The sequence below is a fragment of the Podarcis cretensis genome, assembly GCF_951804945.1.
Source record: "Podarcis cretensis genome assembly, chromosome: 3".
Classification (NCBI taxonomy): Eukaryota; Metazoa; Chordata; class Lepidosauria; order Squamata; family Lacertidae; genus Podarcis; species Podarcis cretensis.
In genome coordinates this window covers 6,823,428-7,111,785 of record NC_137172.1, presented here as the reverse complement: position 1 = coordinate 7,111,785, position 288,358 = coordinate 6,823,428, and the positions used below count along the sequence as shown (strand labels likewise).

Genomic DNA, 288,358 nt, shown 5'->3' with positions numbered 1-288,358 from the left:
TTTATAGGATCATAAGAAAAGCCAACTGGATCAGGCCAAAGGCCTCATCCTCCATGAATTTGTCCAATTCCCTTTTAAAGCCATCCAAGTTGGAGGCCACAGTTTAATTGTGCACTGCAGGAAGAAGCATTTTCCTTTATCTGTCCTGGATCTTCCAACATTCAGACACATTGGATGTCCACGAGTTATAAGAGAGGGAGAAAACCTCTTTCTCCATCCCATGCATAATTTTACCAACTTCCATAATTTTCTCTTACTTGTTTTTTATTTAAACTAAAACATCCCTTTCCTCACAGTTGCTCCATCCTCTTTATCATTGAATCATAGAATCATAGAATCATAGAGTTGGAAGAGACCACAAGGGCCATCGAGTCCAACCCCCTGCCAAGCAGGAAACACCATCAGAACACTCCTGACATATGGTTGTCAAGCCTCTGCTTAAAGACCTCCAAAGAAGGAGACTCCACCACACTCCTTGGCAGCAAATTCCACTGTCAAACAGCTCTTACTGTCAGGAAGTTCTTCCTAATGTTTAGGTGGAATCTTCTTTCTTGTAGTTTGGATCCATTGCTCCGTGTCCGCTTCTCTGGAGCAGCAGAAAACAACCTTTCTCCCTCCTCTATGTGACATCCTTTTATATATTTGAACATGGCTATCATATCACCCCTTAACCTCCTCTTCTCCAGGCTAAACATGCCCAGCTCCCTTAGCCGTTCCTCATAAGGCATCGTTTCCAGGCCTTTGACCATTTTGGTTGCCCTCCTCTGGACACGTTCCAGTTTGTCTGTGTCCTTCTTGAACTGTGGTGCCCAGAACTGGACACAGTACTCCAGGTGAGGTCTGACCAGAGCAGAATACAGTGGCACTATTGTTTGCCCTTTTCTGAGATATTTAATTTTTTATTCCCCAGAGCCCAACATTTTCTGTTTCTAAAGATTGGCTTTCCTAACCTGTCTCCTCTGAGATTTAGCTTTATTCCACCTCCCAGTGTCAAGCTCCTCCACCTTCTCTTCATCGTCTTATTAAGAGACAGGATCCATCCAAGTGAATTATGTGACCAGCCTGGATAGCTCAGTTGGTTAGAGCATTGTGCTGATAATGGCAAGGTTGCAGGTTTGATCCCCGTATGGGACAACTGCATTTTCCTGCATTGCAGGGGGTTGGAGCAGATGGTCCTCAGGGTCCCTTTCAACTCTACAACTCTATGATTCTATTTTTATAAAGAAGGGTGGACTAGGATGCTGGAAAAGGGGCTGGAAAAGACGTCAGCTGCCCTACTACGTAGTGAAGGTACTACCTTAGGCTGTAGATGCAGGGCACCACCAGTGCTACAAGTGTCAAGGGTGCTCAGTGAAACAGAGGGCCCATTAACAAAAGCTTTTCCTGACCAACTCTCCTCTTTACCATTGCAGTTGGCTGGTTCACCTTTTTCTCCCCTTGCCCAAGGCAACTTTGGTGGTGAGAAGGCAGTGAAGTAGGTGCGAGTTCCTGCTTGCTCATCAACTCTCTGCTTGGAATGCAAGCATTGATGAAAAAGAGGAGGGGGAGTATGGTGTTAAGGAGCTAAACACAGAGAGGGAGGAGGAGGAGGAGGAGGAGGAAGAGGAGGAGGAGGAGGAGGAGGAGGAGGAGGAGGAGGAGGAGGAGGAGGAGTTTGGATTTGATATCTCGCTTTAGCACTACCCAAAGGAGTCTCAAAGCGGCTAACATTCCCCTTTTCCTTCCTTCCCCACAACAAACACTCTGTGAGGTGAGTGAGGCTGAGAGACTTCAGAGAAGTGTGACTAGCCCAAGGTCACCCAGCAGCCGCATGTGGAGGAGCAGACACATGAACCTGGTTCACCAGATTACGAGTCTACCGCTCTTAACCATTAAACCACACTGGGAGGGACATGAGAAGCTCCCTGACACTAAATAAGAGCACAGATCCATCTAGCTCAATAGTTTTCAACAGTCTTTCCCCAACCCTACCTAGAGATGCTGGAGATTGAACCTGCTACAAAGCAGAAGAGGGGGCCATGAGGGTGTTACGATATGGATGCAATGCAGCTGCAAAGTGCTAGCTTGAAAAGTAAACATGATGGGAATGTTGGGACTGCCCGTGGGAATCAGAGGGGCAGTCAATTCACAGTGCGAAGCACCGGAATTAGCTCAGAGTGTAATATGGGCTCTTCCGTTTGTTCCTGTCCAGGAAGTGTTTGTCACTAGACTGCTGGAGCTTGAAGAGAGCAGTCACGTTTTTTGTAATGCTGCAAAGACAGAAATAAAGGCATGTAAATACGTTTCTGTCTATCTCTTTCCCCTGCCCGGGGGGGGGGCAGGAAAGAGGGGTGTGCTCTTCTCACGCTGAGAAGGATCGCCTATCGAGACCTTGCCTGGATCTTGCTGGGGAATGCAGCCAGGGAGGTCAACAGGGAATCATGCCGGGTGCCTGGGAGAGTTGCCAGTTTCTCCTGATAAAGGCTTGATTTCCGACAGAGGGTACCTTTCCCAAGGACTCTCCAGAATCTGGAGTTGGCATTGGGTGGCATTCACAGCAGCAGAGTTGGAGACCAGGAGATGGAAAGGAAGATCATCTACTTTCCTTTTTACCCAGGTTGGTGCAGAAGAACTTCCCAATAAATGAAGCCCTGTGTGAATTATTGGAATCAGCATGTGCCATTTGGGTTTGCATCCTCATGCATCAAAGCATCCTGGTCTACAAATGATACTGACAGCCTTGGGATGGTTTCACAGAGAATTCTTGGAGGCCTATACCAAGACATACTGAACTAAGCATTCAGCAGGGACACAGGTGGCGCTGTGGTCTAAACCACTGAGCCTCTTGGGCTCGCCGATTAGAAGGTCGGCAGTTTGAATCCCCACTACGGAGTGAGCTCCCGTTGCTCTGTCCCAGCTCCTGCCAACCTAGCATTTCAAAAGCGTGCCAGTACAAGTAGATAAATAGGTACCACTGTGGCGGGAAGGTAAACGGCGTTTCTGTGCTCTCTGGTTTCCATCACGGTGTTCAGTTGTGCCAGAAGTGGTTTAGTAATGCTGATCACACGGCCCGAAAAGCTGTCTGTGGACAAACCCAGCTCCCTCGGCCTGAAAGCGAGATGAGCACCGCAACCCCATAGTCGCCTTTGCCTGGACTTAACTGTCCAGGGGTCCTTTACCTTTACCTTTAAGCATTCAGCATCCCAACAAATTTGCCCCTCCTTCCACAGGGGAACTTTATTTGCCAAGCATAGATACATGAAAATATGACTGAAATAAAACCTTAGATGATGTCTGAACAATCAATGAGGATTCCTGAACAATCAATGCTGGTTGTTCCCAAGTGTTGTTTCAGAATGGCGAGGAAGGCCTTGCTGACAGAAGTCATTGCAGCTGAGCTTCCAGCAGCCAACATGAAGAACAGGTGAGATGGGTGAGGATGCACATGAAGGCTAATCACCCATCTTTGAGCAGCAGACTCTTTTGAAATGGCAGGGCACATCCAGGAATAGACCCGAAGGGCAGGTCTGATTGACTGGCTGAATGCAGTACCCTCCCATGGAGGAGCAAGTAAGAAGTGCGGCGTCTGCAGGGCTGTCTTCTGTAGAAACAACAACAGAAGGTTTAGAATCACAGAGCTGGACCACCTAGTTCAGTCTTCATCAACCTGGTGTCTTTCATGTATTTGCAACTCCCATCATCCCTAGCCAACCCCTTGGGTGGGGCCAATTGTAGTTGGAGCCCAAAACACTTAAAGGGCACGAAATGGGCAAAGGCTGATCTGATTTTTGGAGGACATCCAAAAATGAAGCACCCCTGATAAAGTCAGCCTCTGCTAAAAAAAGGAGGGTGAACAACCTTCTGAGGCCCTCTGTCCCACCATTCAAAAGCTTGTACTATCAGGAATTTCTTCCTTGTACTTAATCTACTTTCCCTTTTTGCCATTTGAACCACCCTTTGGTTTAGATTCTAACATGTGGAGTAGTTTTCCCCAACCTGATGCCCTCTATATTTTTGGGATGGCATCTCAACCACCGACCTTGGGTGAGGCTGCAGCAACCTTGAGAACCCTTGGCAGCCCACTTTGTTTTAGACTTAAACCATCTGCCTCAGAAGATCAATGCTAGTGTTTTCCTTTTGCCTAACTTGGTCTGGTCCACTACCAGTGACTGATATTGGTGGATACTGGGGTATCTCTGGAAGCAGAATTTGACCAGAAGCAGGGGAGCAGGGAAGTGTCCAAATCTGCTAGAAGGGCACGCCTGAAGTAAGGAAATAAGGAAAGAGACTGCCAGTGAAATTGGTGCCAGACTGCAATTTGAAAAGAAGAACATCTGTAAATAGCCTTCTGTAGAATGATAAGGAGAAAATCAGATCAGGAGGTAGAGAAAACAATGGAGGTCAAGTCTAGGCCAATATCTCCCAAAAACAGCAAAACAACTAAAGATTGGTGAACTTTTAATGACTACAACTTCCACCTTCCCTGACAATCTATCTATAAAACACACAGAGACTGTGGCCAATTATTTCATCATTTTTTGCTATTCTTCTTCTTAATCTTTCTTGGAAATTTTCCAATAACGCATACGGCAAGCCTTACCTTCTGTGGTGGGAATGGGGGACTTAGAAACATATACTAAGAATTTACAAGTATATGTTTTAGAACAGAAAAAATGAACCTATATATTTAGCTCAGTATATTAGAACAAATAAATGATTTATTCCCCTGATATTTTTTAACATGATTCTAACCCAACTGACTATTCTCTGCTGTTGTAATTTTGTAGCTTTCCCCATTTATTATATTTAATTTTTGCATGTACAGTCATACTTCGTGTTGCGCTAGGTTCATGTTGCGTCTTTTCGGCTTGCGAACGCAGCAAACCCCGAAGTGTATACTTCCGGGTTTCACCACTCGTGTGTGCGCAGAAGCATTCTGCAAGCTTTGCACATGCACAGAAGTGCTCTATCGCATCGTGCATATGCACAGAAGCGGCGCTCTAGTTATGCACTTTTTGGGGTGCAAACGGCACCCTGGAACTGATTGAGTCTGTAACTAGAGGTACCACTGAATGCTTTAATTGTTGCTGCAAACAACCCTGGGAATAGAGTTAGAGGATGGAATAAAAACAAATATTAGAGCTGTGCTCCAGATCCAGCTGGATCCTGGATCCCAAGCCAAATCAGAACATGAACATGGGGGGTGGGGTAGGGTGTGGCACATGTTCTGTCATTGCTCACCTTGAACAGTCCATAATAATAGTAAGATGGCAGCAGAGAGGCAATGAAGGATCTTCATGACTGAAGTTCAGCTGGAGTCTCGGTAACCTTAGAAAGAAGACACACTGAGATGAAAGCAGACTGGATAAGAAATTTGTGCACTTATTAAGCCAGGGGTTGCCAGTGTAGTGTCCATGGGCACCGGTGGACCTCCTATGGTGGCCACAAAGGCACTCAGTAAATATCTCCTCACCAATCCCCGCAAAACAAGATGCTCTCTGTCCAGTCTCTGTTTGTGCTGGCTTAGACCCTCCTATGTTGAATACACCCCCTTAAAGATCCCTGTATTTCACTGAATGCCAGGACTGGACACCCACCCTCCCATCAGTTCTGGACAGACAGGAGAAGAGCTTCTCTCTGCAAGCCAACACAGTGATGGATAATAAAGTATAAATAGCAACAATTGCGAGCGCTCCAATTGGAGAACAGCCTTTACCAAAGGTGTCACATGGACTTTGAAGAAACTCGAATTCAGGTCGAAAGGGAGAAACGTGCTAAGAGGAAGGCACATTTGGCAAACCCTCACCATGATCAACTCCTGCCTGGAAACCTATGCCCCCACTGTGGCAGGATGTGTGGATCCAGAATTGGCCTACACAGTCACTGTTAAGCCCATGTTCATGGAAGGCAATCTTACTCGGCTACGAGTGATCACCAAAGTAGAAGGATGATGAAAGTACTTTTCCTGCCATGGATGGACTGGCAGATAGGGAGGGAGATGCCTACACCATTTGGTGACCCTGCCTCTTTCTCTGCACTGTCAAGATGTGGCAACCTGTATGCCACGCCCCCGTGGCAGCCATTTTGTGGCTGGTGCCCATGGCAAAAGTGCCCAAATGTTTGCTTGACCCCTCTCCTAGTCTAACCAGCTCACCACACTGGGGCTCACCCATGGATCCTTTTGTGATGACAGTAGCACTGTAAATACTGGAGCTTGCTCAGAATTCCAAGGAGGAACAGGTTTGTCAGTTGGTAGGAAGGCAGTTACAGGGGCCTGAAAGAGGATCCAGTCTCTCTCTCTCTCTCTCTCTCTCTCTCTCTCTCTCTCTCTCTGTGTGTGTGTGTGTGTTACACAGTGCAATTCTATATCTGCCTCCTCAGAGAGACTGCTATATGCATTTAGATGGAAAGACACAACTGTACCCACTATAGAAGAATGGCTGATAAAATCATTGGATCTGGCTGAGATGGTGAAGTTAACATGTTTAACGATGGAAAAATAATTGCTGGCATTTGTTAAGGGTGGGAAATTTCTTATGGACTTTGTGTGTGAAAGACAAAATAGACTTGTAATATTATATGTATATTATATGTAGCTGCAGGACAGAGAGCCAGAAGTCCCTTTACCTTTTTTTTCTTTATTTTGGTAGTTCTTTGCATCTTTCCCTTTTCTCTCCATTTCTCTTTTCCTTAGGTCTCTCCTTTTCTGGTCTTCTTTCTTGTTCTTCATTCTGACTTTGTTCTTTTTTTAGACTATGTAGCTGTCTTATCTTAGTATGTTATTTTAAGGTAAAGATAAAAAGGTAAAGGACCCCTGGACGGTTAAGACCAGTCCAAGGCGACTATGGGGTTGCGGCGCTCATCTTGCTTTCAGGCTGAGGGAGCCGGCGTTTGTCCACAGACAGTTTTCCAGGTCATGTGGCCAGCATGACTAAACTGCTACTGGTGCACGAAGGATGGTGACGACTGCTTTGTAATGGGTATGTATTTCTGTATATCTATGAATAAGTATCACACACACACACAAACACACACCTGCCTCCTCAGAAATAAATATCATTGGGCTCAGTGGGTTTTACTCCCAGGTCAATGTGTATAGAATTGCATTCATAATGCTCAATCTTTCTCTCTCTCTCTTTTAAGTGAATGAAGTTCATGTCTCAACAAGAAGTCATTCATATGCAATAAAGCGTGTTCTCCCTAACAGAGAGCACGTGTTGCGGTTGGGGAAAACAAGCCACCCTGTTGTTGCTGGGCAGATTTTGGAAAAACCCAAGCCATTAAGTGGTTAATTGGGTTGCTGGGGATTTTTGGTTGTTGCCATTTTTTGGAGGAGGAGCCAGAGTTTTTAAATACAGGTCGCCCAGCGCTGGGCGTCCTCTTGGCTGTTTTGCACCGGATCACCCGCCCACCCTCCCTTTAATAGGGGGGGGGGTGTTAATCGATTGACCTTGCTATGCCTGTCATGGGGTCGTCTGCTTTGGAGCAGGGGCTTGGTAGGAATTTTGCCATCTGGCTGATTGGCTGGTGCCATTTGGTTTTTGCCTACTGCGTAGCAAATCGTCACAACTTGTAAGGTTGGTGGTTAGGCATTGGTTAAAATTGGTTGGTGGAGGGGTAATTGCCTACCCCTCCAATGGTGGTGCGGAAAGGGAATTCCGTTAAAGGAATTCAGGGGCTTGCCATTCTTTTCATCCTGTCCCTGGCATCGGACTTGGGCAGTGCAAGGCCCACAGGAACATGAGGGTGAGGAGTGAGGGACTGATGCCCAGCTTCATTTTCTCACTCAATACTTGTTTCCCACGCTGGCTTCCACTGGAGTACAGAAGTCAGTTCTGTCCCTGGGGCAAGGACAGATAGTCATAACCAATGCCTAAGCAACCACTCACATTTTTTGTATTTTGAATAAAGTTGTGGCCAAAATCATGCCAAAAACCTTAAACAAAAATTGATGTGTGATGTGTGAATTTCTTGGGGGGTGGCTTTGGGGACTCAACACGCAACGTATCACGTGCCAAGTGTTCACATGATTTATGGGCTGGCTCACACTCAAACATGCATCAGACATTGGCCTCAGCATGCGACGATGCTTTGCATTACGCTCGTAATTTTCACATTGCTTCACATGGATTCCAAAATAGCAGTCAGGTGCAACGATACGCAGACCTGACCCAGCACTCTCTGCAGCTGTGTGGTCTTTTTGAGTTTAGCCTTTGAAAATAAAAGGAAATCTAGAACAATCCAATTGCCCCCCCCCCCCCCGAGACACTTGTGCCTGGCCAGTTCCTCATAATAAGCACACAGAGAAAAACACACCTTGACAGGAAAATGAAAGAAAAAACCCTTTTACCTTTGTGATGGGGAAGAGGGATATTGGCTGCAGGGAGATCTTGCAGAGAGCCTCTCTGCCTATCTGACTCTGAGCTGAAAATGACTGCCATCCGGAAGCTCAGAAGTGTAGTTTCCTGCCAGGCTCATGGGGACTGTAGTTTTTTCAACTTCCTGATTCAAATGCCAAAGAAAGCAACATTCTGCAATATGCCTCTGAGTATCTGTTTCTGGGAACTGCAAATGGAGAGAGGTCTATTGTGACTGTTAGATAGATGTGCAAATATAGGATAGGGGACACCTGGCTTGACAGCAGACCATGTGAAACGGATATAGAGTTTTTAGTGGACCACAAGTCTGGCATGAGTCAACAGTGTGATGCAGCAGCAAAAATAAAACTAAATAAAACCAATGCAGTTCTAGGATGCATCAACAATAAAGTACAGCTCCAGTGAAGTAATAGTAATATAGTGGTACCTCGAGTTACAGACGCTTCAGGTTACAAACGCTTCAGGTTACAGACTCCGCTAACCCAGAAATAGTACTTTGGGTTAAGAACTTTGCTTCAGGATGAGAACAGAAATCATGCGGTGGCGCTGTGGCAGCGGGAGGCCCCACTAGCTAAAGTGGTACCTCAGGTTAAGAACAGTTTCAGGTTAAGAACGGACCTCCAGAACGAATTAAGTTCTTAACCCAAGGTACCACTGTAGAAGTAAAAAGATTTAGTTACAGGTAGGTAGCCATGTTGGTCTGCCGTAGTCGGGAGGGGGGGATTCCTTCCAGTAACAGCTTAGAGACCAACTGAGTTTGTTCTTGGTATGAGCTTTCGTGTGCATGCACACTTCTTCAGATACACTGAAACAGAAGTCACCGGACCCTTATATATAGTGAGAGGATGGGGAGGGGTATTACTCAGAAGGGTGGTGGGAATGGGTGATTGGTTGATAGGTGTGGTAAACCTGTTGACGACTGTTAACAACTGCAATTGGTCTTACAGGAAAAAGCAAGGGGTGAGATGGCAAAAAATAGCTTTATCATGTATAATGAGATAAGAATCCAATGTCTCTATTCAGACCTGGTCTCTCCATGGTTTTAGGTTTGGTAATAAGTTGTAATTCAGCAACTTCACTTTCCAGTCTGTTTCTGAAATCCTTTTGTAATAAGACAGCTACTTTGAGATCTTGTATAGAATGTCCTGGGAGGTTGAAGTGTTCTCCTAAAAGTGAAAATAAATTGACAAGCTGGAACATTTGCAGAGAAGGGTGGCGAAGATGATCAAGGGTCTGGAAACTAAGCCTTATGAGGAATGGTTGAGGGATAAGAGGAGACTGACAGATGACAAGTTAGCCATATTCAAATACATAAAGGGCTGTCACATGGAAGATGGAGCAAGCTGGTTTTCTCCGGCTCTGGAGGGTAGCATTCAAACCATGCCAGGGATGCCAACTTGAATAAAATATTGGGGGCGGGCAGATAAGCCACGGCCTGCAAAACTGATCACATGACACAGTACACACACACCATTTGAATGGCAATGCCCATCAACTTTGGGGTGGCCCAGCCTCCTCAAATATTTTATTGGAGGGGGGCCTGAAGCCCCCTAGCCCCTAGGATTTGGCTCCTATGAACCATGCAATTCCCCTCAGCTTGAATGCCAAAGGTTCCAGGTTTCTTTCCTGGCATCTCAAAGTAGAATTAGGAGAAATTGTTGCCTAAAACCCTGTCTATGGCTCGCAGCTGGCTTGTTGCTATTGGGATTCGGGGGAAATTGCTTTGGTGTGCATGTAAAGGGATATTTATATCACTTCCACCTCCCCCCCCAAAAAAAAAATATGCCAACCAAAACATTGATTCTTTGGAATTCATACTTATATGAATTTTGGGACAAGGAATCATAGGGGATTGGCTCCTTGAAGGACATATCCTAGCCCCTGCAATGTAGGATCTTATTCTCCAACCAATGTTCGCAAGAATGCATATTTTAGGAGACAGCATGCATAAAAATGAAGATATTTGTTCCTATAACATACAAAAATGCATCTATATTCAGAGTGATCGCTTGCAAAAAAAAAAGTGTGCAAGTTAGTCAAAAGAACTTATAAAAATGTTTTTATTAGAAGCAGTTTGGACTAAAAGGATGGTGAATTTTAATGAGGTTTTTGTTCAGACAAACTAATTGCTGCAAAATGTAGAGAAGTGAATTTAAGTTTGGAAACCGAGAGAACCGAAATAAACTGATCCCTCCATCCCTAGCTGCTATACAAAATTCATGCTAAGCTTGGGTCCAGGAAATACTTTCTCACTTCAAGATAGTATAGTAGAGTGGAAGGTGTCCAAGGCAGCCATTTCAGAGGCCTGAGACAAAACTCTTCTCCTGTTGCTGCAGAGAGCCTGTAGGGTGTGTACTTCGTGCAGTGCATAGTTAAACTGTGGAACTCCCTTACACAGGAGTCAGTGAAGGCAACCAACCTAGATGGCTTTGCTCTGCCCTCCACAGTTTGAGGCAGCGACGCTTCTGAATACCAGCTGCTGGAAACCACAAAAGGGGAGAGCCCTCTCCTGTTCGAATCTCACAGGCATCTGGTTGGCTACTGTGAGAACAGGATGCTGCACTTGATGGGCCATCAGCCTCATCCAGCAGAGCTCTTCTTAGGTGCAACAGGCTTTTGTGGTGCTCCAGAAGCCCCCCGCAAAACCTGTTTGATCACCCATAAGTATGTGATTGTAATGGTTCTTGGGGTTGCTCGTGTGTAAATCGGCGCCACACCTGGCTGGGTTGCCTGAGTGAACCCTTTCTGTCTGGACAGCCACTCACCCGTGGCTGTCTCAATCGCTGGCAGAATCCATCAGTGGGCGTTTCTTGAACTTCTTCCAGCAAAGAAGCTCTTTGACGCCTAGTCTCTGCCTACTATCCCTGCGGAGAAGCCTTCTGCGCAGGGAGGGTGTGGGCAGCGGAGGACCCGTGCTCTCCCCGCTGGTCTCCGGCGAGGAGTCATGGAGCCACCTCGCCCATTCCCCCATCTGCCCCCCTTCTCCACTGGTGCTACACTGTTCATCAACCCTGTTCCTTCTGACTGGAGCTGGTGAGAGCTGGATTCAATGAACATATTGAGCTCTGCTGCTTTACCTTTTCCATGCCTTAGCCAACGCACATGCTCTTATCCATAGGAGCCAACTTCTAGGGGCCAAAGTACATTCATCCCCCAATAACCCCCCCCCCCAAGTTGATAGGCATTGCCACTCAAATAGTGTGTGCATGCCCCATGTGATCAATTATGTGGAGCGGAGCTTACCTGCACACATCCCTCCCCCCCCCCCAATATTTTATTCAAGTTGGCATCTCTGTCTTATCACTGATATGTGGTCTTTTCCATGGTCCTCTCCCGCACCCTGTCTCACACAGTACAACAATTTCTCACATCACACACAACCATATATCAGGTCGATTGAGGATCACAAAATGGAAGTTGCTGCTTTATTGATATATATATATATTTTTAAAAATATGCTGAGCACACAGTTACAGATTTATACCATATTTGTTGTGTTTACCAAGTCCCACAGGCATTCACTTTTCTGACTTGGACAGTCATTGCACGGCTTAGTTTCAACACTGCCATGTTGACTTTTGCAAATTTGTGCTACTTGTCAGGTCACCAAAGGGAACAACATTTCCTGCCAGGAGCACACTGGATCTGAATCTGTAGAGTCGTCCTGCATTTTGCTCTTTTTGGTCGACAGACACCTCCCAGCTTTCGGCAATGCAGGGCCCCTGAATGAAAGAGACACATAACTCTGTCATGATTGGGAACTTATCCTGGGAGGAGGACAAGGAAGAAGAAGAAGAAGAAGAAGAAGAAGAAGAAGAAGAAGAAGAAGAAGAAGAAGAAGAACCAGATGTTTGTATAAGATGGGGGACACCTGGCTTACTAGCAGTACATATGCAAAGGATCTAGGGATCTTCACATTTTTTGCAGCACCAAAAAAAAGAGCTAATGCTATTCTAGGCTGTATCAACAGAAGTACAGTGGTACCTCAGGTTACAGATGCTTCAGGTTACAGATGCTTCAGGTTACAGACTGCACTAACCCAGAAATGGTACCTCGGTTTAAGAACTTTGCTTCAGGATGAGAATAGAAATCACACGGCGGCAGTGATAGGCCCCATTAGCTAAAGTGGTGCTTCAAGTTAAGACCAGTTTCAGGTTAAGAATGGACCTCTGGAACGAATTAAGTTCTTAACCTGAGGTAACACTGTATAGTGTCCAGATCAAGGGAAGTAATAGTACCGCTCCATTCTGCCTTGGTCAGACCACACCTGTAATACCATGTCTAATGCTAGGCACCACAATTTAAGAAGGATGTTGACAAGCTGGAACGTGTGCAGAGGAGGGCAACCAAGATGATCAAGGGTCTGGAAACCAAGCCTTATGAGGAGCGGTTGAAGGAGCTACAGATGTTTAACCTGGAAAAGAGGGGACTGGGAGGAGATATGATAACCACCTTCAAATATGTCAAAGGCTGTCACATGGAGTGTTAGTTTTCTCCTGCTTGGGGTGGTGGTGGTTATGATTAAAACGAATGGCTTCAAGGTGAAAGGAAGGAGATTCCAACTAAACATCAGGATAAACTTTCTGACAGTAAGAACTGTTCAAGAGTGAAACGGTTTCCTCACAGTCTGCTCACAAGGCCACAACGGATCAAAGAAAACTACCCATGTCCATTGAAAACTTCAATGCAGGATTTGAAATTGATGTTTGATCCAAAGAGCCAAAAATCACAATACGGCTCTGGAGGAGCTGCAGGGATCAGGGCAGTCTACAAACATGGACCTATGTGGCTGGACAAATCATGGACTGAAAATGGATGAACCCATTAAAACAGAAGAAACTATCTATCTATCTATCTATCTATCTATCTATCTATGTAAATAAATAAATAAATAAATAAATAAATAAATAAATAAATAAATAAATAAATAAATAGAAAAGCCTCCCAAATCAGGGAGTTCAGGATCTTACAGTTCTCACAGTGGCTAATGAGATTTGGACGTAACTAATCTCCCCTCCTCCAGCTAAGAGCAACAGGTATTCAAAGGAATAATGTGTCTGACATTGGAGGTAGAATGTAAGAATGCCTGTATAATCTCAATATCAAGGGGAAAATAGATACCCACCTCTGAGACCAGAAAAGAACTGTCTTAGGATACGGAAAGGAAGGATGTGATCAAGGAGATCGTAATCGGATTCCTCCTCAAAATCAATATCACCTTCTGAAGGAAAATCAATTTCATCAAATGGGTCATCAGTTGAGGTGACTTTGTGCCCAGGGACTTGCTCCTCCTGTTGGGAAGGTGCAGATGAGGGGGCCTTCTCCCCAGGGACTTGCTGCTCCTGTTGGGAAGGTGCAGATGAGGGGGACTTCTGCTCAGGGACTTGCTGCTCCTGCTGGGAAGGTGCAGATGAGGGGGACTTCTCCCCAGGGACTTGCTGCTCCTGTTGGGGAGGTGCAGATGAGGGGGCCTTCTCCCCAGGGACTTGCTGCTCCTGCTGGGAAGGTGTAGATGAGGGGGCCTTCTCCCCAGGGACTTGCTGCTCCTGCTGGTAAGGTGCAGATGAGGGGGCCTTCTCCCCAGGGACTTGCTGCTCCTGTTGGGAAGGTGGAGATGAGGGGGCCTTCTCCCCAGGGACCTGCTGCTCCTGTTGGGAAGGTGCAGATGAGGGGGCCTTCTCCCCAGGGACTTGCTGCTCCTGTTGGGAAGGTGGAGATGAGGGGGCCTTCTCCCCAGGGATTTGCTGCTCCTGCTGGGAAGGTGCAGATGAGGGGGCCTTCTCCCCAGGGACTTGCTGCTCCTGTTGGGAAGGTGGAGATGAGGGGGCCTTCTCCCCAGGGATTTGCTGCTCCTGCTGGGAAGGTGAAGATGAGGGGGCCTTCTCCCCAGGGACTTGCTGCTCTTGTTGGGAAGGTGCAGATGAGGGGGCCTTCTCCTCAGGGACTTGATCCTCCTGTTGGGAAGGTGCAGATGAGGGGGCCTTCTCCCCAGGGACTTGCTGCTCCTGTTGGGAAGGTGCAGATGAGGGGGCCTTCTCCCCAGGGACTTGCTGCTCCTGTTGGGGAGGTGCAGATGAGGGGGCCTTCTCCCCAGGGACTTGCTCCTCCTGTTGGGAAGGGGCAGATGAGGGGGCCTTCTCCTCAGGGACTTGATCCTGCTGGGAAGGTGCAGATGAGGGGGCCTTCTCCTTGGGGACTTGCTCCTCCTGTTGGGAAGGTGCAGATGAGGGGGCCTTCTCCTCAGGGACTTGCTCCTCCTGCTGTAAAGGTGCAGATGAGGGGGCCTTCTCCCCAGGGACTTGCTGCTGCTGCTGGGAAGGGGCAGATGAGGGGGCCTTCTCCTCAGGGACTTGCTCTTCCTGTTGGGAAGGTGCAGATGAGGGGGCCTTCTCCTCAGGGACTTGCTCCTCCTGTTGGGAAGGTGCAGATGAGGGGGCCTTCTCCTCAGGGACTTGCTGCTCCTGTTGGGAAGGTGCAGATGAGGGGGCCTTCTCCTCAGGGACTTGCTGCTCCTGCTGGGAAGGTGCAGATGAGGGGGCCTTCTCCTCAGGGACTTGCTCCTGTTGGGAAGGTGCAGATGAGGGGGCCTTCTCCCCAGGGACTTGCTCCTGTTGGGAAGGTGCAGATGAGGGGGCCTTCTCCTCGGGGACTTGCTCCTCCTGTTGGGAAGGTGCAGATGAGGGGGCCTTCTCCTCGGGGACTTGCTCCTCCTGTTGGGAAGGTGCAGATGAGGGGGCCTTCTCCCCAGGGACTTGCTGCTCCGGCTGGGAAGGTGCAGATGAGGGGCCCTTCTCCTCAGGAACTTGCTGCTCCTGTTGGGGAGGTGCAGATGAGGGGGCCTTCTCCCCAGGGACTTGCTCCTCCTGTTGGGGAGGTGCAGATGAGGGGGCCTTCACCCCAGGGACTTGCTCCTCCTGTTCGGGAGGTGCAGATGAGGGGGCCTTCTCCCCAGGGACTTGCTCCTCCTGCTGGGAAGGTGCAGATGAGGGGGCCTTCTCCCCAGGGACTTGCTCCTGTTGGGAAGGTGCAGATGAGGGGGCCTTCTCCCCAGGGACTTGCTCCTCCTGCTGGTAAGGTGCAGATGAGGGGGCCTTCTCCCCAGGGACTTGCTCCTGTTGGGAAGGTGCAGATGAGGGGGCCTTCTCCCCAGGGACTTGCTCCTCCGGCTGGGAAGGTGCAGATGAGGGGCCCTTCTCCTCAGGGACTTGCTGCTCCTGTTGGGGAGGTACAGATGACGGGGCCTTCTCCCCAGGGACTTGCTCCTCCTGTTGGGGAGGTGCAGATGAGGGGGCCTTCACCCCAGGGACTTGCTCCTCCTGTTCGGGAGGTGCAGATGAGGGGGCCTTCTCCCCAGGGACTTGCTCCTCCTGCTGGGAAGGTGCAGATGAGGGGGACTTCTCCTCAGGGACTTGCTCCTCCTGTTGGGAAGGTGCAGATGAGGGGGCCTTCTCCTCAGGGACTTGCTCCTCCTGTTGGGAAGGTGCAGATGAGGGGCCCTTCTCCTCAGGGACTTGCTGCTCCTGTTGGGGAGGTGCAGATGACGGGGCCTTCTCCCCAGGGACTTGCTGCTCCTGTTGGGGAGGTGCAGATGAGGGGGCCTTCTCCCCAGGGACTTGCTCCTCCTGTTGGGGAGGTGCAGATGAGGGGGACTTCTCCTCAGGGACTTGCTCCTCCTGTTGGGAAGGTGCAGATGAGGGGCCCTTCTCCTCAGGGACTTGATCCTCCTGTTGGGAAGGTGCAGATGAGGGGGCCTTCACCCCAGGGACTTGCTCCTCCTGTTGGGGAGGTGCAGATGAGGGGGCCTTCTCCCCAGGGACTTGCTCCTCCAGTTGTGAAGGTGCAATTGAGGGGGCCTTCTCCTCAGGGACTTGCTCCTGTTGGGAAGGTGCAGATGAGGGGGCCTTCTCCTCAGGGACTTGCTCCTCCTGCTGGGAAGGTGCAGATGAGGGGGCCTTCTCCTCAGGGACTTGCTCCTCCAGTTGTGAAGGTGCAATTGAGGGGGCCTTCTCCTCAGGGACTTGCTCCTGTTGGGAAGGTGCAGATGAGGGGGCCTTCTCCTCAGGGACTTGCTCCTCCTGCTGGGAAGGTGCAGATGAGGGGGCCTTCTCCTCAGGGACTTGCTCCTCCTGCTGGGAAGGTGCAGATGAGGGGGCCTTCTCCTCAGGGACTTGCTCCTGTTGGGAAGGTGCAGATGAGGGGGCCTTCTCCTCAGGGACTTGATCCTCCTGCTGTAAAGGTGCAGATGAGGGGGCCTTCTCCTCAGGGACTTTCTCCTCCTGTTGGGAAGGTGCAGATGAGGGGGACTTCTCCTCGGGGACTTGCTCCTCCTCTTGGGAAGGTGCAGATGAGGGGGCCTTCTCCTCGGGGACTTGCTCCTCCTGTTGGGAAGGTGCAGATGAGGGGGCCTTCTCCTCAGGGACTTGCTCCTCCTGCTGGGAAGGTGCAGATGAGGGGGCCTTCTCCTCAGGCACCTGCCCCTGTTGGGAAGGTGCAGATGAGGGGCCCTTCTCCCCAGGGACTTGCTGCTCCTGTTGGGGAGGTGCAAATGACGGGGCCTTCTCCCCAGGGACTTGCTCCTCCTGCTGGGAAGGTGCAGATGAGGGGGCCTTCCGCTCATGCCCCTCGTCCTGTTGTTGAGGAGGAGATGCCATTTCAGTCTTTCTTAGCTCTTCCTCTTCTTGTAATGGAAGAATCACGCTCCCTGAAAATAAATTATGGAATTGCTTATATCAGCTTTTCTTTTTGATTTTAGGTTGTTGTGGGTATCAACTGCTTGAGAAGCCATAGATTCTTACATCCTAGTCATAGAGCATTTGTCCCATTTATTCTCTACTTCCATCTTCTCCTCGTCTCCTGATACTCTACCATACATTGGTCATTCTAGTTGCCACTCCTCTCCTCTCAGGCACTCCTCAATGTGTTAACATTCATAAACTCTATTTTCTGTTTCAAGGGGTACCAAGTAGGTTAGCAGCTGTGCTCCCTGCGATACCTTTGGCACATCTGACTTGACTTTTATTTGATTCTGATCAGCACATTTTGCAATTCCATTATCAGTAAGCCAACTATTTTTTTGCTTCTGCTTATGCGATTATTCAAGATCTTGAGGTGCTTTCCCCCCATAGTTGCGCCTCCTAGGGTAATGCAGTTTTCCTGAGAGGGATATCTCCCCAAGGGATAAGCCATGAGTACTGTGCTGAAACCAGGAAGCTGCACCCATGTAAGATGGGGGTCACTTGGCTTGCCAGTAATACATGCAAAAAGGATCTAGGGATCTTAGTAGACCACAAGCTTAACATAAGTCAGTAGTGTTACTAATGCTGTTCTAGGCTGCATTCAGAGATGCCTTCACTGTTATCTCTCTTTTTTTATGTAAAATTGTAATTTTTCCCTCCCAAGTATCCATCAATAAACAAATTAACAAAATGATGTTCATGTGGAAGTAAAGGATAAGGCGGTCAGATTACACCAAAGGAGACCTAGAAGTCCTGTAGTGCAGCATGTTGCTGGCCATGTTAGGGACTTGCTCCTCCAGCAACCCTGTGAGGTATGTTGGTCAAAGTGAGCTTCATGACTGAGTGGGGATTCGAACTCTGATCTCCCAGGTCCTAGTCTGAGACTCTAACCACTACACCACACTGGCTCTGAATTTAGTAACAGCTTTAAATTAGGATTTGACAAAATCTTGCAAATACATTTAAAAAGTTTCTTACTTTATATATTTTTATTTTTAAAAAACAAGAGAGAAACAGAGACACAGAAAAACAGACAGACAGAGAGAGAGAGAGAATTGTATAACCAGTCTGTGATAGCTTCTTACCTGTGGCAGGTAGGACAAGAAGAGCAAAGAGAAGATGCAACCTCATGGCTGAATGCTTCTCAGGAGACAGTCTCTCAAGCAGAAGGTGGGTTTAGCACACCCAGCTTAGTAAAGTGGGTTTAGTAAATCCAGTTGATTCCAAGTATTTAAGAAGTTATAGGGACAGTGGAATGTTGCAAGGTGGGTCTGTGTTTCATAGGGGTTTGTGCGCAAGTGGCAGGTTATCATTTCTGATAAGCACCAGTTTTCATGCAGTTGAAGTGTTAGCCCATTTCTCTGGATTTCACTGACGCGGGTAATTTAGCCAAACTCTTCCGGTACGTCTCTTGCATGCTTGCATGTGTTGCCCAATCTTTCTTGGGGTCCCTTCCAACTCTATGATTCTGTGATTGCAGTGATGCATTCAATCATCCCTACACTGGCAAAACACAGCAAAAAAACCCCCAACCCATCATGTGATCATAAATGTGATCTGAAGGGCCAAAGGATAACCACACCTGGTTAAAATAAGCCCATCTTCAAATCTTTGATTTCATTGCAAATTGTCATGGTCTGTATTCAATGCTCATAGCAGACCCATTGAAACTAATGACCATTCCTAACTTAAAGGTAAAGGTAAAGGGACCCCTGCCGGTTTGGTCCAGTCACAGACGACTCTGGAGTTGCGGCGCTCATCTTGCTTTACTGGCTGAGGGAGCCGGCATACAGCTTCCGGGTCGTGTGGCAGGCATGACAAAGCTGCTTCTGGTGAACCAGAGCAGCGCACGGAAACGCCGTTTACCTTCCTGCAGGAGCGGTACCTATTTATCTACTTGCACTTTGATGTGCTTTTGAACTGCTAGGTTGGTAGGAGCTGGGACAGAGCAACCAGAGCTCACCCCGTCATGGGGATTCGAACCACCGACCTTCCAATTGGCAAGCCCTAGGTTCCGTGGTTTAGACCACAGCGCCACCCGCGTCCCTCTATTCCTAACTTAGGTCTATTAATTTTCATCACTCCACTTTGGGTAAAATTGGTTGAATACAACCCAATGCTGTTTTGTGTTGGGGTCTTTATTCTCACTTTTTGCAGCAAGGGATCAGTTGAGAATGCCAAAGTTCCTATAAGGTATCAGGCAGAAGAATGTCCTCCATCTGCATTCTCCTCCTTCTCTTGTGCATTGCTCAGGAGAAAATGCTAAAGGGGATCCTATGCACACAGAGAAAAAGAAACTGGAGCACTGTTGGATGGGCAGTGCATCTCCATAAATCAGGGCTGGGGAACCTGTGGTCCTCCAGATGTTGTTGGACTACAGCTAGGGTTGCCAGACCTCCAGGTCTGATATGAGGTCTCCAGGATTGGCTGGTTCCCTCCTCATAGCAGGTGGAGGGCTTGAATCTCCAGGAGGATGAGAATGTCTTTAAATATATACATGTGACCATGTGTGAAGTTTGTAAGCTTCAGCCTGTCAGGAGCTGGCTGCAAATTATAGCATAGCCACCCTGTCCTGTTGTCCTCTGCTCCTCTCTTCCAATTAACCTCTGTCTCCAGGGCCTGCCCTTATAACATCACAAAGACACCTCTCTCCCAATTAACCTCTGTCTCCAGACATCACAAGGATACCCCAAAGTCTTAGGTTTGTGTCCTGAACTCTCAGGGTGTGGGATGCTCCTGAACTAGCAACCCTAAATAAAATTCCCATCAACTCTGACATTTGGTCATACTGGCTGCAGATGCTGCTTGGAACTGAAGGTCAACAATATCTGGAGGGTCACAGAAAACCCTACACTAAAACCCCTCTTTAAGTTGACTTTGGGCAAGCCACTTCTCTTAATGGAGGATCAGCCCACCTCACAGGGTTGCTGTGAGGGTACAATATGATAACCCCATCCATGCAGCTGTGCACATCATGGAAGTTGGAGCTGCAGTAGTGCTCATCTGCTTTGGCTTGGGATGTGGAGAAAGAAGTCCTAAGGATGCTTTAAGAATTCAAATTGGGTGGATTCTGCAGGTGTCACAGTGGATGTGCTGGGCCATTGTCTTGCCTCGGTAATGGTCTGGATAAGAGCCAACAAACTGAAGCTCAATTCAGATAAGACTGAGACACTGTTCCATAGACTGGATTGATGAGAGGTTGCCTGTTCTTGATGGAGTTACACTTCCTCTGAAGAAGCAGGTATGTAGCTTGGGGCACTCCTATATCATTTGCTATCTCTTGATGTTCAGGTGGCCTCAGTGGTGCAGAGTGCCTTCCATCAGCTTTGGCTGGTGGCCCAGCTGTGCCCTTGCTTGGACAGAGATAGCCCAACTACCATTTTCTATGCTCTGATAACCTCTAGGTTAGATTAGTGCATTATACATAGGGCTGTTTCTGAAGATGGTTCGGAAACTTCAGCTGGTGCTGAATATAGTGGCCAGGGGCAAGATAGTTTGGGCATGTTACACCAATCCCGGTCTGACTGTACTGGCTGCCAGTTAGTTTCTAGGCCCGATGCAAAGTGGTGGTTCAGACCTACAAAGCACAATTCAAAGTGTTGGTGTTGACCTTTAAAGCCCTAAATGGCCTCGGCCCTGTATACCTGAAGGTGCATCTCCACCCCTATCATTCTGCCCAGATGCTGAGATCCAGCACCAAGGGCCTTCTGGCAGTTCCCTCACTGTGAGAAGCAAAGTTACAGGGAACCAGGCAGAGGGCCGTCTCGGTAGTGGCACCCGCCCTGTGGAACGCCCTCCCATTAGATGTCAAAGAGATAAACAACTACCTGACATTTAGAAGACATCTGAAGGCATCTGAAGTTCAGGGAAGTTTTTATTGTGTGACATTCTATGTATTTTTAATCTTTGTTGGAAGCCGCCCAGAGTGGCTGGGCAAACCCAGCCAGATGGGCGGGGTACAAATAAATTGTTGTTGTTGTTGTTGTTGTTGTTGTTGTTGTTGTTGTTGTTAGGCTCAGGATTGCAATACTGCAAGGACCGCTTCTCCCCATGTGAACCTACTTGGACTCTGTGATCATCATCTGAGGCCCTTCTTCGTGCGCTTCCTCCATGAGAGGTCCAGCAACACAGGAACAGTCTTTTCTGCAACGGTTCCCCATTTGTGGAATGCTCTCCCCACGGAGGTTGGGCCAGCACCTTCATTATATATCTTTAGGTGCCAGGCAGAAACATTCCTCTTCAACCAGGTTTTGGGCTGACTAACAACCTATATCCTTTAAAATGTGTTTGTGGGAAGGGCTGGGATGAGAGATTATTGGTTTTGTTCGTTCTTGCTTTTGATTTTATTATGCATTTGCATTTTTGTCTTGTATTTTTATGCTGTGAACTGCCCTGAGATTGACAGATGAACTGTGATATGCAAATTTAATGAGTAATAATGATAAGTAACTGTCAGGGAACTGCCATCAGCTCAGAGGCAAGAGGTGGAAGGGCCATTGGGTTACAGGGAGCCTCCAAAGATCGAAGATCGTAAGAAGCAGCTCTTCCTCCGCAGGGTTCGGAGGATGCTAGAGAGAGCTGCAACACCAAGCCTGAGCAAAGCGGGGGGGAGGCAGGTCCCCCTTTGCCCACGCCCTCTCTTTGCAGTCGGTTTACACGCAGAGAGGGGAGGTGTAGGATGGGGGTCAAAAGACTGCTCTGCTGGGGAAAGTTTAAGGACCACCCACTCCCAGATTCTCCTAGTGACTGAGCAGACACGGAATGGAGATATTCTGCACTGTGAATGTTTTTGCACCAATAAAACCTTGAAAAGACCAGTGGGGGTCTTGCCTGTTTGCTCTTGAGCAACCATGCCGGCACACATAACAGTAACCATTCCATCTTAAAAGTTCTCAGCCCCCACCCTCATATGCACACGCAAACAAAAATCAACTTAAACCTGGATTGGAATTTTTTGCCGGCTGACTTCTGCTATTCTCCAGATGTAGAAATGCCATTCTCATCTCTTTCAACATATATGAACGCAGGTTTTGAATCAGAAAACACGTAAAATGTTTTACACACTTTCCATCTTGGCCTACGTACAAAGCATGCAACATTTTTTGCCGTCAGGACTTTTATAAAACAGTGACATTCTCCTCTCTACCCGACAAACTGGATCTGCAGGGAAGGGAATAACATTTCCATTAATGGGCTGGAATTTAAGGGCATAACTTTCCAGAGTCCTGCTGGCTCAATTCCCACATTGTCCGGCTCTCCCCAGTGGATAATTTGAGAGAAATTTAAAGAAACAGAAAAACCTGTTACTGATCTCTAGTACATCATCTAAGCTGGGCATGAGAAGAAATAATAATTTTGGAAAAGTCATTTGAAGTTTACAGCATGTTATTCTTTGAAGAACTACTTGAAAATGATGTACAGGCAGTATCTAACTCCGCGTAGGCTTGCTAAGATGTGTAAGACTGAATCAGATAAGTGCTGGAGATGCAATGAAGTTGAGGGAACTTCTTTCATATGTGGTAGACCTGTAAAGGGGTAAAAGAGTATTGGGAAATAATCCATAATGAATTGAAAAAAAAATGTTTAAAAGTTGCTGCTGTTGTTGTTGTTTAGTTGTTTAGTAGTGTCCGACTCTTCGTGACCCCATGGACAAGAGCACACCAGGCACTTCTGTCTTCCACTGCCTCCTGCAGTTTAGTCAAACTCATGCTGGTAGCTTTGAGAACACTATCCAACCATCTTGTCCTCTGTCGTCCCCTTCTCCTTGTGCCCTCCATCTTTCCCAACATCAGGGTCTTTTCCAGGGAGTCTTCTCTTCTCATGAGGTGGCCAAAGTATTGGAGCCTCAGCTTCAGGATCTGTCCTTCCAGTGAGCACTCAGGGCTGATTTCCTTTAGAATGGATAGGTTTGATTTTCTTGCAGCCCATGGGACTCTCAAGAGTCTCCTCCAGCACCATACTTTCCCCCAAAAAACCAGAGTCCTTTTTGTTGGGGATAATTCAGATGGAAAATCCCAGGTTCCAAAAAAGGTTATTTATGTATGCCACTACAGCAGCCCATGTTTCATTAGCCCAAAAATGGAAAACGAGCTCCCAACCAAAGAAAAATGGCAGCTTAAGCTCATGGAATATGCACAGCTTGAGGACTTAACATATAGAATAAGAGAACAAGAAGAACATACATTTAGAGAAGATTGGAAAATGTTTATTGAATATATGGGGGGAAATTGTGTACACTTGAAAATGTTGGCAGCATTAAGATAAATTCAACAGTGTAAATAAGTTTTGGTGGATGTAATAATGGAATACTGAATGGTTTAGTTTCTGTAAAATATGCAGGGGTTTATGGTATGCAAAATGAACCATGGAAAGAAGAAGGGAAGTCATTGATATTTTAAGGATGTTTAAATGAGTATTCTGAATTGTAAAACAGAAAATTTAGTAATAATTATATATATAAAACTTAAGCTCTGCTGGATCAGGTGAAAGGCCCATCTACTCCACCCCCCTGTTTTTGCAGAGGTCAACGAGATGCCCCAGGAAGTGTGCAATGAGGAAAGAAGGTGAAGCAATTGCATCAGGCTGGAGATTCCAGTAGACTCGCACATTCCTAGAGCATCACTGTAGCTCTAAAACGTAAACTGCTTAGGAAGGAATATGCAGGAATAGAAAGACATGGTTTGTCTGAATGTTTGAGGAAGAAGCTGCAATCATCAACTAAGTAAAACTAAGGCTGTGCTTGGATAAGTGTGTAAGTGTAAATACTTTGTATGTATTTTTCTGTGGCTATATGTTCTACAAGTAAAAGCTTTTTGAATATCAAGAGTCAGTGTTGCACATGATTTGGCTTCCTAGCTGCAATTGAGCTACTCTGCCAACATGTATGTGGGAAGCTTGAGGTCTGATCTCCTGAATCTCCCAGTGGAGCTGATAGAGGCCCCTATCTGAAGCGCCTTTGAAAACGGTTGCCGGTCAGTGGGCAATACTGAACTAGATGAAGCAGGGGTCTGGGGGGCCGCTAGGAGCGCATTGGAAGATGGCCGACAATACCATCTCTCCGTCTCACACGAGGTAATTAAGAGGCTGATATGGGAGTATGCAGCCTCCCTTGTTACCCCAAGGGAATGGGGAACACTGCCTAGCCTGCGGTTGCCATAAATCACCCCCAGATTCGAAAGAAGGGGATGAGGGCACTAGGCACACAGCCCTCGTGGGAGATGGCTCTCCCTAAAGCTGTCTCTGCAGGAGCTCAAAATAACCAATTAGAGAGAAGCAAATGCACATATTCCAACCTTTCAGGGTTCTAAGCTTTACATTCGGTTTTCTGCGAAAGGAAATGTGTGCCAAAGAAGCACAAAAAAGTGACTTCGTGGAGTTTACTCAGACTAATCCTGGATCTCTGAAGCCTGTCATTTAAACAGAAGAAGACACTGTCTTTGAAAATGCTGTTTGCTTAGTCTTCTGCTGTTAGTTCTGAGCCCTCCCCTCTCATTAGCTAAGGAGTTCTTTTCAACATACGTGACAATATAGGTATCCGCTGAGATGCCGATAGCTTTGCTACAGAATAATGGATTTGAAGAAGTATGAGATTTTTCGGGCATGGCTAAATTAACAAATTACAGTGGTCCCTTGGGTTACATACGATTCAGGTTACAGACTCTGCTAACCCAGAAATAGTACCTCGGGTTAAGAACTTTGCTTCAGGATGAGAACAGAAATCGGCGGTGCGGCAGCAGCAGGAGGCTGTTTCAGGTTAAGAACAGACCTCTGGAATGAATTAAGTACTTAACCCAAGGTAACACTGTAATCACAAGCAAGGGAAAACACACAGTAGTTGGGAGAGTTGTTTAATATCTCCTTTTATTAATTTGACTCCTGAATGTCAAATGTACTGCTTGTCACAGTGGCGAAGAAGAAGAAGAAGAAGAAGAAGAAGAAGAAGAAGAAGAAGAAGAAGAAGAAGAGAAGGAGAAGGAGGAGGAGGAGTAGTTTGGATTTGATATCCCGCTTTATCACTACCCGAAGGAGTCTCAAAGCGGCTAACATTCTCCTTTCCCTTCCTCCCCAAACAACAAACACCCTGTTAGGTGAGTAGGGCTGAGAGACTTCAGAGAAGTGTGACTTGCCCAAGGTCACCCAGCAGTTGCATGTGGAGGTGCGGGGAAGCGAACCCGGTTCACCAGATTACGAGTCTACCGCTCTTAACCACTACACCACACTGGCTCCCTCTAAAGCAGAGGTTGGGTGGCCATCTGTCATGAATGCTCTAGTTGAGATTCCTGCATTGCAGGGGGTCAGACTAGATGACCCTCAGGGTCCCTTCCAACTCTATGATTTTATGAAATATCTAAAGGGCTGCCACATGGAAGAGGGAGCGAGCTTGTTTAATCCTGTTCAAGAGAACAGGACCCGAACCAATGTATTCAAACCACAAAAAGGGGGATTCCAACTAATCATCAGAAAGAACTTTCTGACAATAAGAGCTGTTCAACCATGGAACGGTCTCCCTCAGGAGATGGTGGGCTCTCCTTCCTTGAAGGTATTTAAGCAGAAGTTGAATGGTCATCTGTCATGGATGCTTTAGCTGAGATTCCTACGTTGCAGGGGGTGGGATAGATGATGTCTGGGACACCTTGCACCTCTACAGTTCTGTGATTCTGTGCCATACTTATGCCTGAATTTGTATTCAGTATGAAATAATAAACCTTTATTTTTATTTTAAAGTAGGATTTCTAATCTGTGTTTTAATCGGCATTAGAGCTGATCCGTTAGTCATGCTGATTTATCCTTGTGTATCGCAAGCAGACATTCTTCACTGGCAATTTTTTTTAAAAAAAAACAGAGATAAAGGAGGAGGGGACACTGACACTTGATGCTGTCAGCTTCAATTTTTTTTGCAACATTTCATGTCATCCCCGCCACATTTTGCTGATATAACAGAAAGGCAGTCGTCATCAGGTTGATTCATGCAGGTGCCCCCCAGCTTTTCACATTCTAACGGTGGTGGTACTGCAGAAAAGAAACAAATAACATTATTATTATTATTATTATTATTATTATTATTATTATTATTATTTCCAAAGAGAGAATAAAGGAGGACACCAAGTGCATTCAGGTAGACTCTGAGCCTACCCATGACTCACTTTGGACTGAAGACAATTGTCCTACAGCCAGTGTGCACTCATTCTGTAAAGAGCTTCAGGGGGTGGAATAGATGAGCTCTGAGGTGTCTCTTGACTCTAAGATTCTGACTATAGCTTGATAATGCATGCTGGGCTCCATATGCAGCCTTGATATTCCCTTGCCTGAGACTCCTGATCACTTGCAGTGAGTACAGGATTAATAATACAGACAATTCCCCCCTCACATGCGTTCAACTTGTGTGCGACCGCGTATACACATGGCACCAGGAAATTAATAATAATAATAATAATAATAATAATAATAATAATAATATTTTATTGATATGTCACCCATCTGACTGGGTTTGCCCCAGCTACACTGGGTGGCTTACAGCAAATTAAAACATCAAACATTGAAAACTTCCCTATACAGGGCTGCCTCCAGATGTTGTCCATAAGTCAGTTGTCTATTTCCTTTACATCTGACAGGAGGGTGTTCCACAGGGCAGGTGTGACTACCATGAAGAACCTAGGTGTGTTTCAATTCAGGAATGAAATTCAAACCCAGAAATGGCCAGAGAGATCAGGAGAGCACTTGTATGTCATGAGGAGCCCAAAAGGGATGTCAGTGAGGCCCCCAGAGCTTTAATCCTAGCTGGGGATAGTTTTGGATACAATATTTATGGTATGGATTGGGGAGACAGTGGTATGGGGATGCATAAAGAGTGTTTAGAGGGTCTTCCTCACTTTATGCAATTTCACTTATGCACGCAGGGGCAGAACGTAACCCCCGTGTAAGTGAAGAGTTGCCTGCAGCAGCAACAACAACAATTTGTTTAGTCAGGCATTTAGGGATAACAACAAAATCAAAGGGTTGCTAAGATGAATATGCACAACTTGCATACTTAACATATAGAATAAGAGAACAAGAAGAACTTACATTTAAAGAAGATTGGAAAGTGTTTGTTGAGTACAGTGGTACCTCGGTTTACGAATACGTAGTTCGGCTTCCACCGTTCGGCTTCCATTCGTAGACTGAGTACTACGAATGGAAGCCGAACGGTGGAAGGGCACCGTCGGTGGGAGGCCTCATTATAGGGAAAGTGCGCCTCATTTTAAGAATGGTTTTGGTTTAAGAACGAATTTCCAGAATGGATTAAGTTCATAAACCAAGGTACCATTGGCTCCCAGTACATTTCTGAGCACAATTCAAAGTGTTGGTGCTGACCTTGAAAGCCCTAAACAGCCTTGGCCCAGTATACCTGAAGGAGCAATGCGCTCTGTGTGTGGCTACTTTTGAAGGTGACCCGCAAACTGCAATTAATCCAGAATGTGGCAGCTAGACTGGTGACTTGGAGTTGCCACCGAGACACATAGCATCGGTCTTGAAAGACCTACACTGGCTCCCAGTACATTTCCAAGCACAATTCAAAGTGTTGGTGCTGACCTTGAAAGCCCTAAACAGCCTTGGCCCAGTATACCTGAAGGAGCATCTCCACCCCCATTGTTCAGCCTGGACACTGAGGTCCAGCTCCGAGGGCCTTCTGGCGGCTTCCTCATTGTGAGAAGTGAGGTTACAGGGAACCAGGCAGAAGGCCTTCTCGGTAGTGGTGCCCACCCTGTGGAACGCCTTCCCACCAGATGTCAAGGAAATAAGCAGCTATCCTATTTTAAAAAGACATCTGAAGGCAGCCCTGTTTAGGGAAGTTTTTAATATTTAATGCTGTATTGTTTTTAACACTCAATTGGGAGCCGCCCAGAGTGGCTGGGAAAACTCAACCAGATGGGCGGGGTATAAATAATAAATTGTTGTTGTTGTTGTTATATACCACTGTATATAGAAAATAACCGTGTACAGCTGAAAACGCTGGCAGCATTAAGATAAATTCAACAGTGTATATAGGTTTTGATGGATGTAATAATGGAATGCTGAATGATTTAGTTTCTGTAAAATATGCAGGGATTTATGGTATGTAAAATGAACCATGGAAAGAGAAGAAGGGAAGTCACTGATATCTTAAGGATGTAAAAATGAGTACTTTAAATTGCAAAACAGAAAATTATATATATTGTTGTTATTCTATCTATCTATCTATCTATCTATCTATCTATCTATATGGAATAACAACCAAACACCCATCTTCGCAGAACTGCACATGACTTACATCTGCAGCATGTCTCATTAGCGTAAGAGCATTTTAATGGAAGGGTGTCGTCGTCATCACAGTCTTTGTCTGATGAAGCTTGGCAGTAGCCCTTCCGGTCTCCACACTTCTCCTCAGACAGCACTGTACAAAAAGGGGGGAACAAATAAGACTTCCATTAGTTGGGAGACAACTTGGCCTAGCCCTTACCCCCCGCACACACACACCGTAAAAGGTAGTTTGATGTACATCAAGGAGCGTAGGAGCCACAATAACAGATTTGAGGGGGCCAGGCCTCCAGAAAGTTGATGGACATTTCCATCCACATGGTGTGTGTACATTGTATCATGTGATCGCAGAGCTTACCAATATTTTATTCAAGTTGGCATCCCTGTCAAGGGGAACATCCTGATTATCAATGAAGCTGGCTTGATCTCTCCAATATACCTTTATTCATTAGATTCAGCACAGGAGAGGGGGACGTCTGACACCCGCCCTGGCCAAATCTGGTCTGCCAGGTCTCATGGGGCCATTTTTGCAACACCACGCCCACCTTCCCCACACATGACGTCGCAGTTGCCCATCCCTGGAGAAAGAAGGATCAGCTCATCTGCTAATAATAGAATAGAATCAAAGAATCATAGAGCTGGAAGGGACCACGAGGGTCAACCTTTCAAAGGAACCTTTTGCCCGACGTGGGGCTTGTATCCACAACTCTGAGCTGCAGGGGGAAGTTCCATCCTACTTGCACTTTCAGTGCAAAGCCTTTCCTGATCAGGAGGGGGGTTTGCATTAAAATGAAATTCCCCTCTCCATTTTATAGCAGGGGTCTCAATTGTCCTTGCTGGGCATCAAATGATGGGCAATGTGGGAGAGTCTTTCAGTTTCCATTGAAACCACTGTTGAAATTCGGGGGGGGGGTCCTCCATCATACCAATGGCTTCAATGGAAATTGCTCCACCCTTGCAGGAAGGTGAGTGCCCACTTAGAGTAGTACCTCAGGTTAAGTACTTAATTTGTTCCGGAGGTCCGTTCTTAACCTGAAACTGTTCTTAACCTGAAGCACCACTTTAGCTAATGGGGCCTCCTACTGCTGCCGCACTGCTGGAGTCCGATTTCTGTTCTTACCCTGAAGCACTATTTCTGGGTTAGCGGAGTGTGTAACCTGAAGCGTATGTAACCTGAAGCATATGTAACCCGAGGTACCACTGTATATCCTATTAGAGAACCATATTAAGCTCTCCCACCCATCAGCTGATGGGCTGGAGAGGCAAGCCTGCTTTCTGTTGCGGGGAGTGCCTTTCTACCTGCAAGCAACAGCTGCATAGCTCAGTTGGCTACAGCGTGGTGCTGATAATGCCAAGGTTGCATGTTCAATCCCCGTAAGGGACAGGTGCATATCACAGAGGGTTTGGACTTGATGAACCTCTGGGTCCCTCCTATCTCTATGAAGTCCTGACTTCAGCTCAACACATCTGCCAAATTTGGCCCGCGAGGCCAAAACTCAACAGGATCTGGCCCATAGAACCAAAAACATTCCCTACCCCTGTTCCAGCATCATGCCTAACTAGAATAATGCACAAAGAAAGTCCCCTGTGTTGCAAAACAGAACACTTTGAACAACAACAAGCAACACATCGGCTAATAATACTGACAATGTTTCTTATAACACTATACTGTTTCAAATCTGGAAGGACACATCCTGAAGCTGAGACTCCAATCCTTTGGCCACCTCATGAGAGAGAAGACTACCTGGAAAAGACCCTGATTTGGGGAAAGATGGAGGGCACAAGGAGAAGGGGACGACAGAGGACGAGATGGTTGGACAGTGTTCTCGAGGCTAGTAACATGAGTTTGACCAAGCTGCGGAAGGCAGTGGAAGACAGGAGTGCCTGGCATGCTCTGGTCCATGGGGTCTCAAAGAGTCGGACACAACTAAACAACTAAACAACAGCAATTGTTTCAAAATTCATAAACAGAAGACATATAATATATGCATGCAGTCACAAACTAATAAGATCAAATAAATGTTCCATGAACAGTTCTTCTAGGATAATGAACTGTTTGAATGATAAATCTTCATCAGCAAATTAAGAGTAATCAAAGGTACATCAAAAGGCCATGGATCAGCTATCACTAAAAAGTGTAGTATCCTGGAAGAACTGTACTGTCTACTTCTGTGCTCGGAGCACCCTATATTGACCTTTGGAGCACCCATCCTCTCATGTTTGTAGAATATTGACTGTGGAAAGTCATTCTGCCTCCATTTCAGTGATCTTTGACAGTGACTTGCCACTCCTACCATTCCTGTTCATGGAACATTTATTTGATTCGTATTATTCTGTGACTCCATGCACATGTTATATGTCTTCTGTCTATGAATTTTGAAACAGTATAGTGTTAGAAAAATAATTCCAGTATACAGTGGTACCTCTGGTTACGAACGGGATCCGTTCCGGAGACCTGGCCGTATCCTGAAAACTTTGTAACTGGAGGCACCCTTCTGTGCATGCACAAGATGTACAGAGCACTTCTGCACATGCGCGTACATCGAAACCTGGAAGTATACACTTCCGGGTTTGCCGCGGCCGTAACCCGGAGATTCCGTAACCTGGAGGATACGTAACATGAGGTACCACTGTATTATTAGCTGACGTGTTGCTTGTTGTTGTTCAGAGTACCTAGAATAATGGCAAGCTAAGGGACGTGGGTGGCACTGTGAGTTAAACCACAGAGCCTAGGACTTGCTGATCAGAAGGTCGGCAGTTCGAATCCCCGCAATGGGGTGAGCTCCCGTTGCTCGGTCCCAGCTGCTGCCAACCTAGCAGTTCGAAAGCATGCCAAAGTGCAAGTAGATAAATAGGTTCCACTCCGGCGGGAAGGTAAACGGCGTTTCCATGCACTGCTCTGGTTCGCCAGAAGCGGCTTAGTCATGCTGGCCACATGACGCAGAAGCTGTACACCAGCTCCCTGGGCCAATAATGCAAGATGAGTGCTGCAACCCCAGTCGGTGACGACTGGACCTAATGGTCAGGGGTCCCTTTACCTTTAACGGGGGTTTTGTGTTTTTTTCATAATGTTGAAACTCCCTGCAGTAATTGACTAAGCAGCTCTGGTTCCACAGAGGACAGGGGGCAACAGGCATCACCTTGTACTTTGCCTCAGGAAGCAAAATGCTTTGGGCTGATCCTGGAGCCTAGGACCACAGCTTCAGGAACATAGGAAACATGGCAAGTTGGCTAATACTGAGTGAGACCACTGGTCCGCCTAACTTAATATTGTCTACAGTGACTGGCAGCAACTCCCAGGGTTTCAAATGGAGTTTTTCCCTAAACCTACTAGGAGATGCTAATTATCAAACCTGGGACTTTCTGCATGAAAAAGCAGCTGCTTTTTGTCCCCAATTACTTTTTGGCAATTGTTACTTTTAATTTCCTTGATTAGTTAAACTAAAGTGCAAGCATAGCAAAGAAAAGAAAAGAAAAGAAAAGAAAAGAAAAGAAAAGAAAAGAAAGAAAACAACAAAGGATCAAAAATCTAAACCACAAGGAGTCACAGCCTGGAAGGAGTAGAATGATGCAGCGCAACTCAAAAGGAATAGTGAAGTATTACATCATGCAAATATTCCCTTTACAAATTATAAATATTATCAGTGCTTTTTTCGGGGGGGATGCAGGGGTACACATACCCCTAAACATTTTGTGAATCTTTGTACTTCCCTCCATTTACTGCATTTATTTTTCCCAATTTGAACTATAAAAAGATGATTTTCTTGAGTCAAAATGAGAGTACCCCTAAAACATTTCTTTAGGAAAAAAAGCACTGATTATTATTATTATTATTATTGTTATTATTATTATTATTATTATTATTATTCCCCACCTGTGTGCCCCACAGCTGTTGAGAATGAAGGCTTAAACGAGCCAGACGTTTGCATATACTGTTAGCACTGAGCAACCATTTGCCCCCAAATTTGTGTAAGAAATGAAATCATGCCATATATCATGAACTGCCCTGAGATCTTTGGATGAAGGGTGGCATATAAATCTAATCAATCAATCAATCAATCAATTAAAAGGTCATTCGAGCTCTGCCCTTTCAATACTTTTATGAGATATATTTTTAAGAATTGCAGTTTGCCAAACCCTGGAATACCAGCCATCCAAATTATTGAGATTCAAGTTCTTCCAGGATTTGGTGATACATTCCAGGCTGCTGTTAAGAGATGAGAAATTCAGTTCCCTCCATTTGGACTCGCCTCCCTCCCTATCCCTCCACCTGAGCTTTCCTCTTACCAGCAGATGTGTGAAAGAGGAGAGCAACCAAAGCAAAGAGCAGGTAAGGAGGTCCCATGGCTGAAGTTTTCTCTGAACACTCAAGGTTGCTGGAAGGAAGCCTCTCCACAGCCGACCCAGATCAAAATCTGGATAAGATCAGGATGTTTCCCTCTATTTATATGGATGTGGAGACAATTGAATGTTCTCTCTCTCTCTCTCTCTCTAACACACACACATGGCTGTGGTGCTCATGCAAATTGTGTAGCCAGCCATTTATATTGTGTCATTAGACAATCAGAAAGGACCTGAGTCAGTTTGGCAGTTAACTAGTAATGATCTATATCTGGAAGAACTAAGGCAAAAAAATAATGATGATAACCCACAAAAAAAATCTGTTAAGATGGGTGCAAATCAAAGCAAGCATGGATAGTGCTGTGCAGTGTAGCTTGACTCAGAAGTAGAGCTGGGAAAGATATTTGGTTTGTTTCGCATTTGGCACACATTACTTGGCTGGGAGATTGCATTGAAAATTCAGAGAAGTGCAAATTTCATAGGACGGCTGTGTTTTGCTTCCTATGTAGTTTTAGAAAGTATGAATTAGAGAAGTTTCCTTATAAATTTTGAATTGAAATTCTCCACCCCCATGGCAGGGCCACAATACAGTGGTACCTCGGGTTACAAACACCTCGCATTACAAACACTTCAGGTTACAGACTCAGCTGACCCGGAAGTAGTACCTTGGGTTAAGAACTTTACATCAGGATGAGAACAGAAATTGTGTGCCTGGCACCCTCCAGATCAAGGGAATGGAACAATGTCCCTATGAAGAAAAGTTGCAGTGTTTGGGATGTTTTAGTTTATTGTCTAGAACAGGCACAGGCAAACTCAGCCCTCCAGATGTTTTGGGACTTTGCTTCAGGATGAGAACATAAATCGTGCGGCAGTGGTGTGGCGGCAGCGGGAGACCCCATTAGCTAAAGTGGTACCTCAGGTTAAGAACGGTTTCAGGTTAAGAATGGACCTCCGGAACGGATTAAGCTTGTAACCAGAGGTACCACTGTACAGTGGTACCTTGGATTACATACGCTTCAGGTTACATACGCTTAAGGTTACAGACTCCGCTAACCCAGAAATAGTACCTCGGGTTAAGAACTTTGCTTCAGGATGAGAACAGAAATTGTGCTCTGGCAGCGCAGCGGCAGCAGCAGGCCCCATTAGCTAAAGTGGTGCTTCAGATTAAGAACAGTTTCAGGTTAAGAAAGGACCTAAGGACCTCCGGATCAAATTAAGTACGTCACCAGAGGTAACACTGTATATCTAAAAAAACAAACCACACTAGTATATGTCCTAACAAACAAAATGGGGACTAGAGTGTTCAACTAGATTTTGCAACAGCAGGGTTCAAATCCTCACTCAGCCATGAAACTCACTGGGTGACCTCAGGTCAGTCAGTCACTCTCTCTCAGCCTAACTTACCTCACAGGATTGTTGTGAGGTTGAAGTGGGGATGAGATCTATCTAATGGCACCAAAGAGAAAACTGGACTGCTTGCATATTGAATAAGAGGTGATTTATTATGTTTTGCTCAGGCTTTCCTAGACCCAGAAAATTGGTCCCTGTTTGATACATTGATTTAAAAACAAAAACAAAACCCAGCCACAATGGCTAGGCTCTTTCTCTGTGGTCAGATGTAGTCAAGTTTCTGGTTTCCAGTTGTTGGAAATTACAGGAGAGGAGAGTTCTCTTATTGTCAGATCCTGCATATTTTCATATTGGCACCTGGTTGGCCACTGGGAAAGCAGGATTCTAGACTGGATGGCCATTGCTCTGATCTAACAGGGTCTTCTTATCTGGTACTCAGAGTAATCAATCCACAACTTAGGATCTCTGGTCTCAGTTTAGGACGTAACACTAACAAAACAGACTGGTAGGTATCTGTTCCTTGTTCAGCTTTTTTTGGGAGTAGGGTCACAGATACAGAATTTAAGGGGCAGGGACTGAGGAATAAGCATGTGGTTATGGAAGTTCCAAGTGTCACACCCTGTTGGATCTGGGGTCAGAGCCCAGATAAGGTGACCTGTTTGCCTTTGATCAAGACAGACAAGGAGAAAACAAAAGCTCAAAATGCATTGTGCCGCTACTGTACAAACAAAAAGGTTCGGCGTGTACACCTGGCAGACACAGGATCGCCTTTGACTGCAATGTCTCAGCCAAAATTCATCCTGGGCCAATGTAAAAAAATGTGTCTATAACCGGCTTAGGTCACAGGAAACCTATCAAGAACATACCACCATAGCCTCAAAACTGAATCGCCATGTTTTTGAGCTGCTGCGTTACGAACCGGATTTAAAACCTACACTTTTTAAAACTTGCATTCACTGAGTTGAACATGGTCTGAACACTCCTTTGCTTGAGATACTGGTTTATGAAGATCCCGCCTTGGTAAATCCAGGTTGTAGGTTTCTGGCAGTGAACAAATGGCATCAGCCATGCTGGTTGGGGTCCAATCCTGAGTGAAAACCTCTTGATGTATCTGCCTACAATTCGCCAGGCTTATTCTACTCTGGATTATTTGTTGTTGTTGTTGTTGTTTATTCAACTATGCCTGGAGGTCTCAGGGCGGTTCACAACAAGACCACAACATATCAAATCAAACCAAAAGCAGTAACCCAATAACCCCCCTATAGGAAATAAGCTCCTATGCATATGAATTTAGGTTAAAAAAAAGGTAAGTTAAAGGACCCCTGGATGGTTAAGTCCAGTCAAAGGCGACTATGGGGTTGCGGTGTTCATCTCGCTTTACAGGCCGAGGGAGCTGATGTTTGTCCACAGACAGCTTTCTGGGTCATGTGGCCAGCATAACTAAGCAGCTACTGGTGCATGGAGCACCATGACGAGTGCCAGGGAGCACTGAAACACTGTTTACCTTCCCACCACAGTGGTACTTATTTATCTACTTGCACTGGCATGCTTTCGAACTACAGTGGTACCTTCGGTTGTGGACAGGATCCATTCCGGAGCTCCAGTTGGATCCCGAGGTTTCCACAACCGGAGGGACTGCTTCTGCGCATGCAGGCACAGCGGTAGAGAGCTTCTGCGCATCCCTACTTCATGTTATAGCTAAGTTAGAATCATAGAATCATAGAATCATAGAGTTGGAAGAGACCACAAGGGCCATCGAGTCCAACCCCCTGCCAAGCAGGAAACACCATCAGAGCACTCCTGACATATGGTTGTCAAGCCTCTGCTTAAAGACCTCCAAAGAAGGAGACTCCACCACACTCCTTGGCAGCAAATTCCACTGTCGAATAGCTCTTACTGTCAGGAAGTTCTTCCTAATGTTTAGGTGGAATCTTTTTTCTTGTAGTTTGGAGCCATTGCTCCGTGTCCGCTTATCTGGAGCAGCAGAAAACAACCTTTCTCCCTCCTCTATGTGACATCCTTTTATATATTTGAACATGGCTATCATATCACCCCTTAACCTCCTCTTCTCCAGGCTAAACATGCCCAGCTCCCTTAGCCGTTCCTCATAAGGCATCGTTTCCAGGCCTTTGACCATTTTGGTTGCCCTCCTCTGGACACGTTCCAGTTTGTCAGTGTCCTTCTTGAACTGTGGTGCCCAGAACTGGACACAGTACTCCAGGTGAGGTCTGACCAGAGCAGAATGCAGTGGCACTATTACTTCCCTTGATCTAGATGCTATGCTCCTATTGATGCAGCATACTCCTATTGATGCATAGGAGTGTTGTTGGTGAACACATTAATGTTGTTGGTGAACACATTAAAAACACATTGTCAAACCCACATTTTGAACGTATATTTGATGAGCTGATGAGTTCGGCTCACTGAGATCGCTGAGATGTCTAGTACAAGTGCAGCTTTGACTTGCTTCTCCAGGTGAAGATCTGTCTTAGTTTTCATCAGGAAATCAGGGGTGAACGTTTGTCCTTGCGGATCCGAGCTCTTCAGCAGCAACATCAAGCCTTGCAGCATTTGCGATTTGGACCACAATAGCCACGTATTTGCCCCTCGGGGCATAGAGCAGGTTTTATCACGCAGTAACCCCCCATCTCATCACAGGGGATAAGGTGCACCCCTGCAGAAAATAAACATATCATTTCAGTGTTTTTATCTAGGGTGTGAATTCAGAGCTGTGAGTAGTTTGGACACCAGGCAATGGGAATCCCTGTGGTCTTAAACAGCTACAGTTTTGCCCCCACACTTCAGTACACTTTTGCTGATTCTGTCTGCAGAACCAGTGGCCCTTCGGATGTTACACTCTCCTGAAGGAGGCTGAGTTACGATTTAGTCAGAAATAAATGAGATTGATTTCCGTGGCACCTGCTTCAAACCATGTGTGCACTGACATAGCATTAAACAAAAAAGTGCTTTCTATTTGGCCAAACCCCCTTCTATTAAACAACTAATCTGCACCCCTTAACTCCCCAGTCTGAGCTGCCCTCTTACCTGTGAAAACTTGGAAGAGCAGAACAACCATAGCAAAGAAAATGTGGAAGAACTTCATGGCCAAAGTTTTCTCTGAGATCTCAAGACATCTAGTGAGAAGCAGCTTCAAGAGAAAGTGACGGTGGATCTGGATACAAATTGAAGATCCCCTCTATATACAGGTATAGGAATTTAGAGACAAAGGAATGTTGAAATGAGGGCACTCAAGGCTGTTTGCCATGCTGAGCTTGCACAATTCATTATCAGCATGGACTCCACACTGAGAGAGAGCAAGAACTGGTCCTGTTTTGATGGAAAGATTGCAACTTGTCCAGCCTGAGGTAGGCAAATTACTTAGATAATTGAGGGAGATGACTTTTCATCTTATCTCTTAGATCACCTTGAGGGAAGGTGAAGGTGACAGAACAGTACTGGAACATCACTAGACTCCACTCTCCCTTCCTGTGGTTTCCATCAAGTGGGGCTCAGTACAGGTAAAGGTAAAAGACCCCTGGAAGGTTAAGTCCAGTCAAAAGCGACTATGGGCCGAGGGAGCCAGTGTTTGTCCATAGACAGCTAAAGGACCCTTGGAAGGTTAAGTCCAGTCAAAAGCGATTATGGGCCGAGGGGGCCAATGTTTGTCCATAGACAGCTTTCCAGGTTATGTGGCCCTCATGTCTAAACCGCTTTTGGCACAACAGAACACAGTGGCGGAAACCAGAGCAGCGCACGGAAATGCCGTTTACCTTCCCGCCACAGTGATACCTATTTATCTACTTGCACTTTGATATGCTTTCGAATTGCTAGGTTGGCAGGAGCTGGGACAGAGCAACAGGATCTCACCCTGTCATGGGGATTTGAACTACTGACCTTCTGATTGCCAAGCCCAAGAGGCGCAGTGGTTTAGACCACAGCGCCACCCACGTCCCTATGGGGCTCAGTACAAACTCCTACATAACTCCTAAAGATCATTCATTCACAGCTCATGAATTACCAGTTGCTGAAAAACCAAAAAAGCAGGGTGTGTTCTTGTGCTCAAATCCTATTTGCAGTTTCCCCCCAGGCATTTGGTTGGCTGCTGTGAGAACAGGATGCTGGACTAGATGGGCCATGGGTCAGATCCAGCAGGCTCATATCTTACTTTTCTATAAACAGCTGAAACAGATTAGAGGGCTGCGATTTCATTCACGGTATGGAATGTAAAGCCAAGAGAATGGAAAATAAATATATTATAGTGCAGCCTGCACCATGTTGCTCTATGAAGTGCACTTGTTCACTGTACCAGCCAGTCAGCCAGTCTTGGCCATCTCTCTGATTCCACCCCCCATTCCCAACCAGTCACCCCCGATTTCTGTGTTTGACTTAGCCAGCCACCATGGCCATTGAGCATGCATGTTACTTGCTGGGATGTTTTGGGCTCCTCTCCATTAGGAGTATTTTATAATGATTTGCCATTCGGTGTGAAGGCAACCACAGAAACTCAGAGTATGCACCACACGCTTCCGCCCCTTTGCCAAACTTCCCTGGGGTGCCCATGGTTGCCGCATCAGATCTCTTTCCTGACATATGGGGAAGAACATAGCTCAATGGTAGAACACATCCATTGCATGCAAAAGGTCCTCAGTCCAATCCCTAATATGTCCAGGTAAGGGTGGGAAAGACCCCCACTGGGAACCCTTGAGAGCCACTGAAGGAGATTGTTGGCAATACAGTCGTACCATGGAAGTCAGACAGAATCCATTCCAGAAGTCTGTTTGACTTCCAAAACGTTCGAAAACCAAAGTGCGGCTTCTGATTGGCTGCAGGAACCTCCTGCAGCCAATCAGAAGCCCCATTGGACATGCAAAAATAGTTCGCAAACTGGAACAGTAACTTCCTACAATGATCTTTGGCAGGCAAGCAGCCTGATAAGCAGCAAAGACTCTTCGTCAGTTTTAGTTAAGTTTATTTAAAAGAAAAAACATATCCAGAGCATGGCGTTCTGCCTGTTCTCATTAATCTTAGTTGCTCAGTCTGACTCATTATCCCTCCCCCAACAGGAAGAATGCCAAAATCCCGCCTTTCCTTCCCTTCCATTGCTCTTTGAACTTCTCCAATCTCCTCGTTCGAGGACTGCAAGGCTTGCCTAGCTCTTCCCCAGAAGACTCAGCCTCCGATACTTGCTTATCTGCTGGTTGCCTAGCAACACTTTGGCCGACTTCCATCTCTTCCTCTCCTTGAGAGCTAACAGTGTCTTGCCTGGGAAGGAGGCAGCCTGGGCTGTCTTCTCTGAACTCAGACAGTTCTCAGCTGAAGAGTCAGCTCCTTGCTCAATTTCTGAGGCCGACTCTTCCGCTGCACTTGGGGGGGGGGCACATTCCTGACACTTCCAGGTTTGCGGTGTTTGGAAGCCAAACTGTTCGGGAACTAACCTGTTCCAAAACCAAAGTATGACTGTACTGAGCTTTTATATTCTAAAAACAAGGCAGCTTCCATGCCCCACACAACCTGAGAAGAAGAGGAAAGGGCATTGCTGCAACTGCCCTGGTTGGCCTGAAAAATCAGGATTGCTGTATTTTGAAGCTCAGTACACTGCACCTTTCACCTGCTGGTGTGAACAGATGGACCCATCAACCTCCGGATGCATTGGGTGATTTAATGATAACCCCTTTAGTTGGCCCAGCTTGCAGCAAGGGTCAAGGTGGAGTTTTATGGCCATCATTTTAAAGACTGGTCAGGTAACATGCCAGCCATGCAGGCAGAGTGTGATCTGTGGTGCAAGAAGAGTCTTGCAAGTGTGTGGGAATGTCCATTCAGCCACAAAATGTTGGTGGGTCTACAAATTTTCTTATGAGAAAGGAAGGAAACATCTGCCACCAATGCAGTAAAAATCCACTGGTTTGAAAGACAGTAGATGGGCTCCAGCTTCTGACACTATGGGGCAACCCATGGGTAGGGATGCTATGGGTCTTCAAGATACTGCGGAACTATTTATTGGTGTGCACATAGGCTCTATGTGGGGGCTGACTAATGAGGCGCAATAGGGTAATTCAGAGGTCTCAGCCCTTCAGTTCGATCTGTGATGTCAAGAACTCCACAAGACACCTGGAATATGGTGCCCAGTTCTGGGCACCACAATTTAAGAAGGATGTTGATAAGCTGGAACGTGTGCAGAGGAGGGCAACTACGGTCATACCTCAAATTGAATGTGTTTCAGGTTGCACGCTTTTGGGTTGTGTTCCGCGGCAACCCGGAAGTAACGGAGTGCATTACTTCCGGGTTTCGCCGCTTGCACATGCACAGATACTCAAAATGACATCACGCACATGCACAGAAGGGGCAAAACGCAACCCGCACGAGCGCAGATGTGCTGTCGCATCTTACGTTTCATTCAGGATGCGAATGGGGCTCCGGAATGGATCCCGTTTGCATCCCGAGGTACCACTGTAGAATGATCAAGGGTCTAGAAGCCAAGCCTTATGAGGAACTCTTGAAGGAACTGGAAATGTTTAGCCTGGAAAAAGAAGACTGAGAGGAGTTATGATAGCCATCCTCAAATATTTGAAGGGCTGTCACATGGTGGATGGAGCAAGCTTGTTTTCCCCTGCTCTGAAAGGCAGGACTTGAATCAATGGTTTCAAGTTGCAGGAAATGAGGTTCTGATTAGACATAAGGAAAAACTATTTGACATTAAGAGCTGTTCAACTGTGGAACAGTCTCCCTTGGGAGGTGGTGGAGTCTCCTTCCCTGGAGGTTTTTAAGCAAAGGTTGGATGGCCACCTGTCATGGATGCTTTAGCTGAGATTCCTGCATTGCAAGGGGTTGGACTAGATGACCCTTCAGTCCCTTCCAACTCTAAGATGCTATGATTCTATGTTTTAAGGTCTCTACCACTAAGCTGTGTCCCTGTTGGAAGAGAAATTAATGGAACACTAGCCTGCTCTTTCTCTTGGTCCTTTCATTGGCTTTTGACACTGTGTACCCTCTGTGGTATTCAATGCTAGTCCTACTTAGAGTAGACCCATTGAAGCTGAAAGGTATGATTAACATAGGCCCATTAACTTCCATGGGTCTGCTCTGATTAGGACTTGGTTGGAAAAAACCCTATATTGTATTGCCTCTGAGTGGGTTCTCAATAGTTCAGTTCCTACCTGAGAGACCAGGAAGTGGTGTTGGAGCTCCTGGCTGACCCTGTGGCATTTATGCTGCAGGGTCCTGCAAGATGCCCATCTCACACAGATTTCAGCATCCAGGGCAGGGCATAAGGTAAAGGTAAAGGTACCCCTGCCCGTACGGGCCAGTCTTGACAGACTCTGGGGTTGTGCGCCCATCTCACTTAAGAGGCCACGGGCCAGCGCTGTCCGGAGACACTTCCGGGTCACGTGGCCAGCGTGACATCGCTGCTCTGGCGAGCCAGAGCCGCACACGGAAACGCCGTTTACCTTCCCGCTGGTAAGCGGTCCCTATTTACCTACTTGCACCTGGAGGTGCTTTCGAACTGCTAGGTTGGCAGGCGCTGGGACCGAGCAGCGGGAGCGCACCCCGCCGCAGGGATTCGAACCGCCGACCTTTCGATCGGCAAGCCCTAGGCGCTGAGGCTTTAACCCACAGCGCCACCTGCGTCCCATAGGCAGGGCATACCACTAGGCAAAACGAAGCCGATCTGGTAGATCTCTGGATGGTTTGCAGTAAGGTTTCAGATTCCTAACTTTTTAGCAAGAGGAGCAACAAAATGACTCTCCTCTCCTAAATTATACTGCTTGGATTAAGAAAGCAGAGTGGGTAGGTAAACAGGAGTGATTGTGTGTGTGTGTGTGTGTGTGTGTGTGTGTGTGTGTGTGTGTGTAGGAGGACTATGGGATCCATTCAGTTTTGGGACTCAGGCTATTATAAAAACCGTATAGTTAAAGCTATGGTTTTCCCAGTAGTGATGTATGGAAGTGAGAGCTGGACCATAAAGAAGGCTGATCGCTGATGCTTTTGAATTATGGTGCTGGAGGAGACTCGTGAGAGTCCCATGGACTGCAAGAAGATCAAACCTCTCTATTCTTAAGGAAATCAGCCCTGAGTGCTCACTGGAAGGACAGATCCTGAAGCTGAGGCTCAAATACTTTGGCCACCTCATGAGAAGAGAAGACTCCCTGGAAAAGACCCTGATGTTGGGAAGATGAAGGGCACAAGGAGAAGGGGACGACAGAGGACAAGATGGTTGGACAGTGTTCTCGAAGCTACCAGCATGAGTTTGATCAAACTGCGGGAGGCAGTGGAAGGCAGGAGTGCCTTGCGTGCTCTGGTCCATGGGGTCACGAAGAGTCAGACACGACTAAATGTCTAAACAACAACAACAACATCTAGCCAAGAAGTGGAGTTCAAACTTTTCTGGATTTGATCCCTCTCCAAAGGATCAGGTGCACACCCCGGGGATCGTTTTGGATCCAGCTCAGTCACTAGAGGCACAAGCTGAGGGTGGTGTACTGTACCAGCGCTGGTCCTTTTTTGAGGAGCTAGCCTGGCTATGATTACACACACTCTAGGTATCTCCTGGTCAGACTACACATGGGCTGCCTTGCAAGACTGTTTGAAGACTGAAATGTCAGCTGGTTAGAAATGCAGCTGCGAACTTTCTCAGCATAGCAAAAGCCACCAGAAGCTTGAGAAACTTCAGAACTGAGCAGGGAGCACCAGGAACATCCAACAGTATCCTTGGGACCGAATCGTATCTTGCAATGAACACTTCAGCTGCTTATTTCTGACATGCATTTAATGAGTGGGATGCAATGCTTTTAACAATTTCTGCCTTAGCATATATCAAGCACTCTTTGTTTCCCCCCGTGTGAAGTTCGGTTTCTCTTATCCACGGTTACGCATCTGAGTCTAACTTTTTGCAGCACTTTCTCTTCTTGCCACATTGAAACGGAAGTAATTCATTGCTGGGGCAGTATGAACTCTTGTAGACGCAAAAGCCTCTCATCCTCTCACAAACCTTGCCCGCTGGAAGAAATAGAGAACCAAATGGTTAGTGGGGCCTCCGCGTGGAAGGTTAAAAGAAAAAGCGCCATGCTCACATGATTAAGCCTAGGGCTAAGGTTTTAACCTGGGCAAAGGCTAATAGAGTTCTGCCAAGAGAACAAGCTGGTCATCACAAACACTCTTTTCCAACAACACAAGAGACGACTCTACACATGGACATCACCAAATGGGCAGCATCAAAATCAGATTGATTATATTCTCTGCAGCCAAAGATGGAGAAGCTCTATACAGTTAGCAAAAACAAGACCTGGAGCGGACTGTGGCTCAGATCATCAGCTTCTTATAGCAAAATTCAAGCTTAAACTGAAGAAAGTAGGAAAACCCACTGGGCCGGTAAGATACAATCTAAATCAAATCCTTTATGAATACACAGTGGAAGTGAGGAACAGGTTTAAGGATTTAGATTTGCTGGACAGAGTGCCTGAAGAACTATGGATGGAGGCTCGCAACATTTTACAGGAGGCAGCAACGAAAACCATCCCAATGAAAAGGAAATGCAAGAAAGCAAAGTGGCTGTCCAATGAGGCCTTACAAATAGCGGGGGAGAGAAGGCAAGCAAAATGCAAGGGAGATAGAGAAAGATACAGGAAATTGAATGCAGATTTCCAAAAAATAGCAAGGAGAGACAAGAAGGCCTTCTTAAACGAGCAATGCAAAGAAATAGAGGAAAACAACAGAATGGGAAGAACCAGAGATCTGTTCAAGAAAATTGGAGATATGAAAGGAACATTTCGTTCAAAGATTACCATAATAAAGGACAAAAGTGGAAAGGACCTAACAGAAGCAGAAGACATCAAGAAGAGGTGGCAATAATACACAGAGGAATTATACCAGAAAGATATGGATGTCTCATACACCCCAGGTAGTGTGGTTGCTGAACTTGAGCCAGACAACCTGGAGAGTGAAGTCAAATGGGCCTTAGAAAGCACTGCAAATAACAAGGCCAGTGGAAGTGATGGTATTCCAGCTGAACTATTTAAAATTTTAAAAGATGATGCTGTTAAGGTGCTACACTCAATATGCCAGCAAGTTTGGAAAACTCAGCAGTGGCCAGAGGATTGGAGAAGATCAGTCTACATCCCAATCCCAAAGAAGGGCAGTGCTAAAGAATGCTCCAACTACCGCACAATTGCACTCATTTCACACGCTAGCAAGGTTATGCTTAAAATTCTGCAAGGAAGGCTCAAGCAGTATGTGGACCGAGATCTCCCAGAAGTATAAGCTGGATTTCAAAGGGGCAGAGGAACCAGAGACCAAATTGCAAACATGTGCTGGATTATGGAGAAAGCTAGAGAGTTCCAGAAAGACATCTACTTCTGCTCCATTGACTATGCAAAAGCCTTTGACTGTGTCGACCACAGCAAACTATGGCAAGTTCTTAAAGAAATGGGAGTGCCTGATCACCTCATCTGTCTCCTGAGAAATCTCTATGTGGGACAAGAAGCTACAGTTAGAAGTGGATATGGAACAACTGATTGGTTCAAAATTGGGAAAGGAGTACAACAAGGCTGTATTTTGTCTCCCTGCTTATTTAACTTATATGCAGAATTCATCATGCGAAAGGCTGGGCTGGATGAATCCCTAGCCAGAATTAAGATTGCCAGAAGAAATATCAACAACCTCAGATATGCAGATGACACAACCTTGTATGGCAGAAAGTGAGGAGGAATTAAAGAACCTTTTATTGAGGGTGAAAGAGGAGAGCACAAAATATGGTCTGAAGCTCAACATCAAAAAAACGAAGATCATGGCCACTGGTCCCATCACCTCCTGGCAAATAGAAGAGGAAGAAATGGAGGCAGTGAGAGATTTTACTTTCTTGGGCTCCATGATCACTGCAGATGGTGACAGCAGTCACGAAATTAAAAGACGCCTGCTCCTTGGGAGGAAAGCAATGACAAACCTTGACAGCATCTTAAAAAGTAGAGACATCACTTTGCCAACAAAGGTCCGTATAGTAAAAGCTCTGGTTTTCCCAGTAGTGATGTATGGAAGTGAGAGCTGGACCATAAAGAAGGCTGATCGCGGAAGAATTGATGCTTTTGAATTATGGTGCTGGAGGAGACTCTTGAGAGTCCCATGGACTGCAAGAAGATCAAACCTATCCATTCTAAAGGAAATCAGCCCTGAGTGCTCACTGGAAGGACAGATCGTGAAGCTGAGGCTCCAATACTTTGGCCACCTCATGAGAAAAGAAGACTCCCTGGAAAAGACCCTGATGTTGGGAAAGATGGAGGGCACAAGGAGAAGGGGACGACAGAGGACGAGATGGTTGGATAGTGTCTTCGAAGCTACCAGCATGAGTTTGACCCAACTGCAGGAGGCAGTGGAAGACAGAAGTGCCTTGCATGCTCTGGTCCATGGGGTCATGAAGTCGGACATGACTAAACGACTAAACAACAACAAAGGTTTTAACCTTTAAAGCCCTATACGGCCTAGGACCCTCGTACCTACAGGACTACCTCTCCTGGTAAGTCCCACAGAGGAACTTACGGTCTTCAAATAAAAACATCTTGAAGGTCCCAGGCCACAGAGAGGTTAGGCTGGCCTCAACTAGAGCCAGGGCTTTTTCGGCTGTGGCTCCGATCTGGTGGAACACTCTGTCACAAGAGATTAGGGCCCTGCAGGACTTGACATCTTTCCGCAGGGCCTGCAAGACAGAGTTGTTCCACCAGGCCTTTGGCCAGGGCACAGCCTGACTCCCTCCTTCAGCAATCTTCACGGAGCTCTGGCCCAATGGTTGCCATTGGTTTGATTTGAATTAATTTTATAATGAATGATTTTAGAGTGTTGTGTTGTGTTGTACTGTTGTACTGTTTTATTGTTGTTAGCCGCCCTGAGCCCGGCTTCGGCTGGGGAGGGCGGGATATAAATAATTTTATTATTATTATTATTATTATTATTATTATTATTATTATTCAGCTAAGCTTGGCTGGGGAGGGAGGGAGATTCCCAAGCAGCAAAGTGAGATGTTTCTTTTTGCCATCAGGCAACAAGATCCATGTGGCTTGGCTCCTGCTTTTGATAGCTAAGACCAGAGCCAGCAGCGGCAGTAGGGGTGGGGGCCGGACACCCACAGGAAAAAAATGTGGGTGCCCGGGCTCATGCCTTGCAAATCGGGCAGGCAGGAAGCAGCCATTTACTTTGGAGTAAAGTGGAGGCATTTCTTGTCCTGCACCTTCAGTGGCAAGGGCTTCAGAAACTGCCTGAGCCCCTGGTGAGTGGGGATTCACAATATATTGCCTGGTCAAAAATTATGAAACCGCTGTCACAGTCTGGACTTCAAACTGACTTCAGATGATGTATCCATACATCGCCCAGGCCTCTGATCCCACCCACTGCCATTTCTGCCCCCCATCCCTATCCCACCAATGAAATATTACTCAGCAGCAGTTGGTCCTGGGGTGATCCTGGTGGAATGAGCTTGCACACCTGGTTTCCCAATGCCCAAGAATTGCTGCTCCTTTTTAAGTGGGGTGTGTGGGGTAAGGCATGTGGAGCTCAGTGGGGTTTGGGTACAGTGGCAGGAATGTCAGATGGGCAAGACTGGCAACATAAAGCCTGTTGAGGATTATGCATAATGGCCAAATAATATACAAAATTCAGTCATTATGAGGCCTGCAGGGGGGTTGTATATATTGACCAGGAATTGTGCACAATTCCCTCTTCGCAGAAGGAGTACATGTACATTGTCCACGAGACGTGGTGACTGTGCACAATGGCTGGTTATTGTCCAAATTATCCACTCAATTTATATTCCCCTGAACATTACATATATATATGGATTGTATATCTAACCAAGATATGCTCCATTGAATGTTAACAAATGGAAGTTGTCCTGGTTTCTGGTTTGATCCCAGAATGTCCCGCTTTTCCTTGAGACATCCCTATTTTCATCAGATAAATGTTGGAGGGTATGACATAAGCTCATAGATTCCAGTGAGTCAACTCTGAGTATGGCTTATTTGGATACAATGTTATTTTATATATCTCACATTAAATATATATATTAAATACATATATATTTAAAAGAGAGTTATCGATCACTCACTTGTTCAACATCCCGTTTGCACTTAATCAATATGAGCAACTTTCCTTCTTTTTTTTGTATATAATTTTTCTGTTTTACAATTTAAAAGACTCATTTTTACCTTCTTAAGATATGAATGACTTCCCTTCTTCTCTTTACATGGTTAATTTAAATATCATAAACCCTGCATATTTTGCATAAACTATACCATTCAGTACATCCATCATAACTTATTTACACCGTTGAATTTATCTTAATGCTGCCAACGTTTTCAAATGTACACAATTTCCCCCCATACTGTATATTCAATAAACATTTTCCAGTCTTCTTTAAACAAATATTCTTCTTGTTCTCTTATTCTGTAAGTTGGGTCTGCAAGCTGTGCATGTCCCATCAATTTAAGTTGCCATTCTTCTTCGGTTGGGACCTCGCTCGTTTTCCATTTTGGGGCTAACAAAACACAGCCCGCAGTAGTAGCATACATAAATAACCTTTTTTTGAAACCTGGGAATTTCAGTCTGAATTATCCCCAACAGAAAGGACTCTGCTTTTTTTGGAAAAGTACTTTAAGAAAAAAAATTCAATTCATTATGGATCATTTCCCAATACTCTTTTACCCCTTTACAAGTCTACAATATATGAAAGACTTTTAAAAAATATGAGCCTTTTTTCCCCTCTTTTTCTTTTTACCTTGTTCAGCCTGGCTGGCCAGGGCCAGCAACAGCAAAGGAAGAAGAAAAAGGAAGAGGAACCTCATGGTTGAAGCTCCCTCTGATAACTCGAGGCTGCTGCAGAAAGGACGCTGATCGGTGTTGAACCAAGCTAAGAAGTTCCAGTTACTTATACAAGTGTGTGATAATAATAAAATAAAGGTCTCTGCTTGCAGTGGGGCACCTGCAAGGCCCCAGCATCAATCTTCAGCCCACCCTTTCCCCCTAAATTAACCTAGTTAATTGTGCTGAATATTCCTCGTAGGAGTTGCCTGGTACACCTCGAACTATCTGTACTAACTTGTCCTATCATTATCTCTCCTGTAACCTTTCAGAATTGCCATTCATCCTCCGACTGTTTGAAAAAGAGAAGGAAGGACCGTGGGTGATATCCAGCAAAATTCTTGCCTGGGTAGGAAGACAGGGGGAGCAGAATGGAGCACAAGGAGACCTGATTTATTTTTATTTTCTGGGGAGGGGGGACAGGACACTTTGTGCATCTGCATCTAATCACGCCCCTTCCTAAAATTTATTTATTGGTGGTTTTTTTCTGCTTGGAAATGTACCAAAGAATAAAATAGAATAAAATCATGATTAAGGGGATGTTGTTTTTCAGGATGGTAGAGGGCATGTGTGCTGTGTCCCATTGTTCTTCTGATAGGAAATGTTCTGCACAGGGAGAATGGGAGGTGAAGATTGAGAAGAGTCGGGGTGGGACTGAAAAAGGTCCCTAATTTCATCTGAGGAATGTCAGAGGGTGTGCTGCTGCCAGAATTTCAAAATTTGGGGTGGGGGGGATGATAACACCAGTCATGAGGTAATGAATAATTAAAATCTGGGACATGGTTTGCACAGCTTCCATATATGAAGAGAACAAGAGAGGGCAGACAGCAGGATAATGTATTGACCAAGAAATGAAGTCTTTTTATAATGTACTGGAGTAAGAAGACATAGGAGAATGTAAAGCCATTTTTGTTACTTGGAACCTTTCAATATTATTTGTTTGTGTCTGGAATTATTATGGAAATTTGTTCCTATGCATTTAATTCTAGATATCCTTCTCTGCTTGTATTTTATTTTAATTGACATCTGTAAGCATACAGCTCTAAACGGCCTCGGTCCTGTATACCTGAAGGAGCGTCTCCAGCCCCATCATTCAGCTCTGACACTGAGGTCCAGAGCCGAGGGCCTTCTGGCGGTTCCCTCACTGCGAGAAGCCAAGTCACAGGGAACCAGGCAGAGGGCCTTCTCGGTAGTGGCGCCCGCCCTGTGGAACACCCTCCCACCAGATGTGAGGGAAATAAGCAGCTATCTTCTCTTTAAAAGACATCTGAGGGCAGCCCTGTTTAGGGAAGTTTTTAATATTTAATGCTGTATTGTTTTTAACACTTGATTGGAAGCTGCCCAGAGTGGCTGGGGAAACTCAGCCAGATGGGCGAGGCATAAATAATAAATTATTATTATTATTATTATTATTATTATTATTATTATTATTATTATCTTTGTTAAGTTATGAATAAATATATGTAAATTAAAGTTTAAAAGAAAGAAAGACCCAGATTGAACTTGGGATCTTGATCACTAGGCAGCAATAGTCCTACTCAGAGTATACCCATGGAAATAACCCTAATGTGCCTTCAGTAGCATTAAATACCACTCTCAATGACCTATGGGCAACCACAAGGTAAAGGTAAAGGGACCCCTGACCCTTAGGTCCAGTCGTGGCCGACTCTGGGGTTGCTGCACTCATCTAGCTTTACTGGCTGAGGGAGCTGGTGTACAGCTTCCGGGTCATGTGGCCAGCATGCCTAAGCCGCTTCTGGCAAACCAGAGCAGTACACAGAAACACCGTTTACCTTCCCGCTGGAGCGGTACCTATTTATCTACTTGCACTTCATGCTTTCGAACTGCTAGGTTGGCAGGAACTGGGACCAAGCAACGGGAACTCACCCCATCGCAGGGATTCGAACCGCTGACCTTCTGATCACCAAGCCCTAGGCTCTGTGGTTTAACCCACAGCGCCAAGTGGCTCCTTAATAATCAGTGCCAGTTAGGTCATGGGTCCAGTCCAGGTTGAGTTCAGTGTTCACATAAACCAAGCAAAACCCAAGCTCTCCCTGGGTGCATGAAAAGCATTGGCTGCAGTTATCTGCTCCTGGGAATCGGTGAAGAGGGCTTCAGTCAAGAGGGATCTTGGAAATACCGGTATATGATGCGCTTCCACTGGAGGTGCGTCATATTAAGCCGTCGATGCTTTTTTAAAAAAATGAAAAAATACAATTTTGAATTTGCTGATTAATATGTGTTTAATTAGATGATCATCTGAGCAGACTGATATTCACTTCATTGCCTGCTTTCAGGAATGGACTGATCTGGCTCACTTTCAGGAATGGACTTATCTGGCTCACACAACAACAACACGAAAGATATCAATACACAATACACAAAAATCAGCATTCGAAAACTAAAAAAGACAAAAAAACACACCAAAACAAATAAACAAATCCATATCTTACAAGTTAATATTATAAACACTAAAACAACAACAACAAAACATTGACTTCCACCAATCCCACAGCACCTCCTTTATCTCTCATCTTTATCTTTATCTTCCTGTTTTCCTGTTTTCTTTATCCTCTCTATCCTAACATCTAGATATAAATCCTTCTTTCATATCCTTTCACTTCACAAGGTTATTCCAGACTCAGCCAGATTTCTGCCCTCAAACCTTGACTTTTGAGGTATTCATTTAGGAACTTCCATTCTTTTTTAACTTCACTTTTTGGTTTTTGTCTTATTATATCTGTCAATTTGGCTAATTCTAAGTATTCTGAGAGCTTACATAGCCACTCTCCGGTAGTGGGTAACTGATTCCCTTTCCAGTACTTAGCCACCAGGATTCTTGCTGCAGACGTTGCGTATAAGAAAAAAATATTTTTGTCTTTTGGAATATCGTCATTTAAAATTCCTAAAAGGAATGCCTCTGGCCTTTTACTATATGATATTCTTAATATTTTCTTTATTTCTTCGTGGATCATGCTCCAAAATTTCCCAATTTCGGGGCATGTCCACCACATATTGTAGAAGGTGCATTTTTGTATCTTGCATCTCCAGCACTTATTATTATATGTTTTATTCATTTTTGCAAGCCTTTCTGGTACCAGGTACCACCTGTGATACATTTTCATATTGTTCTCTCTTATTAGGTAACATGCGGTAAAATTTATATTTTTTGTCCATAGTCTTTCCCATTCATTATATTCAATTGGGTGGCCCAGATCTTGTTCCCATTTTTTAATAGCACCTCCTTTTTCCTCCTTTTCTACTTTCCCATTTTGTAACAGTTTATATATTTTTGAGAGAGTCTGTTGGTTGTTATATAAAATTTCTTTTTCCCATACTGAGATTTTTTTTTATCAAACCCCTTAAGCGTAGTATCCTTCTCAAATATTGTTTTTAATTGAAAATATTCTAACCAATTCATCCCCCTCTCTTTTAATTCTTCAAATTTCTTTAGTGTTGGGCAATCTTTTATCTCTTCTACAAGTTCCCTATATGTTAGCCAGCTATCTTTCATATTGCTTCTATGCAAGGCTGGTGACTCTATAGGTGATAGCCACCAGGGAGTTTTGGCTGTTACTATTGTTTTATTTCTTTCTCAGACTTCGAATAGGGCCTTTCTCACCAAATGATTAGTGAATCCTCTATGTGCTTTTATTTTATCGTGACCCAGATAGCCATGCCACCCGAAAACTTTGTCCCAGCCCTCCAGGTCTAAGATTTCAGTGTCTGTCAGTAACATCCAATCTTTCAGCCATGTCATGCATTCAGCCTCAAAATACATCTTGAGGTTTGGGACTGCGAACCCGCCCCTTTCTCTAGGCTCCATCAGTACTTTGAACCTTACTCTTGGCTTCTTACCTTGCCAGATAAAATTAGAAAGATCCCTTTGCCAACCCGATAAATATTGGGATCGTCTGGAAAAGAAAGAGCATTTTTGGCAGAATTGACATTTTTATCAAGGATATCCTTCCCCATAATCATCTTTAAAGACATCCCACTTCGTTTGCTGAAAAAAACGTGATCATTACAAACCATTGACACAGACATTAAGGAAGAATGAAATTGAATTTAAGTGGGAATTTCCAGAAGGGATCTCCTTTTACCATAAAGGGGAAAAGATTAAATTTACAGGTCTGGCAGGATTGGAAGAAGATGAAAAGGATAGTAAAGAAGAAGAAAAAGAAGACGAAGAGGAAGAGGAAGAAGGACAGGTTTAAGACTTTTATACTTTTGCTGGTAAAGGGAACACAAAATGGCACTGAAATTATGGACAAGGAATTTTAATGGAATTAATGATAAAAAGAAAAGAAATAAAATTGAATATTTCCTTAAAAAAAGAATTTGGATATTATTTGTCTACAAGAAACTCATGTGGCGAGAAAGCATAGAAGAGTATTGATTAATAAAAAAATGGGAAATGAATTTGTTTCATCAGACAGAAGCAGGAAGAAAGGAGTGGTTTTGTATATAAAAAATAAATTTGAGGCTCGGCAGATATTTAAAGATGAAGATGGTAGGATAATTGCGGTACAATTCACATGGCAAGGTGAAAAACTGATAATAGTCGGAGTATATGCACCAAATGGAAATAAAACTGAATTTTATAAAGATTTAGAAGAAAAACTATTTGAATTTGTGGATCAGAAATTTATAATAATGGGTGATATGAATGGAGTGGTTTCAATGGAAATGGATAGGTTGAGGCCAAGAGAAAAATCGAAGGAAGGAAAACTACCTAAGACTATTTTTTCTATGACTGAAAACTTTAATTTGGTAGATGTTTGGAGATTAAGACACCCATTAGAAAAACAATTTATTTATTTTACTTATTATGGTCCATGGGGTCACGAAGAGTCGGACAGGACTAAACGACTAAACAACAGCAACTCTGCTTTTTAGTTAAAAGGCTCCCAGAGTGGCTTATGTACAATTTTTTTTTTTAAAAAAAAAAACTAAACATGGTACAGCAAGGGAAAAGGGAAACAAAAACCTGAATGCCGTACCAGTTTCTAGATATTAATGGCCAGTTGACACAGTTCAGGGCTAGGAGGTGCCTGAATTAGCTTGACCTCCAGCAAAAGCAGATGCCATGAGCCCTACTTCCTATCTCTTCCCAAGAGGCAGTCTGGTGGAGCGGTCCGTTAGGAGGTCCATCTTTCCTGCACTGCTTGGTCATCTGTCATGGATGCTTTAGCTGAGATTCCTGCATTGCAGAGGTTGGAGTAGATGAGCCTTGGAGTCCCTTCGTGAGAAATATATGTTGCTTTTTCAGAATAAATAATGCTTTTAATTATTGCTTTTTTGTAAAGGTCATAAGGCTATAAGGATGCAACAATTAGGGATATTTTATCTGGGGGCCTCTTAACATAATTTGCATTTGGGGGTTATTTATAAGGAGCTATATCTTTAGGAGCTTCTGGTTCTTAAAACTTCTGCCTTAGAGTGCCTTCCCTTTGGCAGAGAGCTCAGAGGAAACTGTAGCCATGAGGGTCCTTTACCTGAGCTTTGTTCTGGTCTTCATCCTCTTCCACGTTGTTGCAGGTAAGAGGGCAGCTCAATCTTGTGGGAGGGGGAGGGAAGGAGCATCTGCTGGAAATGCAGAAGGTCTCAGGTTGAGTCCCAGGTATTTCCCCAATCAGCAACCCTGAAGAACTGTTGTGTGTCAGTGTAGACCATTCTCTCTTTTGTGTAGTATAATTCTTTATAATTTCCCCCCAGACATAATCACAATGATAATCCTATCAAATAGTCACATTGTTTCATAAATTGACTTTACGCCCCCACTTCCGCAATGTTTTTACTTAGACCTTTTCTACTGCATTATATATTTATCTGTTACAAAAAGTTTCTGTACTGCAGTTATTTTAGCATTTTCCTCCGCTGCTTTTATCCTGCCCACAATTTCATCTGACTACAGGTTGTTTTAAATCCACAAAAGGCCTCCATTCTTCGAGAAACATTCATCATTGTGATCTCTTAATTTCTGTGCATATGATTTTCTAGCTACTGTATGTAAATAGTTTAGTCCTTGCCTTTGGAACCTTTGTCCCTCTTGTGCCTATAAGAAAAGTTTCAGGCTTTGGGGGGATAGCCTATTTCAACATTTTCTTCATTTCATTATATATTGTTTCCCAAAAAGCTTATATACACATCCTTTATTAGGCCTAGCTAACCACACATTATCAGACACCATATACAAATTGTGCAAAATATGAGCTCAACATAACAAAGTTTGTCCCAGTCAGATCTTTAACTCCAGGGAAAATCAATTTGCATAAATAATACAATACAACACTAGCACATCACCAATTAATTAATAACCACTAAATCCCTTTATAATGGCTCAGTTTTTCTACATGGACATCACTCAAAAATTCAGCCACTATTAAAATAATTTGATCATTCCTGTCTGAGAGCAGGTCCTGAACCATTGGTTTTCCCAAAAAACCTTTAGCTTTCTTGCATGTCCACCACATATAGAAGAATGAGCCATCTATTTGCTTACATTTCCAACATTTACTTGCCACATTTTTATACATCTTGGCCAGTTTATCTGGCATTCAATAAGATCTGTACCTCATTTTAAAATGATTTTCTATAAGTGTATAAGGAGCAGTAAATTTCATTTCCTTTTTCCATGACTTCTTTTCCAAGATTGATGCAAATGATAGATCATTTTGGTCATACTTCTTGGGCAAAGTCGGAATTGCTTCCTGGAAGTAACGGTGACTTTATTGATTCAGCTAAGAATTCCCAAAAAACCTTTAGCTTTCTTGCATGTCCACCACATATAGAAGAATGAGCCATCTATTTGCTTACATTTCCAATATTTACTTGCCACATTTTTATACATCTTGGACAGTTTATTTGGCATTCAATAAGATCTGTACCTCATTTAAAATGATTTTCTATAAGTGTATAAGGAGCAGTAAATTTCATTTCCTTTTTCCATGACTTCTTTTCCAAGATTGATGCAAATGATAGATCATTTTGGTCATACTTCTTGGGCAAAGTCGGAATTGCTTCCTGGAAGTAACGGTGACTTTATTGATTCAGCTAAGAATTATCAGTTCCATATTTGCAGAGAATCAATTAGATATTTAATGACCGGCAGAATCCGCGACCAAGAGAAAGAGACTGTGGAAGAAGATTGGAAGAAGTTTAAAATATATCTTAAGAGCTATTATAAAATTGAGGAGTGCTAAAATGCTGAGGGAGAGGAAGACGTAGAATTGCAGCGGTAAATTGTGTTTAGTTTAGGGTGAAATTGAAAAGGAGAATGAATTTATATTTAATTGGCTAAGAAGGGTTGCTGAACAATTGTTAAAATAAAGGATGCAAAAAGGGGAAGGCATGGGGAAGTCCGGGAAAAGAGGTTTATGGAAATAAGGTAAAGAAATTATGATTTTTTGTGTTTGTTTTTATGTTGTTTTTGTGTTTGTTAAAAATTGGAAATTAATAAAAAAATTATTAAAAAAAAAAGAATCAATTAGATATTTAGGTATAATCATACCAAAGGATATTACCTAATTAGCAGTATGTAATATAAACCAAGTACCTAATGAGGTTTCTTTATATATTGATAGAATTATAGAATCAGAGAATTGGAAGGGACCCCAAGGGTCATCTACACCATCCCCCTGCAATGCAGGAATCTCAGCTAAAGCATCCCTGACAGATGGCCACCCAACCTCTGCTTAATAACCTCCAAGGAAGGAGCATCCACAACCTCCTGAGGGAGACCGTTCCACTGTTGAACAGATCTTACATTCATTAATTTCCCCCCATATATCTAATCAGAATCCTTTTCTCGTAACTTCAACCAATTGGTTAGACTCTTAGCCTCCAAGGCAGAAGAAAACAAGCTTGCTCCCACTTCCATGTGACAGCCCATGAGATGGCTATCATATTGCCTCTCAGTATCCTCATTTGCAGACTCAACATACCGTATTTTTTGCTCTATAAGAATCACTTTTCCCCTCCTAAAAAGTAAGGGGAAATGTATGTGCGTCTTATGGAGTGAATGCAGGCTGCGCAGCTATCCCAGAAGCCAGAACAGCAAGAGGGATCGCTTCTTTAGCTGCACAGCGATCCCTCTTGTTGTTCCGGCTTCTGAGATTCAGATTTTTTTTTTCTTGTTTTCCTCCTCCAAAAACTAGGTGCGTCTTATGGTCTGGTGCGTCTTATAGAGCGAAAAATATGGGTACCCAACTCCTTCAGCGGTCGTCAACATAAGGCTTGGTATTCAGAGCCTTGATCACTGGACAGCTCTCCTCTGCTCCTCTGGTCAATATCCTTCTTCAATGCCAAATCCTCATTTTTTAATTAATAATTGCATTTTTAGTAAGGATATTCTTGGAGTTGCAGAACCCCATAGACGTTTCCTAATTAAGGAATTCCTTTTCTGGGAATATTTACTACATATATGACCTGGAATTCTACTCACACTATAGATTATTCTGGGAATAATGTCCATTTAAGATATTAACCCTTCCGCATAAGGGCAGGTTAAATGACTCCCATCTATTAATATATAAAGAAAACTCATTGATTACTTTGTTTAAATTGCATGCTACTAATTCAGTGATATACATTGGTATGATTATACCTAAATATCTAATTGATTCTCTGCAAATATTGAACTGATAGTTCTTAGCTGAATAAATAAAGATACGGTTACTTATATGAAGCGATACTGACTTTGCCCAATTTATAGAACATCTTGAGCAGGGCTAGCATTGGCTGTCCTCCGATGTCTCTGTGCAACAGCAACCATAACAGAAGATCCAGAAGTAAATTTGGCAAAAGGTTGCTTCAGTTGTTTCTGGAATCCAGGTTTCTGTTCTGTTCAGTGTTTCTAAGCTATGACACACCGGAGGCTTGCCCATTTTACTGGACTTTCGGGCAGACAACCAAACATTAGCACAGGGAACATGGATGGATTGTTAGATAACAAAATCTCAGACCCTCCAACATTCTGCCAATTAAACTTGGGACTTGCGTCTTTCAGTGCCATACTCCGGGGCAAATGAGCTGGGACTTCCCCTCTTCAGCCCCCTGTTGTTGTTGTCTCTCCTCCTCCAGTGGGGGCAGCATTGGGCAGAGGAAGCATGGCTAATGGGTCCAGTGGGTGCAGCCTGACCTGCATCACCAGCAGCTCCCCCTCCTCCTCTTTTTCCATGGACTAAAGCGCAGCTGCCTTTTTTTCACCAAAGACATTTGTCTTTGGGTGCTGAGCTCTCACAAGAGCCAGATGACTGGCGAGGAAGCTCAGTACAAATACCGGGACATCCAATCAGAAACTGGGATAGCTTCTGTAATTCTGTGATGTCCCAGTTGAATCAGGACTGTTGATGGATAAGCAATCTTGTCTTGATATCAGGCATAGTGGACCTGTGACCCTCCGATTGTTCTTGGACTACAATTCCCATCATCTATGAACTGCAATTCCCACAAGCCCTGGTTTATTCTGCGTGGGTTTAAGCCAAAGGGGCAGGGGAGGAAATTATAAGCAGCATGAGGATGAGCTGAGCCCACTCAAGGTAGCCACCAAAACTACCTCCCCGCCCCCCCCCCAAAGGTGTTACAATATGAAGGCAACGCAGCTGTAAACTGGTAGCTTGAAAACATCACATGATGTGGCTATCTGTGGGAAAGAATCTTCCTGGAAGTTCACAGGCTTCAAGAGTTTGTGTTCTGAATGTAATATGAGACCTTCCTGTTGCGTATGTGTGGGAAGTCTTTGTCACTTGCTTGCTGAAGTCTGAACTGATCGGACATGGTTTCTGTAGTGCTGCAAAGTCAGAAATAAAGAGATGTAAAAGGATTTCTGAGTATCTCCTTTCCCTGCTAGGGAAGCAAGGAGGGAGGGGATGTGCATTTTCCATGCTGGGAAATGTTGCCTATCGAGATCTATCCTGGACTTGTGGGGATTGCAGCCAGGGCAGATCACTGGTAAGCAAGCCAGGAGTCTGGGAGAGTTGCCAGCCTCTCCCTAGGAGGCTTGTTTTCCAACAAAAGGTACCCTTTCCTCAGTCCATTTCAGCGCCCCCTGCCCCAACCTGGTTTCCTAACATTGTTTCTCCTTTCCACTCCTGTTTTCTTTCTCCTCCCTGGAGTCTCCTCTAACCAGTCAACAATCCCATTGTGGAAGTATACCTGAAGGAGCGTCTCTACCCTCATTATTCAGCCCGGACACCGAGGTCCAGCTCCAAGGACCTTCTGGCAGTTCCTTCATTGGGAGAGGTGAGGTTACAGGGAAGCAGGCCTTTTAGGTAGTGGTGACTAAGGAACTAAGGGCAACGGGACCAGCGTGGTATTGGTCTAAGACCTGAGAGACATGGGTTCATGGGAGAAAATGATGTACATCGCCTTGAGTTCTTTGGGTAACGTTGGGAGAGAAATGTCTAAACAAACAAATTGAAAGTGGCATGGATATGTGTTCCTATGTGTTGAACTTTAGATATCCTTTTCTGCTTGTATTTTATTTTAATTGGCATCTGCAATTATACTTGGCTATGTTATGAAGTAATGTATATAAATTAAGGTTGAAAAGAAAGACCCAGATCAATGATTGAGTCAGGGATCTTGATCACTAGGCAGCAATAGCCCTTCCCGACTCTTCAGTCCCACCTCCCCCTGGCACCTCCCTGAGTTCCTTCTTTCATTCTCAAAATTCCAGAAAACACCCCTTCAGAAAATTCCGAGTCCTACTCAGAGTACACCCATAGAAATCAATAAACCTGATGTGCATTCAGCAGCATTAAATACCACTCTCAGTGACCTATGGGCACCCACAAGGCAGTGGATCCTGAATAATCAGTTCCCGTTAGGTCATGGCTCCATTCTGGGTTGAGTTCACCCTATCTCACCCATGTTCACATAACCAACTGGGCAGCAAAACCCAAGCTCTGCCTGGGTGCATGGAAAGCATTCACTGCAGTTATCTCCTCCTGGGACTCAGGGATGAGAACTTCAGTCAAGAGTGATCTTGGGCAGATATGATGCTCTTCCACTGGAGGTGGGTCATATTTAGTCATAAATGCTTTTTTAAAAAATGAAAAAATACAATTTTAGATTTGCAGGTTAATATGCGTTTAATTAGATGATCATCTGAACAGACTGATTTTTATTTCATTGCCTGCTTTCACAAATGGATTGATCAGGACCACTTCCACAAGCAAAGATCCAGAAGAATCAGCATAGCAATCAGGCTTTCATACCTATGGATGTGGGCTGCTCACTGATGTAACGCAAGGGCACAGCATTGTGCATTGAAGCCACAGTAAGCAGGAAGCGTTAGAACAGATGGGCAGCGTTTGGTGAGTTCCTCCTGGCAGAACCCCCCTTTTCCTCTTACATTGATTATTGTCCTAAATAAAAGAAAGAAGGAAATCTGTAATTGATGGCACTTTCATGAGCCTGGAGTCGGAGTGTTCACCTTCAGGAGATGAGGGAGGATCATAGAATTGTAGTGTTGGAAGGACTCAATGGAACATTTAAGCCCACCCTGCAATGCAGGAATCTGTAGCAGAAAGGAAGAGGACATGCAGGCCCAGCCCCAGAAGAGATGTCAGTGGAATTTGCAAGATCAATGCCGACATCCCCTGGCCCATCCTGGATGTCCGGATGGGCCACTGGCAGCTGCTGACTTTGAGGACTCCATCACAGGCTAGCATAGATCTATTAAATTATTTCTCATCTCCAGCCTAATGCTTAAAAGAAGATGCAGAACCTAGAAGTGCTGCATCAAAACTGAATCCAACTTTTTACTTCTAAAAATAGAATTAATATGCCTTGAGCGTATTATCTGCTACTCTGATCCAGAAACTGATCAGTGATTATTTCCTTTAGCACAAGCAAAGCCCTGCATTGTCCAGTGAAGATGTAGAATGTAGATCAGGAAAACAGGATTAAAAAAGAGCAAACATTTGCACGAGTGGGACCACCAAGTCATGGATGTAACTTACTCCTACAGCAGCGTTCATTAGGACCACAGGGGATTTTTGTAATCTATCCAAAGTTACAATTCGCAGTGATTGGGCCCTGGCAAAATCCTCCGAAGAGTCCACACAATGGAGGTTCACCTGTGCAAAAGAGAGGGAAGTAGATTTTCATCATTTGAGAGAACTCTTAGTGCAATACAAAAATGTTAATTTGACGGGTGTTTTGTTTTGAGCCTTGGAATAGCACTTCAAAATAAATTGTCATTATTTGAAAGGACTTCTTGTGCAAAACATAAACATTCATTTGACTGATGTTTTGTTTTGAGCATTGGAATAGCACTTCCAAGTATGAGAGCCTGAGGTCCTGGACCAGGAAATGGGAGACCAGCCTTCAAACCCAGCCTCATCATGAGGCTCACAGTGTCTCCTTGGGCCTCTCAGGGTCGTTGTGAGGATTAAATTAGGAAGAACCACAGAATAATAATAATAATAATAATAATAATAATAATAATAATAATAATAATAATAATTTATTATTTATACCCCGCCCATCTGGCTGGGCCTCCCCAGCCACTCTGGGCGGCTTCCAAAAGAATATTAAAATACTATGATACATCAAACATTAAAAGCATCCCTGAACAGGGCTGCCTTCAGATGTCTTCTAAAAGTCTGGTAGTTGTTGTTCTCTTTGACATCTGGTGGGAGGGCATTCCACAAGGAGGGCGCCACTACCGAGAAGGCCCTCTGCCTGGTTCCCTGTAACTTGGCTTCTCGCAGTGAGGGAACCGCCAGAAGGCCCTTGGTGCTGGACCTCAGTGTCCGGGTAGAACGATGGGGGTGGAGACGCTCCTTCAGGTATACTGGACCGAGGCCGTTTAGGGCTTTAAAGGTCAGCACCAACACTTTGAATTGTGCTCGGAAACGTACTGGGAGCCAATGTAGGTCTTTCAAGACCGGTGTTATATGGTCTCGGTGGCCGCTCCCTGTCACCAGTCTGGCTGCTGCGTTCTGGATTAGTTGTAGTTTCCGGGTCACCTTCAAAGGTAGCCCCACGTAGAGTGCATTGCAGTAATCCAAGCGGGAGATAACCAGAGCATGCACCACTCTGGCGAGGCAGTCCACAGGCAGATAGGGTCTCAGCCTGCGTACCAGATGGAGCTGGTACACAGCTGCCCTGGACACGGATTTAACCTGTGCCTCCATGGACAGCTGTGAGTCCAAAATGACTCCCAGGCTGCGCACCTGGTCCTTCAGGGGCACAGTTACCCCATTCAGGACGAGGGAGTCCTCCACACCTGCCCGCCTCCTGTCCCCCAGAAACAGTACTTCTGTCTTGTCAGGATTCAATCTCAATCTGTTAGCCGCCATCCATCCTCCAACCGCCTCCAGACACTCACACAGGACCTTCACCGCCTTCACTGGTTATGATTTGAAAGAGAGGTAGAGCTGGGTATCATCCGCATACTGATGAACACCCAGCCCAAACCCCCTGATGATCTCTCCCAGCGGCTGCATGTAAATGTTGAAAAGCATGGGGGAGAGGACAGAACCCTGAGGCACCCCACAAGTGAGAGCCCAGGGGTCTGAACACTCATCCCCCACCACCACTTTCTGAACACGGCCCAGGAGGAAGGAGCGGAACCACTGTATGACAGTGCCCCCAGCTCCCAGCCCCTCAAGACGGTCCAGAAGGATGTTATGGTCGATGGTATCAAACGCCGCTGAGAGATCCAGCAGAACTAGGAAACAGCTCTCACCTTTGTCCCTAGCCCGCCGGAGATCATCAACCAGTGCGACCAAGGCAGTTTCAGTCCCATGATGAGGCCTGAATCCCGACTGGAAGGGATCCAAATGGTCCGCTTCTTCCAGGCGTGCCTGGAGTTGTTCAGCAACCACTCGCTCAATCACCTTGCCCAAGAATGGAAGATTTGAGACCTGCAACAACATGGAAGAGGATGAAGACCAGATAGAGGAATCCCAGGTAGAGGAATCTCATGGCAGCAGTTTCCTGTGAGATCTCTGCCAAAGGGAAGGCACTCTAAGGCAGAAGGAAGTGGAGTTTGGATGGAACAAGGAGGTTCTCTCTACACACACATATATATATATATATATATATATATATATATATATATATATATTTGTGGGGACCTGAAACTCTGACCATCGCAGGCTAGGCTGGGGGGGGGGGGCGTAAGGAAAATCTTACACCCTCCGAGCCCAGACACCTCAACTTCCATTTTTTAAAAAAATAATATTTATTAAAATTTCCATTAAAAAAGGTTACAAAATTGATGAAAACAAAAAAAAAACAAAAAATAGAAATTACAGAAAAAATAAAAACAATTTAAAATAAATCCCTCTTTCTATCTCTTAAAGTTCATTTACTCATTTTCATTACTTCCTCACACCTCCCTTTTTTGTATTCCAGTTCAAATAGTTAATTCAGCAAATCCTTACCCTCTTTGTTTTATCTTATTTCTTGATCAATTTTTACATATCTCTGTTTAACCTTATTACTAAAACCGCTTCGTTTCATTCCAACGTCATTTTAACATTCAATAATTTTACAGTGTTTCTGTAAATAGTCATTAAATTTCTTCCAATCTTCTTCCACCGACTCTTCTCCCTGGTCTCGGATTCTGCCAGTCATTTCCGCCAATTCCATATAGTCCATTACTTTCATCTGCCATTCTTCCAGAGTGGGTAAATCTTGTGTCTTCCAATACTTTGCGATAAGTATTCTTGCTGCTGTTGTCGCATACATAAAGAAAGTTCTATCCTTCTTTGGCACCAATTGGCCAACCATGCCCAGGAGAAAGGCCTCTGGTTTCTTCAAGAAGGTATACTTAAATACTTTTTTCAGTTCATTATAGATCATCTCCCAGAAAGCCACGTCCACCAAAGGTGGAGGTTCTCTCTAATTATAGTGTTGCAGTGCCAAATCCGGTAACTGTCAGCATAGCATCTGAACCCTCCAGGCCCCTTTCTCTTAAATCACCCTAAGCCATTTATTTATCTTGCACATCATCCTAAGATTTACCCACACAATCACCTTTCTCATATATTGACAATCTGTCCTGTGCTCCAGGCTACAAACAGGTATTTCGTGCAACTCTCAGCATCCAAACTCTTCTCTCTTAACTCATCCTATGCAATTTTTCATCTTGGAGAACTTCCTAATATTTACCTGCAGAACAGCCTTTCTCCTGCTGTTTTCTTTCCATATCAGTTAACAGATTTCCTGTCATCTCACAAAAGCTGCTGCCAGCTTCACAGAGCCTGGATAGAAAGGAAGTGGAATTTCGGGTGAGAGCTCAGCTGTAATGCAGTTTGATACAACCTCTTTGGGTTGGACAGTTCAGTTTGATTGCAGTAGCCATACCTACCAAGAAAGAAACTTTTCAGTGTGCTTTTCTCCTGGTCTGTACCTTTTTGGATGCATTTAGCTTAACATGCTTGTTTTTGTGATTCATGTAGTTTTATGTCCATTGCCGCCATTATAGGCTTCCCACACAAACCCCCACATAAATCAATGACTTCATCCCATCATTCATAAGCTATAAACACAAGCAAGAACAAGAAATGTAAGAATTAACAAAAAGAAAGAAACCACCAAGAAGATATAAGGAGACAACTCTTAGCAGAAACATTGTTTAAATTGTTTTGATCAGTTGTACTCTGCTTTTCAGTCAAAAGGTTCCCAGAGTGGCTTATGTACAATTTAAAAAACAAAAAACAAAAAAGAAACATGGCACAGGAAGGGAAAAGGGAAACAAAAACCTGAACTGCTTACCAATTTGTAGACAAGAGTCAGCTTAACCTCCAGCAAAAGCAGATGCCATGAGCCCTACTTCCTATCTCTTCCCAAGAGACAATCTGGTGGAGCGGTCCATTAGGAGGCCCATCTTTCCTGCACTGCTTGCATCTCCCCTGGGCGCCTGTGCACTTTCCTTCCTTGGAGGTTTATAAGCAGAGGTTGGATGGTCATCTGTCATGGATGTTTTAGCTGAGATTCCTGCATTGCAGAGGTTGGAGTAGATGAGCCTTCGAGTCTCTTCACGAGAAATGTGGCTTTTTCAGATGGTTTTTTCAGAATAAATAGTGCTTTTAATTATTGCTTTTTTGTAAAGGTCATACGGCCATAAGGATGCAACAATTAGGGATTTTTTTATCCGGGGGCCTTTTAACATGATTTGTTTTTGTGGGTTATTTATAGGGTGCTGTATCTTTAGGAGCTTCTGGCTTAAGAACTCTAGCAAGAAGAACAAATGTTTGCATGCTTCAATAAGTTTGTCCTTGGAACCTAGACATGAAACCTGCTTTCACCTGTGGCTAAAAACAACTTGTGGTTAAAAGTGCTTGTGAGGGAGTCTTACAAACAGGGGAATTTTAGGATTGTAATCAGGCGGTTGCGAAATCTGTGACCTCTGAGCACAGAGGAGGGGCTTACACTCGGACAAGGAATATATACATGTGTTTTGTTGAAACGAGGTGTGCCTGCTTTGGTCATCTATCTTGCAAGTATTTTTTTTTATTTTTGTGATCACTAAAATAAATATATGCTGCTTCATGGAGTTTGCTCAGAATTAATTTCAAGGGTCCCAGGTGGGACCTGTGTTTTTATATCTCACCCCTTCCAACACTGCAATTCTATCATTCTATGATTCTAAGAAGATTTGTTCCCAGGGGCAGTGCCCAATCTGTGATTAAATACATGTGAAAACAGTAGTGATGCCCTTAGGCTGAGGGAACTGCTCCTGTTGTTGAAGAGCAGGGGAAGAAGTTTCATTTTTCTGTCATTTATATCTCACCTTTTCCTCCATGGTGACTTTGTTTCTTTTTTTAAAAAAAATAATAATATTTATTCCAGTTTTAAAGATTACAAAAAGAAAACACTAAATTAAGCAAGAAAAAACAAGACAATACATCACCATGAATACAGACAAGCAAAAAATAAAAAACCCAGAAAAATACAAAAAAGAAAAAACAAAAAAACAAATCAAACCTTCCCATAACTTATTTTTCATTTGCTTGTTTCCTTGACCTCCTCACACCTCCCTTTTTTGTATTCTAGTTCAATTAGATATTTCAGCAAATCCTTTCCATCTTTGTTTTTATCCTAATAATTTATCCTAACATACTGTAATTTTACACTCTCTTCTTTCACCAATTAACTATCCATTTTTACTTAATCCTTTATATCATTTCTGCTAAAACCACATAACTTCATTCCAACATCCTTCTAACATTCCTTAATTTTACAATGTTTCTGTAAATAAACTTTAAATTTCTTCCAATCTTCTTCCACCAACTCTACTCCTTAGTCTTGGATTTTGCCAGTCATTTCCTCCAGTTCCATATAGTCCATCACCTTCACCTGCCATTCTTCCCGGGTGGGTAAATCTTGTGTCTTCCAGTACTTTGCAATAAGTATTCTTGCTGCTGTTGTGGCATACATAAAGGAAGTTCTATCCTTCTTTGACACCAATTGGCCGACCATGCCCAGGAGACAGGCCTCTGGTTTCTTCAGAAAGGTATATTTAAATACCTTTTTCATTTCATTATATATATATATATATATATATATATATATATATATAAAATCATATTTATTAAAGTTTCAAAAGAATTACAAAAATGAAAAAAGAAAAAGAAAACAAAAAATACAAAATAGAGAAAAAGTAAAAAAGCAATTAAAAATATTTCAATCTTTCCATATCTTATCTTTCTTTTACTTATTTCCCTGACCTCCTCACACCTCCCTCTTTTGTATTCCAGTTCAATTGTTGTTTCAGCAAATCCTTACCCTTTTTGCATTTATCTTGATACTTTATCGTAATATATTATAGCTTTACATTTTTACATGTTAACAATCCATTTTTACGTACCCCTTAACCACCTTATTGCTAAAACCACCTAGCTTCATTCCAACCTCCCTCTAACATTCCTTAATTTTACAGTGTTTCTGTAAATAGACTTTAAATTTCTTCCAATCTTCTTCTACCGACTCTTCTCCCTGGTCTCGGATTCTGCCAGTCATTTCCGCCAGTTCCATGTACTCCATCACCTTCTCCTTCATTTCATTATAAATCATCTCCTTTTTCCTTTCATTATAAATCATCTCCCAGAAAGTCTTAATCCTTGAGCATGTCCACCAAAGGTGAAAGAATGTACCTTCAATCTCTTTACACTTCCAACATTTATTTTCGGGCAAATGATAAATTTTTGCAAGCTTGACTGGCGTCATGTACCACCTGTAGATCATTTTCATTATATTCTCTCTTAAGGCATTACATGCCGTAAACTTCATACCTGTGGTCCATAACTGTTCCCAGTCAGCCATCATAATGTTATGTCCAACATCTTGTGCCCATTTTATCATAGCTGATTTTACCGTTTCATCCTGAGTGTTCCATTTCAACAGAAAGTTATACATTCTTGACAAATTCTTAGTTTTGGGGTCTAACAGTTCTATTTCCAATTTTGATTTTTCCACCTGAAAGCCAATTTTCTTTTTTTTTTTTATAAATTTTTTTATTGGATTTTCACATTTTATAAACACAGACACACACAAACAAAAACAACACATATAAGGTTTCATGTCCTTACTTTCCTAACCCCAGTTCTTGACCTCCCCCCACCCCCCCTTCATACATCCTAATTTAATTAAATTAACTCAGCAAGCTCATATCTCTCATCCTTAACATATTGTTGTTATATAAGTATATTTTTTTTTTTTAAAAAAATACTTGATTCATATTACTTGGCCAAATTTTACTTATCCAATTTTCATATAAATATTAAATCCTTTTCTAAGGTCGACCCAAATTCCTTCCACGAGTTTCCCTTTTATCTTAAAAATAGGTCATACTAATCAAACACAAAAATCATGAGAATTTTAAAATTCTGTTCTTCCCTCCCCCCCGCCCCGGTTTCTGTCCCTTCCCAAATGAACGTCCACAAAAACAGTTTTTAGCCTGGATTCCTCACATCTGAGGCCTTCAAGTCTCTGTCAGTCTCTCTCTGCCGATTTTGTTGGTAGCCCTCTTTGTTGGTCATCGGGTCTCGAAGGAGTTCTAGCTCAGTCTCATCAGATTTTCTTCCATCCAAAATACTTGGTAACAACTGCTGCGAAAGGTCAACTAATCTTCCATACTCAAAGAGGAAGCCCCAATCATATTTCTTGTTTCTTTTAAATTCAAATATTCCAAGTGTTCCGGGGGCTTCCTCCCTCCTCTCTCGCATCTTTCGCAGATTTGTAATCCAAAAGTCTTCTTCTTTATGTTCTAACAGTGTAGGCTTCTGTTTGGTACTCTCCATCTGTACATGCTCCACTCCTTGTTCCCTCTCCTCCTGTTCCAAAGTTATCTCTTCTAATTCAGCTGCAGATTTTTTTCCAGTCAAGTCCATTGTGCATTCAGCAGAGTCACTTATTTTAGAATTCAAGATTATAAGTTGTTTACTCATAGCCGTAGTCTGCTCCTGCAAAATTCCCACGAGAAAGAACATTCTTTCTATCTCTGCCTGTAATTTTCCATCTGCAGCCATTGTAGTGTTTCAATGTTTCCCCTAGGGGGATTCTAGTTGCCTAATAGTCCTTTCCCAACAGTCCGTTACTTTGTTATTTCACTACTTTGTTCCCAACCTCTTTAATTCAAATGTAACAAATTTAGTCCAGAGAAGTGTTAAATAATAAGATTTTTAACTTTCACTGCCCATTTGACAGCTCCTTTGACAGCTGTCAAACTCCTGTTCCTTTTTCTCCAGCTCACATACAGGACACTCCCGGGTCTGAGTGAGGGGGTTTAAACAAAAGCTTCCAAAATTCCACTCTTACACTCCAGCACGAATCTTCTTCTGTCAAACTCATGAAAATATTATCTTTTAAAAGAACACCAAAAAGAAAAAAAAACTCTCCACCTTAGTTCTCCGATCCTTGCTTTAAATCTTCTGTAAGCAGGGGGGTGCGGACTTCCCTTTAGCACATCCCCCGATCGTGCCAAATTCAAAAGTAAAAATTTTAAAGTCCAAATTCCATTCTACTCACAGGTTAATTAAAGTCCGAATTTCAGGGAAGAAAGTCAGCGGTCTCCGGCCATGGCTCGCGGCTACGCTCCACTGCAGTAGCGGTCCACTCACAGCACCACACCGCTCCCCGTACCCTCTCCGCAGCCTTTAAAAAGGCTCTTCGTGGGTCGGGGGGGCGCTTAAGGTGCCCGCCGAGTCACCAAGTCCGCAGGCTTCAGCGCCTGCGATTTCTGAGGGTCCCCGCGTCGCCGTCGCGATAGAACCCTTCTCCAGCGGAGCCGATTCCCTCCGGAGCTCGGAGGGAATCCGCCATTAACCAGATTGCGCTAACCCGGAAGTCCTGAAAGCCAATTTTCTTATCCAAATTGTAAGCCTCCATTATTTGGTAATAATGAAGCCAATCTCACACTTTGTTTTTTAGTTTTTCAAAACTCTGCAGTTTTAATCTGTCTCCTTCTTGTTCCAAAATTTCCCAATATTTCGGCCATTTGGCCTCCATATTGAGCTTTTTCTGAGCCTTTGCTTCCATTGCTGACAACCACCTTGGAGTTTTGTTTTCAAGCAAATCCTTATATCTTATCCAGACATTAAACAGTGCTTTTCTGACAATATGGTTTTTAAACGCTTTATGTGCTTTGACTCCATGGTGACTTTCTTACCTTCCTTATTCAATCCTCACAACAACCCTGTGAGGTAGGTAAGGCTGAGAGTGAGTGATTGGCCCAAGGTCACCCAGTAAGCTTCGTGGCTAAGGTGGGAGTGGAAGGAAGGCTGGTCTCCCAAGTCCTAGTTGGACCCTCAAAGCACGACATCAGCCTGCCTCTCATACTTGAAAACGCTATTCCAATGCTCAAATTCTCAAATTCATGGTTTTGCTTTGCACAAGAGGTCATCTTTTTTTTTTTTTTATAATATTTATTACTTTTAAAGCTTACAAAAAAGAAAAGGAAGAAAGAAGACAAAAAAAGAACAAAAAAGAGAAAAAAACAATACAATACATAAATAATACAAAACACAACCTTAACACATTAAACTAACACAATAAACTAAACCAAACCAAACAAAAACAATTTAAAAACATACATCATACCTTTTCCATATTCTGTCTTTCATTCCCTTGTATCATTGACCTCCTCTCACCTCCCTCTTTGTATTCCACTTCCATTAATTGTTTCAGCAATTCCTTTCCATCTTTCTCTATTTTCTATCATATAAATGTCTTAACATATTTTTAATCTTATTTCCATTAAAATTAGTATACTTACTTATTTTGTCCTAACTAGAATCTTGCGTATTTAATGGGATGACCAACTTTTACAAGCTTCTGTTGCCTCTCAACCTGCTAACTACTTTGTCATTGGCCAACATTAGCAAGGGTCAGATTGGTCCTCCTTCTCTGCCAACACTCCAGCTGATTCTTGAACCTTGTAAGGGTGCTGACACTCAGCTGCACCCAGCCACTTGGGTGGTGTACAAATCATAATTACTGCTCCTGGGATCTTTTCAGCACAGCCGCCAAGCCTAAATTTTACAGATTGCTAATGGAAGGGGAGAAAAATGAGCAGATAATGCACCCACAGACCTGCCGATTGAGTCAGCCTTCATTCCATTCTACTAAAGGTTCCCCTTTGTTTTCAACATCTGCCAATCAGAATTACAGCTGTTCTGAGCTTCAGAAATACCTTGCCATTTGTGCCCTGTCTGAGAATGGTATTTTCTGGATTCTCCCCTGTAGTGTTGCTAATGTGTCTTGCTCAGCTCACACCCAACTGTGCTGGCTATAGTCTTTCACAACTTGGAACCCAAACGCTGCAAACCTGGAAGTAAGAGGTTCAGTTTGCGATCCTTTTTTCAGAAGCCAAAGATTTCGTTTTGAGTGTTATGCGTCCGTTTTGACTGCCACACTTTTGTTTTGAGTGCAACACTTCTGTTTTGAGTGTTATGCTTCCGATTTGAGTGTTGCACTTCCATTTTGAGTGTTACTCTGAGGTCTGTCTGTTTTTGCTACTTACTTTGTGTCTTGGTTTTTGTGGCTTTTTTTTTGTTCTGTTTTTGTGACTGTGTGTAACCCAGTTCAGCTACTGATTGACTGATTGTGTGACCGCAGTACATTATTTATTGTTTTCATTTTATGGATCAACGGTCTCGTTAGATAGTAAAATTCACATTAAATTGCTGTTTTAGGGGTTGTTTTAGAAGTTTGGAATGGATTAAACCATTTTGCATTACTTTCTATGGGAATGCGTGCCTTGGTTTTGGAACGCTTTGGTTTTGGAATGGACTTCCGGAACGAATTAAGTTTGAGAAACAAAGTACCACTGTACTGCAATTGCAGTTGCATCAGACTGCATTAAAGCAAATCTCCTAAACAACATTCCGCTTCCTTTCCATCCAGGCACTGTGAACGTGGCAGCTGATTCTGTGAGATCACGGGAAATCTGTTAATTGATATGGAATGGGAAAAACCGCACCCGAAGTACAGCACACGTTGTGATTGTTTGAGAAAGGATGTTCTTCAGGTATATCTTAGGAAGTTCTGAAAAAGGTTCACCATCTGGAACATTTACTTCCAGGTTTGCAGCGTTTGGGTTCCAAGTTGTTTGAGTACAAAGGCATTTTGGAACCAAGGTACTACTGTACCTACAAAGAAAGAATCTTTTCCATTGGCTTTTCTTCTGGTCTGCAGTTTTGGATTCATTTTTGCCTAATATGCTTGTTTCTGTGAGGCTTGTAATTTTATGTGCTCCTCCACTAATTTGTGCACCCCCCAAAACACACACACACACACCATACAAATTAGTGGTTTTGTTCCATCATTCATAATAAAGAAACACAAACAAGAACAACAGATGTAAAATAAAAATAAAAATACAGAAATGAGAAAGGGGCCCAAGTATCTACAGTGGTACCTGGGTTTACATGCGCTTCAGGTTACATAAGCTTCAGGTTACAGACTCCGCTCACCCAGAAATAGTACCTCGGGTTAAGAACTTTGCTTAAGGATGAGAACAGAAATCGTGCTCCGGTGGCGCGGTGGCAGCAGGAGGCCCCATTAGCTAAAGTGGTGCTTCAGGTTAAGAACAGTTTCAGGTTAAGAATGGACCTCCAGAACGATTAAAGTACTTAACCCGAGGTACCACTGTATTCTCTTAGTTAGTCAACAAAATCAGATGTGACAAGACACCTGTTAGTAGAAACCTTATTTATTATTAAATTGTTTATAACATTTATACCCTGTTTTTCAGGGGGGAAAGGCTTTCCAAGTGGTGTATGTGCAATCTCTTTTTTTGAAAAAATGGCACACAAGGAGGAAAGAACAGGGAGGGAAGAGGGAAACAAAAGGCAACTCAGGCATTTTCAGTTGAATGTGGGGGAACCATTTGAAGCATCTGTTGTGTTGAGCTATTTCAATTGCTTTTGCTTGATTTGCACATTGCAAACAGCTGAAAGTCCTTAAATCTTGAGAGTAAACCTGATTTGCAATGGGGTTTGAATAATGTTGATTGCAACAGTTTAATTAACACTAGAAGCATATATACTTGATGTACTTCCAGGCATTGTACATAAGCCACTCTGGAAGTTTTTGGCTGAAAAGCAGAGTACAACTGATTAAACGAATTTAAACAATGTTTCTACTAACAGGTTTCTCCTCACATTTTTGAAGTGTTGTTTTTTTTCATAGAATTGTTGTTCTTCTTGTTTATATCTTTGGAATGATAGGATGAAGTCATTAATTTATGTGGTTGTTTAGGGGAGAATGGAGTCATAAAATGTACATAAAACTACATGCAACACAAAAACAAGCATGTTAAGCAAAATGCTTATTGTCTAGGAATTGGTAAGGAGATCTGGTTTTCATTTTCATCTTCCTTTCCTGTCCTTTTCTGCTTGTGTGCCATGTTTTGTTTTGGTTTTTAAATTGTATGTAAGCTACTCTGGGGGCCTTTTGACTGAAAAGCAGATTTGTTGTTGCTCTGTGGGACATACCAGGAGAGGCGGTCCCATAGGTACGAGGGTCCTAGGCCGTATAGGGCTTTAAAGGTTAAAACCTTTGTTGTTGTTGTTGTTGTTATTTAGTCGTTTAGTCGTGTCCGACTCTTCGTGACCCCATGGACCAGAGCACGCCAGGCACTCCTGTCTTCCACTGCCTCCCGCAGTTGGGTCAAACTCATGCTGGTAGCTTCGAAGACACTATCCAACCATCTTGTCCTCTGTCGTCCCCTTCTCCTTGTGCCCTCCATCTTTCCCAACATCAGGGTCTTTTCCAGGGAGTCTTCCCTTCTAATGAGGTGGCCAAAGTATTGGAGCCTCAGCTTCACGATCTTTCCTTCCAGCTGATTTCCTTAAGAATGGAAAGGTTTGATCTTCTTGCAGCCCATGGGACTCTCAAGAGTCTCCTCCAGCACCATAATTCAAAAGCATCAATTCTTCGGCGATCGGCCTTCTTTATGGCCCAGCTTTCACTTCCATACATCACTACTGGGAAAACCATAGCTTTTACTATACGGACCTTTGTTGGCAAGGTGATGTCTCTACTTTTTAAGATGCTGTCTAGGTTTGTCATTGCTTTTCTCCCAAGAAGCAGACGTCTTTTAATTTTGTGACTGCTGTCACCATCTGCAATGATCATGGAGCCCAGGAAAGTAAAATCTCTCACTGCCTCCATTTCCTCCCCTTCTATTTGCCAGGAGGTAATGGGACTAGTGGCCATGATCTTCGTTTTTTTGATGTTGAGCTTCAGACCATATTTTGCGCTCTCCTCTTTCACCCTCAATAAAAGGTTTTTTAATTCCTCCTCACTTTCTGCCATCAAGGTTGTGTCATCTGCATCTCTGAGGTTGTTGATATTTCTTCCGGCAATCTTAATTCCGGCTAGGGATTCATCCAGCCCAGCCTTTCGCATGATGAATTCTGCATATAAGTTAAATAAGCAGGGAGACAAAATGCAGCCTTGTCGTACTCCTTTCCCAATTTTGAACCAGTCAGTTGTTCCATATCCAGTTCTAACTGTAGCTTCTTGTCCCACATAGAGATTTCTCAGGAGACAGATGAGGTGATCAGGCACTCCCATTTCTTTAAGAACTTGCCATAGTTTGCTGTGGTCGACACAGTCAAAGGCTTTTGCATAGTCAATGAAGCAGAAGTAGATGTCTTTCTGGAACTCTCTAGCTTTCTCCATAATCCAGCGCATGTTTGCAATTTGGTCTCTGGTTACTCTGCCTCTTCTAAATCCAGCTTGCAATCCTGGGAGTTCTCGGTCCACATACTGCTTGAGCCTTCCTTGCAGAATTTTAAGCATAACCTTGCTAGCATGTGGAAAAGCAGAGTACAACTGATCAAAAGAATTTAAACAATGTTTCTACTAACATGTTTCTCCTCTCATCTTCTGGGTGTTGTTCTTGGTTGTGCTTATAACTTATGAATGATGGGATAAAGTAATTAATTTATGTGGGTATGGGGGGAAGCATATAATGGGGGCAATGTACATAAAACTATATGCATCACAATAGCAAGCATGTTAAGCAAACTGCAACCAAAAAGGTACAGACCAGGAGAAAAGCAAACTGAAAAGATTCTTTCTTGGTAGGTATGGCAACTGCAGTCAAACTGAACAGTGCAACCCAAAGAGGTTGTATCAAACTGCATTACAGCCGAGCTCTTACACGAAATTCCACTTCCTTTCTATCCAGGCTCTGTGAAGTTGGCAACAGCTTTTGTGAGATGGCAGGAAATCTGTTAACTGATATGGAAAGAAAACAGGAGGAGAAAGGCTGTTCTGCAGGTAAATATTAGGAAGTTCTCCAAGATGAATAAATTGCATAGGATGCGTTAAGAGAGAAGAGTTTGGATGCTGAGAGTTGCACGAAATACCTGTTTGAAGCCTGGAGCACAGGACAGATTGTCAATATATGAGAAAGGTGATTGTGTGGGTAAATCTTAGGATGATGAATGATAAATAAATGGCTTAGGGTGATTTAAGAGAAAGGGGCCTGGAGGGTTCAGATGCTATGCTGACAGTTGCCGGATTTGGCATGGCAACACTATAAGTAGAGAGAACCTCCTTGTTCCATCCAAACTCCACTTCCTTCTGCCTTAGAGTGCCTTCCCTTTGGCAGAGATCTCACAGGAAACTGCAGCCATGAGGTTCCTCTACCTGAGCTTTACTCTGGTCTTCCTCCTCTTCCATGTTGTTGCAGGTAAGAGGGCACAGGGAGGGAGCATCTGCTGGAAATGCAGAAGGTCTCAGGTTCAGTCCCAGGTATTTCCCCTGCTGGAGACCCTAAGAAACTGCTGTAGGTGGAACAACAGTATGAACTGGCTGCTCCCTCTCCTATCTGGCTGCTTAAAAAGGGGTGGTGGAGGAGGAAAGTATTTAACAATATATATAGTATTGAAATTGAAATTGAATACATGGCTTTTGCAAAAGCAGAACGTTCAGGATGCTGAATAAGCCACAAGGCAGCTTCCATGGTGGTCATTTATATTGCTGAGAGTTTAGAAGATTTAGTGTGCATGATCCCCGAGACCTTTCTAATTCCAGAGGTCCTGGATCTATGAACAGTAAATATCTGATGAAGGATTCCATTGTAGACCTAACCCAGCAAGTTTCTTTGTTAAAGAATGCCCACTGTTGCCACCTCAGGACCCCATCAGTATACCCAATGAAGAGATTGTTTCCCCTGGCCAAATGAGTGGGCCTTATCCCCTCCTCACCTGGCTGGTAGCTGAGAATGACTATAGCCAGCACATTTGGGTATGAGCTGAGCAAAACACATTGGCAACACTACTGGGAAGATTACAGAAAAAACCATTCTCAGAGAGGGCACAAGTGGCAAGGTATTTCTGAAGCTCAGAACAGCAGTAATTCTGATTGGCAGATGTTGAAAGCAAAGGGGGAACCTTCAATAGAATGGAATGAAGGATGACTTACTGGCCAGTTATGTGGATCTGTGGGTGAATTATTTGCTATTTTTTCTCACCTTCCATTAGCAACCTGTAAAATTTAGGTTTGGCAGCTGTGCTGAAAAGATCCCAGGAGCAATAATCATCATCATAATGTTATGATTTATGTGCCACCCAAGTGGCTGGGTACAGCTGTGTCAGCACCCTTACAAGGTTCAGGAATCAGCTGGAGTGTTTGCAGAGAAGGAGGACCGATCTGACCCTTGCTAATGTTGGCCAAAGAAACAGTAGTTAACAGGTTGAGAGGCAGCAGAAGCCTGTAAAAGTTGGCCATCCCATTAAATACGCAGGGTTCTAGTTTGGAAAAAAAGTAGTTGGCAACCCCTTTGCCCCCCTGAAATGAATTTATTTCCCTTCTCTTTTACACAGGGCAATTTATATGTGAACTAGCAGGAGGAACTTGCCATTATTCAGCAACTACAAACTGTGTCAATGGAGAAATTAAGGGGGTCTCCTGTGGCAGAAACGGAATCTGCTGCAGGGGTAAGTGATATCCACTGAGTTGTTTTGTTTTTGCAAAAGAGATAAATATGTAGTAAATAAATATATATATAAGGGTAAAGGTAAAGGACCCCTGGCAGTTAAGTCCAGTCGCAAACAACTCTGGGGTTGGGTGCTCAGCAAGCTTTACTGACCGAGGGAGCCCTCGTCTGACTGCAGACAATTTTTCCAGGTCATGTGGCCAGCATGACTAAGCCGCTTCTGGCAGAACCAGAGCAGCGCACGGAAACGCTGTTTACCTTCCTGCTGCAGTAGTAGTACCTATTTATCAACTTGCACTTTGACATGCTTTTGAACTGCTAGGTTGGCAGAAGCTGGGACTGAGCAAAGGGAGCTCACCCCATCATGGGGATTCGAACGACGACCTTCCGATCGGCAAGCCCAAGAGGCTCAGCGGTTTACCCCACAGCACCACCCGCAACCCCATATATAAAGAAGATCCCCCCCCCCAAATCAACCATTCTATGTAAAATTGATGATGTCAGTCAAATCAGGACTTCCCATGCCTGACAATCAAAATCTGTAAAACACCACTATGAGCTCACCAGCTGGCCTCGGGTAAACCAGGCTTTCACTCTCAGCCTCGATCTCCCATCAGTATTATGGGACATAATAATACTGACGTGCTGTTACAGAAGGCTTTGAATATGTATTTACTCATTGCATTTATCTCCCGCCTTTTTCTCCATGGAGCTCAAGGTGCCTTCTGTGGTTCTTCCTAATTTAATCCTCACAACGACCCTGAGAGGTCCAAGGAGACACTGTGAGCCTCATGATGAGGCTGGATTTGAAGGCTGGTCTCCCATTTCCTGGTCCAGGACCTCAGGCTCAATGCTCAAAACAAAACATCAGTCAAATGAATGTTTATGTTTTGCACAAGAAGTCCTTTCAAATAATGACAATTTAATTCCCTCTCTTTTGCACAGATGAAATTCCATTTTGTACATACTCGGGAGGATTTTGCCAGGCCCCAATCACTAAGAACTGTACCTTTGGAGAGATTACAAACATCTCCTGTGGTCGTAATGAACGCTGCTGTAGATGTAAGTGATACCTATCACTTGGTGGTCCCACTCGTGCAAATGTTTGCTAATGTTTAATCCTGTTTTCCTGATCTACATTCTACATCTTCACTGGACAATGCAGGGCTTTGCTTGTGCTAAAGGAAATAATCACTGATCAGTTTCTGGATCAGAGTAGCTGATAATACGCTCAGGGTATATTAATTTAATTTTTAGAAGTAAAAAGTTGGATTCAGTTTTGATGCAGCACTTCTAGGTTCTGGATCTTCTTTTAAGCATTAGAGCCTCAAGGTTTTCATCTGTGCACAGGGAATTTTGATGCCACAGATGTCCATATGGGTGCAAACTGTGCAAGCTGCTCTTCCCATGGGCAGTAAAAAATGGGGGCTCTGATCTAACTCTCCAAAATGTTAAGACAGCGCTGAGTAAGTGAGGATGAGCCAGCAGTCTGCTGCTGCTGCTGAAGGAACACAAATATGATTTGGCAACAAAGATTCCCACTTCATTCTGCACTCACCAGAACTCACCTGAAGCACAAAAATAATGTTGACCGGAGCATCAGTCAAATCAGGACCTCACATGCCTGACAATCCAAGTCTGTGAGAATCCACCATGAGCTCACCAGCTGGCCTATGGATAACCACACTTTCACTCTCAGCCTCGATCTCCCCATCAGCATTATGGGACATAATAATACTGATATTTTTTCATTGCATTTATATCCCAGGTTCTTCTCAAAGGAGCTCCAAGTGGCTTCTATGGTTCTTCTTAATTTAATCCTCACAACAACCCTGCAAGGCAGATTAGGCTCAGAGTGAGGGACTGGCCCAAGGCCACCGAGGGAGTCTCATGATGAGTCTGGATTTGAAGGCTGGTCTCCAATTTCCTAGTCTAGGTCCTCAGCCTCTCATACTTGAAAGTGCTATTTCAATGCTCAAAACAAAACGCCCGTCAAATTAACGTTTCTGTATTGCACAAGGAGTTCTCTCAAATAATGAAAATCTACTTCCCTCTCTTTTCCACAGATAATCCTCCACTGTGTAGATTCTCGGGAGGTTTTTGCCAGGACCCAAGGACTGCGAACTGTCCCTTTGGAGAGATTATAAACGTCTCCTGTGGTTCTAATGAACGCTGCTGTAGGAGTAAATGATACCCATGTAAAAGGCGAAAGATTAATACGATCTGAAGAGAAACCAGAGTATTTTAGATTGCATTTTAGATTGTAAAATGCTATTTTATCTATTGATTTGTTTTACCTTGTGGGCTTATAGCCGAATAAAGTATTATCTTATCTATCTACCCATGAGTTGGTCCCACGCACGTGTGAATGTTTGCTCATTTTTAATCCTGATTTCCAGATCTACACTCTGCATTTTCACTGGAGGAAGCAGAAGCAGGGCTTTGTTTGTGCTAAAGGGAATAGTGGTCAATCACTTTATAAATCAGGACATATTAACCCTATTCTTAGATGTCTAAATTTGGATTCAGTGCTGATGCAGCACTTCTAGGTTCTGCATCTTCTTTTAAGCATTAGAGCCTCAAGATTTGCCTCTGTGCACAGGGAATTTTGATACCACAGATGTTCATATGGGTGCAAACTGTGCAATCTGCACTTCCCATGGGCAGTAAAAAATGACGGCTCTGATCTAACTCTCCAAAATGTTAAGACAGCGCTGAGTAAGTGAGGATGAGCCAGCAGTCTGCTGCTGCTGCAAGAACACATATGTGATTTGGCAACAAAGAGTCCCACTTCATTCTGCACTCACCAGACCTCAGCTGAAGTACCAAAATACATCACAATATGCAGCAGTAGAACCGGAGCTAGAAACCTCATGGTTCCTAATTACCTGAATCAGGGGATAAATTCTTGAATGCCAACAATGGTGATAGTTACGGGTATGTAGCTGTGTTGGTCTGCCGTAGTGAAAAACAAAACGAAAAAATTCCTTCCCGTAGCACCTTAGAGACCAACTAAGTTTGTTATTGGTATGAGCTTTCGTGTGCATGCACACTTCTTCAGATACACACAATGGTGATAGTTCCTACAGCCTCTTAGAAATACTGGAGAAATTAATTGAGAAGCAACTGCAGTCTGAGGCTGGAGATGAGAAATAATTTATTTTTATTTTTTTTAAATGATATTTATTAAGATTTTCCATAAAATCTTTTTCCCAATAACATCTTTTCAGGACTTCCCCTCCCCTCCCCCTCCTGTATTCCAATTCTTACAAATAAACAAAAAAGAATTTCAACAAATTCTTATCCCAAATTTAAACTTGTTATCATTGACTTAATTTTAAAAATATTTTCCCATCCCCTAAAATCGACCTGTTCCCTTCCGCGAGTTCCCCCCTTTAATATGCAATACAGATTACAATAGAAGAAAAATAAAAAAATAATTTTATGCCCTTTGGATTCCAAATTTCCCTCCCCCCTTTCCCGGTTGCGTTCCCAATGTTCCTCGACGTCTGATATCTTCCTGGAGTTCCCACATCTCTCTAAACCATAGTCCTTTCCCAGTCAAATTTAGTTTCGAATGTCCAATCTTGGAAGGAGTCTGTCTCAAAAAAGGCCCATTTCTTCCATCCAGATTTTTATATCTAGGGGTGAAAGCTCCAATTTTATTCCTTTAAACCTGTCAAATCTGGATGTCCCAAATGATCCCACTTCCAACTTTGTCCAGTTCTTATTATTTTTGTTGTTCTTGTTGATCTCACTCCTCCTTTTTTTTTTCTTTTTCCCTGCTCTCCTGCACAAATGTTCCAATTCCAAAAGCTTCTTTTTTTTTTTATAAATATTTATTAAGATTTTTTTTAAAATACAAAATGCAAAAATAATAAACAATATACCATGAATCATAACACATTTTTCAGAACTTCTTTGGACTCCCTCACGTCTCCCACTCCCACTTACATCGTTATAAATTTTTCCCAGCAATTTATCATCTTGTTTATATTCTTAAATTTTGTTCAATTAATTTGATCTATTCTCCACAAATTTTATATTTCCCTCAATCTCACTTATCGTCAATTTCAAATCTAATTCAGTGGTAGGCAATTATTTATGATCTAGCATCCTTCTTAGCCTTCAACCAAATTACAATACTTTTGTAGATAAATCTTGAATTTCTTCCAGTCTTCTTCAACCCTCTCTTCTCCCAGGTCTCGGATTCTGCCAGTCATCTCGGCCAGTTGCATATAGTCCATCAGCTGCATCTGCCACTCTTCCAGTGTGGGTAGATCTTGAGTTTTCCAGCTCTTGGCGATGAGTATCCTTGCTGCCGTTGTTGCATACATAAAAAATGTTCGGTCCTTCTTTAACACCTTCTGGCCGACAATGCCCAGAAGGAAGGCCTCTGGTTTCTTAGTGAAGGTATACTTAAATACCTTTTTCAACTCATTATATATCATTTCCCAGAAGGCCTTCACTCTAGGGCAAGTCCACCAGAGGTGAAAGAATGTTCCTTCATGTTCTTTACATTTCCAACATTTATTATCAGACAAATGGTATATTTTGGCAAGTTTAACTGGGGTCATGTACCATCTATATATCATTTTCATTACATTTTCCTTCAGAGCATTACATGCAGTGAAGTTCAGCCCAGTGGTCCACAACCTTTCCCAGTCCTCAAACATAATATTATGCCCAATATCCTGAGCCCACTTTATCATAACCGATTTAACCATTTCGTCTTGTGTATTCCATTTCAGCAGCAAGTTATACATTCTTGATAATACCTTAGTCTTAGGCTCCAACAGTTCTGTTTCCAACTTCGATTTCTCCACTTTTAATTCCAAAAGCTTCTAATTCCTCTACAGAGGCTTGTTATTCAAGAACAAAACATTACGTCAAGTCCTTTTCATTCTTCAATAGATAAATCTATTGTCTCCTTTAGTGCCTCTGTAGACAAAATAGTGTTCCATTTCTGCAGTTTCCCAGGAGATAGAAAGTTCTGGTCAAATTCCACGCCAACAATACTTGTAATATCCCTCGGCTCCTCTAGGTGGATTGCAATAACTAAATTCCCTTCCAGATCACGTCCACCAGTCAAAATAACTTGTTATTCCTTGTTTGTAACAATTTGTATCCAGTTTATAACAAATGTAACCGGCAAAGTCCTCATAACAAAGATCTCTATTTTATTCTTCCGCTTTGACAGCTCTTTGACAGCTGTCAAAACCTCTATTTCTCTTCTCCCGGCGCTCTCACAAATCGCTCCCAGGGTTCCGGGGGGGGGGGGGGTTGCTTTTTAGTTCAATTCCACCTTTCTCCTCCAGCTCAGTCTTATGATTTTCCCTGGCAAAGTTAATAACTTTGTCAAAATAGGGTTGCACTCGATCTTAATTGTCAAATCCTTTGCTTTAAATCTTCTACAACAGGGGGGGGTGACTTCCTTTTTGCGCCTCCCCCGTTCACTCCGAATTTTTTTAAAAAAAATTATCCCCCTTTTTAGTCCAGGTTCCGATTACTCACGGGTTATTCTTTTAAGTCCAGATTTTCAATAGAAGAAGTCAGCGCTCTCCGTCGAATGGCATGCGGCTTCGCTCGGCAGGGGAAGCGAAGGACTCAAAGCACCACCCCACCCCCCGTCACCCGCTCCGCAGCCTTTAAAAAGGCTCCTTCGCGGGTCGGGGGGGCGCAAAAGGTGCCAGCCGAGTCACCATGTCCATGGGTTTCAGCGCCCATGGTTTTTGAGGGTCCCCGCGTCGCCGGTGCGGTAGGACCCAGCCCCTGCCGAGCAGGCTCCCTCCGGAGCTCGGAGGGAGTCCGCCATTCGGCGATGGCGCCAACCCGGAAGTCTAATTTTGTGGAGATGAGAAATAATTTAATAGATCTATGCTAGCCTGTGATGGAGTCCTCAAAGTCAGAAGCTGCCAGTGGCCCATCCTGACATCCAGGATGGGCCAGGAGATGTCGGCATTGATCTTGCATATTCCACTGACATCTCTTTTGGGGCTGGGCCTGCATGTCCCCTTCCCTTCTGCTACAGATTCCGGCATTGCAGGGTGGCCTTAAACGTTCCATTGAGTCCTTCCAACACTACAATTCTATGATCCCCCCTCATCTCCTGAAGGTGAGCACTCCGACTCCAGGCTCATGAAAGTGCCATCAATTACAGATTTCCTTCTTTCTTTTATTTAGGACAATAATCAATGTAAGAGGAAAAGGGGGGTTCTGCCAGGAGGAACTCACCAAACGCTGCACATCTGGTCTAACGCTTCCTGCTTACTGTGGCTTCAATGCACAATGCTGTGCCCTTGAGTGACATCAGTGAGCAGCCCACAACCATAGGTATGAAAGCCTGATTGCAACGCTGATTCTTCTGGATCGTTGCTTGTGAAAGTGGGCCTGATCAATCCATTTGTGAAAGCAGGCAATGAAATAAAGATGAGTCTGTTCAGATGATCATCTATTTAAAAGCATATTAACCTGTAAATATAAAATTGTATTTTTTCATTTTTTAAAAAAGCATCTATGACTAAATATGACCCACCTCCAGTGGAAGAGCATCATATCTGCCCAAGATCACTCTTGACTGAAGTTCTCATCCCCGAGTCCCAGGAGGAGATAACTGCAGTGAATGCTTTCCATGCACCCAGGCAGAGCTTGGGTTTTGCTGCCCAGTTGGTTATGTGAACATGGGTGGGATAGGGTGAACTGAACCCAGAATGGAGCCATGACCTAACAGGAACTGATTATTCAGGATCCACTGCCTTGTGGGTGCCCATAGGTCACTGAGAGTGGTATTTAATGCTGCTGAATGCACATCAGGTTTATTGATTTCTATGGGTGTACGCTGAGTAGGACTCGGAATTTTCTGAAGGGGTGTTTTCTGGAATTTTGAGAAGGAAAGAAGGAACTCAGGGAGGTGCCAGGGAGAGAGTGTAGACTAAAGAGTCGGGAAGGGTTATTGCTGCCTAGTGATCAAGATCCCAGATTCAATCATTGATCTGGGTCTTTCTTCTCAACTTTAATTTACATACATTAATTCATAACATAGCCAAGTATAATTGCAGATGCCAATTTAGATATCTTTTACTGCTTCTATTTTATTTTAAGTTCAACACATAGGAACACATATCCATGCGACTTTCAATTTCTTTGTGTAGACATTTCTCTCCCAACTTTACCCAAGGAACTCAAGGCGATGTACATCGTTTTCTCCCATGAGCCCATGTCTTAGACCAATACCACGCTGGTGCCGTTGCCCTTAGTTCCTTGGTCACCACTACCTAAAAGGCCCTCTGCCTGCTTCCCTGTAACCTCGCCTCTCCCAATGAAGGAACCGCCAGAAGGTTATTGGAAAAACGCCTGCCCGGGAGCGGTGCCAGCATCCCAGGCACCCAGGGCCTTTCTCCGGAGGTCACTCTCTGGCTGGAATCCCCCTCAGTCCAGAGAAACCATTGATAAGCGACCCCTCCCTCCTGTGAGGTGCACGCTAGCAATCTTCTGGCAATCCATCATAGAAAAAAGGGGAGAGTCTGTAGTCTAACTGTTACTTTATTAAGACTGTACAAAAGCATACCTGGTCGCCTAAGCAGTACAGGATGCGAGTCTACGACACGACTCTGCATCTACCCAGAAGGGGAAGACAACTCACTGTAACTCCACCCAGATTATACTGAGAGCACTGAGAACTGGCTCAGACTTCCTGTCACATGCTCAGATACATCACATGATGTAAACAATCTGGCTGCTTGTTTGCAGCTGGTGGGAACTAAAATCCCAACACTTGGAGCTGGACCTCCGTGTCCGGGCTGAATGATGAAGGTAGATATGCTCCTTCAGGTATACGTCCACAATGGGGTCATTGACTGGTTAGGAAGACTCCAGGGAGGAGAAAGAATCAGCAGTGGAAAGGAGAAACAATGTTAGGAAACCAGGCTGGGGTAGCGGGTGCTAAAATGGACTGAGGAAAGTGTATCTTTTGGGGGGGGCGGGGAGGTAGTGTCGGTGGCTACCTTGAGCATGCTCAGCTCATCATCATGCTGCTTATAATTTCCTCCCCCTCCCCCTTTGGCTTCAACCCACGCAGAATATGCCAGGGCTTGTGGGAATTGCAGTTCATGGATAATGGTAATTGTAGTCCAACAACAATCGGAGGGTCACAGGTCACTATGCCAGATGTCAAGACAAGACTGCTTATCCATCAACAGTCCTGATTCAACTGGGACATCACAGAATTACAGAAGCTATGCCAGTTTCTGATTGGATGTCCTGGTATTTGTGCTGAGCTCCCTCACCATTCAGCTGGCTCTTGTGAGAGCTCAGCACCCAAAGACAGATGTCTTTTGTGGAAAAAAAGCGGCTGCGCTTTAGTCCATGGAAGCAGAGGAGGAGGGGGGGCTGCTGGTTATGCAGGTCAGGCTGCCCCCACTGGACCCAGTTGCCATGCTTCCTCTGCCCAATGCTGCCCCCACTGGAGGAGGAGGAGAAAACAACAACCGGGGGCTGAAGAGGGGAAGCCTCAGCTCATTTGCCCGGGAGTATGGCACTGAAAGACTCACATCCCAAGTTTAACTGGCAGAATGTTGGAGGGTCTGAGATTTTGTTATCTAACAATCCATTCATGTTCCCTGTGCTAATGTTTGGTTGTCTGCTCAAAATTCCAGTAAAATGGGCACGCCTGTGGTGTGTCATAGCTTCGAAACACTGAACAGAACAGAAACCTGGATTCCAGAAACAACTGAGCTAACCGTTTGCCAAATTTTCTTCCGGAGCTTCTCTTGCAGAGACATCGGAGGACAGCCAATGCTAGCCCTCCTCAAGATAATCTATAAATTGGGCAAAGTCGGTATCGCTTCATATAAGTAACAGTGACTTTATTTATTCTGCTAAGAACTATCAATTCCATATTTGCAGAGGGTCAATTAGATATTTAGGTATAATCATACCAATGGATATTACCGAATTAGTAGCATGTAATTTAAACAAAGTAATCAATGAGTTTTCTTTATATATTAATAGATTGGAATCATTTAACGTGTCCTTGTGCGGAAGGGTTAATACTCTCAAACAAACATTATTCCCAGAATAATCTATAGTGTGAGTAGAATTCCAGGTGATATATGTAGTAAATATTCCCAGAAAAGGAATTCCTTAATTAGGAAATGTCTATGGGTTCTGCAACTCCAAGAATATCCTTACTAAAAATGTAATTATCAATTAAAAAATGAGGATTTGGCATTCAAGAAGGATATTGACCAGAGGGACAGAGGAGGGCTGTCAGATGATCAAGGCTCTGGAGACCAAAAGTCGCTCCTGGCAATTCATTAGATGACCTTATTGAGGACTGGAATAACTGGCTCTTGGCAGCCATCGGTGAGATCACGCCTAAGCGCCCTCGGAGACCCTGTTGAAACGGGGCCCCTTGGTTTACTGAGCAGCTCCGGAAAATGAAGCGGGATCTAAGACGGCTAGAGCGAGCATGGCGACGGACTTGTGACGGAGCCTCAAAAACATCTTATAGGACGCTTATGAAAGCCTATGAGATGGCTATGAAAGCTGCTAAGAAATCTTACTTTGCAGCTTCCATTGCATCTGCTAGCTCTCACCCGGCACAACTTTTTAGAATAATTGGGTCAATAACGTCCTTAGGAGGACAACCAAATTTAAGCACAAATTCGACCCACAGTTGTGAGGCATTCGCGAGCTTTTTTGCGGAGAAAGTCCTGTTGCTCCGCCGTGACCTCGCTGCCAATATAGATACAGTGACTGAACTGGAGGCCCCTCGACTGACTTCAGGTCCAGTGTTGGACCATTACGATCGTATACTTCCTGCTGATGTGGATAGATTTCTCCAAGTTGGAAGGCCCACCACCTGCCTCCTTGATCTGTGCCCATCTTGGCTGATTAGGGCGTGTCTAGATGTCGCGCGGTCCCCCCTGGTTGAAATTATCAATTTGTCCCTTGCCACGGGGACATTCCCAGGGGAACAGAAGGAAGCAGTGGTGTGTCTGCTCTTAAAGAAAACTTCACTAGATCCTTTAGATCTATCCAATTACTGCCCAGTTTCAAACCTTCCATATCTGGGTAGGGTAATTGGGAGAGTGGTTGCTGAACAGCTTGGTAGGTTTCTGGAGGAAACAATGGCTTTAGATCCATTTCAGTCTGGTTTCCGTCCTGGTTTTGGGACCGAGACAGCTCTGGTTGCCCTAACAGATGATCTCCGTAGACAACTGGATCGAGGCGGGTCAGGACTGCTGATCCTTTTAGATTTGTCAGCAGCCTTTGACATGGTTGATCATGATCTTCTGGACCACTGTGTCACCGACGTGGGGATACAGGGCATAGCCCGTAAATGGCTGTGCTCTTTTAACTCTGGTTGGGGACAGAGGGTGGCACTAGGGAGGGAAATGTAGTCATGCCACTCCTTGGTGTGTGGAGTGCCGCAGGGCACAATCCTCTCCCCGATGCTTTTTAACATCTTTAGGCACCCCCTTGCCCAGATTGTCCGGAACTTTGGGCTGGGCTGTCACCAATATGCTGATGACACTCAGCTTTATCTGTTGATGGATGGCTACACCGACTTGGCCCCGAACACACTGACCAGATATTAGGAAGCTGTGGCTGGATGGTTTCGTGGGAGCAGATTGAAACTAAATGCTTTGAAGACAGAGGTCCTATGGCTGGGTCGAGATGGCATGGGGATGAGGGACCAACTCCCTTCTCTTGCGGAGGCCCAATTAGTGCCATTGCCTTCTGTTAAAAGTTTGGGTGTAATCCGTGACGCCTCCCTTTCCATGGAGGTGCAGGTTACAGCAACAGCCAAGGTGACATTTTTCCACTTTCACCGCATCAAGTAGTTGGTCCCTTACCTTTCCCGCCCCGACCTGCCCACAGTGATCCATGCAACGGTAACCTCCAGGCTTGACTACTGTAATTCGCTCTACGTGGGGCTGCCCTTGAAACTGTCCCAGACACTCCAGCGGGTGCAGAATGCTGCACCGAGGCTCCTCACGGGGTCTCTGCCATGAGAGCATATTCACCCAGTGCTTTTCCAGCAGCACTGGCTCCCGGTGGAGTGCAGGGTCAGATTTAAGGTGCTGGTTTTGACCTTTAAAGCACTTCATGGCCTAGGACCCTCATACCTACGGCACCGCCGCTCCTGGTATGCCCCACAGAGAGCCTCAAGGTCCATAAATAGCAACACCCTAGTGGTCCCGGGCCCTAAGGAAGTTAGATTAGCTTCAACCAGAGCCAGGGCCTTTTCAACTCTGGCTCCGGCCTGGTGGAACACTCTGTCTCATGAGACCAGGGCCTGCAGGATCTGATTTCTTTCCGCAGGGGCTGTAAGACAGAGTTGTTCTGCCTGGCCTTTGGCTTGGAGCCAGTTTGATTCCCTCCCCCTCTTTCTTTTTTCTTTTCCTTTCTCCTCCTTTGATGAGGCTACATTTTAATATTTTAAAGTTTCAATATTTTAATGTTGTATTTTAATTTTGTTTTTAAGTTGTATTCATTCAACTTGTTTTTATTATTGCTTGTTATGCGCCCTGAGACCGGCCTTGGCTGGGGAGGGCGGGGTATAGATAAAAATAATAATAATAATTATTATTATTATTATTATTATTATTATTATTATTTATTTATTTGGAAAACAGCTGAAGGAGTTGGGTATGTTGAGCCTGCAAGTGAGGGAACTGAGAGGAGATATGATAGCCATCTTCAAATAACACAAGGGCTGTCACATGGAAGAGGGAGCAAGCTTGCTTTCTCCTGCCTTGGAGGGTAGGACTCTAACCAACCGGTTCAAGTTACAAGAAAAGGGATTCTGACTGGATATATGGGGGGGGGAGGGAAATAATGAAAGTAAGATCTGTTCAACAGTGGAATGGTCTCCCTCAGGAGGTTGTGGACGCTCCTTCCTTGGAGGTTATTAAGCAGAGGTTGGGTGGCCATCTGTCAGGGATGCTTTAGCTGAGATTCCTATATTGCAGGGGGATGGTGTAGGTGACCCTTGGGGTCCCTTCCAATTCTCTGATTCTGTAATTCTATCACTATATAAAGAAAACTCATTAGGTACTTTGTTTATATTAAAAAGGTAAAGGTACCCCTGCCCGTACGGGCCAGTCTTGACAGACTCTGGGGTTGTGCGCCCATCTCACTTAAGAGGCCAGGGGCCAGCGCTGTCCAGAGACACTTCCGGGTCACGTGGCCAGCGTGACATTGCTGCTCTGGCGAGCCAGAGTCGCACACGGAAACGCCGTTTACCTTCCCGCTGGTAAGCGGTCCCTATTTATCTACTTGCACCCGGAGGTGCTTTCGAACTGCTAGGTTGGCAGGTGCTGGGACCGAGCAGCGGGAGCGCACCCCGCCACAGGGATTCGAACCGCCGACCTTTCGATCGGCAAGTCCTAGGCGCTGAGGCTTTAACCCACAGCGCCACCTGCGTCCCCTTACATCATACTGCTAATTGGGTGATATCCTTTGGTATGGTTATACCTAAATATCTAATTGATTCTCTGCAAATATGGAACTGATAATTCTTAGCTGAATCAACAAAGACACCTTTACTTCCAGGAAGCAATTCTGACCTTTATGAATTTCGATTTATGAAACAATGTGACTATTTGATAGGAATATCATTGTGAATATGTTTGGGGAAAAATAATAAAGAATTACACTACACAAAAGAGAGAATATTTTAAAGTTTCAATGTTTTAATGTTGTATTTTAATTTTGTTTTTAATTCGTATTCATTGAACTTGTTTTTATTATTGCTTGTTATGCGCCCTGAGCCCGGCCTTAGCTGGGGAGTGTGGAGTATAAATTATTATTATTATTATTATTATTATTATTATTATTATTTGGAAAACGGCTGAAGGAGTTCGGTATGTTGAGCCTGCAGATGAGGATACTGAGAGGAGATATGATAGCCATCTTCAAATAACACAAGGGCTGTCACATGGAAGAGGGAGCAAGCTTGTTTTCTCCTGCCTTGGAGGGTAGGACTCTAACCAATCAGTTCAAGTTACAAGAAAAGGGATTCTGACTAGATATATGGGGGGAAATTAATGAAAGTAAGATCTTAACCCGAGGTACTATTTCTGGGTTAGCGGAGTCTGTAACCTGAAACGTATGTAACCTGAAGTATATGTGACCCCAGGTACCACTGTGGATACTTGGGCTTCTTTCTCATTTCTGCATTTTTAATTTTATTTTACATCTGTTGTTCTTGTTTGTGTTTATTTATTATGAATGATGGAATAAAACCACTAATTTGTATGGTGTGAGTTTTTTGGGGGGTCATAAAATAGGGGAGGAGAACATAAAAATACAAGCATCACAGAAACAAGCATACTAAGCAAAAATGAATCCAAAACTGCAGACCAGAAGAAAAGCAAATGGAAAAGTTTCTTTCTTTGTAGGTACAGTGGTACTTTGGTTCCAAAATACCTTTGTACTCAAACAACTTGGAACCCAAACGATGCAAACACGGAAGTAAGTGTTCCGGATGGTGAACCTTTTTCAGAAGCCAAAGGTGCTCCGTTTTGAGTGTTATACTTCCGTTTTGACTGCCACACTTCCGTTTTGAGTCCAACACTTCTGTTTTAATGGTTATGCTTCCGATTTGAGTGCTGCACTTCTGTTTTGAGTGTTACACTGAGGTCTGTCTGTTTTTGCTACTTATTTTGTGTCTTTGTTTTTGCGGCTCTTTTTCTTTTGTTTTTGTGACTGTGTGTAACCCAGTTCAGCAACTGATTGACTGATTGTGTGACAGCAGTACATTGTTTATTGCTTTCATTTTATGGATCAATGGTCTCGTTAGATAGTAAAATTCACGTTAAATTGCTGTTTTAGGGGTTGTTTTTAGAAGTTTGGAATGGATTAAACCATTTTGCATTGCTTTCTATGGGAATGCGTGCCTTGGTTTTCGAACGCTTTGGTTTTGGAATGGACTTCCGGAACAAATTAAGTTTGAGAACCAAAGTACCACTGTACTGCAATTGCACTTGCATCAGACTGCATTAAAGCAAATCTCTTAAACAACATTCCGCTTCCTTTCCATCCAGGCGCCATGAATTTGGCAGCTGATTCTGTGAGATGATGGGAAATCTGTTAATTGATATGGAATTGGAAAAACCACACCCGAAGTACAGCACACGTTGTGATTGTTTGAGAAAGGATGTTCTTCAGATAAATCCCAGGAAGTTCTCCAAGATGAATAAATTGCCTAGGATGAGTTAAGAAAAAAGAGGCCTGGATGGTTCAAATGTTGACAATTGCAGGAAATACCTGTTTGCAGCATTTCCCACTCAGATGCACAAATGTGTGTTTCTTTTTTTTTTATAATAATTTTTATTAATTTTCCACACAAATAATAAAGAACAGTATAAAACAGTACAACTTCAAGCTCGTCAGTTCATTCCCTTCTTTCTTTGACTTCCCCATACCTCCCCATCCCTGCATCCTTGTTTAATAATTCTTTAGCAACCCTTAGGTCCATTATCTTAATTCCCTTTCATAAAAATTTCTTAAGTTTTTTTGTTTACTGCTGCAATTCTTTACTTCTTACCCCCTGACATCTTAGCACTCCTCAATTTTGCAATTATTTTTAAGATATATTTTGAATTTCTTCCAGTCCTCTTCCATTGTCTCTTTCCCCTGGTCCCGGATTCTGCCCGTCATCTCGGCCAGTCCCATAAAGTCAATCACCTTTGTTTGCCATTCTTCCAGAGTAGGTAGTTCTTGCGTCTTCCAATACTTTGCCAGTAGAATTCTTGCTGCTGTAGTGGCATACATAAAGAAAATCCTATCCTTCCTTGACACCACTTGGCCCACCATGCCCAAAAGGAAAGCCTCTGGTTTCTTAGGAAAAGTCCACTTAAGGACCTTCTTAATTTCATTATAGATCATTTCCCAGAAAGCTTTAACCCTTGGGCAGGTCCACCAAAGGTGGTAGAAAGTGCCTTCAGTCTCATTACATTTCCAACACTTATTACTAGGCAGATGGTATATTTTTGCAAGCTTGACTGGGGTCATGTACCACCGGTAAATCATTTTCATAATATTTTCCTTTAAGGCATTACATGCAGTAAATTTAATACCGGTGGTCCATAACTGTTCCCAGTCAGCAAACATAATATCATGACCGATATCTTGTGCCCATTTAATCATAGCTGATTTCACCATTTCATCCTGTGTATTCCATTTTAACAGCAAGTTATACATTTTTGATAAGTTCTTAGTATTGGGTTCCAATAATTCTGTTTCTAATTTTGACTTCTCTTTCTGAAATCCTATTTTCCTGTCCTGTTTGAACGTCTCATTTATCTGATAGTAGTGCAACCAATCTCGAACCTTAGGCTTTAGTTTCTCATAACTCTGAAGTTTCACCCTTTCGCCATCGTATTCTAAAATCTCATGATATTTTGGCCATTTAGAATCCATATTAAGCTTTTTTACTTCCCTAGCTTCCATTGGTGACACCCACCTAGGGGTTTTACTTTCCAGCAAATCTTTGTATCTAATCCAAACGTTATACAATGCTTTCCTTACAATATGGTTTTTAAAACTTTTATACACCTTTACCTTGTCGTACCATAAGTATGCATGCCAACCAAAACTATTATCATACCCTTCCAGATCCAAAATGTCAGTATTCTCAAGAAGTAGCCAGTGTTTCAACCAGCAGAAAGCTGCTGATTCATAATAAAGTCTTAAGTCCGGCAGGGCAAACCCCCCTCTATCCTTTGCATCAGTTAAAATCTTAAATTTAATTCTGGGCTTTTTGCCCTGCCAGACAAATTTTGATATGTCTTTCTGCCACTTCTTGAAACAGTCCATCTTATCCACAATCTGCAACGTCTGGAATAAAAACAACATTCTAGGCAATACATTCATCTTAATAGTAGCAATTCGGCCTAACAAGGAAAGTTTCAACCTTGACCATATTTCCAAATCCTTTTTAACTTCTGACCAACATTTTTCATAGTTATCCTTAAATAAGTTCACATTCTTGGATGTTAAGTTTACCCCCAGGTATTTTACCCTTTTTGTTATTTCCAAGCCTGTTTCATTCTGAAAACTCTCTCTTTCTTCCATTGTTAAATTTTTTTCCAACACTTTCGTTTTTTGTTTATTCAATTTAAAACCTGCTACTCGACCAAATATTTCAATTAATTCTAATACTCTTTTAGTACTAGTGTCTGGCTGTTGCAAAGTCAATACTAGGTCATCTGCAAATGCTCTTAATTTGTAATGTCTAGCTCCGACCTGAACTCCTTTAACCAACTGGTCCTTTCTAATCATGTTTAACAAAACCTCCAGGACTGATATAAAAAGCAAAGGGGATATTGGGCAACCCTGCCGTGTACCTTTTTCTATGGGTATTTCTTCTGTTACCACATTGTTTACAATTAACTTGGCCTTTTGTTGAGAATATATTGCACCTATACCGTTTTCAAAACCTTGGCCTACCCCCATCCCTTGGAGATTCTTTTTCATAAAAGTCCAACAGATATTGTCAAAGGCTTTCTCCGCGTCCACAAAAATCAGAACTGCTTTCCTGTTAATGTCAACATCCAGCAGCTCCAAAATGTCTATAATGTTCCTCACATTGTCTGACATATGTCTACCTGGGAGAAAGCCTGTTTGGTCCTTATGAATCTCTTCTGTCAACACTCTTTTCAATCTTTTTGCCAAAATGTCTGCAAAAATTTTGTAATCCACATTGAGTAAAGATATAGGGCGGTAGTTTTTGACCTGGTTCTTCTCAGTCTCTGTTTTCGGTATAAGTGAGATGAAAGCCTCTTTCCACGATTCAGGTGCCTTTTTCCCCTTCAAAATTTCATTGCAGACTTCCTTCAATGGTTGTATCAGCCATTCTTTCAGCATTTTGTAGTATTTGGCCGTCAGACCGTCTGGTCCTGGTGATTTTCCCAATTTCATATTTTGGATGGCACCCTCTATTTCTTGTTCTGTTATTTCCTCATTTAAGATCCTTTTACTTTGTTCTGAAATTTTTGGTAAACCGTATTTTCTGATGAATTCTTCTATTTCTTGTTCATTGATTGGCCCTTGTGCATACAATTTCTTAAAAAAACTTTGAAAACAATTGTTTATCTCATTGGGTTTGTGGATAATTTTTCCATCCATTTCTAGACTTGTTACAGTATTCATTTTCTGCCTTTTTTTCAGTTGCCATGACAGAAGTTTCCCACATTTATCCGCTGATTCAAAAGTTCTTTGTCTCATTTGCTTTATCTTCCATTCTATTTGTTGGTTCATGAGCTCCATATATTGCATCTGATAAAACTTTATTTCTCTCAAAATCTCATGGGACTTTGGTTTGGACCTCAGCTTCTTCTCTCCTTCTTTTATTTTTTCTAAAAAATTTTCCCTCTTCTCATTTTGTTGCTTCCTCTTTATAGAATTTTGTTGAATTAGGAAACCTCGCATCACGGCTTTGCTTGCGTCCCAGATTATTCTTTTTTCCACATCTGTTTTCCTGTTGATCTCAAAGTAATCTTTTAATGTTTTAAGGGCCTTCTTGTGGATCTCTTCATCCTTAAATAGGGTGTCATTCATTCTCCATCTAAAGGATCCAGTTGTTGTTAGTTTCATCTCCATCTTCACTGCATTATGGTCGGAGCACGTTTTTGGACATATTTCTACTTTTTTTGTTCTTGACGCCAGACTGCTAGAAATCCAAATTTGGTCTATTCTTGTCCATGTCATTTTTGCTTAAGAGAAGAAAGTTCCCTCTCTCTCTAGAGGATTCCTTGTTCATCTTCCTCCCATTCCTCCTGCCAAAAAGCTATAATGTTCTCTGTAAGAAATTGCACAAGGTTGTCCCCTTCCCCTTCAGGCACCAATCTAAGTTTTAGGTTCTTCTCTTTACGTTGAAGTTCCAATAAGGAGAGGGCTGCATCATGCTCATTCACTTTTTTAATAATAGGCCCAAACTTTTCCCTTGTCTCTTCAGCCGTTGTTTTTGCACTTTCTGCAATCTTTCGTGTTTCTGAATTTTCCTGGATTAATCTATTTATAGAATCTGTGTTAGATTTTACACTAGCTGTATTCACATCCAGTCTTGTTGTCAACTCTGTTAATTTTTTAGAGTTCTCTGTCGATAGCTTTGTCAATGCTTCCAGGGATTGATTTATTTTAAGTAGTGCCTGAGTCATAGGATCCATAGAAGCTGGTGTTTTTTCCTGTGCAGCTGGTACAGTTCCTGATATAGAGCCCCTTTTCTTGTGAGATTGTTTTGCTTTCTGCCTTGTTACTATCTCTTCTGTAGGGGCACTCATATCCTCAAGGTCGTTTTCACAGAGTTGATTTCCAAGTGGAAAATCCCACTGTTACTTTTCCAAGTGCAACAGTTTCACTTAAAACCCTCTAGAGGGAGCATTCAATTGTATCCAAGTGGCAAGGAGAAAGAAAAACAAAGAAGCAAGGAAGTATAACAGTAGCCAATAGTTTCCAATATCCAAACCGTAACGTCTCTATCTTCTATGTAGCCAAAATGCAACAGGGTAAATCTAAGGTCCGGTAACTTTGTTACGAGCAAACCCCCACTTCGCAAAGTTTGACAGTCCACATCCCGGTGTCTTATTTGGGCAGCCCGACCTAGGGGGGTTTGGCAATGGAAGGCTTAATTTTCCAGTAATTTTCCAGCAGGTTAACAATGTCCCAATCCCTTCCCCCCTTCTCCTGCCGATCTGGGGGGAAGTTTAAGTCCGATGTCAGTTTGACAGCTTAAAAAAATAGAAACGTTCCCTTCAAATGCAGCTTGGTTTTCGTTGCTTTATCTCTCATGCAGCTCCGGGAAGGCAGACTTCCTTAATTTATGCCTTTCCCGTTTTCAGCCGAATTTCTTATTTAATGTCCCGTTACTTTTTCGATCTTACTCACGGGTGCTGTGGTCAAATTCCAATTGCAGGAAGGAATCGGCGCTCTCCGTTCATGGCGACGCGGCTTCACTCCGCTAGCTGGGTGACGACTCTCAGCACCGCGCTTACCCCGATGCCGCTTAGAAGCCTTTAAAAAGGCTCCCTCACAGTGCCGGGGGGCGCAAAAGGTGCCCACCGAATCTCCTTTGTTCACAGGCTCCGCGCCTGTGATTTTAGGGGTCCCCCGCTTGCCGTAGCGGGTAAGACCCGAACTAGCGAAGCAGTCCTGCCTCGGAGCTCGAGGCTCGGACCGCCATTAAACGCTGGCGCCGACCGGAAGTCTCTGCACAAATGTGTGTTTCAGCATCTTTTTGGCACGGCAACACTATAAGTAGAGAGAACCTCCTTGTTCCATCCAAACTCCACTTCCTTCTGCCTTAGAGTGCCTTCCCTTTGGCAGAGATCTCAGAGGAAACTACAGCCATGAGGTTCCTCTGTCTGAGCTTTTCTCTGGTCTTCATCTTCTTCCATGTTGTTGCAGGTAAGAGGGCACAGGGAGGGAGCATCTGCTGCAAATGCAGAAGGTCTCAGGTTGAGTCCCAGTTATTTCCCTATCCAGAAACCCTGAAGAACTGTTGTGTGTCAGTGTAGACCATTCTCTCTTACGTGTAGTATAATTCTTTATTATTTTCCCCAAAACATATTCACAATGATATTCCTATCAAATAGTCACATTGTTTCATAAATTGATTTCCCACCCCCACAGAGAGCCCAGTGTAGTGTAGTGGATAAGAGCAGTGGACTCGTAATCTGGTGAACCGGGTTCGCTTCCCCTCTCCTCCACATGCAGCTGCTGGGTGACATTGGGCTAGTCACACTTCTCTGAAATCTCTCAGCCCCACTCACCTCACAGAGTGTTTGTTGTGGGGGTGGAAGGGAAAGGAGAATGTTAGCCCCTTTGAGACTCCTTTGGGTAGTGACAGAGCGGGTATCAAATCCAAACTCCTCCTCCTCCACTTCTTCAATGCTTCTACTCAAACACTTTCTACTGCATTATATCTTTATCTATTACAAAAATTTTCTGTACTAAAGGTATTTTATTATTTTTCCTCCACGGTTTTTATCCTGCCCACAATTTCATCTGACTACAATTTCTTTTTTAAGTCCACAAAAGGCCTCCATTCTTCCATTCATCATTGTGATCTCTTAATTTCTGTGCATATGATATTCTAGCTACTGTACATAAATAGTTTCAGGCTTTTTGGGAATAGCCCATTTCAACATTTATTATATATTGTTTCCCCAAAACCTTTAGCTTTTTTGCATGTCCACCACATATAGAAGAATGAGCCATCTATTTGCTTACATTTCCAACATTTACTTCACACATTTTTATACATCTTGGCCAGTTTATTTGGCATTCAATAAGACCTGTACCTCATTTTAAAATGATTTTCTATAAGTGTATATGGAGCAGTAAATTTCATTTCCTTTTTCCTTGACTTCTTTTCCAAGATTGATGCAAATTGTAGATCATTTTGGTCAAACTTCTTGATATTCTATAAATTGGTCAAAGTCAGAGAACATGCTAGCTCCCTCTTCGATGTGACAGCCCTTGAGATGGCTATCATATCACCTCTCAGTCTCCTCATTTGCAAGCTCAACATACCCAGCTCCTTCAGCCATCTTCCACATAAGGTTCGGTCTCCAGAGCCTTGACCATTGGACAGCCCTCCTCTGCTCCTCTGGTCAAATTGATAATTACATTTTTAGTAAGGATATTCTTGGAGTTGCAGAACTCCATAGACATTTCCTAATTAAGGAATTCCTTTTCTGGGAATATTTACTACATATATCACCTGGAATTCTACTCACACTATAGATTATTCTGGGAATAATGTTCATTTAAGAGTATTAACCCTTCCGCATAAGGGCAAGTTAAATGACTCCCATCTATTAATAGATAAAGAAAACTCATTGATTACTTTGTTTAAATTACATGCTACTAATTCGGTGATATCCATTGGTATGATTATACCTAAATATCTAATTGACCCTCTGCAAATATGGAACTGATAGTTCTTAGCAGAATAAATAAAGTCACTGTTACTTATATGAAGTGATACCGACTTTGCCCAATTTATAGAACATCTTGAGCAGGGCTAGCATCGGCTGTCCTCCGATGTCTCTGTGCACCAGGAACCATAACAGAAGATCCAGAAGAAAATTTGGCAAATGGTTAGCTCAGTTGTTTCTGGAATCCAAGTTTCTGTTCTGTTCAGTGTTTCGAAGCTATGACACACCAGAGGCTTGCCCATTTTACTGGAATTTTGAGCAGACAACCAAACATTAGCACAGGGAACATGGATGGATTGTTAGATAACAAAATCTCAGACTCTCCAACATTCTGCCAGTTAAACTTGGGATGTGAGTCTTTCAGTGCCATACACCCAGGCAAATGATCTGGGGCTTCCCCTCTTCAGCCCCCGGTTGTTGTTGTCTCCTCTTTCTCCAGTGGAGGCAGCATTGGGCAGAGGAGGCATGGCTAATGGGTAAAGTGGGGGCAGCCTGACTTGCATCACCAGCAGCCCCCCCTCCTCCTCTGCTTCCATGGAATAAAGCGCAGCTGCCTTTTTTCCACAAAAGACATCTGTCTTTGGGTGCTGAGCTCTCACAAGAGCCAGCTGAATGGTGAGGGAGCTCAGCACAAATACCAGGACATCCAATCAGAAACTGGCATAGCTTCTGTAATTCTGTGATGTCCCAGTTGAATCAGGACTGTTGATGGATAAGCAGTCTTGTCTTGACATCTGGCATAGTGACCTGTGACCCTCTGATTGTTGTTGGACTACAATTCCCATTATCCATGAACTGCAATTCCCACAAGCCCTGGTATATTCTGCGTGGGTTGAAGCCAAAGGGAGAGGGGGAGGAAATTATAAGCAGCTTGATGATGAGCTGAGCACGCTCAAGGTAGCCACCGACACTACCTCCCCGCACCCCCAAAAGATACACTTTCCTCAGTCCATTTTAGCACCCGCTACCCCAGCCTGGTTTCCTAACATTGTTTCTCCTTTCCACTGCTGATTCTTTCTCCTCCCTGGAGTCATCCTAACCAGTCAATGATCCCATTGTGGAAGTATACCTGAAGGAGCATCTCTACCTTCCTCATCATTCAGCCCGGACACGGAGGTCCAGCTCCAAGTGTTGGGATTTTAGTTCCCACCAGCTGCAAACAAGCAGCCAGATTGTTTACATCATGTGATGTATCTGATCATGTGACAGGAAGTCTGAGCCAGTTCTCAGTGCTCTCAGTATAATCTGGGTGGAGTTACTGTGAGTTGTCTTCCGCTTCTGGGTAGATGCAGAGTCGTGTCGTAGACTCGCATCCTGTACTGCTCAGGCGACCAGGTATGCTTTTGTACAGTCTTAATAAAGTAGCAGTTGGACTACAGACTCTCCTCTTTCTTCTGTGATGGATTGCCAGAAGATTGCTAGCGTGCTCCTCTCAGGAGGGAGGGGTCGCTTATCAATGGTTTCTCTGGACTGAGGGGGATTCCAGCCAGAGAGTGACCTCCAGAGAAAGGCCCTGGGTGCCTGGGATGCTGGCACCGCTCCCGGGCAGGCATTTTTCCAATAACCTTCTGGCGGTTCCTTCATTGGGAGAGGTGAGGTTACAGGGAAGCAGGCAGAGGGCCTTTTAGGTAGTGGTGACCAAGGAACTAAGGGCAACGGCACCAGCGTGGTATTGGTCTAAGACCTGGGAGACATGGGCTCATGGGAGAAAATGATGTACATCGCCTTGAGTTCCTTGGGGAAAGTTGGGAGAGAAATGTCTAAACAAACAAATTGAAAGTCGCATGGATATGTTTTCGTATGTGTTGAACTTAAAATAAAATACAAGCAGTAAAAGATATCTAAATTGGCATCTGCAATTATACTTGGCTATGTTATGAATTAATGTATGTAAATTAAAGTTGAGAAGAAAGACCCAGATCAATGATTGAATCTGGGATCTTGATCACTAGGCAGCAATAACCCTTCCCGACTCTTTAGTCTACACTCTCTCCCTGGCACCTCCCTGAGTTCCTTCTTTCCTTCTCAAAATTCCAGAAAACACCCCTTCAGAAAATTCTGAGTCCTACTCAGAGTACACCCATATAAATCAATAAACCTGATGTGCATTCAGCAGCATTAAATACCACTCTCAGTGACCATGGCCACCTACAAGGCAGTGGATCCTGAATAATCAGTTCCTGTTAGGTCATGGCTCCATTCTGGGTTGAGTTCACCCTATCCCACCCATGTTCACATAACCAACTGGGCAGCAAAACCCAAGCTCTGCCTGGGTGCATGGAAAGCATTAGCTGCAGTTATCTCCTCCTGGGACTCGGGGATGAGGACTTCTGTCAAGAGGGATCTTGGGCAGATATGATGCGCTTCCACTGGAGGAGGGTCATATTTAGTCATAGATGCTTTTTTAAAAAATGAAAAAATACAATTTTAGATTTGCAGGTTAATATGCGTTTAATTAGATGATCATCTGAACAGACTGATCTTTATTTCATTGCCTGCTTTCACAAATGGATTGATCAGGCCCACTTTCACAAGCAAAGATCCAGAAGAATCAGCGTAGCAATCAGGCTTTCATACCTATGGATGTGGGCTGCTCACTGATGTAACTCAAGGGCACAGCATTGTGCATTGAAGCCACAGTAAGCCGGAAGCGTTAGACCAGATGGGCAGCGTTTGGTGAGTTCCTCCTGGCAGAACCCCCCTTTTCCTCTTACATTGATTATTGTCCTCCTGAATAAAAGAAAGAAGGAAATCTGTAATTGATGGCACTTTCATGAGCCTGGAGTCGGAGTGCTCACCTTCAGGAGATGAGGGGGGATCATAGAATTGTAGTGTTGGAAGGACTCAATGGAACGTTTAAGGCCACCCTGCAATGCAGGAATCTGTAGCAGAAGGGAAGAGGACATGCAGGCCCAGCCCCAGAAGAGATGTCAGTGGCATATGCAAGATCAATGCCGACATCTCCTGGCCCATCCTGGATGTCCGGATGGGCCGCTGACAGCTGCTGACTTTGAGGACTCCATCACAGGCTAGCATAGATCTAGTAAATTATTTCTCATCTCCAGCCTCAGACTGCAGTTGCTTCTCAATTAATTTCTCCAGTATTTCTAAGAGGCTGTATGAACTATCACCACTGTGTGAATCTGAAGAAGTGTGCATGCACACAAAAGCTCATACCAATAACAAACTTAGTTAGTCTCTAAGGTGCTACTGAAAGGAATTTTTTATTTTGTTTTGACTACGGCAGACCAACACAGCTACCTACCTGTAACTATCACCATTGTTGGCATTCAAGGATTCCTCCCCTGGTTCAGGTCCTTAGGGACCATGAGGTTTCTAGCTCCGGTTCTTGTCAGGGAACTGGGGGCTGAGAAGGGGGACACACTAGGGAAATACAGAGAGCAGCCTCCGATGGTGAGCAGTTGCACTGAGGCATCTAATCATAAGCCTGCATTTTTATTAAAGCTTATATGTTTAATCAGTGCCTGTATCTTAAAAGACCAGTCTTAGAAGACCAGTTGCCTAAAAACCTTGACAAGATGTTTTACTCCTAGACAAGGGGCCCCCCTGATTTATAGCAGAAAACAATTCTCAAAGTCGTAAAAAGGGAATTACAGGCTGACAGCCAAGGTTACACTGACCCTACAAATTAAGGGTGGATAAATAGTAAAATGAGCCATATCTTCTTCCTAAGGTTAAGAAGGTCAAGAGCAGTGAAAAAGCATCTAGCTGGCAGAAACAGAACATTTTCTGGGAAGACTTTTCAAAAGCTGTTTGTTTCTTAAACTAAGATCCTTTTAAGATTTCTTTTCCTTTTAAAAGGTTATTTATGTATTAAATATATTAGCTTAAATATAATTATGCAAAGGATTTAAGAAATGCTAGATTCTTATTTCATATAGTTGGAAGAGATCACAGGGGCCATCAGCCATCAGCCCCCCCCCCCTTGCCAGACAGGAGACGCCATCGAGCACTCCTGATATATGGTTGTCAGGCCTTTTGTCTAGAAACCTTCAAATGAAGGAGATCTCTCAGTGTTGATGTGAACTAAATCCTTGACATATGCATAAGATAAAAATTCAAGATTAATTATCTGTTTTGGAAGGCAATAGGGCAAGGAGGGCAAGAGGTGAGCTGGTAATTAAGATTCCTTGTTGAGACACATGTAAGATATATTACTACTTATTTGTCATTTATAGATAGAAGAATATATAGCTTTTTGATTTCCATAAAAGGGCAAGAAGGAAATGGGTGTATCTTTTGTGATTGGCTCTAGCAAACAGCCAATAGGAATTTCAACCAGGCTGATTGGACAGAGGCAGCCACAGGAGGAGCAAGGGGGCTGGATTAAGGAAATATAAGTGCTGGCCAGAATGGCAAGAGGCCAGGCCAGAGCTTGGTAACCATATACCACTGTGCCTCATATTTATTTGTCTGACAAATAAATTATTATTTTAATTTCTCTATTGCTGCGTTGAATATTTCATTCCAGCTAAGCGTTAACCACAAGCAGGGTGCTACATTTTATGGTGCCTCTGTGACTCGGATAAGTGGTCTGCTGGAACGCAGCCCCTTCGCCCTACTGGGCAGGGTACAAGAGAGAGGACCTCTAAACTGCTTACCCAGCGCGCACTGGGAAATTTTTCCAGGGGAATGCAGAAGACTCGTCTGTCTGATACCCTGCTCACTGGCGGCGACGGACCGGGGGGAACCAGCCAAGGGTAAGTGCACAAAGGGGTTTTGGCCCTCCAATTAATTGGGAGGAAGAGAAGTCTTGATCAAACTTCTGCGTCTCAGTAAAGGGGAACTGAGTACGCTAGGTGGCTGGGTACATCAGATGGTGATCTGGTGTAGGGAAAGGTTGGGAGGTAGAGTGTGGTGAAGTATCCAGCGCATTGTATGTGTGAGAAAGTACAGAGCAATTTGTAGCTGACCTGAGTGTGGAGTGAGTAGTACTTCGGTTCCCAGTGAGGCGACTCCATCTGGGCAAGGAATCTCACAAAGCGCGTGTATGTGTGACTGAGTGGATACTTCACAGGGCCATACAATGGGAATTGGGGGTTCAAAGGGGGGAAATACACCTCTTGAATGTATGTTAAATAATTTTAAGAAAGCCTTCTCAGGGGCATATGGAGTCAAAATGACGCCAGAGCGCTTGAGAACGTTATGTGAATTAGAATGGCCGAAATACAATACTGGATGGCCATCTCAGGGAACCTTTGATATAAATTTAGTAAGCAAACTTTGGTCTGATATCACCAAAGAAACTGGAGGGTGCCCAGAACAATTTTCATATATAGATTCTTGGCTGAGCACATTAAATAAAAATCCTCCATGGATAAGGGAATGCAAAGTCAAACGATGCAAATTATTGGCTGTAAAAGCCGAAGCTAGGAAAGGAATCTTGCCAAATAAACTCAAACCCATTTTTGAGGGACCAGAGGAAGAGGTGCTTCCACCTCCACCCTATGCTCCACATCGAAGGGAGCCTAATCCAAACACTCCACCAGTTGTAACCCCAAGGCAAGAAACTGGAATGAATAATGGGGGTGGAGTCACAGAGCTTGATTCCTTGATAGATTATGATAAATATCTTCAGGAGGCATTGGAGTCCTATAATAAAGCCCAAGCAGAAGTGGTTATTCCACCTGTGACTCCTAATAGACCTCCATCTACAGTCTCCTTTAGTGGAACAACTGATTGCCTACCCCAAACCCCTGTACATCCAAGTCCTAGAGAAATATTACAGAAGTTACAGGGAGACCTTGATCGGTCAGCAAGCAATACAGCCAGGCGTATAAAGCTGCTAAAAGAACGCCTTGGGACAAATACTATCCCCTATGATTTGAGGCCCCTAGAGCAAAGTGAAGAAAAAGGTCACGTAGTAGCCCCTCTTAGAAGAGTATTTGATGCACTTGAGGAGCCTGTGCTGGTTAACGGGCAACCCGGACCACGGCCACCTCGAACTTCGACCCTGCAATATATTCCATTCACGACTACGGATCTGATGAATTGGAAAACACACACCCCATCTTTCGCAGAAAAACCTCAGGCTATGATGGACTTGGTGACTTCAATAGTAAATACTCATAGTCCTACTTGGACAGATTGTCGCCAGCTCCTAAATACTCTTTTCACCACTGAGGAAAGGAGAGACATAATTGAAAAGGCACAGATATATTTGCGTGAGCAGGCCAGAGTGGGAAATATTTTTAATATTGATCGTCATCTTCAGGACAACTTTCCCTTGGAAGATCCTAATTGGGATCCAAACAATGCAATTCACCTGGCCAGACTTACCACCTACCGCCAGACACTTGTGCAAGGTATCCGCAGGGCATGCCAGAAGCCCACTAATATGTCTAAAGTCTCAGAAGTAGAACAGAAACCAAATGAGAGTCCGGGAGACTTTTTAGAGAGGCTGCAGGAAGCCTATCGTATATGGACTCCTTTTGACCCTGAAGCCCCTGAAAACAGCAGAATGATTACTGCTACATTTGTGGCCCAGTGCGCTTCTGACATTCGTAAGAAAATTCAGAAATCAGAAGGATGGGAAGGGATGCTGATGAGCCAAATTATGGCCATTGCACGCCGAGTTTATCGGAATAGGGATGAGGCTGAGAAACAAGAGAAGAAGAAGTGGCAGAAGGAAAAGATGGTAATGCTAGCCACAGCAGTGAAGCAAGACTACCGCCCCTTAAATGGAGGGAGAGGATGGGGAAAGAATCCACCACTGGGAAGGAATCAATGTGCAAATTGCAAGAAGGAGGGTCACTGGAAGCGGGAGTGTCCTGAACCCTTGAGGTTGGAAGAAGTACGCCCAGGTCCAGGCCCAGGCCCAGGCTCCGGCCCAAGGAACCAGGGACGGGGACGAGGAATGATCCGAGATGGAAGATATCAGAGACCTGGACAAGGACGGAGTAGAGACAATTTCATTGGACTGGCAGAAGAGGATTTTACCCAAGACTAGGAACGACCGGACTCCATAAAGTTAGGCTTCCAGGAGCCCACGGTCACGATTCAATTAGGGAGCCATTTAATAGACTTTATGATTGATACTGGGGCTGAATACTCAGTACTCCCAGAACTATTGCAGAAAAAGGCATCCAAAAGTGTAGTCATTAAAAGTGCCACTGGACAGTCAGTTAAGAGATCTTTCCTCCAACCTTTGGAATGCCAGATTGGGGGACATCGTTTAACCCATCAGTTTTTGTATATACCTGAGTGTCCAATACCTCTCTTAGGCAGAGATATGCTGTCCAAATTGCAGGCCCAAATCACCTTCACTCCTCGAGGTCCAGAAATGAAACTGCCATCAAAAGCAGCAGGAATAATTACCCTCTCAGTACCTAAGGAACAATCATGGCGCCTAATGTCAGCCTTGCAAGTCCAGCCCACATTGGATACAGAATTAAACAAGCTCCTCCGAACTCTACAGGTGCCACCAGGAGTATGGGCCGAAAATAGCCCACCAGGAATGGCTAAGAATATAGCTCCAATTGTAGTAACCCTAAAACCTATGGCTACCCCTGTATCTGTAAAGCAATATCCCTTACCCCGGCGAGCAGCAGAGGGCATCCAGAAACATTTGGACCGCCTATTAAAATATGGTCTGCTTAAGCCCTGCCAATCAGAATGGAACACACCCCTTTTGCCTGTTCGAAAACCTGGGACAGATGAATACAGGCCAGTACAGGACTTGAGGCTCGTAAACCAGGCTATCGAGACCTTGCACCCAAATGTACCAAACCCATATACCTTGCTGAGTTTGATCCCACCAGAAGCAACATTTTTTACTGTATTGGACTTGAAAGATGCATTCTTCTGTTGCCGGCTGGCACCACAGAGCCAACCTATATTTGCCTTCCAGTGGGAAGACCCTTTGACAGGAACAAAAGGCCAGCTAACCTGGACAAGATTGCCCCAGGGATTCAAAAATTCCCCAACTTTATTTGGCACTGCCTTGGCGAAGGATCTAACAAGTTACCCCTCAATACCGGGAGAAAAGGTGGTTCTGCAATATGTGGATGATCTTATACTAGCGGCAAAGGATTTTGATACCTGTAAAGAAGGGACAGAGGAACTGCTCCACTTGCTCTGGGAAGCTGGCTACCGAGTTTCCCAGAAAAAGGCACAGTTATGTTTAGAAAAGGTCAAATATTTGGGCTTTGACATCTCACACCAACAACGAGCATTGAGACCAGAGAGGAAAGAAGCTATTTGCCTTATCAAGGAACCTACCACAAGAAAACAACTTAGAGGATTCCTGGGAACAGCAGGGTTTTGTAGACTATGGATACCTGATTTCAGCAGTCTGGCCAAGCCCTTACATGAAAGCACTTGAGGTGCAGAAAAGGACCCATTTGTATGGGGACCTGAGCAGAAACAAGCCTTTTTAGTTATCAAACAACGACTTATGGAGGCCCCAGCCCTTGGATTGCCTAATTCGGAAAAACCCTTTCAGCTGTATGTACATGAACAGAATGGGATTGCAGCGGCAGTCCTGACCCAGAGATTAGGAAGTTGGAACCGTCCAGTAGCTTATTTGTCTAAACAATTGGACTCAGTAGCAAAAGGATGGCCTCCATGCCTAAGGGCAGTAGCAGCCACTGCAAGCCTTGTCAAAGAAGCTGATAAATTTACCTTTGGCCAGACGATGTATGTGAATGTACCTCATGCTGTTCTGACACTCATGGAATATAAGGGTAGTTATTGGCTAACGAACCCAAGAATGGCTAGATACCAAGGCCTATTGTGTGAAAATCCCAGAATTCATCTACGAGTAGTGAATATGCTCAATCCAGCAACTTTGCTGCCCCTACCAGAGGTAGATGATGAAGAATCACATGATTGTCTCCAAATAATGGATGAAGTTTATTCCAGTAGACCCGATCTGAAAGATGAGCCATTGAAAAATCCAGATGTTGTATATTATACTGATGGTAGCAGTTACCTGCATGAAGGTGCCAGACGAGCAGGATATGCTGTGGTCACTAATGAGGAAGTTGTGGAAGCTGAAGCTTTGCCTGCTGGCACCTCAGCACAAAAAGCTGAACTTATAGGTTTAACTAGAGCTCTGCAATTGGCAGCTGGATGTAAGGCAAACATCTATACTGATTCTAAATATGCCTTCTTAACCCTGCATGCACATGGAGCTCTATGGAAAGAAAGAGGTCTAATCGGAGCCCACGGGAAGGCCTTGAAATATGGACCTGAAGTAGAAATCCTGTTGGAAGCAGTATGGGCTCCAGAACAGATTGCTGTAATGCACTGCAAAGGTCATGGACGAGGAAGGGATCCAATAACCAGAGGAAATCATGCTGCTGATAAAGCAGCCCGAGAGGCAGCCCAAAAGCCTGTGGGAGGATTTATAGCAGCCCTTATACCAGAGGTAGTTCCAGAAGAAGTTAAACCTCACTATACCCCAGAAGAGAGGAAGTGGGCTGAACAGGAAGGAGCGGTTGTGAAGGACGGTTGGATGATCCTGCCGGACAATAGGATTTATGTACCTCATCATCTAGCAGGCACAATTGTAAGAAATTATCATGAATCTACTCACCTTGGCGGTACTGCAACCAGAGAGAGTCTCAGTCGGAAGTTGTATATTATTAATCTATCACAATTAGCAACTTGCATTTCACAGAAATGTGTTCTTTGTGCTAAAAACAATCCCAGGCAGGGACCGGTACAACCTCCTGGAATTCAGCATGTGGGATACGTCCCCATGGAAAGCCTAATTGTGGACTTCACAGAGTTGGTCCCTTCTAAGGGATTCAAGTATCTCCTTGTGTTTGTAGATACTCTTACCGGATGGGTTGAAGCTTTTCCCACCCGAACTGAAAAGGCACGAGAGGTAACTAAGAGACTCCTCACTGAATTGATCCCGAGGTTTGGATTACCTAGATGCATTGGAAGTGATAATGGGCCAGCATTCATTGATCAAGTAGTACAAGAAGTATGTCGAGTCCTACAAGTGAAATGGAGACTGCATGCAGCATATAGGCCTCAGAGTTCAGGGAAAACTGAAAGAATGAATCGGACTCTGAAAACCCAATTGGCAAAATTAACCCAGGAAACGGGATTGGGATGGGTAGATGTGTTACCCATAACACTGTTTCGTGTTCGGTGTGCACCCACAAAAAGACTTAAGTTGTCACCTTTTGAGCTCCTGTATGGGAGGCCACCCTCCTTTGTTCAGGATATTCCAGCTGACCTTAAACAAATAGGAGACCATGTGACACAGGAACAAGTGCAATCTCTCTCCCGTGTTTTTGTTTCTCTTAACAGGTGGGCCCTCGAGCGCACGCCGTGCAGCATTGCCGAGCCGATTCATCAGTTCCAGGCTGGCGATAGCGTATGGGTGAAAGAGTGGAAACGCGATCCACTTGCACCTAAGTGGCGTGGACCTTACACCGTCTTGCTCTCTACTCCAACAGCGGTGAAGGTAGCTGAGGTGACCCCCTGGATTCATCACTCTCGTTTGAAGAAGTCTGAAGGCAGTTGGACATGCAAAGGTGACCCCTCTAATCCTTTAAAACTGACTCTCTCCAAAAACCCCTGTATCTAGCCCTACCGGGAACGGGCTAGGTCACGGGCAACATTTAGACGACCGGCCTGCTGCAGCCACAACCTGGAAGCTGGCTGACCTGCGCACGCCTGAAGCTTGAGGAGCGTCTGAACCAGTGACTGTGGACGGGAAGATTCTCTTATACAATTGATTGACTGCCCCCCTTGTGGAACAATTATAAGGGATATTACTCATTGGGGATCCTCGGGATATATGTTTTGGTCTTGGTGGTTCCCCATTTCTGTCACTGGGGGAATTATATTGGGGCTAATATTTATTTGCTATCACAATAAGGTAATCTTTTGTGGAAGGAATGCATATGCTAGACATCAACATGATTTTATTATTAATCCTGATCCCTTGGGAAGGGGAAGGGTCCTTGAATCTGACCAAATTTGCTAAATATGGATTCCGCCATGACCACAATATGTGGGTAGGCTTAGCTGAGATGGTAGCCAATGTTGCAAATAGGACTAATTGCCTTGTTTGCTCTCTTGGGCCAGATGATTCAGAGGGAGGTATGCCCTTATTACCAATACCATTAAATGCCATTGGTATGGTAAGCGAAATGCCACACCAAACAGAAGTACAGAATTTCCCCGGATGGAACTCAACTAAACCAATACGAGTTATACCTGTGCAAGGGGAATTCTGTGTGCATAAATCATCAGATTCAGCTGATCCTACCATGATAGGCTCTTCTCATTGCCACTATACTTGGGATTATATTAAGAATAGTCAAACCTGGGCAAACGGTACTACGTATCGAACTCGGAATACCTTGCCCTGTGCACCTCCTTTTATTCATGCATGGAAAATGGTATGGAACATAACTGTGACAGAAGAAGGCAATCTAACATACTGCACTGTGAACTCTCTACCCCTTTTGATATTTCGCCTTCTGCACTCCACGTACCAAAAACCTCAGACCCGATGGTTGTGGTGGATATGTGGAGAATGGGCATACAAGAAACTCCCTTCCAAATGGAGTGGGACTTGTTTCTTGGGATGGGTATTACCACCAATGTGGATTATGCCCACTAGTTCGGCCAAGCGTACACGAAGAAACGCTGACATTTCTCATATAGCAGGAGGAAGTACCCAAAGTTGGAGCGGTACTGATGATTGGCCACCAGAGCGCATTATAGCCTATTATGATCCTGCCTCCTGGAATCCTGGTGAGCTCATACAAGGGGCACGGGATCCTATTTATAATCTAAACAGAATAATTCGATTGCAAGCAGTAGTGGAACTTGTAACCAATGCAACGGCCCAGAGTTTGAGACTTATTGCACAACAGTTGGATGAAAGTAGAGCCGCCATTTTGCAGCTGAAAATGGGAATGGATTATGTACTTGCCAGGCAGGGAGGCCTATGTGGAGTCTTGAACTTGACAGGGAATGCCTGTTGCTTCAACATTTCTGATAATGGTGAGGCAATCCGTGTGTTGGCCACAAAGATGGAGAATATAGCACATGTCCCAGTACAAACATGGGAAGGATGGGATATGGGATGGCTCACCAATTGGTTACCTAATGTCGCAGGACTCAAAGGGATACTATTGTCTTGCTTGTTTTTCTTGACAGTAGTAATAATGGTTTTATGTATGGTGCCATGTATCATTTCATGTTTTAGAAGTACAATTAGCAAGATGATTTCAAATGAAACTCTACCTCATATCATGGCCCTATACAGAGCTTTACCTCAGGAATATGATGAAGGTCAAGCTATCAAGGACACTTGGGATGAAGGTCCTTGAGCTTGAAAGGGGGGAATGAGGCATCTAATCATAAGCCTGCATTTTTATTAAAGCTTATATGTTTAATCAGGGCTTGTATCTTAAAAGACCAGTCTTAGAAGACCAGTTGCCAAAAAACCTTGGCAAGATATTTTTACTCCTAGACAAGGGGCCCCCCTGATTTATAGCAGAAAACAATTCTCAAAGTCGTAAAAAGGGAATTACAGGCTGACAGCCAAGGTTACACTGACCCTACAAATTAAGGGTGGATAAATAGTAAAATGAGCCATATCTTCTTCCTAAGGTTAAGAAGGTCAAGAGCAGTGAAAAAGCATCTAGCTGGCAGAAACAGAACATTTTCTGGGAAGACTTTTCAAAAGCTGTTTGTTTCTTAAACTAAGATCCTTTTAAGATTTCTTTTCCTTTTAAAAGGTTGTTTATGTATTAAATATATTAGCTTAAATATAATTATGCAAAGGATTTAAGAAATGCTAGATTCTTATTTCATATAGTTGTAAGAGTTGTAACTATCCTGAAATTAAGTCAGGCACCAGCCCCCCCTTGCCAGACAGAAGACGCCAATCGAGCGCTCCTGATATATGGTTGTCAGGCCTTTTGTTTAGAAACCTTCAAATGAAGGAGATCTCTCAATGTTGATGTGAACTCAATCCTTGACATGCATAAGATAAAAATTCAAGATTAATTATCTGTTTTGGAAGGCAATAGGGCAAGGAGGGCAAGAGGTGAGCTGGTAATTAAGATTCCTTGTTGAGACACATGTAAGATATATTACTACTTATTTGTCATTTATAGATAGAAGAATATATAGCTTTTTGATTTCCATAAAAGGGCAAGAAGGAAATGGGTGTATCTTTTGTGATTGGCTCTAGCAAACAGCCAATAGGAATTTCAACCAGGCTGATTGGACAGAGGCAGCCACAGGAGGAGCAAGGGGGCTGGATTAAGGAAATATAAGTGCTGGCCAGAATGGCAAGAGGCCAGGCCAGAGCTTGGTAACCATATACCACTGTGCCTCATATTTATTTGTCTGACAAATAAATTATTATTTTAATTTCTCTATTGCTGCGTTGAATATTTCATTCCAGCTAAGCGTTAACCACAAGCAGGGTGCTACATCAAAACTGAATCCAACTTTTTACTTCTAAAAATAAAATTAATATACCCTGAGCGTATTATCAGCTACTCTGATCCAGAAACTGATCAGTGGTTATTTCCTTTAGCACAAGCAAAGCCCTGCATTGTCCAGTGAAGATGTAGAGTGTAGATCAGGAAAACAGGATTAAAAATTAGTAAACATTTGCACGAGTGGGACCACCAAGTGATGGGTATCACTTACATCTACAGCAGTGTTCATTAGGACCACAGGAGATGTTTGTAATCTCTCCAAAGGTACAGTTCTTAGTGATTGGGGCCTGGCAAAATCCTCCCGAGTATGTACAAAATGGAATTTCATCTGTGCAAAAGAGAGGGAATTAAATTGTCATTATTTGAAAGGACTTCTTGTGCAAAACATAAACATTCATTTGACTGATGTTTTGTTTTGAGCATTGAGCCTGAGGTCCTGGACCAGGAAATGGGAGACCAGCCTTCAAATCCAGCCTCATCATGAGGCTCACAGTGTCTCCTTGGACCTCTCAGGGTCGTTGTGAGGATTAAATTAGGAAGAACCACAGAAGGCACCTTGAGCTCCATAGAGAAAAAGGTGGGAGATAAATGCAATGAGTAAATACATATTCAAAGCCTTCTGTAACAGCACGTCAGTATTATTATCTCCCATAATACCGATGGGAGATCGAGGCTGAGAGTGAAAGCCTGGTTTACCCGAGGGCAGCTGGTGAGCTCATGGTGGAGTTTTACAGATTTGGATTGTCAGGCATGGGAAGTCCTGATTTCACTGATGCTCAGTGTTACATAGAATGGTTTATTTTTTTGGGGGGTGGGTCTTACCGGTCCTCATGGGCTTGCCGTCCGGAAGGTCGTCGTTCAAATCCCCATGATGGGTTGAGTTCCTGTTGCTCGGTCCCAGCTCCTGCCTACCTAGCAGTTCGAAAGCATGTCAAAGTGCAAGTTGATAAATAGGTACTGCTGCAGCAGGAAGGTAAACGGCGTTTTCATGCGCTGCTCTGGTTTTGCCAGAAGCGGCTTAGTCATGCTGGCCACATGACCTGGAAATACTGTCTGCAGACAGACGGGGGCTCCCTCAGTCAGTAAAGTGAGAGGAGCGCACCAACCCCAAAGTTGTTCAGGACTGGACTTAACTGTCACGGGTCCTTTACCTTTACCTTTATATATATATTTATTTACTGCATATTTATCTCTTTTGCAAAAACAAAACAACTCAATGGATATCACTTACCCCTGCAGCAGATTCCATTGTAGCCACAGGAGACCCCTTTAATTTTTCCATTGGCACACTTTGTAGATGCTGGATAATGTCAGTTTCCTCCTGCTAGTTCACATATAAATTGCCCTGTGTAAAAGAGAAGGGAAATAAATTTGTTTAAAGGGGGCAAAGGGGTTGCAAACTACTTTTTTCCAAACTAGAACCCTGCATATTTAATGGGATGGCCAACTTTTACAGGCTTCTGCTGCCTGTCAACCTGTTAACTACTGTTTCATTGGCCAACATTAGCAAGGGTCAGATTGGTCCTCCTTCTCTGCAAACCCTCCAGCTGATTCCTGAACCTTGTAAGGGTGTTGATACTCAGCTGCACCCAGCCACTTGGGTGGCACATAAATCATAACATTATGATGCTGATTACTGCTCCTGGGATCCTTTCAGCACAGCTGCCAAACCTAAATTTTACAGGTTGCTAATGGAAGGCGAGAAAAATGAGCAGATAATGCACCCACAGACCCACATAACTGGCCACCAAGTCAGCCTTCCTTCCATTCTACTGAAGGTTCCCCCTTTGCTGTCAACATCTGTGATGGGATAATGAGCTGCTTGTGCGTAAAAGCTGAATCCCTCAGAGCTTTGCAAAGGTTTCAAAGCTCTGCCTTTACGGGAGCCCTCAAGGCATGACTCCCTCAATCGCTGGCAGAATCTGTCAGTGGGCGTTTCCGGAATTTGCGCCAACATAAGAGTTCCTTAACGGAAACTCTCCTTCGGGATTCTCGGCGTGACAGCTTCCTGCGAGGGGTAGGTGTACCCAGAGGAGGTCCTGAGACCTCCCCGCTGTTCTCACTGGAAGTCTCCTGGAGCCATCCCTCCGACTGAGTTTCTCCATGAACTCTCTCTCCCCCCCTGCTGGTTCCTTCCTCTGCATCCGAGGGTCTCCTAGCCTCCGTGAGCCCCTCCACCACCTGACTCTCCGATGGCAGTTCCCTGACAACATCTGCCAATCAGAATTACTGCTGTTCTGAGCTTCAGAAATCCCTTGCCATTTGCGCCCTCTCCGAGAATGCTATTTTCTGTAATCTTCCCAGTAGTGTTGCCAATGTGTATAGCTCAGCTCACACCCAACTGTGCTGGCTATAGTCTTTCTCAGCTCCCAGCCAGGTGAGGAGGGGGTAAGGCCCACCCATTTGCCCAGTGGGCACCATCTCTTCATTGGCTATACTCATGGGGTCCTGAGGTGGCAACTGTGGGCATTCTTTAACAAAGAAACTTGCTGGGGTAGGTCTACAATAGAATCCTTCATCAGATTTTTACTCTTCATAGATCCAGGAACTCTGGAATTAGGAAGAACTTGGGGATCATGGACACTAACTTTTCCAAATTCCCAGCAATATAAATGACCACCATGGAACCTGCCTTCTTGCTCATTCTGCATCCTGAACATTGCTGCTTTTGCAAAAGCCATGTATTCAATTTCAATTTCAATATTAAATATATTGTTAAACACTTTCCTCCTCCACCACCCCTTTTTAAGCAGCCAGATAGGAGAGGGAGCAGCCAATTCATGCTGTTGTTCCACCTACAGCAGTTTCTCAGGGTCTCTGGCAGGGGAAATACCTGGGATTGAAGCTGGGACCTTCTGCATTTCAAGCAGCTACTCCCTTCCTGTGCCCTCTTACCTGCAACAACATGGAAGAGGATGAAGACCAGATAGAGGAATCCCAGGTAGAGGAATCTCATGGCAGCAGTTTCCTGTGAGATCTCTGCCAAAGGGAAGGCACTCTAAGGCAGAAGGAAGTTGAGTTTGGATGGAACAAGGAGGTTCTCTCTACATATGTACATACATATATATATATATATATATATATATATATATATATATATGTGGGGACCTGAAACTCTGACCATCGCAGGCTAGGCTGGGGGGGGGGGCGTAAGGAAAATCTTACACCCTCCGAGCCCAGACACCTCAACTTCCATTTTTTAAAAAAATAATATTTATTAAAATTTCCATTAAAAAAGGTTACAAAATTGATGAAAACAAAAAAACAAACAAACAAAAAATAGAAATTACAGAAAAAATAAAAACAATTTAAAATAAATCCCTCTTTCTATCTCTTAAAGTTCATTTACTCATTTTCATGACTTCCTTACACCTCCCTTTTTTGTATTCCAGTTCAAATAGTTAATTCAGCAAATCCTTACCCTCTTTGTTTTATCTTATTTCTTGATCAATTTTTACATATTTCTGTTTAACCTTATTACTAAAACCGCTTCGTTTCATTCCAACGTCATTTTAACATTCAATAATTTTACAGTGTTTCTGTAAATAGTCATTAAATTTCTTCCAATCTTCTTCCACCGACTCTTCTCCCTGGTCTCGGATTCTGCCAGTCATTTCCGCCAATTCCATATAGTCCATTACTTTCATCTGCCATTCTTCCAGAGTGGGTAAATCTTGTGTCTTCCAATACTTTGCGATAAGTATTCTTGCTGCTGTTGTAGCATACATAAAGAAAGTTCTGTCCTTCTTTGGCACCAATTGGCCAACCATGCCCAGGAGAAAGGCCTCTGGTTTCTTCAAGAAGGTATACTTAAATACTTTTTTCAATTCATTATAGATCATCTCCCAGAAAGCCTTAATCCTTGGGCATGTCCACCAAAGGTGGAGGTTCTCTCTACTTATAGTGTTGCAGTGCCAAATCCGGTAACTGTCAGCATAGCATCTGAACCCTCCAGGCCCCTTTCTCTTAAATCACCCTAAGCCATTTATTTATCTTGCACATCATCCTAAGATTTACCCACACAATCACCTTTCTCATATATTGACAATCTGTCCTGTGCTCCAGGCTACAAACAGGTATTTCGTGCAACTCCCAGCATCCAAACTCTTCTCTCTTAACTCATCCTATGCAATTTTTCATCTTGGAGAACTTCCTAATATTTACCTGCAGAACAGCCTTTCTCCTGCTGTTTTCTTTCCATATCAGTTAACAGATTTCCTGTCATCTCACAAAAGCTGCTGCCAGCTTCACAGAGCCTGGATAGAAAGGAAGTGGAATTTCGGGTGAGAGCTCAGCTGTAATGCAGTTTGATACAACCTCTTTGGGTTGGACTGTTCAGTTTGATTGCAGTAGCCATACCTACCAAGAAAGAATCTTTTCAGTGTGCTTTTCTCCTGGTCTGTACCTTTTTGGATGCATTTAGCTTAACATGCTTGTTTTTGTGATTCATGTAGTTTTATGTCCATTGCCGCCATTATAGGCTTCCCACACAAACCCCCACATAAATCAATGACTTCATCCCATCATTCATAAGCTATAAACACAAGCAAGAACAAGAAATGTAAGAATTAACAAAAAGAAAGAAACCACCAAGAAGATATAAGGAGACAACTCTTAGCAGAAACATTGTTTAAATTGTTTTGATCAGTTGTACTCTGCTTTTCAGTCAAAAGGTTCCCAGAGTGGCTTATGTACAATTTAAAAAACAAAAAACAAAAAAGAAACATGGCACAGGAAGGGAAAAGGGAAACAAAAACCTGAACTGCTTACCAATTTGTAGACAAGAGTCAGCTTAACCTCCAGCAAAAGCAGATGCCATGAGCCCTACTTCCTATCTCTTCCCAAGAGACAATCTGGTGGAGCGGTCCATTAGGAGGTCCATCTTTCCTGCTCTGCTTGCATCTCCCCTGGGCGCCTGTGCACTTTCCTTCCTTGGAGGTTTATAAGCAGAGGTTGGATGGTCATCTGTCATGGATGTTTTAGCTGAGATTCCTGCATTGCAGAGGTTGGAGTAGATGAGCCTTCGAGTCTCTTCATGAGAAATGTGGCTTTTTCAGATGGTTTTTTCAGAATAAATAGTGCTTTTAATTATTGCTTTTTTGTAAAGGTCATAAGGCCATAAGGATGCAACAATTAGGGATTTTTTTATCCGGGGGCCTTTTAACATGATTTGTTTTTGTGGGTTATTTATAGGGTGCTGTATCTTTAGGAGCTTCTGGCTTAAGAACTCTAGCAAGAAGAACAAATGTTTGCATGCTTCAATAAGTTTGTCCTTGGAACCTAGACATGAAACCTGCTTTCACCTGTGGCTAAAAACAACTTGTGGTTAAAAGTGCTTGTGAGGGAGTCTTACAAACAGGGGAATTTTAGGATTGTAATCAGGCGGTTGTGAAATCTGTGACCTCTGAGCACAGAGGAGGGGCTTACACTCGGACAAGGAATATATACATGTGTTTTGTTGAAACGAGGTGTGCCTGCTTTGGTCATCTATCTTGCAAGTATTTATTTTTTATTTTTGTGATCACTAAAATAAATATATGCTGCTTCATGGAGTTTGCTCAGAATTAATTTCAAGGGTCCCAGGTGGGACCTGTGTTTTTATATCTCACCCCTTCCAACACTGCAATTCTATCATTCTATGATTCTAAGAAGATTTGTTCCCAGGGGCAGTGCCCAATCTGTGATTAAATACATGTGAAAACAGTAGTGATACCCTTAGGCTGAGGGAACTGCTCCTGTTGTTGAAGAGCAGGGGAAGAAGTTTCATTTTTCTGTCATTTATATCTCACCTTTTCCTCCATGGTGACTTTGTTTCTTTTTTTAAAAAAAATAATAATATTTATTCCAGTTTTAAAGATTACAAAAAGAAAACACTAAATTAAGCAAGAAAAAACAAGACAATACATCACCATGAATACAGACAAGCAAAAAATAAAAAACCCAGAAAAATACAAAAAAGAAAAAACAAAAAAACAAATCAAACCTTCCCATAACTTATTTTTCATTTGCTTGTTTCCTTGACCTCCTCACACCTCCCTTTTTTGTATTCTAGTTCAATTAGATATTTCAGCAAATCCTTTCCATCTTTGTTTTTATCCTAATAATTTATCCTAACATACTGTAATTTTACACTCTCTTCTTTCACCAATTAACTATCCATTTTTACTTAATCCTTTATATCATTTCTGCTAAAACCACATAACTTCATTCCAACATCCTTCTAACATTCCTTAATTTTACAATGTTTCTGTAAATAAACTTTAAATTTCTTCCAATCTTCTTCCACCAACTCTACTCCTTAGTCTTGGATTTTGCCAGTCATTTCCTCCAGTTCCATATAGTCCATCACCTTCACCTGCCATTCTTCCCGGGTGGGTAAATCTTGTGTCTTCCAGTACTTTGCAATAAGTATTCTTGCTGCTGTTGTGGCATACATAAAGGAAGTTCTATCCTTCTTTGACACCAATTGGCCGACCATGCCCAGGAGACAGGCCTCTGGTTTCTTCAGAAAGGTATATTTAAATACCTTTTTCATTTCATTATATATATATATATATATATATATATATATATATATATATATACAATCATATTTATTAAAGTTTCAAAAGAATTACAAAAATGAAAAAAGAAAAAGAAAACAAAAAATACAAAATAGAGAAAAAGTAAAAAAGCAATTAAAAATATTTCAATCTTTCCATATCTTATCTTTCTTTTACTTATTTCCCTGACCTCCTCACACCTCCCTCTTTTGTATTCCAGTTCAATTGTTGTTTCAGCAAATCCTTACCCTTTTTGCATTTATCTTGATACTTTATCGTAATATATTATAGCTTTACATTTTTACATGTTAACAATCCATTTTTACGTACCCCTTAACCACCTTATTGCTAAAACCACCTAGCTTCATTCCAACCTCCCTCTAACATTCCTTAATTTTACAGTGTTTCTGTAAATAGACTTTAAATTTCTTCCAATCTTCTTCTACCGACTCTTCTCCCTGGTCTCGGATTCTGCCAGTCATTTCCGCCAGTTCCATGTACTCCATCACCTTCTCCTTCATTTCATTATAAATCATCTCCTTTTTCCTTTCATTATAAATCATCTCCCAGAAAGTCTTAATCCTTGAGCATGTCCACCAAAGGTGAAAGAATGTACCTTCAATCTCTTTACACTTCCAACATTTATTTTCGGGCAAATGATAAATTTTTGCAAGCTTGACTGGCGTCATGTACCACCTGTAGATCATTTTCATTATATTCTCTCTTAAGGCATTACATGCCGTAAACTTCATACCTGTGGTCCATAACTGTTCCCAGTCAGCCATCATAATGTTATGTCCAACATCTTGTGCCCATTTTATCATAGCTGATTTTACCGTTTCATCCTGAGTGTTCCATTTCAACAGAAAGTTATACATTCTTGACAAATTCTTAGTTTTGGGGTCTAACAGTTCTATTTCCAATTTTGATTTTTCCACCTGAAAGCCAATTTTCTTTTTTTTTTTATAATTTTTTTTATTGGATTTTCACATTTTATAAACACAGACACACACAAACAAAAACAACACATATAAGGTTTCATGTCCTTACTTTCCTAACCCCAGTTCTTGACCTCCCCCCACCCCCCCTTCATACATCCTAATTTAATTAAATTAACTCAGCAAGCTCATATCTCTCATCCTTAACATATTGTTGTTATATAAGTATATTTTTTTTAAAAAAAAAAAATACTTGATTCATATTACTTGGCCAAATTTTACTTATCCAATTTTCATATAAATATTAAATCCTTTTCTAAGGTCGACCCAAATTCCTTCCACGAGTTTCCCTTTTATCTTAAAAATAGGTCATACTAATCAAACACAAAAATCATGAGAATTTTAAAATTCTGTTCTTCCCTCCCCCCCCCCGCCCCGGTTTCTGTCCCTTCCCAAATGAACGTCCACAAAAACAGTTTTTAGCCTGGATTCCTCACATCTGAGGCCTTCAAGTCTCTGTCAGTCTTTCTCTGCCGATTTTGTTGGTAGCCCTCTTTGTTGGTCATCGGGTCTCGAAGGAGTTCTAGCTCAGTCTCATCAGATTTTCTTCCATCCAAAATACTTGGTAACAACTGCTGCGAAAGGTCAACTAATCTTCCATACTCAAAGAGGAAGCCCCAATCATATTTCTTGTTTCTTTTAAATTCAAATATTCCAAGTGTTCCGGGGGCTTCCTCCCTCCTCTCTCGCATCTTTCGCAGATTTGTAATCCAAAAGTCTTCTTCTTTATGTTCTAACAGTGTAGGCTTCTGTTTGGTACTCTCCATCTGTACATGCTCCACTCCTTGTTCCCTCTCCTCCTGTTCCAAAGTTATCTCTTCTAATTCAGCTGCAGATTTTTTTCCGGTCAAGTCCATTGTGCATTCAGCAGAGTCACTTATTTTAGAATTCAAGATTATAAGTTGTTTACTCATAGCCGTAGTCTGCTCCTGCAAAATTCCCACGAGAAAGAACATTCTTTCTATCTCTGCCTGTAATTTTCCATCTGCAGCCATTGTAGTGTTTCAATGTTTCCCCTAGGGGGATTCTAGTTGCCTAATAGTCCTTTCCCAACAGTCCGTTACTTTGTTATTTCACTACTTTGTTCCCAACCTCTTTAATTCAAATGAAACAAATTTAGTCCAGAGAAGTGTTAAATAATAAGATTTTTAACTTTCACTGCCCGTTTGACAGCTCCTTTGACAGCTGTCAAACTCCTGTTCCTTTTTCTCCAGCTCACATACAGAACACTCCCGGGTCTGAGAGGGGGGGTTTAAACAAAAGCTTCCAAAATTCCACTCTTACACTCCAGCACGAATCTTCTTCTGTCAAACTCATGAAAATATTATCTTTTAAAAGAACACCAAAAAGAAAAAAAACTCTCCACCTTAGTTCTCCGATCCTTGCTTTAAATCTTCTGTAAGCAGGGGGGTGCGGACTTCCCTTTAGCACATCCCCCGATCGTGCCGAATTCAAAAGTAAAAATTTTAAAGTCCAAATTCCATTCTACTCACGGGTTAATTAAAGTCCGAATTTCAGGGAAGAAAGTCAGCGGTCTCCGGCCATGGCTCGCGGCTACGCTCCACTGCAGTAGCGGTCCACTCACAGCACCACACCGCTCCCCGTACCCTCTCCGCAGCCTTTAAAAAGGCTCTTCGTGGGTCGGGGGGTGCTTAAGGTGCCCGCCGAGTCACCAAGTCCGCAGGCTTCAGCGCCTGCGATTTCTGAGGGTCCCCGCGTCGCCGTCGCGATAGAACCCTTCTCCAGCGGAGCCGATTCCCTCCGGAGCTCGGAGGGAATCCGCCATTAACCAGATCGCGCTAACCCGGAAGTCCTGAAAGCCAATTTTCTTATCCAAATTGTAAGCCTCCATTATTTGGTAATAATGAAGCCAATCTCGCACTTTGTTTTTTAGTTTTTCAAAACTCTGCAGTTTTAATCTGTCTCCTTCTTGTTCCAAAATTTCCCAATATTTCGGCCATTTGGCCTCCATATTGAGCTTTTTCTGAGCCTTTGCTTCCATTGCTGACAACCACCTTGGAGTTTTGTTTTCAAGCAAATCCTTATATCTTATCCAGACATTAAACAGTGCTTTTCTGACAATATGGTTTTTATACGCTTTATGTGCTTTGACTCCATGGTGACTTTCTTACCTTCCTTATTCAATCCTCACAACAACCCTGTGAGGTAGGTAAGGCTGAGAGTGAGTGATTGGCCCAAGGTCACCCAGTAAGCTTCGTGGCTAAGGTGGGAGTGGAAGGAAGGCTGGTTTCCCAAGTCCTAGTTGGACCCTCAAAGCACGACATCAGCCTGCCTCTCATACTTGAAAACGCTATTCCAATGCTCAAATTCTCAAATTCATGGTTTTGCTTTGCACAAGAGGTCATCTCTCTTTTTTTTTAATAATATTTATTACTTTTAAAGCTTACAAAAAAGAAAAGGAAGAAAGAAGACAAAAAAAAGAACAAAAAAGAGAAAAAAAAATACAATACATAAATAATACAAAACACAACCTTAACACATTAAACTAACACAATAAACTAAACCAAACCAAACAAAAACAATTAAAAAACATACATCATACCTTTTCCATATTCTGTCTTTCATTCCCTTGTATCATTGACCTCCTCTCACCTCCCTCTTTGTATTCCACTTCCATTAATTGTTTCAGCAATTCCTTTCCATCTTTCTCTATTTTCTATCATATAAATGTCTTAACATATTTTTAATCTTATTTCCATTAAAATTAGTATACTTACTTATTTTGTCCTAACTAGAATCTTGCATATTTAATGGGATGACCAACTTTTACAAGCTTCTGTTGCCTCTCAACCTGCTAACTACTTTGTCATTGGCCAACATTAGCAAGGGTCAGATTGGTCCTCCTTCTCTGCCAACGCTCCAGCTGATTCTTGAACCTTGTAAGGGTGCTGACACTCAGCTGCACCCAGCCACTTGGGTGGTGTACAAATCATAATTACTGCTCCTGGGATCTTTTCAGCACAGCCGCCAAGCCTAAATTTTACAGATTGCTAATGGAAGGGGAGAAAAATGAGCAGATAATGCACCCACAGACCCACAGACCTGCCGATTGAGTCAGCCTTCATTCCATTCTACTAAAGGTTCCCCTTTGTTTTCAACATCTGCCAATCAGAATTACAGCTGTTCTGAGCTTCAGAAATACCTTGCCATTTGTGCCCTGTCTGAGAATGGTATTTTCTGGATTCTCCCCTGTAGTGTTGCTAATGTGTCTTGCTCAGCTCACACCCAACTGTGCTGGCTATAGTCTTTCACAACTTGGAACCCAAACGCTGCAAACCTGGAAGTAAGAGGTTCAGTTTGCGATCCTTTTTTCAGAAGCCAAAGATGCTTCGTTTCGAGTGTTATGCGTCCGTTTTGACTGCCACACTTTTGTTTTGAGTGCAACACTTCTGTTTTGAGTGTTATGCTTCCGATTTGAGTGTTGCACTTCCATTTTGAGTGTTACTCTGAGGTCTGTCTGTTTTTGCTACTTACTTTGTGTCTTGGTTTTTGTGGCTCTTTTTTTGTTCTGTTTTTGTGACTGTGTGTAACCCAGTTCAGCTACTGATTGACTGATTGTGTGACCGCAGTACATTATTTATTGTTTTCATTTTATGGATCAACGGTCTCGTTAGATAGTAAAATTCACATTAAATTGCTGTTTTAGGGGTTGTTTTAGAAGTTTGGAATGGATTAAACCATTTTGCATTACTTTCTATGGGAATGCGTGCCTTGGTTTTGGAACGCTTTGGTTTTGGAATGGACTTCCGGAACGAATTAAGTTTGAGAAACAAAGTACCACTGTACTGCAATTGCAGTTGCATCAGACTGCATTAAAGCAAATCTCCTAAACAACATTCCGCTTCCTTTCCATCCAGGCACTGTGAACGTGGCAGCTGATTCTGTGAGATGACGGGAAATCTGTTAATTGATATGGAATGGGAAAAACCGCACCCGAAGTACAGCACACGTTGTGATTGTTTGAGAAAGGATGTTCTTCAGGTATATCTTAGGAAGTTCTGAAAAGGTTCGCCATCCGGAACACTTACTTCCAGGTTTGCAGCGTTTGGGTTCCAAGTTGTTTGAGTACAAAGGCATTTTGGAACCAAGGTACCACTGTACCTACAAAGAAAGAATCTTTTCCATTGGCTTTTCTTCTGGTCTGCAGTTTTGGATTCATTTTTGCCTAATATGCTTGTTTCTGTGAGGCTTGTAATTTTATGTGCTCCTCCACTAATTTGTGCACCCTCCAAAACACACACACACACACACCATACAAATTAGTGGTTTTGTTCCATCATTCATAATAAAGAAACACAAACAAGAACAACAGATGTAAAATAAAAATAAAAATACAGAAATGAGAAAGGGGCCCAAGTATCTACAGTGGTACCTGGGTTTACATGCGCTTCAGGTTACATAAGCTTCAGGTTACAGACTCCGCTCACCCAGAAATAGTACCTCGGGTTAAGAACTTTGCTTAAGGATGAGAACAGAAATCGTGCTCCGGCGGCACGGTGGCAGCAGGAGGTCCCATTAGCTAAAGTGGTGCTTCAGGTTAAGAACAGTTTCAGGTTAAGAATGGACCTCCAGAACGATTAAAGTACTTAACCCGAGGTACCACTGTATTCTCTTAGTTAGTCAACAAAATCAGATGTGACAAGACACCTGTTAGTAGAAACCTTATTTATTATTAAATTGTTTATATCATTTATACCCTGTTTTTCAGGGGGGAAAGGCTTCCCAAGTGGTGTATGTGCAATCTCTTTTTTAAAAAAAATGGCACACAAGGAGGAAAGAACAGGGAGGGAAGAGGGAAACAAAAGGCAACTCAGACATTTTCAGTTGAATGTGGGGGAACCATTTGAAGCATCTGTTGTGTTGAGCTATTTCAATTGCTTTTGCTTGATTTGCACATTGCAAACAGCTGAAAGTCCTTAAATCTTGAGAGTAAACCTGATTTGCAATGGGGTTTGAATAATGTTGATTGCAACAGTTTAATTAACACTAGAAGCATATATACTTGATGTACTTCCAGGCATTGTACATAAGCCACTCTGGAAGTTTTTGGCTGAAAAGCAGAGTACAACTGATTAAACGAATTTAAACAATGTTTCTACTAACAGGTTTCTCCTCACATTTTTGGAGTCTTGTTTTTTTTAATAGAATTGTTGTTCTTCTTGTTTATATCTTTGGAATGATAGGATGAAGTCATTAATTTATGTGGTTGTTTGGGGGAGAATGGAGTCATAAAATGTACATAAAACTACATGCAACACAAAAACAAGCATGTTAAGCAAAATGCTTATTGTCTAGGAATTGGTAAGGAGATCTGGTTTTCATTTTCATCTTCCTTTCCTGTCCTTTTCTGCTTGTGTGCCATGTTTTGTTTTGGTTTTTAAATTGTATGTAAGCTACTCTGGGGGCCTTTTGACTGAAAAGCAGATTTGTTGTTGCTCTGTGGGACATACCAGGAGAGGCGGTCCCGTAGGTACGAGGGTCCTAGGCTGTATAGGGCTTTAAAGGTTAAAACCTTTGTTGTTGTTGTTGTTGTTATTTAGTCGTTTAGTCGTGTCCGACTCTTCGTGACCCCATGGACCAGAGCACGCCAGGCACTCCTGTCTTCCACTGCCTCCCGCAGTTGGGTCAAACTCATGCTGGTAGCTTCGAAGACACTATCCAACCATCTTGTCCTCTGTCGTCCCCTTCTCCTTGTGCCCTCCATCTTTCCCAACATCAGGGTCTTTTCCAGGGAGTCTTCCCTTCTAATGAGGTGGCCAAAGTATTGGAGCCTCAGCTTCACGATCTTTCCTTCCAGCTGATTTCCTTAAGAATGGAAAGGTTTGATCTTCTTGCAGCCCATGGGACTCTCAAGAGTCTCCTCCAGCACCATAATTCAAAAGCATCAATTCTTCGGCGATCGGCCTTCTTTATGGCCCAGCTTTCACTTCCATACATCACTACTGGGAAAACCATAGCTTTTACTATACGGACCTTTGTTGGCAAGGTGATGTCTCTACTTTTTAAGATGCTGTCTAGGTTTGTCATTGCTTTTCTCCCAAGAAGCAGACGTCTTTTAATTTTGTGGCTGCTGTCACCATCTGCAATGATCATGGAGCCCAGGAAAGTAAAATCTCTCACTGCCTCCATTTCCTCCCCTTCTATTTGCCAGGAGGTAATGGGACTAGTGGCCATGATCTTCGTTTTTTTGATGTTGAGCTTCAGACCATATTTTGCGCTCTCCTCTTTCACCCTCAATAAAAGGTTTTTTAATTCCTCCTCACTTTCTGCCATCAAGGTTGTGTCATCTGCATCTCTGAGGTTGTTGATATTTCTTCTGGCAATCTTAATTCCGGCTATGGATTCATCCAGCCCAGCCTTGCGCATGATGAATTCTGCATATAAGTTAAATAAGCAGGGAGACAATATACAGCCTTGTCATACTCCTTTCCCAATTTTGAACCAGTCAGTTGTTCCATATCCAGTTCTAACTGTAGCTTCTTGTCCCACATAGAGATTTCTCAGGAGACAGATGAGGTGATCAGGCACTCCCATTTCTTTAAGAACTTGCCATAGTTTGCTGTGGTCGACACAGTCAAAGGCTTTTGCATAGTCAATGAAGCAGAAGTAGATGTCTTTCTGGAACTCTCTAGCTTTCTCCATAATCCAGTGCATGTTTGCAATTTGGTCTCTGGTTACTCTGCCTCTTCTAAATCCAGCTTGCAATCCTGGGAGTTCTCGGTCCACATACTGCTTGAGCCTTCCTTGCAGAATTTTAAGCATAACCTTGCTAGCATGTGGAAAAGCAGAGTACAACTGATCAAAAGAATTTAAACAATGTTTCTACTAACATGTTTCTCCTCTCATCTTCTGGGTGTTGTTCTTGGTTGTGCTTATAACTTATGAATGATGGGATAAAGTAATTAATTTATGTGGGTATGGGGGGAAGCATATAATGGGGGCAATGTACATAAAACTATATGCATCACAATAGCAAGCATGTTAAGCAAACTGCAACCAAAAAGGTACAGACCAGGAGAAAAGCAAACTGAAAAGATTCTTTCTTGGTAGGTATGGCAACTGCAGTCAAACTGAACAGTCCAACCCAAAGAGGTTGTATCAAACTGCATTACAGCCGAGCTCTTACACGAAATTCCACTTCCTTTCTATCCAGGCTCTGTGAAGTTGGCAACAGCTTTTGTGAGATGGCAGGAAATCTGTTAACTGATATGGAAAGAAAACAGGAGGAGAAAGGCTGTTCTGCAGGTAAATATTAGGAAGTTCTCCAAGATGAATCAATTGCATAGGATGAGTTAAGAGAGAAGAGTTTGGATGCTGAGAGTTGCACGAAATACCTGTTTGAAGCCTGGAGCACAGGACAGATTGTCAATATATGAGAAAGGTAATTGTGTGGGTAAATCTTAGGATGATGAATGATAAATAAATGGCTTAGGGTGATTTAAGAGAAAGGGGCCTGGAGGGTTCAGATGCTATGCTGACAGTTGCCGGATTTGGCATGGCAACACTATAAGTAGAGAGAACCTCCTTGTTCCATCCAAACTCCACTTCCTTCTGCCTTAGAGTGCCTTCCCTTTGGCAGAGATCTCACAGGAAACTGCTGCCATGAGATTCCTCTACCTGGGATTCCTCTATCTGGTCTTCCTCCTCTTCCATGTTGTTGCAGGTAAGAGGGCACAGGGAGGGAGCATCTGCTGGAAATGCAGAAGGTCTCAGGTTCAGTCCCAGGTATTTCCCCTGCTGGAGACCCTGAGAAACTGCTGTAGGTGGAACAACAGTATGAACTGGCTGCTCCCTCTCCTATCTGGCTGCTTAAAAAGGCGTGGTGGAGGAGGAAAGTATTTAACAATATATATAGTATTGAAATTGAAATTGAATACATGGCTTTTGCAAAAGCAGAACGTTCAGGATGCTGAATAAGCCACAAGGCAGCTTCCATGGTGGTCATTTATATTGCTGAGAGTTTAGAAGATTTAGTGTGCATGATCCCCAAGACCTTTGTAATTCCAGAGGGCCTGGATCTATGAACAGTAAATATCTGATGAAGGATTCCATTGTAGACCTAACCCAGCAAGTTTCTTTGTTAAAGAATGCCCACTGTTGCCACCTCAGGACCCCATCAGTATACCCAATGAAGAGATTGTTTCCCCTGGCCAAATGAGTGGGCCTTATCCCCTCCTCACCTGGCTGGTAGCTGAGAATGACTTACAGACTTGAGAGAGAGAGGGGGCTTTGCAGTCCCTAATATAAGGCTCTACTATGAGGCAGTGTGTTTATGCTGGATAAAGGACTGGGCCACCCTAAAGAACACAGATTTATTAGACCTAGAGGGTTTTAACATCAGGTTTGGCTGGCACGCCTATATGTGGCAGGGGAAAGGTAAGGTCCACAGAGGTTTTTCTAATCATGTCATTAGAGGCTCACTACTTGAAGTGTGGAATAGGAATAAAAATCTGATTGAAACAGGCACTCCCTGGTGGCTCTCCCCGATTGATATTATTAAAATAAAAAAAGTAAATATGACTGGTGAAAGGTGGACGTATGAAGATCTCCTAGTTAAAACAGAAGAGGGATGGAAACTTAGACCATACGAGGAAATGAAGGAAAAGATTAAGGAATGGATACAAATCCACCAAATTAACGCCCTTTGGAGTGAACATAAAAAATCAGGTATGAGCGAAAAAAAGTCAAAATATCAGGTAGAAATACTAGAAAGTAATAATAAAATTCTTTCTAAAATGTACAAGCAATTACTGGACTGGGATACCAAAGATGTACAGGTGAAAGGAGCTATGGTTAAATGGGATAGAGACCTTGGTCACAGTGTGGAATATAATAAATGGCAGACACTTTGGAAGCGGGGTATGAAGTTCACGGCATGTGCTGCTCTCCGAGAAAATTTAGAAAAAATGATGTATCGTTGGTACCTAACCCCGGCAAAACTGGGGAAGATGTATAAAACCGGAGACATCACATGCTGGAGGTGCAAAGTAAAGGTAGGGACTTTTTTTCATATTTGGTGGACCTGTGACGAGGTGAAAAAATTCTGGGGACAAATATATGAGGAATTGAAAAAAATATTGAAGTATAATTTCCCTAAAATTCCTGAGGCGTTTCTCTTAGGTATGATTGGTGAGGAGATAAAGAAAGTGGATCAAACCTTTATTCAGTATGCCATGGCGGCGGCTAGAATTTTAATAGCGCAAAATTGGAAATCCCTCAATATGCCCACGATCAGAGATTGGCAAGTGAGACTGCACCAGTATATAGAACTAGCGAGATTGACACAAAGAATTAGGCATCATAATAGTATAGAAATAAAAAATGAATGGAACAAATTTACAAGTTATATGGAGGTTAATTTTGGAATTAATAATTTAACAGCAGACGGTATTTAACACCTACTATGTTGTAGTATGATGGTATTAATAACTGCAGAAAGTGTATAAGATAAGATAACCCAAAACCGAGATGGACAGAGGTTTATTGTTTGTAGGTCTATAAGTTTGTAAGTCTTGTATTTTTCCTACTCTTTATATTTTTTATTTTTCTCTTTTTTCTTCTTTTTCTCTTTTTTCTTCTTCACTGGTGTTTGTTTTCCTTTTATATGCTTGGTATATGCTTGTTATTAACTCTGCTATATTTTTGTATGTGGTTTTTAAAATCTGTTCAATAAAGATCTTTTTAAAAATTTAAAAAAAAAAAAAAAAAGAGAATGACTATAGCCAGCACATTTGGGTATGAGCTGAGCAAAACACATTGGCAACACTACTGGGAAGATTACAGAAAAAACCATTCTCAGAGAGGGCGCAAGTGGCAAGGTATTTCTGAAGCTCAGAACAGCAGTAATTCTGATTGGCAGATGTTGAAAGCAAAGGGGGAACCTTCAATAGAATGGAATGAAGGATGACTTACTGGCCAGTTATGTGGGTCTGTGGGTGAATTATTTGCTATTTTTTCTCACCTTCCATTAGCAACCTGTAAAATTTAGGTTTGGCAGCTGTGCTGAAAAGATCCCAGGAGCAATAATCATCATCATAATGTTATGATTTATGTGCCACCCAAGTGGCTGGGTGCAGCTGAGTGCCAGCACCCTTACAAGGTTCAGGAATCAGCTGGAGTGTTTGCAGAGAAGGAGGACCGATCTGACCCTTGCTAATGTTGGCCAAAGAAACAGTAGTTAACAGGTTGAGAGGCAGCAGAAGCCTGTAAAAGTTGGCCATCCCATTAAATACGCAGGGTTCTAGTTTGGAAAAAAAGTAGTTGGCAACCCCTTTGCCCCCCTGAAATGAATTTATTTCCCTTCTCTTTTACACAGGGCAATTTATATGTGAACTAGCAGGAGGAACTTGCCATTATTCAGCAACTACAAACTGTGTCAATGGAGAAATTAAGGGGGTCTCCTGTGGCAGCAACGGAATCTGCTGCAGGGGTAAGTGATATCCACTGAGTTGTTTTGTTTTTGCAAAAGAGATAAATATGTAGTAAATAAATATATATATAAGGGTAAAGGTAAAGGACCCCTGGCAGTTAAGTCCAGTCGCAAACAACTCTGGGGTTGGGTGCTCAGCAAGCTTTACTGACCGAGGGAGCCCTCGTCTGACTGCAGACAATTTTTCCAGGTCATGTGGCCAGCATGACTAAGCCGCTTCTGGAAGAACCAGAGCAGCGCACGGAAACGCTGTTTACCTTCCTGCTGCAGTAGTAGTACCTATTTATCAACTTGCACTTTGACATGCTTTTGAACTGCTAGGTTGGCAGAAGCTGGGACTGAGCAAAGGGAGCTCACCCCATCATGGGGATTCGAACGACGACCTTCCGATCGGCAAGCCCAAGAGGCTCAGCGGTTTACCCCACAGCACCACCCGCAACCCCATATATAAAGAAGATCCCCCCCCCCCAAATCAACCATTCTATGTAAAATTGATGATGTCAGTCAAATCAGGACTTCCCATGCCTGACAATCAAAATCTGTAAAACACCACTATGAGCTCACCAGCTGGCCTCGGGTAAACCAGGCTTTCACTCTCAGCCTCGATCTCCCATCGGTATTATGGGACATAATAATACTGACGTGCTGTTACAGAAGGCTTTGAATATGTATTTACTCATTGCATTTATCTCCCGCCTTTTTCTCCATGGAGCTCAAGGTGCCTTCTGTGGTTCTTCCTAATTTAATCCTCACAACGACCCTGAGAGGTCCAAGGAGACACTGTGAGCCTCATGATGGCGCTGGATTTGAAGGCTGGTCTCCCATTTCCTGGTCCAGGACCTCAGGCTCAATGCTCAAAACAAAACATCAGTCAAATGAATGTTTATGTTTTGCACAAGAAGTCCTTTCAAATAATGACAATTTAATTCCCTCTCTTTTGCACAGATGAAATTCCATTTTGTACATACTCGGGAGGATTTTGCCAGGCCCCAATCACTAAGAACTGTACCTTTGGAGAGATTACAAACATCTCCTGTGGTCGTAATGAACGCTGCTGTAGATGTAAGTGATACCTATCACTTGGTGGTCCCACTCGTGCAAATGTTTGCTAATTTTTAATCCTGTTTTCCTGATCTACATTCTACATCTTCACTGGACAATCCAGGGCTTTGCTTGTGCTAAAGGAAATAATCACTGATCAGTTTCTGGATCAGAGTAGCTGATAATACGCTCAGGGTATATTAATTTAATTTTTAGAAGTAAAAAGTTGGATTCAGTTTTGATGCAGCACTTCTAGGTTCTGGATCTTCTTTTAAGCATTAGAGCCTCAAGGTTTTCATCTGTGCACAGGGAATTTTGATGCCACAGATGTTCATATGGGTGCAAACTGTGCAAGCTGCTCTTCCCATGGGCAGTAAAAAATGGGGGCTCTGATCTAACTCTCCAAAATGTTAAGACAGTGCTGAGTAAGTGAGGATGAGCCAGCAGTCTGCTGCTGCTGCTGAAGGAACACAAATATGATTTGGCAACAAAGATTCCCACTTCATTCTGCACTCACCAGAACTCACCTGAAGCACAAAAATAATGTTGACCGGAGCATCAGTCAAATCAGGACCTCACATGCCTGACAATCCAAGTCTGTGAGAATCCACCATGAGCTCACCAGCTGGCCTATGGATAACCACACTTTCACTCTCAGCCTCGATCTCCCCATCAGCATTATGGGACATAATAATACTGATATTTTTTCATTGCATTTATATCCCAGGTTCTTCTCAAAGGAGCTCCAAGTGGCTTCTATGGTTCTTCTTAATTTAATCCTCACAACAACCCTGCAAGGCAGATTAGGCTCAGAGTGAGGGACTGGCCCAAGGCCACAGAGGGAGTCTCATGATGAGTCTGGATTTGAAGGCTGGTCTCCAATTTCCTAGTCTAGGTCCTCAGCCTCTCATACTTGAAAGTGCTATTTCAATGCTCAAAACAAAACGCCCGTCAAATTAACGTTTCTGTATTGCACAAGGAGTTCTCTCAAATAATGAAAATCTACTTCCCTCTCTTTTCCACAGATAATCCTCCACTGTGTAGATTCTCGGGAGGTTTTTGCCAGGACCCAAGGACTGCGAACTGTCCCTTTGGAGAGATTACAAACGTCTCCTGTGGTTCTAATGAACGCTGCTGTAGGAGTAAATGATACCCATGTAAAAGGCGAAAGATTTATACGATCTGAAGAGAAACCAGAGTATTTTAGATTGCATTTTAGATTGTAAAATGCTATTTTATCTATTGATTTGTTTTACCTTGTGGGCTTATAGCCGAATAAAGTATTATCTTATCTATCTACCCATGAGTTGGTCCCACGCACGTGTGAATGTTTGCTCATTTTTAATCCTGATTTCCAGATCTACACTCTGCATTTTCACTGGAGGAAGCAGAAGCAGGGCTTTGTTTGTGCTAAAGGGAATAGTGGTCAATCACTTTATAAATCAGGACATATTAACCCTATTCTTAGATGTCTAAATTTGGATTCAGTGCTGATGCAGCACTTCTAGGTTCTGCATCTTCTTTTAAGCATTAGAGCCTCAAGATTTGCCTCTGTGCACAGGGAATTTTGATACCACAGATGTTCATATGGGTGCAAACTGTGCAATCTGCACTTCCCATGGGCAGTAAAAAATGACGGCTCTGATCTAACTCTCCAAAATGTTAAGACAGCGCTGAGTAAGTGAGGATGAGCCAGCAGTCTGCTGCTGCTGCAAGAACACATATGTGATTTGGCAACAAAGAGTCCCACTTCATTCTGCACTCACCAGACCTCAGCTGAAGTACCAAAATACATCACAATATCCAGCAGTAGAACCGGAGCTAGAAACCTCATGGTCCCTAATTACCTGAATCAGGGGATAAATTCTTGAATGCCAACAATGGTGATAGTTACGGGTATGTAGCTGTGTTGGTCTGCCGTAGTGAAAAACAAAACGAAAAAATTCCTTCCCGTAGCACCTTAGAGACCAACTAAGTTTGTTATTGGTATGAGCTTTCGTGTGCATGCACACTTCTTCAGATACACACAATGGTGATAGTTCCTACAGCCTCTTAGAAATACTGGAGAAATTAATTGAGAAGCAACTGCAGTCTGAGGCTGGAGATGAGAAATAATTTATTTTTATTTTTTTAAAATGATATTTATTAAGATTTTCCATAAAATCTTTTTCCCAATAACATCTTTTCAGGACTTCCCCTCCCCTCCCCCTCCTGTATTCCAATTCTTACAAATAAACAAAAAATAATTTCAACAAATTCTTATCCCAAATTTAAACTTGTTATCATTGACTTAATTTTAAAAATATTTTCCCATCCCCTAAAATCGACCTGTTCCCTTCCGCGAGTTCCCCCCTTTAATATGCAATACAGATTACAATAGAAGAAAAATAAAAAAATAATTTTACGCCCTTTGGATTCCAAATTTCCCTCCCCCCTTTCCCGGTTGCGTTCCCAATGTTCCTCGACGTCTGATATCTTCCTGGAGTTCCCACATCTCTCTAAACCATAGTCCTTTCCCAGTCATATTTAGTTTCGAATGTCCAATCTTGGAAGGAGTCTGTCTCAAAAAAGGCCCATTTCTTCCATCCAGATTTTTATATCTAGGGGTGAAAGCTCCAATTTTATTCCTTTAAACCTGTCAAATCTGGATGTCCCAAATGATCCCACTTCCAACTTTGTCCAGTTCTTATTATTTTTGTTGTTCTTGTTGATCTCACTCCTCCTTTTTTTTTTCTTTTTCCCTGCTCTCCTGCACAAATGTTCCAATTCCAAAAGCTTCTAATTCCTCTACAGAGGCTTGTTATTCAAGAACAAATCATTACGTCAAGTCCTTTTCATTCTTCAATAGATAAATCTATTGTCTCCTTTAGTGCCTCTGTAGACAAAATAGTGTTCCATTTCTGCAGTTTCCCAGGAGATAGAAACTTCTGGTCAAATTCCACGCCAACAATACTTGTAATGTCCATCGGCTCCTCTAGGTGGATTGCAATAACTAAATTCCCTTCCAGATCACGTCCACCAGTCAAAATAACTTGTTATTCCTTGTTTGTAACAATTTGTATCCAGTTTATAACAAATGTAACCGGCAAAGTCCTCATAACAAAGATCTCTATTTTATTCTTCCGCTTTGACAGCTCTTTGACAGCTGTCAAAACCTCTATTTCTCTTCTCCCGGCGCTCTCACAAATCGCTCCCAGGGTTCCGGGGGGGGGGGTTGCTTTTTAGTTCAATTCCACCTTTCTCCTCCAGCTCAGTCTTATGATTTTCCCTCGCAAAGTTAATAACTTTGTCAAAATAGGGTTGCACTCGATCTTAATTGTCAAATCCTTTGCTTTAAATCTTCTACAACGGGGGGGGGGCTGACTTCCTTTTTGCGCCTCCCCCTCTCACTCCGAATTTTTTTAAAAAAAATTATCCCCCTTTTTAGTCCAGGTTCCGATTACTCACGGGTTATTCTTTTAAGTCCAGATTTTCAATAGAAGAAGTCAGCGCTCTCCGTTGAATGGCATGCGGCTTCGCTCGGCAGGGGAAGCGAAGGACTCAAAGCACCACCCCCCGTCACCTGCTCCGCAGCCTTTAAAAAGGCTCCTTCGCGGGTCGGGGGGGGCGCAAAAGGTGCCAGCCGAGTCACCATGTCCATGGGTTTCAGCGCCCATGGTTTTTGAGGGTCCCCGCGTCGCCGATGCGGTAGGACCCAGCCCCTGCCGAGCAGGCTCCCTCCGGAGCTCGGAGGGAGTCCGCCATTCGGCGATGGCGCCAACCCGGAAGTCTAATTTTGTGGAGATGAGAAATAATTTAATAGATCTATGCTAGCCTGTGATGGAGTCCTCAAAGTCAGAAGCTGCCAGTGGCCCATCCTGACATCCAGGATGGGCCAGGAGATGTCGGCATTGATCTTGCATATTCCACTGACATCTCTTTTGGGGCTGGGCCTGCATGTCCTCTTCCCTTCTGCTACAGATTCCTGCATTGCAGGGTGGCCTTAAACGTTCCATTGAGTCCTTCCAACACTACAATTCTTTGATCCCCCCTCATTTCCTGAAGGTGAGCACTCCGACTCCAGGCTCATGAAAGTGCCATCAATTACAGATTTCCTTCTTTCTTTTATTTAGGACAATAATCAATGTAAGAGGAAAAGGGGGGTTCTGCCAGGAGGAACTCACCAAACGCTGCACATCTGGTCTAACGCTTCCTGCTTACTGTGGCTTCAGTGCACAATGATGTGCCCTTGAGTGACATCAGTGAGCAGCCCACAACCATAGGTATGAAAGCCTGATTGCAACGCTGATTCTTCTGGATCGTTGCTTGTGAAAGTGGGCCTGATCAATCCATTTGTGAAAGCAGGCAATGAAATAAAGATGAGTCTGTTCAGATGATCATCTAATTAAAAGCATATTAACCTGTAAATATAAAATTGTATTTTTTCATTTTTTAAAAAAGCATCTATGACTAAATATGACCCACCTCCAGTGGAAGCGCATCATATCTGCCCAAGATCACTCTTGACTGAAGTTCTCATCCCCGAGTCCCAGGAGGAGATAACTGCAGTGAATGCTTTCCATGCACCCAGGCAGAGCTTGGGTTTTGCTGCCCAGTTGGTTATGTGAACATGGGTGGGATAGGGTGAACTCAACCCAGAATGGAGCCATGACCTAACAGGAACTGATTATTCAGGATCCACTGCCTTGTGGGTGCCCATAGGTCACTGAGAGTGGTATTTAATGCTGCTGAATGCACATCAGGTTTATTGATTTCTATGGGTGTACGCTGAGTAGGACTCGGAATTTTCTGAAGGGGTGTTTTCTGGAATTTTGAGAAGGAAAGAAGGAACTCAGGGAGGTGTCAAGGGAGAGAGTGTAGACTAAAGAGTCGGGAAGGGTTATTGCTGCCTAGTGATCAAGATCCCAGATTCAATCATTGATCTGGGTCTTTCTTTTCAACTTTAATTTACATACATTAATTCATAACATAGCCAAGTATAATTGCAGATGCCAATTTAGATATCTTTTACTGCTTCTATTTTATTTTAAGTTCAACACATAGGAACACATATCCATGCGACTTTCAATTTCTTTGTGTAAACATTTCTCTCCCAACTTTCCCCAAGGAACTCAAGGCGATGTACATCATTTTCTCCCATGAGCCCATGTCTTAGACCAATACCACGCTGGTGCCGTTGCCCTTAGTTCCTTGGTCACCACTACCTACAAGGCCCTCTGCCTGCTTCCCTGTAACCTCGCCTCTCCCAATGAAGGAACCGCCAGAAGGTTATTGGGAAAACGCCTGCCCGGGAGCGGTGCCAGCATCCCAGGCACCCAGGGCCTTTCTCCGGAGGTCACTCTCTGGCTGGAATCCCCCTCAGTCCAGAGAAACCATTGATAAGCGACCCCTCCCTCCTGAGAGGAGCACGCTAGGAATCTTCTGGCAATCCATCACAGAAGAAAGAGGAGAGTCTGTAGTCCAACTGCTACTTTATTAAGACTGTACAAAAGCATACCTGGTCGCCTGAGCAGTACAGGATGCGAGTCTACGACACGACTCTGCATCTACCCAGAAGCGGAAGACAACTCACAGTAACTCCACCCAGATTATACTGAGAGCACTGAGAACTGGCTCAGACTTCCTGTCACATGCTCAGATACATCACATGATGTAAACAATCTGGCTGCTTGTTTGCAGCTGGTGGGAACTAAAATCCCAACACTTGGAGCTGGACCTCCGTGTCCGGGCTGAATGATGAAGGTAGATATGCTCCTTCAGGTATACTTCCACAATGGGGTCATTGACTGGTTAGGAAGACTCCAGGGAGGAGAAAGAATCAGCAGTGGAAAGGAGAAACAATGTTAGGAAACCAGGCTGGGGCGGGGGCTCTGAAATGGACTGAAGAAAGAGTATCTTTTGGGGGGGCGGGGAGGTAGTGTCGGTGGCTACCTTGAGCGTGCTCAGCTCATCATCATGCTGCTTATAATTTCCTCCCCCTCCCCCTTTGGCTACAACCCACGCAGAATATACCAGGGCTTGTGGGAATTGCAGTTCATGGATGATGGGAATTGTAGTCCAACAACAATCAGAGGGTCACAGGTCACTATGCCAGATGTCAAGACAAGACTGCTTATCCATCAACAGTCCTGATTCAACTGGGACATCCCGGAATTACAGAAGCTATGCCAGTTTCTGATTGGATGTCCCATTTTTTGTGCTGAGCTTCCTCGCCATTCAGTTGGCTCTTGTGAGAGCTCAGCACCCAAAGACAAATGTCTTTGGTGAAAAAAAAGCGGCTGCGCTTTAGTCCATGGAAGCAGAGGAGGAGGGGGGGCTGCTGGTGATGCAAGTCAGGCTGCCCCCACTTTACCCATTAGCCATGCCTCCTCTGCCCAATGCTGCCCCCACTGGAGAAAGAGGAGACAACAACAACCGGGGGCTGAAGAGGGGAAGCCCCAGATCATTTGCCTGGGAGTATGGCACTGAAAGACTCACATCCCAAGTTTAACTGGCAGAATGTTGGATGGTCTGAGATTTTGTTATCTAACAATCCATTCATGTTCCCTGTGCTAATGTTTGGTTGTCTGCTCAAAATTCCAGTAAAATGGGCAAGCCTCTGGTGTGTCATAGCTTCGAAACACTGAACAGAACAGAAACCTGGATTCCAGAAACAACTGAGCTAACCGTTTGCCAAATTTTCTTCCGGATCTTCTGTTGCAGAGACATCGGAGGACAGCCAATTCTAGCCCTCCTCAAGATAATCTATAAATTGGGCAAAGTCGGTATCGCTTCATATAAGTAACAGTGACTTTATTTATTCTGCTAAGAACTATCAATTCCATATTTGCAGAGGGTCAATTAGATATTTAGGTATAATCATACCAATGGATATTACCGAATTAGTAGCATGTAATTTAAACAAAGTAATCAATGAGTTTTCTTTATATATTAATAGATTGGAATCATTTAACCTGTCCTTGTGTGGAAGGGTTAATACTCTCAAACAAACATTATTCCCAGAATAATCTATAGTGTGAGTAGAATTCCAGGTGATATATGTAGTAAATATTCCCAGAAAAGGAATTCCTTAATTAGGAAATGTCTATGGGTTCTGCAACTCCAAGAATATCCTTACTAAAAATGTAATTATCAATTAAAAAATGAGGATTTGGCATTCAAGAAGGATATTGACCAGAGGGACAGAGGAGGGCTGTCAGATGATCAAGGCTCTGGAGACCAAAAGTCGCTCCTGGCGATTCATTAGATGACCTTGTTGAGGACTGGAATAACTGGCTCTTGGCAGCCATCGGTGAGATCACGCCTAAGCGCCCTCGGAGACCCTGTTGAAACGGGGCCCCTTGGTTTACTGAGCAGCTCCGGAAAATGAAGCGGGATCTAAGACGGCTAGAGCGAGCATGGCGACGGACTTGTGACGGAGCCTCAAAAACATCTTATAGGACGCTTATGAAAGCCTATGAGATGGCTATGAAAGCTGCTAAGAAATCTTACTTTGCAGCTTCCATTGCATCCGCTAGCTCTCACCCGGCACAACTTTTTAGAATAATTGGGTCAATAACGTCCTTAGGAGGACAACCAAATTTAAGCACAAATTCGACCCACAGTTGTGAGGCATTCGCGAGCTTTTTTGCGGAGAAAGTCCTGTTGCTCCGCCGTGACCTCGCTGCCAATATAGATACAGTGACTGAACTGGAGGCCCCTCGACTGACTTCAGGTCCAGTGTTGGACCATTACGATCGTATACTTCCTGCTGATGTGGATAGATTTCTCCAAGTTGGAAGGCCCACCACCTGCCTCCTTGATCTGTGCCCGTCTTGGCTGATTAGGGCGTGTCTAGGACTTCCGGGTTAGCGCGATCCGGTTAATGGCGGATTCCCTCCGAGCTCCGGAGGGAATCGGCTCCATTGCAGACGGGTCTCACCGCGACGGCGATGCGGGGACCCTTAGAAACCGCAGGCGCGGAAGCTTGCGGACCTGGTGACTCGGCGGGCACCTAAAGCGCCCCCCCCGACCCACGAAGAGCCTTTTTAAAGGCTACAGAGAGGGTACGGGGAGCGGCGTGGTGCTGTGAGTAGACCGCTACTGCAGTGGAGCGAAGCCACGAGCCATGGCCAGAGACCGCTGACTTTCTTCCCTGAAATTCGGACTTTAATTAATCCGTGAGTAGATTGGAATTTGGACTTTAAAAATTTTATCTTTGAATTCGGCACGATCGGGGGATGTGCTAAAGGGAAGTCCGCACCCCCCTGCCTACAGAAAATTTAAAGCAAGGATCGGAGAACTAAGGTGGAGAGTTCTTTCTTTGGTGTTTTGTAAAAGATAATATTTGTATGAATTTGACAGAAGAAGATTTGTGCTGGAGAGTAAGAGTGGAATTTTAGAAGCTTTTGCTTAAACCTCCCCAGACCCGGGAGTGTCCTCTATGTGAGCTGGAGAAAAAGGAACGAGGAGTTTGATAGCTGTCAAAGGAGCTGTCAAACGGGCAGTGAAAGTTAAAAACTTTATTATTTAACACCTTTTCGGACTTAATTTGCTACATTTGAACTAAAGTGGTTGGAAACAAAGAAGGGAAATAACAAAGTAAAGGACTATTGGGAAAAGACTATTAAGTAACCAGAATCCCCCTAGGGGAAACATTGAAACATCACAATGGCTGCAGATGGAAAATTACAGGCAGAGTTAGAAAGAATGTTTTTTCTTGTGGGAAAGCTGCAGGAGCAGACTATGGCCATGAGTAAACAACTTATAACCTTGAACTCTAAAATAAGTGACTCTGCTGAAGGCACAATGGACTGGACTGGGAAAAAATCTGCAGCTGAATCAGAAGAGATAACCTTGGAACAGGGGGAGAGTGAGCAAGGGCCAGTACAGATGGAGAGTACCAACCACAAGCTTACATTGTTAGAATACAAAGAAGAAGACCCTTGGATTACAAATCTGCGAAAGATGCGAGAAAGGAGGGAGGAAGCCCCTGGAACATTTGGAATATTTGAATTTAAAAGAAATAAGAAATATGACTGGGGCTTCCTCTTTGAGTATGATTGGCTGACCTTCTGCAGCAGCTGGTGTCAAGTACTTTGTATGGAAGAAATTTTGATGATACCGAGCTGGAACTTCCTCGAGACCCGTGGACCAATGAGGAGGGCTGCCAACAAAACCGGCAAAGAGAGACTGACAGGGACTTAAAGGCCTCAGATGTGAGGAATCCAGGCTAAAAACTGTTTTTGTGGACGTGGGGACATTGGGAAGGGACAGAAACCGGGCCTGGGGGGGGGGGGAAGGAAAAAAAAAATTTAAAAAAATGTTTATGACTTTTGTGTTTGATTATTATGATCTATTTTTAAGATAAAAGGGAAATTCGTGGAAGGAACTCGAGTCGACCTTAGAAAAGGTTTTAATATTTATAAGAAAATTGGATAAGTAAAATCTGGCCAAGTAAAAGGTTTTTAAAAAATATATATATACAATAATAATATGTAAAGGATGAGAGATATGAATCTGCTGAGTTAATTTAATTGAATTAGGATGTATGAAGGGGGGGGTGGGGGGAGGTCAAGAACTGGGGTTAGGAAAGTAAGGTTACGAAACTTCATATGTGTTGTCTTTGTTTATGTGTGTGTATGTTTGTCTTTATAAAATGTGAAAATTTAATAAAAATTCTTATAAAAAAAAATAAAAAATGATTAGGGCGTGTCTAGATGTCGCGCGGTCCCCCCTGGTTGAAATTATCAATTTGTCCCTTGCCACGGGGACATTCCCAGGGGAACAGAAGGAAGCAGTGGTGTGTCTGCTCTTAAAGAAAACTTCACTAGATCCTTTAGATCTATCCAATTACTGCCCAGTTTCAAACCTTCCATATCTGGGTAGGGTAATTGGGAGAGTGGTTGCTGAACAGTTTGGTAGGTTTCTGGAGGAAACAATGGCTTTAGATCCATTTCAGTCTGGTTTCCGTCCTGGTTTTGGGACCAAGACAGCTCTGGTTGCCCTAACAGATGATCTCCGTAGACAACTGGATCGAGGCGGGTCAGGACTGCTGATCCTTTTAGATTTGTCAGCAGCCTTTGACATGGTTGATCATGATCTTCTGGACCACTGTGTCACCGACGTGGGGATACAGGGCATAGCCCGTAAATGGCTGTGCTCTTTTAACTCTGGTTGGGGACAGAGGGTGGCACTAGGGAGGGAAATGTAGTCATGCCACTCCTTGGTGTGTGGAGTGCCGCAGGGCACAATCCTCTCCCCGATGCTTTTTAACATCTTTAGGCACCCCCTTGCCCAGATTGTCCGGTACTTTGGGCTGGGCTGTCACCAATATGCTGATGACACTCAGCTTTATCTGTTAATGGATGGCTACACCGACTTGGCCCCGAACACACTGACCAGATATTAGGAAGCTGTGGCTGGATGGTTTCGTGGGAGCAGATTGAAACTAAATGCTTTGAAGACAGAGGTCCTATGGCTGGGTCGAGATGGCATGGGGATGAGGGACCAACTCCCTTCTCTTGCGGAGGCCCAATTAGTGCCATTGCCTTCTGTTAAAAGTTTGGGTGTAATCCGTGACGCCTCCCTTTCCATGGAGGTGCAGGTTACAGCAACAGCCAAGGTGACATTTTTCCACTTTCGCCGCATCAAGTAGTTGGTCCCTTACCTTTCCCGCCCCGACCTGCCCACAGTGATCCATGCAACGGTAACCTCCAGGCTTGACTACTGTAATTCGCTCTACGCGGGGCTGCCCTTGAAACTGTCCCAGACACTCCAGCGGGTGCAGAATGCTGCAGCGAGGCTCCTCACGGGGTCTCTGCCATGAGAGCATATTCACCCAGTGCTTTTCCAGCAGCACTGGCTCCCGGTGGAGTGCAGGGTCAGATTTAAGGTGCTGGTTTTGACCTTTAAAGCACTTCATGGCCTAGGACCCTCATACCTACGGCACCGCCGCTCCTGGTATGCCCCACAGAGAGCCTCAAGGTCCATAAATAGCAACACCCTAGTGGTCCCGGGCCCTAAGGAAGTTAGATTAGCTTCAACCAGAGCCAGGGCCTTTTCAACTCTGGCTCCGGCCTGGTGGAACACTCTGTCTCATGAGACCAGGGCCTGCAGGATCTGATTTCTTTCCGCAGGGGCTGTAAGACAGAGTTGTTCTGCCTGGCCTTTGGCTTGGAGCCAGTTTGATTCCCTCCCCCTTTCTTTTTTCTTTTCCTTTCTCCTCCTTTGATGAGGCTACATTTTAATATTTTAAAGTTTCAATATTTTAATGTTGTATTTTAATTTTGTTTTTAAGTTGTATTCATTCAACTTGTTTTTATTATTGCTTGTTATGCGCCCTGAGACCGGCCTTGGCTGGGGAGGGCGGGGTATAGATAAAAATTATTATTATTATTTATTTATTTATTTATTTATTTATTTATTTGGAAGACAGCTGAAGGAGTTGGGTATGTTGAGCCTGCAAGTGAGGGAACTGAGAGAAGATATGATAGCCATCTTCAAATAACACAAGGGCTGTCACATGGAAGAGGGAGCAAGCTTGTTTTCTCCTGCCTTGGAGGGTAGGACTCTAACCAACCGGTTCAAATTACAAGAAAAGGGATTCTGACTAGATATATGGGGGGGGATTAATGAAAGTAAGATCTGTTCAACAGTGGAACGGTCTCCCTCAGGAGGTTGTGGACGCTCCTTCCTTGGAGGTTATTAAGCAGAGGTTGGGTGGCCATCTTCCCTTCCCTTCCAATTCTCTGACTCTATAATTCTATCACTATATAACGAAACCTCATTAGATACTTTGTTTATATTACATACTGCTAATTGGGTGATATCCTTTGGTAAGATTATACCTAAATATCTAATTGATTCTCTGCAAATATGGAACTGATAATTCTTAGCTGAATCAACAAAGACACCTTTACTTCCAGGAAGCAATTCTGACTTTTATGAATTTCGATTTATGAAACAATGTGACTATTTGATAGGAATATCATTGTGAATATGTTTGGGGAAAAATAATAAAGAATTACACTACACAAAAGAGAGAATATTTTAAAGTTTCAATGTTTTAATGTTGTATTTTAATTTTGTTTTTAATTCGTATTCATTGAACTTGTTTTTATTATTGCTTGTTATGCGCCCTGAGCCCGGCCTTGGCTGGGGAGTGTGGAGTATAAATTATTATTATTATTATTATTATTATTATTATTATTATTATTATTTGGAAAACAGCTGAAGGAGTTCGGTATGTTGAGCCTGCAGATGAGGACACTGAGAGGAGATATGATAGCCATCTTCAAATAACACAAGGGCTGTCACATGGAAGAGGGAGCAAGCTTGTTTTCTCCTGCCTTGGAGGGTAGGACTCTAACCAATCAGTTCAAGTTACAAGAAAAGGGATTCTGACTAGATATATGGGGGAAAATTAATGAAAGTAAGATCTTAACCCGAGGTACTATTTCTGGGTTAGCGGAGTCTGTAACCTGAAACGTATGTAACCTGAAGTATATGTGACCCCAGGTACCACTGTGGATACTTGGGCTTCTTTCTCATTTCTGCATTTTTAATTTTATTTTACATCTGTTGTTCTTGTTTGTGTTTATTTATTATGAATGATGGAATAAAACCACTAATTTGTATGGTGTGAGTTTTTTGGGGGGTCATAAAATAGGGGAGGAGCACATAAAAATACAAGCATCACAGAAACAAGCATACTAAGCAAAAATGAATCCAAAACTGCAGACCAGAAGAAAAGCAAATGGAAAAGTTTCTTTCTTTGTAGGTACAGTGGTACTTTGGTTCCAAAATACCTTTGTACTCAAACAACTTGGAACCCAAACGATGCAAACACGGAAGTAAGTGTTCCGGATGGTGAACCTTTTTCAGAAGCCAAAGGTGCTCCGTTTTGAGTGTTATACTTCCGTTTTGACTGCCACACTTCCGTTTTGAGTCCAACACTTCTGTTTTAATGGTTATGCTTCCGATTTGAGTGCTGCACTTCTGTTTTGAGTGTTACACTGAGGTCTGTCTGTTTTTGCTACTTATTTTGTGTCTTTGTTTTTGCGGCTCTTTTTCTTTTGTTTTTGTGACTGTGTGTAACCCAGTTCAGCAACTGATTGACTGATTGTGTGACAGCAGTACATTGTTTATTGCTTTCATTTTATGGATCAATGGTCTCGTTAGATAGTAAAATTCACGTTAAATTGCTGTTTTAGGGGTTGTTTTTAGAAGTTTGGAATGGATTAAACCATTTTGCATTGCTTTCTATGGGAATGCGTGCCTTGGTTTTCGAACGCTTTGGTTTTGGAATGGACTTCCGGAACAAATTAAGTTTGAGAACCAAAGTACCACTGTACTGCAATTGCACTTGCATCAGACTGCATTAAAGCAAATCTCTTAAACAACATTCCGCTTCCTTTCCATCCAGGCGCCATGAATTTGGCAGCTGATTCTGTGAGATGATGGGAAATCTGTTAATTGATATGGAATTGGAAAAACCACACCCGAAGTACAGCACACGTTGTGATTGTTTGAGAAAGGATGTTCTTCAGATAAATCCCAGGAAGTTCTCCAAGATGAATAAATTGCCTAGGATGAGTTAAGAAAAAAGAGGCCTGGATGGTTCAAATGTTGACAATTGCAGGAAATACCTGTTTGCAGCATTTCCCACTCAGATGCACAAATGTGTGTTTCAGCATCGTTTTGGCACGGCAACACTATAAGTAGAGAGAACCTCCTTGTTCCATCCAAACTCCACTTCCTTCTGCCTTAGAGTGCCTTCCCTTTGGCAGAGATCTCAGAGGAAACTACAGCCATGAGGTTCCTCTGTCTGAGCTTTTCTCTGGTCTTCATCTTCTTCCACGTTGTTGCAGGTAAGAGGGCACAGTGTTATTCTAAAGCAGCAATGCAGCAGCAAGCAAAGGCTCTAGCAGCCAAGTCAGCTGCTTGTGGCTGGAAAGCCAAACAGGAAGTTTGTGACTGTTGCCATGGAAACAAAGGGGCAGTCCATTCTGTACTGAGCACCGGATGTTAGCTCAGTGTGTGTCATATGACCTGTACAGGATGTACATGGGTGGAGTTTAGAGTTTCTCTCTGTTTGTTGAAGAGAGCAGACATGTTTTCTCTGTACTGAAGTGAAAGACAGGAATAAAAGCAATGTAGATTCATTTCTGTCTGAGTCTGATTCCCCTCCCTGGGGATATGCAGGGAGTAGAAGGAAGAGAAGCAGTTGGTGTGTTTTTCTCACAGCCTGAGGAAAATCGCCGGAACGGACCTCGTGTGTTTTTCCTGCCGGGAGTCGCCGGAGGGAGGTCGAAAGAATTCAGCCGGTGCCTGGAGAGATAGGCACATACCTCTGACCGGCGCTGAATTCTGACATTGGTAGCAGAGGATGGTTGCTACGATCCATGGGAGTCTGCATCAAGGAGTATTCATCCCTCTCCATGGAAGCCTGAGATGGAGGCTGATTCTCTGCAGCTAGAAGCTGACCAGAAGAAGCTGAAAGCAAAGCTACGGAGCCCAGGTATGTGATTTTCGGGCTTAAAAGTGTGAATGCAGATGGATTAATTCTCTGCTTCATGGGAGCAACGTTTGGGAAAAACAGCTCCGAGAGAGAAGAGTCTGCATTCCAAACATTCCTGTGGTTTTTCCTGTCCAAGGAAAGGAATGTGGTTGCTTAGCAACGCAGGCCAGTTTCAAGATAAGGGCTGGAAGTCAGGCTATGCCCAGAGAGGCTAGAACAGCTCGTGTTTAGACTAGGCCCTTACAAAGGAACTGTGAAAGGGGACTTTCCAAGCGGCCAGTGTTATTGCTGCCAGGTGCACAGAGTGTCAACAAGCCAGCTATTGGATTTTAGAGGCTTGTGTTTGAGAGTCAATGCAGGGCCTCAAAATGGATGCCAAGAAGGGAGTCCTGCCTTCTCCACCCCTTTTGACCAGTGACAATTATGCATCTTGGTCTATTAAGATGAAGGCCTTGCTGCAGAATCAGAGACTGTTTGAGGTGATTGAGAACCCCATCCCTGCAGCACCAACGCGTGTTTGGGAGTCACAGGATATGAAGGCCAGAACCGCTATAATTCTGTGCGTGTCAGACTCTCAGCTTATTCATATACAAGATTTAGAGCACGCGAAAGATGTTTGGGACACGCTGAGAAGGACACATCAGAGAGATGCAGGTTCTTCAGCGTTGCTGTATTTTGAAAAGCTGACTAACCTGAGGCTTGCGCCTGATGGAGATGTTCAAGCGCACCTGACGGAAATGAAATTTCTGCGTCAGCAGATGGTGGAACGCAATTTCCGTCTGCAGGAGGAAGTGTTTTGCTTCATGGTGATAAACAGCCTGAATCGGACTTACAAAACGGTTGCCAGTCAGCTGGGGTCTCTCCCAGCGCAAGATTTGACTTCGGACAGGGTCTTTGCCGTGGTTCTGAACGAACAGGACAGACTTGCTGCCCTGGAAGTCAAGGACAGGGGGAGGGAAGAACGGAGTTCAGACACCCCCACTGCTGTAGCTACTGGAGGAAACGCTGTAGCTTTGAACGTTGTCCGATGCCACAATTGTGGACAGACTGGGCATCTTCAGCGGAACTGCAGGAAGCCACGTCAGAACAAAGGAGCCAAGGGAAGCTCCATGAAGTCTGAGACGTCAGGCAGAGGTCATGCCAAGTCACAGGCGAAGCCTGCAAAGGCTTTGATGTCCCTAAAAGCCACACCACAAGTGGGGAATTCCATCGTTTTAGACACGGGAGCGACGGTTCACATGACCCATCGCAGGGATTTGTTTTCGTCGTTTAAGAAGCAAAGCTTCGTTGTACAACAAGCCAACGGTCGAGAGCTGGAAGCCACCGGAATTGGGACTGTGTATCTTAAAAGTCTGAACTTGACTATAAACAATGTTTATTTGGTTCCAGAGTTGAAGTACAATCTGCTCAGCGTTTCGCAGATCGCCAAGAAGGGACTAAAACTGTCCTATGATGATCAACACTGCGAGATCTACAAAGATGGAGAGTTGTATCTTTCTGCCAAAGAGAAAGATGGACTGTATTTGTTGACTTTTGATCAAAGTGATTACATGGAATGTAATTCTTGTGATTCTAACATGATTTCTTTTGCAGGTGTAGCCAAGAAGAACGCCAAGCAGGTCACCTCGAGGGTCGACAAGGCATTTCAGCGGGTGTATGCTGATGTGATTGGTCCTTTAGCACCATCTAGAGGCAATGCAAAGTATTACCTAATATGTGTTGATTCTTTTACAGGTTTTGTCTGGATTTATCTTTTGGAGAGACCGAAAGAAGCCTTAGAAAGGTTTAAAGAGTTTTGTGACAAGGTTAAAAATATGCATGATGCTGACATAAATTGTCTTTGCACAGATGAGAAGCCAATTTTCCTCTTACAGGATTTCCAGAGGTTCCTGAAGAAGAAAGGGATAAGACACAAAATTGCAGCTTCCGAAGAAGCTTGGAACAGATGTGTCTGTGTTAGGGTGAACAAAGAATTGCAAAAGGGAATGGAAGCGCAATTGCTTAGTTCACATCTGCCACATGAGTACTGGGCTGAGTCACTAATGTCATTTTGTTACACGTGGTTGAGAAAGGTTTCAAATGAATTGGGAAGTTCTCCTTTTGAGAAACTGTTCCACAGAAAACCTTCTGTTGCCCATTTCAAGGTTTTTGGGTCTCATGTGAGAACAGAAGCTCCAGGTGGAGTAAAGAATGCCAGAGGCATTTTTGTGGGTTATGAAAAGGGTCTCTACAGAGTAATTTTGTCTGAATCTGGAAAGGTGATTCTCACAAAATTTCTAGAGAGTGCTCCTGAACAGGAGCGAGTGATTGTCCACACATTTCCCACAGGAGATGATGATGATTCTGATGATGATGATGATGATGATGATGATGATGAGTTTGATCTTATTGAGTTCAGTAGTACTGATGATGACAGCGATAGCTCAGACAGCTCAGTTGTCACAGTCATTGAGAGGAAATCTCACACAATGACTAGACCCTCAGAAGAGGATGAACCACTGATTAAGCTTAGTACTGGTTCTTCAGAGAGTTCAGAGGCTGAACCAGAAAGCAAGGGAGAGCAGCACCTCTTACGTAGGTCTGAGAGAGCAACGAAGGGTGTACCACCCAAGAGGTATTCAAAAGAGTTTGCCAACCTAGCTATTGCATGTGTTGCTGTTGTAAATGACCAAGGTCAGATTGAAGCTGTGTCTGAGTCAGAGACAAAGGCACAACAGAGAGTTGCTAACCAAGGTAATGCAGAAGCACTCATTCCTTGGAAGTCACACAACCAGAGAGGTACATTGGTAAAACCAGTGGTGGGTAGTTCCAAGGGTGGAACTGAAACAACAGGGGAGTGTTATAAGTATAACAACTGTTTGTTTTCTTCTCTGGATGACGCTTTGCTCGCTGCACGCATTGATACTTTAGGGGGAGTATGTTATTCTAAAGCAGCAATGCAGCAGCAAGCAAAGGCTCTAGCAGCCAAGTCAGCTGCTTGTGGCTGGAAAGCCAAACAGGAAGTTTGTGACTGTTGCCATGGAAACAAAGGGGCAGTCCATTCTGTACTGAGCACCGGATGTTAGCTCAGTGTGTGTCATATGACCTGTACAGGATGTACATGGGTGGAGTTTCTCTCTGTTTGTTGAAGAGAGCAGACATGTTTTCTCTGTACTGAAGTGAAAGACAGGAATAAAAGCAATGTAGATTCATTTCTGTCTGAGTCTGATTCCCCTCCCTGGGGATATGCAGGGAGGAGAAGGAAGAGAAGCAGTTGGTGTGTTTTTCTCACAGCCTGAGGAAAATCGCCGGAACGGACCTCGTGTGTTTTTCCTGCCGGGAGTCGCCGGAGGGAGGTCGAAAGAATTCAGCCGGTGCCTGGAGAGATAGGCACATACCTCTGACCGGCCCTGAATTCTGACACACAGGGAGGGAGCATCTGCTGCAAATGCCTGTGATTTTAGGGGTCCCCCCGCTTGCCGTAGCGGGTAAGACCCGAACTAGCGAAGCAGTCCTGCCTCGGAGCTCGAGGCTCGGACCGCCATTAAACGCTGGCGCCGACCGGAAGTCTCTGCACAAATGTGTGTTTCAGCATCTTTTTGGCACGGCAACACTATAAGTAGAGAGAACCTCCTTGTTCCATCCAAACTCCACTTCCTTCTGCCTTAGAGTGCCTTCCCTTTGGCAGAGATCTCAGAGGAAACTACAGCCATGAGGTTCCTCTGTCTGAGCTTTTCTCTGGTCTTCATCTTCTTCCATGTTGTTGCAGGTAAGAGGGCACAGGGAGGGAGCATCTGCTGCAGATGCAGAAGGTCTCAGGTTGAGTCCCAGTTATTTCCCTATCCAGAAACCCTGAAGAACTGTTGTGTGTCAGTGTAGACCATTCTCTCTTACGTGTAGTATAATTCTTTATTATTTTCCCCAAAACATATTCACAATGATATTCCTATCAAATAGTCACATTGTTTCATAAATTGATTTCCCACCCCCACAGAGAGCCCAGTGTAGTGTAGTGGATAAGAGCAGTGGACTCGTAATCTGGTGAACCGGGTTCGCTTCCCCTCTCCTCCACATGCAGCTGCTGGGTGACATTGGGCTAGTCACACTTCTCTGAAATCTCTCAGCCCCACTCACCTCACAGAGTGTTTGTTGTGGGGGTGGAAGGGAAAGGAGAATGTTAGCCCCTTTGAGACTCCTTTGGGTAGTGACAGAGCGGGTATCAAATCCAAACTCCTCCTCCTCCACTTCTTCAATGCTTCTACTCAAACACTTTCTACTGCATTATATCTTTATCTATTACAAAAATTTTCTGTACTAAAGGTATTTTATTATTTTTCCTCCACGGTTTTTATCCTGCCCACAATTTCATCTGACTACAATTTCTTTTTTAAGTCCACAAAAGGCCTCCATTCTTCCATTCATCATTGTGATCTCTTAATTTCTGTGCATATGATATTCTAGCTACTGTACATAAATAGTTTCAGGCTTTTTGGGAATAGCCCATTTCAACATTTATTATATATTGTTTTCCCAAAACCTTTAGCTTTTTTGCATGTCCACCACATATAGAAGAATGAGCCATCTATTTGCTTACATTTCCAACATTTACTTCACACATTTTTATACATCTTGGCCAGTTTATTTGGCATTCAATAAGACCTGTACCTCATTTTAAAATGATTTTCTATAAGTGTATACGGAGCAGTAAATTTCATTTCCTTTTTCCTTGACTTCTTTTCCAAGATTGATGCAAATTGTAGATCATTTTGGTCAAACTTCTTGATATTCTATAAATTGGTCAAAGTCAGAGAACATGCTAGCTCCCTCTTCGATGTGACAGCCCTTGAGATGGCTATCATATCACCTCTCAGTCTCCTCATTTGCAAGCTCAACATACCCAGCTCCTTCAGCCATCTTCCACATAAGGTTCGGTCTCCAGAGCCTTGACCATTGGACAGCCCTCCTCTGCTCCTCTGGTCAAATTGATAATTACATTTTTAGTAAGGATATTCTTGGAGTTGCAGAACTCCATAGACATTTCCTAATTAAGGAATTCCTTTTCTGGGAATATTTACTACATATATCACCTGGAATTCTACTCACACTATAGATTATTCTGGGAATAATGTTCATTTAAGAGTATTAACCCTTCCGCATAAGGGCAAGTTAAATGACTCCCATCTATTAATAGATAAAGAAAACTCATTGATTACTTTGGATAAATTACATGCTACTAATTCGGTGATATCCATTGGTATGATTATACCTAAATATCTAATTGACCCTCTGCAAATATGGAACTGATAGTTCTTAGCAGAATAAATAAAGTCACTGTTACTTATATGAAGTGATACCGACTTTGCCCAATTTATAGAACATCTTGAGCAGGGCTAGCATCGGCTGTCCTCCGATGTCTCCGTGCACCAGGAACCATAACAGAAGATCCAGAAGAAAATTTGGCAAATGGTTAGCTCAGTTGTTTCTGGAATCCAAGTTTCTGTTCTGTTCAGTGTTTCGAAGCTATGACACACCAGAGGCTTGCCCATTTTACTGGAATTTTGAGCAGACAACCAAACATTAGCACAGGGAACATGGATGGATTGTTAGATAACAAAATCTCAGACTCTCCAACATTCTGCCAGTTAAACTTGGGATGTGAGTCTTTCAGTGCCATACTCCCAGGCAAATGATCTGGGGCTTCCCCTCTTCAGCCCCCGGTTGTTGTTGTCTCCTCTTTCTCCAGTGGAGGCAGCATTGGGCAGAGGAGGCATGGCTAATGGGTAAAGTGGGGGCAGCCTAACTTGCATCACCAGCAGCCCCCCCTCCTCCTCTGCTTCCATGGAATAAAGCGCAGCTGCCTTTTTTCCACAAAAGACATCTGTCTTTGGGTGCTGAGCTCTCACAAGAGCCAGCTGAATGGTGAGGAAGCTCAGCACAAATACCAGGACATCCAATCAGAAACTGGCATAGCTTCTGTAATTCTGTGATGTCCCAGTTGAATCAGGACTGTTGATGGATAAGCAGTCTTGTCTTGACATCTGGCATAGTGACCTGTGACCCTCTGATTGTTGTTGGACTACAATTCCCATTATCCATGAACTGCAATTCCCACAAGCCCTGGTATATTCTGCGTGGGTTGAAGCCAAAGGGAGAGGGGGAGGAAATTATAAGCAGCTTGATGATGAGCTGAGCACGCTCAAGGTAGCCACCGACACTACCTCCCCGCACCCCCAAAAGATACACTTTCCTCAGTCCATTTTAGCACTTTACCCCAGCCTGGTTTCCTAACATTGTTTCTCCTTTCCACTGCTGATTCTTTCTCCTCCCTGGTGTCTTCCTAACCAGTCAATGATCCCATTGTGGAAGTATACCTGAAGGAGCATCTCTACCTTCCTCATCATTCAGCCCGGACACGGAGGTCCAGCTCCAAGTGTTGGGATTTTAGTTCCCACCAGCTGCAAACAAGCAGCCAGATTGTTTACATCATGTGATGTATCTGAGCATGTGACAGGAAGTCTGAGCCAGTTCTCAGTGCTCTCAGTATAATCTGGGTGGAGTTACTGTGAGTTGTCTTCCGCTTCTGGGTAGATGCAGAGTCGTGTCGTAGACTCGCATCCTGTACTGCTCAGGCGACCAGGTATGCTTTTGTACAGTCTTAATAAAGTAGCAGTTAGACTACAGACTCTCCTCTTTCTTCTGTGATGGATTGCCAGAAGATTGCTAGCGTGCTCCTCTCAGGAGGGAGGGGTCGCTTATCAATGGTTTCTCTGGACTGAGGGGGATTCCAGCCAGAGAGTGACCTCCGGAGAAAGGCCCTGGGTGCCTGGGATGCTGGCACCGCTCCCGGGCAGGCGTTTTTCCAATAACCTTCTGGCGGTTCCTTCATTGGGAGAGGCGAGGTTACAGGGAAGCAGGCAGAGGGCCTTTTAGGTAGTGGTGACCAAGGAACTAAGGGCAACGGCACCAGCGTGGTATTGGTCTAAGACCTGGGAGACATGGGCTCATGGGAGAAAACGATGTACATCGCCTTGAGTTCCTTGGGGAAAGTTGGGAGAGAAATGTCTAAACAAACAAATTGAAAGTCGCATGGATATGTTTTCGTATGTGTTGAACTTAAAATAAAATACAAGCAGTAAAAGATATCTAAATTGGCATCTGCAATTATACTTGGCTATGTTATGAATTAATGTATGTAAATTAAAGTTGAGAAGAAAGACCCAGATCAATGATTGAATCTGGGATCTTGATCACTAGGCAGCAATAACCCTTCCCGACTCTTTAGTCTACACTCTCTCCCTGGCACCTCCCTGAGTTCCTTCTTTCCTTCTCAAAATTCCAGAAAACACCCCTTCAGAAAATTCCGAGTCCTACTCAGAGTACACCCATATAAATCAATAAACCTGATGTGCATTCAGCAGCATTAAATACCACTCTCAGTGACCATGGCCACCTACAAGGCAGTGGATCCTGAATAATCAGTTCCTGTTAGGTCATGGCTCCATTCTGGGTTGAGTTCACCCTATCCCACCCATGTTCACATAACCAACTGGGCAGCAAAACCCAAGCTCTGCCTGGGTGCATGGAAAGCATTCACTGCAGTTATCTCCTCCTGGGACTCGGGGATGAGGACTTCTGTCAAGAGGGATCCTGGCCAGATATGATGCGCTTCCACTGGAGGAGGGTCATATTTAGTCATAGATGCTTTTTTAAAAAATGAAAAAATACAATTTTAGATTTGCAGGTTAATATGCGTTTAATTAGATGATCATCTGAACAGACTGATCTTTATTTCATTGCCTGCTTTCACAAATGGATTGATCAGGCCCACTTTCACAAGCAAAGATCCTGAAGAATGAGCGTAGCAATCAGGCTTTCATACCTATGGATGTGGGCTGCTCACTGATGTCACTCAAGGGCACAGCATTGTGCATTGAAGCCACAGTAAGCAGGAAGCGTTCGACCAGATGGACATCGTTTGGTGAGTTCCTCCTGGCAGAACCCCCCTTTTCCTCTTACATTGATTATTGTCCTCCTGAATAAAAGAAAGAAGGAAATCTGTAATCGATGGCACTTTCATGAGCCTGGAGTCGGAGTGTTCACCTTCAGGAAATGAGGGGGGATCATAGAATTGTAGTGTTGGAAGGACTCAGTGGAACGTTTAAGGCCACCCTGCAATGCAGGAATCTGTAGCAGAAGGGAAGGGGACATGCAGGCCCAGCCCCAAAAGAGATGTCAGTGGAATATGCAAGATCAATGCCGACATCTCCTGGCCCATCCTGGATGTCCGGATGGGCCGCTGACAGCTGCTGACTTTGAGGACTCCATCACAGGCTAGCATAGATCTAGTAAATTATTTCTCATCTCCAGCCTCAGACTGCAGTTGCTTCTCAATTAATTTCTCCAGTATTTCAAAGAGGCTGTATGAACTATCACCACTGTGTGAATCTGAAGAAGTGTGCATGCACACGAAAGCTCATACCAATAACAAACTTAGTTAGTCTCTAAGGTGCTACTGAAAGGAATTTTTTATTTTGTTTTGACTACGGCAGACCAACACAGCTGCCTACCTGTAACTATCACCATTGTTGGCATTCAAGGATTCCTCCCCTGGTTCAGGTCCTTAGGGACCATGAGGTTTCTAGCTCCGGTTCTTGTCAGGGAACTGGGGGCTGAGAAGGGGGACACACTAGGGAAATACAGAGAGCAGCCTCCGATGGTGAGCAGCTGCACCTCGTCAGAGAGGGAGGATGACGAAGGGTTGTCAGGAAGCATTGAATCAGGGAGGGGGGAGCAACTTCCGGGGCTTTGCTCTTTACGTAAAGGAGGAAGTAAAAGGGGAGAGTTCAGGAAGTTGTTATGCTGGAGAAGACAAAGGGGGGGGGGCAGTCTCACCAAATGAGGACATGTTTTTGAAGACCTCTGTATTGTAAATAGTATAATGGACTTAATAAATCCTGTAAAGCTGGCTGGTGTCCTAGGCTGTTATCTCTTCTAGCACCCACCAAACATCCCTGACACGTTCTACTGGATATTGTGATGTATTTTTGTAAATCAGGTGAGGTCTGGAAAGTGCAGAATGAAGTGGGACTCTTTGTAGCCAAATCACATATGCGTTCTTGCAGCAGCAGCAGACTGATGGCTCATCCTCATTTACTGAGTGTTGTCTTAACATTTTGGAAAGTTAGATCAGAGCTGCCAGTTTTTACTGCCCATCGGAAGTGCACCCTGCACAGTTTGCACCCATACGAATATCCGTGGTATCAAAATTCCCTGTGCACAGAGGAAAACCTTGAGGCTCTAATGCTTAAAAGAAGATGCAGAACCTAGAAGTGCTGAATCAAAACTGAATCCAAATTTAGACATCTAAAAATAGGGTTAATATGTCCTGATTTATAAAGTGATTGACCCCTATTCCCTTTAGCACAAACAAAGCCCTGCTTCTGCTTCTTCCAGTGAAGATGCAGAGTGTAAATCAGGAAATCAGGATTAAAAATGAGCAAACATTCACACATGAGTGGGACCAACTCATGGGTATCACTTACTCCTACAGCAGCGTGCATTTCGGCCACAGGGGACCAATGAAATTTCTCCAAAGGGACACTCCGCAGTGATTGGGCCCTGGCAAAATCCTCCCAAGTATCTACACAATGAATGTTCATCTGTGGAAAAGAGAGGGAAGTTGATTTTTATCATTTGAGAGAACATCTTGTGCAATACAGAAACGTTAATCTGACGGGCGTTTTGTTTTGAGCATTGGAAGAGCACTTTCAAATATGAGAGGCTGAGGACCTAGACTAGGAAATGGGAGACTCCCTCGGTGGCCTTGGGCCAGTCACTCACTCTGAGCCTAATCTGCCTTGCAGGGTTGTTGTGATTAAATTAAGAAGAACCATAGAAGCCACTTGGAGCTCCATTGAGAAGAACCTGGGATATAAATGCAATGAAAAAATATTTAAAGCCCTTCTGTAACAGCAAGTCAGTATTATTATGCCCCATAATGCCGATGGGGAGATCAAGGCTGAGAGTGAAAGTGTGGTTATCCATAGGCCAGCTGGTGAGCTATGGTGGAGTCTCACAGACTTGGATTGTCAGGCATGGGAAGTCCTGATTTGACTGATGCTCCAAAAACATTATTTTTGTACTTCAGGTGAGTTCTGGTGAGTGCAGAATGAAGTGGGAATCTTTGTTGCCAAATCATATTTGTGTCCCTTCAGCAGCAGCAGACTGCTGGCTCATCCTCACTTACTCAGCGCTGTCTTAAGATTTTGGAGAGTTAGATCAGAGCCCCCATTTTTTACTGCCCATCGGAAGTGCAGCCTGCACAGTTTGCACCCATATGGACATCTGTGGTATCAAAATTCCCTGTGCACAGATGAAAACCTTGAGGCTCTAATGCTTAAAAGAAGACGCAGAACCTAGAAGTGCTGCATCAAAACTGAATCCAACTTTTTACTTCTAAAAATAAAATTAATATACCCTGAGCGTATTATCAGCTACTCTGATCCAGAAACTGATCAGTGGTTATTTCCTTTAGCACAAGCAAAGCCCTGCATTGTCCAGTGAAGATGTAGAGTGTAGATCAGGAAAACAGGATTAAAAATTAGTAAACATTTGCACGAGTGGGACCACCAAGTGATGGGTATCACTTACATCTACAGCAGCGTTCATTAGGACCACAGGAGATGTTTGTAATCTCTCCAAAGGTACAGTTCTTAGTGATTGGGGCCTGGCAAAATCCTCCCGAGTATGTACAAAATGGAATTTCATCTGTGCAAAAGAGAGGGAATTAAATTGTCATTATTTGAAAGGACTTCTTGTGCAAAACATAAACATTCATTTGACTGATGTTTTGTTTTGAGCATTGAGCCTGAGGTCCTGGACCAGGAAATGGGAGACCAGCCTTCAAATCCAGCGTCATCATGAGGCTCACAGTGTCTCCTTGGGCCTCTCAGGGTTGTTGTGAGGATTAAATTAGGAAGAACCACAGAAGGCACCTTGAGCTCCATGGAGAAAAAGGCGGGAGATAAATGCAATGAGTAAATACATATTCAAAGCCTTCTGTAACAGCACGTCAGTATTATTATCTCCCATAATACTGATGGGGAGATCGAGGCTGAGAGTGAAAGCCTGGTTTACCCGAGGCCAGCTGGTGAGCTCAGAGTGGAGTTTTACAGATTTGAATTGTCAGGCATGGGAAATCCTGATTTGACTGATGCTCAGTGTTACATAGAATGGTTTATTTGGGGGGGGGGGGGGTCTTACCGGTCCTCACGGGCTTGCCGACCGGAAGGTCGTCGTTCAAATCCCCATGATGGGTTGAGTTCCTGTTGCTCGGTCCCAGCTCCTGCCCACCTAGCAGTTCGAAAGCATGTCAAAGTGCAAGTTTATAAATAGGTACTGCTGCAGCAGGAAGGTAAACAGCGTTTTCATGCGCTGCTCTGGTTTTGCCAGAGGCGGCTTAGTCATGCTGGCCACATGACCTGGAAAAACTGTCTGCAGACAGACGGGGGCTCCCTCAGTCAGTAAAGTGAGAGGAGCGCACCAACCCCAAAGTTGTTCAGGACTGGACTTAACTGTCACGGGTCCTTTACCTTTACCTTTATATATATATTTATTTACTGCATATTTATCTCTTTTGTGAAAACAAAACAAGTCAATGGATATCACTTACCCCTGCAGCAGATTCCATTGTAGCCACAGGAGACCCCTTTAATTTTTCCATTGGCACACTTTGTAGATGCTGGTTAATGTCAGTTTCCTCCTGCTAGTTCACATATAAATTGCCCTGTGTAAAAGAGAAGGGAAATAAATTCATTTCAGGGGGGCAAAGGGGTTGCAAACTACTTTTTTCCAAACTAGAACCCTGCATATTTAATGGGATGACCAACTTTTACAGGCTTCTGCTGCCTGTCAACCTGTTAACTACTGTTTCATTGGCCAACATTAGCAAGGGTCAGATTGGTCCTCCTTCTCTGCAAACCCTCCAGCTGATTCCTGAACCTTGTAAGGGTGTTGATACTCAGCTGCACCCAGCCACTTGGGTGGCACATAAATCATAACATTATGATGCTGATTACTGCTCCTGGGATCCTTTCAGCACAGCTGCCAAACCTAAATTTTACAGGTTGCTAATGGAAGGCGAGAAAAATGAGCAGATAATGCACCCACAGACCCACATAACTGGCCACTAAGTCAGCCTTCCTTCCATTCTACTGAAGGTTCCCCCTTTGCTGTCAACATCTGTGATGGGATAATGAGCTGCTTGTGCGTAAAAGCTGAATCCCTCAGAGCTTGCATAGGTCTCAAAGCTCTGCCTTTACGGGAGCCCTCGAAGCATGACTCCCTCAATCGCTGGCAGAATCTGTCAGTGGGCGTTTCCGGAATTTGCGCCAACATAAGAGTTCCTTAACGGAAACTCTCCTTCGGGATTCTCGGCGTGACAGCTTCCTGCGAGGGGTGGGTGTACCCAGAGGAGGTCCTGAAACTTCCCCGCTGTTCTCACTGGAAGTCTCCTGGAGCCATCCCTCCGACTGAGTTTCTCCATGAACTCTCTCTCCCCCCCCCTGCTGGTTCCTTCCTCTGCATCCGAGGGTCTCCTAGCCTCCATGAGCCCCTCCACCACCTGACTCTCCGATGGCAGTTCCCTGACAACATCTGCCAATCAGAATTACTGCTGTTCTGAGCTTCAGAAATCCCTTGCCATTTGCGCCCTCTCTGAGAATGCTATTTTCTGTAATCTTCCCAGTAGTGTTGCCAATGTGTATAGCTCAGCTCACACCCAACTGTGCTGGCTATAGTCTTTCTCAGCTCCCAGCCAGGTGAGGAGGGGGTAAGGCCCACCCATTTGCCCAGTGGGCACCATCTCTTCATTGGCTATACTCATGGGGTCCTGAGGTGGCAACTGTGGGCATTCTTTAACAAAGAAACTTGCTGGGGTAGGTCTACAATAGAATCCTTCATCAGATTTTTACTCTTCATAGATCCAGGAACTCTGGAATTAGGAAGGACTTGGGGATCATGGACACTAACTTTTACCAAATTCCCAGCAATATAAATGACCACCATGGAACCTGCCTTCTTGCTCATTCTGCATCCTGAACATTGCTGCTTTTGCAAAAGCCATGTATTCAATTTCAATTTCAATATTAAATATATTGTTAAACACTTTCCTCCTCCACCACCCCTTTTTAAGCAGCCAGATAGGAGAGGGAGCAGCCAATTCATGCTGTTGTTCCACCTACAGCAGTTTCTCAGGGTCTCTGGCAGGGGAAATACCTGGGATTGAAGCTGGGACCTTCTGCATTTCAAGCAGCTACTCCCTTCCTGTGCCCTCTTACCTGCAACAACATGGAAGAGGATGAAGACCAGATAGAGGAATCCCAGGTAGAGGAATCTCATGGCAGCAGTTTCCTGTGAGATCTCTGCCAAAGGGAAGGCACTCTAAGGCAGAAGGAAGTTGAGTTTGGATGGAACAAGGAGGTTCTCTCTACTCTGACCATCGCAGGCTAGGCTGGGGGGGGGGGGCGTAAGGAAAATCTTACACCCTCCGAGCCCAGACACCTCAACTTCCATTTTTTTAAAAAATAATATTTATTAAAATTTCCATTAAAAAAGGTTACAAAATTGATGAAAACAAAAAAAACAAAAAATAGAAATTACAGAAAAAATAAAAACAATTTAAAATAAATCCCTCTTTCTATCTCTTAAAGTTCATTTACTCATTTTCATGACTTCCTCACACCTCCCTTTTTTGTATTCCAGTTCAAATAGTTAATTCAGCAAATCCTTACCCTCTTTGTTTTATCTTATTTCTTGATCAATTTTTACATATTTCTGTTTAACCTTATTACTAAAACCGCTTCGTTTCATTCCAACCTCATTTTAACATTCAATAATTTTACAGTGTTTCTGTAAATAGTCATTAAATTTCTTCCAATCTTCTTCCACCGACTCTTCTCCCTGGTCTCGGATTCTGCCAGTCATTTCCGCCAATTCCATATAGTCCATTACTTTCATCTGCCATTCTTCCAGAGTGGGTAAATCTTGTGTCTTCCAATACTTTGTGATAAGTATTCTTGCTGCTGTTGTAGCATACATAAAGAAAGTTCTGTCCTTCTTTGGCACCAATTGGCCAACCATGCCCAGGAGAAAGGCCTCTGGTTTCTTCAAGAAGGTATACTTAAATACTTTTTTCAATTCATTATAGATCATCTCCCAGAAAGCCTTAATCCTTGGGCACGTCCACCAAAGGTGGAGGTTCTCTCTACTTATAGTGTTGCAGTGCCAAATCCGGTAACTGTCAGCATAGCATCTGAACCCTCCAGGCCCCTTTCTCTTAAATCACCCTAAGCCATTTATTTATCTTGCACATCATCCTAAGATTTACCCACACAATCACCTTTCTCATATATTGACAATCTGTCCTGTGCTCCAGGCTACAAACAGGTATTTCGTGCAACTCCCAGCATCCAAACTCTTCTCTCTTAACTCATCCTATGCAATTTTTCATCTTGGAGAACTTCCTAATATTTACCTGCAGAACAGCCTTTCTCCTCCTGTTTTCTTTCCATATCAGTTAACAGATTTCCTGTCATCTCACAAAAGCTGCTGCCAGCTTCACAGAGCCTGGATAGAAAGGAAGTGGAATTTCGGGTGAGAGCTCAGCTGTAATGCAGTTTGATACAACCTCTTTGGGTTGGACAGTTCAGTTTGATTGCAGTAGCCATACCTACCAAGAAAGAATCTTTTCAGTGTGCTTTTCTCCTGGTCTGTACCTTTATGGATGCATTTAGCTTAACATGCTTGTTTTTGTGATTCATGTAGTTTTATGTCCATTGCCGCCATTATAGGCTTCCCACACAAACCCCCACATAAATCAATGACTTCATCCCATCATTCATAAGCTATAAACACAAGCAAGAACAAGAAATGTAAGAATTAACAAAAAGAAAGAAACCACCAAGAAGATATAAGGAGACAACTCTTAGCAGAAACATTGTTTAAATTGTTTTGATCAGTTGTACTCTGCTTTTCAGTCAAAAGGTTCCCAGAGTGGCTTATGTACAATTTAAAAAACAAAAAACAAAAAAGAAACATGGCACAGGAAGGGAAAAGGGAAACAAAAACCTGAACTGCTTACCAATTTGTAGACAAGAGTCAGCTTGACCTCCAGCAAAAGCAGATGCCATGAGCCCTACTTCCTATCTCTTCCCAAGAGACAATCTGGTGGAGCGGTCCATTAGGAGGTCCATCTTTCCTGCACTGCTTGCATCTCCCCTGGGAGCCTGTGCACTTTCCTTCCTTGGAGGTTTATAAGCAGAGGTTGGATGGTCATCTGTCATGGATGTTTTAGCTGAGATTCCTGCATTGCAGAGGTTGGAGTAGATGAGCCTTCGAGTCTCTTCATGAGAAATGTGGCTTTTTCAGATGGTTTTTTCAGAATAAATAGTGCTTTTAATTATTGCTTTTTTGTAAAGGTCATAAGGCCATAAGGATGCAACAATTAGGGATTTTTTTATCCGGGGGCCTTTTAACATGATTTGTTTTTGTGGGTTATTTATAGGGTGCTGTATCTTTAGGAGCTTCTGGCTTAAGAACTCTAGCAAGAAGAACAAATGTTTGCATGCTTCAATAAGTTTGTCCTTGGAACCTAGACATGAAACCTGCTTTCACCTGTGGCTAAAAACAACTTGTGGTTAAAAGTGCTTGTGAGGGAGTCTTACAAACAGGGGAATTTTAGGATTGTAATCAGGCGGTTGTGAAATCTGTGACCTCTGAGCACAGAGGAGGGGCTTACACTCGGACAAGGAATATATACATGTGTTTTGTTGAAACGAGGTGTGCCTGCTTTGGTCATCTATCTTGCAAGTATTTTTTTTTTTTTGTGATCACTAAAATAAATATATGCTGCTTCATGGAGTTTGCTCAGAATTAATTTCAAGGGTCCCAGGTGGGACCTGTGTTTTTATATCTCACCCCTTCCAACACTGCAATTCTATGATTCTAAGAAGATTTGTTCCCAGGGGCAGTGCCCAATCTGTGATTAAATACATGTGAAAACAGTAGTGATACCCTTAGGCTGAGGGAACTGCTCCTGTTGTTGAGGAGCAGGGGAAGAAGTTTCATTTTTCTGTCATTTATATCTCACCTTTTCCTCCATGGTGACTTTTTATTCCATGTTTTAAAGATTACAAAAAGAAAACACTAAATTAAGCAAGAAAAAACAAGACAATACATCACCATGAATACAGACAAGCAAAAAATAAAAAACCCAGAAAAATACAAAAAAGAAAAAAAGAAAAAAAAGAAAAAAACAAATCAAACCTTCCCATAACTTATTTTTCATTTGCTTGTGTCAGGGAACTGCCATCGGAAGGACAGGTGGTGAGAAGGCTTCAGGAGAATAGGAGAGACACTTCTTCAGCAGAAGAGGGAACCAGTAGGGGGAGTGCGGGAGCTCCAAAGGAAAGGGAGTCGGAGGGGAGGCTCTGGGATACTTCCAGTGAGAACAGTGAGGAGGTATCAGGACAGCCTTTAAGGACCCCCACCCCTCGCCGGAAACTGTCACGCAGGGAATCCAGGAGGCGCATGTCCGTGAAACAGCTTTTATGTTGGAAACGTTTCCGCAAACGCCCACTGTCAGATTCTACCAGCGACTGACGGAGCCACCCCGAAGGGCTCCGCTCAAGGCAGGGCTTCACTACACTGAGTGAGCTCTGAGGGATCCAGCTTTAACGCACAAGCAGCTCATTATCCCACCACAGCAATCTGACAGTCCCTGAAAGCAGCTTGTGCAAAGAGAGGCATCATGAGCAACCCAGCCGGAGCCGGAGATGGGGGAGCAGCTGCAGCCGGTCCTAGCCTGGAAGAAAGGTACAGGATGTTGGAGGTACAGTTAGCTCTGCAAACGGCGAGGCTTGAGGAGAGGAGGGCTCATGATGCAGAAAAGGGGAAAGCCGCCCAGCTCTCGAGGAAAGTGCCTGGACTGGTGCAGAAGTTTGGGGGTGATCCCAGGAATTATCAAGCCTTCAGGACAGAGATGCAATATGCCCTCAATCTGCAGTTTGATGATTTTCCTGATGAGGAATCGAGGGTTGCTTATGTGATTGGCCATCTCGAAGGCGGGGCAAAACATTGGGTGAGGCCACTAATGGCAGCCAATAATGAAGCCCTAAGGGACACAAGGAAGTTTTTTCGCGCCATGGATCTGATGTTTTCCAGCGAGATTGAGCAGGGAGTGGCGCGCAGGCAGTTAATGGCGTGTAAACAAGGAAACCGATCTGTCCGTGAGTACTGGACTGAGTTCACCATGTTGATCCATAAATTAGGTTGGGATTTGTCAGCGGAACCGATACAAATGCTGTTCGAAGAAGGACTATCTTCGGCAGTGAAAGACGAACTTTCCCGGGGGCCCAGGGCGGAGTCTATGGACCATCTGACTAAATCAGCGCTGGCCATAGGATCACGCCAGGAGGCCAGAGCCTTGGAGAAGCGGGAAGGGAAAGGGGAGCGTTGGAGGGATTTCCGCATTCCAGAGATTCCAGAGCAGCCTTCTCTGCCAGCAGAGCCGATGGAAATCGGAACAGCGCGCGCGCGCGCAATTTCAAACCCCAGTGAAGGGCGGAAGAAGGAGGGAAAAGGCGCCAAGAAATGTTTTCTCTGCCAACAGCCAGGTCACTTTGCCAGAGTTTGTCCGCAAAGAAAGGAATGGCAAGGAATGGCGGGAGCTGTTGGGGAGGAGGGAGAAGGAGCTAAGGAGCAAGTAAAAGCCAACGCCTGGCTGCCACCGACGGGGCACAGCAGCCAGGCCAAGGAACAGTAAATGTGCCCACGCCAGAACCCCCAAGACCAGCTCTTGTAATAGAGGTATTGCTGGAGCTGGCAAACGGACACCCACTAAAAGTGAAGGCGCTATTAGACTCAGGCAGCTCCTGCAACTTTATGAGTAAGGAGTTTGCAGCCGCACATCAGATACAGACCATCCCTTTAAAAAATCCCCTGCAGGTGACCACGATTGATGGGAGGGCGCTGTTGGGGGGAGAAGTAAACCAGCAGACTGTCCCCATGACAATGAGGGTGGCAAGACACACGGAACGGATAGCGTTTAATATAGCCACGTTGGGAGGAGCGCCCATCATTTTGGGGATGAGCTGGCTAGCGCTGCATGATCCGCTTGTGGGATGGCATCAGAGAGTGGTTTCCTTTGGGTCAGCACATTGTATGGGACACTGCACAGAAAAAGGGGGCCAAGTAGGCACTCAGGCCACGTTAGCAAAGATAGAAGCAATGGATCAAGGTAGGGTACCACGACAATATGCAGATTTTGCCGACGTCTTCAGCGAAAGGGAAGCAGATAAACTACCCCCGCACAGACCCTTTGACTGCCAAATCAACTTACTCCCAGGAGCACAATTGCCAGTGGGCAAGGTGTATGCAATGTCTGACAGGGAGATGCAGGAGCTAAGGGAGTTTATTGACAAAAACCTCAAGCGTGGGTTCATCAGAGAGTCACGAGCGGTGGGGGGTAGCCCAGTGTTCTTTGTGGACAAAAAAAACTCGGACAAACCGAGATTAATTGTGGATTTCCGGGCCCTAAACGCAGTGTCCGAACCCGTGACTTTCCCTATGCCCAGAATCGATGACATTCTGACCCGGGTGAGAAAAGGGAAGATTTTTACCAAGCTGGACCTGAGGGGGGCGTATAACCTGATACGTATGAGAAAGGGAGATGAGTGGAAAACCACTATGTTCACCCCCTTGGGAGCATTTGAGTACTGCGTTATGCCTTTCGGCCTCCAGGCGGGATCAGCAGTATTTCAATCATTCATGAATCACGTACTAGGACCATTGCTGTACAAGAACTGCGCTGCGTTCTTGGATGATGTACTGGTGTACTCAGAGGATGAAGAGCAGCATGTGCGAGATGTACGAGAGGTACTGAGGAAACTGCAAGAAAACCAGCTGTGGGTGAAACTGGAGAAGTGTCAGTTTCACACCAGGGAGGTGGAATTCCTAGGGTACCGGTTGTCGGACAAGGGGCTGGCCATGGATCCTAGCAAGGTGCAAGCGGTGCTGGAATGGAGGCCACCGAAAACTAAGAAAGATGTGCAGAGGTTTTTGGGGTTCGGAAACTTCTATCGGAAGTTCATCAAGAACTTCGCCCATTTAACAGCCCCCATCACGGATTGTCTCAGCAGTAAGAAGAAATTTGTCTGGACGGAAGAAGCGCAGCGAGCTTTCGAAAGTTTAAAGAGGGCGTTTGCTTCGGAAGAACAACTCTTACACGTGGATCTGCAGCAGCCGATGAGGGTGGAAACCGACGCGTCTGACAGAGCGGTGGGCGCCGTGCTCCTGCAGCCAGGAGCGAATACGTCAGAATGGAGACCGTGTGCCTTCTTCTCGAGGAAATTGAACAAGTCTGAGAGGAATTATACAGTGTACGACAGAGAATTACTCGCCGTCCACGAAGCGTTCAAGAGATGGAGACACCTGTTGATTGGGGCGCAACACAAGGTTCAAGTGCGGACAGACCACAAAAATCTAGAATACTGGAGAACAGCCCGAGTATTGAACCAGAGACAAGTAAGATGGGCGCAAGAGTTCTCCAAGTTCAATTTTGAAATTCGCTACGTGCCAGGGGCTGAGAATGTCAGGGCGGACGCTCTCTCCAGAAAACCTGAGTACTTGGAGGGGGAAGGAAGGGCGGAAGAAAGACATATCATCTCAGAGGACCACTGGGTTTGTGGGGCGGCATTGGTGGGGCAAAGAGAACTGGTAGAGGGTATTGAAAACGATGAATATGCCCAAGAAAAACTTAGGGAACTCAGGGAGACAGGTGAGAACGCAGGGGGGTTTGAGGAAAAGAACGGAAAACTATATTACAAAGGGGCGCTCTACATACCAGATGGGGAACTAAGAGGGCGGGTGCTTAAACAGTTGCATGACAGCCCCACGGCGGGGCACTTCGGGCAGCACAAGACCATGTGGTTGGTTACCAGGGAGTTTTGGTGGCCCAAGGTGCGGGAAGACGTGCGGGAGTATGTCAGGGGATGCGACAGGTGCCAAAGAGCAAAGGGAGAGAGGTTGGCGCCAGCAGGGTTATTAGAACCCTTACCCACCCCAGAAAGGCCATGGGAGATGGTATCCATAGACTTCATGACCGATCTACCGAGATCCAAAGGGAAAACCGCGGTCATGGTGGTGGTAGATCTACTAACTAAGATGTGCCACTTTATAGCTTGTTCACATGCAGTGACAGCGGAAGAAACCGCAAGGTTGTTTGTGGAGCACATTTTTAGGTTGCATGGCGCCCCCTTGAGGGTTTTGAGCGACAGAGGAAAACAATTTACTTCTAGGTTCTGGAGGAAACTAATGAGCATGTTGCATGTGGAGGTAAGTTTTTCCACCGCCAGGCACCCAGAAACAAATGGGCAAGCAGAAAGGGCAAACGGGGTTTTGCAACAATATCTGAGGTGTTATGTAAAGGACAGAGAAACTGATTGGGTAGACAGGTTACCTCTGGCAGAATTTGCCTACAACAACGCGGAGAACGTGTCCACAGGGATGAGTCCCTTTCTAGCCAATTATGGGTGTCATCCTCGGGCGTTTCCAGGAGGGGGCGGGGGAAGGTGGAGTGTACCTGCAGCGGAAAATTTTGTTGAAGAGATGGAAGCGATCCACCGTCAGCTCCAACTCAACTTAGAGAAAGCCAAAGAAGAATATAAGAAGCAAGCAGACAGAAATAGGAGGGAAGGCGAAACCATAAGGGTGGGTAACCGGGTGTGGCTATCCACCCAAGGACTGCCGTTCAAGGGAGGGTGTAAGAAATTGAGACCCAAACGGTTGGGACCCTTTGAGGTCATACAGCAGGTCAACCCAGTAGCATTCAAACTCCGATTGCCCAGTCACATGAAATTGCACCCAGTATTTCACAGGTCATTACTGTCGCCGTACAGAGAGGGATGTGAGTGGGGGGAACATGAGAGGGAGGTCACCCGGACACCCGTCATAGAAGAGAGAGAACGCAACATGGATGTGGCAGGGATCATTGATTCCAGGTGGAAGGGAAATCAGGTGGAATACTTGGTAGAATGGGAGGGGGAGGAAGAGTCAGAAAACACATGGGTACCGGCAGAGGAAGTCAAAGACGAGATTTTAATAGAAACGTTTCATCGGCGTTTCCCAAGAAAACCACAACCAGTGGCAAGATTTAGGAGGGAACACTTCGGGACTACAGATGAGGAAGGGGAGTTTGAAGGGTTCCCAGAGTCGGGAGTGGAGGTGGAAACAGATTCCGACGAAGGAGAGGAAGATGGGGAAAGAGACGGAAGGCCGTGGTTAGAAGTGTTTGAATCCTCGGAGGATGAGGGGAGTTCCTTCCAGGGATTTCCGTCCTCGCCGCCAGTAAGAGAAGAGGCGGGAGGGGGTGAAGGGGGCCCTGGGGGGGAGGTGGATGTCAGGGAACTGCCATCGGAAGGACAGGTGGTGAGAAGGCTTCAGGAGAATAGAAGAGACACTTCTTCAGCAGAAGAGGGAACCAGTAGGGGGAGTGCGGGAGCTCCAAAGGAAAGGGAGTCAGAGGGGAGGCTCTGGGATACTTCCAGTGAGAACAGTGAGGAGGTATCAGGACAGCCTTTAAGGACCCCCACCCCTCGCCGGAAACTGTCACGCAGGGAATCCAGGAGGCGCATGTCCGTGAAACAGCTTTTATGTTGGAAACGTTTCCGCAAACGCCCACTGTCAGATTCTACCAGCGACTGACGGAGCCACCCCGAAGGGCTCCGCTCAAGGCAGGGCTTCACTACACTGAGTGAGCTCTGAGGGATCCAGCTTTAACGCACAAGCAGCTCATTATCCCACCACAGCTTGTTTCCTTGACCTCCTCACACCTCCCTTTTTTGTATTCTAGTTCAATTAGATATTTCAGCAAATCCTTTCCATCTTTGTTTTTATCCTAATAATTTATCCTAACATACTGTAATTTTACACTCTCTTCTTTCACCAATTAACTATCCATTTTTACTTAATCCTTTATATCATTTCTGCTAAAACCACATAACTTCATTCCAACATCCTTCTAACATTCCTTAATTTTACAATGTTTCTGTAAATAAACTTTAAATTTCTTCCAATCTTCTTCCACCAATTCTACTCCTTAGTCTTGGATTTTGCCAGTCATTTCCGCCAGTTCCATATAGTCCATCACCTTCACCTGCCATTCTTCCCGGGTGGGTAAATCTTGTGTCTTCCAGTACTTTGCAATAAGTATTCTTGCTGCTGTTGTGGCATACATAAAGGAAGTTCTATCCTTCTTTGACACCAATTGGCCGACCATGCCCAGGAGACAGGCCTCTGGTTTCTTCAGAAAGGTATATTTAAATACCTTTTTCATTTCATTATATATATATATATATATTTATAATAATATTTATTAAACTTTCAAAAGAATTACAAAAATGAAAAAAGAAAAAGAAAACAAAAAATACAAAATAGAGAAAAAGTAAAAAAGCAATTAAAAATATTTCAATCTTTCCATATCTTATCTTTCTTTTACTTATTTCCCTGACCTCCTCACACCTCCCTCTTTTGTATTCCAGTTCAATTGTTGTTTCAGCAAATCCTTACCCTTTTTGCATTTATCTTGATACTTTATCGTAATATATTATAGCTTTACATTTTTACATGTTAACAATCCATTTTTACGTACCCCTTAACCACCTTATTGCTAAAACCACCTAGCTTCATTCCAACCTCCCTTTAACATTCCTGACTCTCCGATGGCAGTTCCCTGACAACATCTGCCAATCAGAATTACTGCTGTTATGAGCTTCAGAAATCCTTTGCCATTTGCGCCCTCTCTGAGAATGCTATTTTCTGTAATCTTCCCAGTAGTGTTGCCAATGTGTATAGCTCAGCTCACACCCAACTGTGCTGGCTATAGTCTTTCTCAGCTCCCAGCCAGGTGAGGAGGGGGTAAGGCCCACCCATTTGCCCAGTGGGCACCATCTCTTCATTGGCTATACTCATGGGGTCCTGAGGTGGCAACTGTGGGCATTCTTTAACAAAGAAACTTGCTGGGGTAGGTCTACAATAGAATCCTTCATCAGATTTTTACTCTTCATAGATCCAGGAACTCGGGAATTAGGAAGGACTTGGGGATCATGGACATTAACTTTTCCAAATTCCCAGCAATATAAATGACCACCATGGAACCTGCCTTCTTGCTCATTCTGCATCCTGAACATTGCTGCTTTTGCAAAAGCCATGTATTCAATTTCAATTTCAATATTAAATATATTGTTAAACACTTTCCTCCTCCACCACCCCTTTTTAAGCAGCCAGATAGGAGAGGGAGCAGCCAATTCATGCTGTTGTTCCACCTACAGCAGTTTCTCAGGGTCTCTGGCAGGGGAAATACCTGGGATTGAAGCTGGGACCTTCTGCATTTCAAGCAGCTGCTCCCTTCCTGTGCCCTCTTACCTGCAACAACATGGAAGAGGATGAAGACCAGATAGAGGAATCCCAGGTAGAGGAATCTCATGGCAGCAGTTTCCTGTGAGATCTCTGCCAAAGGGAAGGCACTCTAAGGCAGAAGGAAGTGGAGTTTGGATGGAACAAGGAGGTTCTCTCTACATATATACATATATATATATATATATATATATATATATATATATATATATATATTTGTGGGGACCTGAAACTCTGACCATCGCAGGCTAGGCTGGGGGGGGGGGCGTAAGGAAAATCTTACACCCTCCGAGCCCAGACACCTCAACTTCCATTTTTTTAAAAAATAATATTTATTAAAATTTCCATTAAAAAAGGTTACAAAATTGATGAAAACAAAAAAAAAACAAAAAATAGAAATTACAGAAAAAATAAAAACAATTTAAAATAAATCCCTCTTTCTATCTCTTAAAGTTCATTTACTCATTTTCATGACTTCCTCACACCTCCCTTTTTTGTATTCCAGTTCAAATAGTTAATTCAGCAAATCCTTACCCTCTTTGTTTTATCTTATTTCTTGATCAATTTTTACATATTTCTGTTTAACCTTATTACTAAAACCGCTTCGTTTCATTCCAACGTCATTTTAACATTCAATAATTTTACAGTGTTTCTGTAAATAGTCATTAAATTTCTTCCAATCTTCTTCCACCGACTCTTCTCCCTGGTCTCGGATTCTGCCAGTCATTTCCGCCAATTCCATATAGTCCATTACTTTCATCTGCCATTCTTCCAGAGTGGGTAAATCTTGTGTCTTCCAATACTTTGTGATAAGTATTCTTGCTGCTGTTGTAGCATACATAAAGAAAGTTCTGTCCTCTTTGGCACCAATTGGCCAACCATGCCCAGGAGAAAGGCCTCTGGTTTCTTCAAGAAGGTATACTTAAATACTTTTTTCAGTTCGTTATAGATCATCTCCCAGAAAGCCACGTCCACCAAAGGTGGAGGTTCTCTCTACTTATAGTGTTGCAGTGCCAAATCCGGTAACTGTCAGCATAGCATCTGAACCCTCCAGGCCCCTTTCTCTTAAATCACCCTAAGCCATTTATTTATCTTGCACATCATCCTAAGATTTACCCACACAATCACCTTTCTCATATATTGACAATCTGTCCTGTGCTCCAGGCTACAAACAGGTATTTCGTGCAACTCTCAGCATCCAAACTCTTCTCTCTTAACTCATCCTATGCAATTTTTCATCTTGGAGAACTTCCTAATATTTACCTGCAGAACAGCCTTTCTCCTGCTGTTTTCTTTCCATATCAGTTAACAGATTTCCTGCCATCTCACAAAAGCTGCTGCCAGCTTCACAGAGCCTGGATAGAAAGGAAGTGGAATTTCGGGTGAGAGCTCAGCTGTAATGCAGTTTGATACAACCTCTTTGGGTTGGACAGTTCAGTTTGATTGCAGTAGCCATACCTACCAAGAAAGAAACTTTTCAGTGTGCTTTTCTCCTGGTCTGTACCTTTTTGGATGCATTTAGCTTAACATGCTTGTTTTTGTGATTCATGTAGTTTTATGTCCATTGCCGCCATTATAGGCTTCCCACACAAACCCCCACATAAATCAATGACTTCATCCCATCATTCATAAGCTATAAACACAAGCAAGAACAAGAAATGTAAGAATTAACAAAAAGAAAGAAACCACCAAGAAGATATAAGGAGACAACTCTTAGCAGAAACATTGTTTAAATTGTTTTGATCAGTTGTACTCTGCTTTTCAGTCAAAAGGTTCCCAGAGTGGCTTATGTACAATTTAAAAAACAAAAAAGAAAAAAGAAACATGGCACAGGAAGGGAAAAGGGAAACAAAAACCTGAACTGCTTACCAATTTGTAGACAAGAGTCAGCTTAACCTCCAGCAAAAGCAGATGCCATGAGCCCTACTTCCTATCTCTTCCCAAGAGACAATCTGGTGGAGCGGTCCATTAGGAGGTCCATCTTTCCTGCACTGCTTGCATCTCCCCTGGGAGCCTGTGCACTTTCCTTCCTTGGAGGTTTATAAGCAGAGGTTGGATGGTCATCTGTCATGGATGTTTTAGCTGAGATTCCTGCATTGCAGAGGTTGGAGTAGATGAGCCTTCGAGTCTCTTCATGAGAAATGTGGCTTTTTCAGATGTTTTTTTCAGAATAAATAGTGCTTTTAATTATTGCTTTTTTGTAAAGGTCATAAGGCCATAAGGATGCAACAATTAGGGATTTTTTTATCCGGGGGCCTTTTAACATGATTTGTTTTTGTGGGTTATTTATAGGGTGCTGTATCTTTAGGAGCTTCTGGCTTAAGAACTCTAGCAAGAAGAACAAATGTTTGCATGCTTCAATAAGTTTGTCCTTGGAACCTAGACATGAAACCTGCTTTCACCTGTGGCTAAAAACAACTTGTGGTTAAAAGTGCTTGTGAGGGAGTCTTACAAACAGGGGAATTTTAGGATTGTAATCAGGCGGTTGTGAAATCTGTGACCTCTGAGCACAGAGGAGGGGCTTACACTCGGACAAGGAATATATACATGTGTTTTGTTGAAACGAGGTGTGCCTGCTTTGGTCATCTATCTTGCAAGTATTTTTTTTTTGTGATCACTAAAATAAATATATGCTGCTTCATGGAGTTTGCTCAGAATTAATTTCAAGGGTCCCAGGTGGGACCTGTGCTTTTATATCTCACCCCTTCCAACACTGCAATTCTATCATTCTATGATTCTAAGAAGATTTGTTCCCAGGGGCAGTGCCCAATCTGTGATTAAATACATGTGAAAACAGTAGTGATGCCCTTAGGCTGAGGGAACTGCTCATGTTGTTGAAGAGCAGGGGAAGAAGTTTCATTTTTCTGTCATTTATATCTCACCTTTTCCTCCATGGTGACTTTGTTTCTTTTTTTAAAAAAAATAATAATATTTATTCCAGTTTTAAAGATTACAAAACAAAACACTAAATTAAGCAAGAAAAAACAAGACAATACATCACCATGAATACAGACAAGCAAAAAATAAAAAACCCAGAAAAATACAAAAAAGAAAAAAAGAAAAAGAAAAAAACAAATCAAACCTTCCCATAACTTATTTTTCATTTGCTTGTTTCCTTGACCTCCTCACACCTCCCTTTTTTGTATTCTAGTTCAATTAGATATTTCAGCAAATCCTTTCCATCTTTGTTTTTATCCTAATAATTTATCCTAACATACTGTAATTTTACACTCTCTTCTTTCACCAATTAACTATCCATTTTTACTTAATCCTTTATATCATTTCTGCTAAAACCACATAACTTCATTCCAACATCCTTCTAACATTCCTTAATTTTACAATGTTTCTGTAAATAAACTTTAAATTTCTTCCAATCTTCTTCCACCAAGTCTACTCCTTAGTCTTGGATTTTGCCAGTCATTTCCGCCAGTTCCATATAGTCCATCACCTTCATCTGCCATTCTTCTCGGGTGGGTAAATCTTGTGTCTTCCAGTACTTTGCAATAAGTATTCTTGCTGCTGTTGTGGCACACATAAAGAAAGTTCTATCCTTCTTTAACACCAATTGGCCGATCATGCCCAGGAGACAGGCCTCTGGTTTCTTCTGAAAGGTATATTTAAATACCTTTTTCATTTCTTTATATATATATATATATATATATATATATATATATATATATATTTATTAAAGTTTCAAAAGAATTACAAAAATGAAAAAAGAAAAAGAAAACAAAAAATACAAAATAGAGAAAAAGTAAAAAAGCAATTAAAAATATTTCAATCTTTCCATATCTTATCTTTCTATTACTTATTTCCCTGACCTCCTCACACCTCCCTCTTTTGTATTCCAGTTCAATTGTTGTTTCAGCAAATCCTTACCCTTTTTGCATTTATCTTGATACTTTATCGTAATATATTATAGCTTTACATTTTTACATGTTAACAATCCATTTTTACGTACCCCTTAACCACCTTATTGCTAAAACCACCTAGCTGTTGATTTGCAGTGTCCAGTGCACAGCGGAATGATGAGGAATACGTGTACATACTCTTAATTGCTTTATTTACATTTCAAAGCTGGTAGATTACAGAAAAACATCTTGCCTCTGCCAGAGCAGAAAAAGCGTCCTCTCTCCTCTGAAGCACAGAGAGAATCACACTGTGAGAACTGTGAAAAACAGGAAACCAGTGTACGTCACATCCAGTCTCCCTTTCCCGTGGGAAAACCCAACAGTACAGACTGTGGAATGTAAACATTGCCTCGTGACAAGCACTTCGCTGCACAGTGAAGAGAGCAGAAACCAACATCCTCCCCCTTTCTGTGAACATCACTGGGCAGCGTGTTCGTACAATATCAGTACAAACCCAACTTCTGCACATAGGTACAGTGTTGATCCCTTGATACAATCTTGGACAATACATCAGCAGGAATTTCATTACCTGGCATACAGGACTCCGTTATGAGTCCCTTCTGAATACGTTCCCTAGCATGTTGCAACTTCAATTGCAAGTGCTTCGTGCTTTGCTTACAACCTTCAGAATTCAGCAAAGCCAAACATGCTTTGTTGTCCTGGTAAACCTGGATTGGACATTTGACAGGAATTTTCATGTCTTTGCACAATTGTAACAACCATTCACAATCTTTGAGTGAATAAGACAGTGCATTCAGTTCAGCTTCACAAGTACTTAAGCTAACTGTTGTTTGCTTCTTGCATGACCAATCAAATAGACCCTGATTGTACATATAGCAAACTCCAGACGTGCTTTTCCTGTCTGTAGTGTCACTTCCAAAACTTGCATCTGCAAATATCTCAAGACCACCAGACTTCTGATTGTTAAATCTCAGTCTGTAATGCATAGTGCCTTTCAAATACCGCGCTATGCGTTTCAGAGCTTTCCAATCCTTAACAGTAGGATTGTTGACTTGTCTGCTTAGCAAATTACAGCTAACAGCAATGTCTGGGCTTGAACATCTGGCAATGAAGTTTAGCTTGCCTAGTATACTTCTGTACAGTGTAGTGTCAGAAAATGCTTCTTCAGTGTCATCTACCTGATAACCTGTTGTCATCGGTGTGTCTACAGGGTTAGCATCCATCAGGTTTAGTTTGCTTAACACATCAGCAATTTTCCGTGACTGGTGTACTAGAATGTTACCATCTTGATCTCTCTCTATTTCCAGAGATAGGTAGTTGTTTACCTCACCAAGATCTTTCATGTCAAAGTGTTCTTTCAGTTGAGCTAGGGCGTTATTGTACATTGTGACATCTTTCCAAAAGAATAATAAATCATCAACATAAAACAAACAATACAGTTTCTTTTGCCCCTCCTCTTTGACAAATACACATGGATCAGCTTTCCCTTGCTGAAAACCTAGAGAAAACAATACCTCAGTGAGTTTTGTGTGCCAACACCGTGCACTTTGTTTGAGACCATAAAGGGACTTTTTCAGAGCACAAACATATCCCTGTTTTACCTGTACGCCATCAGGTGGAAGCATATAAAGTGATTCATCTAGAGATCCATACAGAAAAGCTGTATTCACATCGTGGTGACTAATGTGTAAATTCTCCTCTGCAGCTAGTTTGAGCATAAGCCTAATGCTCTCATACCTCACTGTGGGTGAGTAGGTCTCGTGATAGTCTTCACCTGGTACCTGTGCAAAACCTCTGGCTACCAATCTGGCTTTGTGTCTGACTATCTTGCCATTTTGATCAGTCTTCGCTTTGAAGACCCATTTGCTTCCAAGCAGTTTCATTCCTGGAACTACTGGAACAAGTTCCCATGTTTTGTTCCTTTCCAAGGAATCAAGCTCAGCCTTCATGGCATTTAACCATGGCTCAGCTTCCTTTGAATCCAAATCCTGGATTTCTTGGAAACTTGAAGGTTCAAATACCTTCTTGGAGCTTTTAACAGCTGTTACTGCTATCTTAGCAAACTCATCAGCAAATCTCTTTGGAGGTCTACCTTTTGTGGCTCTTTGTGACCTGCGAATTAGCCTTAGGTCTTCAACACTCTCCTGTTCCTTCTTAGGAGAAAAGTGACCTATTGTGAACAATGGTTCCTCCAATTCTTGATCAGAGCTTTCAGAGGGTCGCATAGAGGCTTTCGCACTCTTGAAATCCTCTGAATCACCCGATTCAGTTTCAGACTCAGAATCAGAACTTTCATCAGTGGGTGTGGGTTGCTGTGGTTGCTTTTGACTATCCTCAGTCTCATCACTGTCATCAGGATAACATTGGAAAATTCCCACATTCTCCCCCCACTTGGCATTGTACTCAACACTTCTTGTGAGCTTAATAGTCTTAGAGTCAGTCATCCTTATTCTGTAAGAACCTTTCTCATAACCTAGAAAGATACCATGCAAACCACGCTTGTCTAACTTGGAGTTTTGTGGTGAGTGAACCCACATGTCAGAACCAAAAATTCTCATGTGTTTGATGTATGGCTTCTTGCCAAACATCTTCTCATAGGGGGTACAACCAATCGCTGAAGATAACCTGCGATTATAACTGTAAGTGAAACATGAGAGAGCTTCGGCCCAATAACTCTCTGGAAGATTGGCATCATGCAGCAAGGTTTTTAACCCTTGAAGCAACGTCTGATTTGCTCGTTCCGCAAGTCCATTCTGCCATGGCGAGCGAGGACTAGACAAATCGTGTTGAATTCCTTTCTCAGTCAGAAAAGCTTCAAACTGCTGAGAAGTGAATTCACCCCCGCGATCTGTGAAAAGAATTTTTACCTTCTTACCATGCACATTTTCCAACCAAGCACAGAATTCCTTGAACCTAGGAAAAGCCTCTGATTTCTGCTTGAGATTGTACACATAAACATACCTGGAAAATGCATCAATGAGAACCATGAAGTACCTATTTCCACCCAAAGAGGGCGCTAGTGGTCCAACCAAATCAGCATGAACAATTTGGTATGGTTCTGTAGCTTGCCTACTAGACACCTTACCTTTCGCAGCCATTTTCACCTTGTTTGCTGTGCATGCCTTGCATTTCATGTGGTACCTGCAGGGTTTAATAGTCATACCTTCAACCAAGGCAGGCATTTTAGATACTGCCTCAAAATTCAAATGACCAAATTTTCGAAGAAAATCATGAATACATTCTGCATGCAAACTTTTGTTAGAACCTGCAATGCAACAAGTGTCATCCTGCACAACATCATCATAATACAAAACATATAAACGATCAACATATTCAGCATACAATACATAGTCATTTTTCTTTGTGATGATGCACCTTTTGTTCTTAAAAGAAACGTCAATGTTCCGCTCATTCAGCTGTCCAACGCTGAGCAGATTATGTTTGGCATCTGGCACATAAAGTACATTCTGTATCGATAAGTCCAAACTGTGAAGAACAACAGTTCTGTAGCCTTTACTGGGGATTGTGTGGTCATCCGCCTGGTGAATCGCACCTTCCTGCGGTGTAAAAGACACGAACAGTCGCTTATCATTGCACATGTGATGCGTTGCCGCTGAATCAACAACGAAGAAAGATCTAGACGTCTTCTGGACCTCTGCAACTTTTGGAGTGAAGCGTGAGACCATTGCTTTGGGCTGCGTTGTCCTGGACACCGGACCTCTGCTTTTGCCTCGGCCTTTTCCACGCGATGAGCTTTCGCTGCGCTGCTCTGTCTTGGCCCTGGGATATCTGCATTCCCTCTTCATATGGCCTAGACGTCCACATGAGTAGCATTTCACTGCCTTCAAAGCTTTGGCGCCATCTGGTGGTTCCACTGCACTCTGGGATGACGACTGTGAAGTCTCCCCCTTACCCATGCAGCTATCACCCTGGCGGTTTGCTTCATTCTGAATCATGGCAGTATCACAGGCTACTCTGAGCTGAGCATGTGGCTGATTGGCTTCAGATTCCCCACTTGCCTCAGCCAGCCTTCTGCAGCTAGCCATCATGACTCTGGCATTAGCCTTCTGCGTCATCTCTGCTGCTTTAAATCAAGCTGCTTTATACAAGCTGCGTCTCTGCTGCTTCAAGCCTCATTCCAAAGGCAAGTTCAAAACAGCCTCTGCCTGTGAGCCTGTGCCACTCTGCTTTACTGCAGCTGCCTCAAACATCATGCCAAAGGCAAGTTCAAAAGTGCTTTCCCTCTGCTGCCTTAAATAGTGCTGCGTCACTATTCTCTGCAGCTGCTTCAGCCCAAAAGCACTTTTAAAAGTTACTTTCGATTTCCCTAGCATAGGAATCCGATCCTTTTATCCTTTGCCTGTGCCCGGCAAACGGACATAAAAGTTCAAAGTCCAGCCATAAAGCCATTAATTAGATGCTGGCAGGCTGCCCGGAGCAGTAGCACATACCTCATCAATCATCTTGACGCGCAGAGATATCGTGCGATCCGTCCCTCCGCATTCCAATCCTTTTGCCGGCATTTAGATGACTGCGTCTTTCTGGGCCCGATAACCAGAAATGTTGATTTGCAGTGTCCAGTGCACAGCGGAATGATGAGGAATACGTGTACATACTCTTAATTGCTTTATTTACATTTCAAAGCTGGTAGATTACAGAAAAACATCTTGCCTCTGCCAGAGCAGAAAAAGCGTCCTCTCTCCTCTGAAGCACAGAGAGAATCACACTGTGAGAACTGTGAAAAACAGGAAACCAGTGTACGTCACATCCAGTCTCCCTTTCCCGTGGGAAAACCCAACAGTACAGACTGTGGAATGTAAACATTGCCTCGTGACAAGCACTTCGCTGCACAGTGAAGAGAGCAGAAACCAACATTTTTTACATTTTTACATGTTAACAATCCATTTTTACGTACCCCTTAACCACCTTATTGCTAAAACCACCTAGCTTCATTCCAACCTCCCTCTAACATTCCTTAATTTTACAGTGTTTCTGTAAATAGACTTTAAATTTCTTCCAATCTTCTTCTACCGACTCTTCTCCCTGGTCTCGGATTCTGCCAGTCATTTCCGCCAGTTCCATGTACTCCATCACCTTCTCCTTCATTTCATTATAAATCATCTCCTTTTTCCTTTCATTATAAATCATCTCCCAGAAAGTCTTAATCCTTGGGCATGTCCACCAAAGGTGAAAGAATGTACCTTCAATCTCTTTACACTTCCAACATTTATTTTCGGGCAAATGATAAATTTTTGCAAGCTTGACTGGCGTCATGTACCACCTGTAGATCATTTTCATTATATTCTCTCTTAAGGCATTACATGCCATAAACTTCATACCTGTGGTCCATAACTGTTCCCGGTCAGCCATCATAATGTTATGTCCAACATCTTGTGCCCATTTTATCATAGCTGATTTTACCGTTTCATCCTGAGTGTTCCATTTCAACAGCAAGTTATACATTCTTGACAAATTCTTAGTTTTGGGGTCTAACAGTTCTATTTCCAATTTTGAATTTTCCACCTGAAAGCCAATTTTCTTTTTTTTTTATATAATTTTTTTATTGGATTTTCACATTTTATAAACACAGACACACACAAACAAAAACAACACATATAAGGTTTCATGTCCTTACTTTCCTAACCCCAGTTCTTGACCTCCCCCCACCCCCCCTTCATACATCCTAATTTAATTAAATTAACTCAGCAAGCTCATATCTCTCATCCTTAACATATTGTTGTTATATAAGTATATATATTTTTTAAAAAAATACTTGATTCATATTACTTGGCCAAATTTTACTTATCCAATTTTCATATAAATATTAAATCCTTTTCTAAGGTCGACCCAAATTCCTTCCACGAGTTTCCCTTTTATCTTAAAAATAGGTCATAATAATCAAACACAAAAATCATGAGAATTTTAAAATTCTGTTCTTCCCTCCCCCCCGCCCCGGTTTCTGTCCCTTCCCAAATGAACGTCCACAAAAACAGTTTTTAGCCTGGATTCCTCACATCTGAGGCCTTCAAGTCTCTGTCAGTCTCTCTCTGCCGATTTTGTTGGTAGCCCTCTTTGTTGGTCATCGGGTCTCAAAGGAGTTCTAGCTCAGTCTCATCAGATTTTCTTCCATCCAAAATACTTGGTAACAACTGCTGCGAAAGGTCAACTAATCTTCCATACTCAAAGAGGAAGCCCCAATCATATTTCTTGTTTCTTTTAAATTCAAATATTCCAAGTGTTCCGGGGGCTTCCTCCCTCCTCTCTCGCATCTTTCACAGATTTGTAATCCAAAAGTCTTCTTCTTTATGTTCTAACAGTGTAGGCTTCTGGTTGGTACTCTCCATCTGTACATGCTCCACTCCTTGTTCCCTCTCCTCCTGTTCCAAAGTTATCTCTTCTAATTCAGCTGCAGATTTTTTTCCGGTCAAGTCCATTGTGCATTCAGCAGAGTCACTTATTTTAGAATTCAAGATTATAAGTTGTTTACTCATAGCCGTAGTCTGCTCCTGCAAAATTCCCACGAGAAAGAACATTCTTTCTATCTCTGCCTGTAATTTTCCATCTGCAGCCATTGTAGTGTTTCAATGTTTCCCCTAGGGGGATTCTAGTTGCCTAATAGTCCTTTCCCAACAGTCCGTTACTTTGTTATTTCACTACTTTGTTCCCAACCTCTTTAATTCAAATGTAACAAATTTAGTCCAGAGAAGTGTTAAATAATAAGATTTTTAACTTTCACTGCCCGTTTGACAGCTCCTTTGACAGCTGTCAAATTCCTGTTCCTTTTTCTCCAGCTCACATACAGGACACTCCTGGGTCTGAGAGGGGGGGTTTAAACAAAAGCTTCCAAAATTCCACTCTTACACTCCAGCACAAATCTTCTTCTGTCAAACTCATGAAAATATTATCTTTTAAAAGAACACCAAAAAGAAAAAAAACTCTCCACCTTAGTTCTCCGATCCTTGCTTTAAATCTTCTGTAAGCAGGGGGGTGCGGACTTCCCTTTAGCACATCCCCCGATCGTGCCGAATTCAAAAGTAAAAATTTTAAAGTCCAAATTCCATTCTACTCACGGGTTAATTAAAGTCCGAATTTCAGGGAAGAAAGTCAGCGGTCTCCGGCCATGGCTCGCGGCTATGCTCCACTGCAGTAGAGGTCCACTCACAGCACCACGCCGCTCCCCGTACCCTCTCCGCAGCCTTTAAAAAGGCTCTTCGTGGGTCGGGGGGCGCTTAAGGTGCCCGCCGAGTCACCAAGTCCGCAGGCTTCAGCGCCTGCGGTTTCTGAGGGTCCCCGCGTCGCCGTCGCGATAGAACCCTTCTCCAGCGGAGCCGATTCCCTCCGGAGCTCGGAGGGAATCCGCCATTAACCAGATCGCGCTAACCCGGAAGTCCTGAAAGCCAATTTTCTTATCCAAATTGTAAGCCTCCATTATTTGGTAATAATGAAGCCAATCTCGCACTTTGTTTTTTAGTTTTTCAAAACTCTGCAGTTTTAATCTGTCTCCTTCTTGTTCCAAAATTTCCCAATATTTCGGCCATTTGGCCTCCATATTGAGCTTTTTCTGAGCCTTTGCTTCCATTGCTGACAACCACCTTGGAGTTTTGTTTTCAAGCAAATCCTTATATCTTATCCAGACATTAAACAGTGCTTTTCTGACAATATGGTTTTTAAACGCTTTATGTGCTTTGACTCCATGGTGACTTTCTTACCTTCCTTATTCAATCCTCACAACAACCCTGTGAGGTAGGTAAGGCTGAGAGTGAGTGATTGGCCCAAGGTCACCCAGTAAGCTTCGTGGCTAAGGTGGGAGTGGAAGGAAGGCTGGTTTCCCAAGTCCTAGTTGGACCCTCAAAGCACGACATCAGCCTGCTTCTCATACTTGAAAACGCTATTCCAATGCTCAGATTCTCAAATTCATGGTTTTGCTTTGCACAAGAGGTCATCTCTTTTTTTTTTTTAATAATATTTATTACTTTTAAAGCTTACAAAAAAGAAAAGGAAGAAAGAAGACAAAAAAAAAGAACAAAAAAGAGAAAAAAACAATACAATACATAAATAATACAAAACACAACCTTAACACATTAAACTAACACAATAAACTAAACCAAACCAAACAAAAACAATTTAAAAACATACATCATACCTTTTCCATATTCTGTCTTTCATTCCCTTGTATCATTGACCTCCTCTCACCTCCCTCTTTGTATTCCACTTCCATTAATTGTTTCAGCAATTCCTTTCCATCTTTCTCTATTTTCTATCATATAAATGTCTTAACATATTTTTAATCTTATTTCCATTAAAATTAGTATACTTACTTATTTTGTCCTAACTAGAATCTTGCATATTTAATGGGATGACCAACTTTTACAAGCTTCTGTTGCCTCTCAACCTGCTAACTACTTTGTCATTGGCCAACATTAGCAAGGGTCAGATTGGTCCTCCTTCTCTGCCAACGCTCCAGCTGATTCTTGAACCTTGTAAGGGTGCTGACACTCAGCTGCACCCAGCCACTTGGGTGGTGTACAAATCATAATTACTGCTCCTGGGATCTTTTCAGCACAGCCGCCAAGCCTAAATTTTACAGATTGCTAATGGAAGGGGAGAAAAATGAGCAGATAATGCACCCACAGACCCACAGACCTGCCGATTGAGTCAGCCTTCATTCCATTCTACTAAAGGTTCCCCTTTGTTTTCAACATCTGCCAATCAGAATTACAGCTGTTCTGAGCTTCAGAAATACCTTGCCATTTGTGCCCTGAGAATGGTATTTTCTGGATTCTCCCCTGTAGTGTTGCTAATGTGTCTTGCTCAGCTCACACCCAACTGTGCTGGCTATAGTCTTTCACAACTTGGAACCCAAACGCTGCAAACCTGGAAGTAAGAGGTTTAGTTTGCGATCCTTTTTTCAGAAGCCAAAGGTGCTTCGTTTTGAGTGTTATGCGTCCGTTTTGACTGCCACACTTTTGTTTTGAGTGCAACACTTCTGTTTTGAGTGTTATGCTTCCGATTTGAGTGTTGCACTTCCATTTTGAGTGTTACTCTGAGGTCTGTCTGTTTTTGCTACTTACTTTGTGTCTTGGTTTTTGTGGCTCTTTTTTTGTTCTGTTTTTGTGACTGTGTGTAACCCAGTTCAGCTACTGATTAACTGATTGTGTGACCGCAGTACATTATTTATTGTTTTCATTTTATGGATCAACGGTCTCGTTAGAAAGTAAAATTCACATTAAATTGCTGTTTTAGGGGTTGTTTTAGAAGTTTGGAATGGATTAAACCATTTTGCATTACTTTCTATGGGAATGCGTGCCTTGGTTTTGGAACGCTTTGGTTTTGGAATGGACTTCCGGAACGAATTAAGTTTGAGAAACAAAGTACCACTGTACTGCAATTGCAGTTGCATCAGACTGCATTAAAGCAAATCTCCTAAACAACATTCCGCTTCCTTTCCATCCAGGCACTGTGAACGTGGCAGCTGATTCTGTGAGATGACGGGAAATCTGTTAATTGATATGGAGTGGGAAAAACCGCACCCGAAGTACAGCACACATTGTGATTGTTTGAGAAAGGATGTTCTTCAGGTATATCTTAGGAAGTTCTGAAAAAGGTTCACCATCTGGAACATTTACTTCCAGGTTTGCAGCGTTTGGGTTCCAAGTTGTTTGAGTACAAAGGCATTTTGGAACCAAGGTACCACTGTACCTACAAAGAAAGAATCTTTTCCATTGGCTTTTCTTCTGGTCTGCAGTTTTGGATTCATTTTTGCCTAATATGCTTGTTTCTGTGAGGCTTGTAATTTTATGTGCTCTTCCACTAATTTGTGCACCCCCCAAAACACACACACACACACCATACAAATTAGTGGTTTTGTTCCATCATTCATAATAAAGAAACACAAACAAGAACAACAGATGTAAAATAAAAATAAAAATACAGAAATGAGAAAGGGGCCCAAGTATCCACAGTGGTACCTGGGTTTACATGTGCTTCAGGTTACAGACTCCGCTCACCCAGAAATAGTACCTCGGGTTAAGAACTTTGCTTAAGGATGAGAACAGAAATCGTGCTCCGGCGGCGCGGCGGCAGCAGGAGGCCCCATTAGCTAAAGTGGTGCTTCAGGTTAAGAACAGTTTCAGGTTAAGAATGGACCTCCAGAACGATTAAAGTACTTAACCCGAGGTACCACTGTATTCTCTTAGTTAGTCAACAAAATCAGATGTGACAAGACACCTGTTAGTAGAAACCTTATTTATTATTAAATTGTTTATATCATTTATATCCTGTTTTTCAGGGGGGAAAGGCTTCCCAAGTGGTTTATGTGCAATCTCTTTTTTTAAAAAAATGGCACACAAGGAGGAAAGAACAGGGAGGGAAGAGGGAAACAAAAGGCAACTCAGGCATTTTCAGTTGAATGTGGGGGAACCATTTGAAGCATCTGTTGTGTTGAGCTATTTCAATTGCTTTTGCTTGATTTGCACATTGCAAACAGCTGAAAGTCCTTAAATCTTGAGAGTAAACATGATTTGCAATGGGGTTTGAATAATGTTGATTGCAACAGTTTAATTAACACTAGAAGCATATATACTTGATGTACTTCCAGGCATTGTACATAAGCCACTCTGGAAGTTTTTGGCTGAAAAGCAGAGTACAACTGATCAAACGAATTTAAACAATGTTTCTACTAACAGGTTTCTCCTCACATTTTTGGAGTGTTGTTTTTTTTAATAGAATTGTTGTTCTTCTTGTTTATATCTTTGGAATGATAGGATGAAGTCATTAATTTATGTGGTTGTTTGGGGGAGAATAGAGTCATAAAATGTACATAAAACTACATGCAACACAAAAACAAGCATGTTAAGCAAAATGCTTATTGTCTAGGAATTGGTAAGGAGATCTGGTTTTCATTTTCATCTTCCTTTCCTGTCCTTTTCTGCTTGTGTGCCATGTTTTGTTTTGGTTTTTAAATTGTATGTAAGCTACTCTGGGGGCCTTTTGACTGAAAAGCAGATTTGTTGTTGCTCTGTGGGACATACCAGGAGAGGCAGTCCTGTAGGTATGAGGGTCCTAGGCCGTATAGGGCTTTAAAGGTTAAAACCTTTGTTGTTGTTGTTGTTATTTAGTCGTTTAGTCGTGTCCGACTCTTCGTGACCCCATGGACCAGAGCACGCCAGGCACTCCTGTCTTCCACTGCCTCCCGCAGTTGGGTCAAACTCATGCTGGTAGCTTCGAAGACACTATCCAACCATCTTGTCCTCTGTCGTCCCCTTCTCCTTGTGCCCTCCATCTTTCCCAACATCAGGGTCTTTTCCAGGGAGTCTTCCCTTCTCATGAGGTGGCCAAAGTATTGGAGCCTCAGCTTCACGATCTTTCCTTCCAGCTGATTTCCTTAAGAATGGAAAGGTTTGATCTCCTTGCAGCCCATGGGACTCTCAAGAGTCTCCTCCAGCACCATAATTCAAAAGCATCAATTCTTTGGCGATCGGCCTTCTTTATGGCCCAGCTTTCACTTCCATACATCACTACTGGGAAAACCATAGCTTTTACTATACGGACCTTGGTTGGCAAGGTGATGTCTCTACTTTTTAAGATGCTGTCTAGGTTTGTCATTGCTTTTCTCCCAAGAAGCAGGTGTCTTTTAATTTCGTGGCTGCTGTCACCATCTGCAATGATCATGGAGCCCAAGAAAGTAAAATCTCTCACTGCCTCCATTTCCTCCCCTTCTATTTGCCAGGAGGTAATGGGACTAGTGGCCATGATCTTCGTTTTTTTGATGTTGAGCTTCAGACCATATTTTGCGCTCTCCTCTTTCACCCTCAATAAAAGGTTTTTTAATTCCTCCTCACTTTCTGCCATCAAGGTTGTGTCATCTGCATATCTGAGGTTGTTGATATTTCTTCCGGCAATCTTAATTCCGGCTAGGGATTCATCCAGCCCAGCCTTGTGCATGATGAATTCTGCATATAAGTTAAATAAGCAGGGAGACAATATACAGCCTTGTCATACTCCTTTCCCAATTTTGAACCAATCAGTTGTTCCATATCCAGTTCTAACTGTAGCTTCTTGTCCCACATAGAGATTTCTCAGGAGACAGATGAGGTGATCAGGCACTCCCATTTCTTTAAGAACTTGCCATAGTTTGCTGTGGTCGACACAGTCAAAGGCTTTTGCATAGTCAATGAAGCAGAAGTAGATGTCTTTCTGGAACTCTCTAGCTTTCTCCATAATCCAGTGCATGTTTGCAATTTGGTCTCTGGTTCCTCTGCCTCTTCTAAATCCAGCTTGCACTTCTGGGAGTTCTCGGTCCGCATACTGCTTGAGCCTTCCTTGCAGAATTTTAAGCATAACCTTGCTAGCATGTGGAAAAGCAGAGTACAACTGATCAAAAGAATTTAAACAATGTTTCTACTAACATGTTTCTCCTCTCATCTTCTGGGTGTTGTTCTTGATTGTGCTTATAACTTATGAATGATGGGATAAAGTAATTAATTTATGTGGGTATGGGGGGAAGCATATAATGGGGGCAATGTACATAAAACTATATGCATCACAATAGCAAGCATGTTAAGCAAACTGCAACCAAAAAGGTACAGACCAGGAGAAAAGCAAACTGAAAAGATTCTTTCTTGGTAGGTATGGCAACTGCAGTCAAACTGAACAGTCCAACCCAAAGAGGTTGTATCAAACTGCATTACAGCCGAGCTCTTACACGAAATTCCACTTCCTTTCTATCCAGGCTCTGTGAAGTTGGCAACAGCTTTTGTGAGATGGCAGGAAATCTGTTAACTGATATGGAAAGAAAACAGGAGGAGAAAGGCTGTTCTGCAGGTAAATATTAGGAAGTTCTCCAAGATGAATAAATTGCATAGGATGAGTTAAGAGAGAAGAGTTTGGATGCTGAGAGTTTCACGAAATACCTGTTTGAAGCCTGGAGCACAGGACAGATTGTCAATATATGAGAAAGGTGATTGTGTGGGTAAACCTTAGGATGATGAATGATAAATAAATGGCTTAGGGTGATTTAAGAGAAAGGGGCCTGGAGGGTTCAGATGCTATGCTGACAGTTGCCGGATTTGGCATGGCAACACTATAAGTAGAGAGAACCTCCTTGTTCCATCCAAACTCCACTTCCTTCTGCCTTAGAGTGCCTTCCCTTTGGCAGAGATCTCACAGGAAACTGCAGCCATGAGGTTCCTCTACCTGAGCTTTACTCTGGTCTTCCTCCTCTTCCATGTTGTTGCAGGTAAGAGGGCACAGGGAGGGAGCATCTGCTGGAAATGCAGAAGGTCTCAGGTTCAGTCCCAGGTATTTCCCCTGCTGGAGACCCTGAGAAACTGCTGTAGGTGGAACAACAGTATGAACTGGCTGCTCCCTCTCCTATCTGGCTGCTTAAAAAGGGGTGGTGGAGGAGGAAAGTATTTAACAATATATATAGTATTGAAATTGAAATTGAATACATGGCTTTTGCAAAAGCAGAATGTTCAGGATGCTGAATAAGCCACAAGGCAGCTTCCATGGTGGTCATTTATATTGCTGAGAGTTTAGAAGATTTAGTGTGCATGATCCCCAAGACCTTTCTAATTCCAGAGGTCCTGGATCTATGAACAGTAAATATCTGATGAAGGATTCCATTGTAGACCTAACCCAGCAAGTTTCTTTGTTAAAGAATGCCCACTGTTGCCACCTCAGGACCCCATCAGTATACCCAATGAAGAGATTGTTTCCCCTGGCCAAATGAGTGGGCCTTATCCCCTCCTCACCTGGCTGGTAGCTGAGAATGACTATAGCCAGCACATTTGGGTATGAGCTGAGCAAAACACATTGGCAACACTACTGGGAAGATTGCAGAAAAAACCATTCTCAGAGAGGGCGCAAGTGGCAAGGTATTTCTGAAGCTCAGAACAGCAGTAATTCTGATTGGCAGATGTTGAAAGCAAAGGGGGAACCTTCAATAGAATGGAATGAAGGATGACTTACTGGCCAGTTATGTGGGTCTGTGGGTGAATTATTTGCTATTTTTTCTCACCTTCCATTAGCAACCTGTAAAATTTAGGTTTGGCAGCAGTGCTGAAAAGATCCCAGGAGCAATAATCATCATCATAATGTTATGATTTATGTGCCACCCAAGTGGCTGGGTGCAGCTGAGTGCCAGCACCCTTACAAGGTTCAGGAATCAGCTGGAGTGTTTGCAGAGAAGGAGGACCGATCTGACCCTTGCTAATGTTGGCCAAAGAAACAGTAGTTAACAGGTTGAGAGGCAGCAGAAGCCTGTAAAAGTTGGCCATCCCATTAAATACGCAGGGTTCTAGTTTGGAAAAAAAGTAGTTGGCAACCCCTTTGCCCCCCTGAAATGAATTTATTTCCCTTCTCTTTTACACAGGGCAATTTATATGTGAACTAGCAGGAGGAACTTGCCATTACTCAGCAACTACAAACTGTGCCAATGGAGAAATTAAGGGGGTCTCCTGTGGCAGCAACGGAATCTGCTGCAGGGGTAAGTGATATCCACTGAGTTGTTTTGTTTTTGCAAAAGAGATAAATATGTAGTAAATAAATATATATATAAGGGTAAAGGTAAAGGACCCCTGGCAGTTAAGTCCAGTCGCAAACAACTCTGGGGTTGGGTGCTCAGCAAGCTTTACTGACCGAGGGAGCCCTCGTCTGACTGCAGACAATTTTTCCAGGTCATGTGGCCAGCATGACTAAGCCGCTTCTGGCAGAACCAGAGCAGCGCACGGAAACGCTGTTTACCTTCCTGCTGCAGTAGTAGTACCTATTTATCAACTTGCACTTTGACATGCTTTTGAACTGCTAGGTTGGCAGAAGCTGGGACTGAGCAAAGGGAGCTCACCCCATCATGGGGATTCGAACGACGACCTTCCGATCGGCAAGCCCAAGAGGCTCAGCGGTTTACCCCACAGCACCACCCGCAACCCCATATATAAAGAAGATCCCCCCCCCAAAATCAACCATTCTATGTAAAATTGATGATGTCAGTCAAATCAGGACTTCCCATGCCTGACAATCAAAATCTGTAAAACACCACTATGAGCTCACCAGCTGGCCTCGGGTAAACCAGGCTTTCACTCTCAGCTTCGATCTCCCCATCAGTATTATGGGACATAATAATACTGACGTGCTGTTACAGAAGGCTTTGAATATGTATTTACTCATTGCATTTATCTCCCGCCTTTTTCTCCATGGAGCTCAAGGTGCCTTCTGTGGTTCTTCCTAATTTAATCCTCACAACAACCCTGAGAGGCCCAAGGAGACACTGTGAGCCTCATGATGGCGCTGGATTTGAAGGCTGGTCTCCCATTTCCTGGTCCAGGACCTCAGGCTCAATGCTCAAAACAAAACCTCAGTCAAATGAATGTTTATGTTTTGCACAAGAAGTCCTTTCAAATAATGACAATTTAATTCCCTCTCTTTTGCACAGATGAAATTCCATTTTGTACATACTCGGGAGGATTTTGCCAGGCCCCAATCACTAAGAACTGTACCTTTGGAGAGATTACAAACATCCCCTGTGGTCCTAATGAACGCTGCTGTAGATGTAAGTGATACCTATCACTTGGTGGTCCCACTCGTGCAAATGTTTGCTAATTTTTAATCCTGTTTTCCTGATCTACATTCTACATCTTCACTGGACAATCCAGGGCTTTGCTTGTGCTAAAGGAAATAATCACTGATCAGTTTCTGGATCAGAGTAGCTGATAATACGCTCAGGGTATATTAATTTTATTTTTAGAAGTAAAAAGTTGGATTCAGTTTTGATGCAGCACTTCTAGGTTCTGGATCTTCTTTTAAGCATTAGAGCCTCAAGGTTTTCATCTGTGCACAGGGAATTTTGATGCCACAGATGTTCATATGGGTGCAAACTGTGCAAGCTGCTCTTCCCATGGGCAGTAAAAAATGGGGGCTCTGATCTAACTCTCCAAAATGTTAAGACAGCGCTGAGTAAGTGAGGATGAGCCAGCAGTCTGCTGCTGCTGCTGAAGGAACACAAATATGATTTGGCAACAAAGATTCCCACTTCATTCTGCACTCACCAGAACTCACCTGAAGCACAAAAATAATGTTGACCGGAGCATCAGTCAAATCAGGACCTCACATGCCTGACAATCCAAGTCTGTGAGAATCCACCATGAGCTCACCAGCTGGCCTATGGATAACCACACTTTCACTCTCAGCCTCGATCTCCCCATCAGCATTATGGGACATAATAATACTGATATTTTTTCATTGCATTTATATCCCAGGTTCTTCTCAAAGGAGCTCCAAGTGGCTTCTATGGTTCTTCTTAATTTAATCCTCACAACAACCCTGCAAGGCAGATTAGGCTCAGAGTGAGGGACTGGCCCAAGGCCACCGAGGGAGTCTCATGATGAGTCTGGATTTGAAGGCTGGTCTCCAATTTCCTAGTCTAGGTCCTCAGCCTCTCATACTTGAAAGTGCTATTTCAATGCTCAAAACAAAACGCCCGTCAAATTAACGTTTCTGTATTGCACAAGGAGTTCTCTCAAATAATGAAAATCTACTTCCCTCTCTTTTCCACAGATAATCCTCCACTGTGTAGATTCTCGGGAGGTTTTTGCCAGGACCCAAGGACTGCGAACTGTCCCTTTGGAGAGATTATAAACGTCTCCTGTGGTTCTAATGAACGCTGCTGTAGGAGTAAATGATACCCATGTAAAAGGCGAAAGATTAATACGATCTGAAGAGAAACCAGAGTATTTTAGATTGCATTTTAGATTGTAAAATGCTATTTTATCTATTGATTTGTTTTACCTTGTGGGCTTATAGCCGAATAAAGTATTATCTTATCTATCTACCCATGAGTTGGTCCCACGCACGTGTGAATGTTTGCTCATTTTTAATCCTGATTTCCAGATCTACACTCTGCATTTTCACTGGAGGAAGCAGAAGCAGGGCTTTGTTTGTGCTAAAGGGAATAGTGGTCAATCACTTTATAAATCAGGACATATTAACCCTATTCTTAGATGTCTAAATTTGGATTCAGTGCTGATGCAGCACTTCTAGGTTCTGCATCTTCTTTTAAGCATTAGAGCCTCAAGATTTGCCTCTGTGCACAGGGAATTTTGATACCACAGATGTTCATATGGGTGCAAACTGTGCAATCTGCACTTCCCATGGGCAGTAAAAAATGACGGCTCTGATCTAACTCTCCAAAATGTTAAGACAGCGCTGAGTAAGTGAGGATGAGCCAGCAGTCTGCTGCTGCTGCAAGAACACATATGTGATTTGGCAACAGAGTCCCACTTCATTCTGCACTCACCAGACCTCAGCTGAAGTACCAAAATACATCACAATATCCAGCAGTAGAACCGGAGCTAGAAACCTCATGGTTCCTAATTACCTGAATCAGGGGATAAATTCTTGAATGCCAACAATGGTGATAGTTACGGGTATGTAGCTGTGTTGGTCTGCCGTAGTGAAAAACAAAACGAAAAAATTCCTTCCCGTAGCACCTTAGAGACCAACTAAGTTTGTTATTGGTATGAGCTTTCGTGTGCATGCACACTTCTTCAGATACACACAATGGTGATAGTTCCTACAGCCTCTTAGAAATACTGGAGAAATTAATTGAGAAGCAACTGCAGTCTGAGGCTGGAGATGAGAAATAATTTATTTATTTTTTTTAAATGATATTTATTAAGATTTTCCATAAAATCTTTTTCCCAATAACATCTTTTCAGGACTTCCCCTCCCCTCCCCCTCCTGTATTCCAATTCTTACAAATAAACAAAAAAGAATTTCAACAAATTCTTATCCCAGATTTAAACTTGTTATCATTGACTTAATTTTAAAAATATTTTCCCATCCCCTAAAATCGACCTGTTCCCTTCCGCGAGTTCCCCCCTTTAATATGCAATACAGATTACAATAGAAGAAAAATAAAATAATAATTTTATGCCCTTTGGATTCCAAATTTCCCTCCCCCCCTTTCCCGGTTGCGTTCCCAATGTTCCTCGACGTCTGATATCTTCCTGGAGTTCCCACATCTCTCTAAACCATAGTCCTTTCCCAGTCATATTTAGTTTCGAATGTCCAATCTTGGAAGGAGTCTGTCTCAAAAAAGGCCCAGTTCTTCCATCCAGATTTTTATATCTAGGGGTGAAAGCTCCAATTTTATTCCTTTAAACCTGTCAAATCTGGATGTCCCAAATGATCCCACTTCCAACTTTGTCCAGTTCTTATTATTTTTGTTGTTCTTGTTGATCTCACTCCTCCTTTTTTTTTTTCTTTTTCCCTGCTCTCCTGCACAAATGTTCCAATTCCAAAAGCTTCTAATTCCTCTACAGAGGCTTGTTATTCAAGAACAAAACATTACGTCAAGTCCTTTTCATTCTTCAATAGATAAATCTATTGTCTCCTTTAGTGCCTCTGTAGACAAAATAGTGTTCCATTTCTGCAGTTTCCCAGGAGATAGAAAGTTCTGGTCAAATTCCACGCCAACAATACTTGTAATGTCCCTCGGCTCCTCTAGGTGGATTGCAATAACTAAATTCCCTTCCAGATCACGTCCACCAGTCAAAATAACTTGTTATTCCTTGTTTGTAACAATTTGTATCCAGTTTATAACAAATGTAACCGGCAAAGTCCTCATAACAAAGATCTCTATTTTATTCTTCCGCTTTGACAGCTCTTTGACAGCTGTCAAAACCTCTATTTCTCTTCTCCCGGCGCTCTCACAAATTGCTCCCAGGGTTCCGGGGGGGGGGGGTTGCTTTTTAGTTCAATTCCACCTTTCTCCTCCAGCTCAGTCTTATGATTTTCCCTGGCAAAGTTAATAACTTTGTCAAAATAGGGTTGCACTCGATCTTAATTGTCAAATCCTTTGCTTTAAATCTTCTACAACGGGGGGGGGGGGGCTGACTTCCTTTTTGCGCCTCCCCCGCTCACTCCGATTTTTTTTAAAAAAATTATCCCCCTTTTTAGTCCAGGTTCCGATTACTCACGGGTTATTCTTTTAAGTCCAGATTTTCAATAGAAGAAGTCAGCGCTCTCCGTCGAATGGCATGCGGCTTCACTCGGCAGGGGAAGCGAAGGACTCAAAGCACCACCCCCCCGTCACCCGCTCCGCAGCCTTTAAAAAGGCTCCTTCGCGGGTCGGGGGGGCGCAAAAGGTGCCAGCCGAGTCACCATGTCCATGGGTTTCAGCGCCCATGGTTTTTGAGGGTCCCCGCGTCGCAGGTGCGGTAGGACCCAGCCCCTGCCGAGCAGGCTCCCTCCGGAGCTCGGAGGGAGTCCGCCATTCGGCGATGGCGCCAACCCGGAAGTCTAATTTTGTGGAGATGAGAAATAATTTAATAGATCTATGCTAGCCTGTGATGGAGTCCTCAAAGTCAGAAGCTGCCAGTGGCCCATCCTGACATCCAGGATGGGCCAGGAGATGTCGGCATTGATCTTGCATATTCCACTGACATCTCTCGACAGCCGTCGGGGAGGGAGGAGAGGCCGGTTTCTTAACGCGTCCCACACACCCCCCGCCCCACCTCTCATAGCCAAGAATCCTCTTGAGCTTTCACCTTGACCAGAAAAGGTCATCTAGGGGTCCCACCTTGACAGCTCTTTGGCTGGGGAGATTGAATGAACTCATCGCTTGGATATGTTTGTGTGTGCGCGCGCGTCCCCCGCCAGAAGGTTATTGGAAAAACACCTGCCCGGGAGCGGTGCCAGCATCCCAGGCACCTAGGGCCTTTCTCCGGAGGTCACTCTCTGGCTGGAATCCCCCTCAGTCCAGAGAAACCATTGATAAGCGACCCCTCCCTCCTGAGAGGAGCACGCTAGCAATCTTCTGGCAATCCATCACAGAAGAAAGAGGAGAGTCTGTAGTCTAACTGCTACTTTATTAAGACTGTACAAAAGCATACCTGGTCGCCTGAGCAGTACAGGATGCGAGTCTACGACACGACTCTGCATCTACCCAGAAGGGGAAGACAACTCACTGTAACTCCACCCAGGTTATACTGAGAGCACTGAGAACTGGCTCAGACTTCCTGTCACATGCTCAGATACATCACATGATGTAAACAATCTGGCTGCTTGTTTGCAGCTGGTGGGAACTAAAATCCCAACACTTGGAGCTGGACCTCCGTGTCCGGGCTGAATGATGAAGGTAGATATGCTCCTTCAGGTATACTTCCACAATGGGGTCATTGACTGGTTAGGAAGACTCCAGGGAGGAGAAAGAATCAGCAGTGGAAAGGAGAAACAATGTTAGGAAACCAGGCTGGGGTAGCGGGTGCTGAAATGGACTGAGGAAAGTGTATCTTTTGGGGGGGCGGGGAGGTAGTGTCGGTGGCTACCTTGAGCATGCTCAGCTCATCTTCATGCTGCTTATAATTTCCTCCCCCTCTCCCTTTGGCTTCAACCCACGCAGAATATACCAGGGCTTGTGGGAATTGCAGTTCATGGATAATGGGAATTGTAGTCCAACAACAATCAGAGGGTCACAGGTCACTATGCCAGATGTCAAGACAAGACTGCTTATCCATCAACAGTCCTGATTCAACTGGGACATCCCGGAATTACAGAAGCTATGCCAGTTTCTGATTGGATGTCCCATTTTTTGTGCTGAGCTTCCTCGCCATTCAGCTGGCTCTTGTGAGAGCTCAGCACCCAAAGACAAATGTCTTTGGTGGAAAAAAAGCGGCTGCGCTTTAGTCCATGGAAGCAGAGGAGGAGGGGGGGCTGCTGGTGATGCAAGTCAGGCTGCCCCCACTTTACCCATTAGCCATGCCTCCTCTGCCCAATGCTGCCTCCACTGGAGAAAGAGGAGACAACAACAACCGGGGGCTGAAGAGGGGAAGCCCCAGATCATTTGCCCGGGAGTATGGCACTGAAAGACTCACATCCCAAGTTTAACTGGCAGAATGTTGGAGGGTCTGAGATTTTGTTATCTAACAATCCATTCATGTTCCCTGTGCTAATGTTTGGTTGTCTGCTCAAAATTCCAGTAAAATGGGCAAGCCTCTGGTGTGCCATAGCTTCGAAACACTGAACAGAACAGAAACCTGGATTCCAGAAACAACTGAGCTAACCGTTTGCCAAATTTTCTTCCGGATCTTCTGTTGCAGAGACATCGGAGGACAGCCAATGCTAGCCCTCCTCAAGATAATCTATAAATTGGGCAAAGTCGGTATCGCTTCATATAAGTAACAGTGACTTTATTTATTCTGCTAAGAACTATCAATTCCATATTTGCAGAGGGTCAATTAGATATTTAGGTATAATCATACCAATGGATATTACCGAATTAGTAGCATGTAATTTAAACAAAGTAATCAGTGAGTTTTCTTTATATATTAATAGATTGGAATCATTTAACCTGTCCTTGTGCGGAAGGGTTAATACTCTCAAACAAACATTATTCCCAGAATAATCTATAGTGTGAGTAGAATTCCAGGTGATATATGTAGTAAATATTCCCAGAAAAGGAATTCCTTAATTAGGAAATGTCTATGGGTTCTGCAACTCCAAGAATATCCTTACTAAAAATGTAATTATCAATTAAAAAATGAGGATTTGGCATTCAAGAAGGATATTGACCAGAGAGACAGAGGAGGGCTGTCAGATGATCAAGGCTCTGGAGACCAAAAGTCGCTCCTGGCGATTCATTAGATGACCTTGTTGAGGACTGGAATAACTGGCTCTTGGCAGCCATCGGTGAGATCACGCCTAAGCGCCCTCGGAGACCCTGTTGAAACGGGGCCCCTTGGTTTACTGAGCAGCTCCGGAAAATGAAGCGGGATCTAAGACGGCTAGAGCGAGCATGGCGACGGACTTGTGACGGAGCCTCAAAAACATCTTATAGGACGCTTATGAAAGCCTATGAGATGGCTATGAAAGCTGCTAAGAAATCTTACTTTGCAGCTTCCATTGCATCCGCTAGCTCTCACCCGGCACAACTTTTTAGAATAATTGGGTCAATAACGTCCTTAGGAGGACAACCAAATTTAAGCACAAATTCGACCCACAGTTGTGAGGCATTCGCGAGCTTTTTTGCGGAGAAAGTCCTGTTGCTCCGCCGTGACCTCGCTGCCAATATAGATACAGTGACTGAACTGGAGGCCCCTCGACTGACTTCAGGTCCAGTGTTGGACCATTACGATCGTATACTTCCTGCTGATGTGGATAGATTTCTCCAAGTTGGAAGGCCCACCACCTGCCTCCTTGATCTGTGCCCGTCTTGGCTGATTAGGGCGTGTCTAGGACTTCCGGGTTAGCGCGATCCGGTTAATGGCGGATTCCCTCCGAGCTCCGGTGGGAATCGGCTCCATTGCAGACGGGTCTCACCGCGACGGCGACGCGGGGACCCTTAGAAACCGCAGGCGCGGAAGCCTGCGGACCTGGTGACTCGGCGGGCACCTAAAGCGCCCCCCCCGACCCACGAAGAGCCTTTTTAAAGGCTACAGAGAGGGTACGGGGAGCGGCGTGGTGCTGTGAGTAGACCGCTACTGCAGTGGAGCGAAGCCGCGAGCCATGGCCGGAGACCGCTGACTTTCTTCCCTGAAATTCGGACTTTAATTAATCCGTGAGTAGATTGGAATTTGGACTTTAAAAATTTTATCTTTGAATTCGGCACGATCGGGGGATGTGCTAAAGGGAAGTCCGCACCCCCCTGCCTACAGAAAATTTAAAGCAAGTATCGGAGAACTAAGGTGGAGAGTTCTTTCTTTGGTGTTTTGTAAAAGATAATATTTGTATGAATTTGACAGAAGAAGATTTGTGCTGGATAGTAAGAGTGGAATTTTAGAAGCTTTTGCTTAAACCTCCCCAGACCCGGGAGTGTCCTCTATGTGAGCTGGAGAAAAAGGAACGAGGAGTTTGACAGCTGTCAAAGGAGCTGTCAAACGGGCAGCGAAAGTTAAAAACTTTATTATTTAACACCTTTTCGGACTTAATTTGCTACATTTGAACTAAAGTGGTTGGAAACAAAGAAGGGAAATAACAAAGTAAAGGACTATTGGGAAAAGACTATTAAGTAACCAGAATCCCCCTAGGGGAAACATTGAAACATCACAATGGCTGCAGATGGAAAATTACAGGCAGAGTTAGAAAGAATGTTTTTTCTTGTGGGAAAGCTGCAGGAGCAGACTATGGCCATGAGTAAACAACTTATAACCTTGAACTCTAAAATAAGTGACTCTGCTGAAGGCACAATGGACTGGACTGGGAAAAAATCTGCAGCTGAATCAGAAGAGATAACCTTGGAACAGGGGGAGAGTGAGCAAGGGCCAGTACAGATGGAGAGTACCAACCACAAGCTTACATTGTTAGAATACAAAGAAGAAGACCCTTGGATTACAAATCTGCGAAAGATGCGAGAAAGGAGGGAGGAAGCCCCTGGAACATTTGGAATATTTGAATTTAAAAGAAACAAGAAATATGACTGGGGCTTCCTCTTCGAGTATGGATTGGCTGACCTTCTGCAGCAGCTGGTGTCAAGTACTTTGTATGGAAGAAATTTTGATGATACCGGGCTGGAACTTCCTCGAGACCCGAGGACCAATGAGGAGGGCTACCAACAAAACCGGCAAAGAGAGACTGACAGGGACTTAAAGGCCTCAGATGTGAGGAATCCAGGCTAAAAACTGTTTTTGTGGACGTGGGGACATTGGGAAGGGACAGAAACCGGGCCTGGGGGGGGGGGGAAGGAAAAAAAAAATTAAAAAATGTTTATGACTTTTGTGTTTGATTATTATGATCTATTTTTAAGATAAAAGGGAAATTCGTGGAAGGAACTCGAGTCGACCTTAGAAAAGGTTTTAATATTTATAAGAAAATTGGATAAGTAAAATCTGGCCAAGTGAAAGGTTTTTTAAAAATATATATATACAATAATAATATGTAAAGGATGAGAGATATGAATCTGCTGAGTTAATTTAATTGAATTAGGATGTATGAAGGGGGGTGGGGGGAGGTCAAGAACTGGGGTTAGGAAAGTAAGGTTACGAAACTTCATATGTGTTGTCTTTGTTTATGTGTGTGTATGTTTGTCTTTATAAAATGTGAAAATTCAATAAAAATTCTTATAAAAAATAATAATAAATGATTAGGGCGTGTCTAGATGTCGCGCGGTCCCCCCTGGTTGAAATTATCAATTTGTCCCTTGCCACGGGGACATTCCCAGGGGAACAGAAGGAAGCAGTGGTGTGTCTGCTCTTAAAGAAAACTTCACTAGATCCTTTAGATCTATCCAATTACTGCCCAGTTTCAAACCTTCCATATCTGGGTAGGGTAATTGGGAGAGTGGTTGCTGAGCAGCTTGGTAGGTTTCTGGAGGAAACAATGGCTTTAGATCCATTTCAGTCTGGTTTCCGTCCTGGTTTTGGGACCGAGACAGCTCTGGTTGCCCTAACAGATGATCTCCGTAGACAACTGGATCGAGGCGGGTCAGGACTGCTGATCCTTTTAGATTTGTCAGCAGCCTTTGACATGGTTGATCATGATCTTCTGGACCACTGTGTCGCCGACGTGGGGATACAGGGCATAGCCCGTAAATGGCTGTGCTCTTTTAACTCTGGTTGGGGACAGAGGGTGGCACTAGGGAGGGAAATGTAGTCATGCCACTCCTTGGTGTGTGGAGTGCCGCAGGGCACAATCCTCTCCCCGATGCTTTTTAACATCTTTAGGCACCCCCTTGCCCAGATTGTCCGGAACTTTGGGCTGGGCTGTCACCAATATGCTGATGACACTCAGCTTTATCTGTTGATGGATGGAATCCTTGAATGCCAACAATGGTGATAGTTACAGGTAGGTAGCTGTGTTGGTCTGCCGTAGTCAAAACAAAATAAAAAATTCTTTCCAGTAGCACCTTAGAGACCAACTAAGTTTGTTATTGGTATGAGCTTTCGTGTGCATGCACACTTCTTCAGATACACACAATGGTGATAGTTCCTACAGCCTCTTAGAAATACTGGAGAAATTAATTGAGAAGCAACTGCAGTCTGAGGCTGGAGATGAGAAATAATTTACTAGATCTATGCTAGCCTGTGATGGAGTCCTCAAAGTCAGCAGCTGCCAGTGGCCCATCCGGACATCCAGGATGGGCCAGGAGATGTCGGCATTGATCTTGCATATTCCACTGACATCTCTTCTGGGGCTGGGCCTGCATGTCCTCTTCCCTTCTGCTACAGATTCCTGCATTGCAGGGTGGCCTTAAACGTTCCATTGAGTCCTTCCAACACTACAATTCTATGATCCTCCCTCATCTCCTGAAGGTGAACACTCCGACTCCAGGCTCATGAAAGTGCCATCAATTACAGATTTCCTTCTTTCTTTTATTCAGGAGGACAATAATCAATGTAAGAGGAAATCGGGGGTTCTGCCAGGAGGAACTCACCAAACGATGCCCATCTGGTCTAACGCTTCCTGCTTACTGTGGCTTCAATGCACAATGCTGTGCCCTTGAGTGACATCAGTGAGCAGCCCACATCCATAGGTATGAAAGCCTGATTGCTACGCTGATTCTTCTGGATCTTTGCTTGTGAAAGTGGGCCTGATCAATCCATTTGTGAAAGCAGGCAATGAAATAAAGATCAGTCTGTTCAGATGATCATCCAATTAAACGCATAAAAGGTAAAGGTAAAGGTACCCCTGCCCGTACGGGCCAGTCTTGACAGACTCTGGGGTTGTGCGCCCATCTCACTTAAGAGGCCAGGGGCCAGCGCTGTCCGGAGACACTTCCGGGTCACGTGGCCAGCGTGACATCGCTGCTCTGGCGAGCCAGAGCCGCACACGGAAACGCCGTTTACCTTCCCGCTGGTAAGCGGTCCCTATTTATCTACTTGCACCCGAAGGTGCTTTCGAACTGCTAGGTTGGCAGGCGCTGGGACCGAGCAGCGGGAGTGCACCCCGCCGCAGGGATTCGAACCGCCGACCTTTCGATCGGCAAGTCCTAGGCGCTGAGGCTTTAACCCACAGCGCCACCTGCGTCCCTGCAGTTGCCATACCTACTAAGAAATAAACTTTTCAGTGTGCTTTTCCCCTGGTCTGCACCTTTTTGGATGCATTTTGCTTAACATGCTTGTTTTTGTTATGTGTGTTGTTCTATGTCCATTGCCCCCATTATATGCTTCCCCCCCCAAAAAAATCACATAAATTAATAATTTTATCCCCTTGTTCATAATATAAAAGCACAAACAAGAACACCAAATGCAAAAAATAAAATAAAACCAAAACTCAAAAGATGTGAAGAAACAAATGTTAGTAGGAACATTGTTTAAATTGTTTTGATCAGTTTTATTCTGCTTTTCATCCAAAAGGCTTCTGTACAATTTAAAAACCAAAAAACTAAATATGGAACACAAGCGAAAAAGGACAGGAAGGGAAGAGGAAAACAAAAATATCAACTCCTTACCAGTTTCTAGACAATCATGGCCCGCTGGCCCAGTTCAGGTCTAGGAGGTGCCTGATTCAGCTTGGCCTCCAGCAAAAGCAGATGCCTTGAGCCCTACTTCCTGTCTCTCCCCAAGAGGCAGTTGGTGGAATGGTCCATTAGGAGCTCCACCTTTCCTGCACTGCTTGCATCAAAGGATCATCTAGGATGGTTGCTGCAGAACTGCATGGCTCTTCTGATGGGTGTGTGGAGCAGTGGGTTTTAGGGACTGGAAGATGTGGCAGGATTTCTCCCTTCCCATTATATTTTCTCACCTTTTCCCTGCCACCTTTAACTTCACAGTAGATCACAAGGTGAGCAACAGATTCTACCCCCTTTGCCATTTAACATCTATATCAGTGGTTCTCAAAGGAAGTGGGGTGCCACACTGGTGTGTCAGGAAAGGATGGGTTGTGTGTGAGATTCAAGTACAAACATAGAAACTTTTAGATATTTCAGTGTAGTATAGCATCAAAATCAGAAAAGAGAAAGGCTCCTTTGCGTTGATGAGATGAGAGCTTGTTTGTCGCAAATTGGACTTAATATAAGCGAGATTACCTAGCAAAAGCAAGCTCAGGCCTCTCATTGAGTTTCTAAACATACTTAAGGGACATATGGTAAAGGCTCATTAATAATTCTATGTTGGACCTGATTCAGGTTCTTATGCAGCTGCATTGTTTTATATTTTCTGAGGGTTCCATGATCATATTATAAAGTAGTTGTGTTCTGTTATAAATCAGGCGCTGCAAGGAGTTGTTTGTTTGTGCAGAGCACTCTTTAGTGAAACAGCAGTGTTGAGATGATGGGAAATCTCCAGCAGAGGCATTGAAACCTAGGACGGTGTATCACAGGTGCAGGCTCAGGCTGAGACTGAGGAGCCCATAGAGGTCAAGGGTTCGGAAACTGAACGCCTGCAGTTCTTTGAAGAGGGCGATTGTGACGATGACGACAACAACACTAAAGATCTTTATGTTTTGATGGTGAAATGGTGGAATGTCTTTTGCTTGGAACCAGGAGAAAAAGTAGCATCATGAGTAATGCCTTGTACAGTGGTACCTCGGGTTACAAACACCTTGGGTTACAAACGCTTTGGGTTACAGACTCCACTAACCCGGAAGTAGTACCTTGGTTTAAGAACTTTACCTCAGAGACCGTTTAGGGCTTTAAAGGTCAGCACCAACACTTTTAATTGTGCTCTGAAACGTACTGGGAGCCAATGTAGGTCTTTCAAGACTGGTGTTTTGTGGTTTCGGCGGCTGCCGCGTTCTGGATTACTTGTAGTTTCTGGGTCACCTTCAAAGGTAGCCCCATGTAGAGTGCATTGCAGTAGTTCAAGCGGGAGATAACCAGAGCATGCACCACTCTGGCGAGGCAGTCCGCAGGCTGATAGGGTCTCAGCCTGAGTACGAGATGGAACTGGTAAACAGCTGCCCTGGACACAGAATTGACCTGTGCCTCCATGGACAGCTGTGTGTCCAAAATGACTCCCAGGCTGCGCACCTGGTCCTTCAGGGGCACAGTTACCCCATTCAGGACCAGGGAGTCCTCCACACCTGCCCGCCTCATGTCCCCCAAAAACAGTTCTTCTGTCTTGTCAGGATTCAACCTCAATCTGTTAGCCGCCATCCATCCTCCAACTGCCTCCAGACACTCACACAGGACCTTCACCGCCTTCACTGGTTCTGATTTCAAAGAGAGGTAGAGCTGGGTATCATCCGCATACTGATGAACACCTAGCCCAAACCCCCTGATGATCTCTCCCAGCGGCAGCACGTAGATGTTGAAAAGCATGGGAGAGAGGACAGAACCCTGAGGCACCCCACAAGTGAGAGCCCAGGGGTCTGAACACTCATCCCCCCCACCACCACTTTCTGAACACGGCCCAGGAGGGAGGAGCGGAACCACCGTATAACAGTGCCCCCAGCTCCCAGCCCCTCAAGACGGTCCAGAAGGATGTTATGGTCGATGGTGTCAAAAGCCACTGAGAGATCCAGCAGAACTAGGAAACAGCTCTCACCTTTGTCCCTAGCCCGCCGGAGATCATAGACCAGTGTGACCAAGGCAGTTTCTGTTCAGCTTGGAAAAGAGGAGACTGAGAGGAGATGTGATAGCTCGTTTTCTCCTGCTCTGGACTCAAAGCAATTGATTCAAAGTACAAGAAATGAGATTCCAACTAAACATATGGAAAAACTATTTGACATTAAGAGCTGTTCAACCATGGAACAGTCTCCCTCAGGAGTCTGTGGACTTGGAGGTTTTTATTTTTATGTATAATATTTATTGGCATTTTCATTTCCAAACCAAACCACACCAAAACACCATACAGTTTTTACATTTCTTATCATCACCCATATTTTGACTCTCTCAAGTCACTGAGTTCCCTCCATTCCTCCAAAGTGACTTTCTAACTTCAGTTTGTAATTCCATCCACATTTTCCCCATCTACCTTTCTTTTTACTTTCATATTCCTTATAATTGTAAATAAGCTTCTACTTTTGACTAGCAAACCTTTAAATCAGTCCTGTTAGTGTTGTCAGATGTTTACAATTTTCTTTCAAATACATAGTAAAATTGCTGCTAATTTTTCTTCCATAAACAACCTGTAAATTTAGGCTTGGGAGCTGTTCAGATCAGATCCCAGGAGCAATAGTTATTATTATTATTATTATTATTATTATTATTATTATTATTTATGCCCCATCTGCCAGGCTGGGTGCAGCTGAGTGTCAGCACCCTTACAAGGTTCAAGAATCAGCTGGAGTGTTTGCAGAGAAGGAGGACCGATCTGAACCTTGCTAATGTTGGCCAATGAACCAGTAGTTAGCAGGCTGAGAGGCAGCAGAAGCATATAAAAGTTGGTCATCTCATTAAATACGCAGGGTTCTAGTTAGGGAAAAGTTGGCAACCCCTTCTATTAATAATTTATTTCCCTCTCTTTTACACAGGGCAATTATTCTGTAACGCACTTAGAGGATCTTGATATCCCCCAACTACAAATTGTATCTATGGAAAAATGACATTGGGCCACTGTGGCAGTAATGGAACCTGCAAGGATGTTCCCTTTCATCCCTTTTATTCATATTGGTGTTGGAAACACTATTACAAACTCTTAGAAAAAACGAAGAAATAAAAGGAGTTAAGATAGGAGTAAAGTCATACAAAATCAGAGCATTTGCGGATGACCTGATAATAACAACTGAGAATTCTCAACAAAGTATTCCAGCAGCTATAGAAACAATTAACAAATTTGGAAGGTTGGCAGTATTCAAAAAAAAACTTCAAAAAAACTAATTTATTAGTTAAAAATATGAGATCTGAGGAGATAAAGGACTTACCAAAAATCACGGGTTTGGAGATTAAAAACAAAGTAAAATACTTGGGAATTTGGATATCGACAAAATGTATTAATTTGTATCAAGTCAATTACACAAAAACTTGGAATGAGATAAAAAGAATAATCCTCACCTCTCCCTATTGGGATCTCAGTAGTCAAAATGAACATTCTACCAAAAATAATTTTCCTGTGCCAAACCATTCCAATATTGGCAGGAATGGAATGTTTTAAAAGTTGGAGGAAAGAAATAGCCAGATTTATATGGAATGGAAGAAAGCCAAGAATCAGACATCAGATACTTATAGATTAAAGGGAGTGGGGAGGTTTTGCCCTACCAGAATTAGAACTGCACCATGCTGCTGCTGGATTGGTATAGATAAAAGACTCAAATACTCTAAGAGACACGGACGTGCTAGACCTCGAGGGTCCTGACAACCGATACAGGTGGCACGCGTATTTAATTTATGAAAAGGTGAGGGTCCATAGGGGATTTTTAAATCATATTATAAGGAAATCGTTATACAAGATCTGGATAAAATATAAAGGAATATTAGAACCAAAAATTCCCCTATGGACTTCACCGACAGAAGCCCTGCAGTTAAAAAGAAAAATATGCAAGGAGACTGGGCCACATATAGATTATTAATAAAAGAAATTAATGATAACATCAAATTAAAAGAGTTTGAAGAAATCAGAAGACACCTGACAGACTGGCTACAATATTTTCAGATAAATCAAAAATTGAACTTAGATAAAAAGGAAGGTCTTACAAAGGAAACATCTAGATTTGAAAAAGAATTAATACAATATAAAGGAAAATACATCTCAAGAATTTATAACCTCCTATTAGAGTGGGACGCGGGTGGCACTGTGGGTCAAACCTCAGCACCTAGGACTTGCCGATCGTCAGGACACCAGTTCGAATCCCCGCGGCGGGGTGTGCTCCCGTTGCTCGGTCCCAGCGCCTGCCAACCTAGCAGTTCGAAAGCACCCCCGGATGCAAGTAGATAAATAGGGACCGCTTACTAGTGGGAATGGAGGGCACAAGGAGAAGGGGGCGACAGAGGACGAGATGGTTGGATAGTGTTTTCGAGGTTACCAGCATGAGTCTGACCAAGCTGCGGGGGGCAGTGGAGGACAGGAGTGCCTGGCGTTCTCTGGTCCATGGGGTCACGAAGAGTCGGACACGACTAAACGACTAAACAACAACACTAGTGGGAAGGTAAATGGCATTTCCGTGTGCTGCGCTGGCTCGCCAGATGCAGCTTGTCATGCTGGCCACATGACCCGGAAGTGTCTGCGGACAGTGCTGGCCCCCGGCCTCTTAAGTGAGATGGTCGCACAACCCTAGAGTCAGAAACGACTGGCCCGTATGGGCAGGGGTACCTTTACCTTTATTAGAGTGGGAGGTGAAAGAAGAATTGGTGAAAGGTTCAATGGTGAAATGGGTGCAAGACCTAGGATATAACATCTATATGAATCAATGGGAGAAATTGTGGAGGGAGGATATTAAATTTACGGCGTGCTGTAATCTGAGAGAAAATATTATGAAAATGCTATACAGTTGGCACCACACTCAAGAAAACTTGCAAAGATGTATAAAAACAGATCACCAACTTGCTGGAGGTATAAAGATGGTATAGGGTCATATATGCACATGTGGTGGGAATGCACAGCCATTAAAGAATTCTGGAATAACATCTACAACGAATTTAAAAAAAACTATTTAAGTTTTCATTTAAGAAAAAACCTGAAACCTTCCTCCTGGGAATAATGTCACCAGAAATCAAAAAAGAACTTAGAGCACTTTTTATGTATACAACAGTAGCAGCCAGGATCTTAATTGCAAGAAACTGTGACAAAAGACCTACAATAAATGAGTGGCAAGTCCAAATGATAGAATATTTACAGATGGCCATGATGACAGGGAGAGTTAGAGGTTACCAAAAACAGAAAGTACAGAAAGAATGGGAAATCTTTAAAGCGTGTCTGGAAAAGTATTATAATAATAAATATCTCCTGGCAGAAATAGAATGATCCTTGTAAAACAACAAATATAATGTCTTTTGATATCTGAGGAAAACAAAGAAAGCAATACAATAATTTGGAACTGTGTGTGAAAAAATAGTAGAAATAATAATACAATGAGTCTAATTGGAAGTCAAATGTGTTTATTTTGTTTTGTTTTCTTCTTTCCTTTCCTTCCCCTCCCCTTCCTTCTTCTTCTTCATTGTTCTTTTTTGGTACCTCTTTCCTTGGTCTTTTCCTCTTTGACCTGCTAAGAAAGAGATAAATAGATAAAAGTTAAATATGAAAACTTGAGTAAGTTAAAAGTGATATTTTGTCATTTTTCAACTTCTATTTATTTATTGTTAAAATTGGTCAATTGTAATGAACTGATGTAGTAACTACTGCGGTTTTTTACTTTGTTATTGTTGAATTCTAAATAAAGTATTATTCTTTTTTTAAAAAAAGGAACCTGCTGTAGGAGTAAGTGATGTCCATTGAGTTGGTCCGCCTCATGTGTGAATGTTTGTTCATTTTCAATCCTGATTTCCTGATCTACTCTGAATTTTCACTGAAGAAAGCAGAAGAAGGGCTTTGCTTGTGCTAAAGGAGATACTGTGTGGCCAGACAGAGACCCCCCGACCCCAGGTGACTCCCGGGAGGAATAATGACTCATGACAAACTGTTATGGGATTAAAATTGGCCACAACTTTATTAAACTTTCAGATGTAGGGAGACCTTGGCTTAGGCATTGGGTGTTTCTCCTTCCCACTCTGGAGTCCTTGGTGAGGTGGTTTGATGAAAGCTTCTTGAAAGTCGAAGTACACTATGTCAGCTGGGTCTGCATCTACACTAACCTGTTTAGTGTTATTTCCCCCTATTAGAACGATATCAGATATGTTCTAATAGGCAGTAATGGCACCCACCTGAGAGGTGCCAGAACTGAGCTCCGGTAAAGTGAAATAAAGCCCTGGGAGGGAGGTGCCATTTTGTGGTTCGCCTTAGGCACCAAAATGTCTTGCAGACAGCAATCTGGATATGGGAAACCTTCTAGACAGTGCATGACTTATGGTTCTTGTCAGGGACTTGACTGAGGAGGAATGGTGGAAACCACATCTAACCTTCTCCTGAACCTTCCCGAGAAGAGGAGGACATCATAGATCTAAAGCATTGGTTTTGCAGAGGGTCCCAGCTCAGAGATAGAAGAGGGGCAAAGCTGGGAAATAATGAGAGAAGCAGAGCAAGAACAGCTGGCTGACCTGTTATCACTGGAAAGCATTCCAGATCCCATTCTCTCAGAACACGGCGAGCAATGAAAGTAGGAGAGCAGAGAACCCAGAGGCAATTGTCCCCAAGCAGACACCGTGAGGGAGCTGAGGCTGTTGACGACTGAGAAGGGAAGGGGGGAGGAGATTACTCGGAGCAACGCCATTATCAAGGAGATGGCATTTCTACATCTATATTGAATAAAAGACCTTGGTAAGAGTGTCTTGTCTTTCCATTACTGGCAGCCTGCCGTGAGGGAGAGGGATCAGATTCCCTGAAGCCTGATGGTTCTTCACTTCTGTTCTCCAGATAGCTACAATGCCAGTATAGGGTGTTCCTAATGTTCATACATCATAGGGTTGCCATATGTCCTCTGGGGGGGGGATTATATTTTAAAGGAAATGTCCAGGTGTTTTTGTTTATTGGCTTTTGGGGGTTTATTTTGGCTTGGGCTTGGATTTGGGTGGCTTGGACTTGAGCAGCTTGGGCTCTGCAAGCCATGGCTGCTGCCAGCCCGAGCTGGGGGAAAGAGGCATGTGGGCAACCCTAATCCATCAGATACCCTGGATAGCTGAAAGACCAATGACAAAGCCTTTTCTGCGTATCAGAGTTTTTCAGTCGAATGGCCCATATTGCCATTAAGCATCCTTTATGCATGGGTTCTGCCAAATGATATCCAAATGTCAATCTTGCCTGAGTGAAAATAAATAGCCATGTTTCATTTTGCAAACCTCTGGAATCAACAGTGTACAGTGATACCTCTGGATACAAACATAATTCATTCCGGAGGTCCGTTCTTAACCAGAAACCGTACTTAACCTGAGGTACAACTTTAGCTAATGGGGCCTCCCACTGCTGCCACCAGCGTGCGATTTCTGTTCTCATCCTGGGGCATAGTTCTTAACCCGAGGTACTACTTCCAGGTTAGCGGAGTCTGTATCCTGAAGTGTTTGTAATCTGAGGTGTTTGTAACCCGAGGCACCACTGTATAGTTCCGAGACCCAAATGTTCTTATGCATCTTCTTGTTTGGAGGTTCTAGCAGGGGAGCGCAGCTATCGTATACCCTTGACCGAAGAACGGTACACTCCTTCTATCTGGGATGGTCGTCCTCCTCCACCGAGCGCGCAGCTTCGGGAGGGACGCACATGGAGCGGTGAGGGAGGAAGGGGACACCCGCCTAGCCAGCCAGATCAGCCGAATCAACCCTGGCGATCAATGGGGTGACAGATGTCGCAGCCAGATCGCCCTCACATCCGTTCTTATGCATCTTCTTTTGGGATGTATCCCAGACCACTTAGGAAGCCCATGACGGAGATGAGAACTAAACTCTTGTGAGGTAGGTAAGCTGCCACACGACACAATTCCTTGGGAAATCCTGCAAAAACCTCATTGCAAGGAATGGAAGGTCTTGGTTATTTTGCTGAGATTTGCTCAGAAAATGGTCAGGGCTTCCTTTTCTCCCTGCAATTGCCTGTCATGGTATCCGGTTCCTGCTGCCTAAGATGGACAACTCACTTTGGAATCATAGAATTATAGAGATGGAAGGGACCCCAATGGTCATCTAGTCCAACCCCCTGCAAAGCAGGAATCACAACTAAAGAATCCCGGAAGAATAAGAAACCAAGATAACATTATATATATATATATATATATAAAAGAATGGAAATGGTTTACTGAATATTTACAGGTAAATTATAAACAGATAAAAGCACTGGCAGGATTACTGCAAAAGCCTGCAGTTTTATTAGAGTATAAGGAGTGCTTTTTTTCTATAAAAAAATGTTTAGGGGTACTTTCATTTTCCTACTCATATTGAAATACTGCCCCTCAATGAGGCCAAACTTAGATTCACAAAATGTTTAGGTGTATGCATACGCCTGTGTACCGCCAGAAAAAAGCACTGGGTATATATTTAAAGAAGATGAAATAAATGAACAAATTTAGTTAATTTGGATATGCAGAAGATATTAAAAATAATTTAAGGAACCGCAGAAAGAGGGGGAAGGAAGTCAAGTTTTAAAAATCCCGGAATTAACAATCATGTGGGACCCATGGTGTAAATAATGTATATAAAGCAGACATTCTGGGGGAACTTTGATTCCTCCTCACCAATATGAGCTGAAGAGCATGAAATCCACTCTTGACTCCGAGTATATTTCACTAACCTCTTTTATGAAGAAAGGGTTAGGCTGTGAGGATGTTCTTGGGTTAGAAGGAAAGGATGGCCAGAATATGGACTTGATCAAGCAGCCTTTGACAGCTTGGTGTCCCCCAGATGTTTTGTAAGGCAATGATTGTGGTGTGTTAGGGATTTCCTTCCATTCAGAGCCTTGGAACTGAGGGTCAGATTTGGCAAGATTTTAGTGATGGTGAAATCTTCTTATGGAGAATGGAGTAAAATCACTATCTTATTTATTTATTTATTTTAAACTGCATAACGGGGAAAGTGTACATAAAACCATGTGCATCACAAAAACAAGCATATTAAGCAAAATGCATCTAAAACTGTGCAGATCAGGAGAAAGGCACACTGAAAAGTTTCTTTCTTGGTAGGTATTGCAATTGCAGTCGAACTGAACCGTCCAATCAAAAGAGGTTGCTTCAAACTGCATTACAGCAAAGCTCTTAAGTCAAATTCCACTTCCTTTCCATTTAGGTGCTGTGAAGTTGGCAGCAGCTTTCATGAGATCACATGTTAATTGTTATGGAAATAAATTCATGTTGATTGTTATGGAAATAAAACAGCAGAGCCTGGAGCACAGGACAGATTGTGAATATATGAGAAAGGTGGTTTTGCGGGTAAATAAATATAAAGACAAATAAATGTTCTACAATGAGTTAAGAGACAAGGGCCTGGAGGGATCAGATGCTGACAGTTGCTGGAAAGTTTGCAGCTTTCCCCAAAGGTATGTTTCAACATCTCTTTGGTACGGCAGCACTATAAGTAAAGAGAACCTCCTTGTTCCATCCAAACTTGACGTCCTTCTGCCTTAGAGCATCTTCCCTTTGGCAGAGATCTCAAAGGAAACTGCAGCCATGAGGTTCCTTTACCTGAGCTTTGCTTTGGTCTTCATCATCTTCCACGTTGTCACACCCCTGCGGGCAGTGTCCCACAAGCCCGTGACATGCGCCAACCCCGCCCCCACCTGCTCTCCACCCCCCGGTGCTGGAGCATGAAGCTCCGCCACTGCTTCAATTCCAGGCCTTTCCGCAAAGTGCTGGGTTTTCCGCCTGCCAGAATCCCTGGAGATCTGCTGCCTTTCAGTGTAGACAATTCTGAACTAGTGTGACTGGGTATTACATAGCTACATATCCTATCTGGCTGCCAAAATGGTGAAGAAGAAAAGTGTATCATAATAAAACTGAATTTGAATAATTGACTTTTGCGACAGCATCAACGTTCAGGCCACAGACTGAGGCACACTCCAGGTTCCATCGTGGTCATTTATATTGTTCAGGCAGGTAGCCGTGTTGGTCTGACACAGTTGAAATATCACCTTAGAGACCATCTAAGTTTGTTCTGGGTATAAGCTTTTGTGTGCATGCACACTTCTTCAGATACAGATATATTGTTGTGAGTTTGGAGGGGTTAGTGTGCATGATGCCCAAGTCCCATCTAAATCCTGGATTCAACAAGGGTAAAAATCTAATGGAGGATTTCATTGTTGAACTAGCCAGACAAGCTTCTCTGTGAGAAAATGGCCACCATATTTGGCACCTAAAACCCAATGAGTATAACCCAGGCATGTCCAAATTCCGTTTCAGGGGCCTAACCCAGCCTGCTGATCAATTTATTCCAACTCCAGAGTAAAAAAATGCTCATCAATGTCAAATGTCAATCCTAAAAAAAGCTCAACAACTTTTGTTTAATTTATCAAATCTGGAAAAAAAAGTTTTGTGCTGCGTGTGGTGGTCAGCTCAGTGGGATCCCACCTTTGTCGCTAGTGAAATGTACTCGGAGTTGAGTGTGGATTTCATGCTCTTTATTCAGCTCATAGTAGTGAGGAATGGAAGTTCCCCAAAAACATCTGCTTTATATACATTATTTACACAATGGGCCCCACGTGATTGGCTAATTCCAGGATTCTCCTGTAGGCCAATCAGGTTGTGGATTCACTTCCACCTGGAGCTGGATTGGGTGGCTCCTCCAGACCAATCAGACTGCCGCATTCTGAATCCTATTGTTCTAGGACAAATCAGACTGCTGCATTCTGAATCCTATTGTTCTAGGACCAATTAGACTGCTGCATTTTGGATCCTATTCAATTCAGTACGTAACAGGTAGATCAATTCTACACATCTTCTGAAGGGGAGGAACCTGACTTTAGGGCCATCAGCGATAGATCTCCTTGTTTCTTTGATGCAGATAAACCACCGACAATGCCCAAGTGAGATAAACTGGGAGGGTTCTGCCAAGAGGAACTCAGCAAACCCTTTCCGTCTGGTCGGAATCTTCCGAGTTACTGTGGCGTCAATACACAATGCTGTGCCCTTGAGGGATACCTGTGAGCAGCCCACCTCCATGGTTGTGAACGTCTGATGGCTCTGCCAGTTCTTCAGGATCTTTTCTTGTGGTAGTGGAGCAAATCTGCCCATGTGTGAAAGCAGACAATGAAATAAGTATCAGTCTGCTCAGATGAATAAACACAAAATAATTTCACAATGTTGAAATCGAATGTGTGTGTTTTTTGTTTTCTATTTCAAAAGCGCCTACTGCTAAATATGACCCACCTTCAATGAAAGAACATCTCATCTGCTGGAAATCCCTCTTGACTGAAGTCCTCATCAACTAGTCCCAGGAGCAGATAATTGCAGCCAGTGCTTTTCATGCACACAGGTTATGGGAACATGGGTGGGGCAGACTGAACTCAACCCAGACTGAAAGCATGACAGAATTGAAGCTGATTTTTAAGGAGCCTTGTGGGTGACCACAAATAATTGAGGGTGGCATTTAGTGATATTGAGCATGGCTAGAAAAGACACCTCTATTGGTCTGTCACCCCTCCCCCAACTGTATTACCTGGGTTATGAAGGCGCCCTAAAGATGTTAAAGCAAAGATTATGGGATAATGCGCACAGTGACTTGAGATCTCGATCACACACAGTCTGTAGTCTGCTGGCAGTAGGAGTACAATATGGGCATGTCTTTCAGTTAACATCTTACATTAAAAACCTGACAATACCAAATTATCCAAGGCTTTTCACCAAAGCCAGACTAAACGTCTTTCCTTCTGCAGTGCTGGATGGCAGGTTGAGAGGAGTTCCCTACCAGGGCAGACTTTGCTCGTGTGCTCAAGGCATCAATTCCATAAAACATATTTTGCTGCACTGTGCAAAATATGAGCAAGCCAGGGCTGAACTGATACTACCCTTGCTGGTAACTTACCCGGGAAAATCAGAGGCTCACTATGTTAGGTTTCTATTGGAAGACCGGACAAACGCTAGAACATTAGCAGTGGCAAAGTTTTTATTGGTGGTTGCAAGAACCAATGATCCCTATCTTTTGAACAAAATGCTTGTTTAACTTGGAGGTAGGCTGTATGAATTGTGCATTGCTTTGTAACGATTTGTTGGGTCTCTGGACCGTAATAAAGATTGATTTGATTTGCTATTGAAGTTAATGGACATGGCTGCATTAGGTTTATTTATTTCCATGGGTCTACTCTGAGTAGGACTCAGAATTTTTTTTTTTTTTTTTTGAGGGGTGGGAATTTCTGTGAATGAGAGAAGAGACTCAGAGAGGTTCCAGGGTGTGGAGGGGTGGGGAGGAACTGAAGAACCAGGAAGGGCTATTGCTGCCTAGTGATCAAGATCCCAGGGTCAATCATCTGGGTCTTTCATTCTTTTCGACTTTATTCATACACATTAATTCTTAACTGTCAGGGACTGGACAGAGGAGGAATGGTGGAGCCCGCTACCCCAGCTTGACCCTTCCAGGGAGGAGGAAGTGGAAGATAGTTTAGATTTACAACAGGGACATTACAGATTGTGGACAAGACGGAGTGCTTCCGGAAGTGGCAGAGAGAGATTTCTAAGTTTGTCTGGCAGGGCAAAAAGCCAAGAATCAAGTATAAGATATTAACTGATGCGAAAGAAAGAGGGGGCTTTGCCCTGCCAGACCTAAAGTTGTACTATGAGGCCGCAGCTTTCTGCTGGCTAAAAGATTGGCTACTTCTCGAGGACACTGATGTATTGGATCTGGAAGGTTTTAACAATGCTTTTGGTTGGCATGCATATTTATGGTATGACAAGGTTAAGATCAATAAGGCCTTTAAGAACCATATTGTCAGAAAAGCAGTGTTTAATGTCTGGACAAAATACAAAGACTTACTGGAAAATAAAACTCCAAGGTGGCTTTCACCGCTGGAAGCTAAGGCCCGAAAAAGACCCAATATGGAGGCCAAATGGCCGAAATATTGGGAAATATTAGAAAAAGATGGAGACAATTGGAAATTGCAGAGTTTGGAGAAAATTAAGGACAAAGTGCGAGACTGGTTACATTACGCTCAGATTAATGAAGTTTTTAAAAATGATAAAAAGTTAGGGTTCCGGGTGGAGAAATCGAAATTGGAAACAGAACTGTTAGATCCTAAGACTAATATACTTTCAAGAATGTACAACCTGCTGTTAAAATGGAATACACAAGATGAAATGGTTAAATTGGCTATGATAAAATGGGCACAGGACATTGGGCACAACATTATGTTTGAGGACTGGGAAAGGTTGTGGACCATTGGGTTGAACTTCACTGCATGTAATGCTTTGAAGGAAAATGTAATGAAAATGATATATAGATGGTACATGAACCCAGTTAAACTTGCCAAAATATACCATTTGTCTGATAATAAATGTTGGAAATGTAAAGAAAATGAAGGAACATTCTTTCACCTCTGGTGGACTTGCCCTAGAGTGAAGGCTTTCTGGGAAATGATATATAATGAGATGAAAAAGGTATTTAAGTATACCTTCACTAAGAAACCAGAGGCCTTCCTTTTGGGTATTGTCGGCCAGAAGGTGTTAAGGAAGGACCGAACATTTTTTATGTATGCAACAACAGCAGCAAGGATACTTATCGCTAAGCACTGGAAAACCCAAGATCTACCCACACTGGAAGAGTGGCAGATGCAGCTGATAGACTATATGGAACTAGCCGAGATGACTGGCAGAATCCGAGACCTGGGAGAAGAGAAGGTTGAAGAAGACTGGAAGAAATTTAAGATTTATTTTTAAAAGCATTGTAATTTGGTTGAATGTTAAGAAGGATGCTAGATCATAAATAACTGACCACCACTAAATTAGATGGAATTAGGACGATAAGTAGATTGAGGAAAATATAAATCATTTGGAGAACGATTAGATTATGTTTAAAAGAATGGGACCTAAGAATTTTAAATAAGATGATAATTTGCTGGTTAAAATTTAAGACGATGTAAGTGGGAGCGGGAGATGTGAGGGAGTCCAAAGAGGTTTTGAAAATATGTTATGATATATGCTATATTGTTGATTATTTTTGCATTTGTATTTAAAAAATCTTAATAAATATTTATTAAAAAAAAAAAGATTTACAACAGGGGCTTGAGGGAGGTCACAGCTCAGAGGCAGATGGGGGGGGAATTGGGAAATAATGGGAGATGAGGAGGAGGAAGCACTGGGGGGGCAACAGCTGATGGACATAGTGTCTTTAGAAAGCATTCCTGACCCCCTCTCTCCCAGAACCTGTTGAGCCTTGAAAGTCTGAGAGCAAAGAGCTCAAAGACAGAGGGTGCGTAGCAGCACCTGTAGAAGTGATGAATGAGGACGTGGGAGAGACAGGGGAAAAGGGTGGAGATTCACTCGGGACAACGCCATTATCCAAGAGGCTGGGTTCTGTAGCATCTCTCTGTAATTATTGAATTATAAAAGGACAGTAAGAAATATTTCCTTGTCTTTGTATGTTCCTGGCAACTGGCTGGGCGTTGCTGGCAGCAGCCTGACAATAACAAGACAATGTATAATCACAGATGCCAATCAAAATAAAATACAAGTAGAAAAATATATCTAGAATTAAACACTAGGACCACATTTCCATACAAATTCCAACACAAAATAATAATAATAATAATAATAATAATAATAATAATAATAATATCGAAAGGTTCTGAGTAACAAGAATAGCTTTATACTCTCCTATGCCTTCTTACTTCAGTACCTTCTAAAAAGACTTCATTTCTTGGCAAAGGCATTTCCTTGTTGTCTGCCCTCTCTTATTCTCACCATGTATGGCCCAGATTTTAGTTATTCATTCCCTCATGGTTGTTGTTCTCATTTCTTCCCTGGATTTTGGAAGAGGGTTCTGGCAGCAGTTAAGAGGTGTTGCTGCTTCAATATGTTTCTGTATATGCTGGAAGCCGCCCAGAGTGGCTGTGGCAACCCAGTAAGGTGAGTGGGGCCCAAATAACGAAATTATTATCGTTATTATTTTTATCATTATGATGTAATGGAACAATGGAGCAAAAAAGGAAGAGGACATGCAAGCCCAGCAGGTGGCTATCCCTGAAGCCTTTGGGGTGCAGCGGGACCTTGTGCTGTGCTCCAAAGGCTTTGGGTTCCTTTTGCTGAAGCCAGGAGAGCAGAGAGGGAGAGCTACGCACCGGCCCTTCAGCGAAGTGGTAGGAGAAATGGAAGGGGCATCGTTTCTCCTGCAGCTTTGATGAAGGGGCACTAATCAGAGAGAGGGAGAATTATTTTTTTCCTGTTCTCCCCCTACTATGGACCAGTGCGTCCTATACTGTGAAAAATATGGTAAATGGTGTTTCTGTGCGCTGCTCTGGTTTGCCAGAAGCGGCTTAGTCATGCTGGCAACATGACCTGGAAGCTGTACACCGGCTCCCTCGGCCAGTAAAGTGAGATGAGTGCCGCAACCCCAGAGTCGTCTGCGACTAGACCTCACCTTTACCTTTAATGGAAGGGGAGAAAAATTAGCAGATAAAGTACTCAAAAACCCAGATAGTTGGCCTCTATGTCAGCCTTCATTCCATTTTTCTGAAGGTTTCAAAACCTGTCAGTCAGAATTACAGCTGTTCTAAACCTCAGAAATAATTTCCCATTTGTGTCCTCCCCTGATATTCACAAGGGCTTCCCCCCCCCAAAAAAAATCACAAACTGGTGCCAGAATGTGGTGGACAGATCTCAATGCTGAAGTGAGAGAAACCAAAATAGATGGATTGGTCTGAGCTACAAAGCAGTTTCCCAGATTTCTGGCAGAGGGATTGAACCTGAGACCTTCTGCATGCACTACAGGTGTCCCCCCCGTCCCCCTCCGAGTTTGAGCTTCCCTCTTACCTGCAACAATGTGGAAGAGGATGAAGACCAGAGCAAAGCTCAGGAAAAGGAACCTCATGGCTGCAGTTTCCTCTGAGATCTTTGCCAAAGGGAAGGCACTCTAAGGCAGAAGGCAGTTGGATGAAGCAAGGAGGTTCTCTTTACTTAGAGTGTTGCCATGCCAAAAAGATGCTGAAACACACATTTGCGCGCCTGAGGGGGAAATGCTGCAGACAGGTATTTCCTGCAACTGTCAGCATCTGAACCCTCCAGGCTCCTTTTCTCTTAACTCATCCTAGGCAATTTGTCTTGGACACCATCCCAAGATTTACCTGCAGAATAACCTTTTTCAAGTCAACAAGTGCCTGTGTGGAAAGACACGTCTTCTACTGCATCCCAGCAATAACAAGTCCTTCAGCAGAAACACACCACACCTCCTCCTTCCCAGCAAGAGCTATTCCTGGTGGAGGAAGGAACTTCATCTGCTCCTTCCCAGAAAAATGACACTGCTTCCCCTGCTCCTCAACAACAGGATCAGGTCCCTCAGCCTTACAGAGTGCAAGAACTTGAAAGGGTCAAACCTGAATATTACTCCCTTCTGGTCATTGGTTTTTGGGCCTCCCTGATCCAGAGCCAGATTATTGGTCCAACACACCCTCAAGGATTTAGATCAAACAGGAATCCAGGCTTGTCGTTAAACTGCTTCAGATGCTTAAACCTGTCCTCTAGGTGAGTGTTGCAGCCTCTCCATTTGCAACAACCCTTGACAGCCAGTGCAAGAGAGAAATCCTGCCACATCTTCCAGTCCCTAAAACCCACTGCTCCACACACCCATCAGAAGAAAAGAGCTATGCAGTTCTGCAGCAACCATCCTAGATGATCCTTTGATGCAAGCAGTGCAGGAAAGATGGAGCTCCTAATGGACCGCTCCACCAGACTGCCTCTTGGGGAGAGACAGGAAGTAGGGCTCAAGGCATCTGCTTTTAGCACTGTAGAGTTGGAAGGGACCCTGAGGATCATCTAGTCCAACCCCCTGCAGTGCAGGAATATGCAGCTGGTCCATACAGCAACCTTGCAACCTTGGCGTTATCAGCACCATGGTCTAACCAACTGAGCTATCCAGGCTCTGCTGGAGTCCAAGCTGAATCAGGCACCTCCTGGCCCTGAACTGGGCCAGTGGGCCATGATTGTCTAGAAATTGGCAAGGAGTTCTGGTTCTTGTTTTCCTCTCCCCTTCCTGTCCTTTTTTGCTTGTGTTCCATGTTTAGTTTTTTGGTTTTTAAATTGTACATAAGCAACACTGGAAGCCTTTTGGCTGGAAAACATAGTGGGGAGAAGCATATAACAGGGGCAATGGATATAAAACAACACACATAACAAAAACAATCATGTTAAGCAAAATGCATCCAAAAAGGTGCAGAGGAGGAGGAAAGCACACTGAAACGTTTCTTTCTTGGTAGGTATGGAAGCTGCAGTCGAACTGAACAGTCCAACCAAAAGAGGTTGCATCAAACTGCATTATGGCCAAGCTGTTACCCGAAATTCCACTTCCTTTCTATCCAGGCACCATGAAGTTGGGAGCAGCTTTTGTGAGATGAAGGGAAATCTGTTAATTGATACGGAAAGAGAACAGGATGAGAAAGATTGTTCTGCAGATAAATCTTGGAATGGTCTGCAAGATGAATAAATTGCCTAGGATGAGTTAAGAAAAAATAGCCTGGATGGTTCAGATGCTGACAGCTGCAGGAAATACCTTCTTGCAGACACATTGGCAACACTACTGGGGAGATTGCAGATAATACCATTCTCAGAGAGGGCACAAATGGCAAGGTATTTCTGAAGCTCAGAACAGCTGTAATGACCGCTCCCCGCTCAAATCGGGGGGCGCCCTTTGCGTGGACGCGTGCAGCCCCTAGATCTGGAGCAGCCCCAACAGCATAGGCTTGGCTTTGCCGTCCCAGTTGTCCAGTCCCACCTGGGGGAAGCATTGCCAAGGAGACCAGGCCAGGTAGGGGAGGAATTACCTGCCCACACAATAGAGGGAGGATCTTACCTGGGAATTCTCACTTGGCTCCAGAGCTTCTCCTACCCTACCCACCCTCAGTTAATGTCTTATTTTGCAGGTTAATTTTTCCTCACAGGTTTTGCAGGTTAACTTTTCTTCACAGGTATGCGGGCGCTGCTACGTTAAGGTCGCTGTTAAAGGGCCGGAAAGGAATTTCCCTGCATTGGCAGGTTTCGCCTTTTCCGTAGCAAAACGTCACAACTTTGGCGGTATCAGGCCTTGGGCGGAATCCTTTTGTCCATCTTCCTCTTTGCGGCGGCGATACCAGGGTTCTCCGTTAAAGGGGTTTTCTGAAGGGAGGCTTTGACCGTACGCCGAAAGGTCATCATTGCTCTCCCCTGCGGTGGCGGCATTACGGGGCGGCTATCTCTGCTTGAACATATGTTCTCCAGAGCCAGCCCATCCCCCCCCACACACACACTGGATAACCCTGATGCTCCCTAGGTCCCTGGCTGGGGATTGGGGAGGGAGAACGCCCAATGCCTGAGCCAAGGTCTACCCACATTTGAAATTTAATAAAGTTGTGGCCAATTTAATCCCATAGCACGTTGTCTTGAGTCATTATTCCACATGACGGAGGGACCGCGCGGGATCTGGGAACTCCGCCTGTCCACGCAATTCTGATTGGCAGATGTTGAAAGCAAAGGGGAACCTTCAGTAGAATGGAATGAAGGCTGACTCAGCCACCAGTTATGTGGGTCTATGGGTGCATTATCTGCTATTTCTTCTTCTTCTTCTTCTTCTTCTTCTTCTTCTTCTTCTTCTTCTTCTTCTTCTTCTTTTTCATTATCTGCCCTCTTCTATCTGCAGACAGTTTTTCCAGGTCATGTGGCCAGCATGACTAAGCTGCTTCTGGCAAAACCAGAGCAGTGCACAGGAACGCCATTTACCTTCCTGCTGCAGCAGTACCTATTTATAAACTTGCACTTTGGCATGCTTTCAAACTGCTAGGTGGGCAGGAGCTGGGACCGAGCAACGGGAACTCAACCCATCGTGAGGATTCGAACGACGATCTTCCGGATGGCAAGCCCATGAGGTAAGATGCCCCCCAAATCAACCATTCTATGTAACATTGATGATGTTGACCGGAGCATCAGTCAAATCAGGAGTTCCCATACCTGACAATCCAAATCTGTAAAACTCCACCATGAGGTCACCAGCTGGCCTCGTGTTAACCACGCTTTCACTCTCAGCCTTGATCTCCCCATCGGTATTATGGGACATAATAATACTGACTTGCTGTTACAGTAGGCTTTCAATATTTATTTATTTACTCATTGCATTTATATCCATGGAGGTCAAGGTGGCTTCTATGGCTCTTCCTAATTTAATCCTCACAACATCCCTGCGAGGCAGATTAGGCTCAGAGTGAGTGACTGGCCCAAGACCACCCTGGGAGCCACATGATGAGGCTAGATTTGAAGGCTGGTCTCCCATTTCCTAGTCTAGGAACTCAGGCTACTACCTTGAATGTGCTCTTCCAATGCTCAAAACAAAATGTCCATGAAATTAATGTTTCTGTTTTGTACAAGACGTCCTCTCAAATAATGACAATTTACTCCCCTCTCTTTTGCACAGATTTACCTCCATTGTGTAGAGTCTTCAGAGGATATTGCCAGGCCCCAAGGACTGTGAACTGTCCCTTTGGAGAGAATACATTGGTCTCCTGTGGCCCTAATGCACGCTGCTGTAGGAGTAAGTGATACCCATGAGTTGGTGGTCCCACTCACTTGTGAACGTTCGTTCATTTTCAATCCTGATTTCCCGATCTACACTCTGCATCTTCACTGGAGGAAGCAGAAGCAGGGCTTTTCTTGTGCTAAAGGGAATAGTGGTCAATCACTTTATAAATCAGGACATATTAACCCTATTTTTAGATGTCTAAGTTTGGATTCAGTTTTGATGCAGCACTTCTAGGTTCTGCATCTTCTTTTAAGCATTAGGGCCTCAAGGTTTTCATCTGTCCACAGGGAATTTTGATACCGCCGGTGTTCATATGGATGCAAACTGTGCAGGCTGCACTTGCTATGGGCATGAAAACTGGCTGTTCTGATCTAACTCTCCAAAATTTTAAGATAGTGCTCAGTAAGTGAAGATGAGTCAGTTGTCTGCTGCTGCTGAAAGAACGCAAGTGTGATTTGGCCACAAAGAGTACCGCTTAATCCTCACCAGACCTCACCTGAAGTGGAAGAATACACCATAAAATACAGTAGAATAGGAGCTAGAAACCTTATGGTCCCAAAGGACCTGAACCAGGGGTGCATCCATCACCAAGGAATACTAGGAAGGCAAAGATGGTGATAGAAATTGCTGTATTTTAGAAATCTTTGAGAAATAAATAGTTTTCTCATCTCCAGCAACTGCAATCTGAGGATGGAGATGAGAAATCATTTCATAGATCCATTCTTGTCTGTGGGCACTTCTGAACCCAGATTTTAAGAAGGCAAACTACTGATTTGAGTGTCTCCCAAGGCAGTTGAAATTTAAGCCTCTGAAAACTTGTTTTTGTTTTGTTTTTGCAATAGAGAAAAAGACGCAGGAAATGAATGAATGAATGAATGAATGAATGAATGAATGAATGAGGTCCCTCCAAAGTCGACCATACTATGTAAGATTGATGATGTTGACTGGCTTTTTAGCAAACCACGCTTTCACTAGCCTCGATCTCTCCATCAGTATTATGGGACATAATAATACTGACGTGCTGTTACAGAAGGCTTTGAATATTTATTAACTCATTGCATTTATGTCCCACCTTTTCCCCCATGGAGCTCAAGGTGTCTTCTGTGGTTCTTCCTAATTTAATCCTCACAACAATCCTGCGAGGCAGATCAGGCTAAAAGTGAGTGACTGGCCCAAGGCCACTCTGTGAGCCTCATGATGAGGCTGGATTTGAAGGCTGGTCTCCCATTTCCTAGTCCAGGACTTCAGGCTCTCATATTTGAAAGTGCTCTTCCAATGCTCAAAACAAAACGCCCGTCAGATTAACGTTTCTGTATTGCACAAGATGTTCTCTCAAATGATAAAAATCAACTTCCCTCTCTTTTCCACAGATGAACATTCATTGTGTAGATACTTGGGAGGATTTTGCCAGGGCCCAATCACTGCGGAGTGTCCCTTTGGAGAGATTTCATTGGTCCCCTGTGGCCGAAATGCAAGCTGCTTGTTATGTACTGGGTTGAATAGGATCCAAACTGCAGCAGTCTGATTGGCCCTAGAACAATAGGATCCAAAAGGCAGCAGCCTGATTGGTCCTAGAACAATAGGATTCAGAATGCAGCAGTCTGATTGGTCCTAGAACAATGCAGCAGTATGATTGGTTGGCAGGAACTACCCAATCATGCTCCAGATAGAAGTAAATCCACAACCTGATTGGCTTACAGTAGAATTCCGGAATTAGCCAATCATGTGCAGCCCATTGTGTAAATAATGTATATAATGCAGATACTTTGAGGGGGCTTTCATTCATTCCTCCTCACCACTATGAGCTGAATAAAGAGCATGAAATCACTTTGCGACTCTGAGTATATTTCACTGGTGACGAGGATGGGATCCCGCTGAGCTGACTGCCACACACAGCACCGCAGCACCGCCACCTGCCGCATCGCTGCCTCGCACCGTGTATCCAGGCTTCAGCTCCGGGACACAAGGAACTCAGAATGGCAACCAACAGCAGCTTTTCGCCGTTCAACCCAGCATCTGGAGACTGGGAAGCATACGCCTCCCGTTTCACCTTCCTCCTAGAAGCCAAAGGGGTCACCGATGAAGAAGACGCCAAGAAGAGGGCAATATTCTTCAGCGTCTGCGGAGAGGAGATGTTTGAAATCGCCCGGGCTCTCCTTGCGCCTGAAGACGTCGCTACTGTTCCATACAAAACAATAATGGAACAGCTGAAGGGGCACTTTTCGCCACAGCCCTCAGTGGTGGCTCGTCGAAATGCCTTCTACGCAAAGCGGCAAGCCCCTGGGGAAACCATAACTGGGTTTGTGACCTCTCTCCGCCAAGCCGCCCGGTTCTGCAACTTCTCAGAGCTGGAGAACATGCTTCGTGACCGCCTCGTCGGTGGCCTGAGGGATGAGAAGCTGCAACGACGCCTCTACGCTAAGAAGGACCTAACGTTCCAGGTCGCTCTGGAGGAGGCCCTGGCAACGGAAGCTGCCAAGAGGTCGACGCAAGAGGCACGGCCGAGCCAGCCATCCCAACCGAGGGTCCACCATGAAGACCTCACCGACGACTCAGGATCCAACAGGGAGGAGGTGCACCGAGTACAGCAGCGCACTCAAGCAGCCCACATACCACAGCTGCCTCGACGAGAAGGAGGGAACTGCGCAAGCTGCGGAGAAAGTCACGAGAGGAGGACCTGCCGTTTCCGCAACGCAGAGTGCAGGCAGTGCAGAAAATCGGGACACATCACCCGGGTGTGTCGGGCTCGGCCCACCCGACGCCAGGCATCAGATGACCAATCCAAGAGCCCCAGGTCCCGGGGCCCAACGCACCAAGGCAACTCGACTGAGCTCACAGACTTCCAGGTATACCAGTTGCCCCACCCCAACGTAGAGAAAATTTATGTTGACGTACAGATAGAGGGGGCCCCATGCCGCATGGAGCTTGACACGGGTTCAACTCTATCCATAATCTCGGCAAGGACCTTAAGGAAACTGTGTCCTACTGGGGGTCCCAAACTCAGGCCGGCCCCATTCACCCTCTGGGACTTCCAGAAACGTAAGGTCCCCACAATGGGGGTGGGTGCAATACCGAGGGCGGACGCGGCAACTGGAATTGCTGGTGGTCAAGGGCCCCTACATTAGCTTACTGGGATTGGCATGGTTTGGACCACTGGGGCTAGCCGTCACCGGGGTGAACCACACTAGCTTACAAGTGGACGTGGACGCCATATGCAAGGAATTTCCGGGGGTTTTTGATGGGAAATTGGGACAGTATACGGGCCCCCCATTGCTCTACAGCTTGACCCCGCAGTACGACCGGTCAGGCTCAAGGCCCGCCGGGTCCCGTTCGCCCTGAAACCCCGTATAGACGAGGAATTGGACCGGCTTGTGGAGCAAGGAGTGCTGGAGCCGGTGCCTAATGCCCCCTGGGAAACCCCAATTGTCACACCCGTCAAGCCTAATGGTTCGGTCCGCATCTGCGCAGACGACAAATGTACCATAAACAAGGCCCTTACGGCCCATGCATACCCAGTGCCAGTGGTCAGCCATGTTCTTGCCACCCTGGCTGGGTCGAAAATTTTTGGCAAGCTGGACTTGGCCCAAGCATATCAACAGCTGCCAGTAGATGAGGCCACAGCAGAGGCACAGACGATTGTGACGCACAGAGGAGCATTCAGGGTAAAGCGGCTGCAATTCGGTATCAGCGTGGCACCAGGCATATTCCAGAATCTAATGGACTCTCTACTTAAAGGGATTCCTGGTGTCACCCCCTTCTTCGATGATGTGTTGATTGCTGGGCCCACACCAGAGGAGTTTGAGGACCGCCTTCGCACCGTTCTGCACCGTTTCCAGACGGCGGGTCTCAAGGTGAAGCGGGAAAAATGTCTACTAGGAGTGCCTCAGGTGGATTTTCTGGGATTTATGGTGGACGCAGAAGGGGTCCACCCGACTGGGGACAAGGTACGGGCCATTTGTGATGCCCCAGTGCCCAAGAACAAGACTGAACTTCAGGCCTTCTTGGGACTATTGAACTTTTACCATTCCTTCCTTCCCCACAAGGCGGCGGTAGCGGAGCCCCTACACAGACTCCTGGACAAGCGGGCCCCTTGGGTGTGGGGCCAGCGCCAGGAGGCCGCATTCCAGGCAGTCAAGGACTTGCTTGTCTCAAACTCGGTCTTGGCACACTTCGACGAGAGGCTGCCGGTGGTGCTAGCATGCGACGCCTCGCCCTATGGAATTGGCGCTGTCCTGGGACACCAACTCCCGGATGGAAGAGAGGTACCAGTGGCATACTTTTCCCAGACACTCAACGCAACCGAGCGGAACTACTCGCAAATCGACAAGGAGGGTCTGGCAATCGTGAAGGGAGTAAAAAAATTCCATGATTTCTTGTACGGGCGGCCCTTCACCGTGGTGACTGACCACAAGCCGTTGCTTGGCTTGTTTGCCCCTGAAAAGCAGACCCCCCAAGTCCTGTCTCCTCGCGTCCTCAGGTGGTCAACTTTCCTTGCCAGCTACCAGTATGCACTGATTCACCGTCCGGGGAAGGCGATGGGCCATGCGGACGCCCTCAGCAGGCTACCACTACCGGAAACAGGCCCCGACCCAGCACCTGCACAAGAGGTTATGAGCCTGGAGCTGCTTCCTGACCGCCCCATTCAGGCACAAGAAGTTGCACACCATTCCAAGAAAGATAGGGTCATCTCCCGGGTCCTGGACTGGGTGTGGAGGGGATGGCCCAGCAGCAGCCCCGGGCCAGAATTCGCCGGCTACACAACCCGCAAACATGAACTGTCGGCCCACAAGGAGTGCCTGTTATGGGGAAGCAGGGTCGTTGTTCCCCAGCCCCTCCGCAAAAGGGTCCTCACAGCCCTACACGAGACACACCCAGGGGTAGTAAGAATGAAGGCCCTTGCCAGGGGTTATGTGTGGTGGCCAGGGATCGACGGAGAGATAGAGGCCTGGGTCAAACACTGCCAGGCCTGCCAAGAATCCCGCCCAGATCCCCCAAGGGCCCCAGTCCAGTCCTGGGAGTCCGCCCGAGCACCATGGTCACGCCTGCATGTGGACTTCGCTGGCCCCTTTCAGGGGAAAACATTCTTCATAGTGGTGGACTCCTACACCAAATGGCTGGAAGTCGCACTGGTACCGTCCACTTCTACGTCCGCAGCCATCCGGGTACTACGCAGGCTGTTTGCAACCCACGGGCTCCCTGACACTCTCGTCTCAGACAACGGGACTGCATTTACGTCAGGAGAATTCCAAACCTTCACAACGCAGAACGCCATCCGCCACATCCGTTCGGCGCCATTCCACCCTGCCACCAATGGCCAAGCAGAACGCATGGTGCGGACCACCAAGGACACCCTTCGCCGTATGACACAAGGGGATTGGGAGTACCGCCTTGCCACATTCCTTCTAGCACAGCACAGCACCCCCAGCTCAACGACTGGCCGGAGCCCCGCTGAACTACTAATGGGTCGGCGCCTTGCAATCAGATTGGACCGCCTTCACCCCGATAGAGCTCAGGATGAGGCAGTGGTGGGGGAAGGCAAGAACCCCCGGACCTTCGAGGCTCAGGACCCAGTGTACGCAAAGAATTTTGGGGCAGGCCCAGCATGGGTACCCGCCACAGTCGCCAGGGTCACTGGCCCCGTGTCGTATGAGGTGCTAACGGATGGGGGGCAATGCTGGCGCCGCCACTGCGACCAGATACGGCGACGATTCCCAGGAGAAAACCAGGAGGAGGAAAGGGCAGAGGAGTCCCAAGGGAACAGAGGGGCAGTGAGGCCCATAGAGCACGAGGGGCCAGCAGGAGAGGCAGAATCAGTAAATACAGAGAGGACCTGCGAGGCCGAAAGGACACCGGAACCAGAACCACGACTGAGTGAGCCGGTTGCGCCAGACCAAACAGCCCCATCACAGCCAGCATCCTTGGAACACGAGCCAGAATCTGAACCCCGGACCAGGGAACACCTCAGGCCACAACGCACACGTAGGCCGCCGGCGTACCTCGAGGACTATGAATGCGACCTCCCGGGCAGGACTGGAACTTAGAGGGGAGGGGTGTTATGTACTGGGTTGAATAGGATCCAAACTGCAGCAGTCTGATTGGCCCTAGAACAATAGGATCCAAAAGGCAGCAGCCTGATTGGTCCTAGAACAATAGGATTCAGAATGCAGCAGTCTGATTGGTCCTAGAACAATGCAGCAGTATGATTGGTTGGCAGGAACTACCCAATCATGCTCCAGATAGAAGTAAATCCACAACCTGATTGGCTTACAGTAGAATTCCGGAATTAGCCAATCATGTGCAGCCCATTGTGTAAATAATGTATATAAAGCAGATACTTTGAGGGGACTTTCATTCATTCCTCCTCACCACTATGAGCTGAATAAAGAGCATGAAATCACTTTGCGACTCTGAGTATATTTCACTGCTGTAGGAGTAAGTGATACCCATGAGTTGGTCCCACTCATGTGTGAATGTTTGCTCATTTTTAATCCTGACTTCCAGATCTACACTCTGCATCTTCACTGGAGGAAGCAGAAGCAGGGCTTTGTTTGTACTAAAGGGAATAGTGGTCAATCACTTTATAAATCAGGACATATTAACCCTATTTTTAGATGCCTAAATTTGGATTCAGTTTTGATGCAGCACTTCTAGGTTCTGCATCTTCTTTTAAGCATTAGAGCCTCAAGGTTTTCCTCTGTGCACAGGGAATTTTGATACCACAGATATTTCGTATGGGTGCAAACTGTGCAGGGTGCACTTCCCATGGGCAGTAACAACTGGTGGCTCTTATCTAAGTTTCCAAAATGTTAAGACAACACTCAGTAAATGAGGATGAACCAGCTGTCTGCTGCTGTTGCAAGAACGCATATCTGATTTGGCAACAAAGAGTCCCACCTTTACCTTTACCTTTAGTTGGGTGATATCCTTTGGTATGGTTATACCTAAATATCTAAATATCTATCAGTTCCATATTCTCTGCAAATATGGAACTGATAATTCTTAGCTGAATCAATAAAGACACCTTTACTTCCAGGAAGCAATTCCGACTTTGCCCAATTTATAGAATATCAAGAAGTTTGACCAAAATGATCTACCGTTTGCATCAATCTTGGAAAAGAAGTCATGGAAAAAGGAAATGAAATTTACTGCTCCTTATACACTTATAGAAAATCATTTTAAAATGAGGTACAGGTGGTATTGAATGCCCAATAAACTGGCCAAGATGTATAAAAATGTGTCAAGTAAATGCTGGAAATGTAAGCAAATAGATGGCTCATTCTTCTTAACGTGGTGGACATGCAAAAAAGCTAAAGGTTGTTTTTTAAAAAATAATTTTTATTGAATGATTTTATGTTACAAAAAACAATACAGCCATACTACCTCTAAATATAATTAAGAAATAAAAATTACATACATCGATATTTAGTTTGTTATTTGTTATTTACTGTCTTATTTCCTCCCAAACATTGCATACAACAACACATATGTGCAGACACCCACACCCGCACAGAAAATGATAATAATGAAAGTACGGTAAATATTTTTCCCCTTTTTATCTTCCAAAATCTTTTCTTCAAGTTTTACTTCCTGTCAAGTCCCTTTGCATATATTTTATCTTACATTTGAATGTACACAAAACAATAAACCTTTCTATATATTTTTTCTAATATATTCTGAAAACATAATAAATCCTTAATTGTTATCCACCTCCTTTTAGTTCCTTTATCACTCGAATGCTAGCACGGAGTCAAAACTATTATTGTATTTTTGAACATATCTTCTATAACCATCCCATTTTTCCGCAAATTTTTGCTTTGAGTTTCCTCTGAGTTTACTAGTCAATTGAGCCGTCTCCACCAATTCCTGTAATTTGATTTGCCAATCTGTTATTTTTGGAGCCTCATGATCTTTCCATCCCTTGGCCACAAGTATATGAGCCACTGTGGTTGCATACAAGAATACCTCTCTTAGAATTTTTGGGATCTCTTTATCTATAATACTTAATAGAAATGCGTCCAGTTTTTTAGTAAAAGTTATCCCCATCATCTTGTTTAATTCATCATATATTCCCCCCCCCCAAAAAAAAATCTTGATCTTTTCATATGTCCACCATATGTGGATCATTTCACTGTTATTTCCTCCACATCTCCAACAAGCATTCACCAATTTTTTATACATTCTTGATAATCTGGAAGGAGTGAGGTACCACCTATGAGCCATTTTCATCATGTTCTCTCTTATATTATAGCTGGCTGTAAATTTCAAATTTACCTTCCATAAGTTTTCCCAATCTTTTAACATAACTGGACGGCCCACATCTTGGGCCCACTTTATCACTGAAACCTTAACCTCCTCATCCATTACTTCATAGTCTAAAAGAAGTCTATACATTTTTGCGATTATTTTAGTTTTACTATTCAGTAATTCTCTTTCAAATCTTGAAGGCGCCTTTTCAAAACCTATCTGCTTATCCTGTCTGAACATTTCATTCACCTGGAAGTAATCTAGCCAACTAGAAAAGTGATCTTTTATTTTCTCATAACTTATCAATATTAGTTGACCCTCCTCCTCCCTTAATATTGTGTTATACGTTATCCCGTTCTCTTTGATGTTTTTTTTTTTTTTAACAGTGATTGCTTCTAAATGAGAGTTCCATCTTGGGGTTTTCTGTTCCAAATATCTTTTGTATTTTTCCCACACCTTATATAAAGCATTTCTTATTATATGATTTGAAAAACTCCGGTGCACCTTTATTTTCCCATAATTAAGATAGCCATGCCATCCAAAACGGGTGTCATGGCCTTCTAGATCTAAAATATCCCAATTTTTCAATAAACACCAATCTTGAGAGCCAGTGTGGTGTAGTGGTTAAGAGTGGTGGACTCGTAATCTGGGGAACCGGGTTCGCGTCTCTGCTCCTGCACATGCAGCTGCTGAGTGACCTTGGGCCAGTCACACTTCTTTGAAGTCTCTCAGCCCCACTCACCTCACAGAGTGTTTGTTGTGGGGGAGGAAGTGAAAGGAGAATGTTAGCCGCTTTGAGACTCCTGAAGGGGAGTGAAAGGCGGAATATCAAATCCAAACTCTTCTTTCAACCAGAGAAGACATGAGGCTTCGTAATATAGCTTCGAATCCGGTAACCCGAAGCCACCTCTTTCTACAGTATCTATTAATATCTTATGCTTTACTCTTGGTCTTTTACCCTTCCACAAAAATTAAGAAATTTCTTTTTGCCACTTGTCAATACTGCTGGTCTTTCCTATAATTGGAATCATTTGGAATAAAAAGAGTAGCTTCGGTAAGACTATCATTTTAATTACGGAAATACAGCCCAGGAATAATAAATTTAAGCTTGTCCATGTCTCCAACTGTCTTTTGATATCTTTCCAACAATTAATATAATTATCTTCATACAAGTTAATATTCTTTGGTGTTATCCATAATCCTAAATGCTTGATTTTGGGGTGGATTTTAATTGGTATTATTTTTTCTAATTCTACTTTTTCATCTGGTGACAAATTTTTAACTGATAGTTTTGTTTTGCTTAAATTCACTTTGAAACCTGCAACTTTACCGTGTTGTTGTTGTTGTTTAGTCGTTTAGTCGTGTCCGACTCTTCGTGACCCCATGGACCAGAGAATCGCCAGGCACTCCTGTCCTCCACCGACCACCCCCTGCTGCCGCCTTTGCCTGCCTGCAACTTGTCCAGCATTTCTCGCTTAGCATTTGTCATAAAATGTGTTTCTCGCTTAACATTCATCGTTAATTGGGCGGGGTGCAGCTTGTGAAATTCATAGCATGTGCTCTAGGCACATTTTTGCGGAAATTTAAAATCGCGTGCTGGAAAACGCCAGTACGAAGTAGTTAGTCAACGAAAATGCCGACAACTAGTGAAAATAAGCATTGCTTTTCAAACGATTTCTGTAGACGAATTTGCACTGGAAGTGATGAAATTAAAACGTGCCGTTGTGAATGACAAGTGCTGCTGCTGGCACGATGCATCTTTGAGCACAAAGTCAAAAGTACTTTAGTGAAACAGTAGGTATACATGTATTTTGTTTTTCTAGCTTGATCAAAATTATTTCTTATTTTGTAACAGGTAGATAGTTAAGAGCTTAGGCGGCTTCAGCCCTGCATTCCTTGCACCCCTAGGTAAAGATGGCCATGGCCCTGTCAGATGGTTTTTCCATATGTTTATCCAGAATCTTCTTTCTTGTAACTTGAATCAATTGGTTTGAGTCCTGCCCTCCAAGGCAGGAGAAAACAAGCCTCTTCCCTCTTCCATGTGACAGCCCTTGAGATATTTGAAGAATGCTATCACATCTCCTCTCAGTCTCCTCTATTCCAGGCTGAACAGAATAAAAGTTGGCTCATGCCACACTGAATTTATTTTATTGATAAGAAATACATTGGAAAGCAAACAACTCCTCGCAGCGCTTGATTTATAACACAAAGCACAACTACTTTATAATAGGATGATGGAACACCCCCAAAATATGAAAAAAGAAGCTGCATAAGAACCTGCAAAGGAGCCTTTTTTGATACTATACTACACTGAAATGTCCAAATGTTTCTTTGATTGTCCTTGAATCTGCCAGCCACACATGCCATCCTTTCCTGACACACCAGCGTGGCACAACACATCCTTTGAGAACCACTGATATAGATGTTAAATGGCAAAGGGGGCAGAATCTGTTGCTCACCTTGTGATCTACTGCAAGTGAAAGGTGGCAGGGGAAAGGTGAGTGTATCTGATGGGAAGAGAGAGCCTGCTTTTGAGCTCAGAAACCAACCTCAGACATTTCTACAGTTCAGGCCTTACAGAGTGCAAGAGCTTGAAAGGGTCAGCCCTGAATCTTACTCCCTCCTAGTCATTGGTTTTTGGGCCTCCCTGGTCCAACGCACCCTCAAGGATCTAGATCAAATAGAAATCCAAGCTTATCGTTAAACTGCTTCAGGTGCTTAAACCTGCCCAGTAGGTGAGTATTGCAGCCTCTCCATTTGCAACAACCCTAGACAGCCAGTGCAAGAGAAAAATCCTGCCACATCTTCCAGTCCCTAAAACCCACTGCTCCACACACCCATCAGAAGAAGAAGAAGAAAAGAGCCATGCAGTTCTGCAGCAACCATCCTCGATGATCCTTTGATGCAAGCAGTGCAGGAAAGATGGAGCTCCTAATGGACCACTCGACCAGACTGCCTCTTGGGGAGAGATAGGAAGCAGGGCTCAAGGCATCTGCTTTTGCTGGAGGCCAAGCTGAATCAGGCACCTCCTGGCCCTGAACTGAAGAAGAAGAAGAAGAAGAGTTTGGATTTGATATCCCGCCTTTCACTCCCTTTAAGGAATCTCAAAGCAGCTAACATTCTCCTTTCCCTTCCTCCCCCACAACAAACACTCTGTGAGGTGAGTGGGGCTGAGAGACTTCAAAGAAGTGTGACTGGCCCAAGATCACCCAGCAGCTGCATGTGGAGGAGCGGAGAAACGAACCCGGTTTCCCAGATTACGAGACTACCGCTCTCAACCACTACACCACACTGGCTCTCTGGGCCAACTGGGCCAGCGGGCCATGATTGTTTAGAAACCGGTAAGGAGTTCTGGTTTTTGTTTTCCTCTTCCCTTCCTGTCCTTTTCCGCTTGTGTGCTATGTTTGGTTTTTTTAGTTTTTTGGTTTTTAAATTGTACATAAGCCACTCTGGGAGCCTTTTGGCTGAAAAACAGAGTACAACTAATCAAAACAATTTTAAAAATGTTTCTACTAACAGGTTTCACCACACATTTTTGCGGTGCTGGGTGTTTTTTATAGATTTGTTGTTCTTCTTGTGTATATTTTTGGAAAGAGGGGATCAAGTCATTACTTTATGTGGTTGCTTGGGGGAGAATGGGGTCATAAAATGTACATAAAACTACATGCAACACAAAAACAAGCATGCTAACCAAAATGCTTATTGTCTAGAAATTGATAAGGAGATCTGGTTTTCATTTTCGCCTTCCTTTCTTGTCCTTTTCCACTTGTGTGCCATGTTTTGTTTTGTTTTTTTAATTGTATGTAAGCTACTCTTGGGGGCCTTTTGGCTGCAAAGAAGAGTACAACTGATATAAAGAATTTAAACAATGTTTCTACCAACAGGTTTCTCATCTCATCTTCTGGGTGTTGTTCTTGTTTGTGTTTATAACTTATGAATGATGGGATAAAGTGAATAATTTATGTGGGTGGGGGGGTAGCATCTAATGGGGGCAATGGACATAAAACTGTATGCATCACAATAACAAGCATGTTAAGCAAAATGCATCTAAAAATGTGCAGACCAGGAGAAAAGTACACTGAAACGTTTCTTTCTTGGAAGGTATGGCAACTGCAGTCGAACTAAACAGTCCAACCAAAAGAGGTTGCATCAACCTGCACTATGGCCAAGCTGTTACCCGAAATGCCATTTCCTTTCTATCCAGGCACCATGAAGTTGGGAGCAGCTTTTGTGAGATGACGGGAAATCTGTTAATTGATACGGAAAGAGAACAGGATGAGAAAGATTGTTCTGCAGATAAATTTTGGGATGGTCTGCAAGATGAATAAATTGCCTAGGATGAGTTAGGAAAAACTGGCCTGGATGGTTCAGATGCTGACAGCTGCAGGAAATACCTGCTTGCAGCATTTCCCACTCAGATGCCCAAATGTGTGTTTCAGCATCTTTTTGGAACAACAACACTATAAATAAAGAGAACCTCCTTGTTCCATCCAAACTCCTCTTCCTTCTGCCTTAGAGTGCCTTCCCTTTGGCAGAGATCTCAGAAGAAACTGCAGCCATGAGGTTCCTTTACCTGAGCTTTGCTCTGGTCTTCATCTTCTTCCACGTTGTTGCAGGTAAGAGGGCACAGGGAGGGAGTATCTGCTGCAAATGCAGAAAGTCTCAGGTTGAGTCCCAGGTATTTCCCTGGTCGGCAACACTTAAGACCTTCTGCCTGTCAGTGTAGACAGCTATGAGCTTGATGGAACAATAGTCCGACCTGGCAGCTTCCTATCCTATCCAGCTGCTTAAAAAGGGGTGGGGAGGAAAGTATTTAACTACGTATTTAATAATTAAACTGAATTTGAATACATGACTTTTGCAAAAGCAGCAATGTTCAGGATGCAGCCTTAGCAGCCAGGAAAGTTCCATGATGGTCATTTATATTGCTTGGAAAAGTTTGGAAAGTTTGTGTCCATGATCCCCAAGTCCTTCCTAATTCCAGAGGTCCTGGATCTATGAAGAGTAAACATCTGATGAAGGATTCCATTGTAGACCATTGTTAAAGAATGCCCACAGTTGCCACCTCAGGATCCCATGAGTATAGCCAATGAAGAGATGGTGCCCACTGGGCAAATGGGTGGGCCTTACCCCCTCCTCACCTGGCTGGGAGCCGAGAAAGACGATAGCCAGCACAGTTGGGTGTGAGCTGAGCAAGACACATTAGCAACACTACAGGGGAGAATCCAGAAAATACCATTCTCAGACAGGGCACAAATGGCAAGGTATTTCTGAAACTCAGCACAGCTGTATTTCTGATTAGCAGATGTTAAAAGCAAAGGGGAAACTTCAGTAGAATGGAATGAAGTCTGACTCAGTCGCCAATTATGTGGGTCTATGGGTACATTATCTGCTCATTTTTCTCCCCTTCCATTGTGTTGTTGTTTAGTCGTTTAGTCGTGTCCGACTCTTCGTGACCCCATGGACCAGAGAACGCCAGGCACTCCTGTCCTCCACTGCCCCCCGCAGCTTGGTCAGACTCATGCTGGTAACCTCGAAAACACTGTCCAACCATCTCGTCCTCTGTCGTCCCCTTCTCCTTGTGCCCTCCATCTTTCCCAGCGTCAGGGTCTTCTTCAGGGAGTCTTCTCTTCTCATGAGGTGGCCAAAGTACTGGAGCCTCAGCTTCACAATCTGTCCTTCCAGTGAGCACTCAGGGCTGATTTCCTTCAGAATGGAGAGGTTTGATCTTCTTGCAGTCCATGGGACTCTCAAGAGTCTCCTCCAGCACCATAATTCAAAAGCATCAATTCTTCGGCGATCAGCCTTCTTTATGGTCCAGCTCTCACTTCCATACATCACTACTGGGAAAACCATAGCTTTAACTATACGGACCTTTGTTGGCAAGGTGATGTCTCTACTTTTTAAGCTGCTGTCTAGGCCTGTCATTGCCCTTCTCCCAAGAAGCAGGCGTCTTTTAATTTCATGGCTGCTGTCACCATCTGCAGTGATCATGGAGCCCAAGAAAGTAAAAACTCTCACTGCCTCCATTTCTTCCCCTTCTATTTGCCAGGAGGTGATGGGACCAGTAGCCATGATCTTCATTTTTTTGATGTTGAGCTTCAGACCATATTTTGCACTCTCCTCTTTCACCCTCAATAAAAGGTTCTTTAATTCCTCCTCACTTTCTGCCATCAAGGTTGTGTCATCTGCATATCTGAGGTTGTTGATATTTCTTCCGGCAATCTTAATTCCGGCTAGGGATTCATCCAGCACAGCCTTTCGCATGATGAATTCTGCATATAAGTTAAATAAGCAGGGAGACAAAATGCAGCCTTGTCGTACTCATTTCCCAATTTTGAACCAGTCAGTTGTTCCATATTCAGTTCTAACTGTAGCTTCTTGTCCCACATAGAGATTTCTCAGGAGACAGATGAGGTGATCAGGCACTCCCATTTCTTTAAGAACTTGCCATAGTTTGCCATGGTCGACACAATCAAAGGCTTTTGCATAGTCAATGAAGCAGAAGTAAATGTCTTTCTGGAACTCTCTAGCTTTCTCCATAATCCAGCGCATGTTTGCAATTTGGTCTCTGGTTCCTCTGCCTCTTCTAAATCCAGCTTGCACTTCTGGGAGTTCTCGGTCCACATACTGCTTGAGCCTTCCTTGTAGAATTTTAAGCATAACCTTGCTAGCGTGAGAAATTAGTGCAATTGTGCGATAGTTGGAGCATTCTTTGGCACTGCCCTTCTTTGGGATTGGGATGTAGACTGATCTTCTCCAATCTTCTGGCCACTGCTGAGTTTTCCAAACTTGCTGGCATATTGAGTGTAGCACCTTAACAGCATCATCTTTTAAAATTTTAAATAGTTCAGCTGGAATACCATCACTTCCACTGGCCTTGTTATTTGCAGTGCTTTCTAAGGCCCATTTGACTTCACTCTCCAGGATGTCTGGCTCAAGGTCAGCAACCACACTACCTGGGGTATATGAGACATCCGTTTCTTTCTGGTATAATTCCTCTGTGTATTCTTGCCACCTCTTCTTGATGTCTTCTGCTTCTGTTAGGTCCTTTCCACTTTTGTCCTTTATTATGGAAATCTTTGTACGAAATGTTCCTTTCATATCTCCAATTTTCTTGAAAAGATCTCTGGTTCTTCCCACTCTATTGCTTTCCTCTATTTCTTTGCATTGCTTGTTTAAGAAGGTCTTCTTGTCTCTCCTTGCTATTCTTTGGAAATCTGCATTCAATTTCCTGTATGTTTCACGATCTCCCTTGTATTTTGCTTGCCTTCTCTCCCCCGCTATTTGTAAGGCCTCATTGGACAGCCACTTTGCTTTCTTGCATTTCCTTTTCATTGGGATGGTTTTCGTTGCTGCCTCCTGTATAATGTTACGAGCCTCCATCCATAGTTCTTCAGGCACTCTGTCCACCAAATCTAAATCCTTAAACCTGTTCCTCACTTCCACTGTGTATTCATAAGGGATTTGACTTAGATTGTATCTTACCGGCCCAGTGGTTTTTCCTACTTTCTTCAGTTTAAGCTTGAATTTTGCTATAAGAAGCTGATGATCTGAGCCACAGTCAGCTCCAGGTCTTGTTTTTGCTGACTGTATAGAGCTTCTCCATCTTTGGCTGCAGAGAATATAATCAATCTCATTTCGATGCTGCCCATCTGGTGATGTCCATGTGTAGAATCGTCTCTTGTGTTGTTGGAAAAGCGTGTTTGTGATGACCAGCTTGTTCTCTTGACAGAACTCTATTAGCCTTTGCCCTGCTTCGTTTTGATCTCCAAGGCCAAACTTGCCAGTTGTTCCTTTTATCTCTTGACTCCCTACTTTAGCATTCCAATCCCCTATAATGAGAAGAACATCCTTCTTTGGTGTCACTTCTATAAGGTGTTGTAAGTCTTCATAGAATTGGTCAATTTCAGTTTCTTCAGCACCAGTAGTTGGTGCATAAACTTGGATTACTGTGATGTTAAAAGGTCTGCCTTGGATTCGTATCGAGATCATTCTATCATTTTTGAGATTGCATCCCAGTACAGCTTTTGCCACTCTTTTGTTGACTATGAGGGCCACTCCATTTCTTTTGCGGGTTTCTTGCCCACAGTAGTAGATATGATGGTCATCCGAACTGAATTCACCCATTCCCGTCCATTTTAGTTCACTGATGCCCAGGATGTCAATATTTATTCTTGCCATCTCATTTTTGACCACCTCCAACTTACCCATGTTCATGGTTCTTACATCCCAGGTTCCTATGCAATATTTTTCTTTACAGCATTGGACTTTCCTTTCGCTTCCAGGCATATCCGCAACTGAGCGTCCTTTCGGCTTTGGCCCAGCCGCTTCATCAGCTCTGGATCTACTTGTACTTGCCCTCAGCTCTTCCCCAGTAGCATGTTGGACGCCTTCCGACCTGAGGGGCTCATCTTCCAGCGTCATAACTTTTATATGCCTGTTGTCTTTGTCCATGGAGTTTTCTTGGCAGGGATACTGGAGTGGCTTGCCGGTTCCTCCTCCAGGTGGATCACGTTTGGTCAAAACTCTCCACTATGACCTGTTCATCTTGGGTGCCCTGCTCGGCATAGTTCATAGCTTCTCTGAGTTCTTCAAGCCCCTTCGCCACGGCAAGGCAGTGATCCATGAAGGGGGCCCCTTCCATTAGCAATCTGTAAAGTTTAGGCTTGGCAGCTGTGCTGAAAAGATCCCAGGAGCAGTAATCATCATCATAATTTTATGATTTACACACCACCCAACTGGCTGGGTGCAGCTAAGTGCCAGCCCCCTTACAAGGTTCAGGAATCAGCTGGAGTGTTTGCAGAGAAGGAGGACCGATCTGACCCTTGCTAATGTTGGCCAATGAAACAGTAGTTAGCAGGTTGAGAGGCAGCAGAAGCCTGTAAAAGTTGGTCATCCCATTAAATACGCAGGTTTGGAAAAAAAGTAGTTGTAACCCTTTTGCCCCCTTTAAACGAATTTATTTCCTTTCTCTTTTACACAGGGCAACTTGGATGTGAACTATCAGGAGGAACTTGCCAATTCCCAGCAACTACAAACTGCACCTATGGAGAAATTACAGGGGTCTCCTGTGGCTACAACGGAACCTGCTGCAGGGGTAAGTGTTATCCACTGAGTTGTGGTGTTTTTGTGTGTGTGTGTGTTTTGCAAAATACATTAAAATGCAGTAAATAAATATTTATATAAACAAAAAGGTAAAGGTAAAGGACCCCTGACAGTTAAGTCCAGTCGTGAATGACTCGGGGGTTGCAGCGCTCAGCTCGCTTTACTGGCCGAGGGAGCCCTCATTTGTCCACAGACAGTTTTTCCAGGTCATGCGGCCAGGAAGACTAAGCCGCTTCTGGTGAAATCTGAGCAGTGCACAGAAACACCGTTTACCTTCCCGCCGGAGCAGTACCTATTTATCTACTCACACTTTGACGTCAAGTCAGGACTTCCCATGCCTGACAATGTAGACCAGTGACATTCCACCATGAGCTCCCCGGCTGGCCTTGGGCAAACCCCGCTTTCAGTCTCAGCCTCGATCTCCCCATCAGTACATAATAATGGGACATAATAATACTGACATGCTGTTACAGAAGGCTCTGAATATTTTTTATTTATTCATTCATTCATTCATTGCATTTATGTCCCACCTTTTCCCCAATGGAGCTCACCCACCTTTTCCCCAATGGTTCTTCCTAATTTAATCCTCACAACAACCCTGCGAGGCAGATCAGGCTAAAAGTGAGTGACTGGCCCAAGGCCACTCTGTGAGCCTTATGATGAGGCTCGATTTGAAGGCTGGTCTCCCATTTCCTAGTCCAGGACCTCAGGCTCTCATACTTGGAAGTCCTCTTCCAATGCTCAAAACAAAACATCAGTCAAATGAATGTTTATGTTTTGCACAAGAAGTCCTTTCTAATAATGACAATTTAATTCCTTCTCTTTTGCACAGATGAACCTCCACTGTGTAGACTCTTGGGAGGATTTTGCCAGGACCCAATCACTGAGAACTGTACCTTTGGAGAGATTGAAAACATCTCCTGTGGTCCTAATGCACGCTGCTGTGTAGGTAAGTTATATCCACGACTTGGTGGTCCCACTTGTGCAAAAGTTTGCTCATTTTTAATCCTGATTTCCTGATCTACACTCTACATCTTCACTGGAGAAAGCAGGGCTTTGCTTGTGTTAAGGGAAATAATCACTGAACTGTTTCTGGATCAGAGTAGCTGATACTACACTCAGGGCATATTAATTCTATTTTTAGAAGTAAAAAGTTGGATTCAGTTTTGATGCAGCACTTCTAGGTTCTGCAACTTCTTTTAAGCATTCAAGCCTCAAGGTTTTCATCTGTACACAGGGAATTTTGATGTTGCAGATGTTCATATGGGTGCAAACTGTGCAGGCTGCTCTTCCCACGGGCAGTAAAAAATGGCGGCTCTGATCTAAGTGTCTGATCTGAGAGCCAGTGTGGTGTTGTGGTTAAGAATGGTAGTCTCATAATCTGGGGAACCGGGTTCGCGTCTCCGCTCCTCCACATGCAGTCTCTCAGCCCCACTCACTTCACAGAGTGTTTGTTGTGGGGGAGGAAGGGAAAGGAGAATGTTAGCTGCTTTGAGACTCCATAAAAAGGGAGTGAAAGGCAGGATATCAAATCCAAACTCCTCCTCCTCCTCCTCCTCTTCTTCTTCTTCTTCTTCTTCTTCTTACTCTCCAAAATGTTAAGACAGCACTGAGTAAGTGAGGATGAGCCAGCAGTCTGCTGCTGCTGAAGGAACACAAATATGATTTGGCAACAAAGATTCCCACTTCATTCTGCACTCACCAGAACTCACCTGAAGTACAAAAATAATGTTGACCGGAGCATCAGTGAAATCAGGACTTCCCATGCTGGACAATCCAAGTCTGTGAGACCACCATGAGCTCACCAGCTGGCCTATAGATAACCATACTTTCACTCTCAGCCTCGATCTCCCCATCAGCATTATGGGACATAATAATACTTATTTGCTGTTACAGAAGGCTTTAATTTAATTCCCTCTCTTTTACACAGAAGAACCTCCATTGTGTAGACTCTTGGGAGGATTTTGCCAGGACCCAATCACTGAGAACTGTACCTTTGGAGAGATTGCAAACATCTCCTGTGGTCCTAATGCACGCTGCTGTATAGGTAAGTTATATCCATGACTTGGTGGTCCCACTTGTGCAAAAGTTTGCTCATTTTTAATCCTGATTTCCTGATCTACACTCTACATCTTCACTGGAGAAAGCAGGGCTTTGCTTGTGCTAAGGGAAATAATCGCTGAACTGTTTCTGGATCAGAGTAGCTGATAATGCACTCAAGGCATATTAATTGTATTTTAGAATTAAAAAGTTGGATTCAGTTTTGATGCAGCACTTCTAGGTTCTGCATCTTCTTTTAAGCATTAGAGACTCAAGGTCTTCATCTGTGCACAGGGAATTTTGATGCCACAGATGTTCATATGGGTGCAAACTGTGCAGGCTGCACTACCCATGGGCAATAAAAACTGGTGGCACTGATCTAAGTGTCTTATCTAAGTCTGATCTGAGAGCCAGTGTGGTGTAGTGGTTAAGAGCGGTAGCCTCTTAATCTGGGGAACTGGGTTCGCGTCTCCGCTCCTCCACATGCAGCTGCTGGGTGACCTTGGGCTAGTTACACTTCTTTGAAGTATCTCAGCCCCACTCACCTCACAGAGTGTTTGTTGTGGGGGAGGAAGGGACAGAAGAATGTTAGCCACTTTGAGACTCTTTTAAAAGGGAGTGAAAGGTGGGATATCAAATCCAAACTCTTCTTCTTCTTCTAACTCTCCAAAATCTTAAGACAGCGTTGAGTAAGTGAGGATGAGCCAGCAGTCTGCTGCTGCTGAAGGAACACAAATATGATTTGGCAACAAAGATTCCCACTTCATTCTGCACTCACCGGAATTCACCTGAAGTACAAAAATAATGTTGACCGGAGCATCAGTGAAATCAGGACTTCCCATGCTGGACAATCCAAGTCTGTGAGACTCCACCATGAGCTCACCAGCTGGCCTATAGATAACCATACTTTCACTCTCAGCCTCGATCTCCCCATCAGCATTATGGGACATAATAATACTTATTTGCTGTTACAGAAGGCTTTAATTTAATTCCCTCTCTTTTGCACAGATGAACCTCCACTGTGTAGACTCTCAGGAGGATCTTGCCTGGCCCCAAGGACTGTGAACTGTCCCTCTGGAGAGATTACACGGGTCCCCTGTGGTCCTAATGCACGCTGTTGTAGGAGTAAGTGATACCCATGAGTTGGTCCCACTCACATGTGAATGTTTGCTCATTTTTAATCCTGATTTCCTGATCTACACTCTGCATCTTCACTGGAGGAAGCAGAAGCAGGGCTTTTTCTTGTGCTAAAGGGAATAGTGGTAAATCACTTTATAAATCAGGACATATTAACTCTATTTTTAGATGTCTAAATTTGGATTCAGTTTTGATGCAGCACTTCTAGGTTCTGCATCTTCTTTTAAGCATTAGAGCCTCAAGGTTTTCCTCTGTGCACAGGGAATTTTGATACCACAGATATTTCGTATGGGTGCAAACTGTGCAGGGTGCACTTCCCATGGGCAGTAACAACTGGTGGCTCTTATCTAAGTTTCCAAAATGTTAAGACAACACTCAGTAAATGAGGATGAACCAGCTGTCTGTTGCTGCTGAAAGAACACATATGTGATTTGACAACAAAGAGTCCCACTTCATTCTGCACTCACCTGACGTCACCTGAAGTATAAAAATACATCACAATATCCAGTAGAACCGGAGCTAGAAACCTCATGGTCCCTAAGGACCTGAACCAGGGGAGGAATTCTTGAATGCCAACAATGGTTATAGTTACAAGTAGGTAGCCATGTTGGTCTGCCATAGTCGATTTTTTTTTTTTTAAAATCCTTCCAGTAGCACCTTAGAGACCAGCTAAGTTTGTTAATGGTATGAGCTTTCGTGTGCATGCACACTTCTTCAGATACACACAGTGGTGATACAGTGGTACCTCGGGTTAAGAACCTAATTAGTTCCAGAGGTCCGTTCTTAACCTGAAACTGTTCTTAACCTGAAGCACCACTTTAGTTAATGGGGCCTCCCGCTGCTACCACGCCACCGAAGCATGATTTCTGTTCTCATCCTGAAGCAAAGTTCTTAAACTGAGGTACTATTTCTGGGTTAGCGGAGTCTGTAACCTGAAGCATATGTAACCCAAGGTACCACTGTAGTTAATTCTGCCTTTTAGAAATACTGGAGAAATGAATTGAAAAGCAACTGCAATCTGAGGCTGGAGATGAGAAATAATTTAATAGATCTATTCTAGCCTGTGGCCAGTTCTGAACCCACGTTTTAAAAAGGAAAACGACTGATTTGACTGTCTCCTAAGTCAAGTGACCGGAAGGGTACAAGATTTGAAAGCTGTTTGTTTTGAAGAACATTGGAGTAGCTCAGCATGTTTAGCCTGGAGAAGAGAAGGTTAATTTGAGGGAGAGACATGATTGCAGCCTCTAAATATTTGCACGGCTGCAATGTGGAAGTTGTTCCATAGACCAGGACTAGAACCAAAGGGGTGGAAATGACAGAGAAGCAGGTTTTGAGGGACAATCTGTGAAGGATCTTGTTATTGAAGATCCTGCATTGAACAAGGGTTGGACTAGTTGATCTCCAGGTCATTTTTGGCTCTCCATCCATCTGTTCACTCACTGAACTTTCCGCTAATAAATCACATTTTAGTAGGATTATTTTCTTCTCCAAATCTTCTTTTCTTTTCTAAAAATTTTTATTTTTATCCTGCTCTTCTTCCCAAAGGAGACTTGGGAACAGATATCTCTAATCACTTCATATAGAACTATTCATATTAAACTATTTTTAATTATGTTATTTATTTGACTTATATACCACCCTTTGTCAAAAGATCCCAGGGTGGTTGATGAGATAAACACAAAAGATAAAAGCACAGATCTATAAGGACAAAAAATTGAAAAGCGATTTTTGTTGCATGCCTTTTCTGATTATCAATTTCAGATCAGGGGCTGTTTTCTCTTCTTTTTTACAAATTGCTATCTGTAACTCCCGGTGAACCGTTACTTTGTTTTTGTCGTTTATTTTTTGCAAAAGAGATCAAAATACAATAGATAAATAAGGTCCCTCTTAAGGTCCCTCTAAATACACCCATTCTGTCAAAAAATCATGTAACTGACCAGAGCTTCAGTCAAATTAAGACTTTCCTCTCCATGCCTGTCCATCTAAATCACCGACCATATTTCCATCCAGGACAAGGTGTCTGTTGGGTTCTGTGCTATAGTAAGTCTAGGAAAAATTGGGGCAAGAGGAGACAAGGTGCAGGCTACCCTCTGAGGAACACAGGTCTAAAGCTGCTCCATCAAGGAACAAGCTGAATTGGGGGGTTATGTTGTAGCAGCAGCAGCCGAATAGAAAAACAGTGTGGTGTAGGAGTTAGAGTGCTGGAAGAGGACCTGGCAGATCAGGGTTCTAGTCCCCACTTGGCCAAGAAGCTCACCTTGGGCCAGTCACTGCAACTCAGCCTAATCTACTTAAGAGGGTGGTTGTGAAGATAAAATGGAGACGAGAGAATTATATACACCATGTGGGGCTTCTTGGAAGAAAGGTGCAATATAAATATCAGAAAATAGATAAAATAATAGTTAGCACTAACTTTCCTGCAAGATGCTGCGTCAATTTGAGGGTCCAGGCTTTGCCATCACCTCCTACATCAATGGAGTGTGGGGTCCTCAGGTCTCCCTGGGTCTTTGTGTGGTGGAGTCCTAAGAGTCAGTGGCTGCCAGTGGCCCATCCTGACATCCAGGATGGGCCAAGGGATGTCAGCAGTGATGCTCCTCTGAGAGCTCTTCTGGGGCTGGACCTGCATGTCCTCTTCCTTTCTGCTACAGATTCCTGAGTTGCAGGGTGGCCTTAAATGTTCCTTTGAGTCTTTCCAGCACTATAAATCTTATCTCCTGAAGGTGAGCAATCTGACTCCAGGCTCATGAAAGTGCCATCAATTACAGATTTCCTTCTTTCTTTTATTTAGCACAATAATCAATGTAAGAGGAAAAGGGGGGTTCTGCCAGGACGAACTCACCAAACGCTGCCCATCTAGTCTAACTCTTCCGGCTTACTGTGGCTTCAATGCACAATGCTGTGCCCTTGAGTGACATCAGTGAGCAGCCCACATCCATGGTTGAGAATGTCTGATGGCTACGCTGATTCTTCTAGATCTTTGCTTGTGGAAGTGGGCCTGATCAATCCATTTGTGGAAGCAGGCAATGAAATAAAGATCAGTCTGTTCATATGATCATCTAATTAAACACATATTAACCTGCAAATTCGAAATTGTATTTTTTTCATTTTTTTAAAAAAGCATCTATGACTAAATATGACCCTCCTCCTGTGGAAGTGCATCATATCTGCCCAAGGGCCCTCTTGACTGAAGTTCTCATCCCTGAGTCCCAGGAGGAGATAACTGCAACTAATGCTTTCCATGCACCCAGGCAGAGCTTGGTTTTTGCTGCCCAGATGGTTATGTGAACATGGGTGGGATAGGGTGAACTCAACCCAGACTGGAGCCATGACCTAACGGGAACTGATTATTCAGGATCCACTGCCTTGTGGGTGCCCATAGGTCACTGAGAGTGGTATTTAATGCTGCTGAATGCACATCAGGTTTATTGATTTCTATGGGTGTACTCTTAGTGGGACTCAGAATTTTCTGAAGGGGTGTTTTCTGGGATTTTGAGAATGAAAGAAGGAACTCAGGGAGGTGCCAGGGAGGAGGTGGGACTGAAGAGTCGGGAAGGGTGATTGCTGCCTAGTGATAAAGATCCCAGATTCAATCATTGATCTGGGTCTTTCTTTTCAACTTTAATTTACATACATTAATTCATAACATAGCCAAGTATAAAATAAAATAGAAGCAGAGAAGAAAATTTAAAGTTCAACACATAGGAACACATATCCATGCCACTTTCAATTTATTTGTTTAGACATTTCTATCCCACCTTTCCCCAAAGAATTCAAGGAAATGTACATCGTTTTCTCCCATGAGCCCATGTCTCCCAGGTTTTGAGCAATACCACGCTTGTGCCCTTAGTTCCTTGGTCACCACTACCTAAAAGGCCCTCTGCCTGCTTCCCTGTAACCTCGCCTCTCCTAATGAAGGAACCGCTGTTTATGTTAGGAAACCAGGTTGGGGCAGGGGGCGCTGAAATGGACTGAGGAAAGCGTAGCTTGGGGGGGGGGGCAGGGAGGTAGTGTCGGTGGCTACCTTGAGTGGCCTTAGCTCATCCTCATGCACTTATAATTTCCTCCCCCTCTCCCTTTGGCTTCAACCCACGCAGAATAAACCAGGGCTTGTGGGAATTGCAGTTCATGGATGATGGGAATTGTAGTCCAGCAACAATCAGAGGGTGACAGGTCCACTATGCCTAATGTCAAGTCAAGATTGCTTATCCATCAACAGTTCTGATTCAACTGGGACATCCCGGAATTACAGAAGCTATCCCAGTTTCTGATTGGACATCCCGGTTTTTGTGCTGAGGTCCCTCGCCAGTCAGCTGGTTCTTGTGAGAGCTCAGCACCCAAAGACGAATGTCTTTGGTGAAAAAAAGGCAGCTGCACTTTAGTCCGTGGAAGCAGAGGAGGAGGGGGAGCTGCTGGTGATGCAAGTCAGGCTGCCCCCACTGGGCCCAGTTGCCATGCTTCCTCTGCCCAATGCTACCCCCACTGGAGGAGGAGGAGACCACAACAACAGGGGGCTGAAGAGGGGAAGCCCCAGCTCATTTGCCCGGGGGTATGGCACTGAAAGAAGCACATCCCAAGTTTAACTAGCAGAATGTTGGAGGGTCTGAGATTTTGTTATCTAACAATCCATCCATGTTCCCTGTGCTGAGGCTTGGTTGTCTGGCAGAAATTCCAGTAAACTGGGCAAACCTCAGGTTTGTCATAGTTTAGAAACACTGATGTTATGTACTGAGTTGAATAGGATCCAAAAGGTAGCAGTCTGATTGGTCCTAGAACAATAGGATTCAGAATGCAGCAGTCTGATTGGTCCTAAAACATTGCAGCAGTATGATTGGTCCACAGTGGCCACCCAATCCAGCTCCAGGTGGAAGTGAATCCACAACCTGATTGACCTACAGGAGAATCCCAGAATTAGCCATTCATGGGTGGCCCATTGTGTAAATAATGCATATAAAGCAGATATTTTGGGGGAACTTTCATTCCTCACTACTATGAGCTGAATAAAGAGCATGAAATCCACACTCGACTCCGATTAGATTTCAACTGAACAGAACAGAAAGCTGGATTCCAGAAACAGCTGAACCAACTGTTTGCCAAATTTATTTCCAGATCTTCTGTTATGGTTCCTGGTGCACAGAGACATTGGAGGACAGCCAATGCTAGCCCTACTCAAGATACTCTATAAATTGGGTAAAGTCAGTATTGCTTCATATAAGTAACAGTGACTTTGTTTATTCAGCTAAGAACTATCAGATCCGTATTTGCACAGGATATTTGCAATTGGATATTTAAGTATAATCATACCAATGGATATTACCGAATTAAAGGTAAAGGTAAAGGTAAAGGTACCCCTGCCCGTACGGGCCAGTCTTGACAGACTCTGGGGTTGTGCGCCCATCTCACTTAAGAGGCCAGGGGCCAGCGCTGTCCGGAGACACTTCCGGGTCACGTGGCCAGCGTGACATCGCTGCTCTGGCGAGCCAGAGCCGCACACGGAAACGCCGTTTACCTTCCCGCTGGTAAGCGGTCCCTATTTATCTACTTGCACCCGGAGGTGCTTTCGAACTGCTAGGTTGGCAGGCGCTGGGACCGAGCAGCGGGAGCGCACCCCGCCGCAGGGATTCGAACCGCCGACCTTTCGATCGGCAAGTCCTAGGCGCTGAGTCTTTAACCCACAGCGCCACCTGTGTCCCATTACCGAATTAGTAGCATGTAATTCAAACAAAGTAATCCAGGAGTTTTCTTTTCATATTAATAGAGGGGAGTCATTTAACCTGCCCTTAAGCGGCAGGGTTAATACTCTCAAACGAACATTATTCCCAGAATAATCTATAGTGGGAGTAGAATTCCAGGTCATATAACTGTTAAATATTTCCAGAAAAGGAATTTCTTAATTAGGAAATGTCTATGGGGTTCTGCAACTCCAAGAATATCCTTGCTAAAAATGCAATAATTAATTAAAAAAACGAGGATTTGGCATTTGAGAAGGATATTGACCAGAGGAGCAGAGGAGGCCTTTCAAATGATCAAGGCTCTGGAGACCAGGCCTTATGTGGAAGACGGCTGAAGGAGTTGGGTATGTTGTTAGAGGGGGATTTTCCACTGGGGGCAGATGACAGAGACTGACTCCATGAGACAGGTGTAAAACCAAACCAAATAAAGACTTTATTTCAAAACAACAAACAGCAAAGCTTCTGGGTGTTTTTCTCTGCAGGCAGAGTTCAAACTGCAGCTTTTCTCCTTTTGTAGTCATGGTCAGCTGTATCCAATCAGCCCAGACTTACAGAAACTGTTCTTAAAGGTACAAACATCTTTACTGTTTCTGTGCAGAATGATTCTTTCCCAACATATGTTGAGCCTGCTAATGAGGAGACTGAGAGGCGAGATGATAGCCAGCTTCAAATATCACAAAGGCTGTCACATGGAAGAGGGAGCAAGCTTGTTTTCTCCTGCCTTGGAGGGTAGGACTCTAACCAATCGGTTCAAGTTACGAGAAAAGGGATTCTGACTAGATATATGGGGGGGATTAATGAAAGTAAGATCTGTTCAACAGTGGAACGGTCTCCCTCAGGAGGTTGTGGACGCTCCTTCCTTGGAGGTTATTAAGCAGAGGTTGGGTGGCCATCTTCCCTTCCCTTCCAATTCTCTGACTCTATAATTCTATCACTATATAAAGAAACCTCATTAGATACTTTGTTTATATTACATACTGCTAATTGGGTAATATCCTTTGGTAAGATTATACCTAAATATCTAAGGGACAAAGCTTCCATAGGCAAGGACTAAACTATTTATGTACACTAGCTAGAATATCATAAGCACAGAAATTAAGAGATCACAATGATGAATGGAAGAATGGAGGCCTTTTGTGGACTTAAAAAAGAAACCGTAGTCAGATGAAATTGTGGGCAGGATAAAAGCCATGGAGGACAAATGATAAAATAATTTTTTGTAATAGATAAAGATATAATGCAGTAGAAAACGTTTGAGTAGAAACATTGCAGAAGTGGGGGGTGGGAAGTCAATTTATGAAACAATGTGACTATTTGATAGGAAAATCAATGTGAATATGTTTGGGGGGAAATAATAAAGAATTATACTACACATAAGAGAGAATTGTCTACTCTGACACACAACAGGGTTTCTGGCTAGGGAAATACCTGGGACTCAACCTGAGAACTTCTGCATTTGCAGCAGATGCTCCCCCACCTGAGCTTGAGCTGCTCTCTTCTCTTCACTTCTTTGTAGGTACAGTGGTACCTTGGTTCTTTGTACTCAGACAACTTGGAACCCAAACACTGCAAACCCAGAAGTAAGTGTTCCAGTTTGCGAACGTTTTTCAGAAGCCAAAGGTCTCCATTTTTAGTGTTACGCTTCTGAATTGAGTGCTGCACTTCCATTTTGAGTGTTACACTGAGGTCTGTCTGTTTTTGCTATTTACTTTGTGTCTAACACATATATCTAGTCAGAATCTTTTTCGTGTAACTTGAACCAATTGGTTAGAGTCCTACCCTCCAAGGCAAGAGAAGGGAGGAGGGAGGGAGAAAGGTTGTTTTCTGCTGCTCCAGAGAAGCGGACACAGAGCAATGGTTCCAAACTACAAGAAAAAAGATTCCACCTAAACATTAGGAAGAACTTCCTGACAGTAAGAGCTGTTCGACAGTGGAATTTGCTGGCAAGGAGTGTGGTGGAGTCTCCTTCTTTGGAGGTCTTTAAGCAGAGGCTTGACAACCATATGTCAGGAGTGCTCTGATGGTGTTTCCTGCTTGGCAGGGGGTTGGACTCAATGGCCCTTGTGGTCTCTTCCAACTCTATGATTCTATGATCTCCTCTCAGTCTCCTCATTTGCAGGCTGAACATACCCAACTCCTTCAGCCGTCTTCTACATAAGGCTTGGTTTTCAGAGCCTTGATAATTGGACAGCCCTTTTCTGCTCCTCTGGTCAATATTCTTCTTAAATGTCAAATCCTCATTTTTTAATTAATAATTGCATTTTTAGTAAGGATATTCTTGGAGTTTCAAAACCCCACAGACATTTCCTAATTAAGGAATTCCTTTTCTGGATATATTTACTACATATATGACCTGGAGTTCTACTCCCACTATAGATTATTCTGGGAATAATGTCCGTTTAAGAGTATTAACCCTTCCGCACAAGGACAGGTTAAATAATAATAATAATAATAATAATAATAATAATAATTTATTATTTATACCCCGCCCATCTGGCTGGGCCTCCCCAGCCACTCTGGGCGGCTTCCATAGAAAGCAAAAATACAATAAAATATCACACGTTAAAAACTTCCCTGAACAGGGCTGCCTTAAGATGTCTTCTGAATGTCAGGTAGTTGTTAATCGCTTTGACATCTGCTGGAAGGGTGTTCCACAGGGCGGGCGCCACTACCGAGAAGGCCCTCTGCCTGGTTCCCTGTAGCTTTACTTCTCGCAATGAGGGAACCGCCAGAAGGCCCTCGGCGCTAGACCTCAGCGTCCGGGCAGAATGATGGGGGTGGAGACGCTCCTTCAGGTATACTGGACCGAGGCCGTTTAGGGCTTTAAAGGTCAGCACCAACACTTTGAATTGTGCTCGGAAACGTACTGGGAGCCAATGTAGGTCTTTCAAGACCGGTGTTATATGGTCTCGGCGGCCACCCCCAGTCACCAGTCTAGCTGCCACATTCTGGATTAGTTGTAGTTTCCGAGTCACCTTCAAAGGTAGCCCCACGTAGAGTGCATTGCAGTAGTCCAAGCGGGAGATAACCAGAGCATGCACCACTCTGGCGAGACAGTCCACAGGCAGATAGGGTCTCAGCCTACGTACCAGATGGAGCTGGTAAACAGCTGCCCTGGACACAGATTTGATCTGTGCCTCCATGGGCAGCTGTGAGTCCAAAATGACTCCCAGGCTGCGCACCTGGTCCTTCAGGGGCACAGTTACCCCATTCAGGACCAGAGAATTCTCCACACCTGCCCGCCTCCTGTCCCCCCAAAACAGCACTTCTGTCTTGTCAGGATTCAACCTCAATCTGTTAGCCACCATCCCATCTATTAATATATAAAGAAAACTCATTGATTACTTTGTTTAAATTACATGCTACTAATTTGGTAATCCCCTTCATGGATCACTGCCTTGCCGTGGCGAAGGGGCTTGAAGAACTCAGAGAAGCTATGAACTATGCCGAGCAGGGCACCCAAGATGAACAGGTCATAGTGGAGAGTTTTGACCAAACGTGATCCACCTGGAGGAGGAACCGGCAAGCCACTCCAGTATCCCTGCCAAGAAAACTCCATGGACAAAGACAACAGGCATATAAAAGTTATGACGCTGGAAGATGAGCCCCTCAGGTCAGAAGGCGTCCAACATGCTACTGGGGAAGAGCGGAGGACAAGTACAAGTAGATCCAGAGCTGATGAAGCGGCTGGGCTAAAGCCGAAAGGACGTTCAGTTGCGGATATGCCTGGAAGCGAAAGGAAAGTCCAATGCTGTAAAGAAAAATATTGCATAGGAACCTGGAATGTAAGAACCATGAACCTGGGTAAGTTGGAGGTGGTCAAAAATGAGATGGCAAGAATAAATATTGACATCCTGGGCCTCAGTGAGCTAAAATGGATGGGAATGGGCGAATTTAGTTCGGATGACCATCATATCTACTACTGTGGGCAAGAAATCCGCAAAAGAAATGGAGTGGCCCTCATAGTCAACAAAAGAGTTGCGAAAGCAGTACTGGGTTGCAATCTCAAGAATGATAGAATGATCTCGATACGAATCCAAGGCAGACCTTTTAACATAACATTAATCCAAGTTTATGCACCAACTACTGGTGCGGAAGAAACTGAAATTGACCAATTCTATGAAGACTTACAACACCTTATAGAAGTGACACCAAAGAAGGATGTTCTTCTCATTATAGGAGATTGGAATGCTAAAGTAGGGAACCAAGAGATAAAAGGAACAACTGGCAAGTTTGGCCTTGGAGAGCAAAATGAAGCAGGGCAAAGGCTAATAGAGTTCTGTCAAGAGAACAAGCTGGTCATCACAAACACACTTTTCCAACAACACAAGAGACGACTCTACACGTGGACATCACCAGATGGGCAGCATCGAAATCAGATTGATTATATTCTATGCAGCCAAAGATGGAGAAGCTCGATACAGTCAGCAAAAACAAGACCTGGAGCTGACTGTGGCTCAGATCATCAGCTTCTTATAGCAAAATTCAAGCTTAAACTGAAGAAAGTAGGAAAAACCACTGGGCCGGTAAGATACAATCTAAATCAAATCCCTTATGAATACACAGTGGAAGTGAGGAACAGGTTTAAGGATTTAGATCTGCTGGACAGAGTGCCTGAAGAACTATGGATGGAGGCTCGCAACATTATACAGGAGGCAGCAACGAAAACCATCCCAATGAAAAGGAAATGCAAGAAAGCAAAGTGGCTGTCCAACGAGGCCTTACAAATAGCGGGGGAGAGAAAGCAAGCAAAATGCGAGGGAGATAGAGAAAGATACAGGAAATTGAATGCAGATTTCCAAAAAATAGCAAGGAGAGATAAGAAGGCCTTCTTAAATGAGCAATGCAAAGAAATAGAGGAAAACAACAGAATGGGAAGAACCAGAGATCTGTTCAAGAAAATTGGAGATATGAAAGGAACATTTCGTTCAAAGATTACCATAATAAAGGACAAAAGTGGTAAGGACCTAACAGAAGCAGAAGACATCAAGAAGAGGTGGCAAGAATACACAGAGGAATTATACCAGAAAGATATGGATGGCTCGTACACCCCAGGTAGTGTGGTTGCTGACCTTGAGCCAGACATCCTGGAGAGTGAAGTCAAATGGGCCTTAGAAAGCACTGCAAATAACAAGGCCAGTGGAAGTGATGGTATTCCAGCTGAACTATTTAAAATTTTAAAAGATGATGCTGTTAAGGTGCTACACTCAATATGCCAGCAAGTTTGGAAAACTCAGCAGTGGCCAGAGGATTGGAGAAGATCAGTCTACATCCCAATCCCAAAGAAGGGCAGTGCCAAAGAATGCTCCAACTACCGCACAATTTCACTCATTTCACACGCTAGCAAGGTTATGCTTAAAATTCTACAAGGAAGGCTCAAGCAGTATGTGGACCGAGAACTCCCAGAAGTGCAAGCTGGATTTAGAAGAAGCAGAGGAACCAGAGACCAAATTGCAAACATGCGCTGGATTATGGAGAAAGCTAGAGAGTTCCAGAAAGACATCTACTTCTGCTTCATTGACTATGCAAAAGCCTTTGACTGTGTTGACCACAGCAAGCTATGGCAAGCTCTTAAAGAAATGGGAGTGCCTGATCACCTCATCTGTCTCCTGAGAAATCTCTATGTGGGACAAGAAGCTACAGTTAGAACTGGATATGGAACAACTGATTGGTTCAAAATTGGGAAAGGAGTACGACAAGGCTGTATATTGTCTCCCTGCTTATTTAACTTATATGCAGAATTCATCATGCGAAAGGCTGGGCTGGATGAATCTGAAGCCGGAATTAAGATTGCCGGAAGAAATATCAACAACCTCAGATATGCAGATGACACAACCTTGATGGCAGAAAGTGAGGAGGAATTAAAGAAGCTTTTATTGAGGGTGAAAGAGGAGAGCGCAAAATATGGTCTGAAGCTCAACATCAAAAAAACGAAGATCATGGCCACTGGTCCCATCACCTCCTGGCAAATAGAAGGGGAAGAAATGGAGGCAGTGAGAGATTTTACTTTCTTGGGCTCCATGATCACTGCAGATGGTGACAGCAGCCACGAAATTAAAAGATGCCTGCTTCTTGGGAGAAGGGCAATGACAAGCCTAGACAGCATCTTGAGAAGTAGAGACATCACCTTGCCAACAAAGGTCCGTATAGTTAAAGCTATGGTTTTCCCAGTAGTGATGTATGGAAGTGAGAGCTGGACCATAAAGAAGGCTGATCGCGGAAGAATTGATGCTTTTGAATTATGGTGCTGGAGGAGACTCTTGAGAGTCCCATGGACTGCAAGAAGATCAAACCTCTCCATTCTGAAGGAAATCAGCCCTGAGTGCTCACTGGAAGGACAGATTGTGAAGCTGAGGCTCCAGTACTTTGGCCACCTCATGAGAAGAGAAGACTCCCTGGAGAAGACCCTGATGTTGGGAAAGATGGAGGGCACAAGGAGAAGGGGGCGACAGAGGACGAGATGGTTGCATAGTGTTTTCGAGGTTACCAGCATGAGTCTGACCAAGCTGCGGGGGGCAGTGGAGGACAGGAGTGCCTGGCGTTCTCTGGTCCATGGGGTCACGAAGAGTCGGACACGACTAAACGACTAAACAACAACAACAAGGCTGCATCCTGAACATTGCTGCTTTTCCAAAAGTCATGTATTCAAATTCAATTTCATTATTAAATAGGTTTTTAAATACTTTCCTCCTCACCCCTTTTTAAGCAGCTGGATAGGATAGGAAGCTGCCAAGTTGGACTGTTGTTCCATCAAGCTCATAGCTGTCTACACTGACAGGCAGAAGGTCTTAAGTGTTGCTGACCAGGGAAATACCTGGGACTCAACCTGAGACCTTCTGCATTTGCAGCAGATTCTTCCCTCCCCCCCCCCCCAAGATCGAGCTGCCCTCTTACCTGCAACAACATGGAAGAGGATGAAGACCAAAACAAAGCTCAGGTAAAGGAACCTCATGGCTGCAGTTTTCTCTGAGATCTCTGCCAAAGGGAAGGCACTCTAAGGCAGAAGGAACTTGGATGAAGCAAGGAGGTTCTCTTTACTTATAGTGTTGCCGTGCCAAAAAGATGCTGAAACACACATGTGTGCATCTGAGTGGGAAATGCTGCAAACAGGTATTTCCTGCAATTGTCAGTATTTGAACTATCCAGGTCCATTTTTTCTTAACTCATCCTAGGCAATTTGTTCATCTTGGAGAACTTCTTGGGATTTATCTGAAGAACATCCTTTCTCAAACAATCACAACGTGTGCTGTACTTCGGGTGTGGTTTTTCCCATTCCATATCAATTAACAGATTTCCCGTCATCTCACAGAATCAGATGCCACGTTCACAGTGCCTGGATGGAAAGGAAGTGGAATGTTGTTTAGGAGATTTGCTTTTGTGCAGTCTGATGCAAGCGCAATTGCAGTACAGTGGTACTTTGGTTCTCAAACTTAATTTGTTCCGGAAGTCTATTCCAAAACCAAAGCGTTCCAAAACCAAGGCACACATTCCCATAGAAAGTAATGCAAAATGGTTTAATCCATTCCAAACTTCTGAAAACAACCCCTAAAACAGCAATTTAACGTGAATTTTACTATCTAACGAGACCGTTGATCTATAAAATGAAAGCAATAAACAATCTACTGCAGTCACACAATCAGTCAATCAATAGCTGAACTGGGTTACCCACAGTCACAAAAACAAAACATAAAGAGCTGCAAAAACCAAGACGCAAAATAAATAGCAAAAACAGCCAGACCTCAGCGTAACACTCCAAACGGAAGTGCAACACTCAAATCGGAAGCAAAACCATCAAAACAGAAGTGTTGCACTCAAAACGGAAGTGTGGCAGTCAAAACGGAAGCATAACACTCAAAATGGAGCACCTTTGGCTTCTGAAAAAAGGTTCGTCATCCAGAACATTTACTTCCAGGTTTGCAGCGTTTGGGTTCCAAGTTGTTTGAGTACAAAGGCATTTTGGAACCAAGGTACGACTGTACCTACAAAGAAAGAAACTTTGCCATTTGCTTTTCTTCTGGTCTGCAGTTTTGGATTCCTTTTTGCTTAATATATGCTTGTTTCTGTGATGCTTGTATTTTTATGTGCTCCTCCCCTATTTTGTGATTCCCCCCCAAAAAATTTATAAATTAGTGGTTTTGTTCCATCATTCATAATAAATAAACACAAACAAGAATAACAAATGTAAAATAAAAATAAAAATGCAGAAATGAGAAAGGGGCCCAAGTATCTACAATGGTACCTGGGGTTACATACACTTCAGGTTACATATGCTTCAGGTTAAAGACTCTGCTAACCCAGAAATAGTGCTTCAGGTTAAGAACTTTGCTTCAGGATGAGAACAGAAATCGTGCTCCAGCGGCGCAGCAGCAGGAGGAGGCCCCATTATCTAAAGTGGTGCTTTGGGTTAAGAACAGTTTCAGGTTAAGAATGGACCTCCGGAACGAATTAAGTACTTAACCTAAGATACCACTGTATTCTCTTACTTAGACAACAAAATCAAAAGATGTGACAAGACACCTGTTAGTAGAAACCTTATTTATTATTAAATTATTAAATTGTTTTTTCATTTATACTCTGTTTTTCAGGGGGGAAAGGCTTCCCAAGTGGCATATGTGCAATCTCTTTTTTTAAAAAAATGGCACACAAGGAGGAAAGAACAGGGAGGGAAGAGGGAAACAAAAGGCAACTCAGGCATTTTCAGTTGAATGGGGGGAACCATTTGAAGCATCTGTTGTGTTGAGCTGTTTCAATTGCTTTTGCTTGATTTGCACATTGCAAACAGCTGAAAGTCCTTAAAGATTGAGAGTAAACCTGATTTGCAATGGGGTTTGAATAATGTCGATTGCAACAGTTTAATTAAGACTAGAAGCATATATACATGATGTACTTCCAGGCCTTGTGACTCTTTCAGTACAAGAACAGCAGGTGCTGAAACAGATTGCAATGGCATCTCCTCTTGCTTAAAATCAGGAAGAGTTCCTGAGAAAAGGACACCTTGGCTGCACCTTCCCAGCAGGAAAGCCACGTCATCTGCTGTATCCCAGCAAGAGCTATTCCTGGTGGAGGAAGGAACTTCATCTGCTCCTTCCCAGAAAAATGGCACTGCTTCCCCTGCTCCTCAACAACAGGATCACGTCCCTCAGCTGAAAAGCAGCAGTTTCCACATGCATTTAATTGCAGATCACATTATTCAGGGGGAACAAGTCGTCTTAGTATCATAGAATGATAGAATTGCAGAGTTGGAAGGGACCTCATGGTTCATCTTCTCCAACCCCTGCAATGCAGGAATCTCAGCTAAAGCATCCATGACAGATGGCCAGCCAAACTGTGCTTCAAAACCTCCAAGGAAGAAAAGTCCGCTGTTGAACAGCTCCTTCCAGGGCCATCTTTAGCATATGTCCCACCGGGGTGCAAAGATCCACCCAGCACCCCCAAATTTAGTTTAGCCCCCCAATTTTTTTAAAAAATAATAATATTTATTAAAGTTTCAAAAAAGTTACAAGAATAAGAAAAAAAGATAAAGAAACAAAAAATACAAGATACAGAAAAGTACAAACAATTAAAAACAAATCAACCTTTCCATGTCTTGTCTTTCATTTGCTTCTTTCCCTGACCTCCTCACACCTCCCTTTTTTGTATTCTAGTTCAATTAGCGATTTCAGCAAATCCTTTCCATTTTTGCTTTTATCTTAATAATTTATCTTAATATATTATAACTTTGCATTCTCACCTATTAACAATCCATTTTTACATACTCCTTTGTAACATTACTGCTAAAACCACATAACTTCATTCCAACATCCTTCTAACATTCCTTAATTTTACAATGTTTCTGTAGATAGTCTTTAAATTTCTTCCAATCTTCTTCTACCGATTCTTCTCCCTGGTCTCGGATTCTGCCAGTCATTTCCGCCAGTTACATGTACTCCATCACCTTCATCTGCCATTCTTCCCAGGTGGGTAGATCTTGTGTCTTCCAATACTTTGTGATGAGTTTTCTTGCTACTGTTGTGGCATACATAAAAAAAGTTCTATCCTTCTTTGACACCAATTGGCCGACCATGCCCAGGAGAAAGGCTTCTGGTTTCTTCAAAAAGGTATATTTAAATATAAAAGCCCCCAAATTAACCTCCGTGCCATTGAACGAGGCCGACCACGCCCCGCCGCCGCCCTTTGCCTGCCTACAACCTCCTGCCCCACGGATTTGCCCAGCGTTTCTCACTTAACATTCATCGTTAATTGGGGGGGTGCAGCTTGTGAAATTCATAGCATGTGCTCTAGGCACATTTTTGCGGAAATGGAAAATTAAAATCGCGTGCTGGAAAACGCCAGTATGAAGTAGTTAGTCAACGAAAATGCCGACAATTAACGACAATAAACATTATTTTCTAAACAATTTCTCTAAATGAATTTGAACTGGAAGTGATGAAATTAAAACACGCTGTTATGAATGACAAGTGCTGCTGCTGGCACGACGCGTCTTTGAGCACAAAGTCAAAAGTTCTTTAGTGAAACAGTATGTATGCAATTGATAATACCTAGGTATATATGTATTTTGTTTTTCTAGCTTGATCAAAATTATTTCTTATTTTGTAACAGGTAGATAGTTAAGAGCTTAGGCGGCTTCAGCCCTGCACCCCTTGCACCCCCCGGTAAAGACGGCCATGGCCCTGTCAGATGGGTTTTCCATATGTTTATCCAGAATCTTCTTTCTTGTAACTTGAATCAATTGGTTTGAGTCCTGCCCTCCAAGGCAGGAGAAAACAAGCTTCTTCCCTTTTCCATGTGACAGCCCTTGAGATATTTGGAGATGGCTATCACATCTCCTCTCAGTCTCCTCTATTCCAGGCCAAACAGAATAAAAGTTGCTCATGCCACACTGAATTTATTTTATTGATAAGAAATACATAGGAAAGCAAACGACTCCTCTGAGCACTTGATTTATAACACAAAACGTAACTACTTTATAATAGGATCATGGAACACCCCAAAAATATGAAACAAAGAAGCTGCATAAGAACCTGCAAAGGAGCCTTTTTGATACTATACTACACTGAAATGTCTAAATGTTTCTTTGATTGTCCTTGAATCTGCCAGCCACACATGCCATCCTTTCCTGACACACCGGTGTGACACAACACATCCTTTGAGAACCACTGATGTAGATGGTAAATGGCAAAGGGGGCAGAATCTGTTGCTCACCTTGTGGTCTTCTGCAAGTGAAAGATGGCTGGGGAAAGGTGAGTGTATCTGATAGGAAGAGATAACCTGCTTTGGAGCTCAGAAACCAACCTCAAGCATCTTCACATTTCAGGACTGACAGAGCATGGCAGCTTGAAAGGATCAACCTTGAAACTTACTCCCTCCTGGTCATTGGTTTGTGGGTCTCCCTGATCTTGAGCCAGATCCAGGTTTGTCATTAAACTGCTCCAGGTGCTTAAACCTGTCCTCTAGGTGAGTATTTCAGCCTCTCCATTTGCAACAACCCTAGACAGCCAGTGCAAGAGAAAAATCCTGCCACATCTTCCAGTCCCTAAAACCCACTGCTCCACACACCCATCAGAAGAAAAGAGCCGTGCAGTTCTGCAGCAACCATCCTAGATGATCCTTTGATGCAAGCAGTGCAGGAAAGATGGAGCTCCTAATGGACCGCTCCACCAGACTGCCTCTTGGGGAGAGATAGGAAGCAGGGCTCAAGGCATCTGCTTTTGCTGGAGGCCAAGCTGAATCAGGTACCTCCTGGCCCTGAACTGGGCCAGCTGACCATGATTGTCTAGAAACTGGTAAGGAGTTCTGGTTTTTGTTTTCCTCTTCCCTTCCTGTCCTTTTCCGCTTGTGTGCCATGTTTGGTGTTTTGGTTTTTAAATTGTACATAAGCAACTCTGGAAGCCTTTTGGCTTAGAAAGCAGAGTAAAACTGATCAAAACAATTTTAAAAATGTTTCTACTAACAGGTTTCTCCACACATTTTTGGAGTGCTGGGTTTTTTTATAGATTTGTTGTTCTTCTTGTTTATATTTTTGGAATGATGGGATCAAGTCATTAATTTATGTGGTTGCTTGGGGGAGAATGGGGTCATAAAATGTACATAAAACTACATGCAACACAAAAACAAGCATGCTAAGCAAAATGCTTATTGTCTAGAAATTGGTAAGGAGATCTGGTTTTCGTCTTCGTCTTCCTTTCCTGTCCTTTTCCGCTTGTGTGCCATGTTTTGTTTTGTTTTTTAAATTGTATGTAAGCTACTCTGGGGCCTTTTGACTGAAAAGCAGAGTACAGCTGATGTAAAGAATTTAAACAATGTTTCTACCAACAGGTTTCTCCTCTCATCTTCTGGGTGTTGTCCTTGTTTGTGTTTATAACTCATGAATGATGGGATAAAGTAATTATTTTATGTGGGTATTGGGAGAGGAAGCATATAATGGGCGCAATGGACATAAAACTATATGCATCAAGCATGTTAAGCAAAATGCATCTAAAAATGTGCAGACCAGAAGAAAAGCACACTGAAACGTTTCTTTCTTGGTAGGTATGGCAACTGCAGTAGAACTGAACAGTCCAACCAAAAGAGGTTGAATCAAACTGAAGTTGGGAGCAGCTTTTGTGAGATGACGGGAAATCTGTTAATTGATATGGAAGGAGAACAGGATGAGAAAGATTGTTCTCCAGATAAATCTTAGGATGGTCTGCAAGATGAATAAATTGCCTAGGATGAGTTAAGAAAAAATGGCCTGGACGGTTCAGATGCTGACAGCTGCAAGAAATACCTGCTTGCAGCATTTCCCACTCAGATGCGGAAATGTGTGTTTCAGCATCTTTTTGGCACGGCAACACTATAAGTAGAGAGAACCTCCTTGTTCCATCCAAACTTGACTTCCTTCTGCCTTAGAGTGCCTTCCCTTTGGCAGAGATCTCAGAGGAAACTGCAGCCATGAGGTTCCTTTACTTGAGCTTTGCTCTGGTCTTCATCCTCTTCCACATTGTTACAGGTAAGAGAGCAGCTGAAACTCAGGTAGGGGAGCATCTGCTGCAAATGCAGAAGGTCTCAGGTTCAATCCTAGGTATTTCCCCAGCCAGAAACCCTGAAGAACTGCTGTGTGTCAGTGTAGACCATTCTCTTTTGTGTAGTATAATTCTTTATTATTATTTTTTCAAACATATACACAAGTTTCTATATTACAGTTATTTTAGCATTTTTCCACCACGGCTTTTTTCCTGACCACAATTTCATTTGACTATAGACTATCTCATCTGGCTGCTTAAAAGGGGGTTGTTGAGGAGGTGGGAGCTCAGGTGGGGGAGCATCTGCTGAAAATGCAGAAGGTCTCAGGTCGAGTCCCAGGTATTTCCCTGGTCGGCAACACTTAAGACCTTCTGCCTGTCAGTGTAGACAGCTATGAGCTTGATGGAACAACAGTCCGACCTGGCAGCTTCCTATCCTATCCAGCTGCTTAAAAAGGGGTGGGGAGGAAAGTATTTAACTACGTATTTAATAATTAAACTGAATTTGAATACATGACTTTTGCAAAAGCAGCAATGTTCTGGATGCATGCTTAGCAGCCAGGAAAGTTCCATGATGGTCATTTATATTGCTTGGAAAAGTTTGGAAAGTTAGTGTCCATGATCCCCAAGTCCTTTCTAATTCCAGAGGTCCTGGATCTATGAAGAGTAAAAATCTGATGAAGGATTCCATTGTGGACCTAGCCCAGCAAGTTTCTTTGTTAAATAATGCCCACAATTGCCATCTCAGGACCCCATGAGTATAGCCAATGAAGAGATGGTGCCCACTGGGCAAATGGGTGGGCCTTACCCCCTCCTCACCTGGCTGGGAGCCAAGAAAGACTATAGCCGGCACCGTTGGGTGTGAGCTGAGCAAGACACATTGGCAACACTGCTGGGGAGATTACAGAAAATATCATTCTCAGAGAGGGTGCAAATGTCTAGGTATTTCTGAAGCTCAGAACAGCAGTAATTCAGATTTGCACATGTTGAAAGCAAAGAGGAAACTTCAGTAGAATGGAATGAAGGCTACATTAGTGGCCAGTTATGTGGTTCTGTGGGTGCATTATCTGCTCATTTTTCTCCCCTTCCATTAGCGAATTGTAAAATTTTGGTGGCAGCTGTGCTGAAAAAATCCCAGGAGCAGTAATAATCATCATCATAATTTTATGATTTATACACCACCCAAGTGGCTGGGTGCAGCTAAGTGCCAGCACCCTTACAAGGTTCAGGAATCAGCTGGAGTGTTTGCAGAGAAGGAGGACCAATCTGACCCTTGCTAATGTTGGCCAATGAAACAGTAGTTAGCAGGTTGAGAGGCAGCAGAAGCCTGTAAAAGTTGGTCATCCCATTAAATACGCAGGGTTCTAGTTTGGAAAAAATGTAGTTGGCAACACTTTTGCCCCCTTTAAACGAATTTATTTCCCATCTCTTTTACCCAGGGCAATTTAACTGTGAATTAGCAGGAGGAACTTGCCAATTACCAGAAAACTGTACCTATGGAGAACTTACAGGGGTCTCCTGTGGCAGCAACGGAACCTGCTGCAGGCGTAAGTGATATCCATTGAGTTGGTCCTACTCACATATAAATGTTTGCTCATTTTTAATCTGGATTTCCTGATCTACCCTCTACATCTTCACAGGAGGAAGCAGAAGCAGGGCTTTTCTTGTACTAAAGAAAATAGTCACGGATCAGTTTCTGGATCAGAACCAGGACCTGAACCAGGGGTGCAACCATCACCAAGGAATACTAGGAAGGCAAACATGTTGATTGTTATTGCTGCATTTTAGAAATCTTGGAGAAATGAATAACTATTTAAAAAAGCAACTGCAATACACCCTCATCTAGAAACAGTGAGGCTGGTGGATTGCAAGCCTCTCATCCGCTTTTGTCAATATTGCTAACATGTAAACATTATCAAGGCAGTGAAAATCAGAGCGCAGAGAGAGATTGGGGCTCTGATGAAGTTTTCCTTCTCTATCACGCGCTTGTGTGTGTGCTTCTGCATGTGAGAACTTGTTAAGCAAACTCTGAAGAGACATGTGATGCTGAAGCACAGTGGCTAAGAGACGGAAACTCCACCATGAGCTCACCAGCTGGCCTCCAGCAAGCCACGCTCTCACTCTCAGCCTCGGTCTCCCCATTGGCATTATGGGACATAACAATACTGATTTGCTGTTACAGAAGGCTTTCGATATTCATTCATTCATTGAATTTTTATCCCACGTTTTTCTCCATGGAGCTCAAGGTGCCTTCTGTGGTTCTTCCTAATTTAATCCTCACAACAACCCTGAGAGGCCCAAGGAGACACTGTGAGCCTCATGATGAGGCTGGATTTGAAGGCTGGTCTCCCATTTCCTGGTCCAGGACCTCAGGCTCTCATACTTGGAAGTGCTATTCCAATACTCAAAACAAAACATCAGTCAAATGAATGTTTCTGTTTTGCACAAGAAGTCCTTTCAAATAATGACAGTTTAATTCCCTCTCTTTTGCACAGCTGAACCTCCATTGTGTAGACTCTCAGGAGGATTTTGCCAGACCCCAATGATTGAGGACTGTACCTTTGGAGAGATTACAAGCATCTCCTGTGGTCCTAATGCACGCTGCTGTAGGAGTAAGTTATATCCATAACTTGGTGGTCCCACTTGCGCAAAAGTTTGCTCATTTTTAATCCTGATTTCCTGATCTACACTCTGCATTCTTCACTGGAGGAAACAGAAGCAGGGCTTTGTTTGTGCTAAAGGGAATAGGGGTCAATCACTTTATAAATCAGGACATATTAACCCTATTTTTAGATGTCTAAATTTGGATTCAGTTTTGATGCAGCACTTCTAGGTTCTGCATCTTCTTTTAAGCATTAGAGCCTCAAGGTTTTCCTCTGTGCACAGGGAATTTTGATACCACAGATATTTCGTATGGGTGCAAACTGTGCAAGGTGCACTTCCCAGGACATATTAACCCTATTAAGCCAAGAGTGAGTGACTGGCCAAAGGCCACCCAATGAGCCTTATGATGAGGGGGGATTTGAAGGCTGGTCTCCCATTTCCTGGTCCAGGACCTCAGGCTCTCATACTTGGAAGTGCTCTTCCAATGCTCAAAACAAAACAGACATCAAATTAATGTTTCAGTTTTGCACAAGAAGTCCTCTCAAATAATGGCAATTTACTCCCCGCTCTTTCGCACAGGGATTTCTTTGCCGTGTCAACTGACAGGAGGATTTTGCCAGACCCCCAAAACTGAGATCTGTGCCTTTGGAGATATTCAAGATGGCTACTGTGGTGATGATGCACGCTGCTGCAGTGGTAAGTGGTCCCACTCACGTGTGAATGTTCACTCATTTTCAATCCTGATTTCCTGATCTACACTCTACATCTTCACAGGAGGAAGCAAAAGCAGGGCTTTGCTTGTACTAAAGGAAATAGTCACGGATCAGTTTCTGGATCAGAGTAACCGATAATATACTCAGGGCATATGAACTCTATATTTAGAAGTAAAAAGTTACCGTATTTTTCTCTGTATAAGACACACTTTTTCCCTCCTAAAAAGTAAGGGAAAATGTGTGTGTGTCTTATGGAGCGAATGCAGGCTGTGCGGCTAAGCCAGAATAGGGAGAGGGAGCGCTGCGCAGCGCTTCCTCTCGCTGTTCTAGCTTCTGGCTTAGCTGTGCAAAGCCTCCGCAGGACAGCGGGATGAAGGCACCCCACTGCCCTCCGGAGGCTTCAAGGGCTGTCCCAGAAGCCTCCGCAGGACACGGATGAAGGTTCACCGCTGTCCTGCGGAGGCTTCGCACGGCTCTTGGGGGAAGTGGGGGAAGGGACAGAGCGTGAGACTCTGTCCCTTCCCCCACCTCCCAGGAAAGCCCCCAAGAACCGCGCTCCCTTTAAGGAGCGCGCAGTTCTTGTGGGAGATGGGGGAAGGTACAGAGGGCAGCTTACCCGCGCAGCCTCTTCCGGGCAGGGGGAGCCTTCATCCCGCTGCCCGGGAGAGGCTTCAGCGGCTATCCCAGAAGCCAGAACAGCAAGCGACTATCCCAGAAGCCAGATCCCTCTTGCTGTTCTGGCTTGTGGGATTCAGAATTTTTTATTCTCCTTGTTTCCTCCCCCCCCCCCCAAACTAGGTGCATCTTATTATCTGGTGCGTCCTATAGAGCGAAAAATACGGTAGATTCAATTCTGATGCAGCACTTCTAGGTTCTGCATCTTCTTTTAAGCATTAGAGCCTCAAGGTTTTCATTCGTCCACAGGGAATTGTTCATATGGATGCAAACTGTGCAGGCTGCACTTCCCATGGGCATGAAAACTGGCAGTTCTGATCTAACTCTACCAAATTTTAAGACAGTGCTCAGTAAGTGAAGATGAGCCAGCAGTCTGCTGCTGCTGAATGAACGTAAATGTGATTTGGCAACAAGGAGTCTCACTTCTTTCTGCACTTTCCAGACCTCACCTGAAGTACAATAAACACCCTGAGTCCTCTGGGTATAGCGCTGTATATAAATTCAATTGATAACAATAATAATAAATACACCATAAAATCCAGCAGAACAGGAGCTAGAAACCTCAAGGTCCCAAAGGACCTGAAACAGGGGTGCCACCATCACCGAGTAATACTAGGAAGGCAAACAAGGTGATGGTAATTGCTGTATTTTAGAAATATTTGAGAAAGGAAGAGCTACCGTAAATAAAAAGCAACTGAAATCTTAGGCTGCATATGAGAAATAATTTAAGAAATCTGTTCTTGTCTGTGGCTAGTTTTGAAGGCAGGTTTTAAGAAGGCAAATAAATGGCCTGAGTATCTCCCAAGGCAGGTGAGATGTAAGCCTCTGAAAATTTGTTGTTGTTTTTTTTTGGTTTTTGCAAAAGAGATAAAAATGCAGTAATTAATTAAGTAAGTAAGTAATTAAGTAATTACTTAATTACTCGACCAATTTGTGTAAAATTAATAATGTTGACCGGAGCATCAGTCAAATCAGGACTTCCCATGCCTGACAATGTAAACAAGTGAGATTCCACCATGAGCTCCCCAGCTGGCCTTGGGCAAACCCCGCTTTCAGTCTCAGCCTCGATCTCTCCATCAGTATTTTGGGACATAATAATACTGACTTGCTGTTACAGAAGGCTTTGAATATTTATTGCATTTATTTCCCACCTTTTCCTCCATGGCTTCTATAGTTTATCCTATTTTAATCCTCACAATATCCCTGCGAGGCAGATTAGGCTGAGAGTCAGTGATTGGCCCAAGGCCACCCAGGGAGCCTCAGAATGAGGGGGGATTTGAAGGTTGGTTCAGGACCTCAGGCTGTCAAACGTGAAAGTGCTGTTCAAATGCTCAAAAGAAAACGTTCATAAATTAATGTTTTCTGCACAGGAAGTCCACTGAAATAATGACAATTTTCTTCCCTCTCCTTTGCTCAGAGGAGCCTCCATTGTGTAGAGAAACAGGAGGATATTGCCACTTCCCAATTACTTCAGAGTGTCCCTTTATAGAGATTTCATTGGTCTCCTGTGGCCCTAATGCACGCTGCTGTTGGAGTAAGTGATATCCATGAGTTGGTCCCACTCATGTGTGAATGTTCGCTCATTTTCAATCCTGATTTCCTGATCTACACTCTGCATCTTCACTGGAGGAAGCAGGGCTTTGCTTGTGCTAAAGGAAATAATCACTGATCAGTTTATGGATCAGAGTAGCTGATAATACACACAGGGCATATTAACTCTATATTTAGAAGCACAAAGTTGGATTCAGTTTTGATGCAGCACTTCTAGGTTCTGCATCTTCTTTTAAGCATTAGAGCCTCAAGGTTTTCATCTGTCCACAGGGAATTTTGATACCGCAGTTGTCCATATGGGTGCAAACTGTGCAGGCTACACTTCCCATGGGCAGTAAAAACTGGCGGCTCTGATCAAACTCTACAAAATTTAGAATACCAACAAAATCTAGAATGCCAACAATAGTGATAGTTAATGCTGCCTTTTAGAAATACTGGAGAAATGAGTTGGAAAATAACTGCAATCTGAGGCTGGAAAATGACCAATTAGAGTGTCTTCCAAGGCTGGTTACCAGAAAGGTACAAGATTTGAAAGCTGTTTCTTATGTGGGACATTGGAGGAGCTCAGCATGTTTAGCCTGGAGAAGAGAAGGTTAATTTGGAGGAGAGACATGATTGCAGCATCCAAATATTTGCCAGGCTGAGATGGGGACATTTTTTCAGAGGACAGGACTAGAACCAAAGGGGTGGAAATGACAGAGAAGCAGGTTTTGAGGGACAATCTGTGAGGGATCTTGCCATTGAAGATCCTGCATTGAGTAAGGGTTGGACTAATTGATCTCCAGGTCACATTGGGATCTCCATCCAGCTGTTCATTCACTGAACTTTCTGCTAATAACCTACATTATAGGATGATTAGTTCCTTTTACCTCCAAATGCTACATCCATTTAAGGGTCCAGCCTTTGCCATCACCTCCTACAGCAACGGAGTGGGGGGTCCTCAAGTCTCCCTGCGTTTTTGTGTGGTGGAGTCCTCAGAGTCATCCAGGATGGGCCAAGGGATGTTGGCACTGATCTTGCCAATTCCTCTGAGAGCTCTTCTGGGGCTGGGCCTGCATGTCCTCTTCCTTTCTGCTACAGATTCCTGAAATGCAGGGTGGGCTTAAATGTTCCTTTGAGTCTTTCCAGCACTATAAATCTTATCTCCTGAAGGTGAGCAATCTGACTCCAGGCTCCTGAAAGTGCAATCGATTACAGATTTCCTTCTTTCTTTTTTTCAGGAAGACAATAATCAATGTAAGAGGAAACGGGGGGTTCTGCCAGGAGGAACTCACCAAACGCTGCCCATCTAGTCTAACTCTTCCTGCTTACTGTGGCTTCAATGCACAATGCTGTGCCCTTGAGTGACATCAGTGAGCAGCCCACATCCATGGGTGAGAATGTCTGATGGCTACGCTGATTCTTCTGGATCTTTGCTTGTGGAAGTGGTTCTGATCAATCGATTTGTGAAAACAGGCAATGAAATAAAGATCATCTAATTAAAAGCAAATTAAACTGCAATTGCAAAATTGTATTTTTCATTTTTTTAAAAAGCATCTATGACTAAATATGGCCCTCCTCCAGTGGAAGCGCATCATATCTGCCCAAGATCCCTCTTGACTGAAGTTCTCATCCCCGAGTCCCAGGAGCAGATAACTGCAGTCATTGCTTTTCATGCACCCAGGCAGAGCTTGGGTTTCTCATCCAGTTGGTTATTGTGAACACGGGTGGGATAGGCTGAACTCAACCCAGACTGGAGCCATGACCTAACTGGAGCTGATTATTCAGGAGCCACTGCTTTGTGGTTGCCCATAGGTCATTGAGAGTGGTATTTAATGCTGCTGAATGCACATCTGGTTTATTGATTTCCATGGGTGTACTTTGAGAAGGACTAATAATTTTCTATAGGGGTGTTTTTCAGAACTCCTTACCAGTTTCTAGACAATCATGGCCAGCTGGCCCAGTTTAGGGCCAGGAGGTGCGTGATGGAGCCAGGCCTCCCTGAATTCTTACTTTCATTCTCAACATTCCGAAAAATGTGGACACCTATTAGACTGTTGCTGCTACAGTATAAAACCTCCAGTTCAGCCGGTTCCTTGACAGAGCAACTGTAGAGTTGTGTTCCTCAGAGTGCAACCTGCCACCCATCTTCCCATGCCCCCTAGCTTTGATGGACCTTGTTGTAGTTGAGAGCACAGGAGACCCTGATTTAGATGGGTAGGCATGGAAAATCCCGATTTAACTGAAGCTTTGGTCAAGTTTAGAGGCACCTTATTTAACTACTACATTTTGATCTCTTTGTAGAGTTAGATCAGAGACGCCAATTTTTACTGCCCCATAGCAAGTGCAGTCTGCACAGTTCGCATCCATATGAACAATTCCCTTTGGACAGATGAAAACCTTCAGGCTCTAACTCTTAAAAGAAGATGCAGAACCTAGAAATGCTGCATCGGAACTGAATCCAAATTTGTACTTCTACAAATAGAGTTAACATGCCCATAGTGTATTATCTGCTATATAAAGTGATTGGTCGCTATTTCCTTTAGCACAAGCAAAACCCTGTTTCTGCTTCTTCCGGTGAAGATCAGACTGTAGATCAGGACATCAGAATCAAGAATGAACAAACATCCCCACCTGAGTGGGACCACCAACTCAATGGATATCACCTGGACAGCTGAATTTATTACCACGACAGAGGTCCATGGCAAATATCCATAGGTACAGCTCGCACTTTTGGGGGACTCGCAAAATCCTGCCACTTTCCCCACAGAAATAACGATACCCTGTGCAAAAGAGAAGGGAGTAAATTGCTATTATTTGAGATGACCTCTTGTGCAAAGCAAAACCATGAATTTGACGGACAACGTTTCATTTGGAGCATTGGAAAAGCGTTTTCAAGTATGAGAGGCAGGCTGATGTCGTGCTTAGAGGGTCCAACTAGGACTTGGGAGACCAGCCTTCCTTCCACTCCCACCTTAGCCACGAAGCTTACTGGGTGACCTTGGGCCAATCACTCACTCTCAGCCTTACCTACCTCACAGGGTTGTTGTTACAGATAGGTAGCCGTGTTGGTCTGCCATAGTCAAAACAAAAAAATTCCTTCCAGTAGCACCTTAAAGACCAACTAAGTCAGTTCTTGGTATGAGCTTTCGTGTCCATGCACACTTCTTCAGATACCATCTGAAGAAGTTGTTGTGAGGGTTGAATAAGGAAGGTAAGAAAGTCACCATGGAGGAAAAGGTGAGATATAAATGACAGAAAAATGAAACTTCTTCCCCTGCTCCTCAACAACAGGAGCAGTTCCCTCAGCCTAAGGGCATCACTACTGTTTTCACATGTATTTAATCACAGATTGGGCACTGCCCCTGGGAACAAATCTTCTTAGAATGATAGAATTGCAGAGTTGGAAGGGGTGAGATATAAAAACACAGGTCCCACCTGGGACCCTTGAAATTAATTCTGAGCAAACTCCATGAAGCAGCATATATTTATTTTAGTGATCACAAAAATAAAATAAAAAATACTTGCAAGATAGATGACCAAAGCAGGCACACCTCGTTTCAACAGAACACATGTATATATTCCTTGTCCATGCGCAAGCCCCTCCTCTGTGCGCAGAGGTCACAGATTTCACGACCGCCTGATTACAATCCTAAAATTCCCCTGTTTGTCAGACTCCCTCAAAAGCACTATTAACCACAAGTTGTTTTTAGGCACAGGTGAAAGCAGGTTTCATGTCTAGGTTCCAAGCACAAACTTATTGAAGCATGCAAACATCTCTTCTTCTTGCTAGAGTTCTTAAGCCAGAAGCTCCTAAAGAAAAAGCACCCTATAAATAACCCACAAATACATATTATGTTAAAAGGCCCCCAGATAAAAAAATCCCTAATTGTTGCATCCTTATGGCCTTATGACCTTTACAAAAAAGCAATAATTAAAAGCACTATTTATTCTGAAAAAACCATCTGAAAAAGCCACATTTCTCATGAAGAGACTCGAAGGCTCATCTACTCCAACCTCTGCAATGCAGGAATCTCAGCTAAAACATCCATGACAGATGACCATCCAACCTCTGCTTATAAACCTCCAAGGAAGGAAAGTGCACAGGCGCCCAGGGGAGATGCAAGCAGTGCAGGAAAGATGGACCTCCTAATGGACCACTCCACCAGACTGTCTCTTGGGAAGAGATAGGAAGTAGGGCTCATGGCCTATAATGGCGGCAATGGATATAAAGCTACATGATTCACAAAAACAAGCATGTTAAGCAAAACACATCCAAAAAGGTACAGACCAGGAGAAAAGCACACTGAAAAGTTTCTTTCTTTGTAGGTATGGCAACTGCAGTCGAACTGAACAGTCCAACCCAAGGAGGTTGTATCAAACTGCATTACAGCCAAGCTCTTACCCGAAATTCCACTTCCTTTCTATCCAGGCTCCATGAAGTTGGCAACAGCTTTTGTGAGATGACAGGAAATCTGTTAAATGATATGGAAAGAAAACAGCAGGAGAAAGGCTATTCTGCAGGTAAATATTAGGAAGTTCTCCAAGATGAATAAATTGCATAGGATGAGTTAAGAGAGAAGAGTTTGGATGCTGAGAGTTGCACAAAATACCTGTTTGTAGCCTGGAGCACAGGACAGATTGTCAATATATGAGAAAGGTGATTGTGTGGGTAAATCTTAGGATGATGTGCAAGATAAATAAATGGCTTAGGATGATTTAAGAGAAAGGGGCCTGGAGGGTTCAGATGCTATGCTGACAGTTACCGGATTTGGCACTGCAACACTATAAGTAGAGAGAACCTCCTTGTTCCATCCAAACTCCACTTCCTTCTGCCTTAGAGTGCCTTTCCTTTGGCAGAGATCTCACAGGAAACTGCAGCCATGAGGTTTCACTTCCTGAGCTTTACTCTGGTCTTCATCCTCTTCCACGTTGTTGCAGGTAAGAGGGCACAGGGAGGGAGCATCTGCTGGAAATGCAGAACGTCTCAGCTTCAATCCCAGGTATTTCCCCTGCTGGAGACCCTGAGAAACTGCTGTAGGTGGAACATCAGTATGAATTGGCTGCTCCCTATCCTATCTGGCTGCTTAAAAAGGGGTGGTGGAGGACGAAAGTATTTAACAATATATTTAATATTGAAATTGAGTACATGGCTTTTGCAAAAGCAGAAATGTTCAGGATACAGACTGAGCCACAAGGCAGGTTCCATGGTGGTCATTTATATTGCTAGTTACAGATAGGTAGCCGTGTTGGTCTGTGTATCTGAAGAAGTGTGCATGCACACGAAAGCTCATACCTAGAACTAACTTAGTTGGTCTTTAAGGTGCTACTGGAAGGAATTTTTTATTTATATTGCTGTGAGTTTAGAAGATTTAGTTTGCATGATCCCCAAGTCCTTTCTAATTCCAGAGGTCCTGGATCTAGGAAGAGTAAAAATCTGATGAAGGATTCCATTATGGACCTAACCCAGCAAGTTTCATAGCCAATGAAGAGATTGTTTCCCCTGGCCGAATGAGTGGGCCTTACCCCCTCCTCACCTGGCTGGTAGCTGAGAAAGACTATAGCCAGCACATTTGGGTGTGAGCTGAGCAAGACACATTGGCAACACTACTGGGGAGATTCCAGAAAATACCATTCTCAGAGAGGGCACAAATGGCAAGGTATTTCTGAAGGTCAGAACAGCTGTAATTCTGATTAGCAGATGTTGAAAGCAAAGGGGAACCTTCAGTAGAATGAAATGAAGTCTGACTCAGTCGCCAGTTATGTGGGTCTGTGGGTGCATTATCTGCTCATTTTTCTCCCCTTCCATTAGCAACCTGCAAGATTTAGGCTTGTCAGCAATGCTGAAAAGATCCCAGGAGCAGTAATAATCATCATCATAATTTTATGATTTATACGCCACCCAAGTGTCTGGGTGCAGCTGAGTGTCCGCACCCTTACAAAGTTCAGGAATCAGCTGGAGTTTTTTTTAGCGAAGGAGGACTGATCTGACCCTTGCTTATTGTGATAGGTAGAAGCTGGATTATGATTCATCCATGACCCTCTGTCCCATGGGCAGCGGCCTTTTCTCTGGTAGATTGTTCCAGGTTGGTTAAGTGAATAGACCAGCCAAATTCGCTCTACGTGGGGCTGCCCTTGAGACTGACCCAGAAACTCCAGCGGGTGCAGAATGCCGCAGCGAGACTCCTTACGGGGTCTTCGCTTAGAGATCACATTCATCCGGTGCTATACCAGCTGCACTGGCTCCCGGTGGAGTACAGGATCAGGTTTAAGGTGCTGGTTTTAACCTTCAAAGCCCTATACGGCCTAGGGCCCTCGTACCTACGGGACCGCCTCTCCTGGTATGCCCCACAGAGGAACTTACGGTCTTCAAATAAAAACACCTTGAAGGTCCCAGGCCACAGAGAGGTTAGGCTGGCCTCAACTAGAGCCAGGGCTTTTTCGGCTGCGGCTCCAACCTGGTGGAACGCTCTGTCACAAGAGACAAGGGCCCTGCAGGACTTGACATCTTTCCGCAGGGCCTGCAAGACAGAGCTGTTCCACCTGGCATTTGGTCAGGGCGCAGCCTGACCCCCTCCTCTGGCAATCTTTACAAAGCTTTAGTTTATGGTTGCCATCAATTTTGATTTTAATTCATTTTTATAATGTTTTATAATGTCATACTGTTTTAATGTTGTTAGCCGTCCTGAGCCCGGCTTCGGCTGGGGAGGGCGGGATATAAATAAAATTTATTATTATTATTATTATTATTATTATTATTATTATTAAATTGAAAGATTATAAATATAAATATAACCTCGGAGGGATGGTCAGGACAGGGAGAAAGATAATAATAACCAGATGCAGAACTTAATCTCAGAACTTAAAACTTGGCAGAGGTAATAAAATAATAATAATAAAACGTAAAGATAATAATAATAAGATCCTAGGCGAAGAATCCGGGTGACGACACTAATGTCATTCAGATAGCAGCTCTCAGTCTCATTGCTCTCTCGATAAATTTGGCAACCTTCTCTGTTGTCGAGCTGTTCTGGTCGGCTAGGAGTGAGAACAATTTGGCTTCACAAGAGCGGCCCGGGATGGCAGATAGGAGCAGTGTGATGGTCTCGTCCCTGAGATCTTTATATAGGGAGCAAGACAAGAGACACAGTCTCTTGTAGCCAGTCTCTACGTAGCCAGCTCCACAGGGGCAGAGCCGGTTCTCGAATGAAATTTTTTGATATCTACCTTCAAGAACAGCTGAGGGTAACATATTTAGTCTGGCCAGTGTAAAGGCCCGCCTGAGTTTTGGAATGGTTAAGGTAGACAAATAAGGTGCATGAAAATCAAAGTGGGAGGGGGGCAGATAAGCGTACCAAGCACTAAATTTCTTAATATAGGCCAGATTATTCTGCTGCTCAATATCCTTCATGTGCTGGTCAGTAAGGGTTTTTGCCTTGGGGAGACCCATTTTCAGGAGATGCTGTGCTTGGAGGCCACATGTAAGTAGTTTTTGATGCACTACTTTGGACCACCGACTTCTATGAGCATCTCGTGCTACTAGAGGTAGTAGTCCGGATGGGTTTAAATTTAAGCGAAGCCAATAGTTGAATGTTCTTAACCAGGAGCTTATTGTGAGGCAGCAGAAGCCTGTAAAAGTTGGTCATCCCATTAAATACGCATGGTTCTAGATTGGGAAAAAGTGGCTGGAAACCCCTTTGCCCCCTTTCAAAGAATTTATTTCCCTTCTCTTTTACACAGGGCAACTTTTCTGTGAAACGTTTGGAGGATCTTGCCAATTCCCAGCAACTACAAACTGTATTTATGGAAAAATCCCATGGGGCTCCTGTGGCGACAATGGGATCTGCTGTAGTAGTAAGTGATATCCATTGAGTTGTTTTGTTTTGCAAAAGAGATAAAAATGCAGTAAATAAATATATATATAAGCAAGATGCCTCTCAAATCAACCATTCTATGAAAAATTGATTATGTTGATCAGTCAAATCAGGACTTCCCATGTCTGACAATCCAAATCTGCAAAATGACTCTAGGGAAGTAAGTCATATCCACTGAGTTGATGGTCCCACTTACTTGTGAGTGCTTACTCCTTTATATTCCTGATTTCCTGATCTATACTCTGCATCTTCACTGGAGGAAGCAGGGCTTGCCATGAGACTCTGGCAAACAGAGCTTGCTGAACTCAGAGCCACATACCTCATCAATCAATGAGACAGTCCTCTGATACGCAGAGGCTCTGGGCCCATGACCATTGTCAGAAGCACCGGGGGGGTGACACACATAGCCCCCAGATCTGAGCAACCTCTCCAGGCATCGTCTCTCCAGAATGCAGCATGGAACGGTCATAACTCATCATAACTCATCAGTCCCGGTATGCAGTAGCGACACATACCCAAAGATATGTGCACACTCAAGCAGCAGAGTATAGCTGGAAGCTGAGGCTGTGAAGTGTGGCATCTAAGTAATTGATTAAGCAATATATACAGGACAAACCAATCATGCTGTCCTCTCACACCTTCTCCAAGAGAGAGAAAGAGCAAGTACAAAAGTACAATCCAACAGAAGAAGGTCTGGCATCCGTTCCCACACTTTCCAAGCATGGAATGTAAACACAGACATGTGATGTAACAATCACACATCCAGCAACAGGAGAGTGAAAATACTGACAGCAGAAGCCTGTAAAAGTAGGCCATCCCATTAAATATGCAGAGTTCTGGTTAGGAAAAAAAGTAGTTGGCAACCCCTTTGCCCAATTAATTTCTTTTTTCTTTCCCTTCTCTTTTACACATTGCAACTTGACTGTGAAACATATGGTCGATATTGCCAATTCCCAGCATCTGTGGAATGTCCATATGGAGTAATCCCATGGGGCTCCTGTAGCAGCAGTGACCCCTGCTGTATTAGTAAGTGATATCCATTGAGTTGTTTTGTTTTGCAAAAGAGATAAAAATGTAGTATATATATATATATATACACAAGATGCCTCTCAAATCAAATCAACCATTCTATGAAAAATTGATTATGTTGATCAGTCAGATTAGGACTTCCCATGCCTGACAATCTAAATCTGTAAAACTCCACCATGAGCTCACCAGCTGGCCTCGGGTAAACCACGCTTTCACTTTCAGCCTCGATCTCCCCATCGGTATCATAGGAAATAATAATACTGATTTGCTGTTACAGAAGGCTTTGGAAATTTATTTATGAATGGCATATATATCCCACCTTTTTCTCCATGGAGCTCAAGTTGGCTTCTAATTTAATCCCCACATCAACCCTGCAAGGTAGACCAGGCTGAGAGTGAGTGACTGGCCCAAGGCCACCCAAGGAGCTTCATGATGATTTGAAGGCTGGTCTCCCACTTCCTAGTCTAGGACCTCAGGCTCTCATACTTGAAAGTGCCATTCCAATGCTCAAAACAAAACGGACATCAAATTAATGTTTCTTTTTGCACAGGAAGTCCTCTCAAATAATGACAATTTATTTCTCTATCTTTTGCACAGACAAACCTCCGGACTTTAGATCCTTGGAAGGACTCTGGGGAAGTAAGTCATTTCCATTGAGTTGGTGTTCCTACTTACTTGTGAATGCTTGCTCCTTTATAATCCTGATTTCCTGATCTATACTCTACATCTTCACTGGAGGAAGCAGAAGCAGGGCTTTGCATGTGCTAAAGAAAATAGTCACCAATGAGTTTATGGATCAGAGTAGCTGATAATATACTCATATAATATTAACTCTGTTTCTTTAAGTAAAAGGTTGGATTCAGTTTTGATGCAGCACTTCTAGGTTCTGCATTTTTTTTAAGCATTAGAGCCTCAAGGTTTTCATCTGTCCACAGGGAATTTTGATACTGCAGATGTTCGTATGGATGCAAACTGTGTAGGCTGCACGTCCCATGGGCAGTAAAAACTCGCGGCTCTGATCTAGCTGTACAAAATTTTAAGACAACCCTCAGTGAGGATTAGCCAGCCGTCTGCTGCTGGTGAAAGAACGCAAATGTCATTTGGCAACAAAGAGTCCCATTTCATTCTGCACTTTTCAGACCTCACCTGAAGTACAAAAAGACATCACAATAACCAGTAAAACCATCTCACTCCTCTGTGACTGTAAAAGTGGATCTATAGAATCGTTATATCATATAATCTTCTGTTGTCCTTTACATTCGGCTTCACGGTCCAAGTTTCTGGCCCCATATTTATCGAGAATAGCTGACAGACCTCAGGAAGCCCAAATAATATACTTATTAAACGACGAAGACTCAAGTAGATCCCTTGCAGTCGCTAGATACCTGATTAATGTCTTATTTCATAAGAGGAGAAATGGATCACTGTATGACTCTGACAGCTTAGCCAAACTTAAGAACCATCAATAAGTGCCAGAACTAAGACGCATATCCCCCAAAATCTGAGGGATTTGAATTGCGGTTGACATAGAGGGAGCTTATTGTGTATAGTTTACTTAATTGAAGTAAAATTGGTTTTATAGGGGTGTTTTAACTTGGAACTGTTTAAATTGTATTGTTTATGGATAAATTTTGATGTATTGTTTTTAGATATGGGCCAATGGCCGTAATAAACCAATCAAGATCAAGAACCAGTAAAACCAGAGCTAGAAACCGCATGATCCACAAGGACTTGAACCAGGGGTGCCATCATCATGGAGAATACTAGAAAGCCAAACATGGTGAAAGTTATTGCTGCATTTTAGAAATATTTGGGAAATGAATAGCTATTTAAAAAGCAACTGCAATCCTAGGCTGCAGATGAGAAATAATTTAATAGATCCATTCTTGTCTGTGGCCAATTCTGAACCCAGGTTTTTAGAAGGCAAACGACTGGCTTGGATCTATCTTGACCCTGTTTAGGAATCAGAGTGATATAAGCTTCCTTCCAAGTTTCAGGAGCTTTGCCCCCTCGTAAAATCAAATTAGATACTTCTACCAGGGGTTGAATAAGCCAATCTTTCAGTGTCTTGTAATATTTCACTGATAGACCATCAGGTCCCGGTGTCTTGCCAAGTTTTTTGTTTTGTTTTTGCCAAAGAGATAAAAATGCATCAAGCAAACAAATAAGTAAGTAAGTAAGTAAGTAAGTAAAGTCCCTCCAAACTCAACCATTCTATGTAAAATTGATGATGTTGACCTCTTTCTGTCACTTATTGGCAGGATTTTGTCAGACCCCCCAAACTACAAATTGTACCTTAGGAGAGATTCCACTGGTCTGTAACAGTGATGCATGCTGCTGTAAGAGTAAGAGATATCCATGAGTTTGTGGTTACACTCACGTGTGAATTTTTAATAATGATTTCCTGCGCTGCTCTCGTTTTACCAGAAGCAGCTCACTCATGCTGGCCACATGACCCGGAAAAACTGTCTACGGACAAACGTCGGTTCCCTCGGCCAGTAAAGCGAGATGAGCCCTGCACCCTCAGATTTCTTCGTGACTGGTCTTAACTGCTGGACTTAACTTACCTTTACCTTTACCTTTACCTTTACCTTTTAATGCTGCCTTTTAGAAATTTTGGAAAAATATTTGAAAAGCAACTGCAATCTGTAAGTCCCAGTGAACTGTTACTTTGTTTTTTTCTTTTATGTTTGGAAAAAGAGATAAAAATACAGCAGATAAATAAATAAGGCCCCTCTAAATGTGACCATTACATGATGTTGACCAGAACTTTCCTCTCCATGCCTGTCCATCTAAATCAGTGGCCATCTCTCTGACCAGTTGATCTCCAGGTCACTTTTGGCTCTCCATCCAGCTGTACATTCACTGAACTTTATCCTGCTCTTCTTCCCAAAGGAGACTGGGGCACAAATATCTCTAATCACTTCATATAAAACTATTCATATAAAACTATTTTAATTATATTATTTATTTGACTTATATACCACTCTTCATCAAAATATCCCAGGGCAGTTCAAAAGATAAACACAGAAGATAAAAGCACAGAAGTATAAGGAGAAAAATTGAAAAGAGATTTTTGTTTCTTGCCTTTTTTATTATAAGTCTAGGATCAGGGGATGTTTTCCCTTCTTTTAAAAAATGCTATCTGTAAGTCCCAGTGAAATGCTATATTTTGGAAAAAAGATAAAAATACAGCAGATAAATAAATAAGGTCCCTCTAAATGTGACCATTCTATCAAAAAATGATGTTGACCAGAACTTCAGTCAAATCAGAACTTTCCTCTCCATGCCTGTCCATCTAAATCAGTGACCATCTTTCTGTCCAGGAGAAGGTGCCATATAAATATCAGAATAAAAGATAAAATAATAGTTAGCACCACCTTTCCTGCAAGATGCTGTGTCACTTTGAGGGTCCAGCCTTTGCCATCACCTCCTACAGCAATGGAGTAGGGGATCCTCAGGTCTCCTGAGAGAGCCAGTGTGGTGTAGTGGTTAAGAGCGGTAGTCTCGTAATCTGGGGAACCGGGTTCGCGTCTCCGCTCCTCCACATGCAGCTGCTGGGTGACCTTGGGCTAGTCACACTTCTCTGAAGTCTCTCAGCCCCACTCACCTCACAGTGTTTGTTGTGGGGGAGGAAAGGAAAGGAGAATGTTAGCCGCTTTGAGACTCCTTAAAGGGAGTGAAAGGCGGGATATCAAATCCAAACTCTTCTTCTTCTTCTTCCCTGGGTCTTTGTGTGGTGGAGTCCTCAAAGTCAGCGGCTGCCAGTGTCCCATCCTGACATCCAGGATGGGTCAGAGGATGTCAGCACTGATGTTCCTCTGAGAGCTCTTCTTGGGCTGAGCCTGCATGTCCTCTTCCTTTCTGCTACAGATTCCTTAAATGTTCCTTTGAGTCTTTCTAACACAATAATCCTACGATCTTCCGTCATCTCCTGAAGGTGAGCAATCTGACTCCAAGCTCATGAAAGTGTGATCGATTGCAGATTTCCTTCTTTCTTTTATTCAAGATAATCATCAGTGTGTGATGAAATGGATGGTTCTGCCAGAAAGGAATCACCAAACGCTGCCCGTCTGGTCTAAATCTTCCAGTTTACTGTGGCTTCAATGCACAATGCTGTTCCCTTCAATGACATCAGTGAACAGCCCACATCACATCCATAGGTGTGAAAGCCTGATTGCTACGCTGATTCTTCTGGATCTTTGCTTGTGGAAGTGGGCCTGATCAATCGATTTGTGAAAGCAGACAATGATCAGTTTGTTCATATGATCATCTAATTAAATGCATATTAAACTGCAGTTGAGAAATTGTATTTATTTTATTTTATTTTATTTTAAAAGCATCTATGGCTTAATATGACCCAACTCCAGTGGAAGTGCATCATATCTGCCCAAGATCCCTCTTGACAGGAGTCCTCATCCCCGAGTCCCAGGAGCAGATAACTGCAGCCATTGCTTTCCATGCACCCAGGCAGAGCTTGGGTTTCGTTGCCAAGTTGGTTATGTGAACACAGGTGGGATAGGCTGAACTCAACCCAGACTGGAGCCCTGACCTAAATGGAGCTGATTATTCAGGAGCCACTGCTTTGTGGGTGCCCATAGGTCATTGAGAAAGAAATTAGCAGTGGGTAGGAGAAACTATGGTAGGAAACCATTTTGGGGACAGTGAAATGAACTGAGGAAAGGGTGTGGGTTTGTGGGTGTGGGTGTGATAGCGAGATAGTGTCAGTGGCTCCCATGAATGGGCTCACCTCACCCCAATGCTGCTTATAATTTAACCACCATCTTCCTTTGGGTTCAACCCACACAGAATAAATCAGGGATTGTAGGAATTGCAATTCATGTATGATGGGAATTATAGTCCAACAATGATCAGAGGGTCACAGGGAGACTGCATATCCATCAACAGTTGTGATTTGACCTGGACATCCCAGAATTACAGAAGTTATCCCACCTTCTGATAGGATGTCAAATGTATGTTTCAACATCTCTTTGGCTCTGCCTTAGAGCACCTTCCCTTTGGTAGAGATCTCAGAGGAAACTCCAGCCCTGAAATTCCTCTACCTCTGGTCTTCATCCTCTTCCCCGTTGTTGCAAGAGAGCAGTTCAAGCTCAGTGGGGGAGCATCTGCTGCAAATGCAGAAGGTCTCAGATTCAATCCCAGCTATTTCCCCAGATGGAAACCCTGAAGAACTGCTGCCTTTCAGAGTAGACAACACAGAGGAGACTGTTGTGACTTTTAGAAATATGACTTATTCACACATTTACAAACTGAGCCTCTCCTAGAGTCTTCCCACCTCCTTCCCAAAGCCTAGTTAGCACTGTCCCAGATGTAGGAAGGAGATGGGAGAGCCATAGGACCTTGCCAGAGCCCTCACGCCTCCTTCCCAATGCCTGGTGCCCTGCTTACCCAAAGCAAGCACTTAGAATCATAGCATTGTAGAGTCGGTCATCTACTCCAGCCCCCTGAAAGGCTTTGGATGGGAGGTGGGAAGATGTCCCTTGGCTTGGCGACCTGTGTGTGGGAACCGGTCACACTGCCCTAAATCTTCCTCTGGACTCAGCTACATTAGTTTTAAATGCAATATAACACTGGGACACCAGATGGCGCTGTAGAGTTCTGTCTTTCATCAACTTGATTTCCCATTACACATTTTCTTGAATCCTGAGCACAATAGCAGGAATTTCAGTGAAGTTGGGACACAGGCAAACCTGTTTTGCTCCATTGTTCCGTTACATCTTAATGATAAAAATAATAATGATAATTATTTAGTTATTTGGACCCCACTCACCTTACCGGGTTGCCACAGCCACTCTGGGCGGCTTCCAGCATATGCAGAAACATATTGAAGCATCAACACCTCTTAACTGCTGCCAGAACCCTCATCCAAAATCCAGGGAAGAAATGAGAACAACCATGAGGGAATGAATAACTAAAATCTGGGCCATACATGGTGAGAATAAGAGAGGGCAGACAACAAGGAAATGCCTTTGCCAAGAAATGAAGTCTTTTTAGAAGGTACTGAAGTAAGAAGGCATAGGAGAGTATAAAGCCATTTTTGTTACCTGGAACCTTTCAATATTATTATTATTATTATTTGTGTTTGGAATTCATATGGAAATGTAGTCCTAGTGTTTAATACTAGATGTGCTGGTCCCGTGGGTTACCCGAGAGGCGAGGTTCAAGTCCAGTCCGTGGTCAAAGGTGCAATGTGGAGGCAGTCCGTAGAAGCTGAAGCTGGGTGCAGGGCAGGGAGTCGGGTGAAGTCAGGAACAGGCAAGCAAGCAGGGAGCCAGGGCTGGTCAGGAGCTCAGGGAGGAAAGCAGGACACGGTTCAGGCAGGAACTAGCAACCAACAATGTTGCTCCCACAACTTGGGACTGGGGCTGGCCGGCTTTTATCTGCCCCGAGGCATAGGGTGGCCCCGATCCTCTGGTGACTCACCTCTCCTGGCCTGGAGGCGAGCACTCCTCCTGCACGAACCTAGTTCCCTCCGTCTCTCTGCCCTGAGCCTCTGCAGCTCAGGAGAGGCTGGAGGGTTACCGGACCCAGAGGCAGCCTCAGCTTCCTCTGACGGGGCTGAGAGTGGAGCACCTGCAGGCAATGGGTCCTCCATCACCTCAGGAGCCAGAGCAGACTCAGCTGGTGCCTGCACCTGAGGATCCAGCACAGGTGAGGACCCTTCAGGCTCATGCCCCAGCCCCGGCTCGGCTGGTTCTGGAAGCGGGGAATCCTGTGCAGGCTGGGATCCCTCAGGTCCAGCATCTGAGTCCAAATCCTAGGCCATCATACTAGATATATTTTTCTACTTGTATTTTATTTTGATTGGCATCTGTGATTATATGTTGTCTTGTTATTGTCAGGCTGCTGCCAGCAACTCCCAGCCGGTTGCCAGGAAATGTTTCTTACCGTCCTTTTATAATTCAGTAATTACAGAGAGAGACTATAGAACCCAGCATCTTGGATAACGGTGTTGTCCCGAGTGAATCTCCACCCTTTTCCCCTGTCTCTCCCACTTCCTCATTCATCACTGCTACAGGTGCTGCTACGCACCCTCTGTCTTTGAGCTCTTTGCTCTCAGACTTTCAAGGCTCAACAGGTTCTTGGAGAGAGGGGGTCAGGAATGCTTTCTAAAGACACTGTGTCCATCAGCTGTTGCCCCCCCCCTAGTGCTTCCTCCTCCTCATCTCCCATTATTTCCAAATCCCCCCCCATCTGCCTCTCAGCTGTGACCTCCCTCAAGACCCTGTTGTAAATCTAAACTACCTTCCACTTCCTCCTCCCTGGAAGGGTCAAGCTGAGGAGGCCGTCTCCACCATTCCTCCTCTGCCCAGTCCCTGACAGTTATGAATTAATGTGTATGAATGAAAGTTGAAAAGAATGAAAGACCCAGATGATGATTGAACCTGGGATCTTGATCACTAGGCAGGTTCTTCAGTTCCTCCCCACCCCTCCACTCACTGGAACCTCTCTGAGTCCCTTCTCTCATTCACAGAAATTCCCACCCCTCAAAAAAAATTCTGAGTCCTACTCAGAGTAGACCCATGGAAAGAAATAGACCTAATGCAGCCATGTCCATTAACTTCAACAGCACTAAATGCCACCCTCAATTATTTGTGGTCACCCACAAGGCAATGGCTCCTTAAAAATCAGCTTCAATTCAGTCAAGCTTTCAGTCTGGGTTGAGTTCAGCCTGTCCCGCCCATGTTCCCATAACCTGTGTGCATGAAAAGCATTGGCTGCAATTATCTGTTCCTGAGACTACTTGATGAGGACTTCAGTCAAGAGGGATTTTCAGCAGATAAGATGTTCTTTCATTGGAGGTGCATCATATTTAGCAATAGACTTTTTTAAAAAACACACACAAAAAAAACTTTCAATTTCAACTTTGCGAAATTATTTTGTGTTTATTCATCTGAGCAGACTGATATTTATTTCATTGTCTGCTTTCACAAATGAACTGATCAGGCCCACTTCCACAAGCAAAGATCCAGAAGAATTGTCGTAACCATTGGACGTTCACACACGCAGATGTGGGCTGCTCACTGGTGTCACTCGGGGGCACAGCATTTTGCATTGATGCCACAGTTAGCCGGAAGAGTTTTACCAGACAGACAGGGTTCATTGAGTCCCACTTGGCAGAACCCTCCCAGTCTATTGCACTGGGGTGTTGTCAGTGGTTTGTCTGCAACAAAGAAACAATGAAATCTATCATTGATGGCCCTAAAGTCAGGTTCCTCACCTTCAGAAGATGTGTAGAATTGTAGAGTTTGAAGGGTTCGAAATAACATCTAGTCCTACCCCAGTGTCCCTATTTTCCAAGGATATTCCTGATTTAAAGAAGCCGTCCTAGTTTCTGATTTGATCCTGGAATATCCCACTTTTCCTTAGGATGTCCCTATTTTCATTGGAGAAATGTTGGAGGGTATGGAGTTATCCAGCACCCAAGTTGTCTGAAGTTTTTATAATATTTAATGTTTTGGTGTGTGTGTGTGTGTGTGTGTGTGTGTGTGTGTATACCTTTCCACCGGAGCGATACCTATTTATCTACTTGCACTTTGAAGTGCCTTCGAACTGCTAGGTTGGCAGGAGCTGGGACCGAGCAACGGGAGCTCACCCCGTCGCAGGGATTCGAACCGCTGACCCTCCGATCGGCAAGCCCTAGGCTCTGTGGTTGAGACCACAGTGCCACCCGCTCGCGTAGACCAGTTTAAAAAGTCCAGCACACCAATTTTTATGGCCTTCTAGTGACTATGGTGGGTCATTTGCCAGAATTAATGTATTTAGCTTTAACTCTGGAAGTGTGTACTCAATTCTGATATAACTAAGCCTCATGGAGAAAAATACACATCAGAAGGCTCAGTTTGGTCACTAGATGCAGAACCTAGAACTGCAGCTTGAGAACTGAATCATACTTTGTATTACTAAGAATTGGGTTTAGTATGTCCTGAGAATAGTATCAGCTACTCTGATTTATAAAGTGATTGATCACTGTTTCCTTTAGCACAAGCAAAGCCTTGCTTCTGCTTCGTCCAACGAAGATCTAGAGCGTAGATCAGGAAATCAGAATGAAAAAGCAGGATTAAAAATGAACAAACATTCCCCCTTGTTAGCATGATCAACTCGTTGGATTTCACTTACTCTTGCAGCAGTTTCCATTAATGCCACACATGGCTGGAATATATCCATAGGGACATTTCAGAGTTAGTGGCACCTGGCAATATCCTCCCTGTTCTTCGCAGCTTTTGGCAGGTTGCCCTGTCAAAAGAGAGGGACGTAAATTGTCATTACTTGAAAAGACTTCTTGTGCAAAAAAGGACATTAATTGGTTGACAACGTTTTGTTTTGAGCATTGGAATAGCACTGTCAAGTATGAAACCCAGGCTGATTTGGTGGTTAGCGTGACAGACTAGGGCCTGGGAGACAAGGGTTCAAATCCTCACTCAGACATAAAGCTCACTGGGTGGCCTTGTCACTCACAGCCTGATCTACCTCGCAGGGTTTATTCAAGGAAGGGGCTGGACCCCCAAAAAAAGTTTGGCAGCGGCCATGAGCACACACTTTAGTCATGTCATGTGGCCCTGGACCACCTCAGTCATGGGGGCAAGGCAGCATGTCAAACTGATTCTATACATCTTGTTAGGGAATCATTCTGCCAGAAACAATTAGAAGGTTCCAGAAGGTTCCAGACCTTTCCTTTATATATGGGAGTGGCACTCTGAGCTTAATTAGAATCAGCTGGACGTGCCAATAAAAAGAAGACCACTCAGATTCGGTTTTGCAGTTGCCTGACGGCAGACGTTTGTCCAAAGAGTGCTGCCTGTAAAAGCTGCTGACGGACTGTTCCTGTAATTTACAATGTACTGGAGATAAGAGTGGCTTTGTCTGAAAGTGCGCTGTTAATTGCTGTTTTTTTTTTAACAATTGGAAAATATTCTTTGCTATCATAATACTTGTACCCGGTCTGGGAATACAATCTCTTTACCGAGACTTCACAGAGTTTAGTGAGTCATCTTTCAAACAACTTTTTGTTATTGTCCACAGCTTCCGGGGAGAAGATTAGTCTGCTAAACAATTGAAAGAGGTTTTACCTACGCTAAGGGTACCAGACGTCCCCATTTCCCGGGGACAGTCCCCAGATTTACACATCAGTCCCCATACAAAATCCATTGAAGTTGAAAAGTGTCCCTGGATTCATTGAAAAAAAATGGGTAACCTTATGTAAAGAAAAAGAAGGTACTTTGTATCATATGTGGTGGGAATGTAGAGAAGTTAAAAAATCCTGGGAGATGATATATAATGAGTTGAAAAAGATGTTTAAAATGATATTTGTAAAAAACAACAACCCAGAAGCATTTTGTTAGGGATTTTAGGACGAGATCAGCCAAGAAAAACAAAGAACTTATTTATGTATGCTGCAACAGTGGCAAGAGTCTTGTTAGCACAAAGATGGAAGAATGAGGAAATCCCAACGAAAGAACAATGGCAAGAAAAACTGATGAGCTATGCGGAATGGGCAAAGTTTACATATAAACTACGTGAGAAGGACAACAGTGACTTCAAGGAAGAATGGGAACTTTTTACATACTACTTAAAGAAGACAACAAAATGATTTGGACTCCTTGGCAGGCTTTGAATAAACATCCACAAATTTATTAGTAGAACATATGATGGATAAGGTAATGATATGCACAATTCTACAATATGCAGAGAAAAATATGTATAAACAAATCAGAGACGGGAACTGAGGGAAGTCTCTGGGGGGGTGGGAGAGGAAGGGAGGGGATGGAATAAAAAGGGGGGTGTAATTGGTTATGTTGATTGATAATTTGTGTTGTTAACGTTTTTCAATAAAAGTATATTTTTGAAAAAAAGAAAAAAATCTGGTAACCTTAACCTACACTCAAGTATCCGTGCAGGGAAAGTGTGTGGACGGTAACCTTTTAGATCTGTCCACAGGGGCATAGTCTCTTTGAAAGTGATTTTTTCTGGAATCTCCTCTGTAGTACTGCTGATAGGAGCACATTCAGTCCCGCTAGGATGTATGCCCTGCGTTGATCTGGGTGAGTCAGGTGGCACAGATAAGTCATGGACTCTCTGGCTTTTGCTTGCAGCCTGCGTATTCTTCAGCTCACATCCAACTGTGCTGGCTACTGCCCTTCTCGCTATCAGCCAGGTGACAAGGGGGAAAGGTCCACCCATTTGCCCAGAGAACACCATCACTTCTTTAGTTATACTCACTGGGTCTTTAGGTGGCAGCTATGATGGTCATTCTCTCACAAAGAAGCTTGTCTGGCTAGTTCAACAATGAAATCCTCCCTTAGATTTCTACCCTTGCTGAATCCAGCAATCAGAAAGGACTTGGGCATCATGCACACTAACCCCTCCAAACTCACAACAGTATATCTGTATCTGAAAAAGTGTGCATGCACACGAAAGCTTATACCCAGAACAAACTTAGTTGGTCCCTAAGGTGCTATTTCAGCTGTGTCAGACCAACACTGCTACCTGCCTGAACAATATAAGTGACCACGATGGAACCTGGAGTGTGCCTCTGTCTGTAACGTTGCTGCTTTCACAAAAGCCGTCTATTCAAATACGGTTTTATTATGAAATGCTTTCCTTCTTCACCACCCCTATTTCGGCAGCCACACAGGATAGGAAGCTCTCTTATACGCAGTCACACTAGTTCAGAATTGTCCACACTGAGGGGCAGCAGATCTCCAGGGTCTCTGGTGGGGGGAAACCCAGCACTTTGCAGAAACACCTGCAGTTTGAACCTGATACTCCCCCATCCCCACCCCCGAGCTTGAGCTGTCCTCTTACCTGCAACAACATGGAAGAGGATGAAGACCAAAGCAAAGCTCAGGTAGAGGAACCTCATGGCTGGAGTTGTCTCTCAGATCTTTGCCCAAGGGAAGACGCTCTAAGGCAGAAGGTAGTCGAGTTTGGATGGAACAAGGAGGTTCTCTTTATTTATAGTGTTGCAGTGCAACATCAAAGACATGTTGAAACATACATTTGCTCATCTGGGTGGGGAAAGCTGCAAACAGGTTTTTCCAGTAACTCAGCATCTGAGCCCTCCAGGCCCTTTTCTCTTAACTCATCCTAAACTATTTATTTCTCTTCCTAAGATTTACCCGCAGAGCCACCTTTCTCATGTGTTCACAATCTGCCCTGTGCTCCAGGCCCTGCTGTTTTATTTCCATAACAATTAGCAGATTTCCTGTAATCTCAACTTCACAACACCTAAATGGAAAGGAAGTGAAATAGTTTTGCTGTAATGCAGTTTGATGCAACCTCTTGTGGTTGGACTGCAATTGCAATACCTACCAAGAAAGAATCTTTTCAGTGTGCTTTTCTCCTGATCTGCACATTTTGTGCTTGTTTTTGTGATGCACAAGATTTTATGTACACTTTCTCCATTATGCGGTTTTTAATGAAAAATAAAATACTGTAGTGGTTTTATTCCATCATCCATAAGAAGATTTCACCATCACTGAAATATTGCCAAATCTGACTCTCAGTCTGAAGGTACATTGTGGCTTTTAGAAATATGATTTATTCACCTATTTACAACTTAAGTCTGTATGGAGGGGGTCCAGAACTCACAGCATGGCCCAGAAAAAGGTGGTCAATGCAGTACTCACTATAGAACACAATTAAAAACTGCATGCAAAGAAACATGGTTTTTGCTTGTTTGATTCTGTATTCATTGGTGTTACGACCACAGCAAACTAATGCAGGTTCTTAAAGAAATGGGTGTGCCTGATCACCTCATCTCTCTCCTGAGAAATCTCTATGTGGGACAAGAAGCTACACTTAGAACTGGATATGGAACAACTAATTGGTTCAAAATTGGGAAAGGAGTATGACAAGGCTGTATATTATCTCCCTGCTTATTTCACTTATATGCAAAATTTATCATGCAAAACGCTGGGCTGGATGAATCCCAAGCCGGAATTAAGATGGCTGGAAGAAATATCAACAACCTCAGATATGCAGATGACACAACCTTGATGGCAGAAAGTGAGGAGGAATTAAAAAACCTTTTAATGAGGATAAAAGAGGAGAGTGCAAAATATGGTATGAAGCTCAACATCAAAAAAACTAAGATCATGGCCACTGGACCCATCACCTCCTGGCAAACACAAGGGGAAGAAATGGAGGCAGTGAGAGATTTTACTTTCTTGGGCTCCATGATCACTGCAGATGGTGACAGCAGTCACGAAATTAAAAGACGCCTGCTTCTTGGGAGAAAAGCAATAAAAAACCTAGACAGCATCCTAAAAAGCAGAGACATCACCTTGCCAACAAAGGCCTGTGAAGTTAAAGCTATGGTTTTCCCCGTAGTGATGTATGGAAATGAGAGCTGGACCATAAAGAAGGCTGATCAGCGAAGAATTAATGCTTTTGACTTATGGTGATGGAGGAGACTCTGGAGAGTCTCATGGACTGCCAGAAGATCAAACCTATCTATTGTTAAGGAAATCAGCCCTGAGCCAGACACTAGTACTAAAAGAGTATTAGAATTAATTGAAACATTTGGTCGAGTAGCAGGTTTTAAATTGAATAGACAAAAAACGAAAGTGTTGGAAAAAAATTTAACAATGGAAGAAAGAGAGAGTTTTCAGAATGAAACAGGTTTGGAAATTACAAAAAGGGTAAAATACCTGGGGGTAAACTTAACATCCAAGAATGTGAACTTATTTAAGGATAATTATGAAAAATGTTGGTCAGAAGTTAAAAAGGATCTGGAAATATGGTCAAGGCTGAAACTTTCCTTGTTAGGCCGAATCGCTACTATTAAGATGAATGTATTGCCTAGAATGCTGTTTTTATTCCAGACGTTGCAGATTGTGGACAAGATGGACTGTTTCAAGAAGTGGCAGCAAGACATATCAAAATTTGTCTGGCAGGGCAAAAAGCCCAGAATTAAATTTAAGATTTTAACTGATGCAAAGGATAGAGGGGGGTTTGCCCTGCCGGACTTAAGACTTTATTATGAATCAGCAGCTTTCTGCTGGTTGAAACACTGGCTACTTCTTGAGAATACTGACATTCTGGATCTGGAAGGGTATGATAACAGTTTTGGTTGGCATGCATATTTATGGTATGACAAGGTAAAGGTGTATAAAAGTTTTAAAAACCATATTGTAAGGAAAGCATTGTACAACGTTTGGATTAGATACAAAGACTTGTTGGAAAGTAAAACCCCTAGGTGGGTGTCACCAATGGAAGCTAGGGAAGTAAAAAAGCTTAATATGGATTCTAAATGGCCAAAATATCATGAGATCATAGATTACGATGGTGAAAGGGTGAAACTTCAGAGTTATGAGAAACTAAAACCTAAGGTTCGAGATTGGTTGCATTACTATCAGATAAATGAGACGTTTAAACAGGACAGGAAAATAGGATTTCAGAAAGAGAAGTCAAAATTAGAAACAGAATTGTTGGAACCCAATACTAAGAATTTATCAAGAATGTATAACTTGCTGTTAAAATGGAATACACAGGATGAAACGGTGAAAGCAGCTATGATCAAATGGGCACAAGATATAGGTCATGATATTATGTTTGCTGACTGGGAACAATTATGGACCACCGGTATTAAATTTACTGCATGTAATGCTTTAAAAGAAAATATTATGAAAATGATCTACCGGTGGTACATGACCCCAGTCAAGCTAGCAAAGATTTATCATTTGCCTAATAATAAGTGTTGGAAATGTAATGAGACTGAAGGCACTTTCTACCACCTTTGGTGGACCTGCCCAAAGGTTAAAGCTTTCTGGGAAATGATCTATAATGAAATTAAGAAGGTCCTTAAGTGGACTTTTCCTAAGAAACCAGAGGCTTTCCTTTTGGGTATGGTGGGCCAAGTGGTGTTAAGAAAGGATAGGACTTTTTTTATGTATGCCACTACAGCAGCAAGAATTCTACTGGCAAAGTATTGGAAGACGCAAGAATTACCTACTCTGGAAGAATGGCAAACAAAGGTGATTGACTTTATGGGACTGGCCGAAATGACGGGCAGAATCCGGGACCAGGGGAAAGAGACAGTGGAAGAGGACTGGAAGAATTTCAAAATATATCTTAAAAATAATTGTAAAATTGAGGAATGTTAAGATGTCAGGGGGTAAGAAGTAAAGAATTGCAGCAGTAAACAAAAAAAAAAACTTAAGAAATAATTACGAAAAGGAATTAAGACAATGGACTTAAGGGTTGCTAAAGAATTATTAAACAAGGATGCAGGGATGGGGAGGTATGGGGAAGTCAAAGAAAAAAGGTTATGAACCGATGAGTATGAAGTTATATTGTGTTATATTGCTGTTTATTATCTGTGTGGAAAAATAATAAAAATTATCATAAAAATAAAAAAAAAAAAAAAAAAGGAAATCAGCCCTGAGTGCTCACTGGAAGGACAGGTCGTGAAGCTGAGGCTCCAAGACTTTGGCCACCTCATGAGAAGAGAAGACTCCCTGGAAAAGACCTTGATGTTTGGAAAGATGGAGGGCACAAGGAGAAGGGGACGACAGAGGACAAGATGGTTGGACAGTGTTCTCGAAGCTACCAGCATGAGTTTGACCAAACTGCGGGAGGCAGTGGAAGACAGGAGTGCCTGCTGTGCTCTGGTCCATGGGGTCATGAAGAGGTGGACACAACTAAATGACTAAACAACAACAAGGTTGGCCAAGCCTGTCAATGCTCAATGGCAAAGGTTTTCCTTTGCTTGTTCTGCAAAGGCTCTTCATCCCCTCCCTCTGTGAACTAAAGAGCATGCTTTGCTGGATCAAGCCAAGGGCCCATCCAGAATCCAGCTGTATTGTTTTTAACACTTGATTGGAAGCTCCCCAGAGTGGCTGGGGAAACTCAGCCAGATGGGTGGGGTATAAATAATAAATTATTATTATTATTATTATTATTATTATTATTATTATTATTATTACTATTCTGTGCATTTGGCCAGCCAGACCCACAAGCAGGATACATGTACAGGAGCCCCCTCCTCTCCTGCAATTTCCAGTAATGGAGACTGAGAAGCATCGCTGTCTCCAGCTGTGAAGGCAGAGCAAAGCCATCGTGGCTGCTAGCCATTGGTAGTCCTCCTCCTCCACCCTCTTTTAAAGCCATCCCAGTTGGTGGCCATCACTGGCAGGGAGTTCCACAGTTTAACCATGAGTTGTGGAATAAGTCTTTTCATTTCTCTGTCCTGAAACTTCCAGGGTTCATTGGATGTCCACAGGTTCTAGCCTTATGAGCGAGATGGACAAACTTCCCTTTATCCACATTCTCCACAGATAGAGGGTCCTCGTTGACCCACAAAGCAATCCCATCACAGCTCATCCTGCCCCATCCCAATTCTTCCCCTCATCTACAGAACTACGATCCAGGATGCAAAGACTCACTCACATGCTTTGATATCACACACCCCACGCCACGCCACGCCACGCCCTTGGACAGGTTTGAACAGATCAGAGAAATCGGCACCAGGTGAGATCTCCCTGCCATCGTTCCACATTTTCACAAAGCCATCCCCGCATGCAGGGGAGGGGAGGTGGCGCAACACAGCCTCTCCTGCCTCATGGCTGTGCTGCATCCTTCATCTTTGCATGAGCATCTATGAGGACCAGGAACAATGGTGGCGATTCTCCGTCTTCCCTGCAAGGACAGCTGTTGCCCACTCGGCTTCTGCTCAATTCCACCACAGCATTCCAGAGAGGAAACCCAAGATTCTCTGGGTTCCTTGTACCTGGCATTGAGAGAGCCCTGGCTGATGGTGTCCCCCTCACCCAGAAGCTCGTCGTCACTGTGGTAATACATCTCATCCTCTTCTTGCCTGTGTGGATGGGTGGCAACAACAGGAATGGGATTACCCAAGTTTTACCTGTCTCTCTGAGCACTGGAAGGCAGCAGGGATTGGCGATGGCATTAGAGGTTACCGCCCACACAATTCCGCTGCGCTTTTCTGCTTGTGTGGTGGCACCTTGGTTAAAAATGGCGCCTGGTGTGCTCTGGTCCATGGGGTCATGAAGAGTCGGACACGACTAAACAACAACAACAACAATGTACTAAGCTTGGATCCTAGAACAATAGGCAAGTAGGATCCTAGAATGCAACAACTGATTGGCTTGCAGCAGCAGCCCAATCAGACCCCAGGAGGACGTTAATCAGCCTATCAGGCTGGTAGGATTCTAGAATGCAACAACTGATTGGCCTACAGTAGCAGCCCAATCAGGCTCCAGGAGAGAAGCAGAATCAGCCAATCAGACGGGACTCATTGTGTAAATAATGTACAGTGGTACCTCAGGATGCGAACAGGATCCGTTCCAGAGCCCCGTCCGCACCCCGAACAGAATGTAAGACGCAACAGCGCATCTGCATGTGCGCGGGTCACGTTTCGCCACTTCCGCGCAAGCGTGTGATGTCATTTTGACCATCTGTGCATGCGTGAGCGACGAAACCTGGAAGTAACGCACTCCATTACTTCCGGGTCGCCACGGAGCACAACCCAAAAGCGCTCAACCTGAAGCGTATTTATCCCGAGGTATGACTATAGGTTATGCCTGAGGTTTGGGGGAAATTCAATCACTGTTTTACAAGCTGCAATAAAGAGCATGAAATCACCGCAGGACTCTGAGTATATTTCAATTTGCAGGTGTGAGGTGTGTCACTTCATGACTTCCCCTTGCTGTGAGTCTGGAAGGGGATGGTTTATAGAGATAGAACAAACAAACACTTTAAGGTAGTCTGTCAGGATTTCACTCCTCCCGTTGCTGGTTATGTGTCTGTTATGTCACATGTCCATGTTTACTTTCCTAGGCTTGGACAGTGTGGGAAGGGAAGTTGGCCTTATCTCTTCTACTCTGCTGTGTTGTGTTCCTTTTTCTGTTCTGTTCTCTCTTGGAGCTAGAGTGAGAGGACGCGATGAATGTTTGTCCTGTAAATACTGCTTGATCAACGCTTAGAATGAGCATGCCAATCTCCACCTCGTTTCTGCTGATCTCTGCTGAGTGTGTGTGCACATAGGCATCTGCTATGTGTCCCTGGAG

The 288,358-nt window shown here is 43.8% G+C and overlaps 2 protein-coding genes and 5 long non-coding RNA genes across 19 annotated transcripts; 1 reads left to right on the top strand and 6 right to left on the bottom strand.

Annotated features, from left to right (window-relative positions):
- Window positions 1-256: 256 nt before the first annotated feature.
- Window positions 257-1,587, bottom strand: LOC307213238. Its single transcript, XR_013837451.1, has 2 exons — window positions 859-1,587; window positions 257-306 (listed from the first exon to the last, which is right to left on the bottom strand). It is a non-coding gene; the product is annotated as an uncharacterized lncRNA (long non-coding RNA).
- Window positions 1,588-3,190: 1,603 nt separating this feature from the next.
- LOC307213485 lies at window positions 3,191-6,264 on the bottom strand. The gene is made up of 3 exons (XR_013837538.1): window positions 6,149-6,264; window positions 5,221-5,307; window positions 3,191-3,580 (listed from the first exon to the last, which is right to left on the bottom strand). It is a non-coding gene; the product is annotated as an uncharacterized lncRNA (long non-coding RNA).
- An 18,902-nt stretch (window positions 6,265-25,166) lies between these two features.
- On the bottom strand, window positions 25,167-32,826 carry LOC307213179 (uncharacterized protein). Its single transcript, XM_079970903.1, has 3 exons — window positions 32,654-32,826; window positions 28,380-28,502; window positions 25,167-26,101 (listed from the first exon to the last, which is right to left on the bottom strand). The coding sequence occupies exons 1-3, from the start codon at window positions 32,709-32,711 to the stop codon at window positions 25,977-25,979; spliced, it is 306 nt and encodes a 101-aa protein (XP_079827029.1). The 5' UTR covers window positions 32,712-32,826; the 3' UTR covers window positions 25,167-25,976.
- Window positions 32,827-42,803: 9,977 nt separating this feature from the next.
- LOC307211967 lies at window positions 42,804-47,996 on the bottom strand. The gene is made up of 2 exons (XR_013836659.1): window positions 47,811-47,996; window positions 42,804-43,051 (listed from the first exon to the last, which is right to left on the bottom strand). It is a non-coding gene; the product is annotated as an uncharacterized lncRNA (long non-coding RNA).
- Window positions 47,997-73,561: 25,565 nt separating this feature from the next.
- On the top strand, window positions 73,562-272,238 carry LOC307211811 (uncharacterized protein). 13 transcript variants are annotated; one of them, XM_079968860.1, is made up of 13 exons: window positions 73,562-73,648; window positions 73,983-74,063; window positions 75,199-75,312; window positions 76,257-76,373; window positions 77,378-77,494; window positions 129,770-129,886; window positions 185,998-186,114; window positions 187,119-187,235; window positions 234,806-234,922; window positions 235,904-236,020; window positions 258,376-258,492; window positions 271,445-271,481; window positions 271,994-272,238. In XM_079968860.1, exons 1-12 carry the CDS (start codon window positions 73,588-73,590, stop codon window positions 271,453-271,455), a joined length of 1,203 nt encoding a protein of 400 aa, XP_079824986.1. In that variant the 5' UTR covers window positions 73,562-73,587; the 3' UTR covers window positions 271,456-271,481; window positions 271,994-272,238. The 13 variants fall into 13 exon arrangements, 1 of the variants encoding a protein (XP_079824986.1); XR_013836581.1 differs by lacking the exons at window positions 73,562-73,648; window positions 73,983-74,063; window positions 75,199-75,312; ... (6 more) ...; window positions 235,904-236,020; window positions 258,376-258,492 and adding exons at window positions 265,743-265,926; window positions 266,344-266,405; window positions 269,143-269,256; window positions 270,234-270,302 and having other exon boundaries at window positions 270,903-271,481; XR_013836575.1 differs by lacking the exons at window positions 73,562-73,648; window positions 73,983-74,063; window positions 75,199-75,312; ... (6 more) ...; window positions 235,904-236,020; window positions 258,376-258,492 and adding exons at window positions 183,154-183,386; window positions 269,143-269,256; window positions 270,234-270,302 and having other exon boundaries at window positions 270,903-271,481.
- LOC307212082 lies at window positions 98,704-110,618 on the bottom strand. The gene is made up of 3 exons (XR_013836806.1): window positions 110,536-110,618; window positions 109,925-110,041; window positions 98,704-98,989 (listed from the first exon to the last, which is right to left on the bottom strand). It is a non-coding gene; the product is annotated as an uncharacterized lncRNA (long non-coding RNA).
- A 5,941-nt stretch (window positions 272,239-278,179) lies between the features above and the next one.
- LOC307211952 lies at window positions 278,180-282,290 on the bottom strand. Its single transcript, XR_013836636.1, has 3 exons — window positions 282,132-282,290; window positions 279,447-279,563; window positions 278,180-278,490 (listed from the first exon to the last, which is right to left on the bottom strand). It is a non-coding gene; the product is annotated as an uncharacterized lncRNA (long non-coding RNA).
- Between the last annotated feature and the right edge of the window lie 6,068 nt (window positions 282,291-288,358).

Coding starts and splice junctions, on each gene's coding strand:
- LOC307213179 (XM_079970903.1), bottom strand. CDS start 32,711: ATGGGACCTCCTTACCTGCTCTTTGCTTTGGTTGCTCTCCTCTTTCAC. Junction 28,503..32,653: donor CCTCTTTCACACATCTGCTG/GTAAGAGGAAAG, acceptor CTTTTTGTACAG/TGCTGTCTGAGGAGAAGTGT. Junction 26,102..28,379: donor TAATGAGACATGCTGCAGAT/GTAAGTCATGTG, acceptor TCTTTTCTGCAG/TACCACCACCGTTAGAATGT.
- LOC307211811 (XM_079968860.1), top strand. CDS start 73,588: ATGGCAGGAAATCTGTTAACTGATATGGAAAGAAAACAGGAGGAGAAA. Junction 77,495..129,769: donor TAATGAACGCTGCTGTAGGA/GTAAATGATACC, acceptor TCTTTTCCACAG/ATAATCCTCCACTGTGTAGA. Junction 187,236..234,805: donor TAATGAACGCTGCTGTAGGA/GTAAATGATACC, acceptor TCTTTTGCACAG/ATGAACCTCCACTGTGTAGA.